At 40.1% G+C, this 288,358-nt stretch overlaps 9 protein-coding genes and 1 long non-coding RNA gene across 19 annotated transcripts; 7 read left to right on the forward strand and 3 right to left on the reverse strand.

Annotated features, from left to right (window-relative positions):
* Nucleotides 1-4,229: 4,229 nt before the first annotated feature.
* Nucleotides 4,230-46,413, reverse strand: arsb (arylsulfatase B). Of its 3 annotated transcripts, none has more exons than XM_085169271.1 (9): nucleotides 45,667-46,413; nucleotides 43,052-43,238; nucleotides 41,544-41,734; nucleotides 40,964-41,171; nucleotides 38,421-38,664; nucleotides 37,222-37,292; nucleotides 27,821-27,934; nucleotides 26,722-26,864; nucleotides 4,230-4,309 (listed from the first exon to the last, which is right to left on the reverse strand). In XM_085169271.1, the coding sequence occupies exons 1-9, from the start codon at nucleotides 45,931-45,933 to the stop codon at nucleotides 4,295-4,297; spliced, it is 1,440 nt and encodes a 479-aa protein (XP_085025397.1). In that variant the 5' UTR covers nucleotides 45,934-46,413; the 3' UTR covers nucleotides 4,230-4,294. The 3 variants fall into 3 exon arrangements, 2 of the variants coding, with proteins under 2 accessions (XP_085025397.1, XP_085025396.1); XR_014875493.1 differs by lacking the exon at nucleotides 4,230-4,309 and adding an exon at nucleotides 19,557-22,538 and having other exon boundaries at nucleotides 22,668-26,864; XM_085169270.1 differs by lacking the exon at nucleotides 4,230-4,309 and having other exon boundaries at nucleotides 19,557-26,864.
* Nucleotides 46,414-48,765: 2,352 nt separating this feature from the next.
* Nucleotides 48,766-72,404, reverse strand: dmgdh (dimethylglycine dehydrogenase). Its single transcript, XM_085169269.1, has 16 exons — nucleotides 72,141-72,404; nucleotides 71,669-71,837; nucleotides 65,636-65,734; nucleotides 65,383-65,547; nucleotides 62,968-63,172; nucleotides 57,754-58,002; nucleotides 57,468-57,666; nucleotides 57,001-57,170; nucleotides 56,742-56,895; nucleotides 53,741-53,906; nucleotides 53,486-53,616; nucleotides 52,333-52,550; nucleotides 51,090-51,247; nucleotides 49,767-49,826; nucleotides 49,549-49,683; nucleotides 48,766-49,451 (listed from the first exon to the last, which is right to left on the reverse strand). The coding sequence occupies exons 1-16, from the start codon at nucleotides 72,260-72,262 to the stop codon at nucleotides 49,239-49,241; spliced, it is 2,613 nt and encodes an 870-aa protein (XP_085025395.1). The 5' UTR covers nucleotides 72,263-72,404; the 3' UTR covers nucleotides 48,766-49,238.
* On the forward strand, nucleotides 66,167-69,430 carry LOC146513953 (uncharacterized). Of its 2 annotated transcripts, XR_014875495.1 has the most exons (4): nucleotides 66,167-66,882; nucleotides 67,257-67,409; nucleotides 67,781-67,870; nucleotides 68,465-69,430. It is a non-coding gene; the product is annotated as an uncharacterized LOC146513953 (long non-coding RNA). The 2 variants fall into 2 exon arrangements; XR_014875494.1 differs by lacking the exon at nucleotides 66,167-66,882 and having other exon boundaries at nucleotides 66,915-67,409.
* Nucleotides 72,405-79,496: 7,092 nt separating the features above from the next.
* Nucleotides 79,497-84,376, forward strand: bhmt (betaine-homocysteine methyltransferase). Its single transcript, XM_085169272.1, has 8 exons — nucleotides 79,497-79,630; nucleotides 79,842-79,974; nucleotides 80,061-80,173; nucleotides 80,303-80,494; nucleotides 81,537-81,684; nucleotides 83,271-83,453; nucleotides 83,557-83,785; nucleotides 83,872-84,376. The coding sequence occupies exons 1-8, from the start codon at nucleotides 79,520-79,522 to the stop codon at nucleotides 84,050-84,052; spliced, it is 1,290 nt and encodes a 429-aa protein (XP_085025398.1). The 5' UTR covers nucleotides 79,497-79,519; the 3' UTR covers nucleotides 84,053-84,376.
* A 2,638-nt stretch (nucleotides 84,377-87,014) lies between these two features.
* jmy (junction mediating and regulatory protein, p53 cofactor) lies at nucleotides 87,015-118,904 on the forward strand. The gene is made up of 10 exons (XM_085169268.1): nucleotides 87,015-88,413; nucleotides 102,533-102,706; nucleotides 110,658-110,808; nucleotides 111,323-111,492; nucleotides 112,019-112,184; nucleotides 112,535-112,725; nucleotides 112,852-112,938; nucleotides 113,249-113,335; nucleotides 113,654-114,167; nucleotides 114,429-118,904. Exons 1-10 carry the CDS (start codon nucleotides 87,544-87,546, stop codon nucleotides 114,737-114,739), a joined length of 2,721 nt encoding a protein of 906 aa, XP_085025394.1. The 5' UTR covers nucleotides 87,015-87,543; the 3' UTR covers nucleotides 114,740-118,904.
* Nucleotides 118,905-120,345: 1,441 nt separating this feature from the next.
* homer1 (homer scaffold protein 1) lies at nucleotides 120,346-145,717 on the reverse strand. Of its 2 annotated transcripts, XM_085169273.1 has the most exons (10): nucleotides 144,514-145,717; nucleotides 133,977-134,133; nucleotides 131,403-131,534; nucleotides 131,221-131,313; nucleotides 125,461-125,514; nucleotides 125,027-125,169; nucleotides 124,143-124,302; nucleotides 123,939-124,049; nucleotides 123,739-123,819; nucleotides 120,346-121,887 (listed from the first exon to the last, which is right to left on the reverse strand). In XM_085169273.1, exons 1-10 carry the CDS (start codon nucleotides 144,516-144,518, stop codon nucleotides 121,699-121,701), a joined length of 1,125 nt encoding a protein of 374 aa, XP_085025399.1. In that variant the 5' UTR covers nucleotides 144,519-145,717; the 3' UTR covers nucleotides 120,346-121,698. The 2 variants fall into 2 exon arrangements, with proteins under 2 accessions (XP_085025399.1, XP_085025400.1); XM_085169274.1 differs by lacking the exon at nucleotides 125,461-125,514 and having other exon boundaries at nucleotides 144,514-145,715.
* A 2,859-nt stretch (nucleotides 145,718-148,576) lies between these two features.
* LOC146513957 (uncharacterized) lies at nucleotides 148,577-152,393 on the forward strand. The gene is made up of 2 exons (XM_085167470.1): nucleotides 148,577-149,027; nucleotides 149,516-152,393. The coding sequence occupies exons 1-2, from the start codon at nucleotides 148,903-148,905 to the stop codon at nucleotides 151,770-151,772; spliced, it is 2,382 nt and encodes a 793-aa protein (XP_085023596.1). The 5' UTR covers nucleotides 148,577-148,902; the 3' UTR covers nucleotides 151,773-152,393.
* Nucleotides 152,394-154,201: 1,808 nt separating this feature from the next.
* Nucleotides 154,202-158,321, forward strand: dtwd2 (DTW motif tRNA-uridine aminocarboxypropyltransferase 2). The gene is made up of 6 exons (XM_085167474.1): nucleotides 154,202-154,449; nucleotides 154,679-154,769; nucleotides 156,017-156,111; nucleotides 156,194-156,392; nucleotides 156,954-157,082; nucleotides 157,514-158,321. Exons 1-6 carry the CDS (start codon nucleotides 154,283-154,285, stop codon nucleotides 157,691-157,693), a joined length of 861 nt encoding a protein of 286 aa, XP_085023600.1. The 5' UTR covers nucleotides 154,202-154,282; the 3' UTR covers nucleotides 157,694-158,321.
* Nucleotides 158,322-159,335: 1,014 nt separating this feature from the next.
* LOC146513959 (cytotoxic granule associated RNA binding protein TIA1-like) lies at nucleotides 159,336-170,841 on the forward strand. Of its 2 annotated transcripts, none has more exons than XM_085167473.1 (12): nucleotides 159,336-159,507; nucleotides 161,411-161,507; nucleotides 161,753-161,851; nucleotides 164,164-164,218; nucleotides 164,350-164,437; nucleotides 164,955-165,030; nucleotides 165,180-165,285; nucleotides 166,362-166,460; nucleotides 166,544-166,628; nucleotides 166,753-166,894; nucleotides 167,045-167,190; nucleotides 168,867-170,841. In XM_085167473.1, exons 1-12 carry the CDS (start codon nucleotides 159,482-159,484, stop codon nucleotides 169,003-169,005), a joined length of 1,158 nt encoding a protein of 385 aa, XP_085023599.1. In that variant the 5' UTR covers nucleotides 159,336-159,481; the 3' UTR covers nucleotides 169,006-170,841. The 2 variants fall into 2 exon arrangements, with proteins under 2 accessions (XP_085023599.1, XP_085023597.1); XM_085167471.1 differs by having other exon boundaries at nucleotides 159,337-159,507; nucleotides 167,042-167,190.
* A 2,540-nt stretch (nucleotides 170,842-173,381) lies between these two features.
* c7h2orf42 (chromosome 7 C2orf42 homolog) lies at nucleotides 173,382-181,374 on the forward strand. 5 transcript variants are annotated; one of them, XM_085168902.1, is made up of 9 exons: nucleotides 173,382-173,733; nucleotides 174,008-175,071; nucleotides 175,921-176,040; nucleotides 176,176-176,286; nucleotides 176,551-176,655; nucleotides 178,059-178,166; nucleotides 178,832-178,932; nucleotides 179,076-179,238; nucleotides 179,328-181,374. In XM_085168902.1, the coding sequence occupies exons 2-9, from the start codon at nucleotides 174,039-174,041 to the stop codon at nucleotides 179,561-179,563; spliced, it is 1,977 nt and encodes a 658-aa protein (XP_085025028.1). In that variant the 5' UTR covers nucleotides 173,382-173,733; nucleotides 174,008-174,038; the 3' UTR covers nucleotides 179,564-181,374. The 5 variants fall into 5 exon arrangements, with proteins under 5 accessions (XP_085025028.1, XP_085025025.1, XP_085025026.1 ...); XM_085168899.1 differs by having other exon boundaries at nucleotides 175,921-176,286; nucleotides 179,328-181,372; XM_085168903.1 differs by lacking the exon at nucleotides 176,176-176,286 and having other exon boundaries at nucleotides 173,383-173,733; nucleotides 179,328-181,373.
* The last annotated feature ends 106,984 nt before the right edge of the window (nucleotides 181,375-288,358 follow it).

A 288,358-nucleotide genomic window follows, 5' to 3' on the forward strand; every position in this document is an offset into this window, starting at 1 on the left:
CAGAACAGAACAGCAGTATTTTTTTTAACACAAAGAACATCATAAAATACCAACGGTTCACACATTCACGTTTGGATCTAAACATGCACACCTCTGTTTGATCTCTGTGCATGCGGTCACCATTTCACCCCAGAAACATCTGTTTATGTAATGTTGACAGATTGTGTGTCACTGCTGAGGTGGAGCAGGAGTGATTCTGGTAGACCTAAGTCATCTGCAGGAATTACACTGTGATCCACATCCAGTTTAGGACAAAGTCATTCTTCAGCTTCGCCTCTGTGGAGGAAGCCAGAGGTCAACAATCCCTCATCTTCTCATATTGACCATATTACAAGTGGCGTACGGTTAGCCCGCGCCATGAGGGTTAAGAGGGTGAAAGAAAACAACGACCATCTGACATATCACAGCTTGGCGTCAAAGTGGGTGGCCAACCGGATCGCCACAGAAAAGGAGGGGTTAGAGATTATTCTCTCTGCCTGCCACAGAAGACAGGTTTTTTTCTTCTTCTTGGCTCGGCTCTGACTCCAGATTGCTATATCTTAGCAGTTAAGAAGCTGAGAATAAGTGGCTGAGGAGTCTCCTATCCAACTACTAACCAGGCATGACCCTCCTTAGCTTCAGAGATCAGACAAGATGTGGCATCCTAAGTGTGGTATGGCTGCAAGTTTCTCACCAAAACTCTCTATAGCACACAGTAAGAAAAAGGATTTATCAGGTAATTTCAGAGTCAAAAGCTCCAGTTTGGTGACTCCAGTTAGTGGAGGTAAGGCCTACGAAACAACAGCTGGCTACAGCTGCTTCCACCAGTGTACCTGTCAAGCAGCTATGCCCCTAACTCCAGTACCCACACTGATACATATTTTTTTTAAAAAGGTGGAAACTATCCATAGAGATTTATTTTTTTTAAAAAGGTGGAAACTATCCATAGAGACGAAATCTGGTTTTTGCACCACGTTGTAAACTGGCTTATTAATAATCCAGTGTTTTTTTAACACAGTTTTCTATAGTGTTTCACTCAGTTTTGGAGTCAGCCACAAATGTCTATGAACTGTGGTTTTTGGCACTTCCACAACAGCACCACTTTTTTTCCCACAACATCTCATATGTTTTGTTGTGCTACTAGCATTACTCAGGAGTGCTACTGTAATCACATTCACTAAATCAGTAATGTAATGTGTTATTACACTAAATTCAATTCAAGTTATGTTGTTACTTGACAAAGCTTAATTATCTGTGCAGATAGACAGAAATCATTTTACAGAGTAATGAAAAAGTATTGCAATGAGTAATGTAACAAATTACTTTCTCTGTCAAGTAATGAGTAATGTCTAATACGTTCAGTACTTGTAATAGTCCTTTTTTTGGCTTCAACAGTGTTGCTATAACCTGTGGAGATGAACTGTAATGCAGCTGAGAATCAGCTAGATTCAATTCAAAACTGTTACATAGCAAATCTGGAGGAAATATCCAGGATTGTAAGTTATCCTTTACTGATAGCTATATGGTAACCAACTCGGTCTTGTATTTCAGTGGGTCCTTAAACAAACTTTTATAGTGCTGTATCTGCTTAAAACTTATATGTAATGTTAAAACTGTTAAGCTGTTGAATTTTCCACTGTTACTATTTAGATTTTGCAAGTTGATATTGAAATCAAAGCAAACTAATTACACTTTTTATGTTATGTTTTGGAAAATTGAAGGAAATGAAGAAAAACAGACACCTTAGATGTACTATTTGAAATTAATAAAGCATGATCTTGACTTAAGAGTTCTGGCCAGACTCCAGGGATTCAGTGTTGGTGCAGTTAAAAAATGAAAATATTCCACTAAGAGAAAATACCACTTTAAGAAATTAGGGGCCACATTCTTCACACCTATTTCCTCTGGCTGCTGATGGACTTGAGAGCCCTGAGGAGTCACCAGCACTCCTGTTTCCTCACTGTTAAGAGAGCTGCAGCGTTTGGGCCCCTCAGGCCTAACACTGTCTCCATTGTGCTTAACCATTTCTAGCCCCACCTTAGCTCTGCAAACGGCCCTGGGGTCCAAAAACGCAGGGGGTCGTGGTGGGGGGAAAAGTCCTTCCACTTCAAATCCTATTTTCTCCCCCAGACTCAGGAAATCAGTCACTGTGCTAAGCTGGGTCGACGCCATTTGTCCCTCCTCCTAGAAAGGGCCAAAAGCATTGTTCTCACTGTGTTTTGTGCTCGGGATGAGTGCAGTTTAATTCTAACTTCCCTGTGGTGCTGACCCGCTACTCCCAGCTGAGTTTCCCACTCAGAGTAACAAAAACTCCCCCTGCAAACGGAGACTGCTCTACCTGCTTTATCCGAACACCCCTGGGGGACACAGCCATGGCTGTTGAGGGCACTTAACCTGATAACCTGATTTTACCTGAAATCAAAAGTAAGCACTACCAAGGAATGCTGGCACCAGACTCTCTCTCACTTGAGTTTGGGATAATAAAAGTGTCAAGTGATATCATCCCCCACTTTCAGGCCCTTGGGAAAACACAGCATGTGTAGGAGGTGAGTAGATGAGGGACGGAGACAAATGAGGAGATGCTGAGAACAAAAGGAAGAGGTGGGAAATGAAGAAGCGTGTTGCTATTGTCAGACTGGTTTTGGGGGAGGAAAGTGAGATGTGTAGGTGCTTTCACTTGCGGACAAAGAGATGAGTGTTGAAAAGTCATGCTTTTCTTATGAATACCAAGCAAAAACCCTGTTCTTGTCAGATTGCACCACTGTTGCATCCCGCAGACACAATAGATAAAAATCGGTCTAAATTAGAGCTGACACGTGAGGATAAAAACCATCATGCTTCATACTGGAAGAATAACAACCTCGGACATCCTTCTTTAAAATGAAATTTAACTGAAAAAATATGAGTGGAAATAAAAGCTTTCAGATTGAATTATGACTGAACACTTCAGATTCAGTTAAACTGGATGTGTTTAAAACAGAGCGTGAAGACAAATGAGGTTCAGTCAAAACAAGTATGAGATAACAGGAAGTGAGTGCTTGACACAAAGTCTCCCTATTTAAAGAGCAAAGTGACAAACACTTTTTTGTTTATTGTGTTAGTTGGGGCTTTCCACTTTGAAATGACCTTCACAGGTGGTCTCCTGCACAATATCTCCAACTCCATTGTTTTCCTCCATATTGGAAAAACACGCTTCTCCATCCGGACACCCCCCAACTTCCTCACTTCATCCAGAAAGACATATATCAAACAAATTTTAAGAGTCAGCATGGCAGACAATGAAAAGACTGAGTGTAGCTGCTGAAGATGCTTTTCTGCCCTCAGTTAAATCAAAGTTCATGGTTCATAAATCTCCGGGGTCACAAGACGATTCGCGGTGAAGCAAAGAAGAAGAAAAAGGAAGTCATGCACTGAATCACATTTGTTGAATGTGCAGCTGGATTAACAGCCTTGCATTGGTGTCGGTTTGCGTAGGTCTCTGGCTGCACAGAGACGAGAATTCTACTGGTACCGGCGCAACAGTTTCCACGTCCATGAGCACATGAGGATCTGACACAGATTTTGTTGTCAGTGTGGGAATATGCAGTTTCCGTGCAGATACCTATCTGCATGCTCTGTTGCAGCACAGACACAACAATACAAGTGCGCCAACTACCTATGCTACCTCAGAGCAGATTCAATGAGGACCAGTAAAAAGCACAATATGAACAGTGATTCATATTGTTGTTCAAAGCAGACTTACTGTGAGCACTCCAGCAGAAACCAAATCAACCTTGTTTTATTTGCAGTGTCACAAAAAACCCTCCTCAACCAACAATCTAAACAAATTGGAACAGCGACATTTCTGATTGGTGGAGGTCGCTGTGTTACCATGGAAAGTCTTAAACCCACATATCAGGTTGCTTGTTGAGCAAGAAACTTCAGAAACTACAAAAGCATTGCTGACTTTTAACACCAGCAAAATGATCAGCTTAGGTGTTGCAATGAAACTTTTAAGCATCCATTAAAATTGGGATTTACAAGATTTACCTAACACTTGCCTGGAACAATAGGACCATGGGAACAGTTTGTGTTTCCACTAGAAACAGAAAGGTGCCAGGAACTGCAATAATATCATGACAAGAAAAGCAGGAAATCGTGCTTCTGTTTGTTTTGTTTTGCTCCAGAGGAAAAGCTTTATATTTACAGTTGACCAAAGAGCGCAGATGAAATGAAAGGAAAAACGCACGTGACAAGAAACGACAACACCGACCTCCTGTGCAGGACCCGGCAGTGGATGCAGAGGCAAAATCTCTTCGGTGAAATCCAAATTCTCTCAGATCGTCACAACCTGTAGAGAGCAAGAACGAAGCAGTGATGAGTCCAAATCACAAAAACACACCATCTCCAGAGGGCTATAGTTCAGTCATTGTTGGCTCCCCAACAATAATGAGCATCCTTTCCTCATTGCTCACTGGTATTTTCCATTTAAACCCGAGACTAAGGAGCAACTGCACCTGGAGAAACTCTTAAATTGGTTCACATTTTCATAAAAAAAGAGAAGAGGTGCAGCCTCATTTGGGGCTCAGTAGCAAAGTTGCATAATATTTACAACCACAGCGCAAACTCTTAAGCTCTGTGTACATCAAAGAAATTACAATATATTCTGTCCAAATGTTAGGTTTGCAGTACAAACTCCAACTATTGAATCACTCCCTCAGTTCAGGAAAACTTCAAACCAACTTCAACCCAGTGTTTGACTGCTCTGCTTGTGTTCTTCGTGTTTCCAACCTTATCGTGCCGGCTTTATCATATTACTTCTATTCATATTCAAAAGTTGAAAAACCTGTATTTTTAGAACATTTTTACTTTAGCTACACGCAGTGTGTCTGTTCTGTCATCTAGCTCAATCCAGAGTCCTTACAATGGTCACATTTGTGTTTATTGTTCCGTCAATATTGACTCAAATGACTATATTTTATATATATAAGCTCTTTATGACAGGGATCATAAAGGGATGGTCAGCACCAATAATCAGGTAGGCGTGGTGTGGTGTTTAAACAATGCTTAGTTTGGACTGCAGGGCCCAAAGTGTGCCAAAAAAATATGGTGGTCTCAGCAGCAGCAGCCTGAGCTGTTGATACAAACCGTGATGGTTTTAAGTTGTTAGTGCCAAATTCTGACCCTATAATCTAAAAGTCACAGCAGAAACACACTCATGAGTAAAAGAAGAACTAATAAAAAAAATAATACTAAATCGTTACATTATCAGTCGATACAAGGGGCAAGAAAGTAATCACTTTGGAGCTAACAAAATTAAACTCAATAGCACCGCTGACAGTGATTAAACATGTTTCAGCTGTCAGCAGTACATTAAGCTTTCTCTACCCTCTTCATACTGACGGCAGACACACTGTGCAGGCTGCAGATAACTGACTAATGGCAGTCTCTCTTCCCTTTTATTCAGTGATGTTGGGGCCTTTTAATGGTTACTGTCCAGAGATAGCACTCAGCTAAGTTAATGATCAGGTCAGTACTCTGACATAACAAGACTGCACAGAAACACCAACACAGGATAAGTGGACCAGATTAGGTGATGATAACAGGTCAGCAAACACTCAAAAGGAAGCAGAAGTTTTGTTTGTTTGTTTGTTTATTTGTGTGCAGATGGCAGAATGATAGAAGATTGTGACGGTAAAGGACACCTTTTCTCTGCCAGCATTGGATTGACAATGCTCTTAATCCATGACTGATTCAAACAGTGGAGACAGAGACCACCTACATTTTCACAAATTCCAAGATGATTACATGCAGTTTCTTTGGGATCCACTGTCAGCAATTCAAATTCAATTCAAATTACTTATCCACAATCTCTCTTCCATGATGTTTTTGCTTCCAAACTGACCAAGCAGCAAACTCCAAAGCTGAAAGGTGAGGGTTCCTGGGACACTAGGGACACTTTAAAAAACATTTCTAACCTCCATGGATAGATTCACCCTTCATAACAATTCATAACAACTCTAAAGTGAGAGAATTGTTCTTATACAATTGTTCTTGTAGGGGCGTGTCCACTTTGATTGATAGGTGTGCTGAGATATGCAACTAGGGCCAATTGGTTGCTGCTAGGCCCTCTTTCCACTAACTGGAGTTACTGAACTCGACAAGCTTGTCATGCTTGTGCAGTTGGTGCTGTTTCTTTAATTATGTACACTTTATCATGTCTTAAACTTTCATCTCTGTTACACCAGATTTTCCAGTAAAACTATTAAAATAATCCAATACTATCCAATCAGCTTACTTCCAGTACTCTCCATAAGCCATCCCATTTCTTCTATACCTGAGAAAACATCATTTCCACTAGGATTGTTCTGTAGCCTGACCAATGGGGACAAAAAAGCACTGATGAAATATTTTGTAAAAATTCTACAACAATTTGATAAGCTACAAGGTACACAAAAAATGATCTTTAATAAACTAATATGCCTTCATCTCCCTTAGCCATTAAAAGCAACAGCTGTGGCTAAAAGAGAGATTTTGACATTTCAACACAAACACAATCAAATAAGATCTAATCGACACTAGCATTGACTTTATGAGCGGTGGGAAAACAAGCAGTATCCTGCCACAAAAACTTGGCGTAAGCTTGAAATAATACAAGACACACACAGCAGCTTCTCTGGGATCACTGGGACTTACACTAATAAACCACAGGCCAGTAGGCCTCTCAGTCAATGATATTCCCCTGAGCTAAGTTCAATTTTTCGCAGAGAGTCAAAACTGAAAGTGCACTTGCTATGACTTAATCTGATCCTTTGGTTGTGATTTTGGATGAATTTAGAATCAATATGTTGGCTGGAAAACAGGAAGAACAACTTTACAGAAAAGTGCCCTGAAATACATAATAACAGATAAGGAAACGACTTCAGATTGATGTTCTGAGTTCAGTTTTGTCCTCTGGGGAAACTCAACAGTGTGAATTATTTTCCAAATTGCACAGCTGAGGGGATTTTCCCCAAGTGTTACAGACCAACTACTATTTTTACCCCTCTAAAGCATTGCCAAAAAATGCCCCAACACACATTTAACCTAATACCTCTTAGTTTAGGTGAGCTAGATGTCAGTGTTTGGAGCTCAGCTGTTGAATCCTTCCAGACTAGATGGCAGGCTATTATGTGGGAACCATAGGCAATTTCACTGCAGCCAGGTCCACCACAAAAGGGTCTTTCTTATAGCATTTAAGAGCTTTGGGAACAGGGGAGCTGAATGGAAGGGACAAAATAGGTTTGCCATTTTCCAGTGGAATAGATTTTTTTAGATGATTTTTTTCTTTTTGCACAGACTCTGATGCAAAAAGGGTCTTTTTTCTGATATATGCAAAATCAGAAAAAAAAGAACCAACTGCTTGTTAGATTCTCTTAACATCACGATTGAAAACAGTGAAAACTGTGCACTGCATGCTAAGCTAACATCCGGTTACCTATAGCTTCACATCAGGTATGGAACCACTTTTATTGGTCCTGTGTAATTATTACTTCAAATGTTTCTGTAGCTGTACATGCAGGAGCCAAGTTGGATGCTGTTTGATGTAAATCATATGTTACTCTCCATCAAGGCTGTGACACACCAAGCACTGATACTGTATTTGGCAGCGAGGATCAAAATCAGAAGGATCTTTCATTACCATTTTCCATCTGTTTTATATTTATTTCTCCCATCCTCGTCTTTTCTTCACTCTCTTGGTCTGCGGGCAGTAATGAGAGGCATGTGAGGCTAAGCAGAGAGCATTCTCATTAAAAATAAGCAGCTCGGTAGCCCCATCCCTCAGGCTAACACACACATACAACACAGGTGTCAGGAAGCAGCCAGCACCCCGAACCCAATTCACTCTCTGAACAGTAATCACTGTAATGCACTGCAAACTGCAAAGCGATTATGAGCAATCGCTGAAGCGCGTCAGTGAGTAAATATTTAAAGAGTGCTGAAGATCGGGCACTAGAGCAGATTTTTCTGGAACTCAAAGCTGCAACTCACCTTTGTGGTCTGAAAGGTCAACTTCAAAGGCATGAACACTGGGAAATATTTGCTATTGTAAACCCAGCGGGAACATGTGTTTGCAGAGTTTACAGAAACACAATAGATATTGTCAGTGTACACTAGGTTATATAAGCCCTCTATCTTAAGTCCGAAGCTGAATGGGCATTACAGCTGCTCTCTGTTCATACAATACAAAACAGACTTGACCAACTATGACCTCATCATAGCAGACAGCAGCCAGTGTGTATGTGTGTGAGACTGGAACATTTTTATATGACTATCAAACTGCTGCTGCATCAGCACCACAGAAACCGCTCAGTGGCAGCACAGTGCATTCAGTATTGTGCTTATGGGACAAGCGCACTAATGTTATTCACTAGTGTCTGTGAAGGTTCTCAGTCATCCAGGTCATCGTAGTCTAAGGAGCTTGGAAAGAAAAGCGTCTGGACTTCTTTAAGTTGCCTGAAGACGTTTCACCTCTCATCCGAGAAGCGCCTTGAGGCGACATTTGTTGTGATTTGGCGCTATATAAATAAAATTGAATTGAATTGAAATTGAATAGAAGCTTCTTAAGTTCTAGGGTCATATGGTTGAGAGTCCCAGATTTATTCACTAGTGCTAAAATCAAATACAAGTGGCAGCTGATAGTGAGACTTTATTTAGTTATGCAAAATGTATGAAATGTGCAAAAAAAGTAACACACAAACACACAAAGTAAGCCATTACTGTTGCGGAGAATAACGAGTGTTGCTTGTTCCTGCTCAGCTGTACAGCTGTGTTACATTTACTGTAGCGCTGAAACAGAAGGGCTTTGAAAGCCTCACCAGGAGATCTTCAAACAGGGACAAGAAAAAACACAAAAACATTGGGTTGCTGGTGCCTGTGGAGCTTCCACATTGAGTGCACACTCGTTTCACTTCAATTCAGTTTTATATAGTGCAAAATCACAACAGTCACCTCAAGATGCTTTATGTTGTAGGGTAAAGACCCTGCAATAATACAGAGTAAACTGCAACAATTCGACAACCCCTCTATGATAAAGCACTTGGTGACAGTGGGAAGGAAAAACCCCTTTGAGAAACGGGCTAATGGGGGCAGGGGCAGCCATCTGCCGCGACTGCTTGGGGATGTGGGGATCAAATGATGGCAACAGAAAGACAGAAACAGAGACCATTAGGTGTGCCCTACACAACTCCGTGAACGTTGCCTACGAGATAACCTTGTCTGATTAATCTGGTCATTAAATACCCGATTAATCACTTATTGTATGACAGAGATAGAAAAGCACTAACTCCACAATTGATTTGACCACATCTGTTAATCATATATTCAGTTAGTTATTAATAGCTAACTAATTAAGTTAGCATTTGCCCTGTTGAAAACAGAGCCGTGTCATGTGCACCCAGGCATTCACCCTGAGGTAATCAGATAATTAGTTAGGCATGCTAACTGTAACTTTGTCCATGGTGTTTTTCTGAAACATTCAAGAACACAATTAAAAATCCGAACATTTACTCTCAGAATTCTTCACAATAATTATAAGGACACGGAAATTGATCCTTTTCAGTGACATCACGCTAGTATCTCCTTTAGCCCCCACTTCCTTTCGATGCAAGCATACACCCTTTCCATTCAACAAAAAACCCTCAACGCTGGAGGACAAGCTGAACCGCTATGAGAACGCTCGGTGTGTAAAGTAAAAACACAAGGTGTGTTTTACTCCCTTAGGCACACACTGATTACACACTCTGCACTAATGCAATGATTATCCATACTCGATCCAATTTCCTCATGTCCTTGTGTGTGAGTGTGTGTGTCTATGCGGATGCATGTGTGTCCTGCTTGTAAACCACAGAGCACACAGAGATGATGTCACCTTACAGTGATTAGTGTGTTAGAGCAACGTGGAACATAACAGATGGCTACAGCTGCAGCCGTTTCATAAAAACAAGAGAAATTGAATCAAAGACAAAGAAGAGATTTCAAAATGCTTTAAGTTTGTGTGTGTGTGTGTGTGTGTGTGTGTGTGTGTGTGTGTGTGTGTGTGTGTGTGTGTGTGTGTGTGTGTGTGTGTGTGGCCTTTGTTCAAATCCGATGAAGTCATCGACCTCTCCCTAATAACAGAAGACAGGTGTATTAAGTGCTCTCCTAATGTGGATAGGAGGGTAATTTCTCTGGACTGGATGAGAGCCAAGTCTCTCCCAGACATGATGACAGATATAATGGGCAAAAAAGTTTCACATGAGTTCACACACACACACACTCATTCCCCTCATATGTATATGCACTGCAGCCTGGCTAATGTTTGCCAGGTTCTGTTATCATGTCTGGAAAACCAAGCTCTTCTCTATCTCCCTGGTGAATCCCTGAGCCTGAGGTGATAAAGATTCCCACTGAGCACCACAGGCCATCGACCACCAGGAATCTGATGGCTCTGCAGTGAGAAAAGCTTAACGGTTTCTTCAACATGCCTAATGATCCAGAGAAGAGGATAAGATCTGGTTAAGTGCATGTCTGCCCTTAAACTGTCAACAACAATCTGAAATTGCTGTTAAGGGGCCTTCATTTACATTTCAGGTGGCTTTTAAAAAGGTCAGATCACAGTTATTTATACTGTTATTTACCTCTAGTGGTAGGTAGCTGAACTGTTTTCATCGCACTATGTGTCAATGTTGCACAAGTGCAATGTTACTCCTTGCTGGAATTGAGTAAAGCCAACCTATCATTGCCCTGGTGCTATATTGAGCCAAAACTGTGCTTGTAGTAGTGTATGGATTCTGAAAAAGGACCTCACTGTGTAAATCCACTGGAGCTAAGGTCAGGAAGTTGAATCTCACGCTCAGTTTGCCAGTACACACAAGCAGTCTATTGATCAGTTCCCGCAGATTGTCACCTGAATGCTTTCTTACACCACATGAGCCCTGGGAAGCCCTAAATGTTCAAAAGTAAACAAGCTGTTTTTAAATTCATCTTGGTGTGGAAATGATCACCTCTCTATGGGCATTTTTTTAGCCAAGCTGTAGATTGACAGATGAATGGTCAGAGGTCAGAGGCAGCTTTTCAGAAAGTAAGTGTTCTGTGGGACAACTAGTGGTTTCATCAGTGGGTATAACAAGAAAATACCAGTTAATTGTGCAAAAAAAAGCTTTATTCTTTTTCTTACTATCTTTATGCTTACTTTTTGCACTCTTTTGTTTAATATCTTTGTTTTCTCTGATCCATGGTGCGCTCTGAAACATATGTACTTTATGACTTGTCTGTGCTTCCAACTCCTATTATTAAAGTCTTCTGTTATCCACTTTGTCATGCCTTTGTTTACCCTCTCCACACAGAGAGCCAAGACACAATCCCTGCCGTCTTAAGCTGGCAAATACCACTTAGCTGTGCAGGACCGCCCCAAATGACAAGAGCAAACAAAGAAATGCCTCATTCTCTGCATTCTTTTTGCTTTCTCCAAAGCAAATACGCATATTTCATAAAGGTGTTGGAATAAAAGCAAAGGTAAATTAAATAAAGTCAAATTTAACAAAGTCCTGCAACTGCATAAATGTTTACTTATAACTTAAGATAGAGAGAAAGATGACACCAACTTCAGCCAAAATGGTGTTGGTCTTGATTTAACTAGACATATTAAACAGAATCCATCTAATAATGAGCCTGAAACTTGGAAATCTGTCCCGTCTCCAAATCCGTTTAGCCTAGTCACGTTAGGCTAAACGGATTTAAGCCTAACGTGAGGTTTGGTCTTTATTTATGTCCTTATTTAAGCTATAGCCTTGACAGTATTTTTCTTAAATAGATAAGCCCGATGAAAAGAAACTGTAATAATGTTTTGGTTTGTTTTGTTTTTTTATTTAAAGAGCATATGTTTTTGCAATAACATTAAGAAGGGATTACACTTGGTTGCAAACATAAACAGCTGCAAACATCATGGACAAATAGTCCTTCCAGTTATGCTTCTCTAAAGTCCACTTAATCTGCCTGAAGGACATATGCAGAGCTCAAGTAGTGCAGTTAAGTGTTTCTGCATCACAAAAATTCATACGCATACAGTTGAACCAAGTGGGCCCTTATTTGTATGCATGGAAGCAACAACTCTTTTAGATTAGATTTAGATGTATGTGTAGTAACCAGTTTATAAGACATGTATATGCTTAAATTATACACTTAATAAAATACACATTATATACAATCTTTTAAATATTTTTCCTCTGAGACACCAACCTGTTAGCCGTCCCAAAAGCAAAAAAAACACTACAGCAAAATAATGACTGTTCAGTGTTCATCTGCTTCATAAGCTGTAATTAGTAACAGTTGCCATTTGAGCTTTTCACTTGTTGGGGACAAGACCCAGTGTTTAAAAAAATGTTACTCAGAAATTCAAGTAACTTGCTGTAAACTGACATAAAGCTTGACTTGCATAGCAACAGTTCCAAAGGGGGCAAACAGCAATTTACTGTTAATACAGTCAGTAACATGAACAGGATTAGCTCAAACCAGTGACCTGCTTTACTTTTAGAATGACTCATCTCTATTCAAAGTAGGTGTGCCAAGGAAGAATGCAGCCAGAGGGTGTTACAGCCATTGGACTCGCTTTGCTCTGGACCAGCGTACAGTGGCGATAATGACCAGTGACAGCCTGCCAGTCCAAACCAAAGTAAGGTTTCCATAGTGCTGCTGGAACCTTGACTCAAACAGAGAAAATCAGATGTGTGGTTTTGAGAAAAATTGGCTCAGACCAGCTGGAGGATCCTTCAGCTGTTCTGGGATTTAGCAATGAATGTGAGTGAAAATGAAAGGATTCTTGAGCAGACTAGTATAAAAGAAAAAGCGGGGGAATTTACTAGCAGTGTTTCCCAATATTGATCAACATTAAACAAGTGAACGAACTTCAGTAATGTGGATGAAAATTCCTCCCAAAACTGAAACAGACAATAATTCGTTTTTCAGTTACAGTGACTTTGTCGTCATTGCTGATCTTCTGTTATACTGTGTGAATTAGAAACACACACACATACGCAACACACAATGTAGACTAATCTTGTTCACACAAAACGTGTTCCATGTCCACAGCCAAGCTGAACACAAACCATCTTATCGCACATTGCACACAGACTGCCTATTGTGGGAGGTTATACCCTTTTATCATTAGCATACAGCTGTCAGACCAAGTCCCAGGGTGACTCCAGTTCCAGCCTAATCAATATTTAAGCATGTCTCATACAACATTTGCCAGTAAAGAGCAACGATGGACGGCATGGACGAAAACAGGAGACATAAACTGAAGTTAATGTTGAGTAGAAACAGTGCAGTTTAATGAGCCTGCAGTTGCTCAGGGACTAGATGAAGTGCTTCAGGCCAAGCAGCTGCAGAACCCTCCGCCTGTCTGCCGTCCATTCCCCTGAGACTGACCCACAGCTCGTTACAAAGGGACAAAACCCACTGCAGATTCTTTCTCCTCATTTTACCCAACACCCTTCCACCTCAACCCCCACCAACTCCTCCTTCCTCTACTAGTCATTTCTTTGGACAGGTCTTTATTTCCAGTGTAAGATGAGGGATTTCTTATTGTGACCCCACCATGCTGATTTCCCAGTAAACAGGAGAGCTGCCGGAAGCATAGGTACCCCCAGGAGAGACTCATCTCCAGGAACAATGTGGGGGCATGAAGGGCGGAGAGAGTCAGAGGAAAACAGAATTCACATTTATGTGAATCTTCTTGGGTGTGCTTAGGTTTTAGTGACAGAACGTGGGTCATCAGAAGGCGAGCGCCAGGCTTGATGTAGACATCCATGCGAGTGACAGTTTCTTATGACCATGCTAGTGAACTATAATGCACCAACTGTGCATGCCTCCTTTAAGGCGGCCTTCTCATGGACTTCAAAGAAGTATGAAAGAAAAAACCACCAGCCTTAGTGTTTGCACACCCCACTTAAGGAATCTGAGGAGGTAGGTGGGGTGGAGAGGGCACAGGTGACTTTCAACCATGACACTGGAGTTTGACTCATAAAGAGGACCGTTTGTAAATGTCACTTTCCCTCGCTGCTTTCTTACTTTGGTCAGTTTTGGGAATGTCAGTTAGGAAAGTCATAGTTAGGTTTAAAAGCTCTGACAACATTAAAGACACATTAGGAAAGGTCAGTCTTGTAGATTACCACAGTGCCCTTCTGAAGTTGTGTTTACAAATCAGAAGACAGGACAAGGAACCACCGTTCATTAGTTGTTAAATAAGGGTTGTCTAAAAGTTAAGGGCTGCAATGCACACATGAAAACAGCATTAAAGATGGCTTCCAAGCATGAAAAGTAAAGCCAACAAGAAAGTGCCTTAAATATGCATTCTTTCCAGTGGCCACCAGGGCATAAACTCATTAGTTAACAACTTTAGCTTTACAAGCTAGCCTATGAGCAAATTTTGCTCACAAAATCAGGTTTCACCGAGAAGGTGGCAGAGAAAAGCGATCATCTCAAGGTTTCCAAACATGACTTCACTTAAGCTACAGCCATCTTTTAGCCAAAAACACTGTTTTAGTCGTCAGTATCAGACCAGATTACACCATTAATGATGGTAGTTTAGGAAGTAGCTGGTACTGAAGTTTGTTAATCAATTAAAAAGTGAAAGCACTACGATGGAGAATGGGGAAAATATGTTATCACATGACAAAAGATCTCAGTTGCTTTTGTGTCAGACTGTGAAAGACAGTTCTCCTAGCACTGACCAAGCAACCTGTCTCCGAGGCCATGCTATGAAAAAAAAAAAAAAAATCAACAAAAGTCAGACTCACGGCTGCTTTCAATTCAATACTCTTTTTAGAAGCTTGGAATGGAAACGGTATAACGTAATGTGACCCACTTTGGGTTTGTCAAGATTTTAAGACTGTCTTCCTCACATTACGTCAACTTTATAAGCAAATAAACAAATTTTAGGGTAACAAGAGGCATATTAAATAAAACCTGTGATGTTTGGTTTCATAGAGCACTTCCTCCTGGATGCTCCTGTTGAAAGCTTTACTGGCCACACTTGCAGACACAAAAGAATACAATTGGTGGTGGTGAGGTGGGGGGACAAAAAAGGAATAAAAAAAGAGGACAGATTGTGGAAAAACAGATGTGTGAGCGAATGATCTAACGTACATGTGCAGCAGTTACAGTAGTCCGAGGAAGTGCCATGCAAATAAACTGGCCTCGTTATCTCGGCCATCTACACTGGAGGATATCCACAGCAGGCCTCTGCTGGAACAAACTGTATTCCAGATGTTAATCCCAGCCTGCTGGAGTCATCTGGTTTAACCTTTGACACGGGAGCAGCCGTTCAATTAGTGGATTTCACACTCTGGTCATGGTGACACTATGGTCCTGGTTTTGGTTTCAAGCGAACACTGATAGAGCCCAGGTCTGATTTCCATCAGCAGACCACTCGGCAACATTTACTCTCACAGTATTTATTTAGGATCCAAATGCACAGAGAAGATGTAGATCAAAATCCTCTACTGAAAATAGCCCTCATTCCAGGAGAAATATACTGACCAATCCCATAAACTGCAGCCAGAATCCTGGATTAATGACAAAGGCACTACCATCAAAGCTCAGAGAGGCACGAAAGGCAGATGATGTGGTCTGCGTAAATGGCTTAGCAGTTAAAACTCTTGTTTTATGTTTTCGTATCGTGCATTAAAAAGCATCGCCAACTGCATCATCTGCATCGGTGGGAGAAAGGAAGCAGGCAGTGTCTTTTTTTCCCCATGCTTTGAAAGTTTACCATTTAGTCTAGGAAAGGAGAGGAAAAAAACGAAAGAACTTTTCCAAAGTATCTGTGCTGCCAAAGGAAAGAAAAAAAATTGGTAGAATTTTGCTTTTCTTGTGGCCTGAATGGGGGGGAAAGGAGAGTTCTGCCGGGTTGTAGCGAATGAAGCTCGTGCTTTTCTTTCCTTTTTTTAATGGGCCAAACACAGAGCCCTGAGGGACCACGTGTGCTGGCACACAAAGTCAAACCCCTGGCAAGCCCTGACAGCGGACCTCAAGCAACCACTGTCTTTAATGCTGCAGTCATTCATTCACTAAGCATCATTAAGTTACAGAATATAAACAAGACCTTCCCAGCTATAAAGTGACAACAATACTATGAATTAGAGCAAAAAACAACGTTTTTGAAATCTATTGTGTGCAGAGAGCTCAAAAGCCAGTTGTCGCTGCTCTTTGTCTCTCTCAGACTCTGGTTCAGAGGTTTCAACCGGTTCTCAGGTTTACTGCTGAAACACAAGCCAACGATCTGTGTAGCACTTTGTCAAGACCGCTGACAGACTTTCTCTTAGAGTTTCAATAGCGCAACTTTAAACTTTCAATATGCCCACTGACACAGGAAATCCGGGCAGGGATCAGGTGTTTGGGGTTAATGACGCCTTTTGATGGAACGTTTTCATTGAAAAAATATTCATAAAAATCATACTGTGTTGCTTTTAGAGCTAGATCACACAAAGATGAATCAGTTATCAAAGCTTCTCAAATGTAATTTGTTGCATATCGACCTCTTTGACAGTAAACGGACTTGTGACTATTGAGCAAACAAGACCTGTGTGACATTTCCCATCATCATCATCATCACCACCACCACATGACATTTTAAAGACCAAATGCGAGTTTTAAGGTTTCATTGTTCTTAACAACTGGCAAACAAGGTGTAACAAAACACCAAGAAAAGAAGGGATTTTTAATTTTTAAAACTGGAATTTGCATAAATGGGTACAACTACTGATGATCGTTTTATCTAACCTTAAAAAAAAAAAAACAACTCAAATTTACGCATTTTATTGTATCGCGTGCGTCATCCGCGGGTGAGACTTTTAATAAAAGAACTAAACCCAACAGACTGGTGTCACAGTGACATCATTTTGGGGTCCCAGTGTGCTTCATTACATGGCAAAGAAACCGACTACTCGGCTTTTCTGCCACGAGTTTCCCCCTCAGTGCTCCGAGAGAAATACAAAAACCAGCCAAAGTCCCGTGAAAGTCACTTACGTCTGGCAGAGATTCTCCACTTTCAGGCTTGTTTCAGAAAAGAATAACCACTCCATTGTTAAGGGAAGAACAGTACTGTTTAAAACATTCCCCCTTTGCGCACGTACTTACGTGTAAAAGCTGCAGTCTGCGCGGATCTGGAGCTGTGAAATCCTCACAGTGGGATGATCTCTTTTTTGTGCCTTTTCTGAAGTTTGTGCAGGTTTTTCCTTGACTATCAGTTTCGATTCGAGTTGGATTTTCTCCCTCACAGACTATTCATCCTCCTCCACGTTTTCACCGCAGAAGAATGAATGGCTCCCTGCGTCCGACCCTCTACCCAGACAGGACTGCTGTTAGGATGGATGGGAGTGACTGCTCCGCTAGAGCCCGCCCCAAACCCACCAGTTACTGCCTCTCTGCAACTCTCAGCGGACTCTTGAAAACTGATGATAATTTTTAATTGTATTAAATGTAGTCTAAAATGTGTCACCAGTATATTTTCTGAATTTGGTGTATTTTAATTTTTTTTCACCAACTAATTGAAAAACTGGACAAAATTAATAAGTATTAATATCAGAAAAAATAGACCTTTTCTTCACTCAGGGGTAGTATATCAGCCTGTAAGCACCAGGCCCACTCACAAAACATTTCTGCCCAAAATGCTGATTTTAGATAATTTAATTATATGTAAATTTTTCCATGTTTTCTTACATATGTATAATGTAAAATGTTACATTTAATGAAATTTGGTCAAATGAAATGTACGTGATTGGTATCCATTTAGTTTATACCAAGTACATTTTCCTAAAAGATAAAGTACTTGAATAAATAAACCTTTGAGTTTTATATGTTTCAGTTGCATTTTAGTCAAAATTATTGCTTCGTGTTTACTGAGAGTGAACAATCTTGTTTTTGAGTAAAGAAGTTATCTAACCATTATGATTTGAAGTAATTTAAAGCAGTCCTGCTATGTGTTTCCTTAATTTTCTGTTATAAATAAATTATTTCAGAGGTGGGTGCTAATATTAAACATTGCTGAAGTTTGAAATAATGAGGTCAGAGTATGTACCAGTAATCCCTGTGAGGCCAAACCTCAGGAAGCAAACTCTTAACTTTTCTAAATTTGGACCTTTATGATGTCACACAGAGGATATATTTCTAATATGGTCATTTCTAATAAGGCCTACCCACCTGCTGTTCAAAGGGGCAACTGGGTGTGTGTGTGTGTGTGTGTGTTCGTTCCTGTCTATCTTTGTGAATACCAAAATCTGCATCCTACTATACTTGTGAGAACCAACAGTCACTTGTGAGGACACACTCGCCGGACACACAAGTTTAGAGGCCTTTTTGAGGCTCAAAATGTGGTTTTAGTGTCAGGGTTACAATTCGGTTATGGTTAGGTTTAGGGTAAGGGGCTAGGGAAACCATTATGTCAGTGAAGGTCCTCACTAAGATAGCTGAATGGGCTTTGTGTGTGTGTGTGTGTGTGTGTGTGTGTGTGTGTGTGTGTGTGTGTGTGTGTGTGTGTGTGTGTGTGTGTGTGTAATTAATCCCCCACTAATGTGCATGATAGTTTGTTAAGTTCTAAGGATGATAATCTTTTTGGGATATTTTCTTTTAATTTGGACCTGTTATTCCATAAAGGTTTTTGTATCTAGTTACTTCCCTCAACTGTATATGAAAAACGTAGCTAATATGGGAGTACCTTAAAGTTGCATTCTCTTGAATAACCAATAGGAGGAGACTCATGGAGTCTGAAAGGAGATTTACCCCTTTGCGTTAAACCTATGTCTTACTTATGTCATAACAGCTCATAATTATAACCTCAATATAAAGACAACACAGGGAGATTTCGGAAACTATTGGAATGGACAGGAAGGAATGTATGAAAAGAAAAACTGATCACAACAAACAGTGGGGATCCAGGAGGGACAAAGTCCCAGGAATTTATTTGTTTCTACCGTGGCTAGCACCGCAGAAAAAACACCAGGATGTAACGAAAATCATGCACAAGCATGAATGCTGGCGATGGCATCGGCCACTACGTGGGTTACACTGTAGGCTCTACAAAGATTCACAGCAGTAGTCTACAGTTATACTTTCCGTGGTTGTGAGTCTGTAGGAATCAGCGACATAATGTCATCATCAGACAGTGAGCGTGGGTCCATGTGGACTTACCTGACAATCTTTTTAGAACTGTGAGACTTGTCTGTGGAGACGTTACATTACAATGTACCAACTGTGCAACAGCTCCAGGCAGTGAACTTTTTAGAAGCATAGCAGCAATCGCTTCTTGGCTGTAATTTTTTCAAGCTGTCCATGCCTGTGTCCCCAACAGTTTAATCAAAGCTTTAGAGAAAACAAGCCTTCAGCTCACTGGATTTATGATGAAACACTTTCCAGATGAGTTTATGGTTCTAATTGCAAGTCTTATAACAACACCATCTTCATTGTGTAAATTATGGTCCCTATTAAAATCAAAAGGTGGAAAGCAGGGTATTTTTTTTAGAATGGGATTGCTTTGTATGTGACACAATAAATAGCCAATAACAAAGGACTCAACACCTATAAAGGATATAGCAGGTGGGTGATATTCTTTAGTCAAAAGTGAACAAGGGCATATTCAGTTACTGCAAGTTGCTCCTCCATGAGGATTTAATAAAAAAAAAAGTAACAAACACCAAAGCTGACCTCCCATGACTTACTATGTAAGACATATAGGACACTATTACAGCTACAGAGTTTATATGGTTTTTATCCATATTTTCTTATCTGAGTAACACCATTGACCTTTATTTGTAACATAAAAGCAAAAGTCAAACAAGTAAAAACTCAGTTAAGTTTACAAAAAGGGGAAATTTCTATGTTTCTAAAAAGTGAACTGTTTCCCAATTAAAATGTCCGTTTATTACACTCACTTTGTATCGACAAGTCATTCACACAGTATTACTGTGGCTACCCGTCACATTCTCTCTAAATCCGAGGCTCAACCTTGTCTGGGAGGCTAACAGCTGAGTCTTAGACACATCATCAATCAATACAGAAGGGTCACATACTGAAGGTCCAACAGTCTGAAGGCTACACAGCAGAGACCCATACTTGCAATATTTTCAGACATGTGAATGGACCATCTCGCATCTCCAGTCTTCTATTCTTGTCATTGTCAGTAGAATTATATGTTGAGTTAGTGTAAGATTGCTCAGTCAGTTCATTTGAAGAACAATAGTTTCAAACAAAAACTTTTGTATGTTTGTGTGCACTTTGCACAACAGTGAACAAGTGTGAATGCACTATTTTGAGAGTGTTGTGACTAGGAGGGGAGCAACTGCTGCCAGGACTTCAGTGCCCCACCTATTTGTGCTTCTTGGTCAGTCAAATGAAACTGGAATAAAATGGAAACACAAGGGAAGTCCCATGACTCGGTCATGGAGTTTCTGGCTAAACAACTGCAGTTATTGACAATAATAGCAGCCCTGATGTTATCCTTTCAGTTCTTGGGATCACTGCTACTCTGACTGACCTTTGGCTTGAAAGCTGGACTGAAAGTGCAAAAGTCCACTGCAGAAATTGTTTAACTTATAATCTGTAAATTTAATTTATCTAGTCTGATCTACAAGGTTAGCTTCTCTAAGATCTGAGTGACTTTGTACCGGGAATCCAACTCTTCATCAATGAATGCACAAGTTTAGAACTTGAGATAAATAATGAATAATTACAGAAAGGATTTACATCGTAGAATGGTTCTGTTGTTAACACCATGTAGAGGGAAGGGTAGCCTAAAGTGCTAAACAGAGGCAAAACAAGTGAATTACAAGTTTGTGCAAAAATGCACCACACTCAACGTGGTCTCCAGTCTGTTCAGTGCAAAATCTTGTATGAGAAGCAGCAATTAAGAAGTTACATTTAGAGGCTTTGTTTTTTCTATAAATAGCAGCCCACAAATTACTGTGTACTTCCTTAGCATACACTGCGACAAGCGTTAATTCCAGAGAGGACACAGTATGAGGGAAAAAGGTGGGAAAATGTAAAAATGTTTCTGGTATATTTGCAAAATAAATACAAGGTAAACTAAGCTGTGTGACAATGCAGGAAGAAAGAAAAACGTAAACAGAGTGAATGGCATCGATTTTGTAATGGCACATAGTGTATTGCTAAATCTTAAAGCCGAGAGCTGAGCTTATAGGGGTGGGGGGGGATCGATACAGGGACAGCAGAAATCGATATTTTGTTACAAAAAAAGTTTTTGTGGACTGGAACATGCTCTGACTTCAGAGCATGTTGATCAGCTCCTTTTTCTGAGCAAGAATCCTGACATTCCTTCACTGTCCAAATGTGTTTAACTTTTTTTTGGGCAGCAATAAACATGACAGTTTACTTATTTTAATTTAAGACATGTTTTATTTTAATTAAGTTTAAAACTTTTTTTATTTAATGTAAAATTATATTTTGTTTTAATTTACTTTCAAATTCTTCAGTTGCTGAATGGGCTGCATAGTTTTCATAAATTGCATAGTTCAGAATAGCTATAATTGTACCAGATGGTTGCATTCAGTTAAGTTGGACTAGACTGGTATACAAACCGTTCAGTTTGCCAACAATAAAACTGACTGAGTGTGAGACTTTGATATTAGATAAAATGAATATTGATAAAGTTTCCCTTTATGTACAGAATCTGAATATCGCAAAATATTTTTAAAAATTGCAATAATATCGTATCGTGCATTAAGTATTGTGATAATATCGTATCGTGGGATGTATGGTGATTCCCACCTTTATGAGCTTAAGCTTTTAAAAACAGGATCATTCTCATAATCTGTGTTATAATTCATTATAAGCCCATATTTGAACTGTACCTGGGTATTTACTTTTATAACTACAAAGCTTGGAGTTACAGAATATATTGTGCATGTTTTTTAAAGTAGATACATAGATCCAATCTGAACAACATCCAACAGAAAACTTGAACAATAATTAGCATAGCACAAATTGCATGAAATTTTCTGATAAAGTTTTGGCTCCTCTAGCAGCAAAGGCCACCATTTGAACCAATGAAATACTGCACAGTACTGCAAGTAATAAAGTTTATTTATGAAGTGCTTTCAAACAATTCAGAAAGTCCTGCACTGGTTTGCTTTTGTTCTGGTGCTTCGGCCAAGGTTGTGTTGGAGTCTTGTCAACCCAATCAGCCTCATCAGCAGCCAGTATGCAAGGACCACCTCCAGCACTCAGCTTCTCTGCCTGTCTCTGAGATTTATTGTGCTCCTGCGTTCCTGCAAACTGATGTTGTAGCTTCCCAGTATTCCCTGTGTGGCTGAAGAGCAGTTCTCTTACCAGGACTACTTACCTGTCTCTTGAGCTGACCAGTTCCTTCTGAAATACTCACCTCAGCAACTCACCTGGCTGTTCACCCTCTTACAAACCCAGCAGTCCCCCTGTGAGTATCATCCTTGGCATTGCAAAATAACCAACCCCTGTTGTATTGAAAAAACAAACAAACCTTGGAACATCTCTTTGGAATCTCTCCTAATAGATTTATCTGGAATAAGCACTCTCTTTTTTCCAGTCAAACCACTCCCAGTGACCTGATGCATCTCTCACAGATCCCGGCCTTTTAATGTGCAAGTTTTTCTTTGAATGTCAGTAAATTTCGTTGACCGAGGTAGGAAAAGATACAATAAAACCAGAACAATACAAAACCATCTTAAGCCACATAATAAAAGTAAACCGATAGCTTTAAAAAAACAAGACTGTGGTCCCAAAAGTTTATTGGCAGGAAGCTAATGAGCAAGTGTTAGCTTGTTAAAGTAATGTGCTAGCATTTAGCTAGTGCTAATGCTAAGTAAAGCCTAACAGAGCTGTTAGTGTGTATATAAATTACATTAAGTGTGATGTTTTTCCAAAGTCCACTGTTTGCTGATGTAATGTGATCATTTTATCTATGTAAAGTTTTTAAAATTTCATCTATATCCCACACAACCACCTTTGTGACCCTCATCAACATACGGTACAAAATATCTACATAGCCGTTTTTAATTAGGTGCGATAAGCCGTTGGGTTTCCCCTCTTCGAGGCTCAAGGTTCAACACATTCCTGACTGCACTGGTCAGTATGATTTTAATCTGTTTTCACAGGCAGGCGGCACAGACAGACAATCTTGTTTGGAATTCTCGTCCCACTTGACTGTGAGACCTTCAGTCTCGTCTTGTGAACATACCAGAAAGGAATCAAGGGTGGCAGCCTGTTTTTTGTGTGCGTCCCACATGTGCTCACTGGAAAAACATCTGAGCCTAACACTGGGATATCATATCTTTCCCCTGTCATATCTTTCAGGGGCATCTCTCTGGAGCCACACATAGCTTTGTCATTGCAGCTGAAAAAACAACAACGTGGGGTGACATCAGAGTCAGCGAATCGCAGTGTTGATACAGCGGAGGCACATCAGAGCTGAAGACTGTGCTCGACACTCACGGTGCTGAGTCAAAGTGCAGAATTAAGTGCGAAAGACACACCAAAACCACTTTGAAAACTATGAGGAGGAGACGAGCTGTGACACCGCAGGGGCACCCTGATCATAATGACACGTAGGGGAAGACGGAGCAGCCTGTCAGGAGGGGCACTTCACCACAAACGGGGTATGAGAAGTGCAAAAGTGGTCTGCAGTCGAGCTGAGAAACTTACAGGCCCTGGTTTTACACGAATTGCAAACACTAGTAACGTCTAATTAAATAGACTATCCCATCATACTGAAACGCAGAGTTTTGATTGTAGAGTAAACTGACAAAAGTGACAAATTTACAGCCTCAGCAAAGTAAGAAGCACTTTCTCAGAAACATAAAATAATCACGTGGTACTATGGTATTTGCTGTTACAAAAATCCCAGTTTGAACTCCATTTAACTGACACAAATGGCATTTTACTTTAGCATGTGGTACCATGACAGAATTAGACACCAAATAAATGTAGAGTAGGTTTTAAAAATTTAAGTAAGAAATTGGCAGTGGACATGGGCCATGGGCATGCCATCTGGGCTGACTGTTATTTAATAAATAATTTAGTGAAATTTGCCCTAAAAAAAAATCTCAAAGGACACTCATCAATTAAGCATCAAAATTCAAAGTAGGACTTACTTTGGACCACAGACAAGTGAAGATGCTGAGAAAGTCAATGTAACGCTTTTGAATTATGATCAGTTTGTGCTTTAAAGAGATGATATTCAAGTAAACTGAGTGTATTAAAACAGATAGAAAAGAGATTTACAGTGATTTAAAATATACTTTAATCTCAATCAGCTTCATACTTCATACTCGTATCGATATTGAACCGTTCGATACAGTGCTTTCGGTTCGGTGCGCATATGCATCAAACAATACAAAATGTATTTTATCAACTTTCCTTCTGACGATGCTGTCTGTGTTGAGCGCTCAGTGGATCTGCGCTCGACAGTGCAGCCTAGGCGGAGTAGTCGAACGCAGATTCACTGAGCGCAGGGCAAGCTAGCAGACAGAAGTTAAGCTCTCGTTGCAACATGGCAACATTGAACCTCCCCCACCCTCATTCAGATCTGGCGTTTGGAACTATTTTGGTTTTAATGTGACGTATGACCCTGAAGGTAAGCGCGTCATGGACAAAAGTAAAACAGTATGTCGGATGTGCCACGCAATGCTCAATTACATTGGTGGGAACTAGTGTGTTAGTGCAGTTAGCTCGTTAACGTATTGACGCCGTCCAGCCCCACGCACGGGGCGATCCGCGGTAGCTCATTAACAGAGATTTGCAGTGTTGTGGCGTTAACGTCATTTCAACGAGATTAACGCTGACAGCACTAGTGGGAACACAACGAATATGACTGCACATTTACTCCGACATCATCCTAGTGCAAAGACAAGTGGAAGCAGACAAAAACAACAAGCACGCATGCTACAAACTTTACCCGAGTCATTTAGACAGCCATTAGCGCATGATTCTCCTTATGGGGACCTGATATGTTTAATATGCTGCTGAGAATATAGCCCAGAAGAAGAGTATAGTATAGCTTTTATTTTGGAAAGAGCCATTTCTCTGTAATAAACTCTCTTTTCCAAAGATGAGTGATTTCTCAATCAGATAGATTTATCTTTCATTACTTTGTTGTTTCAGCAACATTAAATTAAAAAAACTGTACTTTTGAGTTAAAATATATATTTATAATTTTAATAAATGACAAATTAAAAAGGCATGAACATTTTTTTTGTATCGAAAAAACATCGAACCGTGACACCAAAGTATTGAACCGAACCGAACCGAACCGTGAATTTTGTGTATCATTGCACCCCTAATATTTAGGTGCACCGACCAGGATTTGGAAACATGTTAATAAAGATAATATACTTCATACAGACTTTTTGTGGTGCTGGTATTTATGGAACAAATATTAATAATTATAAATTAAGGAAACAAAACATAAAACATTTAAACTGAAACACAAGTTCAAACCCTCACAACTTTGCATAAACGTATTGGCATATCCTGGTACCACCTTCACATTTAAAGGACAGATTTGAGTGGGTAACAGTGCAAGATATATGTTAAATGTCACATGGAGCAAGGAGCTCCATGTGACATGGTTTCTATGGTGACAAGTCTGGGAAATGTGACAAACAAAACAGGAGCGTCATTGACTCCTTAATGACAAATAGGTCTACGGCTCTGTTTTTCTGTAGCAGCAGTATTGTTGTTTGTTTTGCTCAGCTGTCAATCAACATGCAGGGCAGGTTAAGGGTCGCGGCCCACATTCGGACAGTGGCCGCCTGCTCTCAGCAGGAAGCATTTCCTGCTCTAGTCTGCATGCTGCTTTCAGTGGAAGGTCAAACACCTAGGGGTCAAAGATCAAAGAGGATGCGTATATGAAAGAAATTAGTTTCTCCTGCTCAGATTCTAGACATGCAAATGTATAGTGCAGCTCCCCTCAGAGACAACACTATGCACTATATACCTCAACCGGTCGTGATCTGATGAAGATTCACTGGTGAAGATAGACAGAGATTAATTATAACTAGTGATTTATAAATACATGGTGAGTGAAAAAGAAGCACTCAGTCCATCAGGGACCCCCAGCAGCCTAGACCTATTGCAGAGTAACTAAGAGAGGATTCAGGGTCACTTGATCCAGCCCTAACCTGATACAGCCTAAGATAAAACGTCAGAGAGCAGATAAGAATCTCTAAGTAAGGCCCAGGTGGATGATAGATAACAACAAATAAAACTGGTTTTTGAGTTTTCCAGCAAGGATGGTTGGAGCTAAACATTAGGCTTCCAAATGAATTAAGTGTCTGGATCTTTGGTTGATTAATAAGCTGGAGTGAAAGATTGCTGCCATCCACCCTCCTCAGCCTTTGCTTCTAGATGACAATTAGCGGTGTTGATTCATTTAAACTAATCCGCTGTAACCAGATTTATGTAAGGCAGAGTAAAGGTGCTGCTGTTACTGACTTTCTGAATTCTTTGGTATTGGCTGTTCTCTTTTAAAAACAAACAAACAAAAATTATTGTAAAACTTCATCTTTCCCCACAAAGGAAAATTCCTGCTGTTGTAATTCACAGTAAACAAAATGCTACAATATCGGTAATATCCGCCTAAGCCCAGGGCCCCCAGGCTCCAGTGGGGCCTGGGTCACATCTAGGGTCATCATCAGGAAAGTTTATGGGCTGAGCACTTTTTTGGTGGTGCTCTAGTCTACAGAGGAGATGCTGGACTACCTTGGGGAACTGAGCAGACACCTCATTTCTCTCTTCTGGATCCTTTTCAATGTTAAACAGCATGACAGGCTTCAGCTGATCCACCTCAGAGGAGCTTGAGTCGGAGGTGTTGCTGTCAGGTCGGGGGAACCAAACGTCACATCCTGGGGATAACAAAAAGGACATTAGCAGTATTGTTAAGAAGGGAGGAAAACCCCATCTCCATTTTCTGTTCAGCTTGTTTGTTCTTTTTTCCTGCCCTACTTATTATAGATGAATTTTATCATGTGCAAAAACAGACGCACTGCTAAAATTGCACTTTTCTTATATTAGAATATCTCAGGGATTAAATGTGTAGTTAAACTTCTTTACTGACAGAAAGGGGAGTTTCACTGGTCCGGTCCACTTAAGATCAGACAGAAAAAAAATAAACAAAAATAATAATAATTTAAATAAATAAATAAATAAAAAATGACCAGGCAACCACTGCTTTTCCTAGTGGCAACAAGGCTGCCATATTTTTACTCTAGTGTGACTGAGCCATAAGGCAACTTGCTTCTTACTGGTTAGATCGATCACTTAGTATTGGTATTAGAACAATAATTAAAAAATAAAAAATAAAATAAATCCTCCAAGACCCAGAATACATTTTTACCCCCCCCCCCCCCCCCCCCCCAATATAATATAATATACATTTTCCACAGTGTGATCACAATGTAATGGGCCAAATGGTACCCAGTGGGCAGGGCCACAGCTAATGGCACTTTGGCTCATTGACCAGACCACAGACTGAAGATAAAAGATGGCCTCTGGGTCTCAAAAATGAAGAGAGAACTATTTTCCTCCTGCACAATGAGGACATGCTGTCAGCTCTGACAACTTTACCGTTTTACATAAGATATATTCAAATATTTGCTACTACCAACTTTACTTCATGTATTGCTACAAGACGTTGGACTTTTACTTGGGATGGAGTGTTTGATTGTATTAAGTTGGGTTTTTTTTTTTGTTTTTTTTAAATAAAGATAAGAAATGAATGTCTTCCTGTGCATTACTGTGTTTCATATTCTACGTCCCACTTAGACTAAATATGACATTAGAAGTGACAGAAGATACTGACCTGGGTACCCAGTCAGCAGCTTCCACTTTGAAGATCGAATGGCTGCGTGAATGGACACATTGAAGCCGGAGTTGGCCACCTGAGCCAAAGTTAACTCGCGCTGCCTGCCAGGACCTGTAGACAGAGGAGGACAGAGGACAGAGCTGATTCAAGGAAACCATCCATCTTAAAAACTACAGTTCGCTGATTAAGATGATATTAGTCCACCCCTGGATACAAAGCGCCTTCTGTGGATGTCTTCGGAAACCAAATGAGAAGGTAGACTGGCATCAGCATACTTGACAATCACAGTCGGTATCAGGTGAAGGGTGTGAAAATAAATGTACTAATAACAGACTCTTTTGTGCTGCAAAATCTGCAGTGAAATAGAACAGTTTAAATAAACAAACCCCATGAAAAACCCTCCTGTTCAAGAACAAAAGTTGTTTTTTTTAAATGTATACATTTCTGAAAACACACAGAACTTTGGGCCTGGAGGAATTTGACAGATACGGTGGTAATGTGGTCGACTCAGCACCAGTCTTCCATGTTTGCCAAGTATAATGAATAATGTGCTGTTAGTGCAGTTGTGCAGACACAAAGATGGCACAGAAACAAGGGTCGCAGTTACCAATGAGCACACTTTTATCAGTTTCATAGGGCAAAAGTAAATAACTGATCTTCCTTTTGATGGTGTAGAAATATCTGCAGCTTCCCGCCATAAAGTATTTTCAGTGATGGGAATAATGGTGTTACAAGTAACGGCGTTACTAATGGTGTTACTTTTTTCAGTAACGGGTAATCTAACTAATTACTATTCCTATCGTTTCAATGCCGTTACTGTTACTAACAAGAAAATGCGGTGTGGTCGCGTTACTATTTTTCAACAAACAGATGGTTGAAGCTGTGTTCAGCTTACCGCATCTTATATCAGTTACACAGAAGTAGCTGTAAGTAATCCAGGCGCTACAGCTTTAAACAGCTGCACGCGCTCCTGCGGGCGGCAATCACTTTCTGGTAGACGATCACTTTTTGGCACAACACCTGAAGCTAAGGGGGCAAAACAATCGCATGAATGCTGCTGTTTGACTGTCGACCAATCAAAAAAATTATATGGCGACATGACATTTGGTTGTTTAGGAAGAGGGGGAGGTTTTAGGAGTGAGTGAGTGAGAGAGTGAGTGAGACAAGTGAGAGAGAGTGAGAGAGAGAGAGATTTGTGACGTTTAGCGTGTTTGGAGTGTGTAGTTAGTGTGTAGTGTTGTGGATAGTTTTGTGTTGTGTGTCAGAACAATGAGGTAACTGCTGTCTCCAGGTATTAGGCTGTGATGTCCTCCTTTAAAGTGGACAGAAATTATTTTTTTGAAGTGGCACAAATAATTTGTGTGGCATCTTATTGAATGCAGAACAGCTGATTGTTATGTAAATAGTTTAAAATGGTTATTTAAAAAAAAAAAAAAAAAAAAAGGGGGGGGGGTAAAAGGTAAGTGGCTGCAAATAACTTTGTTTGCAAAACTTGTGCATAGGATTTTAAAATTGACAATTTATATTTGCATTTAAAGTTATGAAATATGATTCAATAAACATGTTTGTGGTTCTTACAGTAAAAAAAATTCTACTTTTTCTACTCAGATTTTATGTTTTTTGTCTGATTTTAGATCAATTGTGTTAATACAGTATGTCAAAATGAAAACATAACTGTAAATTCCGGCACGTGAGGTTGTGCTGAAAAGAATGATACCAAACAAGGCAAATAAATAGTTTTTAAAGGTGAAATGTAGAGGAAACATCAAAAGTAGTCAAAAATGGCCATTTATACCCTGGAGCCCAGAGGGGTAAACTTTTTTTTTTTTTTTTTAAAGTAACGCAATAGTTACTTTTCAAGTAATTAATTACTTTTAGAATCTTGTAACTCAGTTACTAACTCAGTTACTTTTCTGAAGAAGTAACTAGTAACTATAATTAATTACCCTTTCAAAGTAACTTGCCCAACACTGAGTATTTCTAACCCTTATGGAAAATGTCTCCCAGAAGCGAGTACACATCTCTGCACCTTCAAACACAGGAGATCTGGCCTTCTCGGGTTCATACTGCTGTTGACCCCAACAATATGGTCCTGGTTAGACAGATTTGCAAGTCATTGCAGCCTCCTAACGCTGTCAAAAACAAGCATGTCCTTAACATTCTTCACATAAAGAGAAATCCGCACCCACACAAAGCCAAAGTTCCCCATCGGGGCTTGTTTAATAGAGCCGATCCCGCCGCAGCAACATGAGTGAGGGAATTAAAACATTTCCGATCTCAGCGTTTTTGCGACCACATGATAAAAGCTTGAATGAATTGAATGAATTCTTCACTGATCGTTGTGCGAATGACGTGTGGGTATCTCAAACACTTCCAAATGCAGAGCTAAGCTGCTCAGCTCATCTCAGATCGGCATCGCTCACATGGTTGCGTAAGAATGGGGTATTCAGATTCAGGTGTGAACACCGTTATGTAAGCAGGTGATTAATGATTGACAGGTTTGATTAATTATGCTGCGCACGAGCTTCTTCTTCCATTCTTAAAAAGGGACTGGACCTCAAAGCCCAACAGACTGCCCGCAGTGTACACATGTCCATTTCTTACATTCATTCTTTGCAGGACAAAGGAGGCTGCACTCATCTGGATCCACAGCAGGATGACACACAAACAGGAGGAAGGGAGGGAGGGAGGAACAGTGGGAAGAGACCCCGAGTGAGCAAGAGAAGTTTCTAGAGGGAGAGCTGAGGAGTGATTTAAGGCTTGGGTCAAGTCCAGGAATCGTTCTCTCAGCAAGTGAGAAGTTCAGGGACCCCTCTGTGACCCATTTAGCCACAATCCTTTTACTCACAAAGCGACAGCAAAGAAGATTTTGAAAAAGAGACTTGAAAGGAGTGAAAAAAAGAAATGAAGGAAAAAAGTCTTTTCATGAGCTAAATAGAAAACACCCAAACCAAAAAAAAAGCATGAAGAGGAGAAGGAAAAGGAGAGAAGAGGAGAAGGAGAAAGGAGAGGAGAGGGAGGTCTCAAAGAGGGGCAGGGTTATAATAGGAAAGAAGAAAAAGGGGGAAAAAAAGAGAAGAATTTCAGCCTGGAAGGGAGGGTGGGTGTCAAAGCGGTGGCCGACAATAAACTTTCAAACATAAAACATGAGGTTGAAAGCTTGTAAAGCAGTGCTTCCCTTATCAAGCCAAAGATTTAAATGTTAATGACCACCAGTAAACTTTGAGGGTAATTTGAGCAACACTGGCCTGTTTCAAAACAGACAATAAATGACTGTTTGGATTTTCTGGAATTATTCGTTTAAACAGGTTTGTGAATGAGGGATTTTATTAAGTTAAAGCTTCATTTACCAATATTTGTATTTGTTTTTGGTTTTCTTCCTCTCAGCTTGGTGCAACCAACTATTACAGCTTTCACATTACATTTTTTCAATGATTGTTTTTGTGTCTTTAAGCTCCTTGTTTTGGTTTGACAATCAGCAACTTTAAACTTTTGTTACTCTAGTTCAGTACAAGAGGTCCTGATAAACTCAAAGTATACTCCCCTGCTCAGCAATAAACAGCCCAGCAAAGAGATCAGCAACCAGTTAATCTGAGCCCACGGTTGCCCCTAAAGGACTACTGATGGATGCTAATATTGTTTTGTTTTCTTCCTCATTTTTGACGTCTACTACACATCATTAAAGACAGAACATACTGTGCTTTGTAAAAGTCCTGAGCCATCCTTTATTTCTTTATATTTTGCTTCCAAGGACCTAATTTGATCCTTGATAGTTATCTTGAGCAAAAGTTCTCCAAACTTTCAGTAGGTCTTTCAAAGTTTTCTTAGGACATTGTCTGCTTTTTAACTCATTTTCAGTCTAATCCTGTACACTGCCATTTTAGAAACACACTGCAGGCAGTTTAGTGTCACGTCTAAGCCTAACCTGCATGCTTGTGTACTGAGGGATGAAATGTTTCTTAATTAAGCCACCTAACACTGACCTATCAGTCAAGGATGAAAAATACATCTAACTCAAGGAATAAATCAGTATTGTATGAACATGCAACAGACAACTTAGCAAAGAACCAATTTGTAATTGGCTCTTTCAGCACTCTGTTACTGTCAGCCTGTCACAAAAACAGTTTGCTTTCACTACTTAAGTTGAATCTAAGAAAAATGCCAAAGATCAAACCGTTTGACAGGCATTAACTGACAAAAACCTACCAAACCTTGGCATGGTGTGCAGTGTTCATTTAAAACAATTTGAGGAAAAGACAAGTAGGACAAAATTATAAGAATTAGGCTTTATGGACATGATGACTTTCAGATATTGTTCATCTGCTGTACACAGTTTTAATAAATAAGAAAAAAAAAAAAAAAAAAAAAAAAAAAAAAAAACCATAGAGACTTAACACAGGACCAGAGCAAAGCATCTGTCTTCAATTCACCCATCTACTGTTCACTGAAGCCTTATCAGAGATGGTCTCAATGGAAAGATGGTTGTCAAAAAGTCATTCTTAAGGAAGGCAAGCAGAAGACTGGGGATGCCAAACACACAAGAAGTGGACTGAAAATCAGTGCCAACAGGTCTTATGGGATCATGAATTCTAATTTCAGTCAGTAGAGGCCCGTGAGTTTATACGCTCATCTGTAACACATGGTTGAGGTTGTTTCATCGTTTGGGGCTGCATTTCATTTAGTGGTTTTTAGGAAGAAAAATGAAGGACTTTCGAAGAAAAGTACCGTCAGATTTTCATCCATTGTGCAATACCATCTCAAAAGTACCTGATTCACAATGGAATTCTTTTCAGCGTGACATTGATAGCAGATATACTGGCAATACAGCAAAAGCATACCTGGAAATACACATGCACACATGCACACACACACACACACACACAAGTCATGGATTGGCCTCCCCGGGGCCCGTAACTCAACATTATTGCCGCACTTGCATCATCTTGACAGAGAACGGAACAAACAGGGAATCACTGGTGAGCATTGAGGCCTGGTCCAACCCACCCACTAGAGAGTCGCTAATGTAAATAAGTGAACATGATCCCCCACCAGTGAACACCAAAAGGTGCCCTTAAACCTGAAATTAAGCCCAGATCTGTGCGGTGCTTAGCTGACTTGAAATACGGATTGACGTCGAACACTGAAAATCTCATATTAAAGCAGGCTGACGTTCATTGTTGAATATGGACTCAGGAAGGAGCGTGACTTGTACAAACTCTAAAGGACTGCTGTTTAAAGAAATCCAGATAATATTTTGAAAAGCCCCTAATACATAAGACTACTGTTTGTTTCACATGTGTTTGATCAACATATTAATATCTGTCTGGTACATCTGTGAAGCTTTTCAGTCCCAAAAAAGTCTGCAAAAAAGAAACAGAGCAACCAAGGCTGAGTTGGTAGAGTGTGCTGTCCAGTAATAGCAAGTTTAGTGGCTCACGTTGCAGTTCCTCCACACGTCTGCGTGTCCTTGGGCAAGAAACTAAACCCAAAGTTGCTCCCTATGGCAGGACGGCACCTTGTAGGTCTCTGATGCTTTAAAAATGCAGTAGGAGAAACACTTTAGAGCACTTTGGAAAAACCACCAAGGTTAAAAAGGTGCTATATAAGCAGGATTTTTATTTTTTTTTACCATTTCAGTCCCCTTGGACCTTTACTATTTTTAAATGTGTAACTGAAGTGTAGTAAAAGTCAGAAAGCATGGCCCCAGATAACTGCCCTGCTACCTCCCCAGAGATGGAAGCGGTTTGGTCCACTAAATATTAAGTGGTTTAAACAAGGATGAGTCCCAAAAAAAAAAAAAAAAAAAAAAAAAAAAAAAGCAGTCCCATAGCAGATTTCCTGTAAAACCTCCCTACAATCAGAGGTTAAAGAGTGAACACCCGCCCTGCCCTCTAACATCAGCTTTCTCAGATTTCCTCCCTGGCGACTGATTACAGTGTCAACAGTGAATGATTAGAGTTTCACCCCCGTGTTATCAGCATTCCTCAGAAGAAAACAAAATATCTGTTATATACGAAACAGTGAGAGAAAAAAACTCTCTGGATTCAGCTAATCTTAACTAAGATTCCAAACACTCTTTACAAACCTAACAACAATTTCAAACACTCGTTTTGCTTTATTCAAATGTTATATAAAACTCTGTTCTAAGGTCTAAGCTCAAACAATGATCCTTTCATACAGGCTTAATGAGAAAACACAGCAGAATTACATTGTCAGTAAGAAAAGGAGAACATATCCTACACTGCAAGCACACAGAGGAGGAGGAGGTCAGTGCATGAGGTTTTCATCATCTTAAGCCTTCACTGGCATGTGAATTATGACTAAGAGTGTTTAAGCTTCCCTGTATGAGTTTCATCCTCAGTACACAAGCATGCAGGTTAGGCTTAGTCGTGACACTAAACTGCCTGCAGTGTGTGATAAACAGATGATCTGCCAGGCAGCCTGCAGTCCACCTTTGACCCAATGTGAGCACACTCCAGATACCCATGACCCTGCACAGGACGAGCAGACTGATTTACAGCAGCGCCGCTTAAGAACAGCTAAAATCCATATCATGATTACCTGTCACATTCATTGCAATAACAGGTCAGCCAGCCATCTACGTTCTTTACTGCTTATTCAATTCAGGGTCGCTGGGGAGCAGCATATACTCTAGCTGTTATAGGGCAAGAGGTTGGGTAGCACCAGACCTGTCACCAGTTCGTCACAGGGCCCATCACTTCTCTTAATTACTGTTTTGTTTTTTGTTTTTTAAATGCAAGTGAATGTAATTAATCTGCATAACGTTTTAATTATCTGCACTGTGCAGAAAAGAAAATAATTTAACATAATTATTGTATTATAAAAAGTTTCATGGATCTTTGGAAGCTCATTTCTAGATCTGTATCTTTTTTCATTAGCTCTACCAAAATAGTTTTGAATAATTAAAAGCTCAAAATAGTCACATCCACTGGTCAGCTGGGACCTTTCTCTATGGGGCTTGCCTCTCTCAGGGCAGGGCTCGCAAAATCGCTAGCCCGACGTCCCGGGGCTAGCGATTTTTCCAGTCGGGCTACCTAAATCTATATCTGCCCTGCCCGTCGGGCTGTCGTAGGAAGGAAAAATATATGTCAATGCTTTTGCATTCTTTCGGAAATGTAGCTGAGTAATTATGTCATTGGCATCGGTGAGCCACTGTCAATATGTGACATATTGAAATCGCGTTTGAATTTGCGCTTGTTTTTTGCTTTCACTTTGCAATCGCGCAAACTGTGTATAGAGAGCGACAGCACTGATTGGTGAGTGACGATAATTTGCGCACCAATTCCTCTGGCATTGTCTTATCAATCGTTGGCATACTATGCAAACATGACAAGTGAAATCTCCCGCAGCAAGCTTAAACATGTGAGAGGTTGATTGCGCAGAGAATCGCTGAGCGTTATGTGAGTGCCTGTGTAAAAGCAGCAGGATATATATTTTAGTTCTGCTGAGCCAAATAAGACAGGTCAGGGTGAAGAAGTGACAGCCAAAGAAAAGCTTACCACAAAACGGAAAAGTTATGACAAATCAGACTATAAGGCAAAAAGAAAGTGCAGCTTTATGGTTTCATGGACAAAAGAATTTCTGTGGCTGCAATATGACGAGCTATATAACCAGGGCTGCACATAAGTGGTCCGCAGGTGCGCATTCGCTGTCAAAATAAAAAACGCGCACAAGATAAGAAGTTGCAACGCGTGTTTGCGTACATAAGATTTTCTGGAGGAGGACAGACATTTGTTTAGAACTCTTAAAGATGTCGAAGAAGCTCCTTTAAGCAATTGCTTTGGTGTTCCTCCACCTCCAAAGAAATGTCTGAACCACAAAAGAAGCACGTATTCTCGGAAAAGTGGTTGCAGGAGGTGAGCTGGCTTCAAACAAATGATGAACGCACAGAGATGTGGTGCAGAATGTGCCGTGAAAATCCCACTCTAGCGGACAAAAACAGCCTTTTATATGGACGCAAACGCGTGTTGCAACTTCTTATCTGGTTTATTTTGACAGCGAATGCGCACCTGCGGCCCACTTATGTGCACCCGTGTAAATAACATACTGTTCTGCCGGGTGTGTTGTTGGTTTTCCCTCGATTTCTGAGTTGACAAGCGCCTTTGTTACTGGGACCAGTAATTTTAAGAAAGGCCCCCATTAGAACCCATGAGAAATGCAAGAAATGCATTATTGCTCAGTCTGCAATATCTTTCCCAGAACAAACACCCATTGCAAATAACATACTAAAAATAAACCTGAAAAATCTGTTTAGAACAGCGTACTATGTGGCAAAGAGTGAACTACCACTGGCAAAATTTAGCAGTCTTTGCAAACTTCAAAAAGCAAATGGCCTAGATCTTGGTTCCACTTGCCTCTTACCCGTGACTTCAGTGGAAATTTCAAATTCAGGATCTGACACAGACTGATTCACGTTCTACACAGTTCTTACAAGTTCATAGAAATGTCTGTTCAATTAGAACCAAGTATTTGAGTTGATGATTGTAATTTTTATACAATGTTGTAATTTGTGTTTCAACAATTTTTTTGATTAATGTTTTGTTTCCGTTACAATATTATACTATAATGTATAATATTGTAACGGAAACAAAACAGGAAAAAAAACATCAAAAAATTGCTCTCTTTTTTATTCGGGCTAATTAAATTTATTTTGGGCTACCAAAAACTGAAGAGTCTCTGCCCGAAGGGCTACCTGGGATTTTGAAATTTTGCAAGCCCTGCAGGGTATTCTCTCCCACAGCCCAAAGACACAATTATACGATGTGTTACCCCTTTGATGGACTGGCGACCAGTCCAGGGTACACCCTGCCTCTCACGCTATGACAGCTGGGATAGACTCCACCTACCTGGAGACACCAAACTGAATAAGCAGTGATGGTCAGTTTATACTTGCTATTTTTTTTTATGAATCATATACATTCAATTTAGCTTCACTGAAGATTTTCTTCTGTGGTCATTCCCCACCAGTGGGGTCATCCCACCAGTCCTTTAAACCAACACTATTGTGATTAGCTGCACCCTCATAAACAAACGCCTTAATAAACAACAGGTAGGTGGAGCTTCTGTGCTCACAGTCGAAGCAGTGTTTCCAAGTTGATCATATCAGGGCTATCTGATATTTATGACATCATGTAGCTGTTTAGCAGCTTCCCCAAAGCAATGCCTACTCTCGTGAATTTTCAATGGATTCATTCTAAGTTCATGACAATGTATCAGCTTGTTGAATGACTTACTCTACCTTTAGGGAAAGGCATAATTGACTTTAACAATGGATATTCTGTGAAATCAGCAGTTTGCATTAATTGAGAAAATTTTCAGACATACTGAAAAAAAGATTTCCAATAACGTTAAAGCGGAAAAAAGACATGTGAACTTACATGGAGCAATGTCATAATACAGAGGGTCGATGTTGTGCAGCAGCTCCAGTCTGGGTGAGGCAAACCCTCTGCTGTAAGATAAAAGCAGTGTTGCACTTCAATAAGAGAACACACAACCAACACGCCACGCTGACTCATGTGCTGTGAAACCCACCAGGATCTGTAAATCTGAAGCAGCTGGCTGTTGCTCACCAGGCGGTCATATGCGCTGACCGCACTCCACCACAGAGAAAACGCACCACTTTCTCTGACCACACTGACTGATAACACAACTGAAATAAGTCTCACCCTCTCACTGGGTGCTTCTCTGTTCTGGGCCTTCGTTTGGTTTACGTTTCCCAGGCCGTGCTGCCGGGGCTGCTGTTTTCTGCAACTGGGACGTCCAATTAAAACACAATGAAAGCAGCGTTTTGTGCCCTGTAGTGCCGCTCACACGGCCGTGCCAGCAGCTGGTGGTCAGCTGACACGCAACGGCCAATCGAGTCAAGTGGAGGCTGCGAGTAGTAGTTTGCGGTCCTGGCTAAGCCTGGATTTTCTGCCGGGGCTCTGCTGTAGCCCTCAATTTCACCTCTTTCACTGTGTCCGCATTTAGTTTACAAATATAATGTGTCAGTCAAATGGGACACAGTGACAGCTCGCCTCACATGGAAAGCACATCTGTGGTCTGCAAGCTGCTCCGTGTGACTTATCGATTTACTAATAGCTGCTTTGCAAAGTTCTCCAAAACACAAGAGGTCATCCAGACGTTTAATTGAATATATTACATTTAACAAAATTGCATCATCTCAGGCATGTCCTGACATAAAAGGATTTGCAGCAAAACAAATTAGCTGATCTAACAGGAGGACAGCTTAATTTTTAGTCTGAAGCGAAGCTGGGGGGGGAGGGCAGAACAGAGGGATGGATGGACTACAGATTTGTGTGAGAATGACTGATGCAATTTCCTTCTCTTTGAGCTCTCAATGCCACAGCAACAAAGGGCTTATTGAAGAAGCAGGGGCTCCTACGAGAAGAAGACAGAGGTAGCTGGAGAGTGCGAGCATGGGGCGGGGGTGGGGGAGGGTCTGAAAGGGGCACAAAGAGAGGGCAAGCTGTCGAACTTAAGAGCTGGTATCACTCACAAAAACCCTCCAGGCTACAGCCAACTTCCCCCTCAAGTCCTGTGACAGATCTTGACAGTAAAAAACGGCCCAGCTCACCTGATTGCGTTCCACACATCGAAGCCGTCCAGTGGCTTCGTGCCTGTGGTGCTTCCTCCTGCCAGGCCAACAAGTGTAGGCAGCCAGTCGGAGATGTGGATGAGCTCACGGTTCACGGTACTCGGCTGTTCCAGTAACGGGCTGGCAACAAATCCAACGCCTCGGACTCCTCCTTCCCATAGTGACCACTTCCTCCCTCGCAGAGGCCAGTTGCTGCCACCAGACAGCGTTTGACCTCCATTATCTGAAACAACCACAGGGGCAAAAGGTATGAAGATCATTTGTAGATACTGAAACAATGTTCAAAATTTCCCAGAGTCTAGATTTCATATATGTTCAGGTTCCAGTGTCACTCTGTCAGTCTGTGGAAATTTGGTTTCTGAATGTTGATTGTACATCAGCCAAACATTTTATATTTCCAGCAGACATGTGGGAAACCATGAAAATGAATTTAAAGGTGGAAAACCCATCTAAGTGATATGTGCTCAGGTTTTGATGAGTCAAATACTCTTTAAGCAAATGCATAAAGAAGTTGTTTTCTTTCTTCTTCTTTTTTTAAAGGCAAAAAAGAAACAGGAAACTCCTATCACCTGATAAAATCTTATCCAGTCAGCTGATATCCTTCCACTTTATGTTACCTAATTAAAGTGAGCTGAATCATTGATCACTGTATGCCAATAAGGCAAACTGTGACTGTAGCACCAACTGTAGCCTTTAACCTTATAGCAAATGGACAACATCAATAAGCCGCAACATTACAAAGTTTCACAGCTGACACAATGTAATGTGCCAATTTGCTACGGGGGCTACACAGGGTTTTATTTTGTTGTTGTCAATTTCAGATGTGTGACATACAGTCATGTGAAGAACAAACTTCTATAGATTTCACTGCAAATCTATGAATTTTGTTTTGTTTTTTAATAGAACTGCATAAAGTCCAGTGATCAGCAGTTATTGGGAAACTTCATGTGGTGCTGAGCTAAAGTCAAAGCATCATTAAAGTCATTAGGGATTCATGTACTCTGTAACATGACTGTAAAAATTCAATGGCAATCCATCCAAGCGATGAAGGATTTCAGTTTGAACAACCAATGAAGCAGCTGTCAGTGCACTCCCCAGGGCTGCTATTGCTGAAAACAAGTGATCAGCTGAGACATTAAAACAACACGCCGATGTTGTCTCACTGTCTGACAAATACACCTATAAAATATCCAACCATTACACAAGTGCACACACAGGCGGTTAGACTGTCATCATCCCAATAAGCCAATCCAGTATAAATACACTTGACCAGTCACATCCAGGCAAGGCTCCACTTTCACAGGCAAAGTGTCATCCAAGTCCAGGAAGTAGTCTGTGTCGATTCCCGAACGGTTTTTGGAAAAGACCGTCTGCTTCTTAATGTCTTTTCAAGCTGTTTCGCCTCTCTACAGGCCAACTCTGTCTTTCCCAGCTCCCCCAAAAGGTCCCTTCATCCTCCTTGCTCATTTGCTTACAGTAAATTCCCAGTGAGGCTGTCAGTTTACAGAAAATGTCATCATAAAGGAAACTCAAAGTCCAACCAAACCAAATTCTGCCAATTCTGTCCTGTTAAGCTTAGTCAGTGATAACAGCTTGACCAGGATGAATTCAGTGTGAGCTGGAATTGTGACTAACCAAACAACTGATAAGCCTTCTTTCAGTAAGTTATAGTTAAACATTTATCTGGTCAAATCACAGATTACATAAGCTCTGCACCACATTTACAGAGAAGCAGGAAGTACTCTGAGTTTTTCCACTGCTTCAGATCAGCAGAGTCAGTGTCTGCCCAGCATATGGTTGGCCCAATCCTCACAATCACAGCGAGCCAAATGTGTAAAGGAACAATGAAACAGGCCACCTACCGTAGCCCACCACAGGGATAAAAACGCTCACACTTTACTTTCACAGCATTGTTCCTGTCTTCTAATTACCCTTTAAAAACACCAAACCCCCTAAAAATAACCCTCAAACGTAGTTACCTACTTCAGATGCAAATCATTAGATGTTCCACGTGTGGAAACCTGCGAGCAGGCACAGGTTTAAATGATGTGGTTTATGGCCCGTATTGGCCACATTACGTTCTTCATCACAGGTTTATTAGATGTTTTTCCTTTGTCTTTTTCTCGGTGAGTTGCCTGTAGAGCTCTACACGAAGACATGAGCTAAGAAAAGTTTTCCTTACTTCTGTCAGCCGGCAGTGACGTTTGAACAAACATAGCAAAACACCGCCCTCTAGTGGGCATCCGCAGAACTACAGCTGTCAGCCAAGCCAACTTAAACTAAATAAATCTGGGACATTTGAGATCTCTTTCAGCTCGTGGAGACTGATTTCAACATCATGGAGTCAATTTTTGGATTACATGAAGAGATAGAAGGCACTGAGACACAGCTCTAATTAGTGCTCAGCTATATAATGCATTTATTTCTAAAAATAAACAACTGTAAAACAAATAGTGGTTTATCTAGCATCTCAGTTTAAAAAACCCAAAAGAAACAACAACAACTAACAATTAAACTCATACCAGTTGAGAACACAAGGACCGTATTGTTCCAGAGTCCTTCTTTCTGTAAAGCCAGGGTGATGTTGCCCACCGCCTCATCCATAGCTGACACCATGCCGGCGTAGAGCCTGCGATTGGTGTCTATGATAAAACTGTAGGGAGTCACGTAGCGCTCTGGCACCTGCAGGGGTGCATGGACCGCCTGCAGCGCCACATACATGAAGAGTGGCTGAAAGATAGAGGGAAAAGGGGACAGAACATTCACACTGTTGTCATTACAGATGTTAAATGTCCCCCCCCACCCCCCAAAAAACCCCACAGTTGTGATATTACTCCAAATGAGAGGCTGAGCTAAAAAAAAAAAGCTTAAAGAAACAATAAAAATAATTCTTGGATGAGATTAAAATAAAAAAAAAAAAAAATCAGCATTTAAAAATCAAGCGTAACATTAGTGTCAGCGTACATCATCTGATGTCTGAGCTGATAACCTTCTATACATGTTAAATCTAGGATTATGATTAAGATAACTAAGGTTAAATCTAAGATTTAGTTAGGCTAGCAGTTTCACAGTTAATGTATGTGATGAGATGTTGTGTGTCACCTTTTGAGAGTTGTGTCTCTCAATGATGCTGATGGCCCTCTGGCTCAGCAGCTCAGTGGAATAGACCCCTTTGTATCCTGTGGCGACGTCTTCCCCATCTCTAAGGTCCAACGCACAGCGGCTCAGGTTCAGCGAGTGGCTTTGATAACAGCGGAAGTGAGTGAAGTAATCCTCACCACCTGTCAGGTAACCTGTGGCACACAACAGGTAATCAATACATTAAAAACAGCTTTAAAAACAATGAAAGCACAGTCATGTATGGTAATTTATCCTGTTATTCTTTATATGTTCATTATATCACTTTATATAGTGAGATGGCAAAAAACAAATGAATATTAAATATTTATTACATAGTTATTCTTCTTCTCTGTAAGCTACATATTCACTGTCCATTACAGACACTATTAGCAAAATGTACACGTAATGTCGCCGTTTGTTTTGAGGTCGGCTACGACACAGAATTTTTATCATTCGTAAAGATCTGAATGTGACAGAAATGATTCCCAAAAGCCACATAGATACTGAGAATTCTGGTACCTGCAGTTTATATAGTTTATATAGTATTGAGATTGATTAACACGTGTGTATATTGGGTAGTTTGAGAAGAGACGGACGTGATCTATGAGACTACGATCAAGATGCCAGATAAATAATGACACTAGTTTTGTTAGGCTTTAAATATAGATGGGAAAAACACTGTATGTGCTCAAAAATTAAAAACAAAAATCATTAAATACATAATATTATTTAAAAATAATGCAAAATGTCTATAATACTGTTCAACCTCTGGACCAGGAGTATAGGGAAGCATTTTTAATAGTCGCAGTTTTTTAATTTATGTCACTCTTTAAAAAACAAAAAGACTTAAATTCTCAATTAGACTTTTACTGGGATAAACAAAGGCTACAATAAAAATGCTGTAGTTGTGGTCAGCTACTGAGGAGCGCATTTCACATGTAAAGAAATTGCAGACTTTGGCATGACACACAGCGAGCAATGCAGCAAGTGGTTAGGAAATAGTTTCCTCAGCAGAGGTATACGTGTTGATTTGTCAACAAAATTATGAAAAAAAAAAAACCCAAAAAACAAGATGGCTAAACCTTCGTAAGAACAGTCCTCCCTTAAGGCGCTATGCTCTAGTCCAAACGGTGCTTTTGTCCTCCACATGTTCAGAACTGGATTTATTCACTTAACAGTGTCCTCTTCAGTGAAGTCAAACATCTTCATCTAAGCCCTCTTCAGTTTTTAGCATCTAAGGTGTCAGCATTAATGATTGGGGTGAACAAAAACATTGCATTAACTTTTGGGTAACTTCACTTTTAATACACAATCTTCTATTTTTACTTCAAATGCAAAAGATTCAAATGTATCATGAAGGTGACGTGTAACTAAGGCAATCGTCACTTATTATGTGCATGATTTTACACAAAGATAAACACATGAGCTGTTATTGAGTAGCATTCATGCAAAATGTGCTCCGTGAAGTGTTTCTTCCACATTATACAAACCAAGGTACGTGTCAAAGCCACGGCGTGTGGACAGGCAGTCATTCTTGTACATGCCCAGGTGCCACTTGCCGACCATGTGTGTGGCATACCCCGCCTCCTTCATGAGCTGAGGCAGAAGTTTCTCATCCAGAGGAACGCAGTAAGGCTGGCAGGGCCAGATGATCTGGTGCTGCATACCGGTGTGGATCTGAAGTTTAAAGACAAACACAAACAGTTAAGAAGAAATCTGCAATTTAGTAAAAAGGGAACAAAATCGTTAAAAAACAGAAAAGAGGAAAACAACAGCCTTTGTGGTGGCGATGACTCAAACAGAAGTTTCAAAATAAATGTCCTGACTTTGTCTTGTTGTTCTCCTTTCCATCAACATCTATAATAATACATACTTCCCTAGAAAGACTCCATTAAAATAAAGTTTACAAATCCAAAGCAGAGCCTGTAGGAAGACTGTTCTCATCATGCAGGGAAGGGTCCTCTGTGATTGGCTTAACCAAATTTCACATTTGATTTACATGAAGAAAAAAAAACCTATTGTTTAGAAGTGTTGGTTATAATAATGGGGATTGTTCCTTACAGGAAAGACAATTTAACATGCATAAACACCAAATAATGCCACGAAACATGTGATGTTAACATCGGACATAAAAATGTTAGCTCGCTAGCTAGCTGGAATCACAATGGCTGCCATCAGTGACTCTTCATGCTACTGAATGCAAATTCTTTGGTGATCTTTCCACTTTTGTTGTGGGTGGATGTGCAGCTTACGCCTTTAGGAAGGCCAGCAGGGAATGACTCCTGCGGTTAAAAAAAACACATCTGGTTGCATTAAAGTTTACAGTGTGGGAAATAATTATCTCATCCCCTGCTGAATTTGTAAGTTTGCTCACTTACAAAGAAATCACAAGTTTCTAATTATTATGGTAGTTTCAATTTAAAGGAGAGAAACAATATCAACCAAAAAAATCCAGAAAAAAACCCAACAACAACAACTTTACTTAAATCTGTAAATTGAGTTGCATTTCACTGAGTGACCTACAACCTAGCCAGAATTCTGGCTCCCACATCCTGATCTCAATTCTGTCCACATAATCAATCACCTGTTCATTAAATATCCTGTTATCGATCCGTGAAGATGACACAACAATGACTTAAACTGCACTATATGTTAAAGACATAAAGACCTGGATGACCTCTAATTTCCTGCTGCAGATAAAACTCTAAAAAGCTTAGAGACATGTTATCTAACCAGATACTTACTCTGGACGGCATTACCTTGGCCTCCAGTAACACTGTGAGGAATCCTGGAGTCGATTTTGCTCAGGATTTGTCCTCCAATGTCCATATTGAACAAATATGTACTTTCTTTAAGTTGCGCAATATTCTCTAAAATTAAAACATCCATCTAAGAGTGATGCTGAAGACACTAGTTCATGAATTTGTTACTTCTTGGGTGAACTATTATAATTCCTTATAATCAGGCTGTCATAAAAACTCAATGAAGAGCCTTCAGTTAATCCGAAAATGCTGAAGCAAGAGTCCTGACAGGGACTAGAAAGAAAGAGCAGATTTCTCCCACATTGGCTTCTTTTTACTGGCTCCCTGTTAAATTCAGAATTCAATTCTAAATCCTTCTGCTCACATACAGGTCTTGAATAATCAGGCCACGTCTTATCTTAAATCAGGCCACGTCTTATCTTAAACACCTTATAGTACCATATCACCCAAATAAAGCTCTTTGCTCTCAATTGTGGTTTCTCTGATAATTAAAAGAAGAATGGGAACTCTTTCCCTCAGCCCCTCCTTCTGTGGAACCAGCTCCCAGTTAGGATTCAGGAGACAGACGGCCTCTCTACTTTAAGATTAGGCTTAAAAGCTTCCTTTAGAGGAGTTGACTTTAACTCCTCTGTTAGCTGCGCTGCAATAGGCCTTAGGCTGCTGGGGGCTTCCCATGATGAGTGTTCTCTCTTGAGATGCTTTGTTATCAACCATTTGCTATGCCTTTAATGCAGCCACCATCAGTTGTGGTCTCTCTGTCTTCAGTTTAGCAGGAGAGATTCTGTAATCCTCCACTTTAGTCATTTTTTTGTGTGTGTGTTGTTGTTTTTTTCAGACCTTTGGTTGTTGCCAACTTGGCCACTTTATTCTGTCTTTTTAGAAAAGCAGATTGTTGATTTGACCACTCCTGAAGCTTTTGTTCCTCTCGTCACTAATATGGCATTATGTTGCATAAATATGCTTAATTGTGGACAAAATATAAAACATGTGTCACTGTCCAAATACTTATTACCCGACTCTATATAGATGTCCGTCTTTTATTTATTTTTAAGCCTACCAAGTAACTAATGTGATATTTTCCAACTCGTCGAATGAAGTGACAATAATGATTCTAAAATATTGGAATAGATTTATTATTTTTGTTCCCCTGTATGCGTTTGTACCTATTTCACTGATTTTGGAGCATATTCACTTAACACCTCTTAAAATGATTAATAGTTTACACCGGTAATTTGTGTCAGAAAAATTAAGAATTAAGTTCCGATCAGGACTGGTTGGCTTATTGGTCATTAAGAAATATCGACTGTATTTAAACTATCTTTATAACCAGTCTGTGTTCTCACCTGATACCTCCCGGTCATGAGCTGGTTCCTGGAGGGGGTGCACAGAGGCTGCACATAGTAGTTCTCCAGGCGGACTCCTCCGGCCGACAGCTTGTCCAGGTTTGGCGTCCTGATCTCGGAGCCGTGGTAGCCGATATCGTACCAGCCGAAGTCATCAGCCAGGATAAACACGACGTGAGGCTGCCGAGCCGCTAAAGTTTGAGCTAAATTTACTATGAAAGTCGATGCAATGATCCAGTAAACCGCCTTGCCATTACCTTCAGTCATCTTCTTATTTATCACCTCAATGGGACAGTTTTTTTTCCGTCAAAGTCAAACAGGAAGTCGGTACAGCCGTGTTTAGCTAACCAAGAAAGAGTAAAGTTGCACCAGCTGTTCATTAGTTATTGTAACTAATGAGGTGTCAGTGTAATGATTACACACATCAACGACGCACTACAGCTATCTTTCACTTCCCTGTTCCACAGATTAAAAACACTGCCGAGACTGCAGCAGCCAATCAGATGATCGAAAACATTGCAAAGCACGTGATGTATGGAAGCCCGACGCTATAAGCGACGCTATAAAAGCGCAATTAAATTAAATTAATGCACATGCAGCTTGTGGGGATAGGTTAATTGGATAATCCAAATTGCCACTAGGTGTGAATGTGAGTGCGAATGGTTGTCTGTCCCTGTGTGTTGGCCCTGCGACAGACTGGCGACCTGTCCAGGGTGTACCCCGCCTCTCGCCCATGCTCTCGCCCTATGACAGCTGGGATAGGCTCCAGTTAAATATTTAGAGAATTTTTTCTCTCTCTTTTTCTCTTTTATCATTATTCTTATTATTATGATTATTTTTTACTGCTATTTTCTTCTTAATATAACACCACACTGTCTACATGTTCATGTAAAGCCGAGGAGCACGAGCCAAAGAATTGCATTATGGGTAAATGTGGCTACACTGTTTCTCCGTACATGACCTTGAAACTACTGCTTAGTTGTAGCTAACCATGCAGCTAACATTACGCTAGTATTTGTCTCAGTCCAAAAATAGCAGGCGTTTACATGAAAGGATACAACATGCTTCTTAAATCATCAGGTCCTGGCAGCAGCTGCATGTCACAGGCTTTTTGGCAAGTTTACTTTTGGACCAAACTGCCTAGCTGTAACCACATGTTTTTAGCCTTTATGCTAACTTAAGTCAACCTCATTTTTGGAATCAAACAAAAGTTCCTCTTTCCTCCATTCCTTACCAACTAATAAGAGCTAACTTACATTTTCATACCACAACAGTTAACATTAAGAGCTACAATTATTTTTGGTAAAATCACTTTAAATTATGACTAAAATAAGATATTACATTACTACATATTGCATTACATTTGAAGATTATAAGTAATAAGTTGCTTTCTGTGTGACTTTATCAGCCTCTCACTTCATTATGAAGGGCTTTGGTCCACTCTTGTTTACAATGTTCTGATTTAAATGTAGCAGGAAACTAGATTCAGATGAAAGAGTTTCATGTTCAGCTTGTAACAGGCTTGTAATAATCAATATAACTGAGTAATGCACAGCAGTCTGGTTTTATGATGACACAGTGACATGAAATACCAGTGTGGATGAGCTTGTGAGTCTCTAGTGTGGTCCTCTCACTGAAAGTCTTTCCACACAACTCGCACATGAAGTCCTTTATACCTGCAAGCACGGTGACTCAAAAACAAGAACTGAGGGACAATGATGTGATTCTCTGTTAGGTGTGCTTGGTTTTTAGTTCTTTTTTTGCAGTATACATCTTTCATGTCTGTGACACACAAACACTTTATCTTACTGCAATAGAGACAAGTGAGAACAATCAAGACAATTAGGGTAAAGACAGTGTGGTGGGGCTAAACAGACAAAAAGAATTACAGCGACTGTATTTGAACGTGTGCATGGAAAAATACAAACACACAAGTTTGTGTAGAGAAAGATTTCTGACATTGCTTAAGACCTGTGTTTCTCTCTGTTGGTGGTCTCATCGTATCCTCACTATGCTGTTTCTTCCCTCCGTGTTCTAAGTAATTCCTGGTTCCTGGCTTACTTTGAGTTTTCCTATTTCTAGTTTTGAGTTGTTTTGTATTTATAGCAGTAATTTCCAACAATAAAGCTGCCTCTTTCAGTTACATTTACCGTGTGAGTCTTGTGTTTGGGTCCTGAACAATGAATACTGAGAACAGAAACACTCAGGTACAATCTGAGGGTACGACACGACACTGACACAAAGAAACACTGGGCTTAAATACACTGAGGAAGTCATCAAGGAATTAGAGACAGAAGGGGAACACAGCTGGGAGGAATGAGACCTAAGGAGACAGGGGGAGCGAAACGTTAGTGGGTCAGGTTAATTAGTAAGTCTAAATTTCCCACAGGTGTGAATGTGAGTGAGAATGGTTGTCTGTTCCTACGTGTTAGCTCTGCGACAGACTGGCGACCCCCTGGAAAAGGAAAAGCAGAAGAGAATGGATGGACATTTATTTGTATATATTAGTTGTTCCTGTCTGATAATTGTGACTTGTAAATAATTGTGTTTTCTAAGTGGTTTCTAAATATATTTCATATATTTTCTCTGTTCCACTTCACTGTAGAAATATATTAAATGTTGATCATTTGATTGTAGAACTACATACCCATTTTTTGTTTTGTTTTTCAAGTTTAAAATTTGTACTGCATTTGCATTATGTTTATTAACTAGCAGTAAATCAACCATTATTTAGCATTAGTTTATATCAGGTATAGGACTATAATTATCTATTAGAAGCTACTTTTTGGTGCTCATCTGTCACAAGGGGTCACCACAACATGTTCGAGTTGGCAGTTTTTACACTGGATGCCTCTCCTGACCCAACCCAGAAGGTATCAGTGTCTTTTCCTCAGATCAAACCCGGGGTCTTTCACTTGTTCAGATGCGTAAACCACTTCGCTATGGAGCTACTATTTAAAAATCTATTATTACTTATCATGATTTTATTTTACATGCTTCACTATGATGTACTTTTATTTTTATATACTTAAAAGTATGCAGTAAAACAATGTTAGTATACACGGCTGACTGTGTAAACTACTAAATGGAAGAGGGAAGGAGTGGGAACACCGTGAGTGCTTTAATTATCAATGTATATCCATTTAATTATACTTACAGAAAACACGTTTGGTTAAATCTTTGTACAGCTTTGCAAACACCGATCTTTTTTTAAGCACAAAAGTCAAGACTTATTTGGGCACTATTCAATCTGAAAATGAGCTCTTCTTCATAAGAGAGACAACAGTTGATGCGTAAACATTTGACAACCATTCATAAAATTACAAAAATGAAATTACTCTGTCAACAATGCAAGACACTGTGGTGCAGGAACACCCCAGTTTATAAGACTGTGCTGAGCTTTCGCACGCCTGTTTCAGACTTGTTCCTTGTAAGAAAACGGAATAAAGTTGACCTGAACTGGCCACAGACGTGAACACAAGCAACTCAGGATGTGAACCACCCTGACTCTTGTTCACAGCAAGATTGTTCTTCATTCACTGGTGGGAAACTGATGAGAGGACGGCCTGTGTTTATGCTTTGCTCTGAGCTTTCTTCTGCAGCCGGGTCCGCGTGGGCTCAGTGTGGATTAAGGGCTCTTGGATGACGTTGGCGGGGTACTTCTTCCCAAGCAGTTCCACCTCCACCTTCTGGCCCAAAGTGCTTAATTCCAGAGGTAGATAAGCGAATGCAAGGCTCTGCTGGCTGCTGTAGCTGTAGGCTCCAGAGGTTGTGTTGCCAACCACCTGAAGAGAAGGTCAAGGGACATCAGCGTCGTGTGAATGATTACCAAATCTCTAAACTAAATTGGAAATTAAGTTTTGATCTTCTGTTGTCGCTAACCTTGCCATTGTACCAGACAGTCTCGTTGCCTTCGGGGTCGATATCATCTGTGTTCACAGCAATGTAGGACAGCTTCCTTTTCAGGCCCTTGGCTTTGATCTCCTGGAGAGCTGCTTTGCCGATGAAGTCAGCAGGCTGCAGGACCACAGACACAAACGGTTAAAGAGGAAATGCATGACTGAAACTGGAATATGAATGCATGCAGGAAACAACGTTACCTTGTTTAGTTTAATAAAATAATCCAGTCCTGCCTCCAGAGGGTTAGTGTCACAGTTCATCTGTAAAGATCAATGATAAAAAAAAAATCATAAGTTGTACTTTATAAAGTAAAATTTTCACCAATATAATTGTGTCATTTGTTGTAAATTAAAAACAGTGAAATGCAACTTCACTTTATTAAGGCGGGTCTAATAAAAGGTGTTTGGAGTGTATATCACATACAGACTAGGTGAAAAAGATAAGAGAAGAAACATCTTCTCTCTCAAAAATTCAACTCTGTAAGATTCAGATTCTTTTCCAAAGTCACACAAAAACGTCTTTTTTTCATCTCCATTGTTTTGCAGATGTTCCTCTAATCCAGGGGTTTCAATCTTATGACCCAAGGCCCCAGTGAACAGTGAAATCCAGCCCTCATGATGGCTTTGCAAAGTGTGAAAACCCTAACCCTTCAAATGCAATGCTATTCCTGATTGGTCCACCGGGTGTCACACTCTCCTAATGACAGTATCAAGGCCAAAGTCTGATATTCTAATATAAACACTACAAGTTAGACTGTGAAGCATACGCTGCTGTTTATTTGAGGCCTCTTTTGAAAATATCTTTATCAGAAAAGGAAGAAATGGACACAGTTTGACACAGTTTGGGGTTTGGCGAGAAAAAATGGACCATAGTCCATAGTTTTTCACTGGGCTAAAAGGGAAGCTGTGTGTTTGGTGTTTTCATCGCTGATGAAATATAATATTAAAGGACCACTATGAGACAGACCATGGAGAAAAACCACAAGATTTGTGTTTTTTGAATCAGCCTGGCTGGTGATGCAGCACCCTCCTGACTTCAAAAAAAGACAGCTGTCGTCCAAAACATTATGAAAAGTCCAAAAAATGCATCCCTCCATTTGCAGCCTGTACTTTTCTCTTGAATTTTGTCACAACAAGTAGTTTGTTTGTGTTTTCCTCCCAGCCAAAGATCTGAATCCCCGACAGTTTGACAGCCTTCATACTGAAGAAAGCATCATGCGTGGCCTGCCTTACCACACCGAAGCCTCTTTAATTCACAGGAGAATTACAGGATGCAGAATGGCTGCAAGGACTTGCTTTTTTGCGATGCATATTTTATACCAGTTGAATACTTTCAAGAAACGTATTCAAAATTGTTATAAAAAGTTGCAATATGACACTCAAAGTTTCCTGCTGAAGCTGATTTTGTGGAAGCTATCAAGAGGTGACGTTTTCATTTCCTCTGTCTCCCTGTTACTGCGTAATATGCTGCTTCACATTTAAACAAGGACTTTTTTCCCCTTCTTCATGTATACATGTATGTACCTCAGCTCCCCAGCCTCTGAAGCCCTTCTCCAGTCGGAGCGAGGCCATGGCATAGGTGCCAAAATTGTCAATGCCCTCGTCTTTTCCTGCTTCCATCATGGCCAGGTACACAGCAGCCAAGTCCTTCTGGTCAGTGTACAGCTCCCAGCCAAGCTCACCTAGACGCAAAAACACTTACACTTAAGTGCATGTCAATGCTCAGCACTGAAAACTATGTCACTGAAAGGAAAAGACAAAAGAATGAGGGCAGTCATAAACTCTAAACTATGAGACTATGCACACTGTAAAAGATTCACAAAAATAAAAGAAAATATCCATAGACCGTGAACTGAGACCATGGAGTGTACATGTTTTATAAAAATAAAATGAAAATTAATGAAATAAAAATCTAGGCACATGAAACTTAAAGTAGTTGAAATAGTTGAAGAAAGATTTTGGTTTGGTTTCTGCATAATTTTGAATGAGTAAATTCAAATTTTTATTTAACATCTCACATTTTTCTTAAATTTTAACCCAATAACCATCATTTTGACTTATCATAATTTTACTACTACTACTACTACTACTACTACTACTAATAATAATAATAATAATAATAATAATAATGATAATAATTATAAAAATAATAAGTCCCCGTATTGAGTTTGCATTTAAAATCTCTTAATGAATATTTCAGAATTTTGCATTAGCAAGTCATAATATTTAATTGATGTCTAAACTTTGTTCGTAATAAGTCATAGTTTGCATTTTATTTTAAAAATTAGGCTAAAATTTGAGTTATTAAGTCAGAATTTTTGTTTTGGTATAGGTTTGTCTGAGTAATTCATAATATTGATTTTATATTTAATACTTGACATTGTTGTTTTTCCCCTGAAAGATAATAATGACTTATTATTTGACTTAGTATGTCATTATTTTATTAGAATCTTGCATTTTTGTCAAAGTAAGTGAAAAATGTTCACTCGGTATCTCATAATCCACGTGGAGTTTTCTTTTCTTGGGATAAATGAGCCTCCGTATTTTTTTATATTCACTAAACTGATGTTTTTGAATTGTCAGGGGATCACCTGTGCCTGTAGAAAATTCCACTCCTTTCACTATTTGAAATATTCGGTCTGGACCAGTATGGAGGAAGCACTGACCAACACTGCTGTTAGGCATGGCTAAAAATATATATTATTGTGCAAAGCTAGCGAGGGAGAGTTGCATTGCAAGATGCAATAAATAAACTGCCTTGCACTACCGGTGTAGGAGATCCTGATGGCACGGACAGGCTTGCCGGCAAGCTGGATGGACTTGCAGTGGAGAAACTTAAATCCAGCTTCACTCATATCCTCATTTGTCAGTTTCTGGAGAACTTTGCGAGAGTTTGGTCCGGCAATGCCCAGCACACCTATGTCTTCTGTCACATTTGTAATGTCAACGTCATATCCACCTTGTGCAACTTCAGTTTCTATCCACCTGTAGCAAGTGCAAATCCACAAGGCAAAGAGCCGTTAATACATTTATAGACTAGACAAATTTTATGGGCTTTGCAAATATGTGAATTACCACTAGATGTCGCTACACGGCATAAAAAAAACTTCATAGCCTTTTTTTAAACTGTGGTAGAGAGTTGATTACAGTGAAGGAATGAAAATAAATGGTTTACGATTCTGCCTCGTGATTGGAGGAGCTCGAGGGGCGTTGTGTTAACAGCTGCAGATAGGTTTTAAGTTTCTGCAGTACAAAACAGACAGCAAGCCAGCACAGCTTGACATGGGCACAGGACAGAGAGCAAAACAGTGTTTGCTTAACTGCTAACAGTATGAGCACTGTGCAGGGACTGAAATATTGAAATGTAGTCTAAATCAATATGTGTGTGGAGTTTTAGACATGCGGCACTGATTCACTTCTGCCACACTGCATAAAAATACTGCATGAAAACTCTTAGTATGATGCAGTACTTCATTTAAAGAGTTTAAGAGTTATTTTTATTTGATGAGCTAATTAGTTTACTCATTTTCAATATTAAATCACATCTTGGCAACTCACTTCAGTAACTGAGATTCATGGGTATTGGTGTATTTTGACCCAAAACAAACTGAAAGGAAAACGCAAACTTGGAAAAGAAAATCTGAAGTATCAGCCTTAAGACAGAGCTCTGTGTTTTTCTGTGCTTTGCAACAAAACTCCTTATTTCTCTAAGTAAGACTGTAATAAGGAACCCAGTCTGGAAAATCTATTGAGCCCAATTTCACTGAAACTGCATGAAGAGATAATGTTTTAAAATATTATTTTTAATTAAATGTTTATTTTTTATTTAAAGAAACTATTCAGGACAATTATTGCTGCTAAATTATCTACGGATGAATTTGACTGGGAGTTGGGAGTTTAAAGGGTTTGATCCATTTCACCTGAGGTCGTGCAGCTCCGAACCGGAACCTGTGACGAGCAGAAACCTTCCTGGTGCCAGCTGGGTGATGGTAACCTCAGCGTATACTTTCCCAGAGGGTGTCAGCATGTGGCTGATGTTGGTCATGCCCACCTGAAAACAGGTTATGGAGTTTGAGAAAGCTGTGTGGTCAGGACCGTTTGTGCACAGTGCACTGGATATGTGACCAACACAATCATCACTTTATGAGCTGAACAGTTTGCATTAGGTCTTCTACCTTGGGCATGGTGTTGGCAAAGAGGCGATCCAGAAGCTTGTGTGAGTCCTTCCCCTTTACTATGAACTTGCCAAAAGGTGTCAGGTCTATTACTCCAACCTTCTCCATCACCAGCTTGCACTCTCTTCCAACTGGTCCAAACCAGTTGGTGCGTTGGAAGCTGGGTCTGAGCACAACACAAAATCAGTTAAGTCTGTATTTTACTGACTAGTGATTTGCTTATTTTATTACTTTTTCTATCTGAAAGTTTCACTGTAAAAGGGCAGTGCACTGAGTGAATATTGTTCCAATGGGAATGAAATATAAACAAGACTAGAAGACAAAGAGAAAACACTGATAAAAGTTTTAAAGTTTTGCAGACATCCCAACACCTGTGCAGGCACTACATTCTGTAACATCAAAGAAAGCAACACTATCCATTGCTATTGCATGAAAAATGTTCAAAGCTTATGTTGGAGCAAATTCAACAATCTTTTTAAGCAGTTCTAGTTAGAATTGATACAAGCCAACACATTGCTGGCCCCAAGTCTGGATACATGCATCAAGAAGGGCATCCAATGGTAAATCATTGGCAGACCAAACCATAGTGGATGGATTGAGGCCCAGTTTAACAACAATCACATGCAGTGCTGTTGGCCAACAGGGTGCCGGTGGAAACTGTGCTACTGTTGGCTGAAGATAAAAGAGAAGGAAAGGGGGAAGGCATGTTTGGAGGCAGCGAAAGAGAAGGAGATGCAGTATGGCAGAGAGAGTAAATACTTTAAATGGAGGGACTATGACTGGTAAAAAGAGAGAGCTGACTGATATGATGGAGAAAGTGAAGACTGAGGACTATGGGGAAGGGAAGCAAGGCCAGAAGCATTGGAGGTGGATTCAAACTTTTCTAACATGGTGTAGATGGGAAGAGAAAAGGAGTAGGAATCATTTTGAAGGAAGATTATGTGAATAGGGTTGTAAAGGTGAAGAGAGTGCAAGACAGGATCATGCGTTTGAAACTAGAAATCAAAGGGGTAATGTTGAATGTGTTTATGCCCCAAAGGTTGGATAGTTGGAAGAGAAAGAGGAATTCTGGAGTAAGTTGGATTTAGTGGTAGAGTGTTCCCATGGAGGAGAGACTGACAAGAGATTCACTGGACATGTAGGTGCCAGGAACAGAGAGCATGAGGTCCTGGGTAGGTATGGCGTCAGGAAAGAAATGTGGAAGGGTAGTGGTTGAATGGATTCTGCAGAAAGGATGGAAATAGCTGCGGTGAATATGTTTCAAGAAGAGGGAAGAACATAGGGTGAAATATAAGAGCGGACACGGGTGGAGTTGAAGGTGCTCAGATTTTCATTGGGAGTGACCAGGATTGACAGCATTAGAAATGAATAGCAGGAAAGCTCAGCAAGTTGGAGACAAAGTTAGAAGGGAAAGGCTGAGATGGTCTTGACATGTGACATCTTTGACCTCCCTACTACACTCCACTGGATAAGTGTTAAAGAAAATGGATGGATGGAAGCATGGATGAAATCAGAGAAGTTTTCCAAAATGTTGTCCAAAGCAGAACCCCACCCCCCACAACTGATGATAACCTCATGCTGACACTAGAGAATAGGGGTGGGGGAAAAAATCGATACTGTGTAGTATCGTGATATTTTGTTTGCTAATAATGTATCGATACAGGAACAGCAGAAATCGATATTTTGTTACAAAAAAGGTTTTTGTGCTCTGACTTCAGAGCATGTTGATCCTTTTTCTGAGCAAGAATCCTGACATTCCTTCACTGTCCAAATGTGTTTAACTTTTTTTTTGGCAGCAATAAACATGACAGTTTACTTATTTTAATTTAAGACATGTTTTATTTTAATTAAGTTTAAAACTTTTTTTTATTTAATGTAAAATTATATTTTGTTTTAATTTACTTTCAAATTCTTCAGTTGCTGGATGGGCTGCATAGTTTTCATAAATTGCATAGTTCAGAATAGCTATAATTGTACCAGATGGTTGCGTTCAGTTAAGTTGGACTAGACTGTAATACAAACCGTTCAGTTTGTCAACAATAAAACTGACTGAGTGTGAGACTTTGATATTAGATAAAATGAATATTGATAAAGTTTACCTTTATGTACAGAATCTGAATATCGCAAAATATGTTAAAAAATTGCAATAATATCGTATCGTGCGTTAAGTATTGTGATAATATCGTATCGTGGGATGTATGGTGATTCCCACCTCTACTAGAGAACAGAGCCTGAGCAAAACAAACTCATACCACTACCAATATTCGGTCTTTTAAAAACTGAGTATTCCAATATACAGGCTGATATTTTTTCCATAACACTTCTCATGTGTAGTTATCCAGTACTCATTTACACTCAATTCAGATAAAGAGATAATGTTTTAAAAGACTCCCATGTTATAGCTGATCTGACTGCTCGGATCAAGTGGCTGATCGGTCAGGCTCTACATGAGATATCATGAGATTACCCAGAGTGCCTAGAAAAAATGTCTGTCCAACTAGTTGAGATATTCGGTCTGGCTAAAAATATACATGTTATTGTGCAAAACTGGCTAGCGGAAAGTTGCATTGCCACACACAATAAATGTTTTGCAAGATTATAACCGCAGCTTTTAGCTTCCATACAAACTAAAATAACTATGTCCCAGAAAGAGCCAAATATGCAACTGCCAAGAAGGCCAACTGGATATGTTTGAGGTTTGGACAACCCAAAGGCTCATCGACATGTGGGTTTGTAAAAGAGACTTGTGCATCTGCTGCATGTGTTCATGAACAGTAGCAGCTGTTCAGTTTCAGTGTGGAATTTAAATGGTCCTCTTGTGCTAATATCGTCAGAAAGCCTGTTAGATGACCTCGGGCGAACTTGTACCTGTACTACCTGAAAGAGCTTGAAGGGTGGTGGATGTGGTTCTGTAATGCACAGTGGATTCAAGTGGAAAAAATTAGCATTCAGATTTTCCATATCAAAAAGACACTGTTAGAAATTTACAGAGAAACCTTACTTGTATCCAATGTCGTCTCCAGGTTTGTAGAACCAGTGAGGTTGCTCCCAGCCAGCATGAAAGCCCATAGATCCTTTGTCTTTCAGCAGCTCATAAACACCGCTAGTTCGGCAGGTTGGTCGGCCAGCAAAACGCTCCTCCTTGGGGTAACCAACTGCAGTGACCAACAGCATGAGGAGGACACAGCAGGCTTTTAGTAACAATATAATAGAAGGCTCTGTTCCACAAATGCTGTGCAGCTGTCCCATGTTCTTCTTACCCACATTGTTGAAGCCATAGGATTCCCGAGCTTTGGCACACATGAAGGGGACATCAGTCCACTTGCCATAGCGGTTGGGGTCGCATTCGATCAGGTCGTATGGAGGTTCTCCGTTCGTGATCCATTCACTCAGGAAATTGCCTATGCCACCAGCATGAATAATACCATACCTGAACAAATATTAAATCAGAGCTTTAGGTACTATCGATTGGCTTTGATGGATTTCAAGAAAATAAAATAAAGCTTTTCAAAGAAAATCAAAGTCTTCTAGAGGTTTAAGTCACACTGCATCTAAAAATATGCGCATCACATTTGTAAGTTACATATAGTTAGGATGCAACTCCAACTGCATGTTGTAATGCTAGCCAAATCAACGACTCATACTACATCAGCTATTTTTTCTGTCTTTCACCTCTTAGCAGTATTTTAGCTAGATACGGTTCAGCAACACCTGACTAAACACACACCCAAAGCCAACCGCTGTCCAGTAGTTGCGAACTCCACAGTGTGGTCCAACCATAGGCAGGAGGTCAGGAGTGTATGTGATTGGTCCAGAAACAATGTTAATGATGTCAGCTTTCTTTAGTACAGGAACCATCTCCATGGCCTTTTCCACATGCTCCATTATCCTGTCCAAGTCAGACTCAAACAGCTCCTTTCCAAAACCTGCAGGCAGATAGAAACAGTCATGCACAGGAAGATGAAAACTTTGTAGAAATATTTAGATTGAAAAATCTCATGTGGCAGACAGACCTGGTGGTACTCCATCTCTCACCCAGGAGTCCTGTAAAACCATCTTTTCCATCTTCTCGTAGGGGCCAAACAGCAGGCCATCTCTTTCCTGACGCAGGTAATAAGACCCCTCCAGGTCCCTGATGACCGCCAGCTCCTTCTTCAGAGCCTTCACCTCCGGTATCGTTGCTGTCACAATGTACTGGTGATGCACTGGAATAGTAGGGTGTTCAAACCCAATCATCTTGCCAACCTCCCGGGCCCAGAAACCTGAAAACAAATTAGATGCAGTCAGTTCAGCTGAAGAGGTGAAGTCAGTTGGCTCGCTCTCGATCTCTAAATGCATCTTTGACAAATATTTGTTCAGAATTGTTTTCTCATGAAAACATAAATGTCAGTCAGTTAAAGGTGAAGGCTCAAGATTTCTAGCTTATCTTTGCATAAAGGGGAATTATGATGCTAGCAAACAACGGCCATTTCCAAAATGTAGCTTCTCATAAAAACGTACAGAAGCAGAGTGGTAACAATCATCTTACTCACAGCATGAAACTGGGCTTCTTATTTAAAGAAACATTTTTTAAAGGATGTTTTTCTTTTATTGTTTGATTCTTTATAAAACTACCAAACAGATTACAGAATGTTTAAAAGGTCTCTCTGTTGTCTCTGTGTTTTTAAAGTGAAACATCAATTTATTATCATTATCATGGCATGATCAGATTGTGGAAGAAATGTGATTTAAGTGACTTTGAATGGGGCATGGTTGTTACTGTCATACGGGCTGGTCTGAGTATCTTAGAAATGGCTGTTGTACTGGGATTTACCAACACAACCATCTTTAGGGTTTACAGACAATAATCCAGAAAAGAAAGAATATCTAGTGAGCGACAGTTCTTTGGGTGAAAATGTTCATGCCAAAGATGAAAGAAAAATGGCCAGAGTGCTTCAATCTGATAAGAAGGTAACAGCAAGTCAAATAACGATTTGTTACAACCAAGATATGCAGAGGAGCATCCCTGAATGCTCATCATGTCTAAACTTGAAGCACATGAGCTACAGCAGCAGGGGGAGTCTGGCTGCCACTTCTGTCAGCCAAGACCAGGAAACTACAACCAAAACTGGACAATAGAAGTGCTGCAACATTTGAAGGGTAAGATCCAAATTTTGCATAAACAACATGAAAACAAGGATGTATCCTGCTTTATATCAAACAATGGTTGATGCTAGCAGTGGTGTAATGGTTCCTGGAATATTTCCTTGGCACACATTTGGCACTTTGACACCAAATAAGCATTGTTTTAATGGCACAGTCTACCTGAGTATTGCCGCTGATCACGTCTATGCCGTCATGATCACATTTGTACCCATCTTCTGATAGCTGCTTTCAGCAGGATAACACACCAGGTCACAAGGCTGAAAGTCCATCTCTAACTGTTTTCTTGAACATGACAATGATTTCATTGTACTCCACAGTCACCAGATCTCAATCTAGTAGAACAGTGGGATGTGGTAATGTGGGAAATTCGTATAAAGGATGTGCAGCTGACAAATCTACACCAACTATGTGATGCTATAATGTGAGTACTGACCTCTGAGGTCAGTTTTTGAAAATATGCCACCAGCAGGTGGTCCAATCCAATACTGGCAAGGTGTGCTAGTACTGGTCCAAGCTGGATTTCTAATAACACTAACTGCTGGAGTATTTCATCACTTGCGTTAAGGGATTAGATTTCATAAAAATGTCATATCACAAGGGCAAACACACAGGTGTACACATAGATATGTGCAAGACAGACACACATAAGACCCGAAAATGAAGGCAAGAATAAATAAGACAGCACAGATTAGATAGATTCAATATAAACCACAAGGAACTAGTTTAAGAGCCCTATCGCTAATCTAATGTATAAGCATTACAGCATTAGAAGCAAAAAAAAGAAAAAGAAAATACAAGTCACAACTATAAAAATCACATGTTATGAGAAGACACCAGACATAAATCAGAAGTTACCCTCAGGGTTCAAAGCTCTACATTATTCACCAGAGCAGTTTTTTCCACATAGAGGGCACTTCAGTGTGTAGAAGGAATACTAAGCTTAATTTACAACATTACAACATTTTGGTTAAGTTGCTTACTTGAATGTGTTCACTTAGACTTTCCCCAACTCTTTCTCTTAAAAAAATAATTTGCATACACCTGAAGTACATCATAACCCGTTTTATAAATTAATAGCCACAAAACAAATATGCTGGGACATGTGAAAGCAACACAGATGTTCGGCATTTGCTGGGGCCCAGAGTGAGAAGCCAGAGAAAAACCTGTTGATCCCTGCTATCTTTAGCAAAGTGTTGTAACATACTCTTGTCAGCAACTCTTCACAAGAGTTTGTATTCAATCTATGTACTCGTATGTAAGTCTGCAGCATAATAACATTGCAGATTCTATTTACAGTTGGAGCTTCATATACACAACACTTTAAGAGTTACTGAGTTACCTAGTAAACATTGGTTGATGGATTATAGTTTATATAATTAGCTAAATGTAAAGGATAACATAATGCAAAACTGCCAAATCACACTTACTGCTTCCACAGGAATTCAGAGGGCAGGTAGCAGCAGGTGCTGCTAAAAATGCACTTAATTTATGGATCATTAGAAAGTGTGAACACCTGTATATAGTTTTGGCATTTTGCTGGTCTGGAAGATTCCGGGCTGTGTCAACACAAAGCCACAATTGCTGCAAAGTCAGATTGTACATTTTGGGGTGGCTGTGGCTCAGGAAGTAGAGCAGGTCCCTTACTAATTAGATGGTTGGTGGTTTGATGCCACTCTGTTCCAGTCTGCATGCAAAATATACTTGGTGAAGATACTAAGGTGCTCTCTGATGCATCCATCGCAGTATGAGTGTGTATGAATGTTAGATAGAAAGTACTTACATAGGAAAAGCACAGAAAAAGTGCTTGTGTGAATGATTGATTAAGGCAAGCTAAACAGAAGTGCTCTGAGTGCTCAGAGTAGATATAAGAACCAGCCCATTTACAATGTTCGCATAGACTGCAAAAGAAACCCCCCCATCAAAAGCTACATTTCAGACTGTACAGGGCTTGGTTAGCATTTTAAATTTGTCAAATTTTAAAATTAATGACAGTACAAAAAAAAAACAAAAAAAACCACTGAGCAGGTATCACTTGTTTGGAAGGGTTGCCAGAAGAAAGCCTCTTCTCTTCTCATATGAACAAACCACAAGACCTCTGCAACAATGTCCTTTGGACAGACAAAGTGTAGTCACAGCATAAACACCTCATAACAACTGTGGAGGTGGAGGGGTGATAATAATCTGAGCTTGTTTTGCAACCAAAGGACATGGGCACCTTGCAGTCCCTGAGTCGACCATGAATTCCTCTGCATATTGCAGTTTCTACAGGCAAACATGAGGCAATCTGTTCAACAACTAGTGCTTGGCTGAAATTTATGTCATACAACAAGACAGTGATCACAAGCACATAAGAAAATCTGCAACTGAATGACTGAAAAAGAAAATAATCAAGTTGTTGCAATGGCCCAATCAAAGTCAAGACTCCTGACTGAAAGGCTGTGGGCGGGGCCTTGAGTGAGTGGTGCAAAAACAAGTGCTCATAAACCTCAATGAACTAAAGCAAGGTTTTAACTTTGCTAAGGACGGATAAGGAAATGAAAGGGTGAGCTACAAGTTACTGATCTAATGCTAATAAATAGTTTTTAAGACTAACGATTAAGTAAGAGCTAAAAATGATAACTAGTGAAGTATTAGAAACTGTTTTTGTTAATAACAGATCAAAAGTTATGCAATGGTGCAAAAAAAAAATCACTGAAACAACAAATGAAATTCCAAGTAAATAGGACCAAACCAGCCTGTACACACATATTTTACATGATGAACAGACTCTAGTACTACAGACAGAAACATTGAGAAAACACTGAAGATAATCAAACGATCGCCTCGTATATTAGGTTCACATGGCAACCATGAGCTTTGGCTTCAACTGAGCCCTCTTTGGTAAGGAGGATGCTTTCAACTGTGAGATGTTTTCAACAAAGAGATGTTTGCTGTAGAAGCATAGAGTTTGAGAATGTAAAGGCGTTTTTTGCCACGCTATGTGAGACTGCCCATGAAGCAGAAGAAACTCAAGAACCACAAAAGAATTATATTAATCGAATGAATTTTAACTTTTTTTGTAAAACTTTGCCTTTTGTTAAAGCTAAACCACAAACCCAAGGTCCCTGCATGCAAGAAGGAGCAGCAGCACAGCAGTAGTGAAAGGCTTAGAACTGCATGTCAGGAGGAGGAGGATTACATGTGCTGCTGCTTCAAGATTGGATGAAATCTGACCTGTTGCCCTAAGTCGATTGGCTGTTACAGTGATGGCGAAATGCCAGCAAGGCCTCAACATAACTGGATTCAACCAGAGTAAAGAAAATATGAAAGGAATAAAATGTGATTTAAGTAGTAAATATGCTCTGCTGCTAAATATTTGCTATTTTAAGCTTCTTCACACCTTTGTGTGCTCTCCAAAACACATGAACAGACATAGATTTGTTTCTAGTTTGTTATTTTTAAACCATGCATATCTTTCAAATTCTTGTATTTTTTTTTGGCGGTGGTTGTAGTTTTTGGCGACTACAGTCGCTATTTCATTTGCCATTTGTTTCTAAGTTTGTGCATTACATCAAGAAAAAGGGTGACTAATGAAATGCATGACTCCACAGGGGAGCACAGACAGGAGAAAGAGAGTGGAGCACATTCTTGAACTTCTGCCAGAAAAACAGGCAACAGCAGCAAAGAGTCGTGGCCAACAAAATCCCCCAAGAACTGGTATGACCCGGTTCAGACAAAAAACTTTGTTTTCTAAACTTTTCAGCCAGTGGTCTGGGTGGGCAAAGGTCTCCTACCAGAGTATCTATAGATAGATAAGATGTTTTACTGTGCTCTGAAATCCGAGATCTATCCTTTTCCCACAAAAAAAGAAACAAATAAAACAAAAACTATTCTTCTTTTACCAACATACACACAAAGACTCTTGAGACAACGAAGTAAAATCTGGACTTGAACATATTCACATGTGAGTTGTGGACTGCACTTATTCCCTTGTACTTTTCCTTACATTTTCTGCATGGATATAGTGTTTACCATCTAAAATATCAGGATCACTGCTCCTATTATCCTTTGAACAAATGCGTATAGAGATTATGAATATTCACCTGCTGTGTTGACAATGCGGTTTGCCCGAATTGTTCCATGAGAGGTCTGCACGTCCCACTTGCCATCAGACGTTAGCTTGAGGCTTGTCACGGGGGCATTATTATAAATCTGGGCACCATACATACGAGCTCCAGCAGCCAGAGCCATAGTCAGAGAGTAAGGGTCGATGTGGCCGTCTCCTGGGGTGTAAAGACCTGCCAACACCTAAGATTAAACAGAAACCTTCACACAACAAATTCAAAATGGTGATTCAATAATAATAAACTTAATAATTAGCTGATCAAGCAGCTTATCATAAAGATATATTGCTAACAGTGAAATATGCTTGGATACTTAAAGCTTTCTATAACTACACATAATATCAACGACTCTAGCACTTAAGCAGACGCGGGTCAACAACATATCAACAGATGTCTCATTCTTTGGGTCATTTAACTTAAGAGGTTTGTAGGTTTTACCTTTCTAAGCTGATGTCATACCAAAAACCTAATATTAGATCAACTAATTATTCCCTTATCATAACTGTGTTTGGTAAATTTCAGGAGCGCTGGATCAGGTCAACTTTAAAGCCCAACTTTACAACACTCGTCGAGATGTTTAGCTTTGGATCTAATGCTAAACTGTGAACTTTGAACAGAGCCAAGAGCACAAAACCAGGAACATACAATGACATGTTTCAGCAATAAAATAATAATAAAAACATTTCTAAATGTATTTTAAACTTTAATAGCTCATCCATTTTTCAGCAAGATTTCTACTCATGTTTAAAGCTCAGATAAAGTAATAATTTTTACATATTTCTTGATTTGGATTACTCCCAACAGGCCTTCCCCAAGCCAGAGGTTGCTTCCTGTTAAAAGGGAGTTTTTCCTTCCCACTGTCACCAAGTGTTTGCTCACATGGGGTTCATCTTACTGTAGGGGTTTTCTCTCTATTGTAGAGTCTACAAGCCTAATTTAATCATTAAATATAGATATAGATATACAGATATAGATCAGGGATACATTTATACTGACATGATTATCTGAAATGTCTGAACTAGATGGAACTAGTTTGTTTACAAAACCATGCTACAAATAAAAGATGCAGAGAGTCATTTAGAAATGTCACATAGTTTGTGCCATTTGAGAGTCTAGCACTCCAGTGTTACAATACTCTCAGCACTTTTTAAAGCATGTACCAGAGCAGCATTACAACTAAGCAGACGCATGCATGGCCTTAAGTGGGGGAATGTTTATGGCAAGTATCTAACCAGTTCTTGAAATACATTGCTTGAAATCTGTTAAACAATGAGCTCATCAGTTTATCTTGTATTTTTAATATAACACCTCACAGAGGGTTATGAGAACCTTTTACTGTCTAAAAGCTGGTATTGGAATTGCCTGCAAAAATCCAGTATTGGTCGGAGTCTAAGTTAAACATCTCCTTGCTGTAGTTTCATAATGGAACAGGAAGCACACCAAGAACGCAAACGTCCGACAAGGCAGTTCACTGTCTGGGCAGTGTTTCCTTTTAAGGGAATAGCATTATATTTTATTTATATTTATTTTGTTTTCTTTCATCTTTTTAACGTGCTTTCAGAAGTTTGTAACACACTAAAAACCATGACCAATGTTTACTTTAATTACACAAACGGGAGAAGGTAATGGATAATAGGTACTGATTTGTAATCAACAGGGAATGAATATTATTACTTATACAATACAGAGCTTATTGTATAATATTATTATTATTTATAATTTTATGAAAGTTTGACCTTATTTGATGTTGAAGAAGAAGTCAGAAGTCCAAAGTAATGTGATATTTAGAATCCCCATATATCATTCTCTATATGCTGTCAATACAAACAACTGCAGTAAGGAAAAATGGCTTTAAATAGCTCTGCACAACATCTCTCTGACTTTCAGATTAATCTATTGACTTTTATAAAAGGTCAGAGGTCAAATGTGACATGATACTTAAAATCTTTATACAGTACTTTCTATATGTTGACAATACACAAGTTAAACGGTTATTTCTTGACCAACAGGTCATTACGCTGACCTTAATGACCTTGGTGGATGTAAGAAAAATTTTAAGGCACTTACTCTCCACCTCTATAGAGTTTTATCAAAATTCATTTAAAACTTTTCGAGCTGTTGCACTTATAGACAGTAAGCATGGCAAGCACATGTGCAAAAAACATCCTCCATAGCAGGGGTAATAATTAGTGAACAGTTAGCAGAGTGATATCTATCTTCTCTAACTCTTGTCAAGAAGTCAAGTATTTGACTTTAAAAGTTTTAGGTAATTGAATACCAAAACCACATCTGTCAAGGTTCAGATAAACACTGTACGTCTTCACAGTTTCTAATGTCTGTTTCAAGACAATAAAAAGATTGAGCAGGAACAAGTTTGAGAACAATCATACAGACCTTATCCATATTAAGCAGAGGGAAGAGTTCTTGGATTTTTTCTGGTCCCATGAGGTACTGTTCTGTCACATGCCAGTGTGTGCGGGTCATCTGGTACTTCATTTCATCCACTCGAATCGGTGTTGAAGCAATACGAATGCTGCCAGGCTGGTGCAAGCCCACTGCCTGCAGAGAAAGTCAATATAAAAGGTATACAAATATACAAATACAATTATGCTTGTAAAAGCTGTGAAAGCTAAGGAAAGTACCTCACCTGTCCAGTTTCAGCCTCCAGGGTCTCATATAATTTTATGCTGTCATGATGGATTTTCTTGAGGTTGATCCCTGGATGGTAGTATGTTGTCAAGCCAGCCTAAAATACAAACACACCATTAAGATAATTGGAAAATACACCCACCAAGGTACTGCTTTCACATATTCCAACTTAAAGCTGCAAGAACTGCTTTTTGGCCACTTGGGGGCAGCAAAAAAATAAATAAATCAATGAGCCAAAACACTAAAATATTCCTTAAAGCTGTGGGAGCTCTAAGGAGCATTATAGCAATATACATAATCTGAACCGCTAATATCGCTCTTCATTAAACATTAAAAAAAAGAAATCAGCTGTCAGCAATGTTGTGGGGATGGAGCTAGAATCTCTTAGGGTGGTGATGGAAAAGCAAATGTTATCCAGGATAAAGACAGTGTTGGATAATTTCTCCCACCCACTCCATGACGTGCTGGCTAGCCACACTGAAAAAAAGGCACTGGCCATCTCTTCGATTTATGTAAGCATCTTGTATGTATTTAACACAATTGCCTCATATTTTAAAGATAAATGTAACTATATAGTGTAAAAACTACATGATATGCAGGAAGGGTGTATTAAATTGTTCATATCATGTTCAGGCGAAGTAAGTCAATTAGATAGCAACGTTAAATCTCGTGAAACCACGCGTGATTTCATCTCGCGGGCTTTGGATCGTGGTTTAAAAAAGGCATCCATCTCAGTCAAGTCGAGCAGCCAACTCTAAGTTTTTGGTATGTCTTGATTCTTTGAATTAATATTTACCATATTTCAGCCAAATGTAGTTAAACGTCTAGAGTGTCGCCATGTAACATGCTAAAAAAGACCCGTTAGCTTATTTGCTGTTTTATCTGTTGTCAAAGAATTGGCGCTTTTTCATTTGAATTTGTCTTTGGCACAAGAGTCGTAATATCACATTAAACCTAATTATGAGGCACTCATAACATAATTTGGTTTTCTGTGTGAATAGATTTGCCAACTGACTCTTCAGTTACATTGTGTATTTACTGCACCGTGGTGTTAGTGAGATTTTGGACATTGAACAGCTTTAGCTAATATCATTAGCGGCATTATGCTAGCTTACATGCCTACCCCTCCTGCCCTCACCTGCTGTCCTTTTGTTTCTGTTTTTTTTTTGCTGCACATTGAGAGACGACCTCTATTCTGCATTTCACCAGAAGTCAGCTGATGGATTGTGGGTTCAAGGCGTTATGGTAAGAAAGTATATTCTATTTTCGCTTAAGGTTTCTGTAACTTAATTATAATAGGTTTTTTATAATTATTAGGTGCATGCATACACAAACAGACCACCCTATTAATACAACTGAGAAATCCAAAATCTGCCATAGGTTTAACTTATACCTGTATGTATTGTCAGAAAGGTGATTACTGGACTCACATTAATGCACACTTGAACTAAAAGGAGGTTGTAACTTGTGGGTTGTTGGGTTGCAAATCAGAAACAAACATCTTGGGATTTTTTTAATCCCATAAGATCTGGAAACACAGTTTTTATTCAACAAAACATTACTGATTAACCAAGCACAGTGCCTGCTGTTATTTCAAAAATAATTTTATGTCATTTCAGATAAAATGCAGCATTCCAGTGCATCCCAAACATGCCTTTACAGTCAAGGTTTCTGACGGAGCTGAGTTTCTCTCTGACAGTCTGCTGAAAGTGTTTGCAAAGTGATTGGGGGAACAGGGCACAAAGCCAAAGGATGTAGCTGCCATGATGACAGTAAGAACTTTAAAATTCTTTAACTACAAAGTGTATATGTATTGCATTAGGTCAGTAAAAGAATTTTATGCTGCATCCATTGAAACAGTCAACTATTACCTGTGAGTACTGATTCCACTGAAAGGATGCCATAATTTTCATCATGCATTTACTGGCCCACTGAGAAAAATGTATCTTTTTTTAAAAATATATGTTCTGGAAACTATATATCCATAAAGTTGATGTCAAACAGGAATTTTTGATATTGCTTTGTAGATGCTGGTGTTGCATGTTGACTGGTTTAAAAAGTCAAGAGTTTTTGTCTGGGATCATTTTCTTCTGTGCTACTGAAAAGTTCACAAATCTCTGTTTTCTTTGTTATAATACTTTAGGATGACATTAATGCTCAAAGAGAGTCCTTCATCAAAGTGCTCCGCATCTGTGTGAAAGACAATTGCAACATCTTGGTGCAGGAGTTCATGGTGAGTGTTTTATGAGTAGATTGTGGCTTTGCAACATTTAAAAATGCATTTAGTTATCCACTTGATCCTCATTGGACTGGTTAGGACCAGTAGTTCTCTTTAATAATTTGAAGTTCACATGAGGCCTGGTAGTGAACTCGGCCGCCAGCCCTTGAGGCCCCACCCCCACCCCTGTATTAGGGGTCACATCAGTGTGAAAAAACTTTAAATTTGTTATTCTAGTGAACAAAGGAAAATCCCACCAATATTTACATTAGCTTTTGTTTGAAAAAAAAAATGACCAACTGACCAACAGCTAACCAAATTGTGGGGCTGAAAGTCTAAATTCTAACATCTTCTGAGTGACATAACCTGGATTTCTGATGGGCCGGTGTCTAACAAAAACTAATGTAAAGCATTTGAAATTATTATGTTTTTCACTCTCTCTTAGAAACTCTGTTAGACCATGAATGGCAGCATGGCAGGCCACTCTTTGGCTATAGCTGTTTACTATGTAGCTTGCATTGGTTTAAATTACTCTAACATTAGAACTGGTCGATTCAAAAGAGATGAGTTTAAAAAAGAATCTTAAAAAAATGTTTTGTGTTTAACCAGGACTTGACTGAGGCCACTGCACAGATTGAGAAAACCACAATGAACATCTGTCTCCAGAGGATGCGCCAGGCAATGACTTTTCTGATGTTGGCATCATCATCAAGGGTATAGTAGTTCTTCAAGATCTGGATAACGTGACCTTTGCAGTAGCCATGCTGTTTGGACCTTTTTTATTCCTTCAATATGAGTTACCCATCACAACTCTGCTACACTTTTGAGGTGATTCAAAGGGTGGTAATGGAGTTTGATGCAACTCAGCTCTCAAGAAAAGCTCACAACTAAGACAAAACTGCTCCTGCAAGGAAAGCTCACTTGCATGCGAGGTGATCAGCTCTAGGCGAGAGGACATTTAAATCTCACACTTGTTCTGCTGCATTTTTGAAGCTCAATTCCAGGAACAGATCGCAGGGTTCATTTTTATATACTCTGCAACTGCCATGAGGATGAGTCGTTTTTTTTGTTGTTGTTTGTTTTTCCTTTTGCTCTGTACAAGTTCTCTGTTTGTCTGTTTGGCAGCATTTTTAAATTTCTCTTTGTATTTTTTCTTTCTTTTACTAGTGAAGAGATGTAGCGTGAACAGTTATACAGTCTAAATATCCCATATGGGTCGTGTGAAATGGTATTTTCAGTTGAAGTAAAGAACGTTGAATATTTCTAAGTGTGCTGTTTTGAACCAAGATGTCACAGTATGATCAGTGCTGTAATTTTTGACAGTCACTGTATCAATGTTATTTTTCAGTCTCTTGAATAAAGTTTTTGACCTGCAAGTGCTAATTTCTTTAGTTATTGGGGTAAAATGGGTAATGTTAATAGGAAGGTGTTTGCCAATTCAGTAACCTAATTTAATGTTAATGGAAACTAACATTACCTCAAATTGTTTAGTTATAATTCTTGTTTAACTGAATCTTGACGTCAGAGGCCTTAAATAGAATGTTTTGTATTGTCCTGTAACATTTTTAAAAGAAACAGTCTAATTTCTTTGTTGTGATTGATTCCAGAGAACACGGAAGAACTGACATTATTTAACTGTTGATTTATATAGATTCAGTGGAGGAGTAATGTCAGTTTAATTCTTTACCTACTGTCAATGCAGTGAAATTAGACATTTTGTTTTGAAAGGTTACTGGTGGATGCCAGCAACCATCTTGGAAGAGAACAATACAATCTGTTATAAGGCCTCCATTTGAAAATTGTGTATTTGATACTAGAATATAATAGCAAAATGTAATTTGAAGATAACATGTAGTATTTAAGTGACCAAGTAGTATTGGGTAAAAGTTATTGAATGGTGTTGGGATAAAGTGAAAAAATTGTGAAGGATTAAAATATTCCAAGAGCTCAAATTACTTCATCAAAACATGTATAAGTCACATTTTATCAACACAAATTGCACAGGTTTATTGAACATGAATAAATTGTGTTAATTTAACTCAATTGTTTAAGTTGCTGCCAAAGCAAAGCATCTGTGTGCAACAAATGTCCACCATTGAATTAAGTAAATCCAACAACATATTTTTTTCAGTGCACAGGTGCACGTTCAGTGAGAGATTGAGATTACCAAAATGCACCACTGAACGACACAGGAAATCATTCCTGCCTGTGGCCATCTCCCTGTACAACTCATCCACCTAATACACAGTATAGTGCTATAGCTACACCCTTTTTATATATTGTGCTATTTTTTACTTCTTGTATTGTCCATTTTTGTTATTGTTTGTACTGGAGCACTGTAACCAACATAATTTCCCCTAGGGATCAATAGAGTATTCAGATTCTGATTCAAATTCCATATATTGGTTGGCAATTATAAGTCTGCAGCTACCCTAATTCCTCACCCAGTGTCCACTGGGTCCCTGCTGTCGGATTATAATATTATTTTATGCCATGTTAGACCCCTAATTAAAGATTGTGAATTACTATGTAGTTTTAGTTTGCATTATTCTCCTGAATTAGAAGAAGGTGATAACTATTACATTTGTTAAACTGATTTGTATTACATTAGACTGCTGATTTATTGTGAATAAATGATATTGTTTTATGATGCATTATACTGCTGAGTTATAAGAAATACTGTTCCAGAGAGTCATCGCCTTATTTGTCCTATTAGAAGAGAACAGAGCATACTGCCCCATCTCAGCAGGAGCAGATAAACAGGGAGCCAAGGTCGTAGCTTAGGCGCTGTGTGAGAGAAAGAATGTGAATGTTTAGGCTTTTATGATTAGGTGGGGGCCACTAGAGGCTATAAGAGTTTGATCAAGGCTCCACCATTTTGAGATCTGATGCTGTCTGCTGTATGGTGTCCATCTCCCACGCGTGTGTTCATTAAATCATCGTTTGACTCAACCCGGCTGGACCAGTGTTGTTATTTTGGTTTTCCTCCTGCATCCATCCCCAATATTTGAATCCGTAACACTGCCCATCCAATGAGGCGAGTAAGTGAAGAGCAAGTTTCCCCTCTGACATGTGAAATGTCTATTAATAGTATAGGAGTGTTGCGTTTTTGTAAATGAATAACATGGAGTGTAAGGAGCAAGAGGATCAGGACCACAAGTACCTTGAAAACTTAACAGTTGCTCTCAATGGAAAGGGAGTAACAACTGGATGACAGCCACTTGCCAGTACTGGATCTAAACACTTTCACTGTCAAGGAAGAGCCAGACTTCAGTTTTCTAGCAGTATTAAAGGCTCAGTACCTTCAAATTATTCTGGAGACATGTTATGCTTATCATTACACCACATCACTGACCCAAGACCCCAAATTGAGTCATTTTATTATATTTTTCTTAAGTATTAAGCTAAGAAAGCTCATTCAGAGAATATAAAAATAAAGTCAATTTGAAAAAAAATAACAATTATTATTTCTCATTTTCCAAGCACAAATACCAAATATACCCTCTTTCCAGTCTCTTAATTTTGACCATTTGCTATTCTTCTCTGCAGAACTCCAACTGTCAGATTACAATTCAACTGAAGGAAAAAAGCCAAATGTAAAGATTTCTTTCAATAACTGATGTAAAATTCAAGTTTAATGGGAGCAGTGGTTTATTGACTTTGGGCTGTGGTCCTTTCAATGTTAATGAAGGTAATAATGGTCGCCAACCAACATGGAAGTGAAATGTGTGACCCTGGCCTTTCTCTGGCTTCACATTCAGGACCCTGCGGACCCCTGTAGGGTCTTTGGTCTCAGCACTTTTGTAAACTTACAGCATGCCAGGTAGATCCAGCTGTCAGCTCAGTCTTCTCAAGCAGCACCACATCCTTCATCCCAGCTTTGGCCAGGTGATAGGCCAAGCTGACGCCCACACACCCTCCACCAATGATGACAGTCTCTGCATTGTCCTTCCACCGCTTTCCCAAAACTGAAGATGCATCACTGCCAGGACAGGAAGCGATTTAACTGCAGGTAAAATAGCTATCGCCATGCAACATGCACAAGTTACAAAAGTAGCTTGATAATGATGTACTGAGGTCAGCAAGTTGAGACTTTAAGGTCAGATAAGACTAAAGTGTGTTAAGTCCAACAGTTTTGTGTGAAGCTTGCATATCGCGTTAAGTTTTGCTGCACAAATCGATCACTTTCATGGCATTTTTAAAGCCTCATTTGTAATCGTTACCCTGACCAAAACTGGCTGCATGAGACGAATCCTTAAAAATGAATCAAACTAAACTGTCTCACCTCTCCTCTGCTTGTTTTCTTGAGGTGCAGCTGATGGTTCTCAGAGGCTGCCCAGCGACGCCTCGACACGAGGCTAAATCTCTGCGCAACTGAACTTTGATGAGGTTTAGTATCCGAGCCATGACTGAGAACCAGTGCTGATGTTTAAAAAAACTACCAATGCACCACGAAGCATGACCACCCCCCCTCTCTCGGAGTCCCTGTACTGTCGGGTGCAGTTACAAATATCCCACTTTTGCACTGACAGCCGCTTTGGCACGCCCACAGTTCGCGAACCAAGTCGGGACGAAGGTTTAACGCAGTTAAGGATTTGTGTGCTGAGACTTCAAATGTAGGTCAGTTAGGCTGGTTTAAAAAGAAAGAAAGAAAGAAGAAAAAACTTTGTTGAGAGTTAAACTAATGTGCTGTCAGAGAAAACCGCCATTAACATTCTGTAAGAGTCTGTATTTGTTTTTGCAGTAACTGGTTTCTGAACACACACTGAGTTTTTTGTAGGTGTTAAAACTGTTGCAGGACTGTTTTTATATCTATGCAGGGATGTCGTTTTAGCACAAAAACTAATGGCACTTAAAAAAAATTGTGAGCATTTGATCAGTTTGTTTCAGCAACATCTAAAAAATGTAGCAGTGCCATGTGTTTATTTTATGAACAGGAAGACAACAGGAATGACTTTAGGTTTGCAGAGGTTACATAAGCTCTGCAGAAAAGGTGATTCATTTGACAGAGTCCTGTGGTCTGGCATAACGACAGCAGCGCTTTAAGCCACAAAAACATAACATGCAGAAATTATGCTTATAATGCTGCTGATTCTAGGGAGATATAAAACATACCAAAATGTGCATAACTTGTTGATTCCTAGTGCAGTACAGTAACACTGTTTTTCACAGAAAGCCTTGCACCAGTTGTTTGTATCACCAGGTTTTTTTGTGTCAATAGAATCGACTCACAAATGTCTGTCAGATCCAGTTTGAACAATCCATTCAGAAGCATTTATCTCTGAGTAGCCCTTGAGCCTGTAACCCAAGCGGGACAGCTGCAGCAGGTTTGAACTGGGTGCTGATAACTGCTTTATATGAACACAGAAATGAAGAAAGGATATTCACTACAGTACTGATTCATGTTGTGCATGTAATAGTTAAGCTCACAAAAAAGAAAAGCCAGAGTCTACACAAACGCGTGCAGTGGAAAAATATATAACTTTACACAAACACTTGCAAAATAACAACAACAAAGGAACAGCACCGCTGTTGCTGGACTAATTATTAACTCAAACATGGACTAGAAACAGGACTTGATCAGTTAAAAATTTACTGCGTTGTGTCTGATAAAGAAAGGTTTTGAATTTTTTGAGTGTGGGGTTAAAAAAATTTGGATCGGCATGGTGCTGAAGAAAAAACTGTAGCAGTGTATAGGCTGCCAGCTTCTGTTTGGACTGTAACGTGCTGCACTTTAATAGTATCCCATTGGAAACCCTCTTCTTCCTGCTTTCATCAGTTTCCTGTCCTGACTAACCTGAATAACCTGCACTGTATTATATCATTGTTAACAGGTAAACAACTAAAAAAATGTCATCATTAGCATTTAGCATAATTAGCTTAACATGCTAATCTAAAAACGAATACTTTTAAATAGACATTGTAAAATTTCCAGGAATACTGTTGCACTTAGTATCAAATTATGGTTCAATACAACAATAGAAGGCCTACAACTCTTCTAAAAAATAATAATAATAAAAAAATTTCCAGAGTTGATTTTCATTCTAAGATGGCCAGATTTACAGGCTGTCACAGGGATAATGCAGAAAGACAGAGAACCATTCAAAATCACATTCACACATATGGGAAGTTTGGAATCCCCAGTTAACCTAAACCCCAATAAATGCCCACTGTCTTTGGACTGTGGGAGGAAGCTTGAGTACCCAGAAAACACCCACGCAAACTAAGGAGATACCATACAGAAAGGCCCTGACCAGATGGTGGACTCCAAACCAGAAACTTCTTGCTGTGAGGCAACATGGTAAAATAATACAGTAGTATTTAAAACTGATAGTTTTCCAAATTTTATTTCATTCACTCACCCTGGGAGCTTTCTGTTTAGAGTTTGCAGCACAATCTGAAAACCCCATGTTGGTGTTGATCCTGGATCTGGATCATTATAATTAATGTTGGTCCAGGTTCAGCAAGTGATCAATCATAATTCTGTGATGTAATAGTTTTCCAATTTCAGTGTGGTGCACACACACGCACACACACACACACCTAACCGTAAACCTAACTACAATCCCAGGGCAAACCTCGACCCTAACCATTTTTTAATTGATCTTATTTTATTTTATTTATTTTTACCTGAGTATACAACAGTGTGGGTTTTTTTCATGTTACAAAACTCTTACATCACATAGTCTAAAACAATTAAACTCCCAGTATTCCTTTGTACTTTTTTGCATCTCTCTGACTGCCCCACATCTTTGTTAACATCCTTCTTTAAATACTTTCCTGGAATTCCTCATTCTACCTCCAAGACTCCCTGTTTTCTTTCCCGTGTTCAGTGGATTGTAATATTAAATTTCTGTTATTCTCATTTAAAGTATTTAAGTACTTATGCATATGCTTAGTTGTGACACTGTAACAGACTGTTCAGTGAAAGTTTCTAAAACTAGATGAACTTATTTCAGCCTCAGCAGGTGGACAAGTCAACTCCTTTTACAGGTGCTGATAACACCAAGGGCACAAAACAGCATATCCATTATTCTGTTAGGTTTCATAGCAAGGCGCATAATGTGTGGTATCATCAGTTTGTAACTTCCTCCCTCTTCCTTGGAATGCATAAAGGAGTGGGAGCACCACTTCGGCAATATTCCTCCATCTTCAACCTGCACCATTTAATCCTTGCATCTGCCTTCACTTACTTCCAGTTCTTTATTTCAAAAGCTGCCCTGCAGACCAATTTCCTGCATCTTTCAGATTGCATCTTCTCTCTTCAGATTGCTCTCTTCACCTTTACAACAATCTTCACATATCTTCCTTCAAGACTACCCCTACTCCACTTGCCTTCCCATCAACATAACAGGTTGAATCCACCTCCAGTGCTCACAGCCTTTCTTCTCTTTCATCTGGTCTCCTGCACACACAATATATCTGTGATATATGATTTACCAAAATTCTCCATATCAGCCAGCTCTGTCCCTTTACCAGTCAAAGTCCCTAGATTTAAAATCTTTGCTCTCACCATCACACTCCTGTCTGTCCTTCTCTCTTGGTGCCCTCTAACACATTTTCCAGTATGGAAATCTCATTAATGGTGATCCACATGTTTTAGTTACGATGGATGCACTTCCTGATGCAACCCTCCCCATTTATCCGATCTAGGGATCGGCATTAGGAGTACCTGGCTTGTAGCCCCCACTGTGCCTGAGTTGTATATATTGAGTAAATATGTAGTCAGATTTCATATCCATGCAATTTTTGTGTTTAATAAATGTTATATGGTAATCTGTACACAGTGAAATTTATATAAATATATTTCTCCCTGTGTGTGGTTTGTCTTCAGTTCATAATGACAAGTCTGCTCTGCCGCCCTCAGAATTAAAATTCCACTGGTTGTTTGGCCTCGTTGACTCTTGTGTTAGTCTGGGCTGGTTTGCCAGAGGAGTGCCATGGAGATCTAGACTAACCTAAAATTTTTGTGCAGTTTTGGTTTTGCTTGTGACTAAATAAATGTGTTGCCTTTTGTTTACATATAAAAAGTAATAATTTCATCTCTTTCTTTTAAACTTTGCAGGCAGGGGAGAGAGTATAATCAGGCAGGAAAGGCTGGGCAGCAGAGCTCAGAGAGAAGAGCTGATGAGTAGGAAGAAATTAAAAAGATATTAGTGTGGTAAAACACAATCTGGCAGTCTGCTGAGGTAGAGACTTATGGCTGTGGCTGCAGAGGTTGCAGCCCAGCAGAAGCTGATGGCCTCCGCCACCTCCTGCACCTCCTGTGGCTCTGCTTCACAAGGACACACAAACTATATGGATGTGGGAATTGTTGGGGTGAATTCCAAGGGACAACTCAGATTTCAAATCACAGGACCTAACAAAAAAAAATTAAAAAAAATACAAGGACAACTAAGAGAGCACTGATTGTCTATTTTGGTCCTTTTTGAATGTGCACCTTTTGGTCTGTAACTGGGGACAGGCATATAACAGCAGTTAGCTTGATTCTGGATCTTGAGTAGATGAGGGGGGCAGTGCAGGCTCATTTCCTGTGCTCGTGTATGTATGCAGGTTTAGCTGATGCAACAGCTAATTCTTACCCCTGTAGAGGGAGATTGATAGCCAATAAAGGATAAAAAAGGAGAAATACTTGAGGAGACATTAGGTTGGCAGGGCAGCTGAGAACTCCAGGTGGAAGGATTGTCAGAGGGCAGTCCTCATCTCCTGGTCAACTTTAGGAATGAGGATGGTAACCAGAAGAGAAAACGTACAGTATGAGGCTCATAGGGCTAAATGCAACATCTTCCAGACTTATGAGATGAAAGATGCATTTTATAGAGACAGAATATGATGGAATCCCATGAAAGATGAAGATGTGATTGACCAAGATTCTAATTCACTGAGGGGAGTATGGGTAAGGCAAGGAAACAAGCAGCAGTCAATCATATAGTTGGCTTTGAAGACTTTGTCATTTCAGTCACTAATTTTGCCCTGGCAGAGGAGGAGATGGAGTTTAGTCACATGTTTTTCATAGAAAGGTTAGCCAAATACTTTCTGCATCTCCTGGGTTAAGGTAAGAGAGAAGCAGGCCTCTGGTTGTGCCTCCCACACTGTTGAGTCTCAGTCTCAGGCAACTCCTCTCGACAAGCCAATCAGATAAGCTAGGCATGTGGCATAAATGTAGCATGGGAAAGTGAGACAAGATAGAAGACCAGGTATTTGAAGAGCACAAGGCAGTTAATTAAAGGCTTGAGAAACCCAGAGAATTGTCTCCAGGAGAATACCGTCTCAGTCTCCAACTCCATGTCTGGTGGGTTTATTTTATGGTCAGATTATTTTGTAAAGACAATAATGGAAAACCCCAGTGCAGTGGTAGCGCCAGACATTTTCTTTTTCTTCCTGTGATTTGAGGTTTTGTCAACTTTTCAGTGAGGGGGCTCTTAAATTTAGCAACTAATTGCCGAATGACACACAGCAATTACACGTCATTCTGCTGAATGACTGAAGAGATTCATATAGATTTTAGTGTTGTCAATGTGACAAAGCCTTTGAGTTGCTGCCTCCCATTGATTTTTTTTTTTTTTTTTTTTTTTTTGGATCTGAAATGATGGCTCCACTCTACTACATGCAAACATACACAGATAAAACTCCTCAGACAACATCAGACCCATAGCAACCAGGGCTAGAAATCATCATGAAATAGCAGACCTGTACCGAAACTTTGGTAACTGATCCATATCCTGTTTTTCTTTATATTGATGGAACAGTAATTTCTTGCTTTTACAGACATTTGCTCTATTGTTCTTGAACCTCACTATCGATGGTACCTTAATCAACTGTTCCACCTCTCCTCCTGCAGCTGAGCAGTAGCCCCACCCAGCTACCACACCTAAGTCTACACCCCCCACATACGGTATCATCTCTTTGGTCATTTACGGCCTAATATCAGTTAACTCTGTCTTTACAGAACAATATTTTCCAATTTCAAATATTCCCAGATATATGTGGATATATTTTTCCATCATTTGTCCACAAGTTCATTTTGCTGAAACTAAACCTTATTGTTTTATCGTTTCTCATTAGGGCTGGATCATGTGACCCTGAACTATCTATTAATCATGCTGCCACATGCTCAAGACTGTTACTTTACTTCCACTGTGATGCCCTGAGCATTTCTTCTGTATGTCTCTTCTTGGTAAAATTGAAGTTTTCTTTCCCACCATCTCCAAGCACTTGCTCATGGGGAATCTGACTGTTGGCATTTTTCTCACAAATAATGTAGGGTCTGTGCTTTGCAGTATAAACACCTTGAGGTGATTGTTGCTGTGAATAAATAAATAAAGACTGACTCACTTTGTTAGTAACTAGCTGCTCTCTGAAATCCAATAAAAGCTGTTAACCTTTGATGCTTGCTCTTTCCTTTCTCTGCTTCCCATACTATTTATTAGTAGCCTTGTATATATAATATATGTTTTCACTCTGGATATAGCCACAGTTAGCTATTTGGACATCAAGATTCAGTCCTTGGTTAATTCTTTTATTGCAAAAATTAAAATTTTAATCCAAATTCAACTGTAGTATTGCTTATTTTACACAAGTAAATGATTTAAATACTCCTTTCATTACTTTGCTAAACAGTTGGACTTTTCATATAATACTGCATATTCGAGTACAGAAAACTGTGTAGGACCCTAAAAACATGGCATGCTGGGTGAGCAGGGCATCAGTTACCATGGCAGTTGTGTGGCGAATGAAGACTTGAGCCAAAGACCTGAACCTGAGGATTTGACCCCAGTTTACATCAGTGTTTTCTATATTCAGCCCTGTCACACCCAAACAACCTACACCTTACTGGTTTGTAAGGTGTAATCACCAGGGGTGCCTCCAGAATTTTTACATAGGGGTGGCCATATGGGGGCCACTAAAAATATTAGGGTGGCAAACCAAAAACAAGTCTTATTATGATGTTGTCAAATATAGGCTACTTGAAAAATATGGCAAAAAAAGGGAGAAAGAAAAGAATTATATGCCTAGTTAATTTTCTGCTATCAAAGAGGATATCACTGAAAACAGGTACATATTACAAATCTAATAAGATTTTGAAATCCATAAAAATCTGTTTTACGCAGGAATAAATAACAAATTAATGTCATTCAACTCATTGTGGGGTGTCTTCCTCTCTCTTGTGCTCATGTTTATTAGAATCATTACCAAAATAGGACAGCCTTGCCAGGGGAGGCCACTGGAGGGGCCAGCAAATTTTGGGGGATGGGCAGTGCCACCCCTGACCTGTCCTTACACAAACACTGCAAAAAATCATTTTAGAAATCGTTTTTTTATATATATAAGTAATGGTTTCAAACTTCCTATAAAGGTTAGATGCTGTACTTTTATTCCTCAAAAGTGATCAAACAACGCCTCTTCACAGAGCCGAGATTTTACGGATTCTGCGCCGTCACCACCACCAACAAGATCAGAAGTGGAAGAGGGAGGTGTCTTGATGCATTCTCAATCATCCAGGAAAATAAATCTCCAAAAGTTGATTCTGTTCATCTGGACGTAGCGCTTTCTCCCAGAAAGAAAAACGTAACGCTACGTCCAGATGAACAGAATCAACTTTTGGAGAAGAGGGAGGTGGTATTCGGGTGACATCAGGAGCGACACACCCATGTTGGATTATAAATGCAGCGTGGATGCAGTAAGCGAGCCTTTTCCAAACTCAAGACTCTGCTGCTGCGAAAGTGTGAGGCGGTCACTGCTACAGTAATCATGGCACCAGCGGGAGAAAAGAAGGTAAGCGTGCACTCCGATCAGTCCTGGATAATGATTGCGCTGCACACGTTGTATTTTGTTTTTGTTTATTATGTTTGTCGTCATGTTGCATGATTAAAAAATGTAAAGGGCGCTCTGAACTTGAATCAGCTTGTGCGCGCTTCGTGCAATGAAATGGGTGTTGTGCAGCTCTGTGTGTGTTGTTTTGATTTGCGTGTTAACTTCATGGCAGAACATTTTGAAGCGCCTGGATGCAGGAGAGGTCGTTATTGGGGACGGAGGCTTTGTCTTCGCCCTCGAGAAGAGAGGTTATGTAAAAGCCGGGCCGTGGACACCTGAAGCTGCTGCCGAGCACCCCGAAGCGGGTAGGACTCTGCTTGGTCTCCATTTAAAGCTTAAATGTTGAAGTTCCAGTTTTGTGAGTGCTGAATGGGGGGTGTTGTGGTTGCAGTGCGGCAGCTGCACAGAGAGTTCCTGAGAGCTGGTTCCAATGTCATGCAGACGTTCACTTTCTACGCAAGCGATGACAAACTGGAGAACAGGGGCCAGACTCTGAGCTTCACCGTGAGTTTGTTTTCATGTGCAGCTGCTCTGAGCTTTCATCAAGCATGCACAGGGGTTTAAACGGACTCAAAACATGAAAGTTGAACTGATTTATAAGTGGTTTTAAAAAATATTTCCTTTCATCCACAGGGACGCCAAATAAACGAAGCAGCTTGTGACCTGGCCAGAGAGGTGGCCAATGAGGGTGATGCTCTGGTGGCAGGTGGAGTCTCTCAGACCCCGGCATACCTCAGCAGCAAGACTGAGGAGGAGGTCAAGGCCATCTTCATGAAACAGATCGATGTCTTTGTCCAGAAAAATGTCGACTTCTTGATTGCAGAGGTATGCCATAAACTTAAACATTTCCTTCTGGAAACTTAAAGCAACTTTTGATAAGAGATCACTTAGGTCAACATTTAAAGAGATGACCCTGAACTAGAACTGTCTCGGTGCAGATTTGGGAGTAAAGCAAAGTTAACAAAACCATTGCAGCAGGTTAGAATATCATCTCTTCTCCTCCTGTCTCTGAATGACTTTATTAATAATGAAACATTTTCAGCTTGGGCATCTTTGCAATTAGAAATTAATTTCTCATGCATTTATATATTTTATGTCTATATATTCATGTAATTCCCCTTTCGTAAGGTGCTGAACTCTCAAGAAGTCTGGAGGGCGTGTTACACCATGTCATTGTATAACTGCTCACATTTCAGTATCTAAATGGCTCTAAATGAGCCCAGGTTTACTAATGACCACTTTATATATTTTTTCCACTTAGACTTGAGAAAGAAAGTCGTCTCAGTGAGTAGCAAAGTCACCTCCCTTGGTTGCAGACACGGCCCTTCTGTTTGCTTAAATAGCACAAGTAACTGAGATAAGTGTATCCTGCAAAAAAATGTATTTGCCAGGCCCATGTGATTTAGATATGCAGTATGTTTGTCACATTTAGCATCAGTTTATGGACAAGGGTTCTGTGTATAAGGATTATTATTTTCTTGTTTTTTCGTGTTTCTCATGACTCTGTACTGTACTCATGACTGTACGCCTTTATGGACCGGTATGTTGAATTCAGGTGCACAACGATCTCATTCTGACATTTCAGGGATGCTTTGCTATAGTGTAGCATTTCTTGGACCTGAGCAGTACTGAGCCGGTCAACAGTAAGATATTAAGTTGTTGTTGACCAATTCTTGACTGTTTTGCTCCCCCTTCCCCCCCCCCCCCTTTTTTTTTTTTTTTTTAAATTTGCTTGACCAGAAAACCAAAAGATTGACCAAGAAAAGCTGCGGGTCTCTGTAGAGCTGAGGGGTACCAAAGAGCTCCCACAGCAGCTTTAAACTGTTTTAGTAATTCAGCAGTCTTTACGTTTTGTGCTTCCTTGCAGTACTTTGAGCACGTGGAAGAGGCTGAGTGGGCAGTCCAGGTTTTGAAGGCTTCCGGTAAGCCAGTCGCTGCAACTCTGTGCATTGGACCTGAAGGGGACCTGAACGGCGTCAGCCCTGGAGACTGTGCAGTCAGACTTGTTAAAGCTGGTACGACAATTTCCCGCACGTTGAGTAACAGGAATTTAAGAAAAGTTGACTTTAAAAAAATGTTTAATCAACAATATTATTTAATTTTGACGCCATTGTTTGATGTATATGAAGAAACTCAGCAGAGCTTAGAGAAGCTACCTGATAACTAATGTTTTGGTAGTGTAACTACAGAGCAATAGATGCATACATCAGTGGTCACAATTGCATCCTTGAACCCTGTTGCATGTCATTGAAGCTCTTGGATCAAGTCTGATAAAAGCAGACTTCAAATTTATTATCACGACATCATAGCTCAAACAGCTGCACACAGTTCTACCTATGAATAACTATGAACTATGTTGAAATGTCTCTTATGAACTTAAGGCTAGTTTGTTCGTACTCCAGACTTCTCCTGGTAACTCGGTCTAGAGTATTACAATGCGTCTTCTGTAAAGAAAGCCTGTGTGCTTAAAGTTGTTTCCTGTAATGAAATTCTGTAGCATCTTTCATTCCTCTCTCCCTGCCTGGTAAGAACCCACATTCGCACACCTCCTGGTACGGTGAACCATGTGGTTCAGTGTATTCAGTACCTTAATGGGGCTTCAATGTCATATTCAGAGCTAAGTGCACCTCTCTTCACAGCTGCTTTTTTTGTCACACTATGGTAAATTCAGGTCAAGCAGTTTAAAATGAACTGGTCTTGTTCTGTGTAGATGGACTAGTCAGGGTGTAGTGCATGCTGCACACTGGAGGGACACAGTGGGTCCGTAATTAATATTATCCATTGCACTTGTTTACCCTCCTGGGAAACTGTTCACCCTGTTTTAGTGCTACATTACGCTCAGGCTTGTTTTTGGACCGGCTATCTTCAGCTGACATGTGGGATTCAGTATAATTTTCCCATTGGCACATGTGGAAGCTTTGCGCCAATCTTTCTTGTTTCCTACATCAGATACTGGCAATCTTTTGCGCACATTTAGCTGATCTACACATTTCCAGAAGACTAATTTTAGTTGGTTTGGGAAGTGCTCGGGTCCTATTTCATATGGCATATAGTCTAGCAATGCAATCAGGCCTACCATGGGTATGTCATACAAGTGCGCATATTATTACGCAACAGCACTGCAAAACTAAATGTGGGTGTTTGGACATCTCGTTTTGTTATGTGGAAAAAAAAATCAAGACTTTCAAGGTCTGCAAAGTGTCTACGTTTCAAAATATCTTGACATCTGGTGTTGTTTTGTGGTCCAAAACTTCATTTGTCACAATCTCCAAATACACCAAGAAAGCATTTTTAGCATGTTAGTGGTATGGATCTGACATCTTAAACTCAATGCACGCAGTCTGTATTCATTTGAAGTCTTAGTCTGTGTTAATGTTCAGTCATTAGATTTCCTGTTGAAGCCACTGTGTAGATCAGATTTTTGCTGCCATCCAGTGGTGGTATGAACAGATACTGAGGTAATCAGCCATGTGCACTGATACGACACATCCAGCATTGAGCTGAAACCAACATGGATTGCTACCATTTCTTACAAGAATTTTCCACAATCTCAACAATTTATTGCTTCGGTTCTGATCTGTTCTGCACATCTTCTCTGTAGGTGCTGATATTGTTGGCATTAACTGCCACTTTGACCCAGAGACTTGTGTGAAGACTGTGAAACTGATGAAGGAGGGTGTGGAGAAGGCTGGGCTGAAGGCTCACTACATGTCCCAGCCACTGGCCTATCATACTCCGGACTGCGGCTGCCAGGGATTCATCGATCTGCCGGAATTTCCGTTTGGTCATTACCCTACTTTAAAAAAATAAAAAATAAATAAAAAATTCTCAATCCACATAAAAAATTTTTTTAAGAAATCCTCAAAAATAAACTACTCTTCCAACAGGTCTGGAGCCAAGGATCCTGACCAGAATGGACATGCATAAATATGCCCGGGAAGCATATAATGCTGGGATTCGCTACATTGGAGGCTGCTGTGGATTTGAACCGTATCACATCCGTGCCTTGGCTGAGGAGCTGGAAGCTGAGCGAGGTTTTCTCCCTGCTGGATCTGAGAAGCATGGCAGCTGGGGTAGTGGCCTGTCATTGCACACCAAGCCTTGGGTTAGAGCTAGGTAGATGTTATTTCAGTTTTCTCAAAGTACCTCAAGATTATTGCCACTGTTTTGTTTTCAGGACAGCTTGCCATTTCTCTTTTTAGGGCCCGCCGTGACTACTGGGAGAAGCTGAAGCCCGCCTCTGGCCGCCCCTTCTGCCCCTCCATGTCCACACCTGATAGCTGGGGAGTCACCAAAGGCCACGCTGACCTGATGCAGCAAAAGGAGGCTACCTCAAAGGAGCAGCTGGAGGCTCTGTTTGACAAGGCCAGCAAAGGCCATTGAGCTCCGGCCTTTGACGAGGAGAAGCAAAGGGGTGGCGTGAGAAGGCATACTCACACATTCCCCAAAGTTTATGTACCAAAAAAGATCGAAATGCTGAAGTTCTTTCTTTTTTAGGACCATTTTTACTCTGAAAGACTGGCATCATATGCTTAACCTTATACAGGCTTTCCAGACTGAACCATCACTGTGTTCTTATGACCATCACAACTGTTTAAAGAAAAAAAGTTAAATTACTGTATTACAAATGTACAGTTGTTTGTGAAAGCACCCAAGTAATGTCTCAATGATGTGGGCAGCAATAAAGGACAAACGGCAACAAAGAAATCAGCACTGGTGGTTTTGTTCCTTGGAAGGGTCATTTAGACTATGTCCACACTAGCCCGGATAGGGGAAAACACCATCTCAGGGTGGATGGGAGGACAAAATTGAGAGAAAACAATGCATTTTCAAATGAAAATGCATTAATATGGACATAGCCTTACTATGTCAAGTTTGTCAAAGTCAAACTTCAGGAAATGGTGTGTTGCTTATCACCTAAAATAGGTTTTGTTTTTGTCGCACAGATGCTCAACTGGATTGAGGTCTGAAGAGTTCGGAGGCCCAGTCAATCCATAAATTAATTGTTGTTCATCCATTCCTAAACCTTTGGGGGGGTTTTTTTTGTATGTGTTTTTGTTTGTTTGTTTGTTTTTGTGCCCTTTGTGGCAGGACATATTATCCTGCTGAAAGATTCCACAGCCATCAGGGAGTACAATTTCCATAAAAAGGGTGTACATGGTCTGCAAGTAACATCCACGTGGATGGCAGGACCCAAGGTTTCCCAGCAGAACATTACTCAAAGCATCACACTGCCACTGCTGGTTTGCCTTCTTCCCATAGTGCAAATTTAATGTCTGAAGTTGCTATGTTGCAATTAAAGTGCTTTTTCACCCTTTTTTGACATGCACATAAATATTTGGATTCAGAGTTTGAAGTAAAATTAAGAAGTTTTATCAGTTTGGTTTAACAGTTAATAACTTCAGTACAAACCAGCAAAACAGGGACAAAGTGCAAAGTTGGTGCAGGGCTATTTATTTGTTGTTTAAAAAAAAAATATATATATATATATAATTTATATCATCTTACTTTTCGAAGAGGATAAATGATGCAACCGGTCTCAAAGTGAAAGACCAGTTTTTCTTTTTGTTTACACCTTAACTATGGAAATTAATAAGCAGTAAATAAAGTGAGGTCAAAACAGGGACTGTGGCAGTGTACGAGAGGTGCTATTTTATTGGAAAGAGAACATGCCTTAGTGGGTGAGACCAAATGTGAAACATCGAGTCAATTTAACAGATTATTACTCAGACATCAATGTGCCTATTTCCATATAAGGGAACAATCTACAAAGCTCTGTAGAGCTTATCTGTTTTTAAACCATGGAAATCCAAAGGGAGTTCTGGTTTCCTGTGTTTATTAGGCTGAAGTATTCTTTCCGCACACTGACTCAACTGATCCAAATTTTAATGGCAATAATGCATGACCTTCACCTGGTGAACTACATTGAAATGTCTTTTCAATGTGTTTTCACATGATTTACCAGAAGAGGCAGAGAATTAAAAAGCAGGAAATGCATTTATTTTCAGATTACTTTCCCTCCCTCAAATATAATAAAAATAATAATAATAAAACGAAACGCACAAAAAATACAATCAATGTCAATATTTCTGCCGTTGATTGTATTTTATATTCATATTCACGTTTGAGATTTGCCTCATCGTACTTTGAATCGCACATCTTCCATCTCAAGCTTACTGTCAACAAAGGCTGGCATATTTCTACAAATACTCTGCAGTGACTAACAGAACTGAAGTTTGCACTCAGAGGAAATCAAAAGTTGAAGAAAAGATTCTAAATATAAGTCAAGCACCAGCAAGATTTTGGAAAAGGCCGTTAGTAAACTAACCCACTTGGTTCTACATACAGTTTTGTGTTTTTTTTTTTTTTTTCTAGTAGCGTTAAAAGCACCATAAAGGTAATCTTTGCCCCACTCTACGTTTTTTTTCTAGTTGCTAGATTGATTTTAAAGTTACATACGAAAATTAACTTTCTTAGAGAATAAATGGTGCATAAACCCGTTTTGACCCAGTTCGCTTACCGTACGCAGTCTGGCATTAAACACGTTCTGTACGTATTTGCGTCATGGATTTGCCCACGTGCAGATGTTTATGCTCCTCGTGCACGTATGCAAGTCAGGAAAAAAGACAGAGGAATAGAGATAAAAACAAAAGAGTACAAATTGTAATGAACACTTTTTAAAAATTAACCACGTAAAGTTACTGAATTAAAAAGTAGTTTGCGTGGAACAGTTTTCTGTCTTTGTGTGCCGTTTGGTTTATTAAGCTGTTAAAAGAAACGGACTGTTATGTTGCCTTCAAGGGTTCATGTGGAAAAAGTGTAAGCGTAATAAAAACGTTAAACACTTTAATGTAATGAACAAAACAGTTTAAGGATGTAGTATGTACAACTGGACTGTGTTTAAAAATATCCAAAAAATAAAAAGAATTGTGAAAAGAATAAAAGTTTGTGATAGAAAGACACGTCACGCTTAATACATCTGATAAAATATTAGACTTTGCATTGCTTTTTAATGATAAATTGATACATTTCACGTTCGCATGGTATAAAGAGAGACTAGCGGATATAGTTAACCAGCATTAGCATATTGTACATTTTATGTATCATTAAACGTCTTTTAAAATGCATATTATTGGGAGATAAAGAGATATTTTTGTAGTTTTGTAGAGATAAAGAAATATTAGTCAACTAACTAACAATTTGCTCAAAGATCGTTTTGCATGTCAGTACGGTATCGACATTTTCTAGGAGCATCATATTTACCATTTTCATCGTGGAGATGGAATGCAACACCGGAGGGAGGGAGGGGGGGTCACCAGTTAAATCCCTCCCCGGACAAACACGCACGCACCTTCTGCTTGTAAACAGAAGCTCACACGTGACATCGAGAGCCGATGTGCGTCGCGCGACGGCATTGTCTGAGAGCGGACAAAGAGCTGCACATTCAGACAGCGCGAGCATCGGGCAGGTGAGCGGCCAGGTGTCATGGCAACGGACATTAGCTGCCGCAATATGAAGCCGACTTCTCTCCTTCGATTAGACCGCGGTGTCCGAGTGCGTTTGGCTGCTTGAACTTCTTCATGTCGGAATCCCAAATCCGACCATTTGGAGGAGGGACAACGACGTTGGCTGCGCTTTCGGCCGCTCACACGCAACAGACAGCGGGTTAACAAAGCAAGAAAGCCTTTGTGTCATCTCTTAATCTAGCTCGTCGGTTTGTTCGCTGTAGCTCCGCCAAATCTTACTTTATGTTTTTTTTAAACGTGGGGTCTGCTGTCGGTGGCTACGAGTAGCATTTAGCCTCGACATCAGGGAAGATTTTTTTTCCTCTGGCTAACGCATATCTAAGTGTCTTTTTTTACTGGCTGGATGAGATGTCATTCATCATGGAGGATAACTTGGAGTCCGGATGGGTGTCCGTCCGGCCCAAAGTCTTCGACGAAAAAGAGAGACATAAATTTGTTTTCATTGTGGCCTGGAACGACGTCGAGGGAAAGTTCGCCATAACCTGCCACAACAGAACCGTGCAGAGACGGAGCACTTTACTGGACGTCGACTGTGGCCCAATCGCTGGGCTTCCTCCCACCGGTGCCTGCGTGGCTGAAAAACACACAAAAAGTCCCGTCACGGCGAAGAAAGATGGAGTCTGCCAAGTGGGTAAAGTTAGACCGCACTCTGTCCCCAAAGGGAAACCCGCAACAAATGCTAACGCAGACAGGAAGACTTTAAAAGCCGGTAGTTCAAAGTCATATGAGTGTGTAAGTCACACTTTAGGGTCATGGGACGTTGTGACACCCAAGATAACGGATATGGAGATCCTGGAGCCAGTGGATGTCATGCTGTCTCCGGATGATGCTGACCCAGGTGACATCGAGGCCAGTAACCGCGAAGACTTCAGCTGGGCTGGACTGTTCTCCTTCCATGAATTGAGAGCAGCCCACCTCCAACTATGCGCCGTCAACTCGGACCTAGAGCCTTGTTTGCCCTCTTTCCCGGAGGAGCAGTCCGGCGTGTGGACTGTCCTTTTCGGTCCGCCCGGGATGTCACAGCGGGAGACGGACGCCCTGTGCTATCAGTTGCAGGTGTACCTGGGTCATGCCTTGGACACCTGCGGCTGGAAGATCCTCTCACAGGTGCTTTTCTCAGAGAGCGACGACACTGAGGAGTACTACGAGAGTCTGAGTGAGCTGAGGCAGAAAGGCTATGAAGATGCTCTGGAGAGGGCCAAAAGACGCATGCAAGAGGTGAAGTAACTTATTCAGTTGTCATGAAGTCTGACTTGCTTTTAAATAAAAGCAGGGAATCAAGCTTTTTAGTACTTGATGATGTGAGATCTGATAAGTACACTCTTAATGGCAGCCTGACATTACATGGACATTACAGGTGTTTTTTTTTTTTTTGGGGGGGGGGGGGGGGTAATTTTGGTATAATTTTAAGTCATGGGCTGCTGGTTCTCTTCCCTCCTCTTCCTTTGTCCCCCTCCCCTCCTGTGATCTACCATCTGTTGCTGCACATACACAAGCCAGTAATATGATCTGGTCTGGCCAGACATTACACTCCAGTTGGCTGAACCATTGGAAGGGAGTTGCATAGAAAAACAGGAGAACAAAAAGAGGTGGAGTTACAGGAATGATGTGTCACCACAGCTGTCGAGATTGCTTCAGTGTAATCCTAGACAGATGAAGGTGTATATTTAGCCCAGCTATGTTGCTATATTTCATGTCTGTAGCCTGATGTGAGTGGCAAAGCAAGGTGAAGTGCCAGATACTCTATAAAGGTGTAAGTTATGATCATAATTGTAGCCTCAGGAAAAAAATGTTAACCTCCAGAGTGTTTTAACTGACTGATGCACCAAACCAGTAAACAGCTGGTTATCAAGGAGCAAGGAATACTTAATTACTTTAGTGATTCATATGTGACAGGGCACATCTTCAGAGGAAACAGGAATGAGTTTTGTTTGAACTTGTTTTATAAAAAGAGCAGCAGTCATTACATACAGCTCTCATCAGGTGTTTGAAATCTAGTCCGGAAAACAGATGTTAGATTAATCGATAATGGAACTAAGTGAAAGATGGGGCAGCTCTTAGTAGCAGCAAAGATGACCGTCTTCCTTTGATGTGTATTTAGTGTTATTTGTTATTTTATCCAACACTTTCATGTGGAAGAACTCCTCAGTTACTAATACATAACAATAAAATGTAATCTAGCTCAAATCATAAGCTGCAGCCTTACGTTGGAACACTATAGTGTCAACAACAGATGTAATATTTACTCTGTTTTATTGGATTGTACTTGTTCCCAAGTTTCCAGGTTCAGTCATGATGAACTTTGACTTTAAGTATGCTGATCTGGTTCCAACACTTTCAGGGCTGTAGTTGGTTTAATTGCATGATGATATTGGGAGAAAAGGAGGGCATATCATTTTACCTCAGGTAAAGTTTACAGTTTTTTACCATAAAGATATGGTAATTTTATAGTAATGTGCTTCCGTACTCCACTAATTATGTTGCTCTATCCAAGCAACAGAAACAGAGAAAATTTTACTTTTTAAACCTTGCCAAGAATGATAATTTTCATCACATAAAACAATATTTTTAGTTTTTTGACCTGTATAGTAAATAAATGACTTGACTGCATTACGTAGAGCCCTTTAAAATGCCAGTTTATGTCATTTTTTCTGATTTGGCATAAACACTGAATAGCCTGTCCTGATTGTTTGGTTTGTCTGGAAAAGCTTCAGACTGAAAATCACTGCTCTTAATAATTGTACTTTGACACTTTCCCAGTTTTTCCTTATCTGTGGCCTGATGCCATATGAAACCCAGCTTATTGCCAGGGGACCTGACATATTGCAAGTTAATAGTTAAAATTTAACATTTTTTTGTTGTTCTGCGATGACAAGGATGTGAAGCGAACAAAAGGTGATGGGAGGTTAACTACAATTGTAGCGCAGGGAGATTAAAGTGAAAGCAGACGTGAAAAATCACGCTATAGTGTTTACTATAAAATCTAAGCCACAGGTATCATATAACAGTCATTCTATCTCAGATCAGAACATTTTCTGCTCAAGCACCTCTGATTTGCCTGGAAATGTTATGGTTTAAAATTTGCGCATAGATAAGGCTGTGAAATTATAGCTCCAACAAACAAAACCCAAAGAAAGACACAAAAGCAACATTTTACAACTTCAACCTAAAGCGCTCTATCTATGCAAGATAGCATGGGTGCTGTGTAGGAATAAAGTCAGTTTCAAATCATTTCAAAGGTTTTACTTGTTTATTTTTGGAAAAAGGTGTATTGACCCACTTCCAGTATGTTTTGATCAATTTGAACATGACTAGATGAAACCTTTAAATTTTCTCTGGCCTCTCAGATACTTAAAAATGTAGTATTTCCTGAATTTTAAACTGTTATATTTGACGAAATAAAACCATGTAGCCATATGTAGTCACCAAAATTAGGAAAATATGATAATTTCTTCCATAAAAGCAAAAATATCAGTAGATTGTACAATCGAAATTAGACTGTTGTTTATAGATGATACTCTAATTATAACATTGAAAATAGTAGAGTTTTATAAGTCAGGTTTAGATTATAATATATTATATATATAATAATATTGTGAGGCAAAGACAAAAGTACTGCTGTAAAGTTTTTCATTTGTACAAATAAATATAGCAAAACAATAAAGAGTAATGAAAAAGGGATTAGTTGCTTGATTCATGTGTGTAGTCCTGTAAGCCCAAGTTGCCAATGTCTCTACAGCGATTGGTAGTCTGAGAAAACAGTCAAGAAGGAATCCGGCAATCAACATGCTTGTCATTTGAATAAATGCAAATATATGTATCACATATATTATTGTTGTGATATATATGAAAAAGCAGCATCTTTGCATTTTGTAATCGTTCGCTCAGTGACGTTTAAATCTGTACAACCATTGTAAATTTTTTGACAGTTAAACTACTCCTCTGGGTGGTTTGAAAGTCAGGCCTAAATGTGTACAATAATCAAGTTTCTCTGTCTCCTTGCTGGGCGACCTCTTGACCTTTGCATGTTGAAGGTTAACATGGCTTCTGCATGTTTTGTGTACGCCCACAGTTTGTTATGGTGTGTCTGCATGTTTGCCTCAGGCACAGCTGTGTTGTTAGTCTGCTGTACAGTTACTGAACGGAGCAGTTTACTTCATTCACATTTATGTATAGGGGTATTTTACATTTTGTGTCAATCACATCTTTTTAGTTGTACATAAACTGATACGTTCACAACAATTGCTGTTTTGCCTGCTGGTATTGTCTTGTTGGAGCTAAAAATGGGAACACATAAAACTGAAGCTGTACTTTTCTGACAATTTTTTGTCAGAGCAACTTCTCAAAAATAAGTAAAATAATAGTTACAATATGCAAATTATTGATATTAAAAATTTATCTTAAACGTTGTGTTTAACCAGTTGACATTACCTCTGTTGATTACAGGTAGCATTATTATATTGATCTATCACTACATGAAACGTTTGTGCCGAGAAAGCCAGAACCAATCAAGTTGCCTGAAAGATTTAGGCCTGAGGTCTGTTGATTGACGACTCCTGAACAGCATTCAGTTTCAAATGAGCTTTAAAATCCAGTCTCTGCTCAGTCAGGGCGTTCTCTTCCTGCCTCACATCTCAATTAAAAGGCAGAAGGGAAACTGCTTCAGCAAGACTGAGCAGATGTAGCAGCAGCAAGAGTAAGTCCTGATGACAGAGCTGGTATACTGCAGCTATACTGTAGTGCATATTACCAGGAATATCCCTGTAATTATTATGTACTCATTTCACATTGGAAGGCCTTCTGTTTAACAGCAAGGCTTAACATAGGTTTTATGTTTATTCATTTGCATACTGCTTTAAAACATGCATATTTATCCATAGCAGACAAGCAAACATACACACAATATACTCTTAGTGTGAGACTGGTATAGAATAACAAGAGTAAGAGCAGAACACAAATAAGGCATAAGCAAATGATATGTAAACTAGTCAGAATAATAATAAGAGGCACTTAAAAGAGAGCAATGCCTGAAATCCTGGATGGTGCCTTCAGCTGTGTGCTTGATGTCTGGGTACACACTAAAATGGACCAAGCAGGGGTTACAGTAATTTTATCTTACAATGTGAATGTGAATTGTTAGCTTTTAAATTTGTCAAACAACAAAAAACTGTGATCGCAGCAGTTGAGTACAGTTTTAATGAAAGTTAATAGGATTGTTCTTAAATGATGAGCTTTTGGATGGGGTGCATGGGGATTCTAAATGCTCAACATCACACTAGGCAATATCAGACTGATGTTCAAACAAATAGTCCAGTTCATTTGTGCAGTTTTCAGCATAATTTATTTTCCCCACAGGAGCAGTAGTTCATGCCTTTATTGTGGCGGGCGGGCGTGTGTGTGAATGTGTGTGTTAGACAAAGCACTTAGAGGCATAGATAATAGTGTTGTATCAATGTGTGTGATAGGGTGAGTGAGACTTGTAGTAGAAAGTGCTTTGAGTGGTTATATGAATACCAGTCCATTTATTTCCCCACAAAAAAGTCCCATTTAATTACATTATAAATGTGTAATTACGTTATACTGGTAGCATAATCTACAAGAATGTAGCATCATTTATTAGTAGATTTATATTTCATATTATAAAACTGTATCTGCAAAACACATGGTAACAATAACATAAAACTAAATGCAGTAGGGTAAATGTTGTCCCCCTTTTTTTTATGGGGTGAACGTGGCTTTCCATTGGTGGTGTGTTGGCAGGCTGTAGGAAGCTACGAATAGCCCGTCTACCTGCAGAGAGTGTCTGTTGCCAGATGGAAGCAGTCCCCAAAGTATGTGGTACAATCAGTCTGTGGGCTGCTTCAGCTTTTGATGTTTTTGACCCTTCAGTCAGCTGTGGAGAAGAGTAAAGTTATAACACACAAAGAGCTGAAATGAAATAGATATCTCTCAGTAAGGACACCTGAGCTACATGCTGTTGGGTTTTTGGAGGACTGCACAGGAGCATGATTGTGTAGGTTGACAACACCTCTTGGTAGGCTCACTATAGGTAATTAAGGACACATGTGCCGTACCAGAAAATAAGCTTTAGACTTACCCCTGCATGCTACAGGCGTGTCTACTAGAAAGCAACGGGGTTGCAGCTGTTAGCTCAAGTAATCTTAAGATCTGTCAGTTTACCTGCTTGTTCTTTTTTTCTGTCAGTCACCAAACAGGCCAGCAGCAGGCCAACCAGCTTGCACAGTATACTGTTTAACTGGTCGCAGTTTAAAAAAAAAGAAAAGAAAAAGAAAATCTTAACACACCTACACACCCCACACCTGACAACATTCAGTTCATCATCAATATAATGTCACTTAGGATTGTAATGTATTGTAATCCTAATTCTAGGATTGTAATGTGATGATGAATGATGAAAAATCAGTTATTAAAACAGCAGCCCATGTATTTTTCTGTTCATTAACTTATTGATAAATTGGTAATTGCCCAAAAACTAATTAAGTCAAGTAATACAATTGGCTTTGGAGGGCAAGAGCAGCAGCTCTTTGCCTTATACTGTTCCCAACAAATATATCAGACCTTTTAAATGACATCACTGCAGGAAGTGAAATTGTTGCATCATAAAAATGGGATTTGTAAAAGAAAAAAGCAAGTCCAGCTTCAGCGATTTATTCTAAAATTCTCCATTCTGAATTAGTCGGCTCATTTAGCTCAGGGGCTTTCCTGGCTAGCAGTGGCTGCAGGGGGTGTACGGCTGGGCACTGGTTTCCAGGGCTACGCAGAGCTAAAGTAAACAGTAGGAGCAGTGTTGGAGCTGAATCGTGTAGTGTCTACCCCAGTATCCACTGTGGAGGGCTGAGGAAACTCAGCCCACAGTTAATATAGGAGTCTCTATTCATATCTATCTGTTTCTGCAGAGCGAGATCACTTTATTCACCACATTGGATGACGATTGGTGTGGTGGTACATTTCAATATTATCTGAGGCAGACATGAAGGAGAAGTATTATGCTGTGTGAATTGAAGCTGCTGGCTTCTGAGAGCTGGGAGGTGAATTGTATTTCCTGTGAACAATAGTTGTTTTAATGGTTATTTTCTCTGGAACAATGAAGTGTCTGTGGACGCTTGGACATATGGTATGAATCAGCAACAGTAGAGGCCAATTTATTCGTCTTGTACTGCACTTAAACAATGTATTTTATGGCATCATTCCTGACCACGCAGACTAGTGTGCCTGCACTTACACATGATTGCTAGGATTTTTTTCTTTGCGCTTTGAAAGGGCTTTTGTTTGGACCTGACTGTAATCATGAATCAGAATTAGACCCACATTTGGTGCAGCAAGTCACTCCAGCGTCGCAACATTAGCCCTTTTCTACAGATAACAGAATTAACTTGGCAATAGTTTCTAGTAAAAACAAAAAAAAATCAAAGGTTACCGTTGTCATGGAATAAGCCACAGTATAGACCTTTTTCACGTCACATATTCCGGACAGATAGGAAACATGGGTGGAGTTACTAATGTTAATAATGACCCAGTTCCACCGAGTGTCCCAGTATGCCCTCACGGTGAATCAGCACGCATAGTAATAGGATCCCCCGCCATGTGTTTTGAAGTCTGAATGTCAGCTGTGCAAAAGCTTCTTAGGATGTGTTTAAATTTTAAGTCAACAAATTAAAACCAACAGTGTTTTTTTCTTCTTCTAACTTGCAGTGTAATTGTGCAGCTCCAGAATTAATAACCCTTAACTGAGAACACTATTTTAGTGACTACAGTGATGAAGTAGTGTAATTTATGACCCACATTACATGTTATAGAGGGATTTTTTTTTCTTTTCAATGGCTCTCTTAGTTGAAATCATACCTATACCATTTTTTTGTTTCAAAGGGAAACACAAACCTCTTGGGGGTTGTGTCAGAAAGGGCATTTGGTATAAACATCTGCCAAATCAAACATGGGAGCTACCTACTATGGCAACCCCTGGTGAATAAAGGAGCAGCCAAAAGTAGCTTTTATACCTGTATTGTTTTTATCTGTGGCAGATAGTTCTTGTCCAGTATCATAGATGGTAAAGAATTTGTCACATTGTGACCCCTGCAGTCCAGTTATCGTATCAAAGATTAGATGTTTTCCTTGAATTTTCTCAGGGATGCCACTCACTGGTTTTCCTTTTCCGCATCTTCCAGTCTTCTACAGTTCTATGCATAGCTAGTTTTTGCATCACATCACAAAATGTCGTATTACCCGACTTACTGGGCATGTATTGCCAGAAGGTGCATTTTTCATGGGAAGGGGCAAAATGTTTATCTACTGTCACCTCAGGGTTGAACATCAGTCAGTGGAAAGACCTGCATCCATTCCTAATGGGAGCAAGCATGTCAGATGTTGCTCTAGTATCGGTGTTGTAAAATCTGAGGACTCTTGATATTATTCCGAAGGTCTGAAGTGACATTGTAGTCTGGAAAATAGTTCTGCCTGTTGATGTGTCCCTAAGACTATCAGTGTTCTCATTGCTGGATCTGTACACAACAGCAAGAAGAACACCATTATAGGCATCCAGGTATTCTCATCAATGCCATTCCAAATGTTGTCATGGACTTTTTTTCCTTCAAAAAATGACAATGGCATAAACGGATCAAAACGTGTCTTGATGTCACTTATTCTTGTCACAGCAAACCAGGTAATCCCAGGCGTCACTTTGATGACATGTGCAGCAATTACCCTACCATGTAAGCCAGGAGTTATTGGACTAAAAAGATATGTCAACAACTGCTTTTGTCAACAACAACTGCTTTTCGTGGATGATGTGGTTCTGTTGGCTTCATCGGGTGAAGGCCTCCAGCTCGCACTGAAACGGTTCGCAGCCGAGTGTGAAGCAGCGGGAATGAGGATCAGCACCTCCAAATCTGAGGCCATGGTTCTCAGCCGGAAAAGGGTGGAGTGCCCATACCGGGTCAGGACAAGTTCCTGCCACAAGTGGAGGAGTTCAAGTATCTCGGGGTCTTGTTCGCGAGTGATGGGAGAAGGGAGCCGTTGATCGACAGACAGATTGGTCCGGCGGCTACAGTGATGCGGACGCTGCACCGGTCCGTTGTGGTGAAGAGGGAGCTGAGTGTAAAACCGAAGCTCTCAATTTACGAGTTGATCTACGTCCCTACCCTCACCTATGGCCACGAGCTGTGAGTAGTGACCGAAAGAACGAGATCGCGGATACAAGCGGCGGAATAGAGCTTCCTCCGAAGGGTGGCTGGCCTCTCCCTTAGAGATAGAGAAGATAGAGAGAGAAAAAAAAAAAAGAGATAGAGAAGTTCGGCCATCCAGGAGGGGCTCAGAGTAGAGCCACTGCTCCTCCACATCGAAAGGAGCCAGCTGAGGTGGTTTGGGCATCTGACAAGGATGCCTCCTGGGCGCCTCCTGGGGTTGGTGTTCCAGGCATGTCCCACCGGGAGGAGGCCCCGGGGTAGACCCAGGACACGCTGGAGAGATTATATCTCTCGGCTGGCCTGGGAACGCCTTGGTGTTCCCCCGGATAAGCTGAAGGAGGTGGCTGGGGAGAGGGAGTTCTGGGCTTCTCTGCTTAGGCTGCTGCCCCCGCGACCCGGCCCCAGATAAAGCAGATGAAGATGGATGGATGGATGGAGATATGTCAACACTTCTGGATTTGTATGTTTCAGCAGAAGTGAGAGCAGCTCTAGCACATGCGATGACATCATCAGATGTATCTTTGTCCTCTGGTTGATAATAAATGGCGCCTTGAGGCGACATTTGTTGTGATTTGGCGCTATATAAATAAAATTGAATTGAATTGAATTGAATAATCTATTGTCCTCAGAAAGATGGTCAATTATATATGCTATGCTTTTTGTGTCCTCTCATCTTTAGCAAAGATACGATCAAGAGTTTGGCTTATTGTAAATCTTCTTATTTTTGTATGCTACAAACTGGAGATGTGTACTCTCTCTCTGACAGTGTGGGAGAGCTCAGAGTGTGTTTATGATTTCAGTTTTCGCACTAAAACCGAAATCATAAAACCTTTTAGTTTTATAGTCTTATATTATAACTGGGTCAAAACCAACCCCAACACACAAAGGTCATCATTTTCACCAGAGCTTTTTATAATTTAGTGAAATTCAGTTTTTTGTTTTTTTTAAAATAGAGATTCCTGACAAAGTCTAAGGTCTTGCTGAAATAAACAAATTTAAAATCCACTTTTATGCATTTAAAACCTAACAACAGGCCACTGCCGACCCTAATGCAAGAGGAAGGTTAGGTATTCTGGAGCAAAGTTTTACCGTTTTTGTGAAGGTCTTTTAAAGTTTTTCCTTGGACATTGTCTGCTTTTTCACTTCTTTCCAGTCTAGCCCTTGCACTTGACCACTTCAGAGAAGTATTTTTCTTTTGTTTTGGTTTATTAAGCCACTTTACATTTATCCTTGTCCTTCAGACAAAAAAGCCTGTTTTATCTACAAATGACAGATAACCTAGCAAAGAGCCAATTTTAAACTGTTGTTACAAGCACACTGTCACAAAAACACAGAATTTGTTCCCAGTATAGGTATAGAATCGCTTTTTTGCACCAAAACAATGATTCCCAAAGAGCTATTACAGTGGGGCAAAAAAGTATTTAGTCAGCCACCGATTGTGCAAGTTCCCCCACTTAAAATGATGACAGAGGTCAGTAATTTGCACCAGAGGTACACTTCAACTGTGAGAGACAGAATGTGAAAAAAAAATCCATGAATTCACATGGTAGGATTTGTAAAGAATTTATTCATAAATCAGGGTGGAAAATAAGTATTTGGTCACCTCAAACAAGGAAAATCCCTGGCTCTCACAGACCTGTAACGTCTTCTGTAAGAAGCTTTTCTGTCCCCCACTCGTTACCTGTATGAATGGCACCTGTTTGACCTCATCATCTGTATAAAAGACACCTGTCCACAGCCTCAACCAGTCAGACTCCAAACTCCGCCATGGCCAAGACCAAAGAGCTTTCGAAGGACACCAGGAAAAGAATTGTAGACCTGCACCAGACTGGGAAGAGTGAATCTACAATAGGCAAGCAGCTTGGTGTGAAAAAATCAACTGTGGGAACAATCATCAGAAAATGGAAGACATACAAGACCACTGATAATCTCCCTCGATCTGGGGCTCCACGCAAGATCTCATCCCGTGGGGTCAAAATGATCATGAGAACGGTGAGCAAAGATCCCAGAACCACACGGGGGAACCTGGTGAATGACCTGCAGAGAGCTGGGACCAAAGTAACAAAGGTCACCATCAGTAACACACTACAACGGCAGGGAATCAAATCCCGCAGTGCCAGACGTGTTCCGCTGCTGAAGCCAGTGCATGTCCAGGCCCGTCTGAAGTTTGCCAGAGAGCACATGGATGATACAGCAGAGGATTGGGAGAATGTCATGTGGTCAGATGAAACCAAAGTAGAACTTTTTGGTATAAACTCAACTCGTCGTGTTTGGAGGAAGAAGAATACTGAGTTGCATCCCAAGAACACCATACCTACTGTGAAGTATGGGGGTGGAAACATCATGCTATGGGGCTGTTTTTCTGCCAAGGGGACAGGACGACTGATCCGTGTTAAGGACAGAATGAATGGGGCCAAGTATCGTGAGATTTTGAGCCAAAACCTCCTTCCATCAGTGAGAACTTTGAAGATGAAACGAGGCTGGGTCTTCCAACATGACAATGATCCAAAACACACCGCCCGGGCAACAAAGGAGTGGCTCCGTAAGAAGCATTTGAAAGTCCTGGAGTGGCCTAGCCAGTCTCCAGACCTCAACCCCATAGAAAATCTGTGGCGGGAGTTGAAAGTCCGTGTTGCTCGGCGACAGCCCCAAAACATCACTGCTCTTGAGAAGATCTGCATGGAGGAATGGGCCAAAATACCAGCTACTGTGTGTGCAAACCTGGTAAAGACCTATAGTAAACGTTTGACCTCTGTTATTGCCAACAAAGGTTATGTTACAAAGTATTGAGTTGTATTTTTGTTATTGACCAAATACTTATTTTCCACCCTGATTTACGAATAAATTCTTTACAAATCCTACCATGTGAATTCATGGATTTTTTTTTCACATTCTGTCTCTCACAGTTGAAGTGTACCTCTGGTGCAAATTACTGACCTCTGTCATCATTTTAAGTGGGGGAACTTGCACAATCGGTGGTTGACTAAATACTTTTTTGCCCCACTGTAGCTGGAAACTTGGTGAACGGAATATTAGAAACGGAATATCAGAAATGGTCTCAGTTGTGACTGTCAAGAAGCCCTTCTTAAGGTAAATGAGAAGGAAAGGCTGAGATAAGCGAAATTGCATAAGAACTGAAAATCCGTGGCAGCAGGTTTTTATCAGTATTGTAAAGTGCCATATTTTGATCAAACCATGCAGTACTATCTGGAAAGTGTCTGACTGGCTGCACAGCTCTGAACACAACAAAAGGCAGTCAAGGTCCAAAGAAGAGATTTGGATGTCCTTCAAGAAGCCTAGAGAACTATTTCTTGAAGACTACTTGAAGACATTACATGAGAGTCCTCTTCACACACTGAGGTTAATTATGGAGTTCCACAGGGTTCAGTGCTAGGACCAATTCTGTTTACATTATACATGCTTCCCCTAGGCAGCATCATTAGAAGACATAGCATACATTTTCACTGCTATGCAGATGACACCCAGCTCTATCTGTCCATGAAGCCAGATAACACACACCAATTAGTTAAACTGCAGGAATGTCTTAAAGACATAAAGACTTGGATGGCCACTAACTTTCTGCTTCTTAACTCAGATAAAACTGAGGTCATTGTACTCGGCGCTGAAAAGCTTAGAAATATGGTATCTAAGCAGATTCTTACTCTGGATGGCATTACCTTGGCCTCCAGTAACACTGTGAGGAACCTTGGAGTCATTTTTGACCAGGATATGTCCTTCAACGCACATATTAAACAAATATGTAAGACTGCGTTCTTCCATTTGCGCAACATCTCTAAAATTAGAAATATCCTGTCTCAGAGTGACGCTGAAAAACTAGTTCATGCATTTATTACTTCCAGGCTGGACTACTGCAATTCATTATTATCAGGATGTCCAAAAAACTCACTGAAAAGCCTTCAGTTAATCCAAAATGCTGCAGCAAGAGTACTGACAGGGACTAGAAAGAGAGAGCATATTTCTCCTGTTTTGGCTTCCCTTCATTGGCTTCCAGCTAAATCCAGAATTGAATTCAAAATCCTGCTCCTCACATACAAGGTCTTAAATAATCAGGCCCCATCTTATCTTAATGACCTTGTAGTACCATATTACCCTATTAGAGCACTTCGCTCCCGCTCTGCAGGCCTACTTGTTGTTCCTAGAGTATTTAAAAGTAGAATGGGAGGGAGAGCCTTCAGTTTTCAGGCCCCTCTTCTGTGGAACCAGCTTCCAGTTTGGATTCGGGAGACAGACACTATCTCTACTTTTAAGATTAGGCTTAAAACTTTCCTTTTTGCTAAAGCATATAGTTAGGGCTGGACCAGGTGACCCTGAATCCTCCCTTAGTTATGCTGCAATAGATGTAGGCTGCCGGGGGATTCCCATGATGCATTGAGTTTTTCCTTTCCAGTCACTTTTCTCACTCACTATGTGTTAATAGACCTCTCTGTATTGAATCATATCTGTTATTAATCTCTGTCTCTCTTCCACAGCATGTCTTTTATCCTGTTTTCCTTCTCTCACCCCAACCGGTCGCAGCAGATGGCCGCCCCTCCCTGAGCCTGGTTCTGCCGGAGGTTTCTTCCTGTTAAAAGGGAGTTTTTCCTTCCCACTGTCGCCAAAGTGCTTGCTCATAGGGGGTCATATGATTGTTGGGCTTTTCTCTGTATCTATGAAGCGCCTTGAGGCGACTTTTGTTGTGATTTGGCGCTATATAAATAAAATTGAATTGAATTGAATGAAGGCTTGCATAAGCGAGTTCAGTCTATGTTGAATAAAGATGCTCATGCAATCTTGATTTTCAAGCTTGTTAGATTTTTACAAACTCAGATTTGCTTCTGTAGTGTATTTCCATGTATGTTTGCATCAATTTCCCATTCTCCTAGCAAAATATACAGAAATTAGGGTCTTTGTCACAGGACTGTAGTTGCGTAATAATTCAGTACTCAAAGTACTTAGACCGAAATATCTATAAAGAGTCAAAATGACATGCCTAATTATGAAAAGATGCATGTCATTGGCATTAAATTACAATCAATTTAAAGCTTTTAATGATAATGTTTGCATTTTTCTAACATGCACATATTTCTAAGCTCACACAACTTTCCAATGCCCTCAACACACCAGTTGCAGGACAAGTAGACTGGCAAATAGGTGTGTTGGTATATTTTCCAAGTATGTTAGTTATATGAAATCATGGTATCTTTGTGTATTTTACAAAGTATTGAGCAGACTAACATGCAGACACGTACACATTCTGCTTTTCAGAAACATGCCTGTGTTACTTGTAGTACTAATTGGGACCAGGACACAGTGAATAATTAACTTCTTATCCTTGGTTCCGATCTGTCTCTGTGGGTGAATAAGATAGTGGTTGTGATGGTGAGAAGTCAACACATGGGTGCACATAGAATATCAGAAATCTACTATGTAAACAGATAGGTGAATAACCAGGTTTCTCCTGCTCCATTTAATACACATGCTGATTTTATAGGTCCCATATCCAGTCATTAAAAAACCCCCACTGGTGATATTTTTCATACACTGTCCTGGTGCTCTTTTCACCCACTAACATGCACCTGATAAACAGCTTACGAAATACAAATACACCATGCACTCAGGTTTGAGTGATGCTTGCTGAAAATTAGGGATGACTAACAGTGTCATTACTAATATATCTGCCCGATACTTTCTCAGGTATTTTGGGTGATCTGTAATAGACCTAAAGGCCCCAAAGACTCACTTTACTATCAGGAAAACAGCAAATATTCATCTTAACTGAAATCAGTCAACTTAGAGCATTTTACTTAAAAAAAGATTTGAACATTATGTCACTATTTAATCATTAAATCTGTTGCTGATTGACTAACTATTGATTTAACTATATTTACACCCAGCTAAAAGCTACAGAGTACAGTAATTAGTGGTTAACAAGCCTGTAAAAACTATAAAACTATTATTTGTGGCACTTTTGGTCTAGATTTTGGTCTTTACTGGCAACCACTAGGGCTTTGTAAAGCCTGAAATGTTTAGTCTTTTGGTTTTCTCGCATCAGCAACCTTTTACTCCAGTGCGGTGTTTTTCACTGTGTGGACTGTTTGTCTGACTATACTGTTCAATGCACATTTTGTCTCCAGGTGCTGGATAAACACAAAGCGATGGACAGCATGGTGGAGCTGCTGCAGGTGTACCCGGAGGAGGACGAAGCGTATGGAGAGCTGCTGGAAGCCACAACTCAGCTCTATCACTACCTGCTTCAGCCCTTCAGGGACATGAGGGAACTGGCAATGTTGCGCCGACAGCAGATTAAGGTAATACACACAGGCACACTGCTACAAATACCATCTGTTTGAGGGGCTTGATTTAAGTAGGTTTAGCACTAGCTATTGCCGACTAACTGGTCGGCGTGCTCTACAGTGGTGCATGTTAGCAGTTAAAGTGCTGTTGCTATGGTTTGATTAGTGCTGGAAAACGATCCCTGAACCGCTGCATAGTGAGCCTACACTTCTAAGCCAAGTGCATTGACCAGCAGTGTTAGGTGTTTAGGCTGGGTGCAGTGGTATTGATGGTTGGGTAGTAGCTGGTCTGCGCTATGCATTTGCTACTGGGGGCTGTGGAGGTCAGAGGATCAGCAGAGAGGCTTTCCCCCAGCGCAGAGCAGCTTAACCAGCATAAGTATTATTGCAGCAGTCACTAAACCACTCAGTAATTCTGCAGCCTCAGCACAGCCTTCTGTTTCCCACTCTCTTTCTCTGCTCTGTCTTTGTTGCTTTTCTTCATTAGGCTTGGAAAGGGAAGTAAATCCACAGACTAATCCCTACTGTCTCACAGACTTCATGGAGAGGAGGAGGCACATGCCTGCTCAGTCAGTAGGTCAGAGTTCTAGCTGCTTCTCGTACACTTGTCCAAAAGCTCAGCGGATAAGAAGTGATATACATGACATTGAAATCCAATAGAAAATTGTATAAGTCAACTGATTTCTCACTAATATGATAGTTCATATTTTTAACCAAGACAATCGGACTAGAAGTTAGCTAGAGTAAAAATAGGACAACAACTGTCTTGCAACTAGGTCAGGTTGCTGTGATTGCACTGAATTTCTTTACATTCAGCCACAAATTGCAAGTGGTCAGGGTGATCACCTGATTGCCCACAGACTGGTCATGCAGCATCCCTGACTTTTGATCACAAGGCGACTGCCTGGGTTGTCTCTTGGGAGTCATCCTGTATCCAAATAGTTGTGGTCTAGCTCAGACTGATTGCAAACACTGTCAAACAGATTGGTGAATGTTTGTAAATAATTGCCATTAATTTCTAAATAGAGTCGGTCTACACTGATAAGCACAACGCATGTTAGGCACGTTTCATGGACATTGATTTAATGGACAATAGAAATAATGTCCCATAAAGTCCCTATTACTATCTCTCTACTTGTCTTTTGTTCTCTCTTTCATAGACTGTCTCAGTCTTTCACCCACAGTTGGGCTGTGAGTATTTTACATTGTCAACATGCCTTTCACAGCATGCTTATTCGGCATCTTGTCACTAACAACACAAGTGCCTGTGTGTGTGTGTGTGTGTGTGTGTGTGTGTGTGTGTGTGTGTGTGTGTGTGTGTGTGTTTGTGTGTGTCTGGGGTGTGATTTCTGAGTGTGTGTTTTGATGGTTCTTGGGCGGATGCTGATGTTAAGTGAGATATTTCACTGTTTTTCCCTTTGCACTTTTTTTTAAAGGAGAAGTCTAAATGTTTGCAATAGTTAGGAAAAAAGAAATCTAAATTTTAAGTGTTAGTACATTTTTCTACTCGCTGTATGCAAAGCTCCACTGTTGTCAGATATATTAAAAACACATCAGTGTTGCACTTAGTGGAACTGAGTCAAATATAAACTGTGGTTTGTTGTTATAAATGTCCAGATACCAAAGGATTTATGGATTTATCTATAACCTAAAATAGTTTCCTGTAAATAAAGTTCAAAGTTAGTGTTACTAAAAATATTTCTTTTCACAACCTGTTTTTAGAGGAGGGCTAACACGTCATTGATTGTTGGTCTTTTTTATTTATTGACAATAAGAAAAATATGTCTGAATCAGTAAATCTATAGATTTCTTTTTTCAAATTTAAGAGAAGTATTTTATCTTTCAAAGCTTCTGGTATTTTGCTATAGCCAATTAGTTATTTATATTTTTTGTATCTTTCTTTTGAGCAAGAGAGTCCAAAGCACCAAGGGGAAAAAAAGGTAGAAAATAGTAAAAATTGTGAATATTTTACATTTGACACAACCGGCCATGACCAGTGAATATTTTTTGCTTATAAGTTGTGTAACCCTTTAATGCAGATTAACTAATCCTTTAAGCTGTGTTGGCAGTCTTATGTTTTAAGATTAGCAGTCTTGTTTATGCTGTGGAAAAAAAAATCAGTAGAAATAAGCAATGCGTTTCTGGTGAACTGTGCAAAGTGTGAAGCCTTCACTGACATTTTGTACATTTTTGTGTAGATTACTACAATGCTGCAATACAAACTGTTGTGCTGCGGGTGGGGAGGTGGGGCTATAAAAGCATGGCGTTTTGTTGAATTAAAGAGCTTATGAATTGCATTATGGGAAATGTAGTCCAGCATGTGGCAAGCTTAGCCCATGACAGCATTTTTATATACTACATAGTAATGTTTATAATATTGCTTTAACTGCTGAAATACGAAATAGAGAATTTGTGATTGTAAATAAAATAGATAAATAAAAACAGGTAAACATCAAAATGTTTTCCTAAGATTACATTTCTTTCTTCTTCTTCTTCTTCTCCTCCTCCTCCTCCTCCCAAGATTTTTCAGGTGTTTCACAACCAGCGAGAGTCTGAGAGTCAGACCTTCTGTTACTTTCTTTTAATTCCTCAGGTTTTATAGATCTGCTACATTGCTGGAAACAAATCCTTCAGCATTTGTTTGGTAGTCTGTGTGTGGTATGATGTTAAACCTGAACTTTAATGTAGTGTCTAATGAATGCAACTATTTCAACTTTTACCTCAAACCTTTTTTATTTTCTCCATGTGCTTCATGTGCTCAAGTTTTTCCAGCTGTACCACCTGCTCCCTTCAGGGCGATCCAACGGCTGAAAACAAAGCTGTATGCAAATGATACCTTGACACAGAGCTGGCTTTTTTCAAACTGATGAGTCAGGGGTTTGTGGAGATTCTCTCCTTTGTGAAGAAAGGGGAAGAGGTGTAAGAGGGAATCAGCACATAGGAGAATGTCACTTACATGCAGTTTGCATCCTGCTTGTTGTCGTAAAGGTGAGGAGGAAAAAGGCAGACGGGTGCTAGTATTACAACCTGTTCTGACCTCATCTGCAAGTGTGAATGCAGTAATACACATGGCATGTATGAGGTTATTGTGAAAAGACCAAAGTGCTTCAAGGACCTACACACTGCAATGTTATAGCGGAGCTCTTTTAAATAAACAACAATGCTGGTTTCATCAGTCTGTTAAAGTGGTGGTGTCCTGTTATTCAGACATATGTCACTTTTATGGCTTCATGTAAGCGTTCCTGGAACAGTAATGTAACCATGCATAGTACTTGCAGTATATAATGTTCTGCACATGAGATTCCAAAGAACAGAAAGAGTTTCATTAGCCAGACTCTGTTCTCCTTGTTGAAATTGTAAAGCTTGATTTGATGATGTCTTAAATCTGTGATAGATAGAATAGAGGCCTGTGAGTGGATGTGGCAACTAAAAGCAAGCAAACTGTCTTTTTCACTCTGATGTTTATACTGTAGATCACTGTTGATGCTGAAATGTTGAAGTAGCCGGATATTTAATAAACAGTCTAACAGTTTCTTTTCCTTTCTTTTTTGCCCCTGACATGATGATAAAAAAAAACTGTCCCCTTGTGAGCTAAGCAACTAAAGATAGAGGAGAGCTCTGTGCATGCTGTTAATGGGACTACGTGCATTCAGACTCAGGATGTATTGAAAGTTTAAAGTGATGCATGTCTGACCTTTACTGAAAAGTGACCAGGCTGCCATTCATATACGAAGCTAACATAATCACATGGAATCACATAAGAGGAAATGACTGTCTGAAAGTAATCTAAGTAAGGTGTAATCTTGTCAGGTAGAGGCATTACACATTAGAGAGAATTGGGGAAAAAAATATTTAATGCTCACATGATATATTTTTTGGTACTTAAAAGTTAGGTTAATCTTCTTGGAGATAATTATTTTTCCTAAATTAACTTTAAAATGGTTTAGTCTGTAAAATGTCAGAAAGCAGTAAATATTGCTGACAAGTAGGAGCTGAGATATATGAATATATATGTATAATCATTAATTTCACCATTGTTACTGCTCAGCAGTGAAATTTCAGCTAAAAGTTTTCACGCTCTCAACTGGAGACATCTGAGCTTACCAGAAACAGCAAAGAGCTGATGGAAAATTGAATGAATGTTCTCTCATCAGGCATTTTGGTGAACGGTGCATTGTCCGTAGCATGTCGGAGCAGTCCAGTGTGGGTGTCCTGTTGCTCAGGAGGTCAGAGGGCAGCCATGAATTAAAAATGTGGTTTCACTGTGGCATGGCAGAGATGGTTTTGTGCCATGGTGAGCTCCAGTTACAGTTTCACATTGTATTCATTCTAACATGGCAACAGTTGTCAACATGCTACACTAGATTCACCTCTGCTAAGTTCTTCTGCTCTTTTATCTATGCTCCACCTCTCCACCGCCCTGCATCACTGAAAAACGTTTATTTCCTCGCCCTTCTTTTGTCATTACTTCAGTGTGTCATCGAGGCAGCTTTGTTTTAATTTCCTGTGACTCAAAAAGCCATTTTCCACTAGTACCTACTCAACTCGACTCGAAGGGACTTGACTCAGCTCTGTTTTGGTGGCTTTCCTTACATACAAGTACCACCTAATGTGCCTGGGGTCATTACACCAATACTGTTGAAAGTCCTGTGATGCCATTTGCATGCGACACACACAACCCAACAATGGAGGACGTCGACGCGATGGTATAGCTGCTGCTCGGTGTACAGCTTTTCGTCAAACTTGGGGATCATGGTGTTGTTGTTGTTGTTTTTTTTTGTGTAGCCATTTTCAAAAATGGCAGGTTTCGTGACGTAGTCGCTCTCATGACTCATGGAGTGAAGCCAGTGACTGGCCAATGTGTGGAAGCCTGTCTGTTGATACCATCTAATGGAAAACCCTAAAAATTGAGCCAAGCCAAGCCAAGCCAAGTAGGTAATAGTAGAAAGGGGCTAAGAGAAAACATTTCTATGCACATAAATTTGTTAATTAAGCAATTAATCGAATTGTTTTTTACTAGTTCTAAAAGTCCTCGTTTTTTCTTTGTGGTCTAAATGTTTAAGTTCAAAATTAATTAAATAGATAATATATTGAAGGACTTCCTTCTCAGCAGCTCCAAACCATGACCAAGCCACCACCACCATGTTTTACAGATGACTGTAGACACTCACTGTTGTACTTCTGTTTTTACCTCCTCAATACATACTGATGACTAAAGATGTAAAATTTTGATCCAGTAATTCATAAAACATGTTGGCACTGATTTTCAATCCAGTTCTTGTGCAGTTTGGCCTGTTTCCCATCCTTAAGATTGATTCCTGGCGGCCACCCTCCCACTGAGAGTATCTCTGATAAGGCTTTGGGAAACAGCTGTATGTCCCAGACCTGTGTCAGTTCTTTACAGGACGTGACTTTCAGATACTGTTCATTTGCTGTAGATGTGAAAGACACGCTGCACATGTCAAGTTTTCAGCTAATATCTGATTGAGAATCACCTTCCTGGTCCAAAAAATTATATTTTTTGCCTGGTTAAGTGTGTTATCTTTTTTTTTTTTTTTTTTAATACATTCACTCCTGTGCGACAGGATGCTAGTAACAAAATACCTCAAGATACAATTTAAATTAAAATTGGTTCTTTGAAGGAACTGCAGGTTTTTCAAATAATTATAAATAATTGTTTGATGAAGACTGCCTCGTATCTACCACAGTCATGCTATTTTAATCAAATGAGATAAGGGCTACCATGACAGCATCCGTCCTGTAATCCCAGCACTTTAGCGTGGGAAATGGCGTCACACTTCTGTTTTAAGTAGGGCTGACATATCACTGTATGACACCATGACCAGAGGTGTTAACAGACGTAACTCAGTCAACCCCCCCAACCCCCACCACCATTGTTTTTTGTATTTTTAAACTGTATGCAGGAAGTGAGTGATAAAACACTAGAAGGGAGCAGGCTGGGGGAAAAAGGATGCTAATTTTATTTGTGTGGCTAGTTTTTCAGACAGCCAAACATGCAGAAAGCATTTCAAAGCTGACATGTAATTAAAATGTAAAACTCCTTTACTGCATTTGGCTCACAGTCCAAATGTATATTAGTCATAGGAATGTGTCGCCTTTTCCGAGCAACTGTACAGGTTTGAATCATCACTTGTTTGCACCGCACTTCTTTTATTTCCATAACTTATTGAGACTTTGATCAGACACCAAGTATATTCAAACAATGCACATTTCAGGAAATTCCCCAAATGCTAGTGTTTGTGTTACATTTCAACGGGCTTTCGCCTGCTTTACTCGTAGAGCAGGTGATGCATTTTGTCAGTTGTCTGGATGCGTTTCAGCTTTGCATAAAACCAGTCTAACAGACTGATGATCAACAGCCAACTTTATGAAGAGATGTTTTCTTCAGTTTGATTTGCTGCAGATGTCAGCAGGGACAAAGTCAGTGATGGCATGCAAAGAGGTAAAGGAAAGGAGGCTGGTGAATGTCTGTCCATCCTCACCAGGTGGGATCGACCTGCTAAAAGGCAACCTTGCTCTTGTTTCCTCACGTTGTTGTCATTTTTAGGTGAATAAATACTTTCTAAGATTTGTTCCTGCCATACTTTTTCTTTTCTTTTGATGTAGACTCTCCTCCCCCGCTTGCTCCCGGTTTCACCCCCGAACCACTCCCTGTTCTTGTGCCTCACTTGCACAAGAATAAAAGCACAGAGTATGCTGGTTAACATAAATCAAAGCCTTTGGGCTTTGATTGGGATTATTATGGTCTTGTTTATTTTTGAGCACCTACGCACATCTGTTTTGCATCAAGATATTGAAATACGACTGCATGCACAGGAGGCCCTCGCAAGGAGTTTAGCTTATATTGTGTGTACATTTTGTTCACTGCCCTCTCCTCTTAGAGGGGGTTGTATTTCTCCCTCAACACCCAGAACACAACTCCACGTGACACCGCTTTTCTTTTTCTTACTCTTTTTTCACCTGGCAGGAGGGAAAAAAAGACCTCGGCGCATGTATCGTTTTATTTATTGTTCACAAGTATACTGGGTCAGTGTCACTGTATAAGCGTGCACAGACGCGCCTAAGCCATTTCCTTTTTGTTATCACCATCTGCTGTGACTTCCTGGTATTTCAGAATGCTATAGATGGTCTTTTGTGGTGGTTTTCAAACTGGCAGACGTGAAGTGGGATTTAGAGAAAGGAAGGCATACAATGATCAGAACAGGTGCATGCCAGTGTTCTTCAAACAAAAGGGAGCTCAAAGAGGCAGTTAAGGCAATGGATTTCTCTTTGGGCCAAGTTAGCCCAGCTGGGATTGAAAAATTGTTCTCTTTTATATTTATATATACATGTGTATGTGTGTGTGTGTGTGTGTGTGTGTGTGTGTGTGTGTGTGTGTGTGTGTGTAAACATGCCTTCTAATGCTCTGAAGTTGGGCTTTATGACGTGTGAGTCTAGAGGGATTGACTCAAATCGCGATTAGAGCTGAGGTTTTTGGCACAAGAATGTTGCTTCTTGCTTGAAACTCAATTATCAAGTCCATAAACTCATCAGGAAAAAAACTGTGGCCTAATAGGAGCTTCTTCGTCTGCTTTAAGTTTCAGACCAGGAAGTTGCGTCCATCTTTTATATACAGTCTACGATGGTCATAAAACGGCTTGGGAATCTCCATCTAACTCTGAAATGTGCTTTACACATATTTTTAGTTTTCTACAGTTTCAAAGTAATCCAGTATACATGAACATACCTAAACAGGAACCGACAGCTGCTAGTTTGGCATCGTTTGCCAAAATGTAAACAAAGATAGACTTAAAAAAACATTATTAAAGAACAGTAAGACCAAGGCATAAATACCATGTTGCAAAATCTTTCTATAAAAACTCTTGTTACCTCACTGATGATACCTGATCTAATGTAAGTACTGTACATTTAAGCTGTTCTAACAAGCTGCCTTAACTCCTGCCAGATTTCTCTGGAGACTGAGCGACTCGGCCCTCGTCGTGTGGAGAGCCTGAGAAAAGAGGACGAGGAGTGGCAGAAGAAGGCTCACGCCGCAGTGCTTTCCATTCAAGACCTGACTGTCAAGTTCTTTGAAACCACAACTCGATCTCAGAAAGGTAAACACACACAGGAGGCTAGTTTCTCTGGCGTTGTTTTTGTGGTGACCTTTGAACCTTTATGAAAGTATGTTTACTTCATAAGAGAGCGCTTAGAGATCATGTGAAAATAAAACATTCTGGCTCTGTTCTCATCTCCAACCTCTGGCATACCAAAGTCATTAACATACACTCCACCCTGACTTGTGACACATTTTAATCCTCAAACCTTCTCTGCTATGAATTGGAATAAAAATATGTTTTTCCTCAAATGGGCTTTATTTACTTCGGATTTCAAGTCAAAGCACTGCTGGTTTGTCCATTTTAGGCATTTAACACTCCAGAAATAAACTATAGCGTTTAGGCCAAACCATTTTTTCACATGTTCTTTTTGCTCCAAATGATTCAAAACTATTAACCACAATTATGGTCATTAAACTGCTGTTTAAATGTCTAATCATTTGCCAGTTAACTAGCTGACTAATCGCTGCAGCTCTAGCCCTTTTCACTTACTTCTTTACTGTATGTGTTATAGCTCTATACGAGAGGATGCGAGCTGACCAGAGAAAGTTTGGAAAGTCAGCGTGGACAGCGGCGGTTGAACGCATGGAGCGGCTGCAGTTTGCCGTTTCCAAAGAAACTCTGCAGCTCATGAGGGCCAAAGAGATCTGCCTGGAACAGAGGAAACATGGCTTGAAGGAGGAGGTAAAACATAACATGCTGATGCTGCTGAAAAAAACAAACAAAAATGAATCACACATGTGGACCAAGATCAGTGTCAAAATTCTGAAGCCTATCTGGGTGTGTTCTGAAAAAGTGGTGCTCAGTCAGGTTTTTTTTTAAGAAGCCACAATAAGAGGACATGGACATAGTGAAGTTAACAGAAGAGAAGAACTCGAGATAATAGCAGTGATGGAAAAATGAGCTCATGGCTGTGGCATCCTGTAATGGAGGGAACAACTTCCTGGTCTGCAGGAGTGGAAATGACTCACTGGGAATGACTGTGGGGTCAAATGTTTGCTGTGCATTTGAAAATACACTAAAACTAAAAATGTACCTGGTAGCATAGTGTTGTAGCATAGCACTTAGAGAAGACACAAACACTGGCTCAGCTTCCACCGGATCTGTTAATGTGAAATATAAATGCACAGTCACTCAGGTAGAGCTTTTGGAAAATCCTGTGGACGGTGTCCTTTGGCCTTTGAAATAGTCTCTGTGGTTGTTGTTCTAGATGCAGAGTCTACAGGGTGGGGAGGATGCCATGCTTCGCCTGGACCAGCTGGAGGCGCTGTACTATGAGTTACAGCTGCAGCTGTATGACATTCAGGCCGAGGTGCTGCGCTGCGAGGAGCTGCTGCTCACTGCCCAGCTGCAGAGTCTGCGCAGGCAGATGACAGGTGAGCATCTCTTTAGATGGTTTGGTTCAGGTTGTTCTTTTTCTTTCTCTTTTTCTGTTATAGCTCAGTGTGTCAGACTCATGACTGATGCTTACATGTGCTGAAAAATGTGGTTTTCAAGTATAAAACAAAATGTTTTGGCTTCTCATTGGTTTCCAACCTCATTCTCCCAGTTAAGTCCTTTGCTTACCCCGTGGCACCACAGCTGTCCTGCTTTGACTTTATCACTCAGTACCACTTTTTCTTCTACTCATAGTCAATCAGAGATCAAATCCTTGAGCCATTGTTACGAGCTGTATAAGCTGCACAAGCAGCATTTGAATCTTCAATGTCTTCTGATTTTCTGCCAGAGCGACAGGATGAGGTGGTGTACTACGATACCTTTGAGAGTCCTGATGCCATGAAGGGTGTAGAAGACCCCACGACCCCACCGTCACCCCTCAGAGAAGAAGAACTCTGCACCCTGCAGCAGAGGACCCGGCAGCTCGAGGCCCGCAGGGGCCGCATTACTGCCAAGAAAGTCTACCTCAAAAATAAGAAGGTAAATTACCGATGGCTAAAGATACGGTTGTGTGCTTTATCTCCTGTGAGTTAAGGATCAGTTTGACAGGTCTGTTTAGACAGGTCATAATAACATTATGTTTGTGTTTTGTTCTTCCTCAAATAGGAAATATGTATCATCAATCACAACCAGAAGATACAACAGCGCCAAGGTAGCCATACTGACAGCAAATCCCTGCAGGAGCTGCAGCAGGTAAGAAACTTCTATCTGTGGCTGCAAGGGGTAGGATTTATATATTCACTGTTCTACTCTATCAGTAAATGAAGAGATGATATTACCAGTTAATTCAATGCAGTTTTATTTTTATAGCACCAGAAAGAAAACAGGGAGTCCACTTTGATGCTCACAGACATGGCAAATATTCTGTAGCAATGATTGAACTTTTTTGATTTAGAACTTGCTGCGAGACAAATTTCAAATATCGATACCAAAGCAGTGAAAGCAGCAATTGTTCCTCACCCTGCCACAACACATTGATCTCATTTGCTGTTTCTGTATAAAGGGAGATGAAGATGATGAAGCTAAGCGAAACGCCAGAGTGAGTCAGGAGAGGCAGAGGACACTTGACAGGCTTCGCAGCCTCAAGCAGGTGAGGACTTAACATAAACACACACATTTTGTGCTTGTCCACAGTGTTTTATGTTCTTGTAGTGACATCTACATAGTCTTGATACATTAACCTCCTAAGACCCGAACTCTTCCATGGCATGCATTTTTAATTTCTCTTTGATATTTGGGCTGATTGGGACCCGCTGAACGTAAAAACAAAGAATTACCAGATTTATTTTTTTTTACCTGATGTGGATGCCAGGTCCTAGGAGGTTAAAGCAAAATCATGTGTGTAATGTTGCTTAAACTACACTCAGTCCTTCAGCTTTACTTTCTTTCTTGCTGCTTCCCCACACAGAGGTATCCAGGCCAGGTGACTCTAAAGTCAAGCCGCCTGCGCCTGAGTCAGACTCACAGTCGGAGGCGTGCTGGGCAGCAGCCCAGCACCCAGGCTGCCGGCGTTCAGACCGACTGCATCTCAGATCTCCCAGAACTCTCTGCTCCTCTCCCGCCGGACGCGTACGGCTGTGACAGCGTCTCTTTACCTGTGGTCGACCTCCAAGGCCTCGATCCCTCGCCTCCCTTCCTATCGCTGCCCACACTCTCAGCCACGCCGTCAAACTTTTCACTGGGTCCCCCTCCCCCGCCTCCACCGCCTCCTCCTCCGCCTCCTCCACCACTTCCCACCTCAGAGGACGACCAGCAGAAGAACCTCACAGCTGTCACGCTTCAACACCAGAAAGGCGAGTCTGACTCCACCTCGCTCCCGCTGGCTCCATTTTCCCCTCGATTCTTTGACAGCAGCCAGCTGTTAACGGCGAGGAAAAAGCTGCGGAAGACGGCTTCTCTGGACTCGTCGCAGTGGAGGAGAGGTGGGCAGGGAACTTTTCATTGCAGTAGAGACCTTCACGGTTGGTTAATACTACAAATGTTTAATGTAAGGCACATAACACTCATTCGGTACCTACTTTTAAATGAGGTAATTTAAGCATTTTATCAGTCACGGGAAATGGTGTATTTAAACAGAGGTTGGAGCTAAATTGAGTGTCAGCAGTAGGTTGTTTGGCCGTGTGCTAAACGGTGAACCAAGCCTAAACACTGTGAGGCTAATTGTCTCTGCCCTGTGTTCTCAGCGAGCTCTCCCATGGATGAGGTGCTGGCCTCACTCAAGCGGGGCAGTTTCCACCTGAGGAAGGCTGAGCTGCGGGTCTTGGGCCCGGATCCGGATGACGACAGCAACAATATCCTGGCTCAGATCCGACAGGGCGTCCGGCTTAGAAAGGTACGGACCAGACCGGAGCAGCAGCGTCATCCCAAAAGCTTCCCCCACTCGGCCGACGCTCTGACCCGCAGCATTCACGAGGCTCTGAGGAGAATCAAGGAGGCCTCTCCTGAGTCAGAGTCAGAGGATGAAGGTCTTCCCTGCACTGACTGGGAAAACTAATGCGGTTCAGCAAAGGAATCTTTTAACCCCCCCACCTTTTTGTTTTTTTAACACAAAGAGTTTAAACAAAGTGAAACCAAGTTAAGCAGGCAAGCCAGGGTTAAGTCACCTGGAGATTTCTTGGTGCAATTTGAACAAAAACCCTCGATTTTTCTTTTTTTTAATATATATTAGAGGATTTTTTTCTTACTCATGTACGCTGTTTGTAAAGATGGACCACTAATCTTTTTTTTTTTATGTCATTGCTGTGGCTCTCTGGGCGAGGATACAACCTCTGACCTCTCATCACGTCCGAGTCGTACTGTAGCTTGCTGTGACGGGTTTGTTTGAGGACACGAATTTTGCTCACAGTGATGGTAAACCTTCAGTCTGAGCGTTTACATTTTACTACACAACAAGCATTTGTACTGTACATCTTTTTAAAGGAATAGTTGGACTGAGTACATACGAGAGTGGTATTAACATTCATATTTACAAAATCGCCAAACTTTGACTTTGAGATGATGTTTTGTGTAATTACCCACGCAGTTTATCGGAATCAATTTGAACGTCCAGCATCTGTTTTAGGGCTTTAGAACTGTGAAAGCACCTGATTGCAGTACAAAGTGCCCCCAAATACTCTGAGGGCTGTTAGAAAATAATCCAGTCATTTTGCAAATGTGTAAAATCTCTGTTTACCTGCACCTCACACAGGATGAGACAGCTCGGCCGGTCATCAAAGACAAACGCAAACTTGTAGATTTGCTGCTTTTCAGCTCTAAATATGAGAATAACAGACCTGGGGCCAGATTTACTCGATGTGATGCTACTAATGCAACAATGTGCTGATAATGCTCATAATGTGCAAATCTAACCACCAGTTCAACCATTGCAGTCTCCTGAGGGCAGTGTAAACGAGCGGGTCAAAAACATGCAGAACGGACGAGGAAGCAAATAATCCAGCAAGTGTAGGTTTTCACTCTAAAACAGCTGAAGGAGAATCTATGTTTTGAGACAAAGGCGAACTCTTCTGTTAGAACTCGATGAAGTCTGCGTGGGATCTTGGAGTTTGGGACAGCTGTTCTTGGGATAATGGTCTCAGGCAGGACCAGAGTAAGGCCATCCCCAAACCATCTGTCTGTCAAATTTACTGTAACTGTAAATGTGCTCATGACTCTGTTTCACTCCTGCATGCTGCGTGAGGCTGCTCATATTCAGGACAAAGACAATAGGTTCAGTAAAATGACAAATTCAACTCAAAAATGCCTGAACTTAAAAAGCGTATTAGGGTCATATATGTACACAAATATGTGGTACATTTTTTAGAAAAAAGTGTCAAATGTACGAGGAAAAAAATGTACAAATTTACGAGAATAAAACTCGGAAAAAGGAATCTGTCGTTACACGTTTCCAGGTTAAGTTAGAAGAAATTCAGATATGTGAACTCCTGGGACTAATAAGCTATACAAATATGTTCGGTATGCCTTTTTTCAAGCATACCAAACCAACTCCATGCATTTAAAAGTCATCATCTGACCTGTACAGACAGCACTGGGATCATAAAGTTCAACACTGAAAAAAGACGTTCATATCAGCTATAACTTTGTTCTCATTTATGTCACCAACATGTAGATTCTGGGTGGTCCATTGCTGCAAATTGTTAAAAAAAATAAAAATAAAAAAGCTTATAAAGAAATGATATTAAATGTTCTCTTAACTGAAAGTCATTTAGTAATTTCCCTTGTAAAAATTGCCAATTATTGATAACAATAGAAGCACGTTTTTACATATGGTTTGATTAACGGGATATGTATGTATTATACGTTTTGGCATTACACTTTGCAGACGGTCCCTGTGTTGTTAGTCCAGGTCAGAGCGTGACTTGCGTGTCTTTTTATGAACATGCTGGAAAAAAGGTGTTGTTGTTGTTTTAATGAGTTATTGATCCCAGAAGATCAGCTGAACCTTGAAAAGTAAAGCGATGCTTTTTGACTGAAACAAAAGCCACAATTTTTCGAGTTTTTCTCTTAAATGTGTCGCTTTTTTTCTTCTTTGCACTCTGAACTGAAAAATCTGTCTAATACATAAACGATAAAGCCAGCCACAAAGAAAACCTGCCGGCGTCTTTTAGCTTGGTGCTGATGCAGACCAGTAGCACATCTGGCCCCTGGTGTTCCCGTCATAGTCACACTGTAACACTGTAATCATCAGCACACAAAGAGCTGTGGTTTTACATAACAAGCTTTATCTGTTGTTGTGCATCCTCGACTTCTTTTTTAAGGATGCCGTTAACACCAGGTCAGTATTTTGACAGATCTATACCCGTATGACATTTCTATTTTAGCTCCATTTGAAGTATAAATGATTTCTTGAATGTAGCTTTGGATGTTTTCTGTGTTTGGCAGAGTTTACTGTCCACCTCACAGATGGAAATATTGTTGGGACCAGATTCCCTTTCATTTGTTACTTTGATCTTGATTCATCATTGACAAATAGCAGAACCAAAAAGCAAAAAAAAGTAGATATGACTCACTATAATGGAGCTCGGCTCTTTAGATACAGATCCGCAGATTGTTATCGGTCTAGAATTTCACATTCTCTAAAGTAAGAGTTTGACTGACATTTCTTTCCTGTTTATTTCTGCTTTTGTGCTAGCAAACAAATTCATCCTAATTTTAAAATATAACTGCCTTTTAATCTCTTTATTGTGTTATTTTTTTAAAGAATTCAACAGTGCAAAATTGATCTGGCAAAAAGAAAATATTGACTAATATTGGTAAAATCGTTGGGTTTTTTTGTTGTTGTTTTTTTGGGGGTGTAGCGTCAGTCAAGAGGGGCCGATATCAGCTTGTAGTGTAATGATATTTGGCCGATATGTTGAAATTTTAGAATTTTATTTGTTTTTTTGTTTTTTTTGTTTTTTGTTTTTTGCTTCTTTTTTCTGTTTCATTTAGCATGTGATAGTTAGCTGCACATTAGCTAACCGTAACCTAGATATTTGACACATTTGAAGACATTGCTTTTGGCTTTAGGAAACGGTGATGGGTGTTCTTCCTTCTTGTCTTTATTTTTTACTATTATCTCATCACAATGAAAATAACCAGCATATTATTTTGTAATAATTCAGATGCTTTACACGGTGTGGCAGGGATTCATAGATGAGCTTTAGGAGTATGTGTGACGTTTCTATTTATTGTGCAGCGCTCATTTGTTGTTTTTACTGTCAGTTTCCTCACCTGAGAGATGCTGTCTTTCCACTGCCTTCTTTTATGAAAGATGTTTTCCGAGCTTGCTTCCTTACCTTATTTACTGGAGTTGCTGATTGTGTTGGTGTGTGTGTGTGTGTGTGTGTGTGTGGGGGGGGGGGGGGTGTTTTGGTTTGGTTTGTAATATCTGTTCAGAAAACTTGTTAACTGAAAAACTAATCCCACATTTTCCTCTTTGATAAGCCATGCACTGAGTGAGCAACATGTCATATATATATATATATATATATATATATATATATATATAAATAAAATAAATGTATGTCTTCTTTTTTCTTCCCACATATGCTGACATTGCACTGATAACATCAGTGCTGCTGTGTTTGAATGATTACCAGCTTAGCTTAGCATAAGGACTGAAAACAGCTAGCTTCTCTGTTTAAAAGCGATACTTAATGAGTTTTAGACGCTAGTTTTGTTTTGTTTTTTTATGATGTAATTATGTCAAAGCAGGACTGTTACTTGGCTGATTTTAAACACAGACCATCAAATTCTGACAACCCTGAATTTGGCCTTGTTTAAAGTAATAAATAGCTACACATAGCAAATGTTAGGGAAGTGTGTTTATGTTTCATGTGTCTGAATACTGGATTTTTTAAAATGAAAAATCTTTTTCGTCTCTAAACTAGCAGAAGTGGAAACACAGACTCAACAGTATCGCTCCTAAAATTCCTGTGGGGCTGTGTTCCAGTCTTCATGCTAAGCTAAGCTAACTGTAGCATTATGTTTTCTGCATACTGTATAACAGGAAGACAATTAGTCAACTGTCAGAGTAAAAGACTGCTGCTAAGTGTTAAAGTCATCATGAATAATTTGCACGCAGTTCCTCTTCATCCTGTTAGATTTTTTAAATATATCTGTATGAGTGTAAACCTTTGGCAGCAGATGATCTGACTTTCTCCTTTTTTCTTTTCTTTTTTCTTTTTTTTTAACTTTTACAGGGTTTTTTTAAGTTGTTTTTTTTTTCTTTTTTTTTTCAACCATTTTAACTCTGGTAGATTTCAAATTCCACCCATAACTCTTTGCCAGTTTAACCTTTACGACCTTATGCATGTGATTGGTTTGATGACAAACCAGTTACAACGTAAGTGCAATAACGAAGATTGGGGGGACTTTTAAGAATGATACTGTAATGAAATGTAAATCATGAAAAATATATCCGCATGCCTAAATGTATTGAAGTATTTATTGAAACTTCATATTTTAAAGAATTTTTAAAGCGTACAAATGTAAATGTACTTTAAGGTTTTCTTTTTGTTTCCTATCATGACATTCCTCTCTGCTTTCTAAAGGCCATTTATATATATATGTATATTTTTTCCTTTCAAAATAAAATGATGCACCAAAATGTTGTTTTTGAATCTTTCTTTAGAGTTTAATCACCACATATTATGCTGTTATCATTCTAGTCCATAATCCATTTACAGAATCCAAAAATCATATTTTTATTCACCTTCCTGAGAATCATTGTTTTCAAGTTTATTCCCACAGACAGACAATTAAACAACACGTCTGTGTTTTTATTAGTTTTAATAGCTCCCCTTTCTTAAAGAGGAAACCCACCAACCCAGGCTGCTAATCCAGAGCAGACACTGCTGAGGAGCTGTTCCCCATCATCCCCAGACTCTGCTTCTTCTTCGAGGCTTGAGGAGGTCCTCAAACTATTCTTTCCACAGCGTAGCTAAATCACCAGCACTCCATCCCCACTATACAGTGTGGGTACTGTTTCCTCCTGAGATGCATTATTTTGCCAGAATTGCTTTAAACCTGACCAAAATTCTTTGTCAGTGAACTGAAAGAACTCTTCCCAAACCTTATTTCAAATAGTTTTTTTCATATAACACCTAATCACAACATAATTACTCTCAAGGTGCTTTATATGACCCTACAATAATACAGAGGAAATCCCAGCAATCAGACGACCTCCTACAAGCAAGCCCTTGGTGACAGTGGGAAGGAAAATAATTTAACAGGAACAGGCATTGATGCATGTCTGTACCTGAGGTTTTGCTTCAGCTGCTGCCAGAGCTGCACTTTGCTTGGTCTGCCAGTACCTGATGAGTCCTTCAGTTTGACAGGTCCATTCAAAACACCATTAGAACATTGTGGGGACGTTTCCTGCTAGTTGAGATGCAAAAACAAAAACATTCATGGATTTAAATGCTTCAGGTTGACGTGCTGAATGCCTGGAAAAGTGACGGTATGCTGGTACTTAAATAGTCCAAAGAACAAGCTTTGAAATAGGACGCAAGTTAAAACTTAACCAGGCAAGTCCAACTGCAGTCAGGTTTATTTAAACCTGGTTTATGACAGCAGGGCTGGTTTACTGTGAAGTACGCTCATTAAAACACAACTGCAGCGTTTTCATTTGGTTTTCTTTTATTAAAAACTCAAAATTACAATTTGTGTCTGTAAGCATGTGGTTTAATCAGTATTTCAAAGTCTTATTCAAATGTTTCTTTTTTCCCTTTACAGCACAAAAATCCATCCAAGTGTCCCGAATGTACCCGCGCTAACAACAAGCCCTTAAATAGTGTTCTTCAGGTGTACACGCTGAATCGTATTCCTCTCATTTTTGGCAATAGTAAATCCCACCAAATAAAAAGTACCGCTACTTAGCTACCATTGATGCATGTCTGTACCAAAGGCAACATCAGCAAAAATTCAGATCTGTACAGGAAAACATTATTTGGCAAAAGAAAAAAAAAAAAAACTGCAATCAACCCGCCGCATTTTCCTTTTTCCTTTGATAAACAGCTCAAAAATATTGCCCGGTTTCAACATCTTGACACTCATGTACCACATGATAAAAAAAAGTGAAAATGAGATGTAAATAAAGATACTTTGATTTTGTACAACTTCCATCATAATAATAATCATCATCGTCACAAATTTCAGTAATAAATTAACAAAAAAAAGGATTCAATCATTGCACTTCATGTCGCAACAGAAACAAAGAGGGGAAAAGAAACATCTGACTCACTCACACACACATGAACAAGTGCACTATGAATCTGTTATATCCTTAAAAAAAGCGTATAGAAAGAAAGAAAAGACGTTTGTGTAAAATCCCACCTCGATGTCTTAAACGTATCCGAGAGGAGTAAAATTACCTGAAAGTGAGAGTGGAAAATGTTTTTTTTTAACCCTCTGGTGCTGCCCTTTTGTATTGCTCATATATTTCAGAAGAATATTTCACGATAGATACCGACGTCCTCCGGATCCTCTTTATGTTGAGTCCACACAACAAATAACCGAATGGATCTCAGAGTTTATTTGGCTGATGGTGACGTGGGTTTTAATAAAGATTTATGCCTGGAAAAAAAGTCGGAAAGAGGAAAAAAAGAGAATAGAAAACAAGAACAATCACAGACTCTGAGTGACTGCATTTGAACGCACCAAAGCAACGTTTAAAAGAAAAAAGCGAATTTCGCCTTTAATGTTTCCGTAGAGCGAGGAAAGCTTCTGTGGATTTTTCCAGAGTGGAGCGGAGGGGAAGGCTTCACATGGCGGTTTGTAAACGATCTGAGCGTGGATGTGTGTTAAAGTATAAAGTCGTGTGTAAACTTTTACACGCGTGGGGAGGAAAAAAAAAAAAAAAAAAAGAGAATTCAAGTTGTCAGTGAGCAGGTGAGTGCCAAATGCGGTAAAAGTCTCGGCACTGGCTGCTGTGTTGGTGGAGGTGGTGGCACAGTAGTCTTCGTCTCTCTCCGTCTAGCTGGCCTCCAGCAGCTTGGCCAGTGCGTCCCGCAGCTCGTTCATCTCAAAGATTTTGCTATCCAGCAGCTCCAGCAGGGAGCGCAGGCTTTTGCGAAAGGCTTCCCGCTCCAGCTGGCTGCTCTCCAGACGCTGCTCCAGATCAGTCAGCTGGGCCTCCAGCGTCTGGTTTCTCAACTCTGTCTCCTGATAGAAACAACACACGTTTAAAAACGCACATTTTTAGCTTCATATTTGTAATTTGGGACTCCACTGAAAATCATTGTTTAGTTTAAACGAGCCCTTTATGAAGCCTTCGTGACCCATTCGCATTTTTTTTTGTCTTTGCTGGTTAGCAGCACTGGTAATATTTTTTAACTCGGGCTTCAACCAATGCAGTATGGACGTTTTATTAATGAACCTCATGTTGGATTTTCTAAAAATGTTTACGTTGGATGCCCTTCCTGACACAAGCCTCCTCTTTTATCGGGTACTAGGAGTACACTGGCCACAGATACGCAGTCCATTACATCAGCGGTCCCCAACCTCCGGGCCTCGGACCGGTACCGGTCCGTGAGTCGTTTGGTACCGGGCCGCGAGAGTTGAGGCTCAGGTGTGAAATGTATGGTTTTCAGGGTTTTTATCGGTTTTCAGCGTTATTTTGTTATCGTTTTTATTGTTAACTCGGTTTTCCTGGGTCTTTTCAAGTGCGTTATGAATAAATCTTCTTTTTTTCGGTACCGGTACTACTTTTATTTTGTTGTATTTATCCGCGACACCTTAAAGGCCGGTCTGTGAAAATATTGTCGGGCATAAACTGGTCCGTGGCGCAAAAAAGGTTGGGGACCGCTGCTTTACATTATACAGATTGATCATATTTAAGATCAAAGCCTTCTTTGAGCAGTCTTGAAGGAATGGGGTCTACAAACAGAGGAAGTAATTACTGAAGTTACCTCGGATCAATCAGAAAGAAAGAGCTTAAATAAATATCAGTAGTTTTGAAAGTTGCTGAACATAATGATACGTCTGTGGGGTGGCTATAAATAATTGTTTTCTCCAGTGGTTAAAATTTCATTTGTGAAGACATTCATGAAGTCATTAAGGTTAAAGGAATACATCGCTACAGTGCTGAAGAGAAACCCAGGGTTGTTCTTATTTCCTTCAATCAGTGAGGGATAATAAGACGTTCTAGCTTTACAGAGGGCCGTTTTATCGAGCAACAAACTTTCGAGTTATCTGCTTTAAGTCACATGTTTGTGACGTGGACTGGAGTACGCCTGATTAGAGGCTTTCTTCTTCAGAGGAGCTACAGTATCCAGAATCATACACAGTGAGGCTGTAACACTAAACAGGTAATGGCATTATCACTTGTGGCCAGATAATGCCATTAAGTGGCACCAAAAGACAACACCACCACACACACAGCCAAGGGGCATGTCAATCACTGTGGCCACACCCCTAACTCCAACATCTGGATGCACTGCAAAATTTTTCTATCTCTACCAGGCTATAAGCATTCTTTCTAATGCTGTAAAGTTAGCCATGATACTTTATGACTGACTTAAGTGGCCAATGGAGGAACTGCAGTTTTTGGCACTTCTGTGTGCCAGCTGGTTAAAAAATACAGTTTTGTAAAAAGATAGCAACCGCCAAAAGACGTTGAAATACTGGTCCACAATCCATTTTTTACATATACGGTGAATTTTTGAAATATTTATACTAAATACAGTCTGAAACAAGCTCCTCCTTCTTTAAAAGTTCACTTCACCCCTCACCTGGTTTCCAAAGACAGAACCACATTTGTAACTGTTTTATTAACATCTGTTACTGTGTGGTAAAACAGTTTTTACAAAAATTAATATAATGCACGAATTGATTGATTTTACTATATTTGTTGATGTTATTATGAGGAAAAGGCAACTCTGCCACCCATCTGGCACCACTTCCTGGACTTGGGATGGTCATAGATGGAGTCCTTTTTTACTCTTTCTATTTTTACTCACTATTTACAGACTGCATTAATCTTTATGCAACACATGTTCATTGAGCAATACTCACCTGTAGCCTCTGTGTGAGGGAATCTCTTTGAGACCTAAACTCATTGGCACTCTCCACCTCTGCTTTAAGTCTCTCCAACTCCTGCAAGCATGATCAGAAAGAGTGAACAGCTCAGAACAGATGGTAAACGCACCAATCAAAGTCCAGGCATGCAAAATCCACGACTTCAACCCAGTAGGACGAACAAGCACTCGTTGTACCTCCTCTTTAGCCTTCAAAGCCAACTCCAACTCTTCTATTGTTCGGTTGAGTTCAGTCTTTTGAGATTTAATTCCCGTCGTTTGGCCGCTCACGCACTCCAGCTCCGTCACCTGCAATCCAAAAAGGAAAAGAAAAAGCATTCAGACGTGGTAAAATGGGATCGCGCAGTGAGTACTTTCCTGTGTGCAGGGACAGAGTGATACCCGTTTGTGTAGCCTCTCAGCTTCTTCCTGATAGGCTGCCAGCTGCTGCTTCCACTGTTTGACATTGGCTGTAGATTCAAGAAGAGCCGCCGTCAGTTTGGCATTGTTCCCCTTCAGCGCCGCAAGCTCTGCCTCCCAGTGCTTATTAATGCTGGATGAACTGAAAATGGACAAAGGAGGAAAGGGAATAACTGGAAAAAGGTGAAAAACGCCCTTCAGAATTTTCTTAAGCCCAGAGTGACATTCAACAGCATTTGGTGTAATTATTACTATACACGAGGTGTGTACATGTGTGCTTATTTTCAGCTTCGTGTTATTCTAAACGGAAATCTATGAGAGAAAAGATGATGGCTGTCCCGTCCCCAAAGAGCCAATCAAAGGCTGGACCAGAAAACAGATTTTCCATACTTTTTCTACTGTGCGCTGATGTACAAGTGCAGTATTTCTCAGCTTACTGTGACCATAATGCAAATTAACAAGGCATCTGTGGAGTGCTCCGGTGGGATGAGCAAAGATGCTGATCATGTGGAAATTTCAGGCAAAAACAGCTAAATGTAATAAAATAATAATAATAATTCTTTGACAGCTGATTCTGTTTGGTTACCATGAAAATTCATCTTCTTTCATTTACACAGAGGCTTCAAAAATAAAGAATAAATCTTTCCACTCAAGTGTGTGTTGTGAAAAAAGGTGCCCTACAAAACCAACAGAATTTGTCTCTCTGTGCAGCCTAGAGCTGACCACCATGAATAATTCTTTGTGTTTCAGGCTTCCAGACTGTTTAATATGAATGAAGACCCAGCTGGTGATGACTGAAAAGTGATGTTACACGTTACTAAACAAGAAGTGCGGCTGTTTCTGCGATCCAGTGAGCTTTGGTTTACCTGTGTGAGAAGGGCAGTGCATTCTGGGAAGGCTCTGCTCTGGCTTCGGGGTGCTGAGGTGTATCTGGTGTAACTCTGTCATTGTCTGTACCGTTGATGCTCTCTGAGGTCAAAGGTGACTGCAGGTCACCTGGGGCTGACTCCTGATTTGGCACGTTTGTGAAAGTGAAAAAAAACAAAAGAAAACAAACAAAAAAAAAATGTCACTTCAACACTTTGAGAAATTGATGCTGAGAGTTAAGACTGAAAGACTGACACCACACACATCTGTAAGCTAAATAAGAAGCTACGACAAGTTAGCTTAGGGGGTGGAAGGTGATGGAAACAGGAAGGGGAATACAAAGACGCCAGTTTGTGTCACACTCGGGGAAGACTCGGAAAAGGTGCTGTCAGATCTGAGACAACAAAGTAATTTTTCTTCCATTTGTCTTTACCTTCTTTATAACAGGTTTGTTGACTGACAACACATTCCTTTTTACGGTGCCACCCTGAGGACGAATCATTTGGGAGAGCAAAAGGAGGCAAAACAGGCCACACAAGGTGTTAGCTTAGTGGCTACAGCCGCATAACGTGGGCATGATGCTGAGAACAACACAAAAGCAAAACACAGCAAACACAGCAGCAATTTCCACAGTTAGGGCTCTCCAAGTAGAATGGTAGCATTTAAATATTAGCAAATACAATGTGTAATATCTCAAGAAACAAACTTCTCATTCACCTCATAGAGATACCTAAGAATTTATAGCTTTGCATGATTCACAATAATACTTAATCATCTTATCTTATACAGACAAGTGTGTGCAGCCCCTAAGTTCACCCTGTGTCAAAAAAAGGTGTTTGTGCACCCTTTTAGTCAACCATCTTCTGATTGGCTGCCCCTTGTAAGCAGGTTTAAACGGTAGATGGGCGTGGCTCTGTGCTCACAGCTCACACAGGTGACCATATTAGAGATATATACTTTAAAACAGCAGTCTTTAGCAGATTCAGATCTGAGTCTAAGTCTAAGTATTCTTCTTATAGTGTTTTGAGTTTGGATGAGGAGGTACGTGTTAAGTTTAACATTTCATTGTAAAGCACGGTGATCAGCCCTATATTGGTTGGACTAAGTTGTAGGAGAGTTTCTAATAGTGTAGGCCCTAGTAGAGGGCTTGACTCTGAAATCTGGGGACGAATAACATGCCTGGCTTGCAAGTATCTGAAAAAGTGTGATGGTGGTAGACTGTATTAAAATGTACCATCTTAAGAAAAAACAAGCTCACTTTGACTTCGACGACAACACATCTCAAAGAAAGTTGTGATGGGAACAAAAAACTACTGCAAAAATTAAGGGTACTCAAAAGAAACAGCTGGAGGAACATGTTGTAACAAATTAAGTTTACTAGTAACAGTGATGTGACTGAGTACAAAAAGAGCCTCTTAGAGAGGCCACTTTCACTTCATTCTTGAGTTATTGTATTCACAAACTTGCCTGTTTGACAAAGTGAAGTAGGTTTACAGATCTCAAAAAGCAACACTTCACACCACAATCTAAAGAAACTCAGGTTTTCTGGACCCCAACTAACCATGGTGCGAGCCATTATCCACAAATGGAGAAAACTTCGAACAGTAGTCAGGGCTCTAGAGTGCAACCAATTTGGTCGCAAATGCGACCAAATTTTTCAGTGCTGCGACTAAAAATAAATATTTGGTCGCGCCTGTGCGACCAACTGTTCGGGTAACAAAAAAAAAAAAATTCTCTGCAACTCTCCGTGTGGTCAACAACAGACACACATTATGCCCCTATCGGGGACTAAACCAATCAGAGATAGTCAGGGGCGGGACCTCTCTGATCGGCCGTGGTCCAGTTGAAAGTGCGGGTGGAAGAGAGAGGTGAGTAGCTTGAATAAAGCGATATCAATTCATTAACGGATTCCACACAAAGACGTAAACACAGAGCGGACCCGACGCATCAGAATCAGCTTTGTCTTTCTCGGCTTTCTCACCCGACGGCCCGAACATGGACACGCTGTCGGAGCTTAGCGTTTCTGATGCGTCGGGTCCGCTCTGTGTTTACGTCTTTTTTGCGCTGATTCTGAGCTGCAGGTTTTGTCTCTCTCCAACCAAAATTCACCGAGTCAGCAGCAAAAGAAGCGGCAAACTACGCTTCACATTTGATCAATGTCGTCATGAATTCCCTCTGACTTTTGCTGTTTTGCTTCCACCACGATAAAAATCACACTTCATGCACAGCTCTCTCTCTCTCTCTGTACTTCAAGAACAGTTTCCGTCTCAAATCTCTGTTTTCTGCATTATTCATTCGCTTATTACCCACCAGTCTACCGTTGTTTACAGCGCTGTCTTTTTCTTTTTTCACTTAAATGACCTCGGACAAGAAAGCCTAATTTCTGCTGTTCAATACTGAAGAAATTTAAACTTCTTAAAATTATGCAAAATTGCAGAATATTGCAGAATATTTTAAGGTTACCTGCTATAAAAAGCCAGACCAGGAAAATCTCCTTCATGTTTTTCTGTGTTTTATTCTCAGTTACTTTCACACAAAGGCATCTGCTGTGATGTTCACAATTCTGATGAAGTCTCATGTGTATCAGTACCAGTGTTGGGACTAACGCGTTATTAAGTAACGCGTTACAGTAACTACGTTATTATTGTGGTAACGAGCACGGTAACTAGTTATTATGCCAAAATCAGGAACGCGTTAGTCGTTACTGGGATTTAGATAGGGTCGTTACTCGTTACTTCGTGTGGTGGCTATCGCGGAGCTTCCACAGATTCTGTAACATTAGCAAGTGGTGGAGGCCAGCAGGTGGAGGATGCAGAAGGAAAAGAGACCCGAGGCGGCCGCCGGTCCAAGTGTGAACTGAACTTCAGGTAAGAAGTTATGACCTGCAGGCTATCTGAGTCAGATATAAACCAAGTTTAGGTGGAGTTTATTTTCGTTATTCTGACTTTTTCCGTACTGCGTACTAGCTAGCATGACGGAGTTTCTATACAGCTGGGTGGGTGCTATGAAGTTAATGATGTTGAACTTTATTTTGTTCATAAGTTATTAGAGTTGCCAACTGTCCCGTCTGGTATTCAGAGAAAATATTACGCGTTTCTTATTGAGGTGAAAAGGAACAGTTTGTCCCGTAATTCAGCTACAATGAAAAAGACACAAAGCTGGAGTTATTCTGTGTCTTTGCTGCACAGCTGACTCTTCTTCTTTCATTCTCCCCCCTCCCTCTCCCGTTTCTACTTCAATCATGAAAACTGATCAATGATCAGCTGATCGGCTCTCTTGTTTGTTTATCGCCCACTTTGCGCCAGAAAGAAAAAACCAGCCAATGTCGCGTTAAACAACAGCAGCACGTTTAAGCTTGATCAGCTGTTGTTAGAATTTATTTAATATTAATTTCTAGTATCAGCTGATGTTTGCTGGAGCCACAGCTGCAAAAAAGCTGCTGGTCATGATGTCGGTTTGGTTATCTGGTGAGAGGGAAACATGAAGATGAAACCAGGAGATGTCCTTACTGAATCATCAGAGCTGAACAGGTGACGGAGAAACAGGTTTACCTTTTAGGTGACATGAATGAGTTGAAGGGAAGTTATGAACTGTTTCTGAGAGACAGATAACCCCAGGATCCTTTTTTAGGTAGCTGACAGCTGGTAACTGTGCAGGTGCGGATCTAGCAAAGTTTTGCCAGGGGGGCCAGGTAGGGTATTAACAGGGAGAGGTGGGCACAAAGAAATACTTTTCTTTCTTATTCTCATTTAAAATGTCTAGCTTTTAAAAAATAATTATCTGAATCTTACAACAAACGATTGATAGATTGATGCATATATACCATCAAGACAGTGTACATCACTGTCACAACAGCGTTTGTTTTCATTCAAAGGCTTTATGATTTTTCCTATATGGTGGTCTCTAGTCAAAACGCCCGGGACGATTTTTTGTCCCAGTCCAGCCCTGTATGCAGCTCATCTGCAGTCTGGTGTTACCTACATCTTCCTATTCAGAAGGCAGAATTTCCGAGTTCTGAGTACAATCAAAGCACCACGACTGCAGTTTTTGTGTTGGATGTAAAAGGCGCACATGACGCTGTGACGTAGGCTAGAATCATGGCAGCGGTCAATGACGGTCCAGGTTTGGGATTTCTCTCGTGGAAATATGCACATTATCTTTTCCTTTCTATTGGTAGGTGGCACAGTGCACTTGTGGCAAGTAAGCAAGCTAGAAGACTGGCAAAGTTATGGAAGCAACACATTAATAAGAGAATTCTGAGTAAAACCAAAGTTACTTTCCCTAGTAACTAGTTACTTTGAAAGTAACGAGTAACTTGAAGTAACTAGTAATGTAACTAAGTTACTATTTTAAAGTAACTTACCCAACACTGATCAGTACTGATAAATGATCAGAATTATAATATTTCTGACTGTCTAAGGCTAAATTGAATCAAATCAGGACTTTGGGAACCAGAATCGAATTGATTATAGAAATCAGTGATAATACCCAGCCCTGGTGAGCAGCCTAGGCCTGAGAGAAGTGGATGTAGCTGTGGGTAATAAGAAAAGATGAAAATAACTATTGATAACTTTTTTGTTAAGTTAAGGCCTGATCCGTCTGAAATTCAAAGCCAGTGCTCTGACACAATGCCATCAATCTTTGAATGCTGAAAAAGCACAGTGTATCCAGAAAACACATTATATGCTGCAATAAATGCACTGCCCAAGTGTCCCCTCTCCCCACTGCCTTTCAGCAACAGACAGCAGCAAACAGGTCATCAGAGGAGGCCAAGATGATGATTAAGTTTAACATTTTCTACAATATTGACAAAGCACTTTAAGCACAAGTTTGTTAGTTAATAATTTAGAAATGAATATTATCTGTATGGACTTCCCCCCCAAAGAAAGTGCACATGTAAAACTGCAGTGATAAGCGATACGGTTGAAAAGTGTGCGCCTAACTTTTGTGCCGGTACGCCTAAATTTTTAAAGTTAGGCATACCGGTGCGCCCATGTCAAAAAGTTAGTCTAGAGCCCTGGTAGTGAACCTTTCCAAGGTTCCAGTCTACCAAAGTTTACTCTGAAAGCGCACTGACAAATCATCCAGGAGAACAACCTCTAAAAATCTGCAGGCCTCACTTGCCTCAGTTTAGGTCAGTATTCATGAGTTAAGTATAAGACAGAGACTGGGCAAAAATGGCATCCATTGAGAAAACCACTGCTGACCAAAAGAACACAAGAGCTCATCTTACATTTGCAACAAACATCTTGGGAACTTTTGTGAAAATATTCTGTGGACTGATGAGACAAAAGTTTAACTTGATGGTAGGTTTGAGTCCCGTTACATCTGCTGTAAAAATCACGACATTTCAGATTATACCAACGGTCAAACATGGTGGTGGTAGTGTGATAGTCTGGGGCTTCTTTGCTGCTTTAGGACCTGGGACGCCAAAACGTATGGAACAACAATTTCTAATGTCTACTGAGAAAATCATGAAGGAGAATTTTCATTTTCAATTTTCAATCTGAAACACACCAGCAAGTCCACCTCAAATGAAGGTTTTCTTTCAGTATCCAGCTCAAAATCCAAATTTAAAACTGATTAAAATGCTTTGGCATGACCCTCAACAGGCTAAGAAGAAAAACAAAAACCAATGGAGCTACATTAATACAATGTTTCAAAGAAGAGTGGGCTAAAATTCCTCCACGGTCACATGAAAGACTCATTGCCACTTATTGCTGCCAGGAGTGGCACAACAAGTTATTCCATTGAGGGGGCAGGTATGTGTGGATACCTCTTTTCTCTTGGTAAATAAAATCATCATTTAAAAACTGCAGTTTGTATTTACTCGTGTTAGCTTTGTCCATATTCTCTAATATTTCAGTTCCCAGATGGTTACAAACTGTCGTTAACAGAAGAGAAGATGCTACATAGTGACAAACACGGCCCTGTTCCAACTTCTTTGAGATGTGTTTCTGCTGTCAAAAATCAACATGAGCCAGTATTTTTTCAGTTTAAACATTCATGTTATATAATGAGGGAAATATGGGATTATAAGATTTGCAAATTCTTGCATTGTGTTTTACACTTTGCACAGTGTCTCAACAGTTTGGAATTGGGTTTGCATTACAACAAGTTGTCAGCACTTCTGCATCACCTGTGGTGGTGGTACTAGGTCTAAGGTAGCGGTAGTGGTTTTAGTGTCTGTTACCTGAGAGGGCGTGCTGGTGAGCTCCATCTTCTCCTGAGACTTCTCCTTGGCTAACCGTGCCGCCTCCTTGAACTCTGCAAACTTCTCTGCAAACTGAAGTAACAGAAGCAACTGATACTACAGCACGGCTGGCAACTGAGCAGCGAGCTTCGGTTTCTGATAGGGCATCGGCAGTTTCTCACCTTAACCAGGTGGCTCTCTGATGAGAAGCCGAGGCCGTAGACAGTGTTGGCTCGGCTGTCCGCCCACTGGCCAAACTTTTGCGATGTCTTGGTGAACGTCATGTTGGGGGTGATGGTGCTGTTTATAATGGCCTGTTGGGGACAAGTTGCACATGACAGAACGTCATAATCAAATGTACACATGAACAGCTTATTCAAGCCAAAGAGAGTTTAGAGCTAAAGAAAAGAAATCACTGTCAGCTCAAGGTCAGCATGCTTGCTTTTCTTGAGCTTTATGCAGTAGGAAATGACTCCATCAGACTGTCAAAAACCTGATCCAAGTGGTCAGGGGTGGCCGCACGCAGACCAAAAGAGTGACATGAGCCCACCACAGCAGGAGGGGTCCGGGGCAGTGTGGAGTGGCCTACCATCATGGGGCAGAAGCCATGTGTACCCTCCAATGTGTTGTGACCATTACTTTGTAAGTGCACATGAACAGAGGAAAACATATGGACACTGAATTTAAAGAGCGGTTCTGTGAGGAGGTGCATGGGTATCTCAGTCTGTACATGTGGTCTTTAAAACAATATAAAAACAATAAAATTTGCAAATTTGGAATCTGCACAAGTAGTAGAGTAAGTAAGGCAGGATCATTCTAGACTTGCAATATGGTTCATGGGAATTTTTAGATTTTAAAAAAGTAACTTTTACGAGTGCAGTTTTGTATTGATTTTTCTTTTTTTTGACTCTTTCACCAAACACCCAAAAAAAGTCTGACCTGGTAGAAAAAACTGCTGATTTACCAAATATATATGTATGTTTCTCATTAGTTATACACTTACAGTAACACATAACAGTGGTTTCTAAAATTTGACAGGCTGTAAGAAAGTTAACAGAAGGGAAGAGCAGAAACAAACATTCATGGTTTTCAAAATAAGCAATTGAACACAGCTGGTAGACAAATGTCTACAATTTGCAAGTGGCTATGTTTTTAGCTTGCGATATCAATTTCATGAACCACTTGGGGGCAGCAGAATCTACTGACATAAAATCAACTTTTTAATTGATCCTGCAAATAGTTGCTCATTTACACAATCAGCAGCAGTGAGGGAGAAACATTATAAGTAATCATGAGTGTGTTTGTTGAGCTGTTAAAAGCTCAGCAGCTAGCAGCTGGAGCAGGTTGCAGGTCGGACAGTTTTTTTTTCCTGTTGTTGAAAACATCTGCCTGCTTCTGCTGCTGATGAGTAAACCAAAATAGTCGTGGTTCAGGGGGTTGGGAAGCTCATCTTGTAACCGGAAGGTTGCCGGTTCGATCTTGGTCATTGTATCCTTGGGCAAGACACTTCACCTACCGCCTACTGGTGATGGCCAGAGGGGCCGATGGCGTGATATGGCAGCCTAGCTTCTGTCAGTCTGCCCCAGGGCAGCTGTGGCTACAACTGTAGCTGCCTCCACCAGTGTGTGAACGTGAGAGTGAATGAATCGTGGAATTGTAAAGCGCTTTGAGGGTCTCGAAAAGCGCTATATAAATGCAATCCATTATTATTATTAAATGTGCAACCAAGAAGCCAAAAAATGGATGAACTCACTATAAAGTTTTGAAAACTCTTATTATTAACAAACAGGTTATAACCACTTTTTGTGTATTTCTAGGATCCATGGGCGTACTAACATGTCAAACATGTCAAAAGTTTGCTCCCTCTGGAACTTTGCAAGTAACACCAGTCATTGTGTGTCTCTGCTGAGAATCCTTCTTGTTGTCTGGATAATAATGTCCTCCAAGCACCAGCCCACCCGACTGCTGCTATTTCCAGCACAGCACAGCTAACTTGCTGGTTCAACAACAGCACCGCTAGTCACCCATAGAGACTCTTGCATAACTATGCTAACTCCACCCCTGCACCTCTCTCAGGACTAAAATAATCACTGCCACATAGATATGACGGGCCTGAGTTCAACTTCACTGCTCTAGGAGAGAGGCCAGGCTGAGGCACAGCAGTCACAAAGAATATGCACTGATGGAAAACCAGTGTTTCCAATTATTTATATGAATATATTTATATACAATTAAAACTTCAATTCAATTCAGTTTTATTTACATAGCCTCAAATCACAACACCAATCGCCTTAAGGTGCTTTACACTGTAAGGTAAAGACATGAAAAGTTATACAGAGAAAGCCCCAATAATCAGATTGCCCTGTATCAGTAAGCACTTGGCAGTGAGAAGGAAAAACTCCCTTTCAACAGGATGAAACCCCCAGCAGAGCCAGGCTCAGGGAAGGCCATCTTCACTGACTGGTTGAGGGTGAGGGGAAGGAGACGGGACAAAAGACACGCTGCGGAAGAGTACTTTACTTCCACTTTGGTGAAATCCAAAAAATTATTCTTGGGTGGTGGAATGTGTGGTGGATAAAAGCATTTCTACGATAAAAATACGTAATTGTTTGATAGCTGAACAAGCAATGTTACTATAGCAAAGCACGTAAAAGAAGTTCGATGAAATCAAAAGGATGTAGATAAACATGTAAACATAGGTTAAAACTGCAATCCTGTACCAGGTAGGGTTAAGAACTGGCTTTACTTGTACGCACCTTGGATCCATCCAGACTGATGATTCGATATACATTCCTGGTGCTATCGAAGAAGTACGACACTGTGACGGCATGTTTACTTGTGGGAACCCAGTTCTTCTTGGTGTTCGGGTCTATCTGGAAGACGTGGGCCCGCGTACTGAAGATGGGCTGCTCTCTGCACAGAGAGAGGAAGAAACAGATGAGGATGTTTAAAAGTTTCAGATTAGGATGGCTTAAAGATGTGAAACAGTAGTTTGGAAGAGGAAAAACAAGAGAAATACAGTCCGGATCAAAAGTTTAAGACCACTTGAAAAATGGCAAAAAAAAAATTTTTATTTTACATGTTTAGATTGTAACAAGGTTCCAAGTAGAGCTTCAACATGCAACAAGAAGAAATGGGACTGAGACAAAACATTTTTTGAGCATGCAATTTATTGAAAACAACGCTTAAACTGAAACAGCTGATCAAAGGTTTAGGACCACACCTCCAAAATAAACCTGTAGACTCCCACAAAACAGAAATCAAAGTTCCAAACATGAACTCAGTAATGAGTAGCTCCACCTTTATTATTGATCACTCAAAATTTGTTGAGGCGTGCTTGATGCAAGCGTTTCCATGATGTGAGTGGGAACATTTCTCCAAGTGGTGAAGACGGCTGCACGAAGGGCATCTACTGCATGGAACTGTTGTCCATTTTTGTAAATGTCCCTTGCCATCCATCCCCAAAGGTTCTCACTTGGATTTGCATCAGGGGAACATGTAGGATGATCCAAAAGAGTGATGTTATTCTCCTGGAAGAAGTCCCTTGACCTGCAGGCATTGTGTACTGTTGAAAAAACCAAGTCATTACCACACAGGCGAGGGCCCTCAGTCATGAGGGACACTCTTTGCAACATCTGGACATAGCCAGCGGCCGTTCGACGCTCCTGCACCTCCTGAAGCTCCATTGTTCCGTTGAAGGAAAAAGCACCCCAGAAAATTATGGTGCCCCCTCCACTGTGGTGCATAGAAAACATCTCAGGTTGGATCTGCTTGTCATGTCAGTAACGTTGGAAACCATCAGGATCATCAAGGTCAAATATTTTCCTCATCAGAGAATAAAACTTTCTTCTGCCTTTCAATGTCCCATGTTTGGTACCCTGAAAGTGCAAAGTCCAAGCGGTCAGTTCTGCAGCGTTCAAGGAAATGAGGCTTTTGAAGACATTTTTTGTTTTTGAAGCCTTCCAGTCTCAGAAGCTGTCTGATGGTTATGGGCCTGCAGTCAGCACCAGTAATGGCCTTAATTTAGGTCGAGGATCGTCCAGTGTCTTGATGGACCGTCAATTGGATCCCCCACCTCAGTGCTGGTGAAATTTTGGGAGTTATTTCCACTTGACTTTTTTGTTTCATAACCCTCAGGATCATTAAAGAAATTTCAAATAACTGTCTTCCTGCGTCCCTCTTCATCAGCGATGGCGCACTGCAAGAGATCCTGCTTTTGCAGTTCAACAACCCGACCACATTCAAAAAGGGAAAGTTGCAAAATATGCAAAATATTTTTTTTGCCATGTTTCAAGTGGTCTTAAACTTTTGATCGGGTTTGTATTTGGTCCTTAAAAAGTGTCAAAAATCCTAGTTTACTTTTCTCCCAAAGGGCCCTAGATCAGGAAAAAAAAGAGTCAGACAGCAATGAAAAATATCTGAGACCAACACTGGTTGTGTACTTGTGTTCACTGACTGAAAGGAGTCCCTCCTGAATGATGGAGCTCTTCACTCTGCCTCTATCAGAGAGCACACAGACCCTTTGGAGGAAGCTAATTTCTGACAACTCATTCTTTCAGTCACTTCCCACAGCCTAATACTGCACAAACCATCATTTAAAAAAAGGTGGTGTAAAGGTGATATAAAGCTGAAAGCAGATCAACTGTACCCTCCTTTGTCCACTGTGATAATGAGCTTTCATCCGTTATCCCCTGATATTCAGAGCAAACAGCAGCACAACAAAGACAAAAGAACAAAAAAGACTCTTTTAAATATGTTGGCTTCTCTGCTCACCTGGTGTATTAGTCAGAAAACACTGTCCATGTGGGAGAAAGACTGCAAACAGATTTTTTTTAAGCTATCTGATTACAGAATATTTACTATGAATATTATTAATAAGATACTAAAGAGGTGGTTTTACCTCCATGGACCAACTGGCAGGACATCAATTTTGACTTTTTATCCCCTGCTGCTTGTGTCACATTGGTGTAATTTCTTTATTTCATTCGGAACTGTTTACGAGCAGTAGCAGGAAATCCCATATTTGTCTCCATTACTATGGACTGCTCATCCGGATAAAAGGTTAATCCACATGTGGAGAACAGGCCCCTGTGTGTTCACAAGTTAACGTGACCCCATTCAAAAGCGGCATAAATGTCAGTTCCAAATTGTATCAGTCTACAGAGACATTTTGTAATCATCTGGTAGATACTGAGATATCTCACGGGATAATCCTAAACAATGATTTTTAAACAATGTTTTTCTCTAGTGGTCCACCCAGCTGTAGTGACTAAAGTGGTGCACCAACCTACCAGCACTGCCAAAGCTAAAGCATACATGTAAACGGAAATATCCAACTCTGTCCTGTACTGCCACGGAAAGGAAGTCTCAAACAACATAATGAATCAGAAGACACCATTTCTCATCCCCGCACATCCATAATTCACAGACCTACTCTGTTGTTGAACTAGCAGATGCTGAACAATGGACGAAGAAAAAAAAGCCAGCAGCCATTCACACTGAGAGCAAATGCGTAAGTGTGTCTACCGGCAAAGGTGCACATAATACAACTTATGCAATCAGCCACAATGTAGGGATTTAGATTACATTAATGTAACTGGAACAGGGGAATGCATGGGCATTTGATTGTGATATCAGTTGCATTATATATCAAGATAATCTGACACAGACCCAAACTGATGTAGACAAAATCATTAAGACATCTGCCAGTACAAAAATGTTCTAGAAAGCACATAAAAATGAAAGACCTTCAAAGATTTTGTAAGAATTAATAAAAAATGACAAATGTGGAAACTTGGAAAGCCATAATACAGCATTCTTCATGTCATATTTCAATCAAAGTATGTGTGCCAAATCCTGCCCTTTACAAAATTTGGTCCAGCTTAGATTTAACCCTTTAATTAATCTGTGGTCTGCACAGCAATATGTGCTTATCCACACACCAACCCAGACAAGCGATAGCTAGCAAGGCTTTTAGGCTTGCTTGACTAAATGGAGATTTGGATGACTGGTTGAGGCCTTGGACACGGACTAAGATGTACACAGAAGATTAGGTGCAGCATGCATTTCACATTAGATAAAAGCAGGTCCTTTAACTGCATCCATGTATCTAGCCTCCGAGGCAGTTCTCTTTTAAATTAAGCTTGACACCCCAAGATGTATCATCACGAGGTATACTTCACTTACACTAATTTTGCACTTTGCACATAACATCAAAATGTGAACAGCATTTCAAGTAAAGAAATTATAGAGGAGAAAAATGTTTTTCTTCTGTACAAATGAAACATGTTTTAGTCTCAGGGACCAGTAAATGATTTGTGCAGTCAACCACTATAACTGCGCTTGACTGTGGAGGCATCTTTTATTGTCCTTCTGAAACCTACTGTCTCTTTTTGAGTGTGTCGGTGATAAAAATCAGACTGGAATTAAGCTTTGTTTTTTTTTTAAGCAGCAAAAGAAGCAGAGACAAGTTAATTCTTCTTAAATAATGGAGGTAAATAATGCAGCAGAGTACACACAGAAACAAAAAAACGCACATCTCTACATGAACAGGGATGATCAGACGACCTCAGGACCCATCGGCAGCAAAGCTCTACAGCAAGCAAAAGCTGGTGATGCTGCTGAGCAACTTGTCGGAGATAGAAGGGATTAGACTTGTTAGAAAAACAGGCTTATCATTGGACTATCACGATCATGTGGGTCCAGATACTGAAGGAATCTTGGTATGTTTCCATATCCGTTCGTTAGGTGCAGATGTGGAGCTGATTGCTGCTGTTTGGCTGTCACTTTCATTTTAAGTGCCTCTTTCACACCAGCAGCACCAATCGCAGTCACAGCTCCACCTGACAAGCCAGAGTGACCTCTGACAGAAAAACTGACATGGTGTTATATTTTTGTTACTTTTTATGTGCAAATGTGTGCAGGCTGGTCCTGACCAGCGGGGTGAACACTAAGATGAGGTGAACAAATGAAGCCAAAGGTGACCTGGAAGCACCTGTGCCAACATACAGAGATCAGCAGATACTGGATGACTTCCAAACATTGCTATGGATGAAACGTTCCCAGGGTCTTGGATTAAAAACAAGCTTTGACTGTTCTGGTTGCAACTGGTCACAGTGATGAAGGAAATCCACAGGAAATAAAGAGCAGATATATTTAGAATATTTAAGGGACAGACATAAAGATGGAGACTGTACTCAACAGTGCAAAAATAACAAGAAAAAAAACATAATACATGTAAAGAAACATTTAATGTGAAAGCACAATTCCAGACTTTTATCTAGAAATACAATCTCAACTTTTCTTAAAATAGATTTTCAACTCCAATCTGAAAATTATGACTGTTCTCGAAATGATCAACAGCTGGGACACTACGCGCAGACCAACTAATGCTGCTACAGCTAACAAAAGGTAAAGCTGACAGTGACATCTATAAACACTTTGGTTACTGTATCTGAAACAGATAGTGTCATATCAACATGCAAAATGGGTTTCACTTCCAGCGCATACTGGATTAAGTCAGGGTTGACAGAGATCGACTTTCATGCTTTCATGAAAACAGACATGGTCATGAGAGGACTGCAGCTTCAGTCTAGTTACAATTAGTCAAAAAGCTGCTCAAGTTAGACAACAGATCTAAATGCAGCTAGTAACTCTGTGTGTAGCTCAGTACTATAACAAGCTCTTTATTTCAACACGACTCCTTTAATGCAGTTCTGATTCTGAGATGTCTATCTGCCAGGCTTTTAGGGAAAGTAGATATGATTCCTTGTCTGGCAGCTAAGTGTTCCATGACTCCTCTGAGCCCAGCTATTGTTCCCATCTCTGGGAATATCCTGTCACATCTCACTGTGTTAATTAAGCTAGCAGAGCAGAGGCTTATTTAAACACTGACACAGTTAATGATGTAACGATGTGTACATGGGAGTCACACCGGCTTCATCAGCTCATGCAAGCTGGAAGTAAAGAACCATATAAATACACTACAGGACATAAACTCATTAGAAGCGCTTATTGGATGAAAGTAAAGCTCTAGGAGAGACTGAATGCAACAGCAGTCTTTGCTTTGGAGGTTACGTGCGAGTCAGAGTTCACAATAAAGACTTCCTCTGACATGATTTGGATACAGCAGCTCTAACCTGATATCTACCAGGAGATGTTATCGATGAGATATTATGCAAAACAAGCAAGGTTTCAGACAAGATAATTAGAACAGCACAAACTGGCTCATGATTTTTTTTTAACTATTGTGAGCTGTTTTTTAAAGCTGTGTCAAGGCAAGCCAATTAAGATAACATCACCTCTGACTAAAAACCTAGATCAGATGTTCCTGACAGATCAATTCAGTTTCATGTTGTTTGCAGCAAACTGGTGCACAGCTAATATACCAAGGAGGAAGGCAATGTGGGTTGTAAAGACAAGTGCAAATAAATAAGACAAATAAAACAGATCAAGCTGGATCAGTGCATCCCTAGTTTCATATAAAAACAATAATCTGTGTAACAAAAAAGAAAAACCTTCACAAATATTTGCAGCTACACTTCAAGCAATAGCACTGTGGCTGCCAACACAGATAATGTTTAGTACCAGCAGGATGCTAATTACACACTTTCAAAATAATTCACTGGTGATAAACTGTATCGGTGACATTCCCCTGTATTAAACTAAAATACAGAAAGATATCCTGAAACGATCTGCTGCATGTAATACCTTGGACTCTGTTAATCTAACTTGTAAGTAGCTACTCAGTTGAATGAATTGAGTAATATGACAAATGTTATCCAATTCCTTTTAATGATTTTAAGGCAAATATATAGTCAGGTAGTTTTAAAATAGTTCTATAAGCCAATAGAAAAATGGGTAAGGTAACTATTGGAACTAGAGCACATAAAGGTATTATTCAGTTCAATCTCAACTCTTTTGTGCTTGGTATTAAAGCCATAGTGTAAAGAATCTCACCGCTAGATCAAATTAATTGTTTGTTTTTTTAACTCTTCCCAATTTAAGCACATAATCCTAGCTAACGTGGCTGCTGTAAAACAAACACACAAAAAAAGAAAGGTAAAGTTATTCAGACTGAAAATGAATTGAATGCAAAGCTAAAATGAATTTAAAAGCCATATATAATCAACGTTTGATTAATTCTTAAACAAGAATAAAAGGCATTGCTGGTCACTGTGTCAATGTCTCAATTAGCCGTGGCTTTTCAGGGGCTTGAAGTGGGTGCAGGTCATTAGTCTGACAGTGTGGCCTAGATCAAACTCTGCCCCGGTGCAGTGTGTCTCCATGAGAGCGTGGCGATTGTTAGCCCATAATCCCTTTTCACAATGAAACCTAGCATTCGAGTCTCAATGACATGTACTTGTACGTGAATCTGAGTGCAGATGTCGTCAGATCAGCAGAAACATTCACAGCAACAGAAGACACACACGAGCGCTGGTGTTTTCAATGGTGGCAAACAAAGATGTGGACTGTTTGTGACCGAAACAATGCTCAGATTAGTTTCCAATGACAAAGAGTCTATTAGGACATGTCACAGTCACTCAGGACACTGAGGCTTGTTGATACCCGCCACATTTAATGACGTCTGGGGACTGATGCGAAACAATTTCCTTAATCTGTCACATATTTGGGATGCAACTAACGTCAACTTGAAGTGTTAACTAATCTGATTAATCTTAATATCTTCACCACTTCATCTGGCTATAAATAAAGTATCTATGAATATAACAAACAAACTAACAGAACTATTCACATCTAAGAGCTTGAATCCAGCAAACTTCATTTTTTCTTGCCAATTGTTTCTGCACTAATACATAGTATGTGTAATTTAGTTTACAGCAATAATAGTCCAAAAGAGTCATTATTAAAAAAAACATTTAAATTTTGTATATTTTCATGCAACCATTTATATATTAGCATTTCATTAATCCAGTCTGGCTTAAAATAATTATCAGAAAATGCTTGGAATCCACTACAGATGGGTGAAGTTTTTATGAGCAGCCAGTCAAATGAGTGCACATGCATGCTCTGTGTGTTTGTGTGTCTGTGTGCATGTGCGTAAGAAGGAAAAGTCCACAAGAATCGGCTGTGCAAAAAGAATATTTAATCTTCTGTTTGGGATTATTTGGGTTTTAAAACTGATAAAACTGGCAAGAAACTAAACAAAGCAATCGGATGCAGAGCGCCTTCGCCCGCAGCCAGGAAATGAATGAACAGGTGGGGATAACAGACGGTAGTAAATGAACAGGGTGCACAACCACACATTCAGTTTTTGGTCTATTTTTTTCATTTTCTTCATGAATTGACATTGTTTTTTCAGTACTAATCCATTAGATGGAGACTTCTTTACATTTACTCTCTGCCATGGTTTGTGAAGAAAAAAAAGTGCTGCTAAAGTGTGCATAACATGGCCAGCGCCTATTAGTGCTTATGTTTTACCGATATAGTATCTACCAAGGTAGTTTTCTTTTCTTTTTTACAGTCAACAGACTATTAAATAAGCAAATCAATCCCATTCCCGTCAAAAACAACAACTATCACTAATTCGGGTAATCACAAACTACCCAATCCTAACAACCCAAACAAAGGTGTTGGCTGATGTTTGGTTTGCTGGCTGATATCAGCCTATCAGCACATTGGGCCTCAATCACACAGCACTAGAGTCTGATCTGCGACTACCTGCCGGCCTCCGGTCAAAAGGCGGGAAAAAATGCGTATTTCCTAACTGATTGGTTTATATTTGGCTGCTGCTACATAAAATCGGTTGCAAAGAGGACTCTGGACGAAGGCCCTCTTTGTAATTGCATTGGTCATTAGCAGATTGCTGTGGTTGCTCATAGCAAGCATTGAAGACTTGACTTATCTGCTAACACTCTCTCAGCTTTCGTAAAACATGAAAAAACAAACTGGAGGTTTGTCTTCGGAGTAAAAGTTGTGCCTCACAGGTCACAGGTATAAGAGATGTATACAGTGGAAAAATTATTTGATCCCCCGCTGAACTTTGAAATTTCTTTTATTTTTAAAGTCTCGAATTTTATGTTAGATTCATTTATTTCTTCTTTATAAATCGTAAATAATTTTTTACCTATCCTGTCTATACTATATATGAAGGACTATATCAAGAAGAATATTGAAAACAAATCTGACTACAAGCCAAAACTCCACTTAGTGAAAGCAATGACAGCTGCAGCCCGTGTTTGCTATGCACAGGAATAGTAACTCCGCATTACTAACTTAGCTGCTACGTTGTCATGGCAACTGCCCATGTGGTCATGAGCTGTGAACATCCTCCAACTCCGTCGCTCCCTCTCCTTCCTACACGCTCTCTCGCCCAATCCGATCGCAGCATCCCTGTGGGTTAGCCCACTCGTAGAGGGAGGCAGCAGGAGCCTGGCAAGGCGAAGCCTCCAGTCCCAAACGCCCATATGCCGCTCACAGACCTCTAGTCTTTCAGCAGCCGACAAAAGAGAAAGAGCAAGCGTGGGACACTCGGCTCGCCTGACACTTTCAAACTATTTCTCATGACAATAATGAAGTCCTGTGTCTTTTCCACTGATGCTCTCTTTGTCTGAATGTAAGAAGTTCAGAGAGTCCGAGCCCTTCTGTAACGACTCTTCTTTGACACTGAAAATAACACAAGCTCATAGAGGAAGTGAAAGAAGTTATGAAAGACTGGCTTGTCTTGAGGAAACCCAACTGAAATCACAAAACAGCAGCTGAGAACATGTCAATTTATATACAAAAACATTTCATTAATCAGCCACAGCTCACAGCGCCAGCTTAAGACCCATAATATTCTGACCTATAATAATATTTAAAAAGATTCAGACACCCATTTGCCTTCACTTTTTAAAAAAAAAATTAGGAATAAATGTGAAAAATAAACATTAAATTTTGCCTATTTCTTGTTGCTTATCATCTGGTAAATACACCAACAGAGCCATCTACATAAAAAATGAGCAAATATCAGATGATTTATTGCTGTAGCTCTGCATACGACGTCTTGTTTTTCCCCCAGACACACTAATCTTCCCGCAAACCTGTCAAATATTCCTATCTGAAAAAGTGCTTTTTAACAAATTGCTCAAATAAATCACTTTGATGGTTAATTGCTCATCAAAACACCTGCCTGCCACTGAACTATCATTTTAGTTCTACCTGAAAATAGCAGTGACTTTACACAGGAATGGGACAGATGGATGCAGGCACAAAGGTGCACCCAAAAGGCTCCAGCTGTTATCAGCAGGAAGGCTTAAAAAAATCAACATATGTAAATGGGTTTTTTTATTTAAAAGCATTCAATTGGCATACATCAAAGAGGTTACCCGCTTCTACAATATCAGAGACTCATTGTAATAACAGTATGGGAATAACTGTCTGAAGCTGCGCACCCATTTTTAAGCCAGTAAAAATAAAAACTTTGTAATTGTCATTTTAGGGATTTTATTGTGTTGTTGCTGGATGTACTATGCTTGCTGTTGTTTACTACAAAGTCCTAACTGAATTCCAGTGGTAGGGGTGTGTCACTGCTGCAACTTCAGATATGTTTCAGTTTCCACTGAAAAAACAAAAACATGCCAGTGACATTTGAACTGATGAAGTTTGAGCCTTTTTAAGATCAACAACTGCACAAAGAGGACAGGAACAGGGAGAATTGCTAATTGAGACAGTGTAAACACATACTGTAGGACATACTCTCTTTTGACCGACTCAGAAATTGATTGTTGACTGGATTACAACCACTGGCCTTGAGAATTACAGAGGATGAGGAGGCAAGCGATTCACCAATCCCCTTCTCCTCCTTCCCAACTACAATATGACAACAAACCAATCACATGCTACATCATCTGGAGTGGGAACTAGGTCGCTCTTGATCAGAAGAATCACCACAGATCTGCAGGCTCGGCCACATGTAAGCACCACAATGGAGCTGTGGTGATGGAGCCCCCCCCCCCCCCCCTTTCCACATTTACTCATGGTAAAACATTAAATATGCTCTCCCTATCATCAGTAGCTTACTTCATCGCAGCCTCATCCTTATTGGCTTCTGTAAGCTGAAATGTCAGCGTATGGAGGCTTTAGGTGCACATAATGATGGGATAGTGGTTTACAGAAATTCTTTTTCTATGTAAGAGGAGAAGGGATGATAAAAGTGCTTGATTTAAATAGCAAAGGGGGGCTAGCTAGCAGACTGGCAGTTGTGGGTGTTGAAATCTGCAACAACAAAGTGTGCCACACTCATGACATGGGGAGTGAGAAATACAACTTCCACTGAACCACCACTTTACGTACCCCATTATAGCTGGATTCTGGTCTCTAAGTTGAGTCGAAAATGATCCTCTCAGCGGTCTCCTGAGAGCTGTGCGGACAGGCTAGCTGCAGCTTTGTTTTTGTTTGTTTTTTATCCGCTCTCCCTCTCAATTGAAAGCCGCTCTCTGCTTGTTTGTGTGAGCTCACAGCCCGGCGAAGCCCCACTCTCGCTGTTCTCAGTCCGACATGGCTCGGCGTGTTGTTGTGCCCTCTGGGTGCATCATATTTTTGGCTTAGGTGGTGGTTTCATCCGTGCGAACGTGTCGGTGCACGCATGATGACTGACAACACGCGCGCGCGCTGCTCTGGCTCTAGTAGCCGTTAGCTAAAAAACCCCACAACCAAACTCCACAGTAATGCAGGATTATGGAGCTCAACTCGGGCTATTAAAAAAAAGAAGAAGAAAAAAACTGACAGCAGACGGATGGTGTGATTTATAACCACATTAGACTCGAAGGGATCGTGTTGCGCTTTTAAATTCAGAGTGAAATTATCGAAGGGGAAAAAATGTTAACGTGTTTTAGCAAATAAAACTGCCTATAGTCTCTAAATGTGACGTTAGCTGGCTATAAATGCTCCGTTGGCTGGTGTATAATCTGAATAGGGATGGCAGACGTTGGGATAAAAAAAATTAACATTCACCCCTCAATTTCGACACTCATAAATCCCTCTTTAAGTCGCTGGCTCTTGATTGAAGTCCTCTGTGCCATTAAAATCCTCAAATCGGAGAAATATTAAAGAGTTTTACCGCCGCAAGTGAGACATTTAACGCCGCTCTGTGGTGACAGACATCTTCTTTCCAGACTGGGCTTCATCTCCGCTGCTTTTGGAGAGAACACAAAAAAGCCCTTGGAGCACACTCCGGGTTTTATCATCACGTCCTGCCCTCCTCCAAGAGGAAAAAAAATCAAAACAGCTTCACCGACGTCGATGTTCGCCACAAAAATTTCCTTCATTCACAAACTAGCAGATTTCTCCGTCTTATTTTGTTTGCGTTGTTTCGCGTAAACTGGATCTGAGATGGTGGGAGAATAGGACACTGATGCTCCTTCAGCTGCTGGTTCATCCTCTCTCATCATCAGCCCGTCTGCCCTCTGTTAGCCCCTCATCTCATTCATCAGCTCCGCTCCATCCGCCGCCTCTGCTCAGAGGGAAGCATTAACCAACGACGTCATCACGCTACGTTAACGCCTGCAGTTTTGACGTTATTGGCAGTATGTATGTCCTCACATCCGGTAGAGGGTAAAATAAACTGACGTAAATAAAAGAGGACAATAACAATAACGCAATGGTACTCAGAACATCTGAGTATTATTATATTATATTATATTATCTCAGTTACAATAAAGAAAATATATTTTTGTATAAAAAAACATATTTACTGTACTTTGATCAGATTTTAGGCACAAAGTCATTATTAGGCATTTAAATCTCACTAAATCCATTTGGATTTCAACCCTGTCACAGACAAAATTATCATGTGATCATTGTGATCATGATTTGAAATCATGCTGAAGTTCAGTTCAGTTTTATTTATATAGCACCAAATCCCAACTACAGTTGTCTCAAGTCCTTTATATTGTAAGGTAAAGACCTTAAAATAATACAGAGGAAATAGCAAAACCCCCAAGAATCATGATAAGTAGTAGTAAAGTCTGGTGAGTATGTAATGATGAAATGTCCCATGGCTAAAGATCACTTATGAAACACGTAATTTTCACTCAAAAATACATGCAAAGCATGCCAAGAGAACTTTAATTAACATCGGCTTCCATGTTTTCTCAAAAGATGCAATAATGCTAGAATCTGATAAGGCTGTATTTCTTTTAATTGTCCTTCAAATTGTATACATAATTTAACTAACATTAACCTCATATTTCTTGATATTATTCAAATATTAATAAAAGTCTATCAAGTAATAGGGCTTAACTTTGCATTGTGGGGGTTGAAGGCACAATCAGCATTTCAGTATGATATGCATTCATGACATTAATGATATATATTTTAAAATAATGGGAATTTTCTTCTCTGGATCTTAGACATAAAGTTTCTTTTATCATTTTTTCCTACAGGACCTGTAACAAACTAAGTATAACCTATGGTGCAATTGCTTATAGAGACACCTTTCAGCAGCCTAACATAAATGTCAAATTACTGGCTCAGTGTTTTGTGTTTATTGATTAATTTATATTCTTGGACTTTTCAGTTTTCAGTTTTGCTTCTTCCCGGTCTTGTTGTGTGTGATTACTCCCAGCTGTGCTCTCCTCCTGTCTCATTCCCTCGTTATCCCTCCCTGTTTTTAAGCCCTTTGTCTTCCTCTGTCTGTTGTCGGATCGTCTGTTAACTTCCTTTATGTCTCCATGATTCATGTTCCAGGTTTTCCCAGTTTAGGTTTTTGTTAGTTCCAGTTCTGTTTGTATTTGTGTTTGTTGATATTCTTTTATACACACAAGGTCCCACCACAACATTTTACGTGGTTTGGGTTTTTTTCAGTTTCACTGGGCCACTGCAACACCTTAAATGATTTCTTTTTCAGCCAATTTGGCATAGATTTCCTGCTACGCTTGACAGAGTTGTCCTGTTACATGACAAAAATTTGGGTAAAATTTAGTCATCAGAAAGTTGGCCTCAGGCTTGACTTTAAAATACTTTAGTAAACAGAGGAGTTTGTGGCAGACTCACAAACAAGCACATTTCATTACCCCTCTACCACCATGCTTGACAGTTAGAATCAGGTGTTTGATCAGATGTCCACAACTGGGAATATTGTGGCACTGAATTAACACAATTTAGTGCTCCAGACCAGCAAACCAGCAAAACCTATGCTTTTATATAAAGGTGCTCACACTCGCTGATGATCAATTAATCAGTCACACTTGATTGGCAGCAACTTTGCTGCTACTTGCCCTCTGTGCCATTATTTTGTGTATGTGTGTGGGGGTGGTATGGTATTATGGGATTGAAAGGAATTTGAAGGACGTGTGTAAATATTGGAATTTCATATATAATGTGTGTTTAAAAGTATTTCTAGCTAAAATAGACGTATATTAATGTACTGTCACTAAACATTGAGTGGTAATTGTATTTTCTATGTATTTGATATTCAGTTACTCTGTAATTTTCGTGCCTATTTATCCAACAATCTATACACACACATACCCACATATATAACATCTTAAAATGTTAAACATTTGCTGCATTAAAAATATCAAGGAAATACTGTAAAATAGTATTTGAATCTTGTGATGGACTGCATTAGTTCACTACAATGACTGCAAGTTTTTTTTTTAATAACAACCAAAACCAAACTCAAAATTAACTAACAAAAACAGACCTTATAGAGAAAACAGCGTAGCTTAAACAGTGATTAAGCAGACCTATGTAGAACACACACCAGTAAATTAGCTAAGAAACAAAAGCAGCGCCTTAATAGTTACAATACGTAACACAAGAATAGAACAATGATATCCAATATGAAATGAAATAAAAGCAAACAAACAAAAAATCCCAGTCATTCCCCAAGGATGTGACACATTCAAGTATGCACTTCCTGTATTTGCAGTGGGGGGAACAATTATTTGAGCCTCAAAATTTATATAATATTAAATTCACACAGTTTGGCATGCCCACTGGAAAGTTTTATGATTTACACAGGGTATGTCAGACTAGTTTACACTGGGGAACTTTTACCCAGATAGAACATGTTGACTAAACCCTCCGCAACTCCGTCACGCTTTCATTTCCCACATAGCATCTCTGACACTCTGTGTGACAGACACGAGCAGGTGGCTCAATCAAAATGAAAGAAAGGTAGATTTTAAAAACTTATTTGGCCAGTTACCACAAAAAAATGCTCACTAGTGGGACAGAAAAGCATGACAAGTCTAACTTTTTAATCACAATTTTGGTTTTTACTATTTTTCATTGAAATGTGATTTGATGCAAATGAAAAAAAAAAAACAGCTTAAAGATTTGAAACAATCTTACAACTCACTTACAGAGAGACTAATGATATCAGATACATGATGCCAAGAAAAAATTATAAATAGACCTGGCAAAAATAAATAAGACAGAGACACTGCCTTAATGTTCCTGCATTTTCACAGTTCAGATTATTTGCAACTGCTTAACCCAGATTAAATGTTATTTGTATGTAGTGATTTCGAGAGTTCAACCATTGTGAACAGGAGATGAATTACTCTCCCTGCATGCTGCAAATGTTTCAGATGAAACAGTGGAAGGCAAGTTTTCTATTTCAAGATTATGCTGAGCATGAAAACCCGACTCGAGCACGCTCACTCGCTTCGTATGTGATCAGCAGAGCAGCATCGAGTCGTGTTGAGAGGCTGAAGCAGATCCATACTGCTAACAATGGCTACAGCAATGGAGGATTTTGCACAGTCAGATGTTGACCCTGAGATGACTGTGTTGACATCTGAAGATATTACAGAACAAAACCTTGATGTTACTGATGAAGTGGAGACCCTTCAAAACAGGTGCTCTTTATGCTGCAGGTTAAAGTTTCATCTTAATGAGATTTGTTTTGCAATTTTGTTTTTGTTTTTTACCACAGAAGAAAGTTTTTGATCATTTATGAATTAGAGTCTGTGGTGAAACATTTATTTTACAGTAATAAAATATGCTGAATTTATGGAGGAAATGCCACACGTTCGTATGTTTGCACTGGTCAAGCAGAATGGGAAGTTCTGCAGGGTGAAATTTCTTTCTTTCTTCCTACTTAATGACACTTGTGTGGCGTAAAAATGCTCATGGAGCACAACAAGCATCTTCAAAGGTTGATAGATGTGATGCTTTATGCAGTTCAGACTTTGGTGAATATAAGTTGAGACTCTTTCTCCCGCTTTAGGCGCAGTGCAAAAAGTATTAAAGCAAAAGAACACCTGCACAACTTAGAAGTTATTAGGATATATTTTGTATAGTTTTCCCTTAACCTCCCAATATTTGTGCGTTACTGTGCCTTCAGCTTACGCGAGGCTGTCCACGATGATAACGTCCGGCCTAAGATGCAGTGCCTAATGATGGACTCCTCCTTCTCCATGGTAACTATGCAAGGGGAGGACAGCGGAATCGCATGGGAGACGACCCCCAGTCGCTGCACCACACCATGGATGTCTGAAGCTGGACTCCCCTCTGTGGATCTCAGCTCTGTGGTTGCAATACAGCCTGCAACACCTGGGTCTCATCCAGCAGGCAAAATCATTTTTGTCATGGATGAGGAGCTTATCTCAAGAAGGAAGACAACCAAGGAGAGGGCAAGTGGGCCGAAAAGCAAAGCAGATAGAAAGCGAGAAGTCCTGGCAGAAAGCTCTGAGAACATCTCAGGGCGGCCAGAGTTAGTGGAAGTCTCTCAACCAAATTTGAAAAGTGACGGAGAAGGAGACCAAGAGGAAACAACTGATCCTCGGGAAGACAAAGAGCAGCAGCTGTTCAGCTTAGTGTCAGAAGGCTCTGAAATCCTCAACATTGTTGTTCCCCAAAAACTGGCCACCGTGGATGAAGAAGTCAGCAAAGAAATGGTGGACAATCTTTCATACCTGGAGGAAAGTCTTGTTCCTAAAGCTAGTGAGGAGATCCATGAAAATGAGCTGCTGATCTCAGTAGAAACGGGCCCAACAATAGATTACCAAGCCAGCCCCCGCCCTCCTGTGGATCTAGATTCCATGGATCCACCGGGAGCTCCGGTGGCCAGAATGCAAAGCAGAGCAGCAGCAGGAAATGTGGACTACTTTGAGGCATTCGCCCTGATTGATACTCAAGCTCCAGGAGGTCCTGCTGTGGCTGCAGGAGGACAGGTGGAACCAGAGGCAAAGACTGCTACTGAGAGTCAGTACACTGAGAAACATGCACAGACTAAAGAAACCACCAGCACCAAAAGTGCAGATGTTGACAAGTCAGACACAATCAGTCTGGTGGAACTTGCTAATGAGCTTTTAGATGAAGTCTTTTATGGCGGTACAGACGAATACTTTCTGAAAAGTCCAGGGGCAACAGATGGAGGTGGAGCAGCAGAAAGTGCATTATCTAGGCTTCCCTCAAAACAGAGTGGTTCAAATTTGTTTGGAAGCCAAGAAGATGTCCTCACACCAATCTTTCTACCCGAAGGGCCCCCAAAAATTATTGATCCCATTTTGCTGGAGGAACCCAAAGCCATGGCCTTTCTTTATACAGACCTTTACGAGGAAGCACTCGGCAGCCGGAAAAAAGAAGAAGACACTGAAAGTGTGACCTCGGAGAAGTCCTTCCACAGCAGGCATTCAGACCGAGAGGCCAGGGGATATTTAGAGAAATATGTCCTGATAGATGAGACTCCTGTTGTGGAAGGGGAACCAACAGATAAAGAAAAATGCCCAAAGGAAGGACCTCGGATAATGTCTGAAGATTTGTATGATGTTGGTGTTTTTGTGACCAAACCTGAAAAAGGCGAGGTGCCTAACTCAGAGGAGGATATTACAGACTTCTTCAGGTCCAGCACCAATTCTTCTCCGTGCGACATAGAGACTTTCCCTCGACTTCTGGAAGAAGACGACACACAAACAGCAAAAAAGAGTAAATCCAAGACAGTAAGGAGTGTGTCTATAACAGTTGAAAAACCAACAGAAATCCCAGTCGATGAACTTAGCATCTCTTGCTTTGAGTTTCCCTCAGAGGAAGCAGACTGGGCAAGTATAGATGATCATCCCGCAGCCTTGGAAGAGAGCAACGTCTGTGTTCGGGATTTGTGGAAAAAAGATTCAGAAATAGACAAGCCAGTCGCTCCTCCTAGGAGAAAAGTAGCATCCCCTCCTAAGACGTGTCTAGATCTAATGCCTCTGACTCCAATTGACGTCATTGTGCAGGAAAACGAAGAGGCTGGAGGGAAGGAGCAAAGAGAGGAGGAGAAAGAGACGGCATCGCCGGCAGAGACTGCTGATGAAGGCGACGGAGATGGAGAAGAGAATGCGTTGGCTGTGGCCAAAACAGAAGCTGAAAGCGTACAGGACAGGAATGAAGTGACCACCAGAGATGAGAGAGATGGAAAGCCAACTGAAGGACAAAACTCCAAACCAGAAGAAGGAGAAAGAAGCCAGACCGAAACAGTTACAAAACAAACTGAACTAGAGACAGATGTTAAGTCATCAGAAACAGATCCAACAGAGAATAATGCTGAGAAACAAGAAGATAGTTCGACAGTTTTTCCAACTGAGCAAGCCAAAAACAAAGGACAGTGTATAATACTTTAGTGCGCTACAGTCTTTTTCAATAAACTTGGTATTAAGTGCTGTAACAGATCAATATCCATATTTGGGCTTAAAATGTCAGTAAATGTAAAGTGCATTAAACTAAGACAAATTCTTAAAGCTCAGATTTGCATATATAATCAAAGTCTTATCTAAAACCTTTGCCTTCAGATTGATCATATATCCTTTGTCTCTGCAGGTGAAGCCAAACTTTCTGCCAATAGCGCATGAGTCATAGCATGATTGATGAGAGTGGTTCACATGTGCAAATAAAAAGGATGATCGGGCATGTGTCGGTGTTTGTACGGTGTCAGAGTGCATCTTCAGCTATAAATAAGCCCTTCTGGCCATTAACTCGACACCTTATCTAAACTGGGAGCCTGTGTTCCACACAACCGCTTGTAAACATCCAAGACAGAGTCTGTGATCCGTGCAGATGAGCCTATTTACCTGTGGTTATTCCTGACAAATTATCCACCCTGCAAATCTTTGTTTAATCACGGATGTGCTTGGAATGTGAAACTTCTTGACAATGTGCATCTGTCGCTAAGCCAAATGGGGTGTGATGTTTTGCACCCTGTCAAAATAACCTGTAATTAAAGATCTTCATCAAAGGTTATAAAATTTTGCAAATGCTTTTTAAAAAATTATCATAAAAATGTTCAAAGGCATTTATAAAAGTTACGTATATTTCTCCTGCATCGTCGAAAATATATCTCCAACTTAACCAAACGCAGCTCGTTTTAGTCTGCTTTAGCACAGCTGTCTCAAAATTAACAAAATATTCCCCAATGTATGCACATAGAGAAACTGTTTGGAGTTGTTGTTGTTGTTTTTTGTTTTTTAAATTTTTGCACTGCGGGGTACAGTATTCTGCATGTTTGCATTGCTTGCAGATACACTGTACAGTAGTTGCGTCCTGAATCCAACGGTGCCATCTGAAGCCTCAGCTGTGACCCTGGGTCGACTGACTTTCAAAGTCAAACTATACTATACTATACTATACTATATTTTCAAATGGACAAACGATGTGTGAATAAAATGCATACACAACTAAGTGTACATAACTATTTTGTTTCCGTGGGGCAAAAGCTGTGTTTTCAAGTATATTAAAGCGGCCTTACTTTTACATTAAATAGCCTTTGGCGACACCCAGCGTACTTTCTAAAATAACCCTTTTCCTCCACACCGACAGGTGGCAGCCCTGAGTTAATGACGTACTAACAACTTACAAGCAACTGTGTCGCAGAAATACAATAAATAGAACGGATGTGTCAGTGCATGTTGGTAACTTGAGTTTTTGAACAACAAACCGCTAACTGACTGCAAATGAAAAACAAAACGAAACAACGACGAGTATAACAAAATGATTGCTGTTATATTTATGCCTATGAACTGATTATGAACATCTGTAATCATCCTGAGAAGGACAGCAAAAATTGTAATGAAACACAATTTCGACAATAGCTGCTATTTTTTTTAGCTCTTCAAACAATAATATATTATTTTTCTTTGTTGCATATGATGGCAAACTGAATATATACCGATTTATATACCAGTATATATATATATTGTCCTTAGAGATTATAAAAGTATTCTGTTTCTGACATGATTGGCGTTTTTACCAATGATGCATGAAAGCAGTCTGGATTATATGCATACATACACATATTGAGAGTATATTTGAATCTTATGAGAAAGGGGGAAATGATGGGGTTATTGTTTAGTCACACACAGCTTCCAAACTAAATAGTTAACAGTTTATTGTGAAGCTCACTTTGCACCACTTATCTTGGATATGACAATAAATAAATAAATAAATAAATAAATAGATGTGACAAAATAAGGAACTAGTCTTAATTTTAGTATCTGTATCTGTATTGAGACCCCGGATGTCAAAAAGTTCTGTGTTAATTTCTGTTAGCATATACGGGAAATCATCTGGGCTAATATCATATATACATGTGATAATGGCTAATACTGGTTAATAATATCGATCTAGCTTTAGTCCTTTTACAGGTTAACTTTGCAGTAGCAACAAGTGAAGTCGCCCCATAGATCATTACTCTTACCTTACTAACGAGGTAAGAGTAGCCAGAAAAGGTCTCTGTTATGATTATGAAACAAGTTATTTTAGCCATCCAATTCTAAATGTATATAACATACTACGTGATAGACGCATACCAAAGGAGATGGGAGGAAAAGAAAAAGAAGAGAAACACTTTGTATAAACGAATTCAGCCTCGGACTCTCCTGTAATAAACATTTCCTACTGAGAATCTTTATTTCCCACCAGCAGTTATGTGCATTGTGTACTCATTTATTTTCATCCATTGTAGAGGCGAGGTATGTACCCAAAATATAAAGCCTTACTCTCATACGCACTGTGAACTCTACGAAACACTTTTAATTACGCCGCCGTGTGCCTTCTCTCTCTAGTTGGTCTACTTCTACACCAGAAGACGGCGCAGTGTTTGGGTACTCGCACAGGTTAGCTTGTTGCTAACTCCACAATGGACTGCGCTCCCAGTCTGTGTCCCGCCGTCACTCAAGAGATACAAAACGCCCCAGAAATGTGCGACGGCTCCTCGATGGAGGACGGGTTGGTTGACGCTTTTGGGGATCTGGCTGCCCTTCCGGTGGAGGCTGGCGAGAGAAGACCGACATGTTTCCGTTGCCGGTGAGTTGAATTAAAGAGCAGCTCATGCTAGTAGTTAGCCGAGTTGGTTGATCCAGGCGGCGTATGAATGTTCCCGTCTCCTCGCGTAGCTGGCATGCTTTAATGAGGGAACAGATCCGTGTCGTTACAGAAAGCTCAAGACCAGCTGAAACACACACAGATGAGGGCTATAGGCTGGGAAGTAACTGGGAAAACACAGCCTCACGTCTTCAACTTTCCTCCCATGTAGTCGCCCTCAGAAGGTGTGTCTATGTCCTTTTCTTCCACCACAACCTCTGGAGGTCTCCACATGTCTGTACGTAGTGCAGCATCCTGCAGAGGTGAGTCAAAAGTCATGTTTTAAGACCCAAAGTCCTTGATCTGTTTAAATGTAGCGTTTGTAAAGCTTCAAAAATACATCTATGTTATTAAAAGTTTTTCAAAAGCCCCCAAAAGTCACTGTTATTGTTTATGAAAATCTGTTAGATTAAACCTTATGTTGTGTGGTAGTGTTAGCAGTGTTAGCTGTATTGTTATATGCTTGTATTGCACATTGATTTGAGCCTCTATGGGTTATTTTTTGCCTAGCAAATTCAGCTTGCATGAGTTTCACTTTGAGACCTAGCTGACAAAAATAGGATATAAGTAATAAACTATTATAGGACATGGCTTTAACTTGAATCAGCAGAAAAGCTGATAAAGTAACAAAGAGAGAGGGAATTTTACACTAAGATGACTGTAGCTGTTGAAGATTGATTTGATTTAAAAATGATGATGAATATTTAAGTAAAATAAACACCCAAAAGTATTAATTGTAGAGACAAACATTATGGACTATAATAATCTTACTACAATGATTGTTATGAATGTTCCCTATCTCCTCCTGGAGGTATTGATCAAGCTGGATGAAACTTACTGACTAAACTACCTGCCAGGATTATCAGCATCTATATAGGTTTTTATAACACAAATAATTTACAGATTATACATAGTATGTGTAGTAGCTGATCTCAAAACAAACAGTGACATGAGGTGTACTTTACACTAAAACGGAAAATTCCCAGTTAAGTTACCTCGCTAATCTAAAATCCTGCATGATGGTACAGATGTCTACTCTGCTGGAAAAACTGTTTCCTGTAAAATAAATAATAATAATGATGATAATGATGGCAAACATATACATTGATGCCAGTATCAGCTGATACAACCATAGCTTACTTTATTAATCAAACTATCTGAAAGAACAATTTCTACATCGCACCATTTCCACGCATGTTTTGCTGACTTATTTCCATTAAAGGCAAGTTTTGATATTGACCCATATCCAGAAAGATGCATACATGTACATCTGCACCAGACCAAGACTGATATTGTGTTGAGAGTTAGTGGATGAATAAGGAGAACATCAGTGTCTCATTTCTCAGTGTATCACCCTGACATCGCCATCGGGTGTGTTTGAATGCTTTGGAATCAGATTACCGTCTTGCTCCTGACAGTGGACTCTATAATGCGCGGCTTTCATGACAGTAATAAACACACATTTTATAAAAGGTTAACATGAGAGACTAAAGGTTTCGATCTCTTGCAGGAGAGCCGAGTACTCCGCACAGTTCCTCTACTTGCTGCTTGCTTGCCACAAGGAAAATGCAATGTTATAGTTGGAAGGAGATTTAATGAGGAAAAGTAAGTATGCGTTAATTGAGCGTAGCTAAATATGTGTTATATTAAAATTTATATTTTCTGCCTTCATTTATTTTCTGTGCAGGCACCCGGAGCTGGCTGCGTTGTGTCGGGACAGCAGAACGCTGATTCTGTACCCAGGACCTAAATCGGAGAACCTTGAGGAGTTGGTGCAATACCAAGAAGTGGGCACTGCGAAATATAATGTCATCATCATAGACGGCACCTGGAGCCAAGCCAAAAACATGTTCCTGAAAAACAGCCTTTTCCACCTGCCCAAACAGGTGCGCGTATTAAAGGACGTTGTAGAGAATATAAACTCTGTTCTCTCAGTTGCTAAGCCTTTTTTCTTTCTAGGGTCTAAAAGCCTGAATTGGGTGGAAAATTTGGATTTGTGTGTCCAACTGACACAGAACTATAACATGCAGGTGTGCACAAACGTGATTAGTCAATACAACGGCACAAACACACAAATCAGTTGATCCAGGCTGAGTGAGGGAAAACGTAAACAAGTAAATGAAACACAGAAGTCTGAAAGGGGGGAAAAATTAGCTCATATATCTGATATCAGATAAATCTGTGTCATAAATTTTGTGTAAGTCCGCCTCTAAGTTGAATGTGTGTAATGTTGACAACCAACATTAGAAGATGTTCCAGCTCTGATCACGTGTTTATGGACAAACCATAACTTTGAAACTTCACACCTGTCAGAGATGAACGCTGAAAGCGCTCAATGAAAAACTGCCAGTGTTGTGCATTCCTTAAGAATTACAGCTTTCATAAAATTCATTGCTTTTCATACATCAACATTGTGATTACTGATCACTTCTGCTTTGGTTTACCAGGTGCAGCTCAATAGGACTTTATCAAGTCAATACGTGATCCGCACACAACCTTCCAACATCTGTCTGTCTACTCTGGAATGTGCCGCTGTCGCTCTGTCGATCCTGGAGCGGAATGATGAGATCCAAGAGGTAAAATACCAAAACAGTTATATAGTAGTATAATAAATATCTAAAATCTGTAGTATACAGAATCGTAATTATTTTTACATCTAATATTTGCATTACTTTTAACTCTGTGTTTAGTCTCTACCAACTGCTGAGATAAATAACTAGATTTTAATGCTAAAAGCTTGACTGTGTTCAGCAGATCGTTGCTAAATGGACATTTCCGCTCTTTAGAATAAAATGAGTTTTTTGCTGCTGCCTTCTTAAAACAAGGGTGATGAGTGGGTAGGCTAAATGAAAAGGGTAAAAGGATGGTAAAATGAAGCTTGGAGATAAGAGTGCGTGAGAAGCTGGGCAGTAATTCTTTGTAGGTTCATTATCATGAATCATGTCAAAACACAGAGCCTGGTGTTCTTTATCACGCTCTCCTTCCATTCCCATCTGTGCGTGTGCAGGTTCTGCTCAAGCCCCTGAAAGCACTCTGCTCCTTCCAGCTTCAGCACGGCGCTCAGATCCATCATAGCAAGGAACATCTGCTGAAGAACGGCATGTACGACAAGCCCATGCCAAAGAACAAGCGCAAGATAAAGAGGATGGAGAAACTCCTCAGTGACCACAGCATCTGCCCCAGATGAGGGCACGTCAGAGCAGAGAGGACAGGCCCTGTCAGCTCTGCTTCTCCTGCTGTTTGCACTGTGTCGGACTGTGCGATCAGAGTACAGGGATGGAAACGATGAGACATAAGGGGACTTTTTTCCTTTTTGGTTTTTTGTAAAAACACTTGTATATGCTGATAAATATAATTTATGTATTTGTCATTAATTGTAAGTAAATTACTGACAAATAAATGTTGTACTTGAAGCATCAGAGTTAAGAATAAATTAGGTTTCTTACTTTGTTTACATCACAATAGCTTGAATTTTTTAGAAACGTGTGGTGGTTCTGTTGTGATTGGATTCACGTGGCTATACAGCGGGTCACATGTGGAAGGGCTGATTCCACTGATATTTTTAATAAGCAAAATTTCAATTTCCACAAAAAATAATAAAATAAACAGAAATCAACACAAAACCTACCAAAGATAAATAACACACTGGTAAGAAGAGTGACAACTGAAACTTGCACTATACTGTATAAATGTATAGCTTTATAAATGGTGTTTGGAGGCTTGCCAATAATGTTTGTTGGATGTTACAAAAAGCTGTTTAAGTATTGCAGTTTTTCAATGCCACAAACTATCAATAAAATGGAAAACAAATCTCATTTTAGGAATATGTGTAGAATTTTTCTTTTGTTTACACCAAATTCTGGTCCTACTATCTGAATGTCGCAGCAGATATCCCATGTGCTTCAGGGTTCAACATGTTGTGAATTCAGAGATGCTCTTCTGCACACCTTGCTTGTACTCAGTGGTTATTTGGTTTACTGATATCTTCCAATCAGCTCAAAGCAGTCTGGCTGTTCTTCTCTTTATTCATTACTTTTCTCTCCAGGGCATACCTCCACCTCTCTAGGTTATCTTCCACATGCTTTCTACTCTCACTACAGTTCAGTGTCCTCTGCAAACATCATAGTCCATGCCAAGTCCTACCAAACCCCATCTGTGAACTTGTCCATCACCACCGCAAACAAGAGGGGAGTCAGAGGCGAGCCCTGATGTAACTCTTCCCTTCCCACCGGAAACCCATCTGTCATTCATACTGCACACCTCACCACTGTCTCATTGTCCTCGCATGTCCTGCACCACCCTCTGCCACCCTCTATACCCCACTGCTGCTCACTGATTGTCACCTCTTTTCTTAACCTAGCTTAAACTTCTTCCCATTTGTTTGTAGTATGGCTCATCAGCTTTATCCATCTGTGTATACATAATTTAAATTGTAATATATTGCATGTCCTAACATTTGCCTCTCAAATATAGAAAAGAGGAGAAATCCAAAACTTAAATATACATTCTCAGATACACGTTTCCCAAAGTGCAGTGTAGTTACTTTACACAAAAGAGAATATAAAAAACATCGGGATTGAATGAAGTTATTAAAAGTCGCACAGGTTTTTACATATTTTATTGATTAGAGATCTACTTGTAATGTATATATTATGGAAGAAAAAACATTTACACGTGCTTTTACATGTTTTCGTGTAATAATTATGCGCGTTTTCTCATCTAATTCGCACTTGTGGTTATTTTGTAGCCTGTCTAGAAGTTGTCTTTAGGCTGAACTACTGCGCATGCGGGACTCGCGTCGGCCTCCAGTTGCTCCGCCATCTTTGTCGGCTGCCTATTGTTCACTCTTGAGCTAACAACGGCGATAAACCAGTTCGCAATAAAATTACTCGACAGTGTCACCGGCAGCTGCCCGCGACAGTCGTGGATTTGCTCTCGGGGTTGCGACTTGTTTTCGGCCAGCAACTGAAACAGAATGGACGATGACCAGCCCAAAACCCTGTAAGTGTATGCCTTTATTGTTAGCTAAACGCTTGTGTTCGTCACGTAATGCTCAGCGGCAGTTTCCAGGGCTGACTCCGGTCTCGAAGCGGTTGTTTCTTTAGGACAGGCACATTGGAGGCTCCCGTCTATATAATAACAGTTGAATGTCTTGTGTAAGCTTTTGTTAAACGTAGCATAACAACGCGTTTATAACATCTAAACACATGGTAACGGTCTATCTCTCGTATAGTCGACACATTGGTTAATGCTAGCCTGCTAGCTAGTTCCAGAAAAATCTAAAATTAACGCGTCCGTTCACGTTTCTTGCTGAGAATAAGACGGCGTGAAAGTTGAATTGTTTCTAAAATAAATAACTGTTGGCATGCTTAGTAAACGACACTTTAAGTAGTAACTTGGAGAGACTCGCTAAATGTACCAGAGACTTATCTATAGCGCTGTTAAGTGTTGCAATAAGCAGAAGGACATTAAACTAGCTGGCTTTTCAATGGAGTTCGACGTGCCATCACCCTGATAGAGTCACCATTGTATAGGCCAGGAAACTACATATATGTATATGCGTTTGATGCTTTAAGTGTTAACATGGTGTCAGCCAATGTTGATTTGATTATGAAAACGGGTTTTTATTACCTGGGGGAAGATTAATTCTATTTAAAACAGTTCTATTTAAAAGACATGGTTGATATTTCTTTATTTAAACCTCTCCCTACTCTTTGGCTGACATTTAAATGCTATAATTACAGAATCATTAAGCATAAATAGCGTTCAGATTTGCATTTAATGGAGCCTTACAAGTGGACTAGTAGTGGTGTCTGGTGCTGATATTGTTTTGTTTATTTTCTGTGTTTTTTTTTTTATTGTTTTAATCTGTAAGTCGTCATCTTAATTAGTAAAATATTAAGTAATTAAGTAAAATATGTTTTAAATATGTTTTATTTGTAAATAAATAAAATATGTTTTAAAAAAACAGCAAGACATCGATTAAGATTTCAAATATTTTTTCTTGAAATTCAAACCCTTTTATCAGCTCAGTAAGTATGATATATTTTTTGAGATTAAACCATCTTCCAGTGTGTAAAAAGCTTTAAATTGATCCTTGTTGGGCTACAGCGTTAATCCAAGATATCATACCAATAAAACACCAGTATTTTGAAGTGTATTTGATATGGAATGCTTTCATAGTAGAGAAATTTAATTTCATAACAATTACTTGTCATTTTAGCTTGTGGCAATATTTTAACTGAATATTTATCCCAACACAGAATATAATCAGTGATTGTATTTTATTGAAACATGATCATGTCAGCTGCTTTGCCATCTTATGGAAACATGTACCGCCTTGTTATTTTTATCTTTTCCAAGAAATTACAAGAAAGCAATCACCTCCACCTGTCTGAAATTTTCTAGACCGTACCCAAAGGAGGGGTATACGATAATGCATATGTCCTATACAGTTGGATTGGATGAATGCGTGGTATGTGGTTGTGATTTGCTGAGTTGTTCTGGTCTAAGAATTACACATGTAATGGTCCAGCGAATTCATATCTATCAAGTTGTTATGATGTGTCTGGCCTCCTGCACAGTCTGCCCAGAAGCCTCCCTTATCTAAAACGAAACAAAGTATTTCCAGTAATGAGGGTGAGGCTGATATGAATGTGCTAAAAATGGGAAACAACAACTTCTTACAGTGTCCTGACGTGATGCTTCAAACATTTTCTGGAGTTAGGATAAAAATGGATTAGGAAAGATGTTTCTCTGGGCTAATTTTTTAACAATGATAAACTTTTAGAGAAGGGAAACCCTGTTGCCCTGTTAGAGCATCTGCACCAGCCATCGATGGCTACTTTGAAAAACTAGCCAGCACTGACTGTCTCCTGTCTGTTGTTTGTTTTTGTGCATCTAGGTATGTGGGAAATCTGTCCCGGGATGTGACCGAGGCACTCATCTTGGAGTTGTTTGGCCAAATCGGACCCTGCAAAAGCTGCAAAATGATAGTAGATGTGAGTTTGTTTGTTTTTTATTTATTTATTTTTCCGTAACTCTTTTTCTTCTCATTTTCTTTTCAGCCCTTGCAATCTGGTTTAGCTACTTGCTTGAGTCTTGTAATGTTCATCCTTTTTTTTTCTCCATTTTACATTGGTGTTGCATCCTCCCAATTTAATGCTTAACAATGACGTCACCATAATTATTCAAGCTTTCATATTGCTCACAGTAACATAACTTATGTGTTTCCTCTCCAACCCAGACAGCAGGTCACGATCCGTACTGCTTTGTGGAGTTTTATGAGCATAGACATGCCACTGCCACAATCGCAGCCATGAATGGTCGGAAAATTCTGGGTAAGGTAAGCTATCGTATCTCCTGGGTGAGTCAACTAGGTCAAGGCTGGGTGGGCACAATTTGAAATGAAGCGTGTGGAGAAACTTGTATCTTGTTAAACCTTATCACACTGCCCTGTTCCTGCTCCACTTCACTTAATTTGTTTAATTCCCCTGTGCAAACCATTCTTCTGTGCACAGTCTGAAATGACCAGGGTGAGAACACTAAGCACTGATCTGTGTAATCTTACTGTTGTGAACTTTATGAATCCTAAAAATATGTAGTCTTGGTTCTCAACAGTGTGGGCTTTTGGTTTTGTGCGTTTGCTGCTCTGTTGGTTGTGTGGAATTAACTCAAATCAGTAGCTGCACATCAAGAAGTGACTGCAAATCATGCAAACCAAAGAAATTAGATGCAAAAATGACTTAATAGCATATTCTTTTCACTGTGGTAGATTAACAGCGGTAGAGTATTTTGTTCAGAGATTCTCAGATAGTTAAATAATATTTAATTCGATATTTTGTTGATACAGACATCAAAGATATGACCTTTTTGTTAATTTGTTTTTAGTAATTTTACCCGTTAGCTTATTAATTTGTTTAAAGAAATTATTTATTTTTAATTTCAATTATTTTTTACAGATGAAATGAAAATGAATGAAAAATGAGAAAATCTATCAATCAAATTTTAGTGGGACAACAGTTGATGTGTCAATTATGTTCTAGAGCTGCCACCTATTGTTTGTTCAGACCAAACACAATGCAGAGGTTTTCCTGACTTTACTCACACGAATAAAGTGTCCAACATATCACTGTCACCTAGATGCAGTTCACAGAAACATATTTCAGACCTCACCAGGAAGTAGAGTCACTTCTCTTACTTACTTACTTACTTCAAGTCCTGTTCTCTCTCTCTATCTTCATTTAGGTCTCTAAGGCAAATCATAAAGCACTGGCTAACTCAAATTGTGTTGTGACTTTAAGCTTATCCCCCATTTCTGCTAATTAGTGTAATTAGGAGAAACAACAGCTGATACTTTGGTGATGGAGCATAAAGCAAAGTTGGCGCCAGAGTTGAGAAATTTTGTAACTAATGTCTTTGCCTTTGTTTGACACAAATGTGTAGCTTCCACAATGTTTATATTTATCTTTACTTCACATTTGGTCTGAACACACTGTTGGGTGAAGTTTTCATTCTAGTTCAAGGCCAGTAACAATTTAATTGAATGCCATAGTTACGGCACATATATACAATGGAAGCGTTAGAATTTTAACCTTAGACTAGAAAATCACAAAAAGGAAGAAAGTGCATAAATGTGGTCACTGAAGCTTTAAATACAGTGTTTTATTTTTTTATTTTTTCAGCTTTATTGAATTATTACAGAACTCCTGAAGTCCCATAACATTAAATGTGTCACATATACACAAGGTACAGAAATTCCTGGCTAATAAATACATTTATTTATGTATTTATTTTAACAAAAACTTGTTTTAAAAAAATAAATAAATTCGCAAACGTCACCATATGGTATTTCAGGGGCTCTGTAGGTTACAGTACAGTGTCTGACATAGAAAGTGAAATCCAGTATGTGAGTGGGTATAAACACAGTGCTGCCTTTTACTGTCATTTCATGCTCCATGCTGTGCCTGCTTTTAAATGCCGATGTTCCTTAAGTGAGTTTCCATCTGTGTATGAATTCATTTACCGTGGCCCTGCTGTGTAATCATGCAACATGTAACATTCTCTGATCTCATTTGATTGATGCTCTTCTGTCCCCCTACATCTTTACTGCTGTGTGTTCTTTTGCAAACTTATTTCCACATAGAATCCACATAAGAGCTACTTCCAAGAAAAATACATTCAGTTGAAAATATTTTATCCTCAACAGGTATTGAAGGACCATTTGAGGAGTATAACAAGTTCGTAAAAATCACTTGTTTGTAAGTCCCTTGTTATTTGGACCTTACTTCCTACAGTTTTGCTCCAAATTTTTACTAGACTGAGAGTGAAATGTTCCTGATTATGAAGGTGAAATCTTGATATCCCTCTGTGTACGCCACTGTATTTTTACTGTGTATTAATTACTGCAAAGGTGTATAAAATTAAATGGCAATGGATAAATCAGTTTGTGTTGGTGCTTTAAGAACCCGAATGTGACATACAGAGATCATCTTATTTATATAAAAAAAAGTTCTCAATCACAAAATGTGGCCTAAGTAAAAGTGGTGTGTGAAAAAGCCTCTAATCACAGAAAAACAACCTTCCTTCCTTCCACAAGCACGCTACATGTCTCACCTTTGTCCTCTTCCTTGCTTTCTGCATCTTTCTCTCTTGCAGGAAGTCAAGGTCAACTGGGCTACTACACCAACCAGTCAAAAGAAAGACACAAGCAGTGAGTAAAACTGGTGATGTGGTTGCACAGTATTCTCTGGGGTCGTCTTAGCTTTTTAAACAGGGAACATTGGTCAATAAATAAATGAATTTTGTGTTTTACTGTGTTATGCTTTTTTTTTTTTTTTTAAGGTCACTTCCATGTCTTTGTTGGAGATCTAAGTCCTGAAATCACCACAGATGACATAAAAGCAGCTTTTGCTCCATTTGGAAAAATATCGTAAGTCTGTTCTTGTAATATTTAGTTTCTGGAAATTTGTGAGCTGAAAACAGCACAACCGAGAATGTGCTAGTAACCAGTGCTTCTGTGCCACTCAGTCTGACTTCCACTGGTTTGTGAAATGAATTAATAGATATGGTGTAAAGGCCATTGTAGGTATTAGCACACACTACCTTAATAGTTGGTAAACCTGCACTAATCTAACCAGATCTGCTGGTGCTTTCATGAGGAGGAAAGCATCATGGAAATAGGCTGGAATTTATTGCTTAAAATGTGATGCCCATTCCTCAGTAGTTCTAGTGCTGGACCATCATTTGATACATTTTTATTTTTGGAAACCATATGAATCAGGGCAGGTGAACACTGGTTGGCTCTGACTCTTGTAGGAAAATGATTTAATGTGCTGCAATTGCTAGCTTTACATGGTCAATATTTGGTAATATTCGGTTAAAATATGTTCTTTATAGGTCAGAGTCTTTCAAGCTGTTTGTTTTGACCGAGTTTCATTTGTTTGCAGGGACTGTCGGGTGGTGAAAGACATGGCCACAGGTAAATCTAAAGGCTATGGCTTTGTCTCCTTCTTCAACAAGTGGGTAAGTGTGTAAATTTTGACCGTGTTAGAGGAGTCAGAAACAGGTTCTGATTTTTCACTTAAGTCAGAGACAGTATTTCCATATTGTATTTGATAATGTTTACAAATGTCTTGTTTTTTTCTTCTTCTGTGCTTGCTTTGTGTAATCAGGATGCAGAGAACGCCATTCAGCAGATGGGAGGACAGTGGTTGGGAGGGAGGCAGATCAGGACTAACTGGGCTACAAGGAAGCCTGCTCCAAAAACTACAAGTGAAAGTGAGTGAGAATGAAGATTTGGGAGATTTTCTTTTCTCTTTCCCTTTCCTTTTTCTCTTGAAGTAAATCCTCTTGTGCATCTCTGGACTGCTTTTCAATATAGCTGCTATTTTTAAATTGCTCCCTAAAACCCCTTTCTCACTGCTTGCACTTACCTGTGTCACCACCTCAGACATCAGTTTCTATTCTAACCAGAAACATGTTTCTTATGGAGAAACACTAGTCTCCAGCTTCAAACCAGCAGTTTTCAGCTGAAGAGTTCAGTTGTGCGTGTGTGTGTGTCAGACCAAACAGACCATGTGTGTGGTTTTGTATGATATTGTGTAGTGTCCCCGCACTACATACGTCCGCTGTGCTTCTGTTTTTGTTTTTTAATGGTTGGTAAAAGCTTGTACTTTTATTACCACCACCTACTTCTGGTTGTAGCTCATTACACAATAATAGGCAGTATGTAAATATAGTTTAGTAACTTCTTGAATGCATGACCATCCCTTATGAGTTCCTGCATGCAGATGCAATCTGAAAATAGGAGTCAGGGAAGCCGTGCGGACATGCACAAGAAGGTAATAAGAAGAGCACTCATAGTGGGTGTGCCAGTGGAATTCAGCAAATAGAAGTGCTCTTGTAAAACTGTCCATAGCTTATTGATAAAGCAACACTTGACTTGTCTAAATATGGGAAACAATAAATATTTGCATGATACTGAAATGGCATCTGTATTTTTTTTTTTTAAATTTACTACTACTATTTTTAACAAGGGTTGGGGGAGGGGTATTCTGGTGCGAACAGTGCAGATACTCCAGGTCTTATTTACTGCTCAATAGGAATCATGTTAAAGTTTCTGCTAAGCATATTTTTCAACAGTCCCTAAAAAAAACCCCCAGAGAATATAAAATTACTCATTCAGATTTGTTTCTTCTGTGTTTGGCTAATAAAAAAAGTTGGAGCAGGTTTGTGTTCTGTTTGTTCTGTTTCAAAATGAATATAAATGCACTAGCACTATAAACTAGCTCAAAGCAAATATGCTGCAATAAAACATTTTGATAACAAAGCTAATTAAAAAATTCTCATTTTAGCAACCAATACCAAGCAGCTATCTTTTGATGAGGTGGTGAACCAGTCAAGCCCCAGCAACTGCACAGTCTACTGCGGAGGAGTGACAACAGGACTCACAGGTGAGTCACAGTTTACCTCTGTGCTGCAGGGCTGCAAGCACTGCCCACACATTCAACATTAAAACTGTTTTTCCTGTTCATAGAACAAATTATGAGACAGACCTTCTCGCCTTTTGGGCAAATAATGGAAATCAGAGTTTTCCCGGAGAAAGGCTATTCATTTGTGAGGCAAGTTGTCTTGTTGTTATGCTTTCTAAGTCTAAATTGTCAAACACACCTAGGCTTAGGGTGTTTTAATATTATCCAATCTAATGCCTGCGAATTTTTTTTTCTTTCTGTTTTTTTTGTGCAGGTTCAACTCCCATGAGGCCGCAGCTCATGCTATTGTTTCTGTCAATGGCACTTCCATAGAGGGCTATGTTGTTAAATGTTACTGGGGTAAAGAAACTACAGACATGGTCCAGGGTCCCATACAGCAGGTACAGATGGCACAGGTATGAACCTTTTAAGATTTTATTCTGAACGTATTACAGATCGACTACAATGACACCCACTCATTCAAATGAGAGACTGACTGTACTTGTGAGTGATTTTGATGCAATGTGATAGTCTGCCTCCTAAAATATAACTCTGCATGTCAGCAGAACACAGTGAGCTTCGCAGCGCAGCCCTACAGTCAGTGGGGCCAGTGGTACAGTAACACACAGCAGATTGGCCAGTATGTGCCCAATGGGTGGCAGGTGCCGAGCTACAGCGTCTATGGACAGACCTGGGATCAGCAGGGCTACAAGTAAGTACCAAAGATGATTACAGTCAAAAGAAGTGAGCTGTTTGTTCACCTCAGCCTTGTTTCTTTTCTGTGTCAGGGGCTGTTATTTACATTACAGTGAATTAAACATTTTTCATGTTGTCTTGATACTTTAGAATTTCTACCAGCCTTTACAACACACAGTGCATCATTGAAGCCTAGGTAACAGTAGGCTGCTTAAGACAGAAGTAAAGTTAAAGACAGTGAGAAATATGGATGTTGTCACCCACTGGTTTGTGACGTCCTGTTATGAAGCCTCAGGCTCCAGCTGCTGAGCAGTTCTGTCGTTGCCATCTTGGTATTTTAAATCAAAAATGACAAACAAGGGATGGATTAGACATTGTTACACAATGAGAGTGTAGTTTCACAAGTTGTTAGCTAGTTAACATGCATGCTGGGTAATTGTCCTTTCTGAAACTTGGAATTACCAAAATCGACTTAGGGTTTTATTCTGCATGAGCAGAAATAAGTGACTGAATCCACAAACCCATCAGGAAAGTACTTACAGAGGTCTGGACAGGGGCTGTTTTCCCCTTTTAGGCTTTTATACGACCACAAGTGTTTTTGCTGCAGCAGCATCTCCTGCTAAAAATAATGCAACTTTAAGGCTCATTCACTCTTCTGACCTGGAAGCTACATCCATATTTTATACTGTGTATTACTGTGTATTAGTGTAGTCCCTCACTCATAAAAGGCTGATGGGGTATTGTCGTCTGACTTTAGTCTGTCTTTGTTTTTCTTGGCTACATGCAGAGCAGTGCAAGTCCACATTTAATTCAATTCAGATACTGTTAAAGTATTGAAAAATGCTGGCATAAGAATAACTTGTATTCCTTTTAATAACTCATGTTGGAATTCATACATTGAAATCCCTGCATCTGATGGAATCTGAACAGCTCAAATTATGTGCAAAGGAAGTTCTAATTGAAACTAGAAATGAGTAAAGCTTTAAAGCTGTTTTCTGCTGATATGGAGCACCAGTCTGATACCAGCAGCTAGTAAATGCACCAAAAATAAGCTGTAGTCTGTGCTTTAGCCCTCAGATTTATGCTATAGTTGCATTTACTAGGCTTAGTGGTAGCACTGACAGCTGTCGGTATTAATTAATTAATTTATTTTAAATGTGTAAGACTGCAGTAGGATCAACATATAATTTGCTACCTTATTTCCTGCTTGGCACTAGTGGTCTACTATTAGAATAATAACCAATACCCAAACTAGTGATATAAGGATTGGGCTGATATCTGATCAGTGCATCTTTACTCTGGTTCATGTCTTACTTGGCTGCATTTGTTTTTACCCCTTAGCCATAAAAGGTTGATTTGCTATTGTTGTAACCCCGCTGGGTGGATAGGCGACTTGGACACCTAAGTTTGTGAATGCGATAACTCAAGAAGGCAGTCACCTAAGCTTTTGGAATTGATACCATAGATGCATCTACTAAAAATCTTTGATGAGTTAGAACCTCAGTGACCTTGACCTCAAGGTCAAAATAAGTTTTCTGAAAATCTCGTGAATACAAGAACTTGAGAACAAGGCATGATAGGATTTTGAAGTTGATATCATAGGTGTTTCTGCTAGGAGGCTGAGGGGTAGCGCAAGCAGTGGTCAGTATTTTGCATTTTTTCTAATTGTTCTGTTTTTGTGTGCTGTTGCAGTCATTTACATGCTGGTGCTGGATGGACAGGTGTGGGTGCCATGAGCAATGGAGGCATGGTGGAGGCTGGGCAAGGAGTCAACGGGACGGTGCTAACCAACCAGGCTGGCATGGGTACTGCTGGCTATCACACTCACTGATCACAGCGTCCGTCTCCCTCTAAGCCTCCGAGGCCACAAGGATGATACTCTTCTGGGGAAGGAGTGCAGTAGAAGTGCTCTGTCTGTCACCTCACCAAATTACTTTGTTAGTGAAGCTGGTACGCCATTTTATCAACCATACAAGCCCCAAACTTCACTCACCGCCCAAATGTGCAAGTGTAAAGATAATTAGTCACACTTTAACACAGTTAAAGCTATCGCTAATGCACCTTGCATTCCTGGGCCCATTTTATTGTTTGGTGTACTACTGGCCAAATGTAAATTCTCCTACGATATTTTGAGCTGAGCCACAGTTTAGTTTAAAAGGAACCTGTTTCTTGAATTAGATTTCTATTCAAACGGCTGCTTTAATGTTTGTTTTCAGCCCCCAAGAGCCAAAGAGCAAGGGCAGGATTTTATACCAATATTCAACGATCGTCCAGGGCGAAAGAGGTGACGAACTCAATAGTTGGCATAATTGCTACAACCTACAAGATGTGTCTTGAATAAGGGTACGGGGTTTTGTTTTGTGGTTTTTTTAGTTTTCTTTCAGTTGGAGAATCAATGTCACTGTCCGTCTGTCCGGTTGCTAAAGTAAAACACAAGTCCGAGCGAGTTCTCAGGGTGCTGTCAAGTCATTCTGTGAAATGTAGGATATCACTGAGTAGAAGGAGCCGGCAGGTTGAGGGAAGGATGCGGATGCAAACAAAAAAAAGAACAACAACAAAAAAATCAAAGTAAATTTGAGCGCTACTTCACTTGTTATCCCGGACAGGACTGGGCAGAGAATCCCGTTCGGATTAAGAAATGTGTGTGTGCTTACGTGTGTGCATGAACTGATGCTTTTACACACAAGACGATACCCTGGTCATCTTCCCCTGAAACTGAAAGGACTATGCCATCTTTTCTTTTTCCCCCTTTTTTGCTACAAATCTAATAGATGAACTGCCATTTCTTTTTTTTTTTCTTTTTGTTGAGCAAATTTAAAATGCTGTTATTGTAAAAAGAGCTTTTGCCTTTTTGTGTTTCATTTCAGTACTCTGTCTTATAAAGAAATGTTGAAGTGACACCATCTAATCATGTGATGCGCAAAATCTTCTGTTTTCTTTCTAAAACATGAAGTGGCTGTCAACTGTCAACTTTTATTTTTTAAATTAGATAATCTCAAATAAAATGCAGGGATTACTGCCACTCTTATCTTACTTATAGGCAGACAAATATTGCACAAATACTTAAGTTGTCACAAAATTTGAAACATTAGAGGGTTTTTTTGTTTGTTTTGTTTTGCATTCCAGTTTATTTGTGATTTCATTTGGAAGTCTGTTTTATGTAAATAACAAAACAGTCTGTTCAACTGTACTGAATCTGTATAAAGACAACATGATGATTAAGGAAGTGTGCTTGCTCTCCTGGTTGGGGAAGTGGATTCCATAAATGAGTAGCAGCAATGACTAGGGCGTGTTGGAGAGGCGGTGCAGCATTTCAGTCTTTTACGTGCTTGGTGGACACGCTGGAAAAGCCTTTAAACTTATAGTTCTTAACTTATTTTGTTTTCCCCCCTACCTGACAGTTTGTTTTTGGGTACAGAAGCAACTTCATAAGGATTAGATTTTGTTTACTGTGACCCCAGTCATTTAAACACAATCGGGGGAAAAAACCTTGCTGTGCTGCCTTATCAGTGACCTACCTTTCATTAAACCAAAAATCATCAGAGTAGGCAGTGCTTAAGAATGATTCCAACCCAAAGCAAGTTCTGTTAAAGCTCCAGTAACATGCTTTGTGATTTTAATTTAATTTTTTTGGTCTGTTGTCCCATTAAAGTGCTGATACTTAAAACGGATCACATTTATGCTGTTTGCATCTATGCTATACAGCAGGTGGAGCCTGAAATGGAGAACATTATTTGTAGTCTTGTTACAACTTGCTGCCGTAGAGGCAATCCAGTGTATGCAGATGTGGTCAGGACAACCAAGATCAAGATCACACTAAGCCTCAGAATGAAGGGAAAATGGTGATTTTAAGTGATTTTGAACATGGCCTCATTGTGGGAGATGGGTGGATCTGAGAATATCAGAAACTGCTGAACTACTGGGGATTTTCTCACAACCACTGTTAGGGTTTACAGAGAAGGGTCTGAGAAGGAATCTGGTACCCAGGGAGTGGCAGTTCTCTATAATGTCGGTGACAGAGGTCAAAAGAGAATGGTCAGACTGCTCTGAGCTGACAGGAGGGCAACAATACCTCAAATAACCCCATGTTACAATCAAGGTTTGCAGAAGAACGTATCTGAATTTGCAACAGAGTCTTGGAAGTATATGGATTACAGCAGCAGAAGACCACACCATGTGCCACTCCCGTCAGCTAACAAACTGAGGCTATAATTTTCACAGGCTCACCAAAACTGTTTCTAGTATTTTTGCTGATCATGTCCATCGCTTCAACATCACAATGTAGGCCTATCTTCTGATGGTAGCTTCAAGCAGGATGGTGCACCATGTCAAGCTCAAATCATCTCAAACTGGTTTCTCTAATGTGACAATGAGTTCACTGTATTTACACAGCCTCCACAGTCACCAGATCTCAGTCCAATACAATCCACCCAAAAGGTATCCGCAGCGCTTCATTTGTTCCACATTTTGTTGTGTTACATATTTATTCCAAAATGGATCAAATTAAATTTTCACCACGTTCTACACATACCATACAATGGCAAAGTGAAACATGTTTGCTTGAAATTCTTTCAAATTTATTAAAAATTGCCCAAATAAAATAAAACAAAAAACAGGCAGCCTAACAAGTCTATTAAAGGATGATGCTATAAGTTTGGCACACCTATTTTTGGGCAGTTTCTCCCAATCTTTATTGCAGAACATTTTGAGCTCCATCAGGTTGGATGTTGAGCCATCTTCAGATCTCTCCAGAGATGTTTAATCAGGTTCAGGTTTGGGCTCTGGTGGGTTCACTCAAGTTCATTCACAGTGATCAGGAATCCACACTTTTGTTATCTTGACTGTGTGATTAAGGTTGTTATTCTGTTAGAAGATGAACCTTCACCTCTGCACCGGAGTAGTTTATCATCAAGGATGTCTCTGTACATTGCAGCTGTCATCTACGTTTCCCACAACCCCAACTAGTATCCCAATTAATTCCTGCTGACAAAAAACATCCCCACACCCTGATGCTACTGCCACCATGCTTCACTGTAGGGATGGAATTGACCAGGTGATGAGTGGTGCCTGGTTCACTCCAGACATGATGCTTGGCATTCAGGCCAAAGAGTGCAATCTGTGTTTCATCAGACTGGAGAATTTTGTTTCTCATCTGAGAGCACTTCAGGTATCTTTTGTTGAACTCCAGATGAACGATCATGTGCCTTTTACTAAGCAGTCACTTCAGAAATGTTTCTGTACTATTCCCCAGATCTGTGCCTCAATACAGTCCTGTCTCAGAGGTTTACAGACAATTCTTTAGATTTCATGTCTTCTTTTGTGCTCTGTCATGCACTGTCAACTATGGGATCTTATATAGATACACAACACGTGTATGAGCGAGCTTTGTTTACCAACGACCCTGTTGCTGGTTCACTGTTCCTTGGAGCCCTTTTGATACATACTGACCACTGCAGACCGGGAATACGCCACGAGAGTTGCAGTTTTTAAGACGTTCTAACCCAGTCGTCTACAGTCATCACAATTTGGCCCTTGTCAAACTCGCAAGATCCTGACACTTGCCCATTTCAGTAGCTGGGACCACATCCTCAGTAACGATGGGCGATGAGGAAGTATGAACTGGTGCTGTGGTTTGGGGAAGGCCTTGAAGGGGACTGGCAATGGCTCCTGGGCCGGGCAGATCCCCATGTACTAATGAGAAGTGAATGAAGAAAAGGATGAAAATGAGAACAGCAGGTATTGGTGAAGGGGAGCTTTTATAGCCTGAGCCCAGAGGGGGGTGAAGGAGGAGTGGTCCCGCTCCTGAAATTCAGATGATATCTCCACTTTTTTCTGCTTATAGCCCATAAAAATTTGAGGACAAAAAGTTCACTTGCTCTCTAATAATGAATGAATACATAATCAGTCTTATTCACCTCACCTGTCAGTGGTCATAATGTAACGCCTGATCAGTGTACATTTGCACTCATCCCTATGGGCAATTTTGAATCCGCAATTTACCAAATCCCACTAACTGCAATCCACATGGGAAACACATGTAAACTCCTTTGGCTTTTTTGTCAGACCAATTAAAAAACGAACTAACTACACACACACACACACACACACACACACACACACACATATATATATATATATATATATATATATATATATATATGAAAGCTATACAACAAAATAAAATATACGTTAAAACACACACTTGCTATATATTTTTAAGTGGACTTTAATAAATATTTGGCGCCCTTTAATTTCATGTGAAAACCAACATGATCAAGAAAACAACTTAAAAAGCCTCATCAACACAAGCGTCACAGCCAGTTCAAAATAACTACAGCCCCCATGAGCCAATGTTCCTGAGGCCGTCCCCTCCTAGAGCCCTGAGCTCTAGTCAACCGCTCTGTCCCCGCCTTTCTACACCACGTGATCGTCTCCGGCCAATAGGGAGTGTCGTTACAGGCGCAATGCGGGTGTCGGGATGTAAGGAGCAATGGCGACGGTCGAGGCGGTTTTGGAGGTTTGAGTTGAGCTGGATTTGACCAAAAGAGGCAGATTATAGGTAGTTTGGACATTCACACACGTAAAGACCATATGTAAGATAGGAGGTTTGTTTATAGAGAGGTGCTGTAGCGGTTAAACAGAAATATGATAAAGCACTTTAAAAAAGCAATGAAACGATAGTAGAATGAATAAGGCTGAGTGTTATTTCAATTAAAGTTTCATACTATTATAAATCAAAAATAGACTGTTTTACTGGTAACATTTAGTCACAGCTCCCTTTATTCTTAATGCACGTGTACATTTTATTTTCCCTCTTTTTAAATTTTTTTAAGGTTTGAATCCCTTCATGTCCTCCTAAAAACAATGGAAACTGAAGTTTGCTCCTTTTCAAGCGTCCTGTCAACCCCCACTCCACAGACTCTAACCAGTCAGGCCAACCTGGCAGCAAAACAGAGAGACAGCAGAAAGTCCTCAGCCGCAACTCCTGCCTTCCTCTCCAACCTGGGAAGGGCCACCCTGCGGGGTATTCGCAAGTGTCCTCAGTGTGGGGTCTACAACGGCACCCGTGGGCTCAGCTGCAAGAACAAGGCCTGTGGGGTGTCCCTCCGGAATGCTTCATCCACGGGCAGAAGCAGCAGGAAATGTGCTGTGGAGGTGGTTAAAGTTATAATCGACAGTGAGGTGAGAGGTGGGAAAGAGCAGGAGGGACAAGGGGTCCTGGGCAGTGGCTCAGGCGGAGGTGTGCAGGTGTTCTCGGTATGTCACAGGGGAAGAGGGGTCACAGGCACACAGTGTGGCTTTGTGGAACTCGTTCCCACGGATACTGCGATCGCCACTGGAGATGGCCCCACCCTGCTCACCCGCATCAACCTGGGCCGCTGCTTTTTGCCTTCCTGCAAACAGGGCCAAAGATCGAATCAGGGCGAGTCCCCTGCAGCCAAACAGTCCTCCGAGAGCCTCTGTGTCCACATCAAACAAGCCATAGAGTGTCGCAGCCGTGCCACCCCACTGACGTTCAAAAGTTCAGTCCTGCAGGGTTTGAAGGCCTCAGATCAAGTCAAAGAAGAGCTGTGGCGGCTGGCCACGGAGTCTCCGGGGCCCCTGGTGCAGCGCGTTTCTAAAGACACGCTGGTGGTGAAGTGTCACACGGACTCACACCATCCACTGGGGCTGCTGCATCTGACTGTAGGCGCAGGGGGGGCGTCATCAGAGGCTTTGAAGAGCGAGAGAAGCATTTTTCACTGTGCCTGCCAGGTTAACACGAGAAGCTCTCAGCCGCCTCCCAGCTCTTTCACTTTGCAGCCCTGCCTTCACTTCTTTGCCTGCGTGTGTGCATTTGCAAGCGACGAGAAGCTGGCCTCAGAGTTTTCAGCTTTCCTCAACTACGCCTCCAGCGGTACGGCAACCCAGCTGATTTCAACCAGTTTCGAAAGAACCTGGCAGTAGACTGGGATTACATTAGTACTCAAGTGTTGTCAGACAAGAGTACTGAATCCAGTCTCTTTATTTGTGAAACTTCTCAACAAGCAAAAAGATACATACATACATACATTAGTGATAATAACCTGTCATTTTGTAGGGCTGCAGAGGAATACTGTTAAAAAAAAACAGCAATTGAATGTACATGCACATGATGTTTACTAAGAGACTTGGCGAAAATCAGAGTTACACATTTTTTCTCTGACCTGTAGTGGGTTTTTTTTTTTTTTTTTTAAATCAATTCTGATCGTTTTGGTGTGAGTTGCCCTGAGCTGTGGGTATGTCTGCCTTTCTTGAATGCAATGAAACCAGAAGGCTCGACTTGTAGTACTGAAGAAATATCCATATATTTCAGTTGTTCGGAAGTACACCTGTTCAACTGCTCTATAACACAAACTATCTGATCAGGCAATCATATGGCAGTGACTCAGCGAAGGTGACTTGATGACATTCAAACTGGGCATCAGAATGGGAGAAGACTTTGAGCATGGCATAGTTGTGTCACTCTATCACAAGAAAAAGCTCTTCATTGTGCTTTTTTTCCCCAAGATCCATTTAACCTAAACATAGTCAAGAGAAAGCAGATGTCTCTACAGCCGATATCTCCAAGACTGGGTTTCTAACACCAAAACAATCTAGATGTATAAAAAACACCACAGACCAGCTTACGGCTTTACTCCTGGCCACAAATGCAGCTCAGCCAACTGTTCCTTCATGCTTGATCACATGTCTTAGCATGTCCCTCTCCTTGTGGTTTTCCTTTCAGGCTTGCAGCAAAAAGTTTTGGGTAGAACAATCAGTCCCTGTGAGAAACCTCTGCAGCAGGCTGAACCCGTCGGCTCTCATCCCAGAGCCAAGAAGGTTCACCTGGATGAATCTGTCTCTGGTGGTTTGATCGTAATTCTTTCTGAAAAACTGAGCACAAATCATTGTGCTCATCGATGTTGCTCTAAATCTGCTGTTGTCCTCACTTCTCTTCCTGTCTTATCTTTCTCTGTCATTTCCTGCTGCCTCTGTGAAGCCCTCTCAGTGGCTTCTCTCTCTGGGGTGGGGAAGGAGGGAGCGTCGGCCTCTTGCCCAAGGAAAGCTGGTCACAGGAGAGCCCCTGGTGCTGGTGGGCCGAAGGCTCCAGGTGCTACCTCCTTGCCTTGTCTCACCACTGGAGCCTTTCCCCCTCTCTTGTGTGTGTCTGTTAAAGAACCTTACATCTCCTCAGACGTCTCTCTCTGTGGTTGTCATTTCATCTATCTAATCTTGCAGGACTTACCCTGATCCACTGTTCAAAAAGAACACAGAAGATATTATAACAGTTGTAGCATATTCTAACATTTAGTTCAGGAAAATGTCTGGATTCTTTCTTAATCTGATTTGAAGACTAAATATTTGTATGTCTCAGGGAGCACTCAGGCCGTGGATGAGCATACGGTGACGATGGGCTTCCATCAGTGGCTGGCGAGTGTCACAGAGAGGATCCACCTGGCCATGCACTACCAGTGTGATGGTAAAGTTGAAACAACGATTCAAATGAAAGTATTTTCAACAAATTAGACCATGAAATCTTGCGTCTTTGAGAGTAGTGTCACCTGTCTCCGGTGGTACAATGGAGACTTTTACATAGAAAATATCCTCATGTTTGACATCATACCGAGCCACGAGTAGAAAAAAGTTCTTGAAACATAGTGTTTGGAGCAGACTGAAGCCTGAGTTTTTGTCTCACAGAGACTTCTTATTCATTTGCTTGTAGAATAGAATGTCTTTATTGTCAGTATGCAGATATACAGTGAGATACAGGTCAGATACAGAGATAGTATCTCATTATATGAAACTTTAGCCAACACTTAATAAACACTTTCACCCTCCTTTCACTTTTTTGACCAATAATTGCGCAGGGTCTTCCATGTTGCTCTTCTGTTGCAGCTGTCACCTTTTTGGTCATAATTCATAAATGTTTTAGTTACTTTACATCCAGTGAAACCATAAATCAGTAAGAAGAAAATCGCTACAACAAAAATGTATTTCCAAGTTATCAACATGAACAACATAACAGATTATTAAAAATTAATGATGCAAAGAACCTTTATTTGGAACGGTTCACTCGTTTAATTGTTAAATATGCTGTACTTGCTGTATTTAACCACCAGGGGGCAGCGCAAACACGCTGTTAACACATTTTAAATCGATGAACTGGGGAGCACACAGTTGTAGTAACAAAACACAAATATTATTCTGCTTTTGATGAAAATATCAGTTTCTAGTTGCTTATTGCAGAGCTGTAAAACAAAATTAAACGATTTAATTAATTTTATGTAATTTAATAATAATGATATATACTTTATTGATCCACGTAGGGAAATTACTCTCTGCATTTCGCCCATTCACTCTATTGAAGCAGTGGGCAGCCAATCCAGCGCCCGGGGAGCAGTGTGTAGGGACGGTACCTTGCTCAGGGGTACCTCAGGGTAGCCATTCAGTGGCCCCCATTTTATTTAATTTATTCAGTGAAAACATACAAACTCTCTACATCGACTATGTTTACATCGACAGTTTAATTCACTATTAGTTATATAGCGCCAAGTCACAACAACAGTCAATTCAAGGCACTTTGGGTAAAGACCCTACAGTAAGAGAGAGAGAGAAAACCCCAACAATCAGATGACTCCCTAATGAGCAAGCATTTGGCGACAGTAGGGAGGAAGAACTTCCTTTTAACAGAGAGAAGAAGTAGAATGGGGGAGGCTCTCCCATTCTACCTTTAAATCTCCTACGAATCACAAGTAAGCTTGCAGTCTGGGGTGATATGGTACTATGGTATGGAACTTGATCACAGTACATGTTTCTGCAACATGACAGGCTTTAAATTTCTCACTGCGCACAGAAAAAAACAGTTTTTTTTTTCCCCATCAGGGAAGCCAGAGCCTCTGGTCTACCACATTCCTCAGGAGTTCTTCAACGCTCTGCAGCAGCGTCTGTCGCTCGGATCCAAGAAGAGGAGACTGCCTAACTTCACAACAGGTGGGAACATATTAGGCTTTAAGTAAGACAGAAATCAGAACCACACAGCTGAGCATCCAGGCGATGCGAGTCTAGCGTTGTGTAGCTCATCCTGGAAAAGAACCAATGAGCTTATCCCAGGTTGAGGTGTCCGTGTGTTCACAGGTCACAAGATTCGCTACTTCAGAACAGAGTGATGTCGGAATTTAGGTGCACACAATTATCATGTAACGGGTCTTTGCCCAAATTGTGCTTAAGATCATAATGATCATTTTACAGGCAGTAACCTGTGAATTGTGATGCAAACTATGTCAGCGACGTTCTGGTTCGTCACCCAGAAAGTACTTGATAATCTTACAAATTACAGCACAATGGCAGATATTAAACTAGTGACTCATGAACCATCGTAACGCAGCCACGCAAAAGCCTTGCAAATTGTTTTAAGTTTCAAGCCAATGGAGGTCATTTTTATCATCTCACAAATCATTAAAGAGAAAAGAAAATACTCAAAAAATGAAAGGCAGTAAGTTTGCCTTCATCGCCTCGTTACTCCTCTTGTAACCCTTTGCAGTAACTGTGAATGTCTCCTGTGAATCTGGGTACTTCCAGCTAAACAAGCCCAGAAATTCGTACTTATGCGATACGTCTCCCTCTCTGTGTCTCTGTCTTATTTGTGTGAATGTCAGCATTTGTGAGAAACGATGGACTTCCTCAGACCTCTTACTCCAAGTACACCTGGCACATCACCAATCTGATGCAGGTCAAACGCATCTTTGACACTCCTGAGGTAAACGCTCGCATCTATAAATTAAAAATAAAATAAAATCACACAGCATTTCTTTCATGAAAGATCTTCATTAGTGTTTTTTTGGCAGACCCCAGACCTCTTCTTACAACTTCAGACCTCTTTCTTCTTGTCTTGCCCAACAGCTGCCGCTGGAGGTCACTCAGAGTTTTGTGAAAAACGCAGACGGTTCGTACTCACATTTTCGCTGCCCCGAGCCTCCGCCTGAGTTGGAATCACTAGAAGGATGCAAGTCAGATCGGCCGCAGGCGATACGACCAATGGAGCTCCGCACCTTCCTCAAAGTTGGTGAGTATCTTATATTTTTTTCTTTAGTTTTTCTTCTTTTACACCTGAAGTCAGCCTGCACAGCCATGTTTACGCTGCTGTTTCTCGAGCAGGAGCAGCAGATCAGAAGGAGGCCTGCCCGTTTGTGATTGACTGGATCCCAGACGTTCTCCCTCGCTGTCACGTGGGAGAGCTCAGGATCAGCTTTGAATTTGGCCACCAACAGAGCGGCCAGCCCGAACACGGCGACAAAACGAGCGCGGCAGAGAAAGGAGGCCGTAATAAGTCAGACTGTCCCCAACACAAACTCACAAACACTGTCGAAATTCTACAGGTCGTTGTCTAAACACAGCATGACATGTGTCTCCTCATGTGTCCCACTCCTATATATATACATATATATATATATCTCCATGTGTTAATAATAGTATTATGAAACGTGTGAAGGAACAAGTGTGTTACACTGTATAATATAGATCAGTAGAAAGCTAGACTGTACTGGAGTTCTCATTTTATTGTGTATTCCTTTATGCAAAAATATTTAAAATACATATTAAAAATCAACAGTTTATTTTTTGAAACAGATTCTGTTTTTTTTTGTTACTTTGTAAAGATAAGAAAAAAGTCCGAGATTGATTGTACAGTAAAAAGTGTGCAAAATAAAATCAGGAAAACAAAGATGCATTTACTGCCCTGTGTGTTCTGCTGTGTTTTCATCTTGGGAAACTCAGAAATGAATTCTTAGGCCTTTTCTTCATGTCCAGATGATCAAATGATTGATGATCTGGTTCTTATATGGAGCTTTAAGCCTGATTCATTCATACAAGTACATTTTTCCTTCACCTTAGCACTTTCTATCTCACATTGACACCCCAGTGAAGGCACTGGAAGTTACTCAAGGTTTAGTGTCTTGCCAAGGATAATTTGGCATGCAGACTGGACCAGCAGAGGGTTGAACCATCAACCTTCTAATTAGTTGAGGACCTACTCCACCTCCTGAGCCACAGCCACATCATTTAGTCACGTGATTAAACTGGTGATTCTCAAATTTAGAAGAACAGGTAAAAACAGAATCATATATAGAAACTTATAATCCAGCATTTGAAAACTAATTATCAGCATATACATTAAAAGAGGCCATTTGTGATCTGATGATCAGAGCTGGTTCTCAGGCAAAGACCGAACCAGAAGGTACACAAGGTCAGGAGAGGGACCAGGGTATGCTGGCCTTTCACAGAGTGGTGTACCTCAGGGTCAAAGCACAAAACTGTCAAACCACAGTTCTGCTGTAATTGTGTGAGGCGCTTGATGGAGGACAGTCAGCAAAAAGGATAAATTGCTGCCATTTAACAAGCTGACTTTCAGCAGTTTGCAAGTCTGGAAAACTGAAGCCAAAGCAAAGCACCTCCCAGCCACTAGAGGGGAACACCTACAGTTGAACAAAGTCTTTTTCTTGTAGAAAACACCCGACTGTTCTGACCTCAGTAAGCGCTTTACTGATAAGTTTAATAAACATCAAATTTATTTAGTCGATTATGCTCATTCTAAGAGTCAGAACTTGACTAAGTAATTAGTGACGTCACAGTGCAGTCCATCTTTTATACCGTCCATGGTTGTTGTCATGCCATCATGCACGCTGGAGAAGATCCAGCCTTTACTGGAAATTCGTACATGCAAGGAGTCAGACCAGGACTTCCAGCCTAATCTAATAACAGCCTCTGTGCTGGGAGGCAGTGCAGTGTTACAGAAGGACAACTTTCAAGGTGTAGACAGCCAGTATTAAATTAGTTTTCTTTTTTAAGAATTTTTTTTTTGTCATACCTACCCTGTCCAACTTTTTCTGGTGACATTTGTGAACATGGCTTGGTTTTCTGGCCGTTCTAATCCACAGTCCAGCTACATGTACATTAACAGGTTCATTGTGCAATATCCAGCTGTAAACTGGATTCCCCCATTATGTAGTTTGGAATTGGAAAATGTGATTAGTATTCCCTGGAGACATCTCCAGTGTATTTCTTTTCTCTATTTGTAGCGTGCAGTTTGGTGAAGATGCTCTCTGAATTTGCATGCTTAGATGTCACAATATCACAGTCAAATTCAGATGACTGCACGAGCGCTTGTGTTCTCATTACAGTGGAAGTCCTGCATTACTTTTCCGGACGAATGTACATAACTGTTACCAGCAGATGGAAGCAGCGTCCTGCTCCTTTACCTACAGCATTTGAGCAAACACATATTGAAGAAGTGTAAAAATGGAGGGGAAATGAATGTAAGAAGTGCCTCGTTTCACTCTGTTCCTCTCAGGAAATGAGTTAATATAGAATAAAATTAGGTGTATAACTGCATTTCATAATTTGGCTTCATCCCTTTTTTCTCCCTTCTGGGCATCACAAAGCGGCGATTACACACTTGCTGTGTGATATATCGCTGGAAACATCACACATGCTTACAAAATGTGTCCAAATGCTCATGAATTAATTAAGATTACAAGTTAATGCCATGAGGACGTAACGCCAAATTATATGCAGCGCTCAGAATAGCAGCTTGCACACTGTGTATCTACATGGTTGGTGTAGGCGTTTAAGAACAGTGCCAGCCCCCGGCCTCGTCGTCCCTCACAGGCCCCCAGGACATCAGTGTGAGTACAGCCTCTGCCTGTGCAGGAGGGGGGTGGAGGGTGGGGTGCAGGTTTCTGCCAGACAGCTCTGAGGAACACATTTAGCTGTTTATGTAGTCTGTCAGTCACAGAGATGGGAGACACATCAATCCTCTCCTGGAAGGAATAGCGAGCACATTGTGACAGAGAGACTTCCTCCATTACCTAAAAGATGTGTTATAGAAAGAGACAGCAAAGGCCTGAGAGGGTGGGAGGGCTCATATGTTGCTGGAAGCCAGAAAAGTTGATTTAAATTTAAAAAGACTAGAGTGGTTTTCAGTAAAATTAATGGTCTTAAAAAAAAAAGCCTCAAGATTGAATGCTAGCAGCATGTCAGTCACTGCACGGTGGCATATGTCAGTTCCACAGTGGTATGTCACAGCTCTTGGATGGCACGCTATACCATACTTTCCAACAGTGTGTGTCACATCAGTATGCAAATTTTATGCCAGTGACATTGTTTCGGGGTGGGTGTTTCTATCTAAGCTCGTCTTTTATCAGAAACACACCAGAGGCTGATACTACAGCTAACCTTTGCTAAAATGTCCATGGTTTCTTTAACTGCTGTAACCAGTCTTTCTAACCAACGAGAGTGGGCTGATCCAATTTAGGGAAGCCATTTGCTAACAAGAAGCAAACCAAGAACATACAGTGGCTTGCAAAAGTATTCGCCCCCCTTGAACTTTCCCACATTTTGTCACATTACAGCCACAAACATGAATCAATTTTATTGGAATTCCACGTGAAAGACCAATACAAAGTGGTGTACACGTGAGAAGTGGAACGAAAATCATACATGATTCCAAACATTTTTTACAAATAAATAACTGAAAAGTGGGGTGTGCATAATTATTCAGCCCCCTGAGTCAATATGTTGTAGAAACACCTTTTGCTGCAATTACATCTGCCAGTCTTTTAGGGTATGTCTCTACCAGCTTTGCACATGTAGAGACTGAAATCCTTGCCCATTCTTCTTTGCAAAACAGCTCCAGCTCAGTCAGATTAGATGGGCAGTGTTTGTGAACAGCAGTTTTCAGGTCTGGGGTCCATCTGACTGAGCTGGAGCTATTTTGCAAAGAAGAATGGGCAAGGATTTCAGTTGCTAATTAGTGTCCAGTAACAGAATAACATAATGCGGGTGTTTTCCATAGGACTGGAAGTCTTTACTCAACCACAGGGGTTGCCCTCTAGTGGCTGTTGTGCTCGTATGGATTCCTGGCTTCCTCCCTATTCATGCTATTCATGCTTGGTTAAGTGGTGATTTCAAATGGGCTTGGATGTGATGTGGATAAATATGTTAAAGTGTGTACATTAAAGCCCTAATGTGCTTTGAATGGCCGGTTAACTAAAAAAAGCATATACATGCCTTTTCCAGTTGTCTCTCTCTGATATAAAAACATGCTATATGAGCAAATTTTGGTTAGCAAGCGTAGCTGCATGTTGATGAAAGATCACATACCCACCTTAATATCCTTTTAATTGGTTTTAACGAGATGCAGCACTTGTACTATTAATACAGAACTTTCCAGACCTCAGACGCACAAATCCATTATCACTTTGACATCTAGTTGTTGAAGCATCCCCACGGCCCTCATCACTTGACTTATCTCCGTAATGAGGTCAGAAAAGTTGCTTCCATTTGCACGCGATTAGTGCAAACAGCAGGTCTTTGTGTCCAAGCACAGAAAAACAGTATGAAAAAGGGAAAAACCAAAAGGATGCACCAATCATCAGTTACAAAGGTCAGCATTTTTATGGTCAAACGAACAAGGCAAAACACATTATCTAAGCCTGCCACGTGGATATATGAGGTGTAACTCAGTGTAAGACAAGGGCGGGGAAAACGATCTGCCAACAAGTAGCCTACCTGCCAACTGGAAGAGATGCAGGCAAACTGACGGGACTTATCAACACGTCCGTGATGACTGATGACAAACCGCGACACGCAACATTTCCACGGCCTGGAAACAAACTGCACTCGACCTGCCTCAACAGAAAACCATTAACCAGACAGAGAAGTCAATGTCGCATGCAAGGTAAAGAGCGAGAAGACCACTTACCCAATGACTTCCGAACCCTGTCTGTCAGTCCTCGGGTGAACCGACCGAATCCAAAGTCGATGTCCTGACGATCCACATCTCAATACCTCCACAAGTCCTCCTGACTCCACAGCGGCATGTATTGACTTGTATTAGGAGGGTTAAATCAGCCCTGAATGATGGATGAATATGTGGAGTGAGTCGATCACATGTTCATTAGATGTGTGAAGGAACCTTTAAAAACCTGTCCAAAAGTGGTGAAATCTAATGAAGTTCAAGTACATTTTTGCTTCTTGCATTTTTATTTTTTTTCTATGCTTATTCATACTCCACTGCATTTATATGTTTGCTTACTCAATATACATTGAAGAAAAAAATTATTTCAAGGTATATTAATTGCTTTAGGACTTGAGGACATACTTTCATACACGTTAAAAAACTAAAAATCTGTATGTGGAAAATCTCATATCAAAAATGCGTGTTTGAAATTTGATTCATAAAAATGTTAAAATGTGCCCGTTTTGCAAGTGGATTTAACACCACTAAATCTTAGAAGTAGCTTTTTTTTTAACCTAAACTATTCATTTCAGAACACTGTACTTATTTAACTGCATAAAAAGCAAATTTGTTTGGGCACAGATTAGTAATTGTGACATTATTGTTTATGTCAGTTCCTCAAATTGGGACAAAATCCAGACTATATTTAAAGCGTTAGCTAACATTTCTTGTTTTAAAGTCAACATGACCAATGAAAAGTACAGAATTATCCATTTTCAGTACTTCTGGATTTGTGATTTCTCTAGTGTCCACTGAGCATGACTCCCATGTTAAAATGTCCAACTTTACAGATTAAAAAAAAAAAAAAATCATGCTAATAGCCTAGCAAGGAAAATGGTTTTAGAAGTACTAGCATTTCATTAGTCTGTTATTTGAGGCTAATTATCAGTCATTTCTGTGTTTCATCACTCTTACAATGTAACGGATGTAGCTAACTAAGCTTAATAGCATTAGTTAATTTATCACTTCACTTCTTCATTCAAATATTGCAACTCTGTACCATATGGCTAAAGATTAAATGCTAGTTTTGAGGCTTCAAATCGAGGAGTCTAAACCGTAGAGTCGGTACCAACGGTTACTGGCTTTGAATTATTTCATACCGTGTGCAAAGAAAGAATACTTAGTTTAAAAATGTATTTTATTTTGATTTGTTATTTTTCTAAAAATGCTACTACTACCCACACCTCACTCCCTCAGTTGTGTTTTTTCTTTCATGCATCAGTAAGCCTGCAAGCTCACCATTGAAAAAATGACCAAAACAAATATCACTGGAGAGCTTCTTTGAAAAGGGAAAATGAGACACCAGAGGGGTCTCAGAGTGCCAAGAAAAGAAGAAGAAGCTGTATTTAAAAGAAATGATCAAGAATCCTACTTAAATTAAAGGTTCATCGCAACAGGTGATTAACACGCTCTGCAGTTTGAATAATATTCAGTGACCAGGTAGCTAACGATGCCACGAAACAAATCTAAATCATTTTGCAAAATAATAAGTACTGATAGTGCATTATATAAAGAGGCGTAGTTATAGTTACTGTTTACCTCTAGAGGTTGAGGGTCCATCGTGTCATACCCCATCCATGCGAAGAAAAAATGAAATTCTAAATAAAAAACTAAACATTTTTTTCATTACCTGCTGCAGTAATAGAAGAAAGTAATAAATCTAAAAACAAAATGAAGCAAATGTTCTTATTTTTTAATACTACAAAGAGCCAATGAGATGTGTGTGAGATCTATGTAATACAAATGTGAAACTCAAATAATAAAGTTCAATGACCCTCCACTATAGAACCACCAACCGTTAATCTCATCACCATTAATCTGTGTCCTGTAAATTATGCAGTAGTAATTTTACATTCTTTGGAGAACTGCTAAAAGTTTGGACTGCATTTGAATGGAAACTGGTCACGTGGCGACGAATCTCTGAGGGGAACTGAAAAACAGTTTGAATGTGCAGAAGCAATTTGTTTGTGATTGCCATCAGTGTTTGGATGGATCTCATTTTGTGCAACTCAGCTGCTACACTGCATCATTTAACACAGCCTTTCTTCTCTTATGATTCACGCATCCTCCCCTTCACATGCAAACTTTCTCTCCCCTCCTTCTCCTCCTCCTTCCTTCAGACTGCTTCCTGATCGTTGAGCAGAGTCATCATCAGATCCATCAGTGCACAGTCATTGCCTGAGGAAACACGGGCCAATTATGGCCATAAATAATAATGGGAGAGCGCATCTGGCGTGATGACTGATGGGCCTCTCTCACAGCTCATTTACATGGCTTTTGTGTGGCCATCAGCAGCTTCACTCTAATGTAATGCTCAGAAAATGAGCCTTTCATAGAATATTGTATGATTCAAGGGTGGAAAAACGGCACTAGGGTGGTGCATGCCGTGGACTGGAAACAGGGAAGGAGCGAGCATAAAGAGGTCTTAATTGTCCCATTATATGCTGCCATACATACAGTGCGAGCTTGTGGCTTGTCTCTGCTTGTGTGTTACACAAAGAAGTCCATCCATCAATATCAACATGAAGGGGGACTGATTGTGCCTGTGCGGTCAGGTAACAAACTAACCACCTCCCACGCTCGAACACACACACACACTACAGATACTTTACATGTGCCTGTCAGACACCTGCCCACTTATCCTGCCTCCTTAATGCTTTTCATGTCAATTCCTAATGCGCAAAGTGAAAAACGATAGCGTTACTTCAAAGCACAGATTGGTGGACAGTTTTTAATTTCTCAGCATAGGTGTCAACGGTGTTCGGAGAATCCTTAATCTGTCCTTTGGGTCGGTGGCCGCCTAGAGCCACAGAACAAAAGGCTGCAGCATGCTGACGTGTGTCCCAGGAGCTGATAAGCCTGGTTGTTAATGGTGTTAGGGTAGATTTCATTACCCCCTCCAGACTGCTCTCATTAAATAAACATCCTCCTGTCACATCTTTCACCCTGCGAGCAGAGGAGTAACCGAGGCAGGACAGGGCGAAGGGAGGAGAGGGATGAGTGAGACAGACAATAAAGCGGAATGTTAATGAAAAACTTGTCAATCAAAGTCAAGTCGGCTGCAAAATGTATGTTGGTGTTCTTGTAAAAGTACTTGTAGCGCTGTTTTTTTCTTCTTTTGCTTGTTATCCAAGCTAGCACCATGACTCTGACAGTGTTGGCTGCTTTGACTTCATGATTCAGGCTGAAATATCACCAACTGTTTAGAGCAGATATTTTTATGATGGACTCCGGATTTTGGATTTACATTTGTGGTTTGAGAGAAATGTATCAACAGCACTCGCATAGATTTGCATAATATTTATCGGAAAAGTACATGATCCTTTGGTATGGTGCAATTCTATTTATACAGGGCCAAGTTTTAGCAATCTACTCAAGGTGCTTTAAATTGTAAGGATAACCCCCTGCAGTATTAAAAAATGATCAGCGAGAATTTGGCAACAGTGGGGAGCAAAAACTGCCTTTTAACAGACTTTCAGCAGAGCCAGGCTCAGGAAGGAGCAGCCATTTGTTGGGGGTGTGGGCAAAAGAGAAAACATGAAAGAAAACAGGAAAGAGGAGCAGAGACAGACAATACAATACATCTTTATTTATAGAGCACATTTAAAAACCAGCGCTATACCAAAGTGCCTAACATAAAAGACAGAAAGTAACATGAGTATTATAAGGCCTTAGCAAAGTACCAAATATACTAACAGGTCATTGTCACTAATACACAGGGGTAGCATAAAATACATATCAAGTAAAAACATTGTAAAACCACAAGCTATAAAAGATATGTATAAAGGAAAACAGAGTAAGTCTAAGAGTCAGGTACAGGCATTAACAAGCAGGAAAAGCAAGATTAAACAAATAGATTTTTAACCGTGATTTAAATGATTGGATAGAATCGGACGCCTGGATAGCAATAGGAAGGTTATTCCACAACTCTGGTGCAGCCAAGGCAAATGCATGGTCACCTCTGCACTTCAGCCGAGATCTTGGCTGAACCAGGAGTAACTGAGTAGATGATCTTAGTGCTCTGGCGGGAACATACGATCTAAGGAGTTCGATAAGGTAGCTCGGTGCTGTGTTGTTGGTGATTTTAAACGTAAGCAGCAGTATTTTAAATTGGATGCGGTATTTAATGGGTAGCCAATGCAGGTCAGCTAGAACAGGGCTAATAGAGGCAAACCTCCCAGTCAGAATGTGTGCTGCAGCATTTGGAACTGTTTGCAGTCTGTGAAGAAGGGCAGAATGAAGACCGAAATAAAGTGAATTGCAGTAATCCAGCCTAGAGGTCACAAAGGCGTGGATGAGCTTTTCCAGGTCCTTATGCGGAACCAACTGCCTAGCCTTGGAAATGAGACGCAGTTAGTAGAAACTAGATCTAACTACAGCAGACACTTGTTTATCGAATTTGAAAGAGCTGTCCAGCAACACGCCCAAATTGCTAACAGTGTCAGAGAGGGAACTGGTAAGGGAACCAAAGGCATCACGAAGTTGGCCACGAGGAACGTTACTGTCAATTACCACTATTTCAGTTTCCTTATCATTTAGGATAAGAGAGTTTCCTAAGAGCTATTCTTTGACCTCACACATGCACTCTTGAAAGCAGTGCAAGGACAAAGCAAGATCATCATTTAGTTCAAAGTAGATCTGTATATCATCAGCATGGCAGTGAAAAGCGATGTGGTATTTCTCAAAGATTGCGCTTAGAGGGAGCATATACAGTGAGAAAAGAATAGGGCCCAGCGCAGATCCTTGAGGCACGCCGCAGCAGACAGGTGCAGCGGAGGAAGAGCAGGTGCCTAGGTTGACCAAGAAGGACCTATTGCAGAGGTATGATTTAAACCAATCAAGGGCAACACTTTTAATGCTACAGTATGCTCAAGCCTCGCTAATAAGATGTTGTGATCTACCGTATTGAAGGCCGAGGATAAATCCAATAAAACTAGGACTGCAGAGCGTCCAGTATCAGCAATTAGAAGAAGATTGTTAAGGACTCTAAGCAATGCTGTTTCGGTGCTATGATGTGGTTTGAAGGCAGACATTATGTCATTCTCATCCAGCTACGCCTGGAGTTGTGAAAGAACTATTTTCTCAAGGATTTTATACAGGAACAGGAGCTTAGAGATCGGCCTGTAATTCACATAATCATTATAATCAAGGTTCCTTTTTTAAGAAGAGGCTGAACTACAGCATGTTTAAAAGCTGACGGGACGCAGCCAGAGAGTAAAGAAGAGTTCAATAACGATAAAATACTGGGTCCAATTACATCGAAACAGTCCTTGACTATGCGAGATGGGAGGATATCATGTATAGGATTAGTATTATTCAGTTGTTCAACTAAACGGTTAACAGTAAGGAGTGACACAGGCTCAAACTGATGGAAAGTAGATGAACAACCATGAGTAGAAACAGGGCTTGACATTAAAGGAAGTGAAGACTTAAGAGATGAAACTTTATCTAAGAAGGGATTTAAAAATTGTTCAAAAAGAGCTGGAGACACCAGCGGCATATCAGGGCAGGGATTGACCACGGATGATCTGATATCCTCGTGTCGGTGTTGTTCCCACATCATCATAATAAATGTTGTTCCAGGTTCAACATTGCAAGTGACCAATCACATTGTTGTGACGTCTCTCTTTTGTGCCTTTGGATAAGTTGTGACCATTAGCCAGGATAATTCAATTCAATTCAATTTTATTTATATAGCGCCAAATCACAACAAAAGTCGCCTCAAGGCACTTCATAGATACAGAGAAAAACCCAACAATCATATGACCCCCTATGAGCAAGCACTTTGGCGACAGTGGGAAGGAAAAACTCCCTTTTAACAGGAAGAAACCTCCAGCAGAACCAGGCTCAGGGAGGGGCGGCCATCTGCTGCGACCGGTTGGGGTGAGAGAAGGAAGACAGGATAAAAGACATGCTGTGGAAGAGAGACAGAGGTTAATAACAGATATGATTCAATGCAGAGAAGTCTATTAATACATAGTGAGTGAGAAAGGTGACTGGAAAGGAAAAACTCAGTGCATCATGGGAATCCCCCGGCAGCCTACGTTTATTGCAGCATAACTAAGGGAGGATTCAGGGTCACCTGGTCCAGCCCTAACTATATGCTTTAGCAAAAAGGAAAGTTTTAAGCCTAATCTTAAAAGTAGAGATAGTGTCTGTCTCCCGAATCCAAACTGGAAGCTGGTTCCACAGAAGAGGGGCCTGAAAACTGAAGGCTCTCCCTCCCATTCTACTTTTAAATACTCTAGGAACAACAAGTAGGCCTGCAGAGCGAGAGCGAAGTGCTCTAATAGGGTGATATGGTACTACAAGGTCATTAAGATAAGATGGGGCCTGATTATTTAAGACCTTGTATGTGAGGAGCAGGATTTTGAATTCAATTCTGGATTTAACAGGAAGCCAATGAAGGGAAGCCAAAACAGGAGAAATATGCTCTCTCTTTCTAGTCCCTGTCAGTACTCTTGCTGCAGCATTTTGGATTAGCTGAAGGCTTTTCAGTGAGTTTTTTGGACATCCTGATAAAAATCACTCCACCAACTAAGAACGGCCATGCACCACCACCCACAGAATCGAGAAAGAGCTAGATAATTTTTGATAGGAAAGCCGCTTTGGCCATTTTAGCAGCAGTTTGAAATTTAGAGCGGCTGGCACGTAGGATTTCATAAGATACCTGAAGTTTATCTTTTCTCCACCTCCTCTCATCACGGCGGCACACACGTCATAAGGCGCGCGTAGAGTCGTTTAACCAGCATTGGGAATAAGTTCAAGGGTGCTTCATTTTAATAGGTGCAACAGTGTCAAGGATAGAGGAGCATATGGTTAACAAGGTGTTAGCAAAATCTTCAACCATATGAGAGGTAAAACAATCAAAAGTAGTGGATGCAGAATTCAAAAAAGAGACAGAAAAATTTGCCACAGTTTCAGCATTAACTATACGCATAGGGCGAAGGAGGGCCTCAAGGTGCAGTTCAGTATTACCTAAGTCCCGGCATTGTTCATATCCTTGATGCAAATGTCCAAGCCATATGAAAAGACCAGGTCAAGGGTATGGCCTTTAGCATGGGTTGGTTCATTAACCCACTGAATGAGTTTAAAAGAGTCAGTTAATACAAGAAAGACTTTAGCTAACGTTGTCCTTACAGCAGACATGTATATTAAAATCGCTAGTAATAAGAACACAGCCATATTTAAAAAGAACAGATCCTAAAAAAGTCAGTGAATTCAGGGGGGAGAAGCTCAGAGAAGGGGATGGACTCACCGGGAGAAATCCAGGTCTCCGTCAGGAGTAAAACGTCCAGTCCTGTGGCGAGGGAAAAGTCACTTAAAAGAAAAGCCTTATTCGCCAGCGACCTGACATTAAATAAAGCCATCCGTGTCCAGGGAGCTAGGTCACCACCGGTGGCACGTCGCAAGATGCTGAGGTTGAGGTGATGGACGCCACGTCTGGAGGACATTATCCAGGACCGAACAGGGAGGCAAGCCACTGGAAGGGCTGGGTAGGCTTGAAATCCAGCGGGGCAGATCCACCGATGGCTCAGCAGTTTAGCATCAGGGCGGCCTCTGAAGGAGGGGAGAAAGCGTAGAATATCCCGGCTAGCATATGGATAATCCGCAGCCTTGGCTTTAAGGTAAGCCTTGAGACGACGCGAAGGCCACTCCGTTTACCCCGTTTCCTGTAACGTTTCCTGTGCAGGTTGGAGAGGAGTAGGCAGGACATGCTGGTGGGGGAGTCCCGCTATAGAGGGGTGGCGTCACCCAGGGTCCAACATGGATCCGGGCGATGCGAGTAAGAGAATCGGAGATTTAAAAGCATTTGTCTGTTGTAAGTTATTAGTGCACCTGATGAGCATAAAACCAAAACAATAAGGAATACTATGCCAAGGCGCAGACGAGGACAGCCTGCCATACACACCGGCGCCAACTTGAATAAACATCATCTCATTCAGCCTGCAGTAGAGGTAGGCATGACATTAAACACTTCATTTAAGATGTGATGGAATCAAAGTAATTATTTTCAATCAAGACAACAAAAGACAAACATAAGAGAACACAGGGCAAGCCTATAGCAGCATAACAGCATAACTAAGGGAAGGGTCAAATGCATGTAGTGTTTTCTAATGTTGTCTAAGGCGGACAAGTATGACATGAAAAGCATCTATCACAGCTCAGAATTCAGAACCAGGCTCCAGTGGAAAGTAGTTTAGTTCTGAATTGGAGGTTGTTATACACATCACAGATGGAAACCCAAAAGCAAGGTTTTTTTTCTTTATTAGCTTATGCACAAGGTGAGGATTTATAAATCAAACCACTATCTTGGAGTCAGCATCCAATCAGCTATTGGGTCAAATCATTGCAGATGGCACAGTAAGATGAACAGTGTTGTGTGTAATGCATTTCAAAGTAACGTGTTACTGTAATTACAAGTTTTCCTATGATGCAGTAATGTAATGTGTTTTAGTACTAAATTCGATTAAATTCACTTTTATTTATATAGTTACAAATCACAACAACAGTCATCTCAAGGCCTCAGTTTATATTGTAATGCAATAATACAAAGAAAGCCCCAACAATCAGACAGCCTCTTATGAGCAAGTGCTTGGCAACAGGAAGAAACCTCCTGCAGAACCAGACTCAGTAATTTCATTACAGTTATGTTGTTTCTTGAGCGCCAAAGAATAATCAGTTATCTGCATGATGAGTGGATAAAGAAAAACAAACCAAAAAAAAAGCAAAACAAAACATCAAATATGTTTTTTTCTTACCGTGCACTTGTGCTACAATCAGCTGATTTCAATTCTTGTGCAGGAACGAGAAAAATATTGGAGCACTCAACAACTTTTGAGACATTGCTTTTATTTTTTATCGCATAAAAGAACAAGAGCATAATGGTGAAATGTAAAGTGTGTACAGACTAGAAACCGCTGCATTACACTCCCAACAAAAGTTTGGCTCTTTGCAGGAATCTTCACAAACAACATGTTGACAATAAGCTAGAGATAAACCTAGAGTAATGTCAAAGCTGAGTACACGCCGACATAGAAATTACTCCAGCGCATAATTAAGTAACATACTGGATTATTTTCCCGATTCTCCCACTGAAAACGCTACGTCCAGATGAACAGAATCAACTTTTGGGAACATACTGGATTACTTTAAGAAAAGTAATAAGTAATGCATGACTTTTTTGAGTAACAACCAGGGCTGGACTGGGACAAAAAAATCGGCCCGGGCATTTTGACTAGAGACCGGCCCACCAAGAATGTGACGTCATTCAGGGGTAAAACCGCAAAGGATTCTGGGAACTTGTGGCAAGCGGTACTAGCGCATGCAGGCTTTCAATTGAACTCAGTTACACAGCGATAAAAAGAAACACAAAATGGCAAGAAACTGTTGTATTATTAACTGCAATGTTGTGCCAAAAAGCGATTGTCTGCCAAAAACTGATTTCCGGTATTTGCCAAAAACTGATTGCTCGTATTTAAATTGCTATAAGTAACTTGTTGGGCTATAATATGTGAAACATATGTCAAATGCATCCCTCATGGATGACATAAAGTCATATTGAGCTACAAACAACATTAGTGTAACAAGGTAGAAGCCGCAATCAGTCTTTGGCGACCGTGGCTCAGGGGGTTGGGAAGCGATTCTGTAACCGGAAGGTTGCCGGTTCGATCCCCAGGCTCTCTGTCCTGGTCGTTGTGTCCTTGGGCAAGACACTTTACCCTACCGCTTACTGGTGTTGGCCAGAGGGGCCGATGGCGCGATATGGCAGCCTCGCTTCTGTCAGTCTGTCCCAGGGCAGCTGTGGCTACATCTGTAGCTGCCTCCACCAGTGTGTGAAAGTGAGAGTGAATGAATAGTGGCATTGTAAAGTGCTTTGGGTGCCTTGAAAAGCGCTATATAAATCCAATCCATTATTATTATTATCATTTGGCAGTGACTTTTATATAACCTTTATTTATGCCGTTAAAAAAAAAGTCTAATTAACATTAAAAATGTCTTTTGTAAGAAGTAGTTGGACAGCAGAAATGGCTCAAATATTACAATAGTTCTGTAAAAATATTTAAAGTGGGGATAAAGGACTGGATTGGTTATAATGTAAGTACAATAAAACAGAGTTGTAAAGATACTTGAAAAAACAGATAATTTTTTAATTCCATATATAGCCCCTTTGTAAACGCTGTTCACCGAAGTCTATTTACCAACATAGATATTACACATAAAAAATACACGCACACATTGGAAATCAGTTTTTGGCAGGCAATCACTTTTTGGCACAACACCTGTTGCATGACAGCCACGGGAAGCCGACGGGTAAAGAGATCGGTTGTTATCGGATTATGTCGTGGAAATTGTTTAAGCCATGTTTCCGAAGTAACAAAGAGCCGATGGATGGCCTATAAGATTGCTAAACAAGGGGGAGGGTGCATCCGACCTCCTCGGCTGTAATTGGTCCAGCCCAGAGTTGATCATGACCAATTGGCCAATCCAACACCTTTCATTATCTATACCCTTCCAAAAAAAAAAAAAAAAAAAAAAAAAAAAAAATCGATCGGCCCATAAAAACAAAAAATCGCCAGCGGCCCACCGGGCAAATGCCCGGTATGCCCAATGGCCAGTCCAGCTATGGTAACAACCCCAATACTAAAAATGATATAATCAAAGAGTGCTTGTTTCTATGATGTAGAAAACTGAAGGAATCTTTGAGGAACTTCACATTTTAATTTTTTCTTTTAATTTCTGAAAACATTTTCTCAAGTTTTGAGTCCATCAACTGGTGGATGGAAACTAACTTGTGAGCATGCTCATTCTAGCATTTAGCTACAGACTTGCAGGGATTTTCGCACAGATTTACTGGACACTGTTCTTGTTTTAAGAACATTGTTTTAACCCACCAATCACATGGTGAGCTGAAACATCTAGGCTTTTGATATAATTACAGTTATCCAGACATGTCTCCGACCCCTTTTACAGTTACCCTTTTCCTCCCCGTAATCTCTTCAATCAGCCTCTTCGCTGATTCCGTCTCTTTTGTCTTCTGCCATTGGTTTTTGCTGCAGTTTTCTTTGCTAGCGACCCTTTCATTACCCCACTTACACCTCCTCTGACCCTGTGTGGACTCATGTCCCTCCCACCCCTTGCTCTTTTTGCCCAGATGAATCTATGCCATCATCCTCTCTTCATCTATCAGGGTGCTCTCATTGTTTTGACGTCTAGTTAATTCTTGGCTCATGATTTATCAAATTCTTATTACCGCTTGGTGAAAGCCTCATTCATTGTCCTGATGTATGGTAATGATAGTCCTGGTGTAGCTGCCTGAATCGCAACAAACCAGCTCATTTTTTCTTCTTCTTCTTCCCCTGTTTCCTTTATGATTGCCTTTCCTTTGTAAACTGTTTTCGTTTTACTTTTTATGTGCTCATCTCTCAATTATGTACATGAATCTAAAGCTGTCCGTCCATTCATTTTCTTCTGGGTGTAATACACAGAGAAAGACAACCAAACACACCTATGGCCAATTTAGAATTGCAAATTAACCTAATTGCCATGAATTTCTTTGGACTGTGGAAGGACACACAGAGTGTCTGGAGTGAACCTGTGACAGTATGGGGAGAAAGTGAAAACTTCACACAGAAAGGCCCTGGCCAGATGGTGGAATCAAATCCAGGACCTGCAGTGTTGGCCACTACAGCTCCCTGTTGACCAGTAAAACTGGCTTCTGGCAAAGCTGACTCCACCGTAACCTTTTATGAAAATGTCAAAGCCTTCCAAACAGTCTTGTTTGCTATAGGTTGTCAGTAAGGTTAGGTAAACTAGAGTGTTTCTGGTGTTCGTAGTTGCTAGTCTTGACCCCCAACAATGTATTTGTTAGGAAATGGTTTACTGTTGGTCAAAAGTAATTACTATCCAGAAGAGTACAAATAGACTATAAAATACATGCCCTCAGTGGGAAACAATTGGGAATATGCTACTTCTAGATGGAAAATTCCCAAGGATATTGTTAATTTGACTCACAGCTAAAGCACCTCTATAGTTTGGATCAGTACAATTGATACTCCTTCTGGAAAAATGTTGCCTTTCATTTGTCCATAAGCATCCAAGCACCAGCTGTATAATTCTGTTTAATGTGGCTAATAAGGGCCAGAAGTTACCATCACCTGGATTCTGACACTAGAATAAGTGGTTGAGTAAGTGCCTGAATGGTGGTGTGTGTGATAGTGAGGTTCCAACCTTGTGTTTCCGGGAACCCAGCAGTGAGGGCAGACAGGAGGGCAGGCAGATTGTGGGTAAGAGAACTAGGGACACAAAGGGACGAGGGTAAATACGAAGCAAGAACATGGCCCGCGAGCGAAGAGGAGGCCTAGTTACCACCATGAGGTTGCTGATGAACTGGCAAAGAGTGGAGGACTGAGCTGGCCTTAAAAGTCGCTCTGCTGATTGCTGTCGATGGATTACAGGTGAGAGAAACAGGTGATGAACCACATGGGCGGACACAGGAAAACCACAGGACTCAAATGGAAAAACACCAGACACTCACTCGGATCATGACAGAGGGGTAACGATATAATATTAATAATAATAATAATAATAATAATAATAATAATAATAATAATAATATAATTTTAGGTACTGTATACCTTCATGTATTTTAGAGGAAATGAGCAATAATTACATTTTAACTAAGTTTACATAAGTAATTCTGTGTATTTTACAGGAAGGGAGACAAATGATGGTCTAAGTAATTTTAAGTACTCTGGAATATCTCAGTCATTTTGTGGAAAAACAAAAATATTTACACATCAAAGTGAGCTGCACATTTTAGGGCCCCGGCTGTATTATAGAATGGCTTGGCCTTGCCTAACTTCGAGATATTTTACAGGATGGGAGACTGTAAACTCCTTTTTAAAGTTATATTTGAAGAGTGATTAAAAAAAAGATATTAAGTTAAACTTAGGGAGAACAGTCTTTATCACATTTATGTCACAAGGCGGTGTGAAGCGGGCAGGAATAAGGACCTTCAGAGACAGGACTGAACTCAAAACGCAGCTTTATTGCTGGGTTACAACAATATAAAACTAAACTAGAAAAAAATGGGAAATAAATGAATGAGCAGAACCACAGCCAGGAAATGAGCGAGATCATGACAAGAGGGCTTAAATACACAAAAGATCATAAAGGAACTGGACACAGCTGGGAAGACGAGGCACAGGACAGAATCAACTAACAAGCAAAACTGAACACAACACACAGGGAGTACAAGACTACCAAAATAAAACAAGAAACACTAAGACTGAGACTAACACATACTAACACATAACAAACACAGACATGGGGGAACAGAGGGCCAGAAACACTTGAGAATGACTAAGGCAATGATGAGTGAATGAAAACCTAAACAAAGCAATGGTAATACTTAAATTAAAACCTACAACGAGGTCAAATGGGAAACATCAGACAGAAAACAATGGGTGCAAACCCAGGATCATAACAATTTATGTTGGTTAAATAAAAGGACAGTTGAATAATGGAAAACCCATCATGAACATCAGCACAGTAAATATTAAATAAAGATGTAAAACAATAAAGAAGTAAAAAGGTAAGTTTAATCTACTCCATAATACGACACAAATTGCACAGAATAGAATAGAATAGAATAATCCTTTAATTGTCCCACAAGGGGAAATTTGATTGTAACAGCAGCAGAAGAAAAGCACATATACAAACACAAACACGCACAATTTTTACAGAAAAAAATATTTACATCATGGACAATAGTTACAGAGTACTGTACAGTTATTAAGATTAAAGGACAGGTTGTTGTTTTTTTTAATATAAACTGAGAAAAATAATGTGCAAGTTATAACAGTAGTAGTTGTTCAGTTGATTAGTGCAAATTACAGCGCTGATGTAAACATCTATGTTTGTTGGGGGCAGCTTTACTTACTTTGTTTACTGTAAACTTTACCCCCTTATTCTAGTGTGTCTCACTTTAACTTTACCTTTCATTTTAATTTAGATTTTCAAACAAAATACTCTGAAATGACATTTAATTAAGGGCACTTACACCGTTAGTGGTGTGCTGTATTAGAAAGAGTTACCAGACTGTCCTGAGTGGATAGGATTTTTTTTTAACGACTAATCTGACAGTTAGAGGTTTGACTACTTTGACTGAAAGGTGTCTGGAAAAGGCATTTCAAACCGACTGGTGTTTATTCAGCGTCACCTTGATTATTTACAGTCACTGAACTGAGCTGGGCACTGTGTCATGTTTTAGGGCAATTTAATGGAATTATCCGACATCATGGCTTCCAAGTAGTTTGTTCTTGTGTTCTGGTGGCTGAAATTCTAGTGTTCTATTAGTCTGTCACGTAGCGCTAATTAGCAGGTATCTATATGTGTGCATAGTGCCTGAACAGTTTATAGATGCCACTCACTAATCAAGCTTTTTAGCTTTAGCTGATGACTTAGCACCCCACTTTTTCATCTAAATGTGGGCACTTTTGCCTTTTAACCCACACAAAAAACAACATAGCAGCAGCAAAAAAATGCTAACCTGTGGGTGATGACCAGCAAGCTAAGTCCAAGTAATTTGATGATACTACTTTTTTAGTTTTGCGTAAAATATTGGCATAGAATACTTTTACTTTTCAAGAGGTATTTTTAACATGGTACTATAATACTGAAGCAAAGTTATATAGTAAAATCTGACTGCTTATTTGCTTCATTGTATATCATTTCATTTGTAAAAATGCTATATTTGTTTCAGCCCAAACAAAGTGCTAATTGAGTGTGCTCACAGTTGGTTATCCTCCCACCAAAAAAATCAATTCTCATCCTTCTCTTCTTATCCCTTCATTCTCTCCCTTGTTCTTTTTTTCCCTTCCCTTTTCCCCTCTTGTCCACCCCATCTTCAGTGCCAGTGAAGGACAGGCGCCGGGTTAGAGGAGGTCAAGCATTAGCGAAACTATCTAATCACTAGCTCTACTCTTTCTCTTCCTCCTCTCCCCCCTTTCTCCTCCTCTTCACTGACAAGTCATCTGTCAAACGGGTTGGCGGCTCTGGCCTCTCCATTAGAGCTGTGGCACCTGAGTATTTCTCAGTCCTGCGCCCGCACACACACAAAAACTCACGCACACACACTTTTCCATGCATCTCCCTGCTCAGACACCCTCCTTGTGAGCGGTGAGATCAATGCAGCCAGCTCCATGCATCATTTGTCACACCGCTGCCCTCCCTTTAATGAGCTTGTCTGGCTTCAGCTCCTCCTTTTTCATTCTCCCTTCTTCTTCTTCACCTTTCATCCCCTGTTCAGCTGACTGTTTCAATCTTTTAACTCGGCTCGCCTGCTTGTAGAACAACTTCTCTTCTTACTTGTCCTACTGTCAGTCCCCCCTGACTTACTCTCTATTTAGGTAATGATACAAGCAGCATGCTTTATAGTGGGTGGAGATTACAGCAGCCAGTCCGTGGGCAGTGGTGAAGGAAGCCCTTGAAAAAAAGCACCAAAGTTTCAATGATTTTGATAATTAAGATCCTACTAAAAATGCAGCTGCAGCAGTGTAAGCAGTTTAGTGTCTTGGAGCCTGTAAAGATTAAATCTGATGAAATGATTAGTGAAAAAATAAAGTTGTCTATAAACTTTTGAAATTTATTTTGGACTTTTGAAATTATCCATAAAACACTGATAATTTGAATTGCGGATAATTTAGGGTGGCACAGCGGTTAGCAATGTTGCCTCACAGCAAGAGGGTTACTGGTTTGATACTGCTGGCTAGCTTTGGCCTATGTGGGTTCTCTCTGGGTACTCCAGCTTCTTTCCACAGTTTAAGGACCTGCTTGATGGGTTAATTCATGTTTCTCAATGGCTTTAGCTTTTATTTCACATTATTTATTTGCAAAAATCCTTTTGGTAATAAACAAATTACACAGGCGGCTACAACCCTGGTGCCAGTCCCAAGGCTGTGTTGCATTAGGAAAGTCCAAATCTAAGTCGAATCAAAGATGCAGATCATAAGTAAGATTTCTCCATGGTCTATGATGTTCACGGACAGCATTATTATCTGTAGTGAGAGCAGGGAGCCAGCAGGAGAAGGCCTGGAGGGAGGAAAGAGAAATGAAATGCAGTAGTAGTAGAAGCAAGGCAGAACACGTGTGTGAATGATAGAGACACAGGTGCAACAGTGAAGATGCAAGGAGCAGAGATAGTGAAGGTGGAGGAGTTTAAATATGTGGGGTCAACCATCCCAAATAACGGACAGTGCAGAGACAAGTGTCAGCAGAAAGACAGCAGCAAGAGAAAATTTAGACAAGAGCGAGACCTGCTATGATGTACGGTTTGGAGACGGTGGCACTGACTAAAAGACAGGAGGCCGAACTAGAAATGGCAGAGCTGAAGATGTTGTGTTGAGAGTGACTAGAATGGATAGCATTAGAAATGAGTACCTCAGAGGGACAGCTCAGGTCGAGTGTTTCGGAGAGAAGCAAGGCTGAGGTGGTTTTGACATTAGCAGAAGAGGGATAATGGGGAAAGGATGATGAATATGAAGCTGACAGGCAGGAATAAAAGAGGAAGAGGACAGAAAAGATTGATGGATGTAGTGAAGGAAGACAAGCAGAGGGTTGGATGCTCGGAATATGGTGAAATGGAGGCAGATGATCCATTGTAGAAACCCCTGAAGAGAGCAGCCAAAGAAGAAGAAGCAAAAATACGCACATACTTACTGGACTGTGTGGACTGTACTTTAAAACCTTTATAATTTTGAGTTAACTGAACAAACTGTGATTTTTTTATACCATGCAAACACAAGTTATTATAGTTATTATAGTTAACTAAAATTTAAGTAAGAAGACTAGCTGAAGTGATTTTGTGAACTTGGAAAAGTGTAGTCATTATGTCGTAATAAACATTTATTTATGTCTTAAATAAATGACATTTATACACATGCGTTAATTTTAACATGTTTCATGCCTTACTTCCATGTATGATCTTTGTGCTGTTAGTGCAGGGTGATGATTGTCGAAAGACTTGTTGTTATATGATGATCCTCCAGTATTCAAAGATAGAAATGTGCTGTCATAAACAAGACTGACACTAAAAAAAAGCATATTTTTTGTGTAAACTGCCATTTTTCTCCTGATCATCATCGGTCTTCCCACGTTTGCTTGAATAAAGACGAATTCTCATTTCTCCACAACAGCAGCTTCTTTGCTCTCTTTGTCATCCGTTGGGTGGCACAACCTGTTTGTCTGAAAGTAGCTGCCGTTAGTACTGGATCATTTTTCGAAAATAACAATAACCGACAACAACAGCAGGTGCAGTAGAGCGTCATCTGGATCTGTACGCTGAATTCTACTTTCTGTTGTCACATTTTTCACATCCTGAAATGTTGCTGTTGTTGTTTGTCACCTGTAGCAGCATCGCTCCACACACAGGGGCCACAAAGGTTCATGTACGTCTGTTTAGGTCAATATAGCAACAGCTCTTGATGTGATATGCTGCAGGGATCAAAACTGATAAGGGAAATTGTAAAGTTTATCTCATAGAATCTAAGCTAATTTCTGGTATTATGAAATCCATACCCCAAATTCAGTCAACACATGCACACACCAGAAAGTCCCCTTTAGCATGAGCCGGTCAAGGTGGTGAAATAAATACCTATCTGTAAAATGAAGCGGTAGTTGAAAGTACAATGATTCCCTGAAATATGTGATTTTTTGATGCTTTATTATACATAAAACTACATAACCAGTTACACAAATAGAGGTGTAACAGTTAGTCGGTGGACAGAAAATTATTTGGCAGCAGAAACAATTTCTTCACTGCAAAAATACCAGAAACATTTTACAGTGTTTACACAGTCTGTGTTGGAAGTGAATGTGGTAGTAAATCATGAAAATCTTATTGCAGTAGATTCAGAAACAGTCTGTTTGAGGACAGAGGATAAAAAAAAGATCAAGATGGATTTAAAGAAACCTAAAAAAACAAGTGAATGAAAAATAAACTTTATGCGGCAAGAAGGCGAAAAGAGAGTTTTATCTTCTTGTAAAACATGAAGAAAATGTGCTGCCATTTCTAAATCAGCGGTATTAAAATACAAGCCCCGGCAGTTCTTTTTCACATTAATGAAAAGAGTTCTAACCTTGATGAAGGAAGGTATTACATTCTTCAATTTAATAAGGTTACCGGGAGCACTCTTATCTGTAGTGACAAAAGGAGCCGACACAGCTTAATGTTAGATTAATATCTATAATAATTCAGGAGTAATTAAAGAATTGAATTATACAAAGCTTACTTGATTAATGTGAAACAGATCAAAACAACCACCAAATACAAAAATAAAATAACTACTTTAATGTTTGCCTTAATTGTTTTTTCAGTTATTCAAAGGAGGGAATAGATGCTGCATGGCTGCGAGAGCTAATAAATTCAAATTCAAATTTTTCAAATTTTAAATCTTCTAAATCTTTAAATATCACAAATAAGAAAAAGCATAGAAATAAAATCAAGGAATTTCAGTTGCATAATTACATTTGTCAAGCTAATTTAAATTTATAACTGTACAAGTGCATGGGAAAAATTCATCTTATTAATTTATTAACTAAAGTAGTTTACGTAAAAATACATATAATATGTATGAAATAGTTTTTTTTTCATCTAGTTTATATACAGACATTGTCTGTTTGTACACCGTACACTTATTGAACTTAAGGGCAAATTGCTAATCAGGTCAACACAGAAAGATGAACAACCACACACACTCACTTCTACAGCCAATTTCCAATCATGCTGAGCAGGAGGTTCAAACCTGGAATTTTCTTGCAAAGCCGATAGCAATAACGGTGCTCCACTCTGCCAGGAATTCCAAAAACAGTATAATGTTTTGGTACCAAAATGGCAAATAGCATTACATACAGGTTAAAGTGGGATGCCTACTAGGTGTCAGGTAGGGCTGCCACAAACAATTATTTTGATAGTCGACTAGTCACCGATTATTTTTGCAATTAGTCAACTAATCAGATCATGCATCCATTGGACGTAAAACGTACGGCTTATTGCACCAGCAGCATCTGCTCTTATATAACTATCATTAGCTTACAGCTTTAAGTGTTTAAGGTATGTGCTAACTAAAAATAAAGACAAGATGATAGTTTGTTAAATTTTAATGACATTTGCAGATTGTTTTGGTGGAACTTAATAAACTCAGCCGTCTGCTCCTTGCTATCTAAAATATAACGGGACACCGGAGTATATTCTCGAGCATCTCACACTTCCGATGATCAGTTGTCTGCTTGATGTTTATTCAGCTGTGTAAAAACTAACTTTAATCTCAGCCAAATGGATTTACTCAGGAACAAATAAAATACTGAAAAATGCCAAACAATAACATTTTTAAGTTATCTAAGTGACTTATATTACATGTTTAACCTGATTAGCGAAACACGATATGCCCGGAGTCCGGTGTTCTCATCGGCTCTAGTGAGCCTTGAACCCCGGCTAGCTATCAAGCTAGTGGGTAACAGATGTCTCTGAAAACGTCGGAGTGCTTTTGAAAATATGTGGTGTCTTGATAAACTGAGCAGATATTTGAAGTTTACGCAGCTACATTCTCGCCTGAAAATATGTTAAACGTTTATTTTATGACCCAGAAAAAATAATAAGAGTAATATTAAAACTAACTAGCTGCTGCCGTTGTTGGAAACTGAGCAGGGCTATGAATTCCGGGATAGGTCGGGCCACGAAGTATACACCCGACCCATCCTTCAAATCTGGGGAAATGAAGGGCGCATTTATCGGCCGCATTTGTCGAATATCTGTCTTCGAATATGGACGTCGAATATAGTCTTTGTCGTGTCGCTGTAACGTAATCGGCCTACAAATGCGGGCACAAGAGGATGCGGTTCCTGAATTTGGACACAGCTACGATACCGGACACAGCTTCTTCTTCTTCGGGGTTTAATGGCAGCTGGCATCCTTGTACATGCAGTGCTACCATCTTCTGTTTCAGTCCGTTATTACACTCTTAAATCCTACAACTTATTCCTGTGTCTTTTGGGGTCTTACAAAGTTTCAAACGACGTGTCGACTATTAAATTAATCGTCGACGATTTTGATAGTCCGCATAATCGTGACTAGTCGACTAATCGTGGCAGCCCTAGTGTCAGGTAAACAGTTCAATTCCCCATCCTCATTTGTGATAGTGTGTAGCCTCCTCTGCCTGCAAATGACCACACTCCACCATTAGCCGCTAGTCAGTCAACATTACTGATGCAACTTATCGATATTGAAATCTGTCCACTCCTATTAATCATCATTGGTAACATCAGGATACAGAAGAGTCTCAATTTGTAGCCTCAGGTTTCAGATGAATAAAACTGGACATCATACTGGGACAGGTGCTGCCATTTGACCTGATACATTCAGTGATCTCTATTCCTTCAACTTTTAGCTCTGGCTTGTAGTCCAAATGTTCACCATCTGGTAGCTAACTCTGTCTAACTCAGGGGTCGGCAACCTGCGGCTCCGGAGCCGCATGCGGCTCTTTAGTCCGTATAGTGCGGCTCCGCGTGGTTTGGGAAAATAAATTAGAAGTATTTAGCTGAAGTGTATTTTATTTATGTTAGTTCTTTTTTAACTTGTAGTTCTAAATTGGAAGATTATTGTGATATTGAAATATAAAAATAAAATTATATTCTATTATTTTTGTCATTGCTCAAAATAAGCCCCAAGCCAGTGTACCCGCCGAACGCCATGCATTTATCGAGACTTTCAATCCCAGGTAGGCCAATTATGGATCTTCGGATCCACATTATGTCAGCAGCTGTTCTCCACCGTGAACTATGTTAAAAACAAACACCGCTCACGCCTCACAGATGACAGCTTACAGTCCTGCGTAAAGATGAAAGTGACTTCGCACAGCCCCGATTTGCAGACACTGTGCACAGAGGTTCGGGAGCAGAAGTCCCATTGTAAACATACCACGGCAGACCCGACGCTTTTCATCATCTCTTTATTGACCACTTTTTACACACAGTTGCTGTATGCATACAGCCGGCTGTAGCTTTTCAGCTCACAGCCCGACACATACCAACAACAGCATAGATAGCACAGACGTTAAGGCCGCGAGGCGTGATTGCGGGTGCCGCTCAGGTGCGTCCGCCTCTCCTGCAGCGGCGCTGCAGACCACGCCCCTGCCACACACATTAACCAGGTAAAATACATATTTAGGCAGAATTTTGCAAATATCTATTTTCCTTTTTTCTTTTTTTTTTTAGCAGCATAGTGCTTTTTTTCCAATTCAAGGTCAAGGCTCCAAAAGCCCAAAGGCGATATAAGGGTGGCGGCTCACAACAGTTTTTGTTTGCTACATGAATCATTTTAGTTCAGCTGGGTGTCTTTCCTTTTGTTATATTTCTTTAAGAGTTCAAAATGTGTTAATTACATAAATAAAATTTTCTCTGTAGCAATTCATGGATTTCATAAGAACACACTTTAGTTGTTAACACAAAGCATAAAGGTAAAAAACAATATATACAGTATCTTCATTTTAGATGTCAAAAAGTATTTGCGGCTCCCAGTGTTTTCTTTTGCGTGGAAACCAGGTCCAAATGTCTCTTTGGGTGTTAAAGGTTGCTGACCCCTGGTCTAACTGCTTACTTCTAAAGTTACTGCCTAAAAAAACAAAACATCTGAAAGACACCCACAGTGCTAATAGGACTGTTCAAATTACTGGTTCTTATACAGTGGGGTAAAAAAGTATTTAGTCAGCCACCGATTGTGCAAGTTCCCCCACTTAAAATGATGACAGAGGTCAGTAATTTGCACCAGAGGTACACTTCAACTGTGAGAGACAGAATGTGAAAAAAAAAATCCATGAATTCACATGGTAGGATTTGTAAAGAATTTATTCGTAAATCAGGGTGGAAAATAAGTATTTGGTCAATAACAAAAATACAACTCAATACTTTGTAACATAACCTTTGTTGGCAATAACAGAGGTCAAACGTTTACTATAGGTCTTTACCAGGTTTGCACACACAGTAGCTGGTATTTTGGCCCATTCCTCCATGCAGATCTTCTCAAGAGCAGTGATGTTTTGGGGCTGTCGCCGAGCAACACGGACTTTCAACTCCCGCCACAGATTTTCTATGGGGTTGAGGTCTGGAGACTGGCTAGGCCACTCCAGGACTTTCAAATGCTTCTTACGGAGCCACTCCTTTGTTGCCCGGGCGGTGTGTTTTGGATCATTGTCATGTTGGAAGACCCAGCCTCGTTTCATCTTCAAAGTTCTCACTGATGGAAGGAGGTTTTGGCTCAAAATCTCACGATACTTGGCCCCATTCATTCTGTCCTTAACACGGATCAGTCGTCCTGTCCCCTTGGCAGAAAAACAGCCCCATAGCATGATGTTTCCACCCCCATGCTTCACAGTAGGTATGGTGTTCTTGGGATGCAACTCAGTATTCTTCTTCCTCCAAACACGACGAGTTGAGTTTATACCAAAAAGTTCTACTTTGGTTTCATCTGACCACATGACATTCTCCCAATCCTCTGCTGTATCATCCATGTGCTCTCTGGCAAACTTCAGACGGGCCTGGACATGCACTGGCTTCAGCAGCGGAACACGTCTGGCACTGCGGGATTTGATTCCCTGCCGTTGTAGTGTGTTACTGATGGTGACCTTTGTTACTTTGGTCCCAGCTCTCTGCAGGTCATTCACCAGGTCCCCCCGTGTGGTTCTGGGATCTTTGCTCACCGTTCTCATGATCATTTTGACCCCACGGGATGAGATCTTGCGTGGAGCCCCAGATCGAGGGAGATTATCAGTGGTCTTGTATGTCTTCCATTTTCTGATGATTGCTCCCACAGTTGATTTTTTCACACCAAGCTGCTTGCCTATTGTAGATTCACTCTTCCCAGTCTGGTGCAGGTCTACAATTCTTTTCCTGGTGTCCTTCGAAAGCTCTTTGGTCTTGGCCATGGCGGAGTTTGGAGTCTGACTGGTTGAGGCTGTGGACAGGTGTCTTTTATACAGATGATGAGGTCAAACAGGTGCCATTCATACAGGTAACGAGTGGGGGACAGAAAAGCTTCTTACAGAAGACGTTACAGGTCTGTGAGAGCCAGGGATTTTCCTTGTTTGAGGTGACCAAATACTTATTTTCCACCCTGATTTACGAATAAATTCTTTACAAATCCTACCATGTGAATTCATGGATTTTTTTTTCACATTCTGTCTCTCACAGTTGAAGTGTACCTCTGGTGCAAATTACTGACCTCTGTCATCATTTTAAGTGGGGGAACTTGCACAATCGGTGGCTGACTAAATACTTTTTTGCCCCACTGTATATCCCAAGCGGAGTTGTTCTTGTATAGTGCTTTGCTACTCAAGCACTCAAAGCGCCCTATACGACACGCCTCATTCAGCCATTCACACCCATTCATTTAAGTCCTTTTTTCTACACCTAGGTGCTCTCTATCTAACATTCACACTTCAGTGAAATCATCGGAGAGCAACTTGGGGTTTAGTGTCTTTGCCCAAGTAATACACCTGCTCTACTGTAACTCCTGACGTACAGCCACCCATTACCCAGTTATTTGATCCATTTCTAGTGTAAAAAGGGTCTTCCCACCCAACAGTCAGGAAGGGAAGACAATAAATAAACAACCCCTGAAAAAGGAACCATTCATGCAGTTGATGTGAGCCGTGCACGACTTGTATTCGATGTTCTGATGAAGAGCGATTTTGTTTGCACTCTGCAGCTGTGTAAAGATGCCAACATTGAGAACAATGGCACCACAAACAAAAACCAAGCACACATGTGCTCACCACACATCGCAGCTGAATGGAGTTGAGAGATGTTTAATAGTATTAGTCCTCAACCTCCTCAGCAGTGCAGTACTTTACTGCTCTTTGTGGAAACTTAAGCTAATGCTTAGTCATACTAAGGATTCTCAAACCTGGGATTGTTCCATAGACTGCTTTTAAAATTATGCTGGATAAGACACAGTCTGTTGTATTTATGGATTACTGTCATTTTGGCTCGGAACGAGTCCCAACCAGTGATTTATGATACACGTGAGGGGCTCAAAGGATGAGAATCACTGCTATAATGTATGATGTCCTGTGGATACAGATACATAAAGACCAACAGAGCAGGATACCAGATCCACTCGCTGCAGAGGAGAGAGACTTAAGGGAAAGATTTATCATCCAACTCTGTGCTAAAAAAAATGTTTGCGTGATTTAGCTTGTTTTTACTGGAGCCATTTTTTATATTTATTGGTAGATTTATCTTCACTAATACCATTAAATGTGCCTGACATGATGTCATACTGAGATATTTTTTGAGCTCAGTTAATACATTTTTTTCTGCTTCCAAATATATCAGTATTTGTGAGCTGTATCGCAAATGCTTCCCTTTGTAGTTGGATTTGTAGCGATATGAAAAATAAGGAAATAGATATGATTACATGCATTCATGCAATGATATCAGGACAAACAAGCAATTTGAGAAGAGTGTCCAGAATAATTTGTTATTACCAGGCAACAGTAGATGAGAAGGATTTGGGTGTTATTCTCCTAATATTTCCTGAATCCTGTCTGGCTGTTATCTCTAGCTGAATGTGCTCCTCCATCTCTCTTTCAAGAAATAGCCAGTCAAACTTTTCTTTTGCCAAACTAAGCACTCCTTTTTTTGTCAGCCTGAATCGCATCACATTGCTGGCTATCTAAGGACAAGCTGTCATCTTTTTTTTAAGTGAAGCTTGGAAAATTGTTGTTGCATTTGGTACTCATAATTTTTTGTTACAGCTCCCTCTTAATGAGCTTCCTCTGTGTTTGGCATCGCTTTGTCTTTTCCAGGCTGAGACTCACATTTTGTTCCCGCTCATGCAACAGGCAGCTGTATTTACCAGAAGAAACCTCATACTGTGTGCAGTACCTGCTCAGCACCAAATAGCAGATAGACGTAGCTAGCAACTAGCTTGGAGCATTTAGCTGCTAAACTTAGCAACCACAGCTAAACAAACCTATAAGATATGACCAACCGGAACTCTTCAGTTAGACAAACACATGCCTACCAATCACTGCTAAAGTGATTACATATCTGTGTAAAATCTGTGTATCTGTTTGCTAACATAAATGGTAAAAATGGTAAATGGTCTGTATTTGTATAGCGCTTTACTTGGTCCTAAGGACCCCAAAGCGCTTCACACTATACACAATCATCCACCCATTCACACACACATTCACACACTGGTGATGGCAAGCTACATTGTAGCCACAGCCGCCCTGGGGCGCACTGACAGAGACATAAAGTTTTTTATGTTTCTCCTGTGCCACAGTGCCAATGTGCTAGTGTCAAAAATCTGTTAGCATTGTATGTCTTTGGATGGCAGTGTCAGTCAGATTGCTGCTTTTTGTCAAGACTACTTAAACATAAATAGGCTCCACAACTGCTAGTAGTACCACGTTTTAAAGACCGATTTTATCATTGTGAATTGTTGGTCACATCTCTGGAGTTCATATATAAGTCACAGGGACAGGATTCCTTCTGTACTTCCATGTCTTTGTGTCAAAGTACCATTAGCTAAAAAAAACAACAACAGGAAAAAAAAGAACTTCTATGCAGGTGCAGATGTTTGGAAATGGGGATCGTAAAAAGCTGGTAACTGTTCTCGACACCTGCTACAAACACCCTGAAGGTCCCTGAAGTAAAAATAGTCTGAGACATAATTTAGACCCAAGGGACAAAGGCACTCTGCCCTTGGGTCTAAAAAAGCCTGGCTCTAAATGCTAAGATTTTGTTTCTTAAGATAAAATATATTTGAAGATATATTTTTCTTACCCAACGGTGGACCTGAGGGGCCAAACGGACTGCAACTTAAAGAAACACCAGAAAAAATAAAAAAAGAGCAACACTAAGCAGGGCATGTACTGTTTAGGTGGTTCAATCCCTGAATGCTCCAGTCTCCATGACAAAATATCAATGGGCAAGATACTAACTAACCCTAAGTTGCTCTCCAATGCATCCATTGGAGTGCATATTTAGAAAAAGCAACGTGTATAAAGCATATGGTGTGTTTTTACCTCTTAGGGCGTCCCACAGTTGTAATAAGTTGGGAAATTACTGTGTTACAGCAAGACATTAAACACAACCTTTAACAAAATCATTACATAAAGTAGAACAGCTCAATAAATATCTAGTGTTTACAACCCCCCCCCCCCCCCCCCAACACACACATCATAGTTAAGTTACACTCTGAAAACTTCAGTACGTGGTAATGTAATTCATAATATGATGCACTTCAGAAGATTCTACCAAAAGCCTTACAAAATCAGAAAAAATCAGAACCTGTTAATCCGCTTCTCATTGTTGTTTCCAGTGGATAAAAAACATCTCATCGTTGTTACCTCATGTCTGAAATAAAAAAAAAAAATTGTATATATATTTGAATATTAGAGATTTAAGTCACCAAACCCTGTGATTGGTAGTAACAGTAATATATCAATTCAGCTATACTGACTTATGGCCATTTAGCATTAGCCTCAGATGTTTTACATGGTAAGTGCTAAACTGTAGCATGCTAATACGAGAAATCGAGGTGGTTGAAATGAGAAATATTTCATTATACTTGATGACAACTACACATTGTTGGTTTTTAGCCCAGTACAGCCTTACAGGGTTAGCTGACATGCTAGCTTATTATCAAAATTTCTTAGTATTTTTGAAAAACAGTATCCAGACAAACTGGAGCAAAAGCAAAGCCGAATATTGATTTGAATGAAGAATATTTGCATTTACTGAACTTTGTGTGGGATTAGCTTAACACCAATTCTTTGAAAAGACACTTACTGTGCATTCCCACAGAAGTGTATTTCTCAGAGCTGTGAGCCTCTCTGCTGCCCCTGCCTGGTCTTCATTCGCTGCTTCCTATAAGTGCTCCTTCCCTCCCTCCTCCCTCCTCCCAGTCCACCAGCTGGCCCATTCCTCAGTGTTATTATTGGATTTCAGAAAGCCGGGAGGGGGCATATATCACATCTCCCTTCGTCACCCCTCCGCTCGTTCACACTCATTCTTTCATTCATCTTTTTCCTTTTTAATAACTCCCTCTCTGCTCTTTGGCCATTAATAAAGATGAACTCACTCTGCTGTCGCCTCTTGCACTCATCTCTATCTCTGTCTCACAGTCGTCCTCTTTCTCTTTGCGCTTTATTGACCCCCCCGTCCTAAAGTCTCACCCCCCCATCTCACGTGCCTTCCTCCTTACATTTTCCTTTTTCTCCTCCACTCTTCCTTTTCGTCTGCCCTCTGTAAAAAGCTCTTGTCTTCCCTCCATTCCCCTCACCTCTCTTTTCTCCTTCAATTTCTCTCTGCCTGACACAGCAGTCCATCATGTGCTGGGCTCTGGACGCCGGGCCTCCCTCTGACGCCCTCATTCATCAGGACTTTGAAAAGCAGAAATCACTCACTCCTCTCCTCCGCTGGCCGCTGCCACTTATTGCGCTATCCATCACACCTGGCGGATGATCAATACGAGCCCTTCCCCTCTGCTCTCTCCCTCCCGCTCTTCTCACCCTCACCACCTCTCCCTCCTCCTCCTTTACTGCACACTGTATTTCTCTGACGACTTGCTCTCTGCAGCCTGGGTTTATGCAAGAAAACTGAACTTGTTAGCCCTATCTGAAACAAGGAGCAAGGCCAGAGTAACAGACAAGTTCTCTTTAATGTGAAAATTTAATTTAATTTAATTACTGCTTTTTTTAGGTGGAAATTCACTAACAAGTTATTATCACGAACATTCTTCCTCAAATTTTGCACTGCAATTGAGCATCTGGTAATGTCCACCACTGAGAGATGTAAAGAAATGTGACAGCAAACTGATCTAGCTTCAAAACCCCAGAGAATAAAATGAATCCGGTATCACAGACATTGGTTTGTAGACCTAGCATTACAGCCTTTGGTTTAAAGGTAGAAAATCTCATCTATTCTATAATTATAGGATGTAAATTATTCTGGATACAGAAAAATCTTGAGTCATCTTATACCAAACTGGGACTGCTGGAGAAGACATCTGAAGCAGATATCTTATCCAGGACCGTGGTTAGTATCAAGATAATCTGGCTTTATATTGCAATTTAATAGAGGTTGTTGATGCAGTCCGAAATGCAAATTCCTCAGTGCGAACAGACAGTAACACATAAACAAAGCTTAACAATGCCACGACAAAGGACAAAGGAAAGAAAGAACTATTCAAACACAAACAGGGTAACCAGGTAAGTGAACACAGCTGGAGAAAATGAACCACGTGCGAAAGTAATCAGGGAAAATGACAAAACAGGAAGTCAAACTTGAGGAAAGATGCAAAACACAAGCAATAACAAAATAAAACAGGAAGTGACAAATAAAAAACAAACTCAATATAAACACAGGCACAGCAACTTGACACCAAGGAATGCTGGGGCAGGCTGGATGAATAATTCAAAATAACTAACTTGCAGATCCCAACATATCGAGACTCGTTCAGCTTTCTGCTGGTGTTTTTTACTCACTGCAAATTACAGGTATTACAGCCAGTTGTTTTACTGCAGTCTCCTCCTCCTGTTCTGCGATGAGATCAGAAAATGTGGTGCATTGCTCCCTCTGGCATCTTAATATCCTGTTATGTGATGTGGGTTAAGAAGAAAATACAAGGAAAGGGAAGGAAAGAAAAGCAAAGCCTTCACTGCTAAATTGTGTGAACAATAAGAACAAGTGCCAGGTTCTGTCCTCCACCTGAAGCCACCAAATGACTACAAACTTTAAATGAACAAATCTTTATATACAAAGCTTGAGAAAAACTTTAGCTTTGGAATCCCTATGTCAAAGCTCGAGAAAGCTTTGTCCCTGTTTTCTTCGACTTAGATTAACGATACCTAACAATATGGTGGCCAAGGTGGTTTGTAAAACAAAAACTATTTGTTAAGATGCTAAATTTGACAAATGGATAAGTTAGAGAGGGCTCAGTTACTTGCTTAGAACAGTGAAAGCAGAGCAAGTGGCAACTTGTATAGCATTCTAGTCCAATCCATCTCCCATCAAAGACGCTAAGTTTATCCACAATGTGCATGCATAAACAGTCTAGGTCCTGTATGTGTCAACAGGTCATGGGTACACCCATCAAAATGACACAAGCTTTATATTTCGGTAGAACAGTCAAACAGAGTTAAGCTTGCTTTCAGAGACAATAGCCAACTGTGGCGACAAGATGGCAGCCCTTTAAATGCAACTAACTGAGAAGCTTTATGACAGAATACTATTTGACGTTTAAGGAGAGAGAGGCTTTAGTTTTTTGTTGCTTATTGTTAGATTTCACCGGACAAGCACTGTTTGCCCTGCTTGCCCCTTTGGTGGAACAGCACTGGTCTAAGGTTACATTATTTTAAAATGCTTGCATGCACAACACGAACAACTTTTGTGAACCATGTATTGTAATTAATCTAAACTTCTTATGCAGGACAAAGTTTAGGAGTAATATTTGTAATATTAGTTTATATTTCTATTAGTTAATATTTGTTTTCCCAGTGAATTTATAATTGGAGGTGAGCTTCCCTCCCTCCGGGACATCTACAGGATGCCTGAGGAAAGCGGGAAGGATCAGCAAGGACTCCAGTCACCCCAGCCATAAACTGTTCAGACTGCTTCCATCAGGAAGGAGGTTCTGCAGCATCCGGTCCCGAACCAGCAGACTGAGAGACAGCTTTTTCCACCAGGCCATCAGACTGCTGAACACTTCATAGACACCTCACCTTCACTTACCAGAACTTCTACATTATGCACTCCATACTGTATATAAATGCCACTTGTTTTGCACATTTCCAACTGCCAACCTCTGTATATTTTATTTTATTGTTTATTCTATTTAATTTTTAATATATATATATATATATATATATATATATATATATATACACACACACACACACACAGGTAGATATACATATTTAGTATACACATTCAGTAATGCGCATACACTCTTATATATTTATTCATATAATTCTCAGATTTACCCATTCTTATATTTTGCTTGTTCTTATGTTATTGTATTTTTACACACCTCTGTTGCTTGTGAAGCTCGGACACAAGAATTTCACTCGCATGTACTGTACCAGTGTACCTGCACATGTGATGTGACAATAAAAGTGATTTGATTTGATTTGAATTTGATGAATGCCATTAGTCTGACATTGGTATAACTGTTTTAGTAGACCATATCAAAAATATTTATAGAGGTTTATGTATCTTGTGAGCACTGAAGTGAGCAGAGACGGACTGTGCAGTAAAACATATTATTTTTGCATATTTACGAGAATTTGCAGTAGATGGACAAAAAATCATGCAAAACCAGGTTCCACTGAAATCTAAAGCTTATGTCAACCATTGTGTATTTATCTCATAACAAATCATATCTTTAAGTCAGGGATTGATTAGAGCAGCGGTGCCCAACCTTTTTTTGTGCTACGGACCGGTTTATATTCGACAATATTTTCACGGACCGGCCTTTAAGGTGTGGCGGATAAATACAACAAAATAAAACCAGTACCAATACCAAAAAAAGAGAAGATTTATTAATTACACACTAGGAAAAGACCCAGGGAAACCGAGTTAATGATAAAAACTATTTTAAAAAACGTCTTGATGCATTCTCAATCATCCAGGAAAATAAATCTCCAAAAGTTGATTCTGTTCATCTGGACGTAGCGTATTCTGGGAGAAACACTCATCCAAGTGACTTCTTCAGTCTCAGCTGACTGCAGGATTCCCCAATCTTATAAACAGTACATTTGCATAATGACTGAAACCAGCCCACTGAAGGAACAATGGCTGTGAGGTCAGTTCCTTAATCATAATTATTTTAAAAAACATTATTAAAAACCGTGAAAACCATAAATTTCACACACGAGCCTCAACTCTCGCGGCCCAGTACCAAACGACTCACGGACCGGTAACAGTCCGTTGCCCACGGGTTGGGGACCGCTGGATTAGAGTGTAAGGGAGCAATGGCTTGTTGTACTGAACTTGTGAGCAGCAGTAAAAAGCTACTGATATCAGTCATTACCAAACTGGTGGAGCAGTGGACTGACACTATCATCCATAGGACCAGGCTGTAAGTATTCCTTCTGAAAATATGAGGGAAGTAAGTTGAGCTGTAAGCTATAAACGGAGTGAAACTTTTTTCCATGAACCAACTTGTTACGCAGGGGTCTGAATTGATGGTGTTATTCCACCGATCCCTCTTCAGGTAGGACCCAGTTAATGGGGGTAGGCAATAAGAGTGGCTAACAGAGGCTATAATTCTGCTGAGGGCAGCTTTACTTAGTAAAACTGATTTGTTCAGGACAGAGTAGTCGTTAAGCACCGCGGCCAAGCTTCCCAGATCCTAATGCCTTTCTAATCTCCTTTGGTATTGCTAATTCTTTTCGTTCTATACCGCCATTAAACTTCTTCACAGGTTCTTGGCAATGGATTAAATTACACTGGATGTATTGAGCAAACTAACCACAGATTGGCCTGTGCTGCCCTCGCTGGTGTAGGTGGAAAGCTGAGAATACTTTGGTTAACTGGCTGCAGCTGCACAGCAAATATAAATGGTAAGAAAAATAACAAAAAACCCTTCACTATGCGTCACCTCAGTTTGCACCCCTCATGTATTATTATTAAAGGCAGCATCTACTAAAAGCATCTGGTTCTTTAGGATATAATTACCTTGTGATCTCTGACAAAGCAGTTGTTTATTAATCCCTGGAGACTCCTCAAACCAGCTGGAAGAAATAATTTTTGTCATTTGCATTACGAAAAACACCATTAACTAATTTTCCACTCAGTTTCCTTACTTTCTAAATGATGCAAATAATACATACAAGTAAATAAAGATGTACCTATTTGGAAATCATCATTGTTTGGATTAGAAAATAAAGGCAGTGCACTGGGGTTAAATCTTTTTGGATTGTGTAGGGAACATGTGCCTTCCTCAGTTTGTAATCACAATTTGTTATCTGATATTTTCATATACAGAAGAATCTTTGTGTTTTTTAATCTAAAGAATTCAGTACTGTCCAGTTAAAGGAATAATTAGGAAAAGGATCCAATCAAAACAAGAAAGGGACAAAAGAATACAAGTAGGTAATTGGGTGACCAACAAGACTGACAACAAGACGGACGCAAAACACCAACAACAGGAGAAATGAGCAAGATACACAGTTACAGAGGGTGACGGAGGGCAACAGACAAAGACAGGAAGGAAAACCTGCCACAACACACCAAGAAAATGACAAACAAAAGACATGATTAAAAGGAAAAGAGACAAGAACTGCACACATGAACACGAGGCACTGGGGAAAGGATAGGCAATAAACAACATAAAACAGAGACTACGAATATAAATGCAAGATCAAAACTCAAAAATAGACTTAATCTGGGATTATCTAAATGGACAAAAGATACTTAGTGGAACCTTCTGCCTACTCCCTTATAGGAGAGTCCATGCTGGAAGTGATTTGCTTGTCCCATATTTAATAGTTGGCAGGTTCTGGTAGCCTGTGGTACCCTCTAATGTATTTACAACCCTGTCATATGTCTTTCAGTAGTTTTGCTGGTGGTCGTTTCCATCGCTCCGTCACTTCCAGATGAGAAAGTTTAACTAGTGACCCACACATTTTGTGTTGCCAGCTGTTGCTTGTAGCCACAGAAAGTCACAACTCTCCATGGTCAGCTGCTTCCTGTATGGATGCCTCTTAAGGTTTGCTGATTCAATTTTATTTCTATTTAGTCTTGTACTGTTATTCATTTTCATATTTCAATTTTCACCTGTGATGCATTAGATTTATGTAAAACACTCAACACACTGAGACTCTTTTCTGTAAAGAGATGCGTGAAACCTTTGAGTAATGCAGGCTACCACCACAATGTGACATAATGAGTCAGTGTAACCTTTAATTTACCCGGGAAAATCATGAAGACCGCATTCTTATTTAAAAATGTCAGCATAGCAAAAGACAAAAAAGGAAACATCAAAAGAACAAACAACAACAGGACACATTGAAAAACATCTCCAGATGCTGCCCACAAGTTTCAGTTAAGTTCTGCAGAGAGTAATTATAAAATGTGCCTTTAAGCCAGTGCAGTCTGTTTTTTCAGCTTAATTTAAAACCTTTAAAACTGCATGGTTGTAAAAGTCAAAAAGGGCCTTGTGAGCAACAGTAACTGACAAAAGAGCTTTTGATTTTCAAACATTGCTGAGAACAAATGACGCCTGTGTTTAGCTTTAAAACTTAAATCTAATGGAAGCACACAACAGGCTTAAATTAAAGCTACTTTCGCCCTACTGACACACACTCAAAGCTATGTAAACTGACATGGCCCCAGAGTTGCAGAGATGCAATAGAGGTTTTAGATCTTGACATAAAACCAAGCAGGCGGACCTGCCAGCAACTCAATTATCTGTCATTAGCAGGCAGCGCAGCACAGGCGCAGGGTAATTTGACAATCTAAACTGATGCTCTTTCATGCTGGACTGCTCCACTGGACCAGAGTAAATATATTCTCGGGCTAATGCGTATGAATAGAAGAGCTGTGTTTGAACAGCTGAGAGAATGTAAAGGGCCAGAGAGATCGAAATGAGAGGCTAGATTTGATAGGAAATGGTGATGCGCTCTGACAGCCTGGCTTAGAGTTTTCCTGCAGATTGTTGTTTCAGCGTTGTGAAAAAGGCCAAACCTTCTGATATCATCTCAGCAGACACAGAGGGATGACCAGGGGTTAATCTCCTCTGGACCCCTTGTCTCAGAAGACGGCTTGTTCATGCTGATTGGAAGCTTTTGAACTGAAATAATCCCAGCGTCACAGCCTTATCTCTCTGGTCCTCTCTGTAATTTATTCAGGATTTGTCTCTGCGTGTTGGACAATACCAGGCAGGTGCTAACACTCATACCCTTTGCCTCTTCTAGGTCTTTACTTATGCTGGAGGTAAGCCAAAGATAGAACAAATTATAAAGAGGAACTTCACACTTTTCAGTTTTGACACTGCATGGAAACAGGATTTTGGAAAATCAGGTGGTTTAGGAGCACCCTGGGGGCATTTTTATAAGAAATAACGGATGCAAAGCAATGAACACAGAAATGCATTAGCTTTGTCAATCTGTATCACCCTGGCTGCCCTCAGCTTCTGCTGTCTGGCGGCTGTCAGGACCCTGACTTAAGAGGGGCACTTGTGTCGGACACCTGGGGATCAGGTGGAGGCTGTGACATCAGTACAAATAAAGAAATGTAGTGACAGGGAAACAGGAAGTGACAGAGGTGGAGAGATGCTCCTGCGCAACTACAGCTGTGACTGCATCCAGAAGCTGCAAGAGCCCGCCTCTTCATTTATTACCCACCATATGGCACAAGTCAATGCAAACGCCTCTTTGTCAGCCATGTTTTAATCTTTTAGTTGGTATACAGTCTCTTCCTCCTTGACTTATTTCACCTTTTTAATCTACTGCAGAGCAATGTAAGTACACTTACTCATTTATTACTTTTCCATCATCATACTTCACTTTATCTTTTGGGAAAATATGAGGCATTTTGCTGCCCGATGTTTATGTGACACCTTTTGAGGATTTGAACACAAAAAATACATTTTTATGTTCAAGAAACTAGTTTGAGATGATATCTTGTGATGAAAGCATCCATCAGTAAAATGGGAACATAAAGGGATGGATATGGTCAACAACCATACTCGGGTAGGTTGCGGTATGTAAACAATGCTCAGCTGGTAGTAAAGGGCAAAAAATGTACCACTATTACATGAGCAACAGCCTGAACCGTTGATACATGGAAGGATGTTTTCATGTTGTTTCACCAAATTCTGACTTTATCATTTGAATGTCGAAGCAGAAATTGAGACTCAACAGACCAGGCAATGTTTTTCCAATCTTCTAATGAACAATTTTGTGTGTGTGGTCTTCTGCTGCTGTGTCCCATCTGCTTTAAAGTTTAATGAGTGGTTATTTAAGTTACTGTTGCCTTCCCATCAGCTTGAAGCCGTCTGGCCATTCTCCTCTGATCATTATTATACGACCTCTATTAATAAATATAAAAAGTCAGGAGAAAAAAGTGGCATACTTCAGTTCTTGAGCTCCATAAGCTTCACCAGTATAACAATGAATATCTTTCATGTTTTCACTCAACCAGTCAGTTATGATAGCTGAGTGATTGATGTGTCTTTTCTCCGTTAGGGACTCCTGATACTGTATGCCACACAGGATCAGTGACAGAGTCACAGACTGACCTGTTGATCCTCACAGTCTTACACATTCCTCTGCACTGAGACATTTGAACATTTATGCATATATGTTATATTTAACTTGGATTTCTTTGTTCATATTGACCAAAATCAAGTTTCTTTTACTTCCCTCCCTCTTAGAACATATGGCATCAATTGTTTTTTTGGCTTGATCCTCTCTCTTTAATCCTTCTTTTTGTGAGACAGAGCACAAAAATGGGAGAAAGAAAGATGGGAGTGTCAGCGAGAAGCACACGGCAGCTGAGGGTCATTAATCACTGTCATCACAGAGAGAGACGGAGGATGAAAGACATGAGAGCTGGAGCGCAGCAGACATGGCAGAAATCTCTCTGCAGAGATGAGATGAATCAGCCTATTCAGCGGCCTTTGCTTTGTTGTTGATATGAAGCTGTGACATCACATCCTGCTCAAGAGCGAATACTGAAGCACTGGAGTCAGCGAAGCAGGAACATCCTGGTCAAAAGGGAGGGGAAGTGAACGCATCATGCTCCGACCAACAAAAGCATATGGATTTTGCATTGAATTACTGCCAGTCTAGAATCTCCCAAAGGCCCTCAGTACCTGGTGAAGACAGCAGAGTTATGGATCATGAAAATATTCAGACTCCAGTGGGAAAGGAAACATATTTAAAAACCTGACACTGACATGTATACTGACATGTAAAGCTAAAACATGGTTATATTTGGTCAAATCTAATCCTGTGACATCTTGCCATGAAAATAGTTCTTGGGTCAAAAAGAAAAATTGCGTGTAGAAGTTTACAAAGAAACAAAAAGCATGGATAAACTGAAATGGCTATTTAGCTGTTAGCCCGAACAACGGCAAAACTAATTGATATATTTTACTTTTTTGCTATGAATTAAAGCCTCAGTTTGCATAAATAAAATAACAGTGATAATGAAAAAATCCACATAAAATAAAGAACATAAATAAATTTGTCTCCAAAAGTTGATTCTGTTCACTTGGACATAGCGTTTTCAGTAGGAGAAACGTTTTGTCACTCATCCAAGTGACTTCTTCAGTCTCCAAGTCACTTGGATGAGTGACGAAACGTTTCTCCCACTGAAAACGCTATGTCCAGATGAACAGAATCGACTTTTGGAGATTTACTTACCTGGATGATTGAGCATGCATCAAGACGATAAATAAATTGGTTTTCGCTAAAAGCCAACTAGCCTAGCTTAGATAACAACGCAACATAACCTTTCATGAAATATAAGAAATTATTGTGTTACCTTAGTGGGCACCATAAAATCAATTATTAGTTTAAATTAATTTGTCTTAAAACATAAAACCTTACCATACATTTATTAAAAGCATGTATACTTAAGCAATAACAGGTTTACAGATGTTTTTGCAGTCTTTTACTTCCAAGAGTTAAAGATTCCCAAATGTAACTGGTTGCTGGCATTATAAATTTGACAGGCAATTAAAGCCCATTGCCATCTAAGGCCTCACCTTCTGAATTGAGCTTCTTCACAGATTTTATGCTGCTTTTGCCTTTTTTGAACATTTTAAAGGACTCATCGTACAAATAATGTGAGCTGATGAGTATTACAAGCCACCCACAAACTTTGTGCTTAAGTTTTGGTGAGTGAAGTGTTTTGTTAGTCTCTTAGCACTAATTGTCATCAAGCAGTCTAGAGTTAGCACTCTACCCTTTCATCTAAACATGCTAGCATCTGACTCCAGAAAAACCAATAGCTGACACTACAGTGATTCCATTCAGACCAAAGCCATTTATTTTATAAAGCTGACCCTTTTAACGGTACAGTAGTCTACTGGGAATGACTTGCCCTTGGAGTCAGCATCAAGTGTCCACTTAAAGAACTTTAATTATGTGGTATTTTTGCATTGGCTTAATCTTGTCTTTTCTCACGATATCCTTGTGATATAGGAAACCAATAACATTTTAGCTAGATGGTAATGCTGGGAGACCTCCTAAGCTGTGGTTGGTTAGAGGAATGGCAGAAATAAGTGCTATTCCCACAGCTTTTACTTATGAAACAACGCAGTGGAAATGCATTTTCTTGTTTTGGGTCTTTGTAACACTGACACATCACGCCTGTTTTGTGGTTGAGCAGAGGAGCTCATCAATGTTTGATTAACAGCAGCTTGCAGGCTGAACTCAGTTACAGGTGGCACTGCCAAGAAACTTGATCTGTGCCTTACAAAGTTGTGGGCAACCTGCATGTTGTTAGTGGCACCCAAGGCCAATCCAGCATCAAGCCTGACACTTACAGTAATGCTTACATGTTGTTTCTTCTTCTTTTTCTACAACTGAGCAGCTAATTGGAAATCTTGCAGACGAAATGACATCGGCAGAGTATTTTATCCCAATGAACGTGTGTTTTCATCTTCAGGCAGAATGTGTTTTCATTTTTATTACTCAGATACCAAGGAAATGTTACCAAGAGAGCTAATGTGGGTTGTTGTTTTAGACTAACATCTGGTAGTTAGCATGACCGTCTGGTCTGCCACAAGGCTAACATGTCAAGTATGAAATAGAAATTTCAATGATTTCATTTTTATTCTCCTCTCGATGAAAACACAGGGCAAATAATTTAGAGAACTGATATGTATGCACTAACCAAAAAATTAAATAACATTTCAGTTGAATTAAATTATACTAATTTTATAAAAAGATGAAGAGGAAATGGAGAAGGAGAAAGGAAAAGCTGAGGAATGACCATGACGGTAACGTCTCTCTCTTGCCCACATTTCATACCATGGCTCTGGCCTGCTGCACTGTGGTTAACTCATAAATATGAACCAGATACTTGAAATGAGGATTCTTTATTATTCTGACCATCCCGAAAATCTATAACATCCCTTTGCTTCAAAACTGTAACGACCAGATCGCATGTTCTGTATATATTTTTCTAGCCTCCGGCTAAGATGTTAGGGTTGGGAAAAAAAAGAGTTAAGAGTATGATGAATGTGTTCTGGCTAGAGGAAAGTGGGTGGTCTACATCTGTCAGCGCTGCTATTAGAGCAGACAGCAGAGTTACAGGCCAATAAGCCTCACTATCATCACCATCATCAGCAGCAGATCTCCTTACAACAGCTCTCAGCTGTCCACATCACAGCCTTGACAGTCCAAACATGTACTTACTTAGAGAGCTCCACAGCTGAATGTTTTGCATTAAAAGACCAGCCTGTGTTACTGTATGTACTCAAAATGCCAGCTCAACCAAATTATAAAAACATTTTCTCACTAGTTTTGTTGTAGAAAACCATGTAGATAGTTTTGGTCGACTCTGCCAATCCAACCAAATATACTGGATGCCAGGGTAATATTTATATTGTTCTTGGTGCTCAGAACACGAATAGCTAATTATGAAGTTTACTAGTTATTCGGTATGATAAGTCCTCATTTAGTTATTTATATTACTGTGCAAAAGTCTCAAACCATGCTTATTTTGCCTCCAAGGAGCCAGCCGGTCTTGTAACCTTTTTTAAAACCATCTCAAGCAATAGTTCTCCAGACTTTCTGAAGGCCTTTGAAAGTTTTTCTTTGGACATTGGGTGCTTTTTGGCTCATTTTCAGTCCACTTTTACCACTTTGACTATTTTAGAGGAGTTTTATTCCTCTCAAAGACGATAAACAGAACTTAAAAGTCACGTCTTTAAGAAATAGCAACAAATCCAGCCAGGACGTGACACAGGACCTGAGAGATGCTTCTGACCCTTCAGCTACTGTTGGCTGAAGCCTCATCACAAATCATCTCAGTGGAAGGGTGGCTGTCAAGAGGCCATTCTTAAGAAGGGGAAAAAGGGAGAAAAGGCTGAGGTATGCCAAATTACACAAGAACTGGACAGAAAATCAGTGGCAACAGATCTTACGGAGGGATGACTCTCTTTTAAATCACCATCACAGTTGGGCTCTGTTGTGATTTAGGGCTGCATTTCATCGAGTGGTGTTAGGGATGATGTCAAAATTAATGGAATTATGTGTGCAATAAAAGTATAATTAGATTTGTGAAGTTTGCATGTTCTCCTTGTGTTTGTGTGGGTTTTCTTCAGATACTTTGGTTTCCTGCTACAGTCCAAGGACGTGCAGTTAGTGGGGTTAGGTGAGCTTTTGTTTGGTGCCCTGTCCAGGGTGTACCCTGCCTCTTTCCCTATGACTGGATAGGCTCCAGCCCCCCATGATCCTCAACTGGATAATATGAGGAGAATGGATGGATGTGTAATACCATCTGGAAATCATCTGATTTACAACAGCTTCAGTTTTCAGCATGACAATACTCCAAAATATACTGCCAGGGTAGTAAAAGGACAGAAAAACACACAATGCTACACAATCAGTCATGGATGGGCTTCCCCTCAACATGTTTGAAGCAGTGTGGGATTGTCTTAGTGAATGGAACAAAAAGAGCCAACATCTGAAGAAAAGCTTTGAACGTCCTCCAAGAAGCCTGGAGAACTATTCCTGAAGACTACTTAAAGTAAAGACAATGAGGTTTGCCTACACGAGTTCAAGCTGTGTTGAAGAATAAACGTGGTCATATCATATACTGACTTAAACACTGTATTTGCATTTATGTTTGCATATGTTTAAACAAATCTCTGCACCTATTTCCCATTTTACTAGAACATATAAAGCAGATGAGGGGTGGCTCCAGACTTTTGACAGCACTTATGCTATATAAAGAGGGAATAATGAACATTTTCAAGCCCTATGTCCTGAAAATTAATTAAACGTGTTAATCAGTTCCTCTAGCACCCAGTAAACTAAATGGTCTGCCAGTTTCAAAAGCTAGTAAGAAATGCATCCACTTTGTACATTAAAAATTTGGAAAACAGTCCTTAAGCTTAAACTGGGCATCCTGTTTCTTCCCACAGACTGCACATAAAAAGTTGATACCATGACATCACCTGTTGGTAAAGCCCTGCCTCTTTGGGTAGCAATCTGTAAATCACACCTAATATTCTGGCCTATTATCCTTTTGACTCCCACACCATGTTCTTTCGCAGCATCCTCTCCCTGCTCCTCGTTGTTTACCTGTGTTTTCCTAGAGCTGTGACGCTCGTCTGGTGGAATTTTTATGAGAGATTTACTGGAGCAATATGAGCCTGGGTGTTATAATTACTGAGCTAAGCAGGAAAGCTGCTATCAAAACAATGTGACGCTGGTTTGTAGTGCTGATTCATGACTATGAAGACCCGACTCACACACACACACACACACTTAGACGGCAGTTGTGGAAAATGCAGGCAACACTTTGTTATCCTTGAGATTGGGGAGGAGAATAATGAGGTCACCTCTGAGCCAACTCTGCTGTGTTACATTAATGAGGTTGCTGTCTGGCACGTTGGCCAGCCACAAGGACACACACACACACACGCACAGTAGATCACCTAGCATTATCTGTGCTCTGTCATTTGGCCTGGCACCCATACAGAGCTGAAGAAAGAGAGTGTAGCAGAGCATGGAGCAGACTGCACCGCTGCTCTATTTCTCTTTCCAGCTTATGTTAGACACTCTGACAACGCAGCGTTGATTTATGACTCCTGCAAACACACACAGCCAGCAGACATCGCCAGCGTGCGCGCCCGTGTGTGTTTTGAACTCATGTGATTGATTATCCTGTCTGTCTTGTCTGTGGCATTTTTTGAAATGTAATCTCTTTGAACAGCATGGAAGGTTTTGTGACCCCAGAGACTCCCCATACCCCACAGCCCCCTGCCATGTCTGTCCAGGCTCTTGGTGTATCCTTGCTCATATTGTATTTTGCATACCTTTGCTCAGGCTTCCTACGAAATTGAATTCCCTCTCTTCACGTGAAACTCTCCCTGGGATTAAACTGTCACTGTGTGATTTACTGTATCCTTGCTATAAACAGCGTCAGCCCTCTGTGATTGATGCGCCGGCCAAATGTTTTGTGCAGAGCCCATTGTCACGCCAGCAGACATTTGATTTTGCTTACTGCGCATTGACAACAGAACTTAACACCGTGGAGGATGTTTGCTAGGTGGTGACGAGGAATTTTTAGGAGGCAGAAAAAAAGGAACAGTTCAACTACCAGTCTTCTAGTGCAGGACACAAAGCTGTGGATTGCAAAGTGTGATAAGCGTCTGATAAGTGTACAGACTTTTGAACACCTGATTATTTTTAGCACTATGAAAGCACATTAACCTGTTTCTTGATCATTGTTTGCTTCCTAGATTTATACAAACACAACACAAAGTAGCCTTGCAATTTCCAAAATTTCCATAATTTCCTCCCCTCATCCCCCAACTGGTCACAGCAGATGGCCGCCCCTCCCTGAGCCTGGTTCTGCTGGAGATTTCTTCCTGTTAAAAGGGAGTTTTTCCTTCCCACTGTCACCAAAGCGGTTGCAAATTGGGGTTATACGATTGTTGGGGTTTTCTCTGTTTTCTCTGTGTTATTGTAGGGGCTTTACCTTATGTAAATCGCCTTGAGATAACCTTTGTTGTGATTTGTTGCTTTATAAATAACACTGAATTGAACTAAATTAAATTTCCTATGCTCCAACTTTTTATTTTAACTTATGACTGACTGAATGACTTATGTTTGAAGTGGTGTCAAACATAAGGCCAAAGACTGTACTCTACCGTTTTGGGAAATGTGAAGGCGGGCAAATATTTTTGACTTTTAACTGTATTTTCATGTCATTTACAGCTTTTCCTCCTGATAAAGACCTCTCTCACAGCCACACCAAAGTAATTCCTTTTTCCAAAATCTATTTTTACACTAAATTCCCACTAAAAACAAAAAGCCAGGACTTTTTCTGTTGACTTTCAGTTTTATAATTACAGGACAATTTGGGCAATGAGTTACTGGAAGTTTTACACATTCATTTCTTACAGTGAAGCCCAAAAAGTTGTGCTGATAGATTAATGTACTACATCAGCATTTCTCTATCATCTAGAAAAACGACCAACTGTCTTGTTTTCTGTCATACTGTCTTTTGAGGGATTAAAAGTGCAGATAACTCCTTTACAGTGAAGTTGACTTTCAGTGGTCTGGCCCGGTGATAATTAAAGTGAGCAGTATTTGGCCCACAATGTACAATGACTTGGACTAAACCATTGGCTTTTTCCAATGTTATTCATTATTTTGTGTTTCCTGTGGCATCAAACTGCAAAACTGCCACTATTCCACATCTCAGTTATTGCCACCGATGGCAACGACTAGACCAAAATAACACAAAAGTCATAATAAATTGAAATGATCCTTTAAAGCTTCCGATCTGACGCAATCCCAATGGTGACAGCGTCTCATTTTTCTTCCCGTGTTCATGTGTGCGTATGCCGCTACGTAGCGGATGATAAATGAGCGCAGCAGATCCTGAGAGACCTCGCGGAGAAAAGAATAATGGGTATTTAAGCACACTTGTAAATTACCAACACATTTGTCTTAGGCTGTCCCCTTAGGGATGTCTTACAGCGCAGCACACAAAGTATATAAAGCTCACATACATCTGTTCCACATAGCCTTATTGGATCTGCTGACATCACTTAAATACAAACTGTCACGCCATGTACCATAACTCACACTTTGACAAAGCGCATAAAGCAGTCTTTGCACCTGCATGCATGTGTGTATATGATAGAGCCTGCCTCAGCAGGTGTGCGGCAGGTCACACAGAGTGCACACCGATGTTTATCTCTAAGTACCACGGACAGGCATGCCGGACCGCCTGGTGGGAAAATGGGATTACAGCTATCTGTTCTTCTGCGGCGTGCTGTGCGCCAAGCTTGTGAGTTTCGCAGTTACATATTTCCATCAGCCGCGCACATGCTGCCTGCCACTTAGCTATACGCAGAGGTATTTGACCCAGCAAAAAGGTTGCTCACGTGACCGAAGGAAGCTGTCGATCACCATGAAATGTTTGTTTGTGACAGCTTTAATATTTTTATTCATTATGGATCTGAAGATAAACAGGACCCAACTTCTCTGACTTTGCTTTGACTTCTCGGCGGACTGCAAAGCTCGGGCTTGTTTTGAGCGCTCTGCCAAAGTTGGGATCACGGCGCACAGCTTTGTGTTCTTCCAGCCGTGACCTGCTGAATGGCTTCCAGAGAAGCCGGAGTCCTCCAATTCATCATCGTCCTTCATAAACAGCCATTAATGTTAATGACAGGTGTCGTGACATGTTTACGGCAGCATTATGTCTACTTTACAAGACCGCTGTCAAGTCAGGTTTTACAGCCGTGGCACTGGAAGGCTGCGAGGGGATGCCTGGCAGCGCGGCCAAGCGGCTCTGGGATGTTACTCAAACACACTCGCAAATAAAACGAGAGCACAGTGTTTGGCAGGGAAGTCGCTCTGTTTGACAGGGATAGCCATCAAACCTTCTCATTAAACTCTCTGGATCCAGGCTCCCTGAGCTGCCCCTGAGAGTTTTTATAGGAAAATCACTATTCTCAATTTGCTGGCTTTTATAAAAGTGTGTCCCAGGTAGTGGCTGTGGATTCTGGTGAGGTTTAACCACAGAGCCCACCCGTCCCTTCCCTCCTGCTTTATGGCATGCTGTAAAGCTGCTGGCAGGCTGACAGTGGCAGTATCTTTTTATCCGGCTGCTAATTTAAGGAAAGGGATTAAGGTTGTAAATAACGCTCACGGCGTTGGCTTTTTCCTATTTGCTGATGGTGAGAAAGGGTTTGGTTTGAGGCATGTGCCTCATACAAAATGTTTTAGCAGTGTTCTTATTTTACGCTCGTTGTGTGTCTCTTTAACGCTTTACAAGTGGTTAAATAGCCATGCATAATTGATTCAAATGTTTGTTTATATATTTAACTATTGGTATCACTTGAAATAGTATCCCATAAAGGCTTTTTGCTTCATTTAAAGTTAGTAATTAGCACATTAATAATGCTTTCTAAATTAGTAATAAGTCATGATAACAAAGCTCTTTGATGTAGTCTGGTAAAAATAACATTGCCATGTGACCACTACTTCCTTTCTGTGATAAAACATATTTATAAATGATGTATTATTTCAGTCTCTCAGAATTTAGACTTTATCAGCATATAGAACATATATGTACAGACATATTCAGTTCTTTAGGGATAAGGAAAAAAATTACACATCTTTACTAATGGCAGAATGATTTATTTACTTGAAAGAATTTAGAAATAATGCTTTAAGGATGACCTATCTTGAAATAGCCCATCCTTGAGTTGAAACAGTATCTGTGTGTCAGTAGAGCCTGAACCTGTGCTGCATCCCCCCAACCGCGCCCTAGCAAGCACTTTACAAACAAACGTAAGCAGTTTTATTGATAGGGTAATCCCAGACTGATTAATGGCCCAATAATCAGCCGTAACCAGCAATAAATCAGCTGCTGATCAATACTGCTTGTGCTCTGTAGCCGTGGCCAGATCATTACCATGTCACCGTATATCTACCATTAGCACAGGAAGGCTGAGTGCTAGAGGGAGGAAGAGGAGTGGAAGAAAAAGTGCTTCCTTTCTAATGTGTTAGAAATGGGATTGATAGAGAGGTCATTTTTTTGATTTCATTTGTCTGCTCGGCCACCTCCCTCCCCCTCTCCTTCTTCTTCTCAGTGTGATTAATGACTGTACAGCAAAGGCAGTGATAAAGATGGAGAGGCTAGAGCAGGATGTTAAATTATGATAATGACAGTGCAATTAATGACACTGAGAGACATTATTCTTCAGCCTTTTGGCATATCACAGCTGCCAGGAATGCTGAAGATGTACAGTGACCTCATGCTAATATTGCTACCAAGATAGCCGTTTATTTGACGTGTGACTATAAAAAAACCCCTAAATTTTTTACAGGTGTGCAGCTGTACATAGTATTACAGAAGTGTATAGATGAGTGTTTGACCAGCATTTTCTAAGTTTGTTACTTTGCACTGCTTAGCACCAATGCAATTTGTGAATATAACTTGCTAACCAGGCTATTTTTAGCTATTAAATTAGCCCTCCACCCTGTCATCAATATAAATTACTTTGAAGTTTTTAAAAAAAAAAAGCAAATCGGTGGCCAGAATGTTAGGGTTGTTTAGAGTGTCAACGGGCGATGCCACTATGATTAAATGCAATATTTTTGCTGTATATGGTTTGTTATTGTGCTCTAGCAACTAAGCTTACAAGCTATCAAGCTAGTAGCAGTGAAAGATTACGGTACTTAACGAACTGAAGAAGGCTAAAAAAAGCTACACATTTAGAGAAATTTCAAAAGTTTGTTTTTATTTCTTATATTCATTATATATATATATATAGTAAGTAATATAAGTATATATATATATATATACTTATATTCAGCACTTCTTGTCAGTAACGTGTTACAACAGTATTATTTGTCCTACTAATCGAGATTTTACCTTATTCAGGTTTCAACATTTGCAGTTGAAACATGCTCTATGCTTTGTGTTGTTAATAGACTGGTCTGGTATATGCGGTGTTGCCAACTCCTCAGTAAGGAAAATCGCTATTGGTTCTCCTAAAAGTCGCTAGAAGTCGCTAAATGATGTCATCGCCCAATTTGCATAATTGATCATGCTAATGTAATTGTAACCTAGGTGGTTGGAGAAAGAAATAACATCGTGGAAGAGACATAAAGTGAGTAAAATACGTCCTAAATGCATTTAGAATTTATTTAGAACTACAAATTAAATATTTTTTTAGCAATTATTGTTTTTTTAATGTCACAATTCCAACCCTGCTCCTTTATCTGGGCTTGGACCGGCAAAAGTGACCCGAAATAGGCACTCTGGTGGAGTTACTTTGTGTGTGTGTGTTTATAAGTAGTTTTAAACCTTGTGATCCACAAAACAGCATAACAGTAAAAGAAGAACTGACTGCGTTACAGTCAGTGCAGGAGCAGCAGCTTCGCTCGCAAGCCCGCTGCATGTTGAGAGTAAGAGCGATACGCACTTTCATGTCAAAAAGTCGTCATAAATAAGTCTCCAATAACACCAGAAAAAGTCACCAGATTTGTCGCTAGTTGCTTTTTAGAAAAAAAGTTGCTAAGAGGGTCTGAAAACTTGCTATATATAGCGACAAAGTTGCTAAGTTGGCAACACTGGGTATATGTTAGCCAAACCCAAGCAGGATTGTGGGGAAGAATTCATGTTTTAATCAAACAGAAATTGTAAAGAATTGTGCAATAATATTAATAGGGCGCCACATAATAACAGCAAAATGTTTTGTACCAATTACCCAGCATGCTATCTGTCTCATCATCCTTCTGTATTTTTTATTGTCTTCTGATAGATTTAGACTGGACCTATATAATTTTTTTTCACCCTATATGCTGTTCAGCCTTTAACTTACAATAGCCAATAAAGGGATTATGGCAGGTAAGCTAGGATAACACCCCAGTACAGCCCAGTACAGCCTTTAGTTAAATCTTGTTTGGTCTTAGAGTTAATTCATGATTACCTTGAACAGCAACAAGCTGTCAGAGACATGAAACAGTTGATGTGGGCACAGGAATGTGGAGTGAAGAGCCTAACCCTGACCGTTCTTAATAAAAACAGGACCAAGAATGTTGAATATAATAAAACATGAAATCCGTACCACACACAAAATGTGAGTCTAGTTTTGACGTTTGCTAGGTTTACCACAGAAAGCCTCACGTTTCCTTCAGAAGTCAAGTGAGCTGAGGCCTTGTCAGGTCTGGCCTCTCTTGTGCTAACGCATGAGCATGATCACGATCACAATCACAGCAAAAATAAAAATGAGACAATTAGCCTTGCTGTCATAAAGTTTAGCCAGCGTCTGTGGATTATTAATGAACAATGTGTCATTTTACAATCAGCTCTGTTGGCTTCAAGCAAAGCCAGCAGAGGAGACTGGCTGAAATAGATGCACCACATTCGAATGAAGTGTCCCTTGAAATCAGAGATGAGATTAGAGGTCAGAATTTGGTCAACGCGCATCCCATATCCATAGCAGAGCCGTTTGCTGTGACAGATGAAGAGGAGCAGTGGAAAGGGAGGGTCACCAAACAAGGGAGAGAAGGATCAAATCAACTAAGCGAACAGAGGAGAAGATAGGCCAGGGCAAAAAGGAAGTGAAGATGACAAGGTGCAGAGGAAGAGCATGTGGGGAGATAAGATAGTGCAGACACAAAAAGGAAGGGGAGGATGGAGAAGAAGAAAGGTAATTTGAGAGAGAGGGAGAGTAGTAGAAGAGGTTGAGGCAAGGCTGACAGTGGGCCATTCATCCTCCATGCTAGAAGAGACAAACTGCTGGCAGAGGAAGACAGGCCCCATAAATCACTTGGCAGCACACACACACATACACACAGTAAAACACATTCATGGCCACACAAGCACAGAAACCCACATGTGAACAGAAAACTCACATCTCCTACAGCTTATTTCAACCACATCTGTCTCTTTTTTCTTCCTGACCATCTGTGTGTCTCTCTGGTACAGTGCTGGAAAGAAACTCAGTGCTTAAGTGTGGTTTTGAGATACTTCATTTGAGTAAAGTAGAGCACTGCAATTCAGATCAATTCAAATGAAAGTGACAGCTATATACATTTTGTATATGTGGGCTAAATGAGTATTTAAATTTTGTCTTGCTCAGCATGTAAAACCACAATTACTTTTGGTTTACATATTTCAAAATTGTTTCTTGATTTTATTAATGCAAAAAATCCACAAAACAAAATCCCAAATATCGATATCAACATATCCAATTTTATTTAATATAGTTCATATTCTTATACAGAATGCAATTATATTGACTTTAAATATAAAAGTTCATTTTGGAAGCTGTAAATACAGGATTTAAAAGAGGATTTAAAAGAGTAAAGTTTAGCCAACTAGCTGTTTGCTCTTCACATTAGAGTTATAACAGTCTCTCAGATTCTTACCCTGTTTTCCTTAACAATACTTTTGTTTCTGTATCGAGTAGGATATGATGTTAAATTTTTCATTCTGATTTTAAGTGACTATAGTTTTTATCATACTTTTGCATAAGTAAAGGCTTGTAATAATTCTCCCAACACTGCTTTGGTAGCTCTATTTATGTTATAATGTAGGAGTGTGTGGGTGGAAAAAAGAAGCTGCAAATATTCCTGAACCTTCACACGAACCGCTCACAGTCCAGTAATACTTAACTGGTGGTGATGTGGCCAGGCCGTTCTTCCCTTCTGTCTCTCTGCGGCCAGTGCTGGCAGCTCTCTGACTGATGGACTTTGTCTCTGTGGGTTCTGTCACTCACAAACCTCCTGCTTTCCTCCCCCGCCCAATGAGGGTGAGGAGTGCCAATTCCTCTTTGCCCAGCCCTGACCTCTCCACTGACACGCATGCCGTGTTTTGACAATGGGCCACATGCTGACCACGGCTGCCGGGCAGGTCAGGGAGTGGCTGGTCTTGTGTTTTCACTGGAGGACATTCATTTTGTTGTTATTTCAGTAATTAAGGTCAGTCCTTTTAGACACAATTAATGACACAGGGTCAGGAAGTGAATACAATGACTTCAGCAACTTAATCTGTGGCTGATATAAAAAAAAAAGGGCTTGTAACCTTTCAAAGAATCAAACTGTTAAAGAAATGGATAATACCCCACAAAATATTGTCATCAGATCCTGAGTGTGGTGGTGCAGGGAGGCAGTGACAAATATTAGCTTTTATCTTTCTATTATTAATTAGTTTTTTTCACCTATATTATAATAGGAGCAGTCAAGAGAGTAAGCAAAAGAAACACAGCAAATAGGCTTGGGTGGCTTCAAATCTGGACCTCACAACATATGAGTCACCTGTTTAACCCGATGAGCTAAACGCCATGCTAAGGTTATGATTCATCTTGACAGGTTTAAACAAAAACATTTCTTTTGCTACCAAAATTCAAAAAGGACTGCAGCACTATTAGAAGCAAAACAAAAAATGTAAATACTTCAAGTAAAATAATTCGTTTCAGATCCAAGCATCCTTTAAAAAAACCCCAGAATAAAACTCTAAGAAAGAGAAAAGATTGTTATATTGTTAGTTAGTCATAAGTTGTTGGGGTGGTTTGTTTTGGTAAATTGTTTTCCAAAAACTCATGATCCTAAGCTTAATAGGCAAGGAAATTGTTTTTGAACCATTAAAATATTTGGTGTCGGAACCCATTAAAACAACTTGTGAGCTTTAAAAACTTCGCTGGAGGATATGCTTCCAGTTTCTGGAACTTTCAAAAAAATAACCAACAAAAAAACCACAAAAGACCACAGGACAAAGAAAAAGAACAAAGCCTGGAAACAGAGTTATGCAAAATCAACCTGAATTTCCTGAAACAAGAGAACATAGCAAGGGCTCTGTCTTTCTTTGTAGCAGTTTACAATAAATCATTAGTATGACACAGGTCATATGTAACCCTAAACACAACTCTTTAGGCATCAGTGAAGACAGTGAATTATATTACCAATGTCACAGAAGAGAAACCATAGATGATGGTAAAATGTAAGAGAAGTTTTACAAAGCTGCAAAGATATATTTCCCTGTAATTAAACAAGCAGCATCTCAAGAGACCAAACAACAAACAGCATAAACAACATTGTGCAAAACATCGAAATCCTATTAATACCTCAGGGATTTTAAATACAGTAGTCCCATAAATTCAGTTTCATGTGATCTATCTTTACCTTTCAACTAAATGTGCATGAGCCTATTTTTAAACACCCCAAGTAAACCTGTACTAAGAAAATATATATGCCTATTACGTGATGTGTAATATATCCAGTGTACTAAAAGCTTTACAATGACGAATATAATTAAATAATTTCCAACCACATCATGTTACAGTCCGTTTGTCAGTGTCCCTTTCTTGCTTTTTCTATAACATTTGTTTTCCTTCCCTCGTTTTCTTCTTCAGTGTAGGGCCAGCAGTTTGCCTCTTTAACTTCATTTATTGCATTCAACCTTCAACCCAAAACCATCAAAGACAGGGCAAATGTTCTAACATCACCTCCCCAACTCCACTGTGCTATTCCTGTACCAGTAAGCAAAGAATGATCATGCTTTGGTTGTGCAAAAAAACAAAACAGAGATAAGTTCATATTATCTTGAAAAGTGGAAAAATCTTCGTTTGGGAACATACAGACACCTTGTGAGTTTGTGGTTGGACCTCTGTGTTAATCCTTTGTGGCACCGTTACTGTCACCTATCTATCACCTCAAAACAGCCATTCACTTCTGACCGCTGGCATCAAGAACACGTTTTTGCCCAGAGAACTGGATTTTTGTTCTTTTCCAGACCGTCCTCGGTAAAGCCTGGAGATGGTTGTGCAGGAAAATCCCAGCAGATCAGCAGTTTTGAAATGCTCAGGCAAACCCATCAGCCACTAACAACCATGCTACATTCAAAGTCACTTAAGTCTCCTTTCTCCCCCATTTCTGGTGCTCGTTGATCTTAAGCAGGTCATCTTGACCATGTCTACACACACCTGAATGCACTGAACTGCTCCTATATGAGTTTTCCATTGGATATTTGCAATAATAAGCAACTGAACATTAGTACCTACGCTGTTTTTAGTGGGAAGATGTCACCACCTTCTCAGGTTGCAGAGGCCAGAAACCCAGGCCTAGAATTACTTGCAGGACAAATTAGTTAGAGGCCTCAATTGGGGAAAAAAGTGCCAATGGGAGTAGAAAGTTCTGCGGGTAACTATGGGTACAATTAAATAGGAATGATAAGAGGAACAAGTGGAGGTTGTTACAAACACGATACAGGTGTTTGTGTCAGGAAAAAAAGAAGTAAGTTCAGATGAAGGCGAGGTAGGGAGAGATAAATGATAGAATATTAATATGGATAGATTTATCGTCGGGCAGAAATTTCAAAGGATAGGTCTTGGAAAATAGGGTTAGTGAAAACCTTAAAGCTGTCAGTAAAGATACTGGCATCTTGACGACTCATAAAAGTAGTTGTTTTTAAAACAGATTGTCATGAAATAACCTCTATGACACTATGTCCAAAACTATTTTTTTTACACTAAAAAGACATCATGGTCTAGAGTCTTAAGATGGAGAGAAGTGCTAATTTTACAGATGCAAAATCTGTGGAAAAATCAGATCAGTCATTTAAAGTGTGCAGCAAATGGTCTCTGACTGATTTGTTGTTTGCTGTCAAACACTGAGTTGATTTAAGCTTTTGGTTTATTAGTTTCTTAACACCTTGCCAACCAATGGCAAACAGGAGCGTCGCTGTGATTGTTTGCCAGTACAGTCACCACCAATTACAGGCCTCAAAAGAAGAGGCATTAATCAAATCCTTAGTACGGTGGCAGACATCAGATTGCAGAAGGCTGCAAAACAAATATGTCACTGTCAGTGAGACCATACAGCAGGCATTTAGGAGATTGCATTAAGTCGATGGCTCAGCTGAATAGCAACCCAAGCTAATGTGGAACAGGGCCTCTGGAAACTATTTGCTCAAGATGGTGGGAGGTGGAGGGTAAGAGTGGAGGAGCGGAGCTGCCTTCCCTCATTTTCTATCTCTTCTTAATTCTTTCTATTTTTCCAACCTTTTGTCTTTTTTTTATTTAAGCCGACAGGCTGAACTGAAGGGCGTGGGATGGCCAGTGGAGGAATAAGGATGAGAGAACACTGAGAGAAGGGAGGAGACAGATGAAATGAAATAAAAATGAGCTGCAATGAAAGAAACAAGACTGGAAAAATGCCTGTGGAGGAGAGAAAACAAAGAGTGGGACACTGGAAATGAAAGAGTTCCCCTTATTGGATCAGCGTTTGTGTTTCCAGAGAAATGAAGAGGTGGTCATTGCTGTCTTGGAGCACAAACTGTATTAAATTTGTGTTTTGGGACAAGAATTTTGAGTACATTTGTGGCTACATATCCAAATATGACTACGCCAATTGTGATTGAAAAGTGATTGAAAAGCCTTCCCCTGCATAGCACAACCAAGTAGAGCTGCTATTTCCATAACAAATCATATTACAGTGCACTCTCTATAGCTATCGCCATGATTTTCAAATATTCAAAAAGTCATCAAGATTTTAAAAAATGTAACAGTTTATGAGACTTTTTAAATACTGACATACACACAGTTCTCTTATTTTTACTGATGTTTGGTATGATGTGCTACTAAACATCTACACATATACCAATAGACTGGAGGAGTTGGAACTATAGGCTCTAGATAAAACAGTATTAGCTGTTCAACTGATATCTGTCAACTTATTTTAGATACTTGGCAAACATTTTGACTCTAAATATATTTAGAAATGCTATATCTGCAAGTACACAAACAGTTTGCTCTGATTGTTTAGCAGATCGGATTATACTGATAGACAGTGTTCTTGGTGATCGGAGATAGCTTGCCAGTCAAGGCAATTTATGCCTCATTTCCCCATGAAATGAATATTTTCATTATCGTGAGATTCATAATATACAGAATCTGTTCCACTATACACTGTGTTTCATCTTGCAACACAAACGTGTTTGGGTGTATGCGGGCATGGACACACCGATGCTCAGATTTCTGCATGGTTTCAAATGAAGTGTGTATGTGTGGCGCAGCTACACTGGTCCATCATTAGTCTAATAAAACTAAAGGCCTGCTAATTTAGTAAAACTGTAGGTCCAAGCAAATAAGTAAAGAGCCCCAAATTATATAACTTAATGCTGTTTTAGCTTTTCAGCTTACATCCATCTACTTACTTCAACTCCTGGTTGGCTCAAGTAGCCCAAGTAGCTATACACAGTCTTCAACATACACATATGCAACTACAATCCCCAACAATATAGGATTACCTAGCATAACACCTATGATCAAAATGATCTCATCAATGTCTGTCTGAGCTTTTAGATTTTTTTTTGTAATTTTTGTCGTTTCAATTTCTTTCCCCACACATTGTGTTTTTATTGTTGGAGAAGAACATCTACCATTCTCCTTAAAGCTGTGGGGGACTGTTCCAAAGCTGGTCCAATATCTGCTAAAACCTGTAGAGTCAAAGATCTTCTTTGTAGCTAAAATGCATTTGCCTCACGAGCCTCACGATGCCCGAAGACTTTGCTGCTCTTGTGTCAAGCTGGCCTCACTGAATGAAAGTCTCCACATTGTCTTATTCAGTCTCGATGTAATCTTTCTGTTATCTTTTGCACACAGTGCTCTGACTGTATTGTGTGACCATGGCACAATCCGTCTTTATCATTAAAACATGCAGACCTCTGTCATCCTGTCTGTACTAAAAACAAAACAAAACAAACCTCATAAGGACAACCTGGTTGTGTGCACCTCAATTTATTGCAGATGTCCACAACACAACTTAACAGACCCTCTGCATTTAGAGCCCAATGAACTTTTCACTGATGAAATGTAGCTCTAACTAAATGAAGTCAGTATCAGTGGTATCAACTTGATGACATATTAGTAAGGACGCCATTGGATGAGTCAAAGTGGGAGTTTATGGATCAATAGCTGTCACAGCTCAGGAGTCCTATAATCTGTAAAGCTGCCTGCTTAAAAAGATTATGACTGCAGTGTGGGTGTTGGGTTTCTGTGGTTATACAGTGTGAGAGTGTGTGCATGAAAAAGAATAAATTACAGGGTAATGATATTAAAAGCACAAAGTCGTTAAGATGCCAAGTTAAGACACAATAAATCCAGTCATGGCTTCTACAGCCTATCCCCACACAGGGTAATTAAATTAGATTTATAAGCCATATTACATCAGTGCAAGATACTTCATCCACCCTCAGCTCCTGCACCGTCCCTCCATTCTGCCCTGCTTTATTAGATGACCTGACAGCTGGCAAAAAATATGGTGGAATGTTTCAGGTCCTGGGCTGCAAGTGCTCGGCACTGGGCACTCTGTCTTTGGTGGTGTCAGTCGTGTCCACTGATAATATATGAAGCGCTCCACTTCTCTGCGGAGAGGGGTAGTAGCGGGGCTGCTTATGGTGCAGTGAAACAGCTTTATCACCATCCACAGTGGCTGCTGCCACTGCTTCACTGCTACTGCTGCTGCCACCTCACCCTCCTCCACTTCAGTGGTGTACTCTGCAGTTTTGGAGAACAAAGCAATGGAACCGAAAAGAGCAGTGATATCCATCTTGCACATGATTTGCAATGTTTAGTGCCAGTGCAGGGAATGGGACGCTCAGGAGATATGTGACACATGCGATTAGAGGTTGCTTTTACACTGCAAATATTCTTCCGTATTAACAATGTTTTGTGCTTGAAAAATATGGATATGTCGCCATGGCAACCATGAAAGTAAATGCAAAGAAGTTCTGTTACCAGTATAATGCAGCTGTTTTTGTTCTGGACGCAGTTTGCACTTTATCATCATACGCTTGTTCTTTCGTACAATAGAAATTAAAGTAATGTCCTGATTTTCACTCCTGAAATCAGCTGACTATAGTGCAAGTGCACATGAAGAAAAGCGAAGTTTTGTCTGATGTCTTTCTGTTTTCTTTTTATCTGTGTGCAGATAACCGAAGAGCCTTTTTAATGCAAGTAATGACATAATTGTAACTAGGGCTGCACGATTTTGCATAAAATGAGAATCACAATTTTTTTTGCTTAGAATTGAGATCACGATTCTCTCACCATTTTCTTTTCCTGTATAAATATTTATTGAGCTTATTAACTGCACATCAACTTCGTAACAGTTGAGACTGAACATAAAAACAATAAATAAACATAAAAACAACAAATGTCTCACATTTTGTCGTTGCCGCAAAATGTTGTACTGCTTGAAATTCCATCTCCACCGTTGCTCGACACTGTGTGTATAGAACAGGTAGTGCAACAATAGAAAAATAGTTGCGGGACGGCACTGTGTAGCGTTTGTCTAGGGTGTTGATCATTTTCCTAAATCCCTCGTTTTGCACAGTGTTGATGGGAGCCATAACTTTGGTCAGGTGATAAGTGATAGCCTCCGTAATTTCGTTGTGCCTGTGGGAGTTCGACGGGTATGGGGAAGCGCTGTATAAGGTTCCCGATATTGATGTTTAGGTGGTTGACCGGGACGGATTTTCTCCAGTCACTTTCTCGTCATCCCTGACATGCTCTCCGTTGTTTTTTCCCTGCCAATTTTAGCAGCCAGCTTCTGTATCACGTGGTATAAAGCCCCGCCCTTGTCATTTGTTGAGCAGGAAGAGTGAGCGCTTGTTTTCATGCAGATTACGTCCCGGATCAAAATGCGGTACAATTGTCGTCGCCTTTTTTTTTTTTTTTTTTTAAATCGTTGTCATTTGGAAATGAGATCGCACATAAGTATGAATCGAGATCGTGATTTTCTAACGATTAATCGTGCAGCCCTAATTGTAACGGTAAAGTAATTGTTGATTTTAGCAGAGTACTGTTACATTTCTACAATACTGTAAAATGTAACACGACTACAATAACATGTTACTTTGTAACATGTTACTGTAACATAGTTGGTAGCAAATTAACCTTTTGTAACAGGTTAATTTGCTACCTTACGAACTAATGCTAACTGCTCTTGAATACATAGAAATTTGTAAGGCCAATACTGAACCTAAGCTGTCAGCTTTAGTAGATTGTGCTGGGTTTCAACTATTTTTAAAACTTTTTTTTTTTAGTGTCGTTCACAAGTCAGATATTTCCTTTGATTTAAACAACTATATTTTTCGGACTATAAGGCGCACTTAAAATGCTTTAATTTTCACAAAAATAGACACTGCGCCTTATAATTCGGTGCATCTCATGTATAAATTCTGGTTGTGCTTACTGACCTTGAACCGATTTTATGTGGTATACAGCGCTCAAAAATCTGTCCAAAAATGTTTTAGTACGACTTTGGTAAGCTATGAAGCTGCACAGCTTGATGGAATGTGTGAGAGCATTACGGCTAATGTAGTTGGGAGCTTCGCGGAGTAATCTGGGTCCAAAACTCAGTTGGGAGTTCCGGCTCGGCTCACTAAAAAGACCCGGCTCTTTGGGCTCTGAACCGGCTCTTCGGGTTGTTTTGTTGCTTTAATTATTTAATCATTAACAATAATATAAAATTATGCAGAAAAGGAATTACTAATGTAAAAAAAGTGGTTTCATTTATATATGTTTATATATGGCCCCTAGAGACAAAGCACGGACAAACTCTAAAGCATATACAAACTCCAAAAAGCACGTACAAACTCCAAAACACATTTCTAGCGTTAACTGAACTTCCAAAACAGAGCTACCCAGATCACTTAAATTACACAATTGAAAGCATGTGTGTATTGTTTGTGTATTTTTAGACAAGCACTCATATTTATTCAAATAATTTTTAAAAAAAGTTAATTTACCTGTTACTACCACACACCAAATCCGGTTGTTGATACTTCCTGGCTTGTGTAGCCACTAGGTAACAAAAGCTCAACACTGCGCCCTAGCATCCTGGAGCACTTCTGTTGTCTTTTGTACTTGATTCTGAGTTTATACGTGCTTCTGAGTTTTTACGTGTTTTGGAGTTTGTACGTGCTTCTGAGTTTCTACGCATTTTGGAGTTTGTACATGCTCAGGAGTATGTACGTGTTTTGGAGTTTGTACGTGCTTTGTCTCTATTACATCTCTCTAAATGTAATAAATAAATCATATAATACAAAAAATAACTATTTACATTTTAACCTTTTAACTATTTAAATTTTCAGCTTTTTCCTTTTAAACAAATTTTACGTGAAACAACACAAAACACTGCAAACCACAACACAATTAAATATAAATTAAAATATTAAAAGAAAAAGAAGATGCACATTCTCTGTCATATGGGCCTGCATGATTTCTGAATCCTTTATCATCTGCAACTGAAAATTGACTATGTGCACGTTAGCATATGCTACTTCCGTGCGGAAACTCCTGTGGGGAGCTTTGTTTCCGGTGTCCTATTCGCGCCTGGTTTACGGTCCAAAACAAGTTAAGCAAATAAATAAATAAAGCGGCGATTTACATTTCTATAGATGTCTCGGGCATTTACCCAATATATCTGTAAATGATGTTCATCGACTTGTCGATATTTTTCCCCCACGCCTCAGGGGAAAAGAGAAAATGGATTCAAATGTTATATTTCTCAGCTGTCCCTCGTTTATCGCGGGTGTTATGTTCTAAAAATAACCAGCGATAGGTGAAATCAAGTAGCCAATTTTATTTTTTGACGGTGCAAAACGTTTCGTGGACATTGTGGACATACAGTACTGCACTTCAGAGTCACACTGCTAGCGATAGATGCAGCGATTCTGTACTGTACAGGAGAGACGGAGGAGATCGTCTGCAGCGATCAGGACGCAGGACGTAAAAAAGCATGCAAACTTGCACTAAAAAAGCTGCGAAACAGCGAGGTGAAAGGTGAACCGCGTTATAGCGAGGGACCGCTGTAATTTTGAAGGTAAGTCACAACATACCCTTCGTAAATACTAATGTATAGAAACCGTTACCAGCAATCATTAATTTTTTGTGTGGCTTTTTTTCACGGTTTGTTAACATGCTGTGTAGGTGTGTACTTGACTAGCTGATATCGACATAAACATCTGGTTTGACTATTGTTCACCTGTAGTTTGAATGCTGAACATTTGCCTGTTTAAATCATAAGACCAGTCACTATACAGAGATGTGCTTCTGAATGTGGACGATGTGTCTTCTGCTGCAGTGATGCAGTTCTGCTTGTGTTTAGTGATGTAAACAACTGATCGATCTAAACTCTTTAAACGTCAAAATTGATCATTAGATTTTTATGACACAACGGTGGTGAGTGTTCCCACCTTCTCCTCTTTGTAACTTAACGCGATCGTTCCGTTTTCGAGTTTTGGACATCAATTTTGGAGTATATCTTCGCAGTAGCGATTGACCGCAAAGTAAAGCTACCGGAAATGTACAACCCCACATCCGGTCTCAAACCAGGAAGTTAGCATTTTCTCGTGCATAGGGTCAATAGTGGATGATTACTATACCTTTCTAATGTGACGTTGTTGTCCCTCGCTCTCTTTCTTTCTGGCTCTGTTCCTGTGCTACTGCAAGTGTAACTAACGCCCCTCCCCCCTGTGCCCAGCGCAAAGTACAGGCCGCGCGTGCGGCGTTTAGCGGAAAAAAGGGCAAGAGAGAGGGTGAGAGAAAGAAGAAGAAAAAAACCGTGCGAAATGAAATGGCTCTCTGAGAGCCATTTCGTTCGCGAACGACCCATCACTACAGTCCGCTTCAGGTCCCAAAGTCAAACGAACACTGCAGCATCACTGAGAGTTAAAAACTGTCTACATTCTTTCATCTCTACTAAAATGATCAGCGTTGCTGCTCTACCAGGTGTAAAAATTGAGTTTAACATCCAGGCATCCATGAAAACAGAATTTATTAAATTTAACAGAGTTAGAAGTTAGCGGGGAGTTAGCGCGCTAGTTTTCACCTAAACATGATATACCATGTTTTCTATCTGAGAGATTTCTGAAAAAATTAAGCTCTGCTATCACTTCCAACATAAATGAAGACAGAAAACTAAACAGCAGTGACTTTTCTAGTGTTACTGAAGTTGGACTAGCTGGTGTATAATGATGTGCTATGTGATCGCTAGCAACACAGCTATGTTAGTATAACATGAACACAGTGAAGCTAGAGGATGATAAAAGTTAACGTGAGGGTTCCCAATTATAATTATATAATAACATTATAATCAACTCCTTATATATGTCAACTTAAACATGTCGTTTCAGGAGTTGGGAACAAATGACCACTATGATCATGTGTGATGAAACTTGCTTTGGAAGCTTCCTTTTCCTAACTGGAAAAATAAATAAAACCTCAAAACAATGGAGTTTAAAAACACCAGATAATGTGCAGAACACACTATGCACAGCTCACACATCTCACTGGTGAGTATTTCAAGATTTCATGAAGAACACGTGGGCAATGCTAGTGATGAAGAAACCTAAACATATAACGAGATAAATGGATGAATATGCCAATCTGAGAGATGACCGTGGGCAGAAAAGAGCTAACATATTATTATTGTGGATGGAGTGTGTGTGGGAAGACACTTATCTGCCAACATCAGAGTTAATTAGTAAAGATAATGACAAGTATAATAGCAAGTGCACGATTAATATGATTATAGCTGACATTTCAGATATCTGTGGGAAAACTTAACAAGAAGCGATGCTAAAATTGGAGATTTTTAAACATGTTAGGCGCTCCTCACAGAACAAAAACACAGAGGTTTATGGGAGAAACAGCGAGTTAAAGAGAGCGGCAGACAAGATAAAAGGGACTGGAGTTAAGCCTTGTGTGGTTGATTTTAATGAGCTGTGGCACTTTTATTATCATTATTAATTAGCAGTTTTCAACCAGCCGTGTGTGATCAATAAGGTGGAGTGAAACAAATTTCAATGGGCCATTGGAATCAATCAGAAAGAGTTTTTATCTACATAACTGCCACTAAGCCCCGCTCATTAGGGCTAACAGTAGGAGATGAAAGATTTGCAGCATTTTTAATTAGAATGACGTGGCTGAGCAGCCATTTTTCTTCTGCTGCTGCTCTCTTCTAATCCTGGCAATGCTTCGCTTTGTTTCCCATGTATTAGTTTTTGGTTTCCCCCTCCTCAGCTGCAGTTTTCCTTACAGCTACATGCAATATACAGTGCATTTTACTCAAGGATGTGAGTACACTCAGCACACCACACCACACACACTCTAATCCTACTCACCTCTTAATCAGACAACCATTAAAATGGGATTAGAGCCTATGTACTGAAATCCCACATTTCCGAGCAGGAGATGTTGTTCCTGTTTACTAATCTGTGATTTTTCTCTTTGGAAATCGACACAATCCCTTAGAATCAACATGCTGAGAGATTCAGACCATTAAGGCCACATGTGAGATTCTAGTGTGGCTAAATCTGGGAAATGTTGCAAGCACAAAAACGCTAAAGCTGTCTATTATCCAAACATACCGCCTGTTTTTCAAATTATTAACATGATTTTTCCTAAAATGTTGACCCATAGTTGGAATTATCCGCACATTTGTGGAAGGGAAAGCAAGTCTTCTGTAAACTAGAATTACTGTGGTAATTATGCATGTTTTTGTCCCATTTTATAAAGAGTAAAAACACACCTATGTTCAAAGAAAATTGATGCCATACTGCTTGCAGAGTATGTATGCCAAAAAGCTCTGCACTATGTCCTAGGGAACCATTGTTGTGCAACATCATAGTGGCAGCCAAAGAGTGTTTAAACAAACTGTTGTTTGCTAGTATGCAAAGGTATTCAATATTCATTATTACTGAATGTATACTATTTAGAACTGGGAAATGACTCATTACTTGTAAGTCTAAAATGACCTAATAGCACTGTAAACTTAGGTCTGGGTGAAAAATTACCAGTAGTGATGAGCTTATGGGAATGATGTGTTAGAAAGTTTTCCATGAAATTTTCTATTCCGCTTCAATAGTTTAATTTCTCTGTAAATTCTCAGCAGGTGAGTCTGCATGTGGAAGCCTGTATGGACCCATCTGATGATGAAATTTATGTCACTCTGACCTGAGTGGATCCCAGCACGCTCACAGATGCTGAAAGTATAATCTAAGATTAATGGTGCCCTTTGTGTTTAGTACTAATCTGCAGATATTGCAAGTGTACACTGACATATTCAGTCCAAATAGTTTTAGTTGTTTATTGTTAGGGTGCTAAATTTAAAATTAAAACATTTGGAATGACCTCTTAGGACTTCTTGCTGCCTCTAGAGACAACAGTCACCCAGAAATACCATAAAAACATAACTTTGTCCACCCTCTTCTTCATCTTTCTCCAAAATGCAGGGTTATAGCAGAGGTAGGGCTAGGGTTACCACTTATTACTACTTAGATCTGCTGCTTCTTTCAGGAATCTACTTGGAGACAAAGTTAGAGAGGCAAGGATGAGATGGTTTGGAAGAGCAGAGGAGGGATAGTAGATACGTTGGACAAAGTATGTTGAATATGGAGGCTCCAGACAGGATGAAAAGAGGAAGACCACAGAGAAAATTCATGGATGTAACGAAAGAGGCCATGCAGAGGGTTGCTGTGACACAAGAGGATGCTAGAGATAGGGTGAGATGCAGGAAGATGATCTGCTGTGGTGACCCCCAATGGGAATGGCCAAAAGAAGAAGAAGCAGACTGTGTTGGACTGCTTCTTGGCTGTGAGCAACGACCAGATGATTTAAAATGCTTTTCTGAAAACATTTTGTACCAGACGTGTTAAAAATGAATAGTTTTAGAGGTGCTGGTATGTGAGTTTTATTGTCTTTGGGCATAGTTTCCAGTTTCCGTGCTATTCTAAGATAACCTACTCCCGGCTGGAACTTTGCAGGACAGTACAAAAGTCTTATCAATCTTCTCAAGCAGTTGTGGAGCATTTATCACAAAAATGCCAAAGTATTCATTTAAACTTTACAAAATGATGTGATCAATTCTCTCCCCACTTCCATCTCTCTTCCGTTATTCCCCGCTATGTTCCTCCTTACTCCTCTCCTTTCATGGAAGTCGGTGGTGGAGGGCTACTTAGCACACAACAGTTAATACCTGTCTAATTTATTAGCCTCCTGCCCCAGCCCTGAAGGGCCATTAGCAACACACACTGACACAGCACACCGGCCTGTGTCGTAATTTATTGTCTTATTACAGTGCTGCAGCAGCATCAATTAATTATCCATTAAAGCGCTGCTGTCCCAGGATTTATGGAGGGGTCTGTGGGGGCTGTGGGAGATACTGTTGGAGAGGAATGGGTAGACATGAGGAAGAAGAAAGGGGAGGAGAAGGAGGAGGTTGAGCAGATATACCGGAAAGGATGAAAGATGGATTGTTGTTTTTGGGGTGCGCTTTAGTTTAAAATTCAGGATAAAAACAAAGTGAGCTGAAAATGCTTTAAATAAAAGTCTACAAATCAAACAGATACGGTTTCATTCTGGAATTATGACTCACATTCAAAACTGAAATATAATCTGTGCAAATAACAGTGGTATTGCATATTTTACTGTAAATATCCAGCCCTCTTTATGGTCTAAAAGGAGGGAAGAAAATACCAAACAGTACAGAATGAGGCCAGCTGCTGTGGATATTAGCATTGTTATCGCCTGTGGTAAATGAGTATATTCACAATATCAATAAAGACAGCTATATCTGTTGGATGGTTTAATAGAGTTCACTTTATAATGTTTTCATAGACAGTACAAAACATGGACACCCTAAACCTGCATTCTATCTGAAGGCCACCAGTTGGCGATAATTGCAGCTGCGAAAGACTTACGACCCTACAGATGTTTACGGGAAATCTGTCATGTTTTTGCAGTGACCAGACCCTAGGAGGAGATTTAGCTAAGAGCTTTAAATGGTTTATTTAAAGAATGTTAAAAGTGGCAAGAGTCGCAGGTGTACAGTGGCGAGCTGAGGGAGGTGTAGGTAAATGACAGTCTGTGAACTTCAGACTGATGGGACAAGCAACAAACTTCCAGTAGGTAACTGGGAGACTAAGTAAGGAGAGAAGATAACACACTGAAAAGCGTGACCACAAAGACTAGACTTGCTGAGCCAATTCACCACCATAGTTTTTGGGATGTTCTGGTGGAGAGAGAAAGCAGCACACTCTTTTGTAGAGTTGGATGTCTTGAGACCACGTTTACGTGGTCTTGGTCTTGTCTTGGTCTCGACGCACTTTGGTTTTGGTCTTGTCTTGGTCTCACTGTCTGTCTTGCTGTCTCAGATCGACATAGTGGTCGGGAGATTTGGAGTCAACAGTATCCATGACACACAACGTAACGTTCGATAATATGTCATGCGCAAAAGTATCAGCTCTAAGAGCCGTGCTTAGAGAGTGCTTTGTAGTGATCAGAAGAGTCGACTCCCATTGAGCGAGAGCCGGCTCCTCACTTAATTTCCTTTCGCTGCTCAGCTCTCACACAGTGGCTCAGCTATGCTCCAATCCCTCCATATTGTGGCCAATCACATGCGAGGATATAGGATAATATCATTATGTGAAAAACAGAGAGGGTGAGAGATGCGACAGTCAAGTGGAGCGTGCGTCTGTCCTCTCAGTAAGTGAGTGAGACAGTAGACAGCGGTGAGGAGGGCTGTGCGAGTGCATCGCAAAAACATAAATATGCCTGACACCCGTAAACGAAGCAGCATCTGGCTGCAGTTTAAAAACTTTTTTGTCTCGGTCTCGGTCTTGTCTCGACTTTGTCTTGGTCTTGACTCGGTCTTGGTCTTGTCTTGGTCTTGGTTTAGGCAGTCTTGACTACAAGTCTACTCTTTTGTTTCTTTTGCCGTATGCTTTGGTTCATTTTGTCCATTTACGATGCACTCTCAACTACTCGCTTTTGAGAGTCTGAAAATGGGGCCCTATGTATGTACAATTTTAAAATTTTGGGTAGAAGAGTATTTAAATGATTCATACAAATATGATTTACAAAGGTTTTAAATAGGCAGTTTACTGCTAATTATGCTATAGCTTATGTACAGTGTGACTGTGTCGTCACAGCTCTACACAGTGGTCCAAAATAAAACCTGCACAGCAGATAAAAGCTTCTGTATGTCTTTTCTCAACAGTGTGCACACTCTGGATCATCACAAACTGACTTCCATCCATTGTTTCTCTCTCTTTTACATACCATATTGGAAAGCAAACAAACAATAATCAAACACCTGGTTTACAACAGGTAACACACTTTGTAATAATGGAGCTCAGCTGAAAGCATACCAGTTCTCCTCTCATCGATGTGAACTGCCATGCTGTTTCTGGAGAGAAACACTTGGGTAAAACCTACATTTTTACTACCGTATGTTCGGACCATAGGGCGCACCGGATTTTAAGGTGCATTAAGTAAACAAAACAGTCAGATAAGTCAAACTTATCTACTACTACTCAACTCATAATTCTTGCTTCCTCCATTTCCATACCATTGATTCATTAATGTTGAATTCTCTCACAGTTGTTCTAATCCCGTGTTGTTGCAGTATATTAATAACTAACCTCGTATTGTGGATGGATTATCTCAGTTGTTCTCCTGACTGAAGTTTGGTCCGTTTACAGCATCCTGCCATGTGATTGCATTTGTCCCCAACCATCGGGAACTTTTATTGAGTGGAAAAAGATTGGCGTTCATCCTCCAGCTTCATTGTGTTTATGTTATGCTAACATACCTGTGTCGCTAGCGATCACGTAGCACATCATTATATACTAGCTAGCCCAACTTCAGTAACCTTACAAACGTTATTGCTGTTTAGCTTTTTGTCTTCATTTAAGTTGGAAGTGAGAGCAGAGCTGTACCTTTAAATTTTTTCAGAAATCTCTCAGTCAGAACATGCTTTATCATGTTTAGGTGGAAACTAGCGAGCTAACTTCCTGCTAACTTCTAACTCCGTTAAATGTAATAAGTTCTGTTTTCATGGATGCCTGGATGTTAAAATTTATTGCTGATCATTTTATTAAAGATGAAAGAATTTAGACAGTTTTTAACTGTCAGTGATGCCGCAGTGTTCGTTTGACTTTGGGACCTGAAGCAAAGTTTGGACCTGGATTACTCTGTGAGGCTCGTGACTACGGTAGCTGTAACGCTTCGACAATCCATCAAGCGGCTTCGTCGCTTACCAAAGTCGTACTAAAACATTTTTGACAGATTTTTGAGCACTGTGTACCACATAAAATCAGTCCAGGGTCAGTAAGCACAACCAGATCTCATACATAAGGCGCACCGGATTATAAGGTGCACTGTCGATTTTTGAGAAAATCAAAAGATTTTAAGTGCGCCTTATTTTGCAAAAAATACGGTATATTATCTTTGCTAGAGGATTACCCGCTCGTTGCACTGCTCATGTTAGATTGTGTCTGTCACTACTGAAATTAACTGCCTGTCTTAAAGTGTTCAAGTTAGTGTAGTGTTAGTAAATGTATAGCTATAGTACAGTCTCTACAATCATGGCTGTCCTAAGGACAAATACATAAGGGATTACAGGATATATACTCAGACTGTGGTACTTGTTCCAGCAAAAATTTTAAGCTTCTTCTGTTGTTTACCTGAAAGGATTCTTGGTATGAATTGTTAACTTTATGATTTAAATTGTTTATAATTAATATTCCCAAAATTAAAAGGTAAATGGACTACTTCTTACATAGCGATTTTCTTCTCTTGTTGAACACTCAGAGTATTTTATACAACATGCCTCATTCGCACCCAATCATACAAGCACTTTTTTCTATGCTTTTTCTACTTAAGTGCTTTCTATCAAACATTCACACTCTACCGAACAACTCAGAGACCAACTTGGGGTTCAAGTTCTTACCCAAGAATACTTCAGCACACAGACTGGAGCAGCCTGGGATCAAACCACCACCAGATGTCCTGCTCTACCTCCTGAGCTACAGCCACCACTAATTAATGAGCTGTATTTTTTAGCGCTAATTACAAACTTTGGCATGCTATAGGGGGCTAAATAAGCAACATGTTAGCATTTAGCTAATTATTTAATGTATTTTCTTGTCTTTTTATTTTGGAATTTTTACAAGTACGCTGAACATGTTTATTGTTGTTTGGTATTTACATGCACAAAAACAAAATAAACACTTCATACTTATATACAGTATGTGTGCTGGCACATAAATACACTCAGTTATACAAGGGGTTTGTACAGTTTGGAAAAGATCTTTGCCCTCCTTTGTTTAACTTTCAACCAAACCAACCATGACACCAACAAACCCATCATCAGTGTTTCCACGACAACAGCTTTATCACGCCCAGAGTTCACATACATACAAATGTGATTCCTGTGCTATTGTAATCTCTTTTCATCGGCTCAGTCATGAGTACAATCACAATAGATATGTGTGTCCTTGGGAGAAATAATATATCCAACCATAAAAAAAAAGAAGTGATTTTCCTTCACACCTCCGTTGTGCCATGGTCCCTGGGTGGCGTAGACAGGAAATAGGAATGACTGCTTCCTGCCTGAGCCAGCTTTGAAGGCAGTGTATGAGGGACAATCTCATGGCGAAGCAATGTTCCTGCGCTTTCAGCAGGCTCTTTGTAATGTGTGATTTACAGTTTCCCTCTTGCTGTTTCATCTGTGATTTAGTGTTTCCCGGTCAGATGGCTATCAGCTGTCTTACATGTCCGCTCTGGTCCTGCGGGACAGTACATGGAAAAAGAGAAGCATAAGATTACTTAATGCTACAATCAGGATCTTGCTGATCTGCATTTTTAATGGATAACAATATTGATCTACACTGCTGTTAAAAATGAATTGATTTCTTAGTTTTTTGCACATTTGTCACACTTAAATGTTTCGAATCATCAAACAAATTTAAATATTAGACAATAGTAACTGTACTAAAAACGTAAATAAAAACTGTAGTTTTAGAATGATTTCATTTATTGAGAAAAGTGATAAATAAATATAAAGTACTCTGCCCCAAAACCTAATAACTAGTTGCGCCACCCTTGGCAGCAAAAAAGCAGTCAAGAGTTTTCAAACATAAATGTTTAAGGTCATGCCAAAACATGTCAATCTGGTTAAGTTCAGACTTTGGTTAGCCCACTCCTAAATCTTACTTTCCGTGTTAATTTTTGAGCCATTCAGAGGTGGACTTTCTGCTGCTAAATAACCCAAATACAGTTGAACCTCAGGCCTCAAACTGGTGGCCGGACATTGTCTCTAAGGAGTTTCTGGTAGAGAGCAGAATTCATGTTTCCACCAATTATGGCAATTCATCCATGTCCTGAAGCAGCAGAGGAGCCACAGACCATCACACTACCACCACCATGTTTGACTGTTGATATCATTTTCTTTTTATGGAATTCTGTGTTGTTTTTCTGCCAGACACAACGGGGCTCAAACCTTCCAAAACATCCTGCTGTTGTCTCATCAGTCCATAGAATATTTTCTCGGGGATCATCAAGATGTTTTTTGGCAAATGTGAGACAAGCCTTGATGTTCTTTTGGTCAGCCGTGTTTTGTTTTGTTATTAACTTGGAACTCCTCTTATGAATGCCATTTTTGCCCAGTCTCTTTCTTATTGGTGAATCATGAACACTGACCACATGTGAGACTAGAGAAGCCTGCAGTTCTTTAAATGTTGCTTTGAGCTCTCTTCTTACCTTCTAGAGTTGTCAATGCAATCTTGAATGAGTTTTCACCATGGAAGTTTTCTCCATTTGTGGATAGTGGCTTGGTTCAATGGAGTCCTAAAGCATCACAAATGGCTTTGTAACCCCCTTTCAGACTAAGAGATGTCCATCCCTTTGTTTTTGTTATCTATTGTCTGTTCTTGAATTTCTTTACACTGTGGCACGATGTGTTGCCTTTGGAGGTCTTTGAGCTTTCTTTTCTTTGTCAGACAGACTGTATTTTTAATGCAACAGGTCTGGCAGTAATCAGGGTGCTGGGTATGGCTAGTGAAGTTGAACTCAGATTTCCAAAACATTTGATTCATTATTCATAATTTAATGAGGGGGGCATGTTTATCTTCCCACACAGGGTCAAGTAGGTTTGGATAGTGTTTTTTCCCTAATAAATAAGATTATTATTATTTTAAAATAGTGTTTTATATTTACTCTGGTTATTTCTGTCTAATATTAAAATTTATTTGATGATCTGAAACATTTAATTATGAAAAAAATGCATAAAAGGAAGAAATCCGGAAGCATGCAAATACTTTTTCATGGCTCTGTGCTTTCTGAGGAGACTTTAGCGTTGCACTGCCTCTTGCTGCCCCTCTACAACACACGTTCCTGATAATACTCAGCACTTTCCCCCAGCTTAACCTCTGACCTTGTCCCTTTTTTAACCCTCAACCTTACTATAACCTGAACCCCATCGTAATTCCCTGAAACAATAAATCTCAAACTAACCTTAAATTAAAGGCTGGGGTGATTTAGAGGTCAGCACTTTTATCCTTCACCTGTCTTCTAGTTCAAATTTCACCTATTGATTTTTCCCCTCAACGTTTCAAATCAGTTTAGAAACAGCATTAAATTTTGTGAGTGTTGCATTTTTTTCACTTAGTCTTGACATTAACTTTACATCAAAACAGACTTTTAATTAAGACATCAATGAGTTGACGCTAACATTTGTAACTCCTGGTATAGACTGATCTTTGGCCCCAAAACTGATTGTACTCACTCGAGACAGTTATGTTTTACACCAGACAAACTGCAGCTCATTTCAGAAGCATCGCAGAACCGACTCTCCACTCAGCATCGATAAAATTTGTACCAGGTCTTTTTTTTAAGGGAAACTGCACTTATAGAGCAGACGAGGAGGGAGGAAATCAGACACAGGAATGAAATAGAGCTGATTTTCAGAATAAAATACTATTGCATACTAAACACTCTGCTTCTAAAATCCTCCTCTTGTGATATAAAGCCATGCATGGAATAGAGCAAACCATGTTGAAGACATGACGTCAGAAACATTGTGACTTGTATTCCCAGGGTATTCCCAAGGCTGCGGAGTGATGATTTCCTGGAGAAGTTCAGAAATGGTAAAGGAAGCACATATGGCAGATACACTGACTTCCCAAATGCAGGACAGTGGAGGCAAAAATGCTGAACCAATAGCTTTTAATATTAAGTTAATGTGAAAGCTTTAAAAACGTCAAGGTCAAAATAAGAATACAAAGGAGAGTGAAGAGCAATCAAACCGGTGAATGTACCTGTATCTTCAGTCCCTAGATAAATATGCATTATAATGATAATATTAAAATATACTTTAAAAGGTTTTATGTTCTTTGATTTTTCTTTGTAATTATTATTTGAGGTTTGGACTTTTTCACCTTCACGTTTTCTGGCTTCAGTGGATTTAGTTCAATATCCACTTTATTCTTTTAACTACTCCTGTGTCTTTTTTGTTTCAGTCCCTGTGTCATCGTCTTGTTTACAACTGTGTCTTGTTGCCCCAGCTGTTACCACTTCCCTGATTACCTCATGTATATATTACTATTCCTGACCTTCCTCTTAGTGTCTTTCCTAATATCTTGTATCCCCTCTGGTGCTCCGTTTCCTGGCTACCTGTGAAGACTTTTGTATTTCAGTTTGGTTGGATCAACTTTATTAAAGGTTTACTTTTGTTTGAATCCTGCACGTTGATCCTTAAACTACGATAGATGAACACATTCACCCCCTCCCCCTGATGTATAATTCTGTGATTTAATTGGTGTAGGATTTGATTTGAGGTTTGTTCCATTAAATTGCTTTTCCTGAAGTAAAACTTGGTATTTTATTGCATTTTCATTGTCCACTTGGAACAGACAGTAAGGAAAAAGGAACTTAGTTTAAAGTTCTTTTTTCTCTCATCCACAGTCCAAGGTTGCTCATTTTGACCTTTGACCTTATAGCTGTTCAACCAACTTCATTTGGGGATTTATTTATTTTTTTCATAAGAAATTTCAACAATAGCCCAGGGCTCAACTCTTATTCGGTCACATTTCCATGCTTATGGCACAAACATTAGTTAAAGGAGCTGTTGAATGTTTACACAGTAGAACAAACTCAGCAGCAGAGGTCTCATAAACACACGGTGACCACAGAGTCTGCGCTTCATCTCTACAGTTTATCACTCAGTGGAAGGAGACGAATGACAGGAAGGAGCAGAAAGAACGATGACAAGAATGTGAGAAAGAGCGAATGAAAAATGATCTAGGTAAGTTAGAGGATTTGGAGTGAGAAGAAAAGCAACTTTTGGCAGTTGCTGTGATGGTTTTTGAGTCTGTGTTGTTCACCCTAATTATTACAGTGTATACAGTTTCAAACAAGTCTCAGCCATGTTAACAATCAGCTCATTAAAACTGAAAAATAATATAAATAGTTGATATTTTTCCATGGGATACCCTTTACGTTGCACTTTTTTTTCACTGAGATAGCAGAAAGGGTCTGCAGCAGCAGCACATTAAATAAAATTGAATAAAAATAAAGTTCAAATATAAAATTCACAGCACTTGAAGAAAAAAATATTTTCGGCAGTCCCACTTTTTTCAGTATATATTGGAGGCTAAAAGCGATTTTATTTTCATGAAGAGAAAGATTTGGCTATACTGCTAATGAGGGCGGTGGTGGCTATTTCCTGAGCTGACTGTTTGCTTTTCACCGAGGCTTTTTGGGGACATTACCAAGGTAGAGAAACGAGTTCAGGTCCAGGATCTCTGAGAAGAGACATCCCACTTTCCAAAAAAAAGCAGAACAGATGGACAGATCCAAGAAATATGTGCCTGATCCACGGAAACCGATACTCACTCCCACCATCAGAATCAGATTCTTCAAGCAGAAATCTGTCCAAAACAAGGATTTATTGGAAGCCACGTTTCCTCTAATATTACTCTATCAGTTTAGTTTTCCAAGTCTTGTCTCTTGCCGTTGGTTCATTTTTTTTTCACTAAGAAGAAGTGCTTGTATGATTTTACTATAATGCATTTAATATTTTTTAAAGTTTGGACTCTTTACCTCCACCAGATCAGATAAGAGTTTCTGAAACCGTTTCTTTAGCATGCAGTTGCAGTGTAACCTATACTCTAGCTCCAGTGCTTCACTGGTGACCTTGTGAATGTTAAGAGGTTAAGTATGTGAAAATATCTACACTGTTGAAGTTGGAGCTACTTATTTCCTTTAAAAGAAAATAAATGGTGGATCAGCACATAAATCCTCTCTGTCCAGATCAATAGATTCACATAAACCCTGCAAATTACTTTTATTTCCAGCTGTTATTATTTGGCAAATGTGATGCCTTTCTCTGTCTGTCCCTTTGATCTTGTCACGCTGGAACAAAGCATGGATCACTGGATGCTGGCCAGCTCAGCAGTTTTATTTCTCTGTGGAGATGAATTCTTTCTCTCTTCATTCAGTCTAACACTGAGCACATCATCAATATACAAAAAAACTAAACAATGAAAAGAGGAACTGAAAAATAAATGACATTTATTTATTTATTTTTTGACATTTCAGCATTCGTATCAATATAAAAACTGTACTTTATGCTTTTTATAAAAACAAAAAGTAGAAAGACTAATAGCTGATCTTTTGCATCTGGAAGCAGCCTGTTAACAGTTTTGAGTGTTTTAATGGTAGCCTGTTTGGAAAATGTTTTTTTGTCCTGCCATGACTTCTCAGTTGTTGTTGCTCTTGCAATCCATGAGTGACCAATCACGGATCAGAAATGTGCAGCAGTCTTTGGACTTCTTTATTGTTGCTTTTCAATAGTTTGCCTTTAGCATGAGTCACACAACTAGCTATATTGTGTCTCATAGCAATGTGACAGCATAGACTGGGTGTAACTATAATAGCGTGGTTATGACTCAGTCACACTAGATTAAATACAGGATGGAAACCTCCTTGTGAATAGTAAAACTAACGGCTTCTAAGTGATTTCATTGAATATTTTTGCTGTCGGAGAACAATCGTTTGTAGTAGCGACTGCTTTCAATCACTAGGCGAATGCACAGGTTGCCTGGTGGGCGTCTCCAGACAGTTGTGGTCTGACAACCAACAGCATGAATGCCGACAGATTGTCAACATGTTGCAGTCTATGTGAGTGAGTCTGTGCTGAGGAGTGCAACTCATCTGCGACACGTCTCTGTGCAACAGGTCTCAACTTAGCTGGTTGCCAACTGGTTGTATTCTTCTTATATTCATATGTAAAAGCAAGGCTGCCAAGCACCTATGTCACTTTGCAGTTACATTCCCATCCTGCAACAACTACGTCACTATTTGTAGAAGAATTTATTTGTTTTGCATCCATCAGGTTTTGTCTGGAATGAAAGTAGTTGATATGGATTTGCATCAAGATGTATGGAGTATGGAGTATGGCGAGGTAACAGATTTGCAGCAGATGGCTTATTGTGATTTATTACAGTTAATCACAAACAGATTCCAAGCAATTGCCAGCTTGACCCCATTCAATCACAAACTGATAGCAGACTGACTTCTGCTTGTTGCCATTTTATTGTCATCTTGACACACCAAAGCAGCTTTGAAGACAGCTGACAGCAAGTGGTTGCAGACCTGGTCCTCATGTTCGAAGCAACCATAGCAAGGCAACAAGATTGCAAGTGCATTGCACGGTTGAAATAATTTGAGTCATGCTAAACAGATTAAAAGTGACCAAACCCTGTCTTTCCTGGCGTGACCAGAGCATTGACCTCAGCGTGACACCTCGAGCTGAGGGAGCTTTTTGCTGTCGCCATGTTGGTGTTTTGCTTTGAAGGACTGGATCTTACGGAAAAACTAAATGACCAGCTAATCAATAGATGTGTTTGCTTTGAGTCCCAGTATTATAGCTTGCTCAATATACTGATAGGTTACTCTTCAGCCTTTTCACACACATCCTGGCAATGAGAGAAGTACCCCTCTGCAGTACGAGCACCACTGTTCCCTGAAGTAAAATGTATATCCTGTATGTGCGTGCATGAAGCTGTGGTGTTGTGTGAAAAAGTCCAGGGCCAGCCTCATCCTGATCTTTCCCTCTCATCACGGCTGTGTCTGTTTTTAATCTGGGCCAGTGATTTATGAAGGAGCCTGGGCTGTGTATATCTCCTCACTTCCTTTCATTTCTCAAATGGTTTGTGCACCGCGGGATGATAGATTTATCTACACACAACCCCTGCATGACTAATTAACTCTGAAATATCAGGGCCAGATGTGGAACTAAAAGAAAGACCCCAGAGTGCTTTCTCTCTCGCTCGATCTTACTCTTTCCTTTTTCCTAACTGTTGCTTGTGATTTTTCTTCTTTTCTTTGCCCCTTCTCAGCACTTGGCTATAATTCTGCTGATAATATGACAGGCTGTTTTAGGAAAATGTAAATGTTGTAGGGACTGAAATAGCAAATTGACAAAGTCGATAGTTTGGATTTTGAAGGCAGCTCAAATAAATGTGTTTGCCTGAAGCAACACTTGTTTTTCTTTTTCTTTTTACAGTTTGGGTTTGTTACGCACAAATTTGCAATTAAATGTGCACATGAGGTTCAAATGAAAGCCCAGTTTATGTAATCACAGACTTAGTGATTAATGGGGGAAATGAAGACAAACATGAGCATTATTACCCAAAGTGTTCTTGGTCCAACTTCAACCTACCAAACCTTTTAAAGCTGTTTTATAAGCAGAATCGGTTTTGAATTTCTTTAAATTGTCAAGAATGATGACATATAAAAATCGAATATGTTCATTAGATTTTCCCCTCTTCTACTTTTGATAGAGATTTACATGCAAATTATACAAATGATGTAGTTTTTCTTCTTTCCTTTTTAGAAATACTTGAGCCAGAACATAGCACATCATCTAGCTAGCTCAGCTAGCTAAGCTAAGATGCTAACATCCCAATCTGCTAAATCTTTAAAATCTTTTTTAATCAAGTTCGATTAAGTATGCTGATCATTTTGTTGGAGTGAAACAATCTGGTCTGTTTCAGCTCTTGAATCCTTGGTATATTTTTGAAGGAGCTGGTACTTTCACAGTGTTTGGTTTACATGTGAAAAATAAGCTCGGATTTTCTGACTGTAGACTGTAAAACAATTTTCAGCTCCTCACTTACTGGGGATTTATGCTTCAGTAGGAAATTTATGCCACAACTACATCATAACTGCAACCCTACGCTATAACCTACACCGTAACCTTACTAGCCCTCCAGTTTTGTTCCCGCTACTTACTTTAGTGTTTCCGGTCAAAATTGGCCGGTCTGTATTAATAGCTTTTAAATTAGCATAACAAACATTTTTCAGCACCAAATTCAGTTCAGTGGGTCATTCAGTCAATGAGGGCGGGTTGAGTGGATTCCCACTCATTTCCTATGTCACTTTTGACCGGGAACACAACAGATATAACAAGGTTGATTAAAACACTCAAAATTCAATGAAAGAGGTGACTATCACTTTTATATGTTCAAGCGCATAGTGTGGAGGATATAAGGCCTTGAGGCAATCGGATGTAAAACACAATACTTATTTGTGTTTTAAGTTGTAAATCAGTCAGATTTGACCCGAAACCGACAGGAAGGCTAGAAATGTAACCACACATCAGGGACATCAATGCAGCCCACAGTTATTGTGATCGGCCAATTCAGTGCAGTCAATGCCTCCTGTGAATTTCTGGCAACTTTTTCACAGCTAGTTTTGAATTGATCAGTGACAGAATATCAAAAAACACAACCAGACAAAGAGTCAATCATGATATCATGTACATGCTGTACGTGTAATACACCAGCACAAGCATATTTGTCACATCCGCTAAGTTGGACTTTGCTAGTGCGTTTGTGCTGTTGGTGCATTTTAGAGGATTTTAAGCAATTATCTGACAAATAAAATGATTTGCTGTGTGGCACAGACCATCCAAGAAGTTTGCTTGTTTAAGATTTAGTTGGTCAATTTCTAGCATTTCATTGGCATTTTATTAATCTAGAACTTGCCATCTTAGCTGATAACATTCATCCAAAGATCACAATGTAGCTCCAAATGCCCACCAGCACTGAATGTACAATGATACGGAAATAGTCAAATAATACCATTTTACACCAGATACGCAAACATTACTTCAGGTCAATTAGCTCGCTGAAACAATTTCTCTGCCTCTCCACATTTAGTCTCAACTTGGGTTCACAATGTTATGTGAAAAGTCGACATCGACACATTTGGTGTGTGATCCGAAAAAGTCAGAATTTTGTTTTTTATTTTTATATTTCAGTGTGGCCACGGCTTTCTTTTGAAGCATTGAAGTATGAGAAAAATAAGCTTACATGTCACTTCATCTGTGACCTCGATGAACATTTTCTTGACAAGGTTAATGTGCCGCTTGCAAGGTTCTTACTGAACAGTACATGATGTTCCATATTAGAGTAAAAAAGAAGATAAAACAGGGGCTTTGAGTGTGGCTAGCTAAGTGAGTGATGGCTAAAATGCTCAGCTTCAAAGCATCTTTTAAACATAGGCTGTGGTTTTGATGATGAGGCAGTGACGTATGAATGCTCTCATGATGTGAAATCTATTTTAAACTGCATATTTCAGAGTGAGCTAAAATGAGCAAACAAAAGACCGTCATGGTCGTTGGTAGTGACGCGCCATTAGCATTGCAAAAAGGGGACATTTCCTCGAAGTACGCTGCGTTATTAGCCTCCACTAACAAAGAATGGTCTCTTATTAGCATTACTGATCTCCAAGGTTATCTTGAAAAAACAAAATTTTTCAGACTCCTCTCTGACTTTTTCCGTGTGCTTCATTTTTTAAAATAGGTTGGTATGAACTGAGTAAGTCAGGAGAAAGACAAGGAAGTGGTGAGTAAACCTCTTCTGGGCAGATCCACCTTAAAAAAAGCCAGAAGGCCCCTCTGACACGCTGACAGCTTGCCATGAGTGACGTGTGATCTGTACAAATTTCAGGACTAATAAATCTACCTGTCAGAGGAAGGAGACTTGAAAGGGCCGCTGCCCCGCGGCACAGCTTAAATGCAACTGCTGTTGATGAAATTCTGTAGGCTGGAGAATTACAGCTGTCAGGAAAAAACGCCTACATCAGATCTGACGGCTCGCCTGGCTCCTATACCAACCTGTTCTCTGTCTCACAAAGCCTGTATGCTTTCATTTCCTCTAATCCAAAATATGTGAGACATGAACTTTCAAAAACTAGGGTGGGAAATATTATCTTTGCTACGTGCAATCACGCACTTTCCCTACATTTACTATTTGTTCTTTCTCACAACAAAACGTTCTCTGGAAGGAACAAAGTTAAATCATATCGCACACAGCTGTTTTGCTTTTCCATTACAGAGCAGCTCTATTTTCTTTTTGCTTTGAAGTTCAGCTGGACCGTAGCCAGTAAGAGACATATTCACTGCTGGTCCATGACAGTTATAAACATCAGCTCACCCATTCCATCATCTAAAGAGAGAGGCATAAACCAGCTGAGTGTGTTGCTGTATTTATGGCTAAACGAGTGGAAAAGCCATTGCTCCCTCTAATCTGTCATAAAGAGGATTTATGGGTGTGTGATGTGAGGACCTTGTTCAGACTCTGTATTGACTCATCTCATGCAGGCTCCATAAGGCATGCAGCTACCCCGACTCCAAATCAATGGATGAAGAAGTCAATATAAAAAAACATTTGTATTTCCATTTAGTGAAAAGAAATGTATTACTGACCATAGGAGCCTGTTTTCTTTGTATAACTAAACTACCGAATCTGCAGCCATGCTAACAGCAGGCTACACTTTACATGTTAGCATGATAGCATACATATAACAGCTAGGTGTTGTTCTCTGTCTCTTCCACAGGCTTAGAGGATTAGCTTGATAACATGCCAACATTTGCTTATTTGCACAGAACACTATTTACAGCCGAAGCTTTGACATTCAAATGTTGTCCTTCTGATTAATTAAAATCTAAAAACATCCTGTTAAAGCAAGAAAAAAAGTCAGAGTCAGTCCAGAGGTTTTTCACTGGGGACCATGAACATCTCAACCAAATTCTATCCAATAGCTACTGATGCTGTTGCACTCCAAATCTTTAATATCATAGTAATGCAAGAACCAAGATTTAGCAAGTCGATTGCTATTCAAACTGGTAGCTGAAAACTGTGTGTGGTGCTAGATCACAATGTGAACATGTTTGCCAGAATTCCATTACAATGTCTCAAGGCATGTCATAAAACAGTGTTAACGTTATCATGACACCATGTGATAGTCAGAGGATCATCGTATAATTCTTCCTCAGGGTAGCACAAACATCTGAATCGAAACTCCATGAAAGTCCATCTGGTAATGCTTCAGATATTTCAGTATGCACTGAAGTGGTGAACTGACTGACAATGTAGACTAACAATGATTTATAATGGGCTTTAAAGGAGAAAATATTTGTATCATGGGGAAAATAAGAGCAGTGCTTCTCTGTTACCCCTCTATAACCCCTCTATCGTGTCAGTGACCTTCTGGCCTCTTGTTTAACTCCCAGCATGCCCTGGGGCTTGAAGTTCACGCCTGGGTCTTGACTAACAGACACAGTCAAAGGTCATTCTCTCTTTGCTTAAGGTATCTTATCTTAAGGCATGTGTGTGTCACCTCTTCAACTCCCAAAACACCCTGCTGGGACCAACAAAAAAAACAAGGATACAAATTCCTGCTTACAGCTGAACCTTGTTTATTTCTCTACACTATGTGTATATGCTTGTAAATGTGCGTTGACACTTCTCTGTACTTTTTTTTTTGCTGTTGTGGGTGCGATGTACAGGAATACAGGGCCAGGGCCTCCATGTGGTTAAAAAACAAACTTTTCTGTACTCTAATCTCCTTTTACACAAATATGTGGGTGGTGGGTTTTGCGAAAAATAAAAACTAAATGAAATAAATTAGGTAACTCTGTGTACTGAAAAGGATCTGAGGTATGAAAAGTCAACCAATGGAGATGCACCATTGAAAAACAAAAAGGAAAAACCTATCTAAGTGAGATTTGAGTAAAGGCATATATACCCAATAGCTTTTTTTTAGGTACCTGTTCAGCTTATCTTTTGTACAAATATCTAATCAGGGAATCACATGGCAGTAAATCTGTTTTTTCATTTATGTAGAAGCTCAAACTGAGCATCAGAATAGTGAAGAAAGAAGGTTTTTAGATCTTTAAATGCATTGTGTTTGTCACCGGCACACTGAGTAATTCAGAAAGAGCTGATCTACTGAGATTTCCTGCATGGCCATCTGTAGGGTTTACAGAGATAGGTCTGAGAGAGAAAATATTCAGTGAGTGGCAGTTCGCCGCAGGGAAAATACCTTGTTGATGTCAGGGGTGAGTAAAGAATGGCCAGACTGGTTTGATTTGTTAGCAAGTCAAATAACCACTCGTTACAACCGATGTTTGCCGGAGAGCCTCTCTGAATGCACAACTCATCGAAACTTGAAGCAGATGAGCGATGTCAACAGAAGACCACACCACGTGCCACTCCTCATAACAGGAAACCGAGCTGCAGTTGTCACTGCCTCACCAGAAATTGGACAACAGAAGATGGGACAAATGTTATCTACCAGCTATCTGATTGGTCTTGACTTCTGCTGTGACATCCAGATGACATGGTCTGAATTTGGCGTAAAGAACATGAAAGCATGGATCCATCCTTCCTATTATCAACAGTTCAAGCTGATGGTGGTGTGATGGTGTGGGGAGATATCTTCTTGGCACCCTCTGGGCCCCTCAGTACTAACTGAGCATTGTTTAAACACCACAACTGAATCTATGTCGAATCTATCTCAGTAAGAATTAAGCCAGTTCTGAAGGCAAAACCCAATTATGTGTCAGCAGTTCAAGAGACCTGTCAGTGTTACCACAAAGCTGACAGTGAGGACGAAACTTTAAAGTAAAAGACTTTCAGTAGGTGTAATTTTCTCCCTAAGTCTAAGTTTTGCTAGTTATTTAAGAATAACAGTCTGATTCTGTTGATACAAATGAGTCCATTCGCCAGCAGTCTTGATAACCCACAATTGAGAGATGATTTTAAAACCTCTGATGTTTAAAATAAAACAGAAACAGAAGTCCCAATAAGCATTGTGTGACTGGGAACACTCACATGATAAACAGTGGTCTTAACCGAGTCATAAGAGGATGAATCAGCCATATTTCATTTAATTCACTAACCACTTAGCAGATGATGGAGGCAGTGCTGCTTTTTGTTTCTCACCATGTTTCTTCGCTTAACCTAAACGAGGTAGAAGTTTCTAGCCTTCCGTCGTAATCTAATTGCAAAGTGTGGAAGGAAAACATTCAAGGCATAAACAGGGAGTTAATCTTTATCTCTGAACTCACCGCCTGCCTGTCAATTGGAGGGAAGGGCAGCAAGAAAAAAAACAAAACCCAACACAGGTATAATTTAGCATGACAGGCTTCTGGTGGCGGCCGGGGTGAAGAGTTCACAGAGAGAAACAGACGCTGTGTGTGTGTGTGTGTGTGTGTGTGTGTGTGTGTGTGTGTGTGTGTGTAAGGGACAAAGACTACAGCAGTTAGATTTACTATATGTGGACCACATTTATGTATAGTGGTACAACTCTTCCACTATAGCAAAGGAAGCATCTGAGAGTTTGACAATCGCTAAACACAGCGGCGATTGTTCACAGACTTGGGCACAAAAAGGTCAAGCAACTGTAGCACAAGCACATCTATTCAAAGCCTTCAAAAATCAAGTGTGGCTACCCAACAGAACTTCTTTTATTTCAATTCCAGCCCATTACATTGAACCTACTGTCTCTTACTCCGCACACTGACACAACGAGAATGTCTTTTGACAAGGGTGAACGGGGCGAAAGCGGAGGATGACCCAGGGCTGGGACAGCACAGACTAGACGGGGTGCTGGGGGCCTCGGAGGCATATGTTGTGGATCCATGACAGTCGATGGGGCCGAAGAAAGAGCAGAGCAAAGCCGCAAAGAGTATGGGTGTGATAATGGATTCCCACATTAGGTCCGTCAAGGTCTGATGAAAAATGGGATATGGCAGCAGCTTGGCACGGGAAGTAGAAAATCTGGTTTGAAGTGCTACGTTGAGCTTGCTGCTGACTCTATGCTTGGTGGCAGGCACAGGGGACTAGTGCTGGGGATTTTTGGGAGACTGCCCCGGGTCAGAGCGAGGAGTGGAAACACATGGTTTCAATGTGTCTGTCATCTGCAGTGCTCTGAGAGCTGTGCTTGTCCACAAGTCTGAATTTGTATCTGTAATTACTCTGGTTAGTGAGGAAATAGAAACAAAAAAAGAAAGAAAGAAAGAAAAAAAACCCAAAATAAAAATAAAAATAGAGTCTGCATGTTTCAGATGGAATGAGATTTCACCATATACTCCAATCTCCCTTTAAACACCACTCAGCCTCCTCCACAATCTCATACACGTATGTGCATTGAATTCCTGTAGAGTTCATGAGTAACATTGCCCAGGAGCCAGCAGGGTGGAAAGACATAAATTACCTGAGAGTGATGTGACGACACCACACAAACTTTCACGGAGGTTCAGAAAAGCAGTGAGCAACTTTATGGGGAGGATATCGTTTAGCCACTGAAACAAATGCAAGACTGCCTTAAACATGCTTTGTTTCTAATGAGCAGCAGGGGGCGACTCCTCTGGTTACAGAAAAAAGCCCTATGGTATGATGTCTATTAGAAAATTAACGTTCGACTCCGTGGGCTCAATAACTACTTCTTGACTTGCTGATGTCCAACTTCAAGTCTCATTGAATACAGCAGGATGTTCACTTTGTAAATGATGGTTCCCATGCGATCTAACACAGGACAATAAAGCACAGTATGCTGTGATCTTGCAGTGTTACAGCTCAGTTGAACAGAGTAAAAATATGACGGTTACTGATAGCAAGGAGCTGCAGTGAGCAAATGATCCCCCAGAGGTTGAGGGTATTGCATCTTTTCAATTACATATGTCTCCTGGTGGTAGGCAACTCATCTCTTATCACTCGCTATGTGTTTTCTAAACCACTTTGATTATTTAGTTATTAATAAAACTTGTTTCCACAGTGTATCTTTTGTCCCGCCTCCCTCTCCTCACCGTCAACTGGTCAAGGGGGATGGCTCCCCCTCCCTGAGCATGGTTCTGCTGGAGGTTTCTTCTTGTTAAAAGGGAGTTTTTCTTCCCCACAGTCACCAGGAGCTTGATTGTTGGGGTTTTGTCTCCATTATTGTAGGTTCTTTACCTTACAATATAAAGTGCCTTGAGGCTGTGATTTGATGAAAATGTGATTTGAATTGAATCGAATTGCATAAATCATGCTAGGTTCAGTATAGGAACACACCAATTATACAATGACCTTGTATTTTATGATAGTACATTTTTTTTAAAGGGAAGAGAACTCATACAAGTAGAAAAGAGTGCTAATCTGTATTGGCGTGTTTGTGGTGGGAAAGCAGGGTCCTGCATCTGCTTCACTGGCACTAAGGCAGCACCTGCTGGCTGGCTGTAAGGTCTCTTGGATTTCTTCCCACCTTTGACCAGCTGAAAGAACCGTGATAAACTGTGTTAACCACTCCTTTCTGAAAGAGTGCTGTGCAGTGGTGAGTGATTTACGACCAACACGCAGCTTTTATTAACTGTAATTTATTGCGATGTGCCCTGAAAAGTATAAGCTGATTCAAGTAGAGCAGAGAACAATGGCTCTTCTACCGAGCCTAGATCAATGTGTCGCTTGATTTTAATACCAAGGCGGCTCCAAATGAGAAGCTCGGCTAAATTCCTAAAACTTCAATTAATGTGACACTTCTCACGTCTCTGAGTATGTCTTTACAGACAGGCTTTGATTTCAAACCGGGGGGAATGGGGCAAACATGAAGTAAGATTTTTTTTTCAAAAAGTCCCGTTAAACTGGACTTTGGCTTGTTTGCCCCTCGGTGAAGATCCAAACTGCAAAACAAAACAACCTCTTAAAGGTCTCTTATAAATAACAGTCTCAGTCTGGTCACAAACAAATTATGAGTTGCTTTGTTATTATGGGGTGGGACTGTGATCTGACTGAGCTCTGACCCAACCACATGGCACACTTTGCATGTGAGCAGGTGTGCTTTCCATAGTAGGATGACAGGTATACTAAATACCAGATATTTACCAAATAATGCTTGAAAACACTGAAGGGCTCAGGCTCACTCTGCAGCTGAAGAAGAGGAAATTTGATTAATCCGCAGTGTGATTTATCGATTTAGTTAAAAGGCAGTGGTATACTGTGAAAGATACACTGATCCAAAACGCTGGTGAGTCAAATCAGTGTTCTTATGTAGCCTTTTTGTTACCATGCAATACCAGGTGCAATATGTAGCCTGAACAGGTACTTCACTGGCCTAGCTAGTAAAAATAAAAATACCAAATAATGCAAATGTCAAGTCACAGGTGTTTGTGTCATTAGACTGCTGTTCAGGGGAAACAGGACAGTTATTTAGGTCTCCTTTAAGGCTTAAAGTTATATAACATTAACAGTGTGGCCATTTTGCCTAAAGATGCTGTTCATTCTTGTAGAAAGTGCTCATATTGAGTAAAAAGGTACCAGTCCATTAACCATTTACTATCCTAGATTATTTCTATTTGTTCTGCTTATTATATTTTAGTATATATTTTGTTTGGGCTCACTTTTCAGGAGAGAAAATTGACATCCCATTTGCTGTTACAGTTAATTATAGACCATGGCAAAAAGAAAATATACTTTCTTTTGATACACTTTTGATACACTTGATCAACTGAGCATGAGCAAGTGTGATCACGTCTATAAAAGCAGACGTTTTGGCAGTTTGCACGTCAGCAGTGATCCTACAGAAACAATTCTTGCTGCTCATCATTGTTGGAAGGGTTATAAGGCTATTTCCAAATTATTGGAAGAAGGTTTTTTTTTTTACAAATGAAAACATTCATGACGGTTGCCAATCTCCTCTGAGGCAGACGTCCCAGCAAATTCACACCAAAGACAGACTGTGTAATTGTCAGAGAAACTGTAAAGAAAAATCAAACAAACAAAGAACTACATCTCAAACTCTACAGGCTTCACTTAGCATGATAAATGTTAAAGTTCATGACAGTCCAATTAAAACAAAACTGAACAAGTATGGCTTGTTTGGAAGTGTTTCCAAGAGAAAAATCCATTCTCTCCAACAAGACCATGGTGCCACAGTTTAGGTTAGCAGAGCTACATCTAAACAAACCACAACACTTCTGGAACAATGTCCTTTAAACAGATGAGACCAAAGTGGAGATGTTTGGTCATAATTCACAGCACACATTTGGCATGACAAACACCACAAACTAAAGCATACACTGTATGGTATACCAGCTGTGAAGTATGGTGGTGGAGAGATGATGATTTGGGCTTGCTTTGCAGTCACAGGACCTGGGCGCCTTGCAGTCACTGTGCTGCCCACAAACTCCTCTGTATAGCAAAATGTTCTAGAGTTAAATGTGAGGCCATCTGTCTGATACCTGAAGCCTAGCTTTAATTAGGTCATGCAACAGGGCAATGATGCCAAAGACAGCAGCAAATCTCCAGCAGACTGACTGATCAAGGTGTTTTTAGTGGCCCAGTCAAAGTCTGGGACAGTGTTGATGTTATTAGTATCAAAGGTGGTTCTACAAGCTATTAAATCATGAGGCATAATTTTTCACACACTCCGTTCACATTTTCTTCTGACATTTTACATACAGTTAAATCATTTTAACACCTGGCAACGACCAGATATTTTTTTATTATGTCTTGCTATATAAAACCTTAGACTTTAAGGTGCTTTTTTGGTTCTTTCTTTATTTGTTTTGTACCATCTACCTGATAGTAACAGTTAAAATACTGAATGACCAGGGCCAGATGGATGCTTTTATGATATTAGTGGCAGATTTGAGGCAGCAGGGACTGTGCAAGTCCTCCAGAGCAGGGAAGGAGCAGTAATTTTTCTGGGCTGTGTTGCTAACCCCCTGGAGCTCATTTTCTGTTGTACTGTGCAGCAGAACAAAACATATATAGCCACTTTGAGATTACCCACTGTTTCTTTGAAGCCTTAGTGATAGCATTTTGACTGCTGCCATATTACAATTTTATTGCCAGAAGTAACCAAATCCAAGGAAGAATAAACTTCTGAGATAGTCTGTATCACATCACAAACTCTACCGAACTATGCTAATACCATAAAAAATACTGTTGATATAAATTCATTAAAAATACTTTAAAAGGCACCAACAGTATAAATATAGTAGAGAGGATCGGGCAAGTGATTTCATTTAGTGGAGATGAGTCCGCACAGGTAACATTTGCTAGGCAGATGGCACAAGTCAATGAAAATGGCCACACTGCCAATAAATCTTATGAATAAATCTTCTTTTTGTTGGTAACGCTACTGGTTTTATGTTGTTGTATTTATCTGTGACGCCTTGAAGGCTGATCTGTGATAATATTGTCGTACATAAACCGGTTCGTGGTGCATAAAAGGTTGAGGACCGCTGGTCTACAGAGGTATAGCATCCTTTGGGGGTAGTATAAATTAAGTAAAAAGATGCACATGTCTTTAAATTACTTAAAAATGCTGGTAGTTGGTCACAGAACCATCCTTATCATTACAGAAGAACACACTGTGAGCACATGTTTGTGTTGGATAACTCCTTTATGGCTTTTACCCATCCTATCATCACTATTTGAAGCTTTCCTTGAGTTGAGAGACAGACCGTAGTCTTTCACCCTGAGGCTATGTTCGTGTCAGGATTCAGTTTAGGGTGTGACAATGAGGATCATCTGGCTCATATCAGCCAAACAATCACGGTTCAGTGCCCTCAGACAGGCGGAGAGACAAGTTGGCCCAGACATGCCACAGAGAGGTGCTGACAGCACCATCCAGGACAGTCTCTGTCTGCGTGATCCGTCTTTATATTCCCCTAGATAAGAAGACGCTGAATTAATTACACTACAGGCATCTCTAAAATGCTGGATAGCTTTGCGCCCTTTACGTCTTGCTGGTGCTGACAGAGAGATGTTCCTCCTTGTTGTCTTCGCCATGAAGCTGCTCTTCAAAGGTTATCAATCGAAATTCCAAGGCAGGAATTAGAGAGACAAGGAGGATGAAATAGATCTGAAGAGCTTTGATGAGAGAGGTTTACCATGAAGGAAGCTTTCAAAGCACAAAAGGCTTCTCCGCTCCTGTTCTTTGCCTTCTGTCCCCCTTGTCATTTTCAAAGATTACTACAACACTCATACTGCCACAGTCATACTGTAGCTTTGAGCTACAAACTGAACTCATACTGGTGGCAGGTTTCATGTACAACGCTGCTCGCTTGTCTCTTTCTGTTTTTGCAGTCTGTAGTGTAGTGACATGTGCAGACTGCGGACCGGCTCCAGCAACAGATATCCTGCTAGCATTTTAATATCGAGAGATGTGGGAAGTGATAAAAGGAGAAAGAAAATAAGTAAGATGTCATCTGTAATCTCAAACACCAAATGTGAGCTTTCATTATTTTCACTGCCACCCCTTGTCTGGCTCCTAAGCACTGCCGTAACATTAGCCGTGTTGCTTGGAGCGACACCCTGTCAGGTAGAGTTTAGAGACTCACAGTATCCGGTAACCCTTCGGCAGGGTGAGTGTGAGCCGCAGAAAAAACAGAAAGAGAGCTGAAGAGAAACAATGAGAAAGACAAGTAGAAAGAAGAGTGAGGATTGATCGTGACAATTTGGAGCTGCCGCTGTCTCATGTGACCGCCTGCTGCCAAGGAAGTCACATTAGGTGTGTTTGAAAGTTACTCTATTGATATTTGCACAACACAATAACCAGGATCTGGGTTTGACGTTGCTCTCCATAATAATCAGTGTTGGGTAAGTTACTTTAAATTAGTAACTTAGTTACATTAGTAGTTACTTCTACCAAAAGTAACTCAGTTACTTCGAGTTACTCGTTACTTTCAAAGTAACTAGTTACTAGGGAAAGTAACTTTGGTTTTACTCAGAATTCTCTTGTTAATGTGTTGCTTCCATAACTTTGTCAGTCTTCTAGCTTGCTTACTTGCCACAAGTGCACTGTGCCACCTACCAATAGAAAGGAAAAGATAATGTGCATATTTCCACGAGAGAAATCCCACGGCTGGACCGTCATTGACTGCTGCCATGATTCTAGCCTACGTCACAGCATCATGTGCGCTTTTTACATCCAACACAAAAACTGCAGTCGTGGTGCTTTGATTGTACTCAGAACTCTGAAATTCTGCCTTCTGAATAGGAAGATGTAGGTAACACCAGACTGCAGATGAGCTGCATACAGGGCTGGACTGGGACAAAAAATTGGCCCGGGCATTTTGACTAGAGACCGGCCATTATAGGAAAAATCATAAAGCCTTTGAATGAAAACAAACGCTGTTCTGACAGTGATGTTCACTGTCTTGATGGTATATATGTATCAATCTATCAGTCGTTTGTTGTAAGATTCAGATAATTATTTATTAAAAGCTAGACATTTTAAATGAGAATAAGAAAGAAAAGTATTTCCTTGTGCCACCTCTCCCTGTTAATGCCCTACCTGGCCCCCCCCTGGCAAAACTTTGCTAGATCCGCACCTGCACAGTTACCAGCTGTCAGCTACCTAAAAAAGGATCCTGGTGTTATTTGTCTCTCAGAAACAGTTCATAACTTCCCTTCAACTCATTTATGTCACCTAAAAGGTAAACCTGTTTCTCCATCACCTGTTCAGCTCTGATGATTCAGTAAGGACATCTCCTGGTTTCATCTTCATGTTTCCCTCTCACCACATATCCAAACCGATATCATGACCAGCAGCTTTTTTGCAGCTGTGGCTCCAGCAAACATCAGCTGATACTAGAAAGTAATATTAAATACTAACAACAGCTGATCAAGCTTAAACGTGCTGCTGTTGTCTAACGCAACATCGGCTGGTTTCCTCTTTCTGGCGCAAAGTGGGCGATAAACAAACAAGAGAGCCAATCAGCTGATCATTGATCAGTTTTTATGATTGAAGTAGAAATGGGAGAGGGAGGGTGAGAGGATGAGAGAAGAAGAGGCAGCTGTGCAGCGCAAACACAGAATAACTCCAGCTTTGTGTCTTTTTCATTGTAGCTGAATTACAGGACAAACTGTTACTTTTCACCTCAATAAGAAATGCGTAATATTTTCTCTGAATACCAGACGGGACGGTTAACTAGTTACCGTGCTCGTTACCACAATAATAACGTAGTTACTGTAACGCGTTACTTAATAACGTGTTAGTCGCAACACTGATAATAATACATTAAGCTGCTTATCAACTATTTAAAGTTGTCCCTCTATTTGACTCCTAATCACTTCTCTGCCTTTAAAGGTTCAGAGGGAATGTGACGTGAATGCAAATTTGAATACAAAACAACACCGGCCCTCAACCTTTCAAAGACGAAAGTCTCCACCACAGGTACACTCAGAAGTTTTTTCATTTATTTAATCGAAAAAATGATAATGTCTTTTTATAATTATTCTAATAGGGTGGGGTTTGCTGTTTGTGGAAGCTGTCATGTTTTCCCACCACATTTTAATACAGTGGCTAGGTAAGATGTTCTGACTAACGCCGTTTTATGTAAGTGGCTGGAAACCAGCAACAAATGCCAGCTAATGTTAGGTTAGAATGTCCTTAAAATCACACTTTAAACTAAACAAAAAACTGTTTGGTTATATTTGATTACACTTAACCTTTCCCATATTGCTGGCTAACAGTAGCTAACAGTAGCTAACGCTAGCTAACCATGACAAAACAGCAGTGTTTACTGGCACCAAGCTTAAGCATATCCTCAATAACTCAATTCAGTATCACTGTCATTGGACAGAAGTCATCTTCACTGACTCATTGACATTAAGGTTTTAAAGCCTCCTCCAGAATAAATAAAGGTGGACACTTCTCAACTGTCATTAGCAGCTAAGATAAACAATGCACTTAGCATCTAAACAATATGGAAAAAAATTTGAGGCGTATTTGCTCCAGAGTCAGTTTGCTATGTGAGTACACTCACTGCAGATGAAAGGTAGTTTTTGAGGTAAAAAGGTAAAATGCTATAAAAACTTTTAACTGACCTACCTGTTGATATTTGTCAACCTTTCTGCTGTGTTTTCAAAGTAGTTCTGGACACTCACATCCCATAGAGCAGCTCAGGCTGATCTTTAGTTGTATCAAATAGTCCACAGGACACAGTTATTGTCTCCCCAAATAAAGTAAATGTAGGATTTAGATTTGAATTGCAACTTATGAGGTAAATCTTTTAAATATAGAATAGAGATTACATATTATCCTTAGTCTAGATATCAACCACCTCAGCATATTTATATACAGTTAGGTTGTAGTCGGAGGAGTACTGACCAATCAAGTATGATCAGCTTTGGCTGCATGAAAGAACAGTGTACATGAGGAGTTTAGAAAAGAAACTCAACTTTTTACTAGGATATATTGTTTTTTTTTATTAACCTTATTGAGTTATTTGCAATCATAACAAGATTGTAAACGATGACAGGCACATGGAACGGGAAGACATAGATATCGTGATCTGTTATGCAGATATTCACTGGCTTCACCCACAGCCCTGACACATTGGCCGTTGCCGCTGGAAACTAAGTCACCAGAGGTTTGCCTTGGGTTCCTATGCTGGCGAAGATGAATATGGGGAAACTGGATAAAAGTCTAAATGTTTTCAGGAAATACAGTGACTTAGTCTGACTTCTTCCTGACAGGTTTCTAAAAGAAAAAAAAAATCGAATTTCCTGATGGTATTCACCTCAGTTTTCACTCTGACTGAATCTATACATCGATACGTCAGAAAATGCCTTTTTATTTTCTCCACATTAACCCTGACTTATACGTGTCACATAGCTTTGTAGCTTTTTCCAGTCTCAGTTTGGATACTTCCTGTGTGTTTCCCCCCCTCTCTGTCTCTCGCTCTTTGTTTTCTGTTCATTTTGCTGCCTGTGCACAAACATGTCTGCTGTCTGCCTGCCTGCCTTGCAGCCTGCAGGTTTGAGGCCTATATTTAATCACCACAAGGCTTAACTCCCTCCGTCGGTGACGGCTCATTTGACGTGGCGGCCCTGGGCTCTCTTTCCGATCCAGTGCCAAATACAATAACTCCTCTCTTTCGTTACCCTGCTGCATTTTATAATTTTGCTATTTTTCAATGTCAAGGCTGGGCCTTTTGAAGAGTTTTTATTGAATTTCCTGCTGGACCCTGCTGTTGGGGCTTTTTTTTTTTTGCAGCCTTCACTGCCACCACGCTTTCTCCCAGAAAACCTTGCATTTTCTCCTGTTCTTTTGTTGTATTTCCCCTTTTGTTTAAATGCATATTTTTAAGTACAGTGTTTCGTTGTCTGTAATAAATTAAAGCCCAGTGCCCAGCGTGCAGAAAATCCCCTTGCATATTTACTATTAAAGGTTCTTGTTACCCATCTCTTTCCTCTGGGTAATATTATCTATCCCTCCTCAGTTACATGTGTTCACAATTCTTAAGCATTATAAATCTTCCGCGGAGCTGTCATGAGTGTCTTGAAAGCATTAAAATGCCTGTTGTTTGACCAAATGGAAAGAGAGTCGATTCAAACAGTACTTCACTCTTCCTGTCTCCCGAGTTCATAGGAGTTAATGCATTTGGCAGTAGCAGATGTCTTTCTCCGTTCAGAGTTGTGTGAAAGAATGTCACCCAAGTCTAATCAAATTATGGCTGTTATAGCAAACGTCAAACCTTCGCTTTAAATTTTAGCCTCTTGCCGCTGATGCTTCATGCACTTTCTCGCCCCCTTTTCTTGTTGCGATAAAGCGGAGATAAGGCCTCAGCGAGGGCATGTATGGGAGGGTGCGCACTTTGATAATGTGGCTGCGGATCATATGGTTGGAATCAGTGTGTGAAAAAGAAAGGGTTCGTCTCCGTGCGCGCGCGTATGCATGCGTGCGTCAGCTCTTGTGACCTCTTAATATCGCATCACATGTCTGATCTTATTCTTGTCTGCCATCTGAACTCCTGTCATGTGCTCCTTTTGCCAATCTGTCACACTTAATCTGAGCGGAAAGAAAAACTTAAGAGGAGAGCCTCCAGTGCCCCAGGAACGCTTGGGGTGGGGAGAAAAAAAAAAGTAAGCGCAGAAACAAAGGAGGAGAAGGGGAAGAAAATCACAACGGCATAGCATTTCAGGGGCATGAATGGCATCAATGAGTCGCTTCGGGGGATAAACGGGGGGAGAGAAAGGAGGCAGAAAGATGAGAGAACAATGTGTCTGTTGTTCTTTAATCTGAAGTAAATCATCTGTCTCTCTCTCTGTCAGGTGTTGAGCTGTGCTCTCATCACACATGTGCTTCAAGGGTTCGTCCAGTACAGTTGCTGTCCTGATGATTAGGCCAGGTCTCTTCCTCTTTCTCATCTTTTCATATCTTTGGTCAATAGCTGGAAATGGCATATTAAAACCTTTTACTTGAATACAGCTTAAAATATAACTTTAAGGGCCACTTTAAGGTGGTCTGAGTCATGCTAACGTTACGCTTTCCAAGGCACATGTCAAAATTCTGGCAAGTTGTGTTTTTCGGCAAACTCTTTGTGGTTTTGTAAAAGGAGAGTACAAACTGAAAACTACTGGACCACAACAACCATACCAAAAATTACTTACAAATTTTTCTTAATGGTCCCTGGTACATTCTTATGTATTTGATAATTTAGCAGCCTTTCACTAATCATCAAGCCCACAAACATGGTTGAAAAGTGGACGTCATATAAACAAAAAAACAAACAAACCAAAAAGCATTTTAAAGCTATTTATGGTTTTGCTAAATTCTAATTCATGTGTGGTATGGTGAACTTAACATGTTGGACTCTTGGAATGATCCCGTCTGCCTGTCAGCATTATAAATGGAGGAATGCTAATCCTGACATGGAGACAATTAGCTCAGTAGAATATGAGCTGGACCCAAAAGCCAAGGACATTACTTTGAGTCACTGTTAAAGTGGTTTTTTTCCCCTTCTTTTTCTTACTACGGCGAAACTTTAAAACAAAAAGTGTATTTCATTTTATTTGAATTGATAAAGAGATAGAATTGAACTGAATTGAATAGAGAACAATTTTTCAATTATGACTAGATATCGAAATAAGACCGTCACCCGATGGTTATTAAGCACCTAAAGGTTTGCTGGGATGGTGTAGTAATGATCCACCAAACGCAGGAAAGAGCAAATTCAGATAAGTATTTAAAACCTTAAAAAACAGAAACCTAAAGCAGCACAAAATGAGAATACTTCAAAACTGAACTAGAATCATCTACCACAGCGGTCCCCAACCCCCGGGCCTCGGACCGGTACCGGTCCGTGAGTTGTTTGGTATCAGGCCGCGAGAGTTGAGGCTCAGGTGTGAAATGTATGGTTTTCAGGGTTTTTATGACACCATGACAGGATGTCATGGTGTCCGCATTGTGCTAAACTGTAATTTTGCATGCTTCTTTGTTTGATGCATGTGGATGGTAAAAAGAAACTAGTCCCTGGGATGCCAGCTTAGCTTACTTTCTTGCACAACTGCAACGCAATAGCCTGGGTTCAAATCCGATCTTGGGCTCTTTACTGTTTGTCCTCTTGGCTTTCCTGTTCAAGTTTAAGAAAAGAGCCCGTACGTGAATTTGCTACCAGTAGTATATAAAAGCTTTGATTCCTGGAGAGAGACACCCGTTTTTTCTGCTTTGTTCTCATTAGACTGATACTCAGGTATACAGCATATACAATAGCATCCCATATGCCATACAAGATACATGACAGTACATATAATAGTGAAACATAATAGCACAGGAAAGTCTTGTCTATGTCTTGTCACTGTTTTGTTCCATGCAAGCATGCGGCAGGTGTGCAGTTCACTTAACGGCAACCGGTGTCATCAGTACCTTTGGTTTTCTGAGGTTACACATAGCCTAATTATTCTAGCCTATCCTGTGAAGATAAACACCCATGGCGGTGTTCTTTAACAATTCATAGACAGAACATTTTAACTTGGATATTTCTCGCTGGTTTAGATTCGAGTCCTTGGAAGCTCTCGAGAGCCCCCAAGTCAAACGTGTTCAGATTTAAGCTGTTACAGACTTCACTTCCTCTAACTCAAACCATGAGTTCGCTTTGTGCTTGTCTGCCAGATGCGACAGCTGTTCAGGGTGCAGCTGAGCTGAGCTGCACTTCTCTCTGGGTGAAAAGTTCAATTTTCAAAGTGTCATAAATCCATGTGGGAAAGAAGCTTTACCTGTAATCCATTACCCTGCACATCTGAACCGCACAGGAGTACATTTAGGAGTTTCATCAGCTACATCAAGACATCATTTTCTTACCACATTTCCATCAGTCAGATCTTTTTTTTTTTTGATGTAACATGAAATCCATTCTGTTGTAAAAAGGCAGACTTTGTCAGATCTTTACCAACAGCTCTGATCTGGCAAACCTGAAATTGTTCTTTAGCTTTAGAGTTAAAATAACCTTTTCTACACTATTAAAGCCACAACAGTTTAACTGCACATATAGGTTAATGAATTTGCACTTGCAGCATCTTCTTAAATCCATCCTCAGAATGTGCCAGAACAAAATTAGATCCACTGACGTTCAATCCTGAAACCCACACAACCCAAAGAATGTGCTACCAACATCCCAGTGCCCTAGACCGCAGCACACCTCTGGGATTCTGTGTCCTTGCCCTAACAGGTCACAGTTTGGCAGCACAAGGGGGATTTACTGAATAGCAGGTGTGCATCTACTGGGATCTTATTGTTTGGGGGATTTTGTGTGTGTCCATTCTTGTGTCTCACTAAATCAAATTTGTAGAGCAGTCTCCTTGTGCTATAGAATTCCACAATTGTCATAAAGTATGAGTTTGACATGTACATCAAAGTACTTTTTACACTTTTTACCAGGTGCTTTTCTCAGGACTGACAGCTTTGAGTACTTTGGAGGTGCAGCTCAGATGTGATACAGATACAGAATATTAAATATATTAAATATTCACATGAGTCTTCAAGCACTTGAATGCAGCTTAAGTGGATGACCAAAAATCAGATGAAGTGTTCCTTTAAACGTGATCTATTATGGTTTCCTTTACTGTTAAATAGCCCTTATTCAAATAGGTTGTGCTGGCTATATGTTGTAGTACTTGTCCCGTCCTTTCTCTGTTGTGATTGGACTGGGAAAGTTTTCTGCAAAAACATATATATAACTTGAACACTAGCTTCAGATAGAGAGGAACCTGAGGGTTAATACAGAGGCTGTTGAAAAATGCAGATAAATGTATGCAGAACAGGACAACATCGCGCCCCAGCCCTGCAACAACCCACGTGCTTACTGCTGAACTTAAAACAAGGATGGAAAGGGTTAACCAATAAATCCTGGATCTGAACCAGATGCTCCAGAAAGAAAAACTGTAAAGGGCCAAAAGCTGACAAATGTGAGGAAGTCAAGGTGGCAGAGGCCCTTTGTTAAGATGATCAAGGCAAGTTTGGAAGCTTTGGATGGCTGTATATCATGTCCAGCTGTACACAGCAAAAATGCTGGTTAAGAGCAAATTCGGTCACCTTTATTTCTCAGAGTATAAATAAACATGGTATGATGAGGTGCTCAAATCAGCATCGCAGGTTTAACTAAAGCTATCAATTAATTGTCATTGCTCTGAAAGACAAGTTCAAGAAAGCCAGATCATTTCTTTGTCCATGAACCCAAACTGTCAAAAGTCAGATTGATCCCCCAGAGCAGAGTTACTTGTGAGAGCTTGCATGTCCTCAAGCAGTCACCAAAAAAAAAAAACTAAAAGTGAGGCCAATGAGTTTGAGAAACTTTTTTGACCTTGAACTGGGAAGTAATGAGGGTTACATGCAGGACAATAAAGTTCCACTAGTTTAATAGTTTGTCCTTTATAATGCAACTAGCAGTGACCAGCGGTCTTTTTAAAGGACGAGGATGTGGAATGCAGAAACTCACCGTGCAGAGGAGGAAGCAGCATCTTCTGGAATTTGCATTATGGATTATCCTGTGATCTTTGATGCGTGGCTAGCTGAAGCTTCAGAGGAGTTTGCTAGTCAAGCTTCCTGTGTTCAAAAATCGCTTATGACCTTGCACGCATCAATACACGTATGCGATGGATGTGGAAACTATGTACATTAGAAATTACTTCAGCATTCTTTATTTCACTGTCCATTACTAATAGCAAGTAAACAAAAAAAGAAATTACACCTTGATTTATTGCCCCTGTGTCATGGTTCCTAGGATTTTTGTGGATAAGCTGTTAGTCACCATTATCACGATGGACTTACGGTGTTGTGTGGAGCAGCTTTCATAATAATTCCTTCCTGGAGGAAAGCCTTCAGACAACTGACAGATGACTTCTGGTCATCGAGGACTATAAACAGGTTTGAGCCTTTTGAATCCACTGTGGTTTTTCCTTTCTGTTGTGTAAGGTGTGCTGGGGTGTTTTTTTTTTGAGCTCCTGGAAGTTGCAGTTTTAAAGACACACTGTCTATGAAGGTTCACTTCAAACAGGTTTATTGACTACGATGCATGGCTGTACATTTAACTACTTACTAGTATATACGTTTAGCATTAAACATCTGCTATAGTAAGAATTAGATTACAACAGAAGTGCTAATACAAGACGTGATAAAAAAGTTCAGGTTATTGCCACCTACTCGCAAATACTATTTAGCATGATGACATGCACCACAGATGAGGTAGATTGCACTTAACGGTCTCCTCCAGATTCCTTGAAGTGTCTCCTCCACATCGACAGTCTCACCCAGTGCAACGAACCCCATCAAGGTTAAAACCCTCCCAACAATAAGCACGCTCCTGGTCACCGTCTTCACCTGACATGCCTCCATCAGGCTTTGAAATCCTGGACTCTTTAACTGGATAGTTGAGTACTCGGCACTGCTTGCCTGTAAAACTGCTCTCATTTACAAACAGACCCAGTGCTGCTCCATTCAAAGCCTGTTTAAATGTTTTACAAGGGCAGCTGAAATTATGGACCCTTACAAAACTGAGAACATATGGCGGTATAGCTGCGTTTGACCTGATCTGTTGGCACCAGCAGCTTGCAATAATAAGTCAAATTAAACCAACAGCGCTGTTGACAGAACACTTTTGACATCAGTCGGAGGAAGCGTTCCTCTTCGTAAAGCTGAAGGCTCTTTACAGACTGCCCTTTTATTATACTGCTTTACACAAAATATTTTTTCTTTGCGACATTTCTTCCCCCCACTTCCAATTTAACATGTCCATAATTTTCTCATGACTTCATAATAGGCGGTTTATGAGGAGAAGTCATTCAGCTCAGACAGCAATCAAATTTTTGTCTGTAGCACTTATTGTCGTCAGCATTTTGTCACTGATGGGTGCAATTGCTCTGCTCTGCACTTTGTCTAATGGTTCCTAGGGCTCGTTCATCATACAAATTTTAATGTTTTATCTGAAACACACCGAATCCTGTCTCTCTTTGTGTCAGTTCTCCAAGCCACTCACTGGTATTCCAAGGCTGTTTGTCTGTTTTACATTATCATGCTTAAATTGGCCACATTTAAATATTTTTTTTATTTCCACTTTTATTTCAGCTTTGCTAAAGACTAAGATGGAATTTGTGCTGACCAGCACATAGCTCTAAGTATGCAAGAGTTTGCCCTGCTGAAGTAAACTCACTGGCATCAGTTAGCATCATAGCAAGTTCAAACCAAGCATCAAAATGGTAAAGTTGAGTTAAGTGACTCTAAACCAGGTGTGTTTGTTGTGGAATTTTCCTGCACAACCATCTCTGGCGTTTACAGACAACAGTTAAAAAACATTTTTTTAAAAATCCAATGAATAGCAACTTTACACAGCAATATCAGAGTTTATAGAATGAAAAGGTTGTTTTTGGCTGATAGGAAGGTAACAGTAACTCAAATAACCACTTGCAACAACAAAGGTTTGCACAAAATCATCTCTGAATGCACAGTACATAAAAACCTGCAGCAAAAGGCCGCACCAGGTGCTCCTGTTGTCAGCTAAGAACAGGAAGCTGAGGCTACAATTTGCAAGAGCTCACCAAAACTGTAAAACAGAAGACTGGAAATGTTGCCTCTGGAATCCTGATATTGTCCTAATACAAATTCAAAATCAGTCCGACTTTGGCAGATGCAACATGAAAGCCTAGATCCATCCTGCTTTGTATGTGTTGCTCGTGTAATGGTTTGCAGGGTATTTTATTGGCACATTATGGCCCCCTTAGTACCAACTGACTATTGTTTACAGCACTTTTGCATACACCACAGTCAACCTGAAGTCTCGTTTGTTGATCATGTCCATTCCTTTGTGACCGTGTTTCCAGTGCAGAAGCTCAGATTATTTCAAATTGTTTTTGTAAAATGTGATTATCAGTTCACTGTGCTCACAGTCACCAGATCACAATCCAGTAAAGCACAAGATTCCCATCATGGATGATGACATCTCTGCAGCAGGCTGTCATGCTATAATGTCAATATGGATGCTTCCTCTGAGGAATGTTTCCAGCAGCTTGTTGACTCTGTGCAGTGAAGAAATAGACTGCTCTGAAGGCAAACGAAGGTCCTATCCAGTGTGAGCGAGGTGGACCTTGCTAAGTTTCACAGGGCTGCAATTATGGTTTTTAAAACTGAAGTTAGTTAAAAACAGTATAATTAAAACTGACATTGTGTAAGAGAGAAGTGAAAATTGCAATAATAAATAATATGAAGGTATAGCTAAATATATCTACATATCTTTAGCTTGCCAAAGTATGCATACATTCTTTATTAACAGGAGTTAATACTATAAATATATCACTGACTTGTTCAGACCTATTACTCAATATTGAACTGAGCTCAAGATTTTGCTAATTCATAAGTTCAAAATCACAAATTATAACTTCCATCCAGCACTATCTGTTCCAAGCTTGTTAGCTATGATGCACCGCTCACTTCTGTTTGACTTCCAGGATATATCTGCTTCTTGTGTATACTATAGTATACTTTATGTCTTTGATGATTAAACTTAATATATCCTAGATGGGTGAGCTTAAGAACTAGCTAGCTCTAAGACTCACTGGCAGTTCCTGTCCCTTTAAAGCAGATGAAAAGGACTGTTCACTGTGGCAAAAACAAAAGTCAGTGGAGAGAACAGTTGTGCAGGTGTACAAATGCGTGTGGCTGGTCTGAGACTGTACAGGCTGTGTGTGTTCGTGTCTCCTATCCTCCTGCGTGGGCGTTGATACACTGGCCTCCCGTCGCTGACAAACACTTCACAGAACTCCATCAAAAAGAGAACAGAAGAACGGAAAAGCAGAGAGGTAGAACCGAGTGGGGGACGCATCAAAGGCCAATTCCCCCCACTGTTTTCACATGCTGCAACATCCCAGTGGTAACAGCTGACAAACCCCTCTATAAACAGCCTGCTCAGATCCTGCCAGCAGGATACACTCATTCAAAAGCATTGTGCTGCCTTTTCTTTGTTTATTGAAGTGCTGCCTGGACAGCAGGCCAGAATGAGTGTAAACAGAATGAAACCCTGTGCTTCATTTCACCCTGATGGCTGAAAGGCGTGCTCTTACATTCACGTCTTCCTCTCCCCCACATCAAAGACAAAGATGGGTTTTCCAGTTTTGAGCAATGCCTCCACTTGGTGCACCAAGAGGTTCTTCTTTCAGCTTTATTTTCATTTTGTTGCCTACTTTCCCACCTTCCTTTTGTCTGGGCTTGCTTCCTTTGCTTTGAGATGGATAGTTGAGCAAGAGCACAAGTCAGAAAGACCCGGTGAGAACAAGACAAATTAAACAAACAAATGGGTGTGCTTTCACAAAATCCACATCTTATTACAGCTTCCGCTTTGGGTCAAAAGATCCAAAATCTTTAACCAGAGTCCATCTATTATTGTTCCTGTGCGTGCCTGCGTGTGTGTCCCAATTACACTTCAAAGATCGAAACAGTGGACATGACAGAATGAGTTGCATTCCTCTCAGGTAATGACGGTAATAATCCACCTAATATTTAAAAAAATGTGGGACATGGGTAAAGACTACAAAGTGTAACTCACAGCTGCTGAACACACAACTGTGCACAAATCTTTGTGTCTGCAGCTCTAATCCTTGCTGTCAAATATCATGACAGCTTGATGGACAGAGAGACACTGAGGGCGGGGGAAGTTGTGCTCAATGTTAAGTGGCAGGGTGACAGCAAAATGACACTTCTGAGACAACACGCACAAAAACAATAATCACACAATTCCTTCATCACTTCAAACCCTTTACTGGACGCGTTTTACTCCAGCACACAATCAGAAATTTAAAAAACATGAACATTCACATCACTTATTCATGGATGGTTCTTATGTGTATTACATAAACAAATAAATGTGAAAATTTACACGTTCACATGGTACTTAAAGCTAAAATATAATTATTGTTGTCATCCACGAACTGTCAAATTTGCTGTTTAACAAAAAAAAAGAGAAAAAATAGTAAAGCACATTATTATTTTTATAATTTTTTTTCATTAAGATGCCAAATTACAGCCATTTACTTGCATTTCAGGACAGAAAAATTGATTTAGTTGAATAGTATACTTGACTAATTTATGACTTGTCACAGAAGTCCAGTGTGCCGGCTCAAATGTAGATATAAAAACATGGATTCAGTTATTTTTAATTTTTAAAGAATTTTTGGGGACAAATTTTAAACATGTGTCTGTTTTCTTCTTTTTTATGACAGGTGGTTTAATAAATTTGTATTTAATGTAATTATTTAATAGTTTTATTTCAATACCTTGTGGTTGTGATTTAGTAATTTTGTACCTTACTGTCATCTTGTATCATCTCAAGTGACACACATAACAGATGTGTTATAATTATGATTTATGTCAAACATTTGACTTTAGCTTTTAATAACTTATTTCTTTGAGGGTACGATAATAGAGCAATAGAGTTTTATGGAACTGCTAGCTTGTTTTGGTGCAACGTGTGTGCAACAACGTTTCCATTGTGTAGTCTTGTTAAGCGTGGACCGTGGAATAGTTGAAGCACCGAGTGTGTCTCTGACAGATTTCACTGTTCATCCCGTGGAAAGTACTATACTCCATTTGCTGTTGGATTGATTGACTGAGGAGCCATAATTTTTACGCTGCTAGTTTTGTTTTCTTTCCAGAAGTGTTTGTATCAGCGTTTGTGGGCGCCAGTGGTTGCAGAATTTCCTTCACAACTCGTTACAATGCATGGCGATCGTTGGGGATTGTCCTGGCCTTGTCGAGATTTATTCTGCGCTGATGTCATCTTCGACCTGTTTTAGCCATGTTTTCTTTGGTACCGTTCGTTGGATTCTCCACTGGGTGGGTCGTTTTCGCCAGAGGAGTTGGTGTGGTAGTTGGCTCGCGTCCATTTGACACAAATGACCAAACCATCGCAATCGGCGTTTTTGAATTTGCTAATTTTTGCTATTGGCGGTTGGTTGTCGTATCTCTGTCGGATGTCCTCATTTTGAAGCTGATCTCAAAGTGATATTCGTAATATCTGCTGAAACAGTACGAACAGCTGTTAATTGGTGAGAACTGTCTGACAATTTTTTTCTTCCTTTTTAAAATCTCCTTGTTACCATCTGGATACTTACTTTATCTTTAGGATTCTTTTAATCTGAATTATAATCTGTGTCCTGTGCTGGTTAATTTAGCCTAGCTATATATATATATATATATATATATATATATATATATATATATATATATATATATATATATATATATACATTGTTCATATGGTCAGAAATGAACTTCATATCCACCTAAAAACTCTTCAACGACTTGTTTTGGAGATCACAGTTATCATCCCTCAACTGCAAGTCATTTCCTGGAGCTGACAACCAACTGGGAGTGATAAAAACCTTTAACGATTCCAGTAAAGCACCAGTGCTTGGAGTCACAGCTCCCCGATACCTTGTGTACTCTCTACATGGGTTGATGTGCCAGAGGCACCACCCTCATTTGTCACTCTGTCAGAAAGATGGCTGTAATGCTGGTAATGGTGGGGATATGAAAGAAGTCGGGATCCCTAGATGGAGCAGTGTGGAACAAACGGTGCCTCTGTGTGATGGCTTTGAGTCATCAACAGCTCTTAAGTGTGGCAGAATTGAAATTTACAAGTGCAGAGGTCAAACCCAGGATACATGCTAGTTACAGTGTGTGACATGGAACAGAAGTTTCTTGTGTACTGTAGGCCTTTTGTCTCTCTTTTCTCTACTTTACAAATGAAGTATAAGTACAAGTGGCATCATGTACTGCTGCTTTATGTTGATTGCTCAATGCAGAAATTATTGTCAGACAGAAATAAGTCAAAAAATTAGTATGACACACACCACAGCCCTCTCCCGTTGTACGCTGACTCCCACCCCCTCTTCCAATCATCGCTTCTCTTCTTTCCAAATCATTTCCGCCAAATCCGTTTTGATACGACACCACAACGCAGCGCAAAGCGAAGATAATCCTTGACATTTTTATCATTCACACACCCCACACCTCTCCCCTTTTATTTAGTCTGCGCTCCCCTTGCCTGTCTTGTTTGCTGATAAAATCTGCCAGCCGATGCAAGCCTTGGCGGATCGCACATCAAAAAGGTCCATTTCAGCCCAGAGGGTGACGAAGTGTCAAAATAATATTCCTCTGTGTGCTCTGGGTGGCAGCCTAATTTAAAAACTTCATTTGATGATTGTCGCCATTTACATGTTGTTCTAGGCTGACTATAATGCTCAGATCCCCTTGCATTCTGAATTACTACTACAAAAAAGCTAGTGTTAATAAATAAAAGATTAAAGCTTCTTTTGACAGTGAAAATGGATATTCTGCATAGATCAGGACAAAAATAATAAGAGGAACTTACTCTTACTTACTTTATTACTTTTTGGGTCCTTTAAGTAGAATGGGAGGGAGAGCCTTCAGTTTTCAGGCCCCTCTTCTGTGGAACCAGCTTCCAGTTTGGATTCGGGAGACAGACACTATCTCTACTTTTAAGATTAGGCTTAAAACTTTCCTTTTTGCTAAAGCATATAGTTAGGGCTGGACCAGGTGACCCTGAATCCTCCCTTAGTTATGCTGCAATAGATGTAGGCTGCCGGGGGATTCCCATGATGCATTGAGTTTTTCCTTTCCAGTCACCTTTCTCACTCACTATGTGTTAATAGACCTCTCTGTATTGAATCATATCTGTTATTAACCTCTGTCTCTCTTCCACAGCATGTCTTTTATCCTGTCTTCCTTCTCTCACCCCAACCGGTCGCAGCAGATGGCCGCCCCTCCCTGAGCCTGGTTCTGCCGGAGGTTTCTTCCTGTTAAAAGGGAGTTTTTCCTTCCCACTGTCGCCAAAGTGCTTGCTCATAGGGGGTCATATGATTGTTGGGCTTTTCTCTGTATCTATGAAGCGCCTTGAGGTGACATTTGTTGTGATTTGGCGCTATATAAATAAAATTGAATTGAATTGAATTGAATTGAATATAGAGGACCTGACAGTTGTCATTTTATTATTTATACTGATTATAAAAAAGATAAACAGTCATATAGACCAGCGGTCCGCAACCTTTTTTGCGCCACAGACCGGTTTATGTCCGACAATATTTTCACGGACCAGCCTTTAAGGCGTTGTGGATAAATACAATAAAATAAAACCAGTACCGGTACCAAAAAAAGAAGATTTATTCATAACACATTTGAAAAGACCCAGGAAAACTGAGTTAACGATAAAAACAATAAAAAAATAACAATAAAAACCAATAAAAACCCTGGAAACCATACATTTCACACCCGAGCCTCAACTCTCGCGGCCGGGTACCAAACGACTCACAGACCGGTTCTAGTTTGTGGCCCGGGGGTTGGGGATCGCTGATATAGACAATTTAAGTGCAACATAATAAAGGCAGAGGTTTTTTTTGTTAAGGTTAGCGTCACTAAACGAAAGCCTGTTGCTGACATTTCATCTTAAATTTAAGCACCCGCCAGTTTTTAGCTGTTTGCTTTAACTTCCTCTACTGCCATAGGAAAGCTGGAAGATCAGCAATAATTTTGGTTTCTGATTTTAAATTCTCCTATTAATTTGCCATGTAAGGTTATTTGCTGAACTTGAACATCCCACATTTGAATAAAAACCAAAAAGAGTTCTAAAAACTTTTGACCTCTAAATCAAAACCTAAACTTTGGTCAACTTGCAGTTAGGGGTTGGCGATATAAACGATATACGATAGAAACGATATAAATTTGGCCAACGATAGAGATTTTGACTATATCGCGATAGCGCATGTTGATGATGTCATCAAGCTGCGCCTGTTTTGGTCGAAAGCATGGCAGTGGCTAAAACCATTATCATCTGCAAATTATGGCGGGTGACAGTCATAGCAAAGAGATGAAGTACTTTTGAAATATGGGGAAAGCCAAAAACTGCGCTTCCTCCACTTCCGTAACATTGATTCATTAATGTGGAATTCCCTCGCTGTTCTGTTCCCATGTTGTTGCAGTATATTAATAACTAACCTCGTATTGTGGATGAATGATCTCAGTTGTTGTCCTGACTGAAGTTTGGCCCGTGTATAGCATCCTGCTATGCGATTGCATTTGTCCCTGACCACAGAATCCCTCACGTTAACCTTTATCGAGTGGAAAAAAAGTTGGCGTTCATCCTCCAGCTTCACTGTGCTAATGTTATGCTAACATAGCTGTGTCGCTAGCAATCACGTAGCACAACATTATATAGCAGATAGTCAGTGTTGCCAACTCCTCAGTAAGGAAAATCGCTATTGGCTGTCCTAAAAGTCGCTAGAAGTCGCTAAATGATGTCATCACCTAATTTGCATAATTGGTCATGCTAATGTAATTGTAATCTATGTTGTTGGAGAGAGAAATAACATTGTGGAAGAGACATAAAGTGAGTAAAAAATGTCCTAAATGCATTTAGAATTTATTTAGAACTACAAATTAAATTTATTTTAGCAATTATTGTTTTTTTAATGTCACAATTCCAACCCTGCTCCTTTATCCGGGCTTGGACCGGCAAAAGTGACCCAAAATAGGCACTCTGGTGGAGTTACTTTGTGTGTGTGTGTTTATAAGTAGTTTTAAACCTTGTGATCCACAAAACAGCATAAGAGTAAAAGAGTAAAAGAAGAACTGACTGCGTTACAGCACCCGCTGCTTGTTGAGAGTAAAAGCGATATGCGCTTTCACGTCTTTTTTTAGTGACTTTTTTTTTTTTGAAAAAAAGTCGCTAGGTGGTCTGAAAACTCGCTAAATATAGCGACAAAGTCGCTAAGTTGGCAACACTGCAGGTAGTCCAACTTCAGTAACCCTACAAATGCCACTGCTGTAATAGTTTTCTGTCTTCATTTATGTTGGAAGTGGTAGCAGAGCTGTACGTTTGAATTAGTTTCAAAAATCTCTCAGTCAGAACATGGTATGTCATGTTTAAGTGTAAACTAGCGAGCTAACTTCCTGTTAACTTCTAACGCCGTTAAATTTAATAAATTCTGTTTCCATGGCTGCATGGATGTAAAACTTAATTGTTACACCTGGTAAAGCAGCAACGCTGATGATTTTATTAATGATGAAAGAATTTAGACTGTTTTTAACACTTAGTGTTCGTTTGACTTTGGGACCTGAAGGTGACGGAGTTTTGGACCCAGATTACTCCGCGAAGCTCCTCACTACGACAGCCATAATGCTCTGACAATCCATCAAGCAGTGCGGCTTACCAAAGTTGTACTAAAACATTTAACAGATTTCTGCACGCCAAAATTGGTTCAAAGTCCGTAAGCACAACCAGAATTCATACATAAGACACACTCTCGATTTTTGAGAAAATTAAAGGATTTTAAGTGTGCCTTATAGTGTTGAAAATACGTTATACAGAAGAAAAGAATATATCATGATATATATCGTTACCGCACGTGCTTCAAATTATATCGCAATATGAATTTTAGGCCATATCGCCCAGCCCTACTTGCAGTAGTAACCTTGTACTGCAAAGCGGTATAAATTACCACTGGGATGTAACATTGTCTCTTTAAAGAGCTTATTGTTGTGGCATGTATAGGCTTCCATATGTAAGAAATTAAAGATGAAAAGTAGAATAGTTTGAGTCTTGGACCCGAAAGACTTTTCACACAACAATAATAGTCCTGATTAATAAAAAGAAAAGTACATATTTTCAGTATTCAGTCTGTGATAAAGCTTACGGTCACTGAGAGATGACAAGAAGCAGAAAAATCAGGGGGGTAAAAAACCAAAGAGATGTGTCTAAAAACCCACTCAAAGGCTAAGTTATCACACTCTGCCTTGAGAATTAATCTCATCTGTTCATATTAAAGCAAAAGAATCCCTTTATTTAAGAAAATGTTGCAACTTTTCAATGCTGGTCCAACATTTTAAAGCTTTCCTGTAATATTGCACAAATTTTTCCCAACTGGTTCAGCGGAATGAACAATCCCGGCCAAGGCCATGGTTTTGATTTTAATAGCAGCGAGCACAAACACTATAAATTTACAGTCACCGGAGAGAGTTTTTTTAATAGGCGCTCAACTTTGCAAAGGCAGTAACTCTCCCGGTGTAACTTTCACTCTGAAATGCTCCCACTGTTTGCTGAGGTAGCTGAGGCAGCTGGCAGGACTCAGTGCTCAGCCTGACAAGGTGCTTTGAAATACCAATCACTGAGTTTATTCAACAGGGAGTGCTCGTAAA

This window comes from Neolamprologus multifasciatus, chromosome 7 (assembly GCF_963576455.1).
Source record: "Neolamprologus multifasciatus chromosome 7, fNeoMul1.2, whole genome shotgun sequence".
In the NCBI taxonomy this organism is placed as follows: Eukaryota; Metazoa; Chordata; class Actinopteri; order Cichliformes; family Cichlidae; genus Neolamprologus; species Neolamprologus multifasciatus.

Excerpts from the sequence above, each read along its gene's own strand:
- dmgdh (XM_085169269.1), bottom strand. The coding sequence starts at position 72,262 with ATGGCTCGGATACTAAACCTCATCAAAGTTCAGTTGCGCAGAGATTTA. Across the intron at positions 49,684-49,766 it reads ATTTTATTAAACTAAACAAG|CCTGCTGACTTCATCGGCAA; the intron begins GTAACGTTGTTT and ends GTGGTCCTGCAG. Across the intron at positions 49,452-49,548 it reads CTGTCTGGTACAATGGCAAG|GTGGTTGGCAACACAACCTC; the intron begins GTTAGCGACAAC and ends CCTTCTCTTCAG.
- bhmt (XM_085169272.1), top strand. The coding sequence starts at position 79,520 with ATGCAGCGTGGATGCAGTAAGCGAGCCTTTTCCAAACTCAAGACTCTG. Across the intron at positions 79,975-80,060 it reads TGCCGAGCACCCCGAAGCGG|TGCGGCAGCTGCACAGAGAG; the intron begins GTAGGACTCTGC and ends TTGTGGTTGCAG. Across the intron at positions 83,786-83,871 it reads AAGCCTTGGGTTAGAGCTAG|GGCCCGCCGTGACTACTGGG; the intron begins GTAGATGTTATT and ends TTCTCTTTTTAG.
- LOC146513959 (XM_085167471.1), top strand. The coding sequence starts at position 159,482 with ATGGACGATGACCAGCCCAAAACCCT. Across the intron at positions 161,508-161,752 it reads GCTGCAAAATGATAGTAGAT|ACAGCAGGTCACGATCCGTA; the intron begins GTGAGTTTGTTT and ends TCTCCAACCCAG. Across the intron at positions 164,219-164,349 it reads TCAAAAGAAAGACACAAGCA|GTCACTTCCATGTCTTTGTT; the intron begins GTGAGTAAAACT and ends TTTTTTTTTAAG.
- homer1 (XM_085169273.1), bottom strand. Across the intron at positions 131,314-131,402 it reads CAGAGAGCCACCTGGTTAAG|TTTGCAGAGAAGTTTGCAGA; the intron begins GTGAGAAACTGC and ends CTGTTACTTCAG. Across the intron at positions 125,170-125,460 it reads ACAAACCTGTTATAAAGAAG|GAGTCAGCCCCAGGTGACCT; the intron begins GTAAAGACAAAT and ends GTGCCAAATCAG.
- arsb (XM_085169270.1), bottom strand. The coding sequence starts at position 45,933 with ATGACTGAAGGTAATGGCAAGGCGGTTTACTGGATCATTGCATCGACT. Across the intron at positions 37,293-38,420 it reads GATGTGTGGAACGCAATCAG|CAGAGGGTTTGCCTCACCCA; the intron begins GTGAGCTGGGCC and ends TTTATCTTACAG. Across the intron at positions 26,865-27,820 it reads GCTGCTGACTGGGTACCCAG|GATGTGACGTTTGGTTCCCC; the intron begins GTCAGTATCTTC and ends TGTTATCCCCAG.
- jmy (XM_085169268.1), top strand. The coding sequence starts at position 87,544 with ATGTCATTCATCATGGAGGATAACTTGGAGTCCGGATGGGTGTCCGTC. Across the intron at positions 112,185-112,534 it reads TCTGCGCAGGCAGATGACAG|AGCGACAGGATGAGGTGGTG; the intron begins GTGAGCATCTCT and ends ATTTTCTGCCAG. Across the intron at positions 113,336-113,653 it reads GGCTTCGCAGCCTCAAGCAG|AGGTATCCAGGCCAGGTGAC; the intron begins GTGAGGACTTAA and ends TTCCCCACACAG.
- c7h2orf42 (XM_085168900.1), top strand. The coding sequence starts at position 174,039 with ATGGAAACTGAAGTTTGCTCCTTTTCAAGCGTCCTGTCAACCCCCACT. Across the intron at positions 175,072-175,920 it reads CCTCAACTACGCCTCCAGCG|GCTTGCAGCAAAAAGTTTTG; the intron begins GTACGGCAACCC and ends TTTTCCTTTCAG. Across the intron at positions 178,167-178,831 it reads ACTGCCTAACTTCACAACAG|CATTTGTGAGAAACGATGGA; the intron begins GTGGGAACATAT and ends TGTGAATGTCAG.
- dtwd2 (XM_085167474.1), top strand. The coding sequence starts at position 154,283 with ATGGACTGCGCTCCCAGTCTGTGTCCCGCCGTCACTCAAGAGATACAA. Across the intron at positions 154,450-154,678 it reads CCGACATGTTTCCGTTGCCG|TCGCCCTCAGAAGGTGTGTC; the intron begins GTGAGTTGAATT and ends CCTCCCATGTAG. Across the intron at positions 156,112-156,193 it reads AGGAGATTTAATGAGGAAAA|GCACCCGGAGCTGGCTGCGT; the intron begins GTAAGTATGCGT and ends TTTTCTGTGCAG.
- LOC146513957 (XM_085167470.1), top strand. The coding sequence starts at position 148,903 with ATGGCTACAGCAATGGAGGATTTTGCACAGTCAGATGTTGACCCTGAG. Across the intron at positions 149,028-149,515 it reads GTGGAGACCCTTCAAAACAG|CTTACGCGAGGCTGTCCACG; the intron begins GTGCTCTTTATG and ends CTGTGCCTTCAG.